The sequence below is a fragment of the Rhododendron vialii genome, chromosome 11a (genome assembly GCF_030253575.1).
Source record: "Rhododendron vialii isolate Sample 1 chromosome 11a, ASM3025357v1".
Taxonomy (NCBI): Eukaryota; Viridiplantae; Streptophyta; class Magnoliopsida; order Ericales; family Ericaceae; genus Rhododendron; species Rhododendron vialii.
Genome location: NC_080567.1, coordinates 14,305,653 through 14,571,940, shown reverse-complemented (window position 1 = coordinate 14,571,940; position 266,288 = coordinate 14,305,653). Strand labels below are relative to the sequence as shown.

The 266,288-nt window shown below is 39.4% G+C and overlaps 12 protein-coding genes, 2 long non-coding RNA genes and 2 pseudogenes across 21 annotated transcripts; 7 read left to right on the top strand and 9 right to left on the bottom strand.

Annotated features, from left to right (window-relative positions):
* Positions 1–8,851: 8,851 nt before the first annotated feature.
* Positions 8,852–10,349, top strand: LOC131308461 (uncharacterized). 2 transcript variants are annotated; one of them, XM_058335398.1, is made up of 3 exons: positions 8,852–9,304; positions 9,545–9,589; positions 9,920–10,349. In XM_058335398.1, the coding sequence occupies exons 1-3, from the start codon at positions 9,025–9,027 to the stop codon at positions 10,060–10,062; spliced, it is 468 nt and encodes a 155-aa protein (XP_058191381.1). In that variant the 5' UTR covers positions 8,852–9,024; the 3' UTR covers positions 10,063–10,349. The 2 variants fall into 2 exon arrangements, with proteins under 2 accessions (XP_058191381.1, XP_058191382.1); XM_058335399.1 differs by lacking the exon at positions 9,545–9,589 and having other exon boundaries at positions 8,908–9,304.
* A 23,846-nt stretch (positions 10,350–34,195) lies between these two features.
* Positions 34,196–44,487, bottom strand: LOC131307729 (binding partner of ACD11 1-like). Of its 3 annotated transcripts, none has more exons than XM_058334385.1 (5): positions 44,358–44,487; positions 39,115–39,224; positions 38,954–39,029; positions 35,045–35,128; positions 34,196–34,954 (listed from the first exon to the last, which is right to left on the bottom strand). In XM_058334385.1, the coding sequence occupies exons 1-5, from the start codon at positions 44,361–44,363 to the stop codon at positions 34,376–34,378; spliced, it is 855 nt and encodes a 284-aa protein (XP_058190368.1). In that variant the 5' UTR covers positions 44,364–44,487; the 3' UTR covers positions 34,196–34,375. The 3 variants fall into 3 exon arrangements, with proteins under 3 accessions (XP_058190368.1, XP_058190369.1, XP_058190367.1); XM_058334386.1 differs by having other exon boundaries at positions 39,115–39,218; XM_058334384.1 differs by lacking the exon at positions 44,358–44,487 and adding an exon at positions 44,185–44,238 and having other exon boundaries at positions 39,115–39,218.
* Positions 44,488–51,712: 7,225 nt separating this feature from the next.
* Positions 51,713–58,524, top strand: LOC131307726 (syntaxin-22-like). 3 transcript variants are annotated; one of them, XM_058334380.1, is made up of 8 exons: positions 51,713–52,123; positions 52,166–52,367; positions 55,313–55,406; positions 55,637–55,776; positions 55,999–56,073; positions 56,811–56,968; positions 57,054–57,154; positions 58,133–58,524. In XM_058334380.1, the coding sequence occupies exons 2-8, from the start codon at positions 52,192–52,194 to the stop codon at positions 58,196–58,198; spliced, it is 810 nt and encodes a 269-aa protein (XP_058190363.1). In that variant the 5' UTR covers positions 51,713–52,123; positions 52,166–52,191; the 3' UTR covers positions 58,199–58,524. The 3 variants fall into 3 exon arrangements, with proteins under 3 accessions (XP_058190363.1, XP_058190362.1, XP_058190361.1); XM_058334379.1 differs by having other exon boundaries at positions 52,162–52,367; XM_058334378.1 differs by having other exon boundaries at positions 51,713–52,367.
* A 535-nt stretch (positions 58,525–59,059) lies between these two features.
* Positions 59,060–121,314, bottom strand: LOC131307727 (uncharacterized). The gene is made up of 6 exons (XM_058334381.1): positions 121,258–121,314; positions 120,910–120,946; positions 82,835–83,027; positions 79,054–79,444; positions 78,796–78,962; positions 59,060–59,407 (listed from the first exon to the last, which is right to left on the bottom strand). Exons 3-6 carry the CDS (start codon positions 82,937–82,939, stop codon positions 59,363–59,365), a joined length of 708 nt encoding a protein of 235 aa, XP_058190364.1. The 5' UTR covers positions 82,940–83,027; positions 120,910–120,946; positions 121,258–121,314; the 3' UTR covers positions 59,060–59,362.
* LOC131307723 (STOREKEEPER protein-like) lies at positions 88,781–91,708 on the top strand. Its single transcript, XM_058334374.1, has 2 exons — positions 88,781–89,910; positions 91,495–91,708. Exon 1 carries the CDS (start codon positions 88,900–88,902, stop codon positions 89,896–89,898), a length of 999 nt encoding a protein of 332 aa, XP_058190357.1. The 5' UTR covers positions 88,781–88,899; the 3' UTR covers positions 89,899–89,910; positions 91,495–91,708.
* On the bottom strand, positions 96,343–97,648 carry LOC131307722 (mitogen-activated protein kinase kinase 10-like; annotated as a pseudogene).
* Positions 101,290–105,167, top strand: LOC131306901 (syntaxin-22-like). The gene is made up of 7 exons (XM_058333330.1): positions 101,290–101,314; positions 102,072–102,181; positions 102,393–102,532; positions 102,755–102,829; positions 103,645–103,802; positions 103,888–103,988; positions 104,884–105,167. Exons 1-7 carry the CDS (start codon positions 101,290–101,292, stop codon positions 104,968–104,970), a joined length of 696 nt encoding a protein of 231 aa, XP_058189313.1. The 3' UTR covers positions 104,971–105,167.
* Positions 107,728–182,656, bottom strand: LOC131307725 (uncharacterized). 2 transcript variants are annotated; one of them, XM_058334376.1, is made up of 5 exons: positions 182,561–182,656; positions 182,409–182,481; positions 111,766–112,152; positions 111,508–111,674; positions 107,728–108,053 (listed from the first exon to the last, which is right to left on the bottom strand). In XM_058334376.1, exons 1-5 carry the CDS (start codon positions 182,564–182,566, stop codon positions 107,781–107,783), a joined length of 906 nt encoding a protein of 301 aa, XP_058190359.1. In that variant the 5' UTR covers positions 182,567–182,656; the 3' UTR covers positions 107,728–107,780. The 2 variants fall into 2 exon arrangements, with proteins under 2 accessions (XP_058190359.1, XP_058190360.1); XM_058334377.1 differs by lacking the exon at positions 182,561–182,656 and having other exon boundaries at positions 111,766–111,990; positions 112,089–112,152; positions 182,409–182,543.
* Positions 123,630–125,026, top strand: LOC131307724 (STOREKEEPER protein-like). Its single transcript, XM_058334375.1, has one exon. The coding sequence runs from the start codon at positions 123,720–123,722 to the stop codon at positions 124,716–124,718; it is 999 nt and encodes a 332-aa protein (XP_058190358.1). The 5' UTR covers positions 123,630–123,719; the 3' UTR covers positions 124,719–125,026.
* On the bottom strand, positions 131,827–133,083 carry LOC131307721 (mitogen-activated protein kinase kinase 10-like; annotated as a pseudogene).
* LOC131307728 (uncharacterized) lies at positions 163,047–167,105 on the bottom strand. Its single transcript, XM_058334383.1, has 3 exons — positions 166,944–167,105; positions 164,275–164,451; positions 163,047–163,477 (listed from the first exon to the last, which is right to left on the bottom strand). The coding sequence occupies exons 2-3, from the start codon at positions 164,383–164,385 to the stop codon at positions 163,205–163,207; spliced, it is 384 nt and encodes a 127-aa protein (XP_058190366.1). The 5' UTR covers positions 164,386–164,451; positions 166,944–167,105; the 3' UTR covers positions 163,047–163,204.
* A 5,112-nt stretch (positions 182,657–187,768) lies between the features above and the next one.
* LOC131306900 (probable transcription factor At1g61730) lies at positions 187,769–190,363 on the top strand. The gene is made up of 3 exons (XM_058333329.1): positions 187,769–188,122; positions 188,168–188,377; positions 190,205–190,363. The coding sequence occupies exons 1-3, from the start codon at positions 187,769–187,771 to the stop codon at positions 190,361–190,363; spliced, it is 723 nt and encodes a 240-aa protein (XP_058189312.1).
* A 5,102-nt stretch (positions 190,364–195,465) lies between these two features.
* Positions 195,466–206,441, bottom strand: LOC131307719 (heat shock factor protein HSF8-like). The gene is made up of 2 exons (XM_058334371.1): positions 205,946–206,441; positions 195,466–197,073 (listed from the first exon to the last, which is right to left on the bottom strand). Exons 1-2 carry the CDS (start codon positions 206,201–206,203, stop codon positions 195,820–195,822), a joined length of 1,512 nt encoding a protein of 503 aa, XP_058190354.1. The 5' UTR covers positions 206,204–206,441; the 3' UTR covers positions 195,466–195,819.
* Positions 198,708–205,446, top strand: LOC131307720 (uncharacterized). The gene is made up of 4 exons (XM_058334372.1): positions 198,708–203,293; positions 203,416–204,223; positions 204,321–204,439; positions 204,528–205,446. Exons 1-4 carry the CDS (start codon positions 203,168–203,170, stop codon positions 204,954–204,956), a joined length of 1,482 nt encoding a protein of 493 aa, XP_058190355.1. The 5' UTR covers positions 198,708–203,167; the 3' UTR covers positions 204,957–205,446.
* Positions 206,442–224,989: 18,548 nt separating the features above from the next.
* Positions 224,990–228,051, bottom strand: LOC131307718 (uncharacterized). 2 transcript variants are annotated; one of them, XR_009194205.1, is made up of 3 exons: positions 226,668–226,845; positions 226,275–226,393; positions 224,990–225,325 (listed from the first exon to the last, which is right to left on the bottom strand). It is a non-coding gene; the product is annotated as an uncharacterized LOC131307718 (long non-coding RNA). The 2 variants fall into 2 exon arrangements; XR_009194206.1 differs by lacking the exons at positions 224,990–225,325; positions 226,668–226,845 and adding exons at positions 226,852–226,942; positions 227,751–228,051 and having other exon boundaries at positions 225,334–226,393.
* A 32,809-nt stretch (positions 228,052–260,860) lies between these two features.
* On the bottom strand, positions 260,861–262,359 carry LOC131307717 (uncharacterized). Its single transcript, XR_009194204.1, has 3 exons — positions 262,258–262,359; positions 261,480–261,556; positions 260,861–261,055 (listed from the first exon to the last, which is right to left on the bottom strand). It is a non-coding gene; the product is annotated as an uncharacterized LOC131307717 (long non-coding RNA).
* Between the last annotated feature and the right edge of the window lie 3,929 nt (positions 262,360–266,288).

Here is a 266,288-nt window from a genome sequence, read left to right as displayed (position 1 = left end):
TGACATTTTTTCCCATCATCCACCCCGTCTTATCCCCCCATTCTATAAACCATCCAAACGAAGTTAAATTTTATCTCCATTTTTAATACCCCATCCAAACCACGTATTATTTTATCCCCCCTTCATATACATCAAATCAATGTGGGCCAACCCATCAAAATTAATACCCCATATTATCTTATTCCCCCTTCATATTTTTTACCTCCAATTTTTTTCCCGCATCCAAACGGGCCCTCAAGATTATATAGGTCTATGTAGTAGTATTTCATTCAATTTTCAAATTACTATTACAAATTTTTGTCAAGACGTATGGTATTGGAATTGAGAAAATCTATTTTCGGAGGCTACGTGATTTAGGTGTTTACAGAGCGGATCAATCTTAGCCGTTCAAATGTGTGTTGGACGGTCCAGATTTTAAAAAAATTATTCTCGTGAATAGTTTAAACAGTTAACCTATTCGCGAAAATAGTTTCTTTAAAATCTGGATCATCCATTGACGAGATGAACTGTGAGATGGGACGGCGCGGAAGCTCTGTTTACTAAGCCTCAGTGAAAAAGGCTCTTGTATCTTTTTTTTTTCTTTTTGCTCAGTTCACTTACACCCCCAAAATGTCAGGACCGGTACTAACTCAATGCTATCATCAAATTAATTTTTACCATATGCGATGCAAAATTAACTATTAGTCAACAAAATTAACGTCTACAAAATAAGTACTACAGTAATATTAACGTCTACAAAATATCAAGTAAACTTAACTGCGCTTTTTCTTATGGAAAAATATCAAGATAAGTAAACCAAACCAAATCAAACCGAGCCTTATGTCTCAATCACTTGGGGTCAGCTATATAAATCATTTTCTTTCATTGAGCTCTATCAAAAGCCGTTATCATATTTGGATTCATGTTATAAAAATCTGATGGGCTTTTTACGTAGTGGTTGTCAGTTGCACAACTCTCCTTTATTTGGACATGAGACCGGCTAGGAAATAAAGAAAAAGTTCTAGGCACGAATCAGGCGAAGTTAAAAATAATAATAATAATAATCAAGATAAGTACTACAGTAATATTTGTTTCTTGCAGTGCGAATTTCTAAGTTCACCACCCATCTAAGCCATAAATTTTTTGGTGCAAGTGTTTACTAGTAATATTTTTCTTTTTTTATAATCGCTATTTAAAATTTGAACATATTATTATTATTAGTGGTTTTGGAAACGGGTTGGAAAATAATATTTTCTGAGTTAGTTGTAGGGGAAAATGACGGTCCAGGACGTGTTTTGATAATTAATACCCATCAAGGACATACTAAGAACAATTTTTAATACTGAAAATGTCTTTAGTGAATATTAATTATCAAAACACGTCATTGACCGTCATTTTCCCTGGTTGTAGTCATATATAGAGTAGTGCGTTTGTAACCCAATGAAGTACTGTAGCAGCCCAGAAGGCCCAACCATTTGGGCCGACATTCGGCTGCGGTGGGCTTTGGTTACCCTCTTCAAAAGCACGTACGGTACCTATTTATGTTTGGATCAAAAGGTTAGCGGTTTTGCAAATTTCCCAACTTACAGGGAATGGAAAAAAAGCGTTTATTTTTTTTCAATCACTCCTTCTACCAGCCTCCAACTTTGGTCACATTGAAGCAACCATCTTTGTCGGCCGGCCGGTGACGACCTCCAACGACTATTGATCCTCTCTTCTTGTCAACCCAGTACTCCAACCATCCCCACCTTCCGCCAACCGACTCTCTTCCAGTGGTGACCCTTTCGGCAATAGGGGAAGAAAAAACTACATGCCCTTGCCGGTACGAGAATCAAGCAACATGGATATGATCTTATGTCAAACCGCAGGTCCGATTGAAAGCGGTCCAAAAACAGACTAGTTGTCTAATTTGGTCCAAGTTTAGAAAATGAGAGATGGTGGTAATTATGGTTTGGTTTTCGAGTTTATGTTCACGATTCCGGTAGTAAATGCATGGATCCAAACGGGATTACATAACTATGCAGCATTTTATATTTGAAGTTTTGAACAGGAGAAATACAGTATGAAATTTTTTATTATATAACTTCAACCAACAACTTTGTATCTTGAGTAATGTAACATCTAAAATGAATTAATAAAAAATAACACATACATAAAAACTCAATAAACCTAATGACATTCTTTTATTTCTTTAAAGTGTGTGGGTAGAAGTAGTTCATTAGTAAAAAATATTATAATGATGCTGCATTCCTATCAGCTGTCAGCGGCGGAGCAAAAATTGTATGAATGAGGACAAATGTTAATACAATTGCAATAAAATATTTATGGTAACACACAAAAATAAGATAAATAAAAATGTTTTGAACTAAAAAAAAGAAAGAACGAATATATAATATTCATTAATAAAATTTTCTAACGCTAGATTTTTAATTTGGTCTTTGTTTTATGTATAAAATAATAAAACCGAACCACAGGTGGTCCATGCTCTCCCCTCTTTGACAACTCCATCAAATTGTTTTCAATGTACTATATATTGGTCTTGATTCCATACGTGTGCATGCATCAAACGGTAAAACATAAAAATTGACAAGCATGCCTATGCATATCATCATCTAAAGGATTATTTATGCCAGATTTATATGGCTTGATGTTTTATTGGATCAGTTTATTAGTACTATTTTTTTCCCCTTGCTCTTTGGGTTCCAGTAGAAAACAAAATTTACATAACAACTCATTAAAGTTTTCTCCAATTTTTTTAATGCTACTCAAAACTCATAACTAGGGCTGCAAATGAGCCGAGTCAAAAACTTAAGCTTGAGCTTGACTCGAGCCTTATCGAGCTGAGCTTAATTAGTCATTTACTAAACAAGCCTCTTTAATCGAGCCGAGCCTCCCTTAACGCATATATTTGGATAAGATTTTGGAACAATTTTATATTTCAAAAAATGATTAAAATGGGTTTTGATCCAGTGTTTCAATTTTATATTTTGCTACATAAAGGTGTTCCAAAATCATATCAATGATGTCTGATCAACGGATCCGGGGGCTCTGCTGCCCCTGTGGGGGCAGTATCCCCTACCCAGACCCTTAAACGGCGTCGTTTACTTTAAAAAAAAAAATTTTAACCTCCAATTTGCAATCCTATTGAGCAGAAACGTGATTATGAGAGCCCTAGAGACAAAATTTGATTATGTCTCTTTAGAATAATATGATCAGAATAATAAGATCTTCACATCCGTTCAAACGGATTAAAAATTGAAGCACTTAATTTTTTAACTATATTTTTTAATATATAAATGATCTAAAAAAAATTAAGTGCTTCAATTTTTAATCCGTTTGAATGGGTGTGAAGATCTTATTATTCTGATCATATTATTCTAAAGAGACATAATCAAATTTTGTCTCTAGGGCTCTTATAATCACGTTTCTGCTCAATAGGATTGCAAATTGGTGGTTAGAATTTTTTTTTTAAAGTAAACGACGCCGTTTAAGGGTCTGGGTAGGGGATACTGCCCCCACAGGGCAGCAGAGCCCCCGGATCCCTGATCAACTTGATGTTTAGTGTTAACAACGAGAAAAACAAAATGAACACCCTTGATCATTGAGATGGGCTCACAAATAAAAAATTCTGGCTAAAATATTTTCTATCCTGTCACGCCCCGCCCCGCGCACGGCGCCCTATGCGGGCCCAAGCCGGTGCGGCCACGTGCCCACGACAATCCCATCCATCTTTATACAATATTGTCCGCTTTAGGCGCCCAAAGACCGTAGACTTCCCAGTAGGGTCACCCATCCCTGGACTACCCCAGGATGAGCACGTTTAACTGTGAAGTCCCTACGTTCTTTGGCCCGCCCTCACGGCTTTAAAAGGCCTTGTACAAGTAGGATGGATCATTCCTTATAAATTGCCCCCCCGCCCCCCCTGCCCCCCCGCCCCCCCGACGAGTAGGCTGTCACATATCCAATCTAAGGATTGGAGAGGAGCTGGAGCCTCTGAATGATTTTATTAGTATAAAAATAAATAGGTAGTATATATATATATATATATAAGCAAAGACGTTCTAAAGGGATGCAATTTTATTATGAAAATAAGTATTTAATTTCATGGATTTGAAATTCCAAAAGATTTTGGTGATATGATCAATGGAATGAGATAGTTGACATGGGTTATTATATTTAAGATTTTAATATAACTAAGAAAATAAAAAGAAACGTTTGACTAAATGGAATTCTAAAATAACAAGTATGAAGATTTGTTGTGTATATCAATGATAAACAAGATTTGCTCGTTTAGTCGATCTCAAACGAACTTTTATCGAGCTAAAGAGGAGCTGATTTCTGTAGCTTTACTTTTTATACATCATAATTAAGCTCAATGAGCCAAGAAGTAATTGTTGGAGCTTTGGTTAATTTTAACAAGCTTCCGAGAAATGTTCAAACTTGGCTTATTTTTTGCAAGAATTATTCAGTTAATTAAACATGGAGGTTTTTGAATATGTGTACATATCAAATTGTTCTTTGGTGGTTAGACTAACACACAAAACTAGCACTAAAATAAAAAATTTGGAGTAACAGGCCCGTTCTACTTTCTCAAATAAGTACTTAAAAAATAAAGACCTATTTTCAAGTTTAAAAATAATAGGTTTACGAAAATAATTTTTCAATTTTTTTTTTTTGAAGGATTTGATAGATCTCATTGAAATCTACATTGAAATCTATTAATCAAGATCCATATTGTATATCTTTTGATTTCAGTAAGTCTATAATTTTTAAACTTGATAATTACAAATAAGTACTTATTTTTTGAGGAGCAAAATTGGAACACCACTTAATCTAAAGAGATAGTGTAAGGATTGGGTGCTTGGAAAAAAGGTGGTGCGGAAGGCCGGAGCTTGGTTGGATTAAGGTAAGCAACGAAGGAAAGAGGAAGGGGGTATGAGAGGATGGGAAAGGTGAGTGGAAGAGAAAAGAGTAGAAAGTGCATATGAAAAATAATGTAAATATTTAAGGAAGTGGACCATGGTTTTCAATAATTGTTTGCTGTTTATATTGAGTTGGTGGCGCAAATCTTTCAATTTTGTTAAGCCTTGGTACATCGTGGTGCTTCAGGATCTGAATCGTTACAAGTAGCCATAAACAGAGCTCAATGAAAAAATAGAATTCAAGTAGTCAACCCCAACTGATTGGGACACAAAATTTGATTTGATTTGGTATAGCATTTTGTTTTACTCCAATGCATCAATTGATATATGTCAGAACTTAGTTTGTATTTCATGGAGAAAAGGTTAAAACAACTGGATATTATAACTTATGTAGCACCGACAATCCTAGGGACCGACGTGTCCCTGTGTTTGTGTCCAATAAATTTAATTAATTTTTTTAAGGGAAGATGGTAAGTACACACGAGGAACACGTATGGGGAGATGACAAGAATTTATTATGCAATTTTTTGTTGCTTCATATATTTTGTAATAGATATTATGTTTTACGATGTATATATGATACTTGTTTATAAATATTTAAGCTCCAAGCTGATACACACAACTATATTTTCACTGGTATATAATAAAATTTATTTATTTATTTTTGTCGTGTCCCCTGCTGCGTACGTACACTCAATTTTTAAGACATTTGTGTCTTGTGTCCGTATCCGTATCCGTGTTCAAATCCGTATCTGTGTCCGTGGTACATAAATTATAACTGACAGACAAGCTTTGTAACCACGGGATTTAGAGCATCCGTGGTGGAGTAACCAAAAGTGGATAATCAAAAGTTGTCACACCATCTTTTGGTTATTCATTAAGGTGTTGCTAAGGTTAGCAACGTAGAGGTTTACAATAGCATAATCAAAATTGAATAATCAAAACTTGCATGCCACATCACATTTTCAAACTATAAAAATCTAAAAATTGTGAACATAAAAAAAAATTTAAATAGTTTTCAAACTAGTAGAAACAGGTTATTAGGAATACAAAATAGTTTTTTGAAAAAGTTTTAAAATCAAAACAAGTTTTGAAAAAACAGTTTTAATAAAAAATAGTTTTCGCATAAAGAAAGTTTTTGCAAATATCTTTCTTAGAAACATTATTGAAAAAGAAAGGGAGAGAGAAAATGAAAAAAAGAGAATGTTTTTGTGTAATAATTGGTATACTTGATTGAGAAAATATGAGTACCACTAAATTTGCTTATTGGCAAAAAGTTTGCTAGTTTTTGTTATCCAAATGACAAAATTTGATAAGTTGTTGAGGTTGGTAAGTTTAGTTATTTCAATGTGAGGACTTCTTTGAGCAAACATTGCTAACTTTAGCATCCATTTGGTTTTGATTATTCCACGACGTATGCCCTTAGCCCGTAGCCCGGTCGCTAGTATTATATCTAGGGTGTGAGATAACTCGTATATCTAAACGAATTTAAGTGTGCATAATTAATCTGTGCATAACAGTCTATTTATGAGCCGTGCAATCTCAGTCGTTCGTTTCGACAATCAATGGTCTGGATTTTAAAAAAACTATTCAAGCGAATAGTTTTTTTAATTAATCCGTGCATAACAGTCTATTTACGGAGCCGTGCAATCTTAGTTGTCCGTTTCGGCAATTAATGGTCCGAATTTTAAAAAAACTATTCGCGCGAATAATTTTTTTATAATCTGAACCGTCCAAAACACTTTTGGAAGGCCAAGATTGAGTTCTGTAAACATTTGTTTACAACTGCTCTGTAAACAAGATTTTCTCAAGTATGTGACCTCCACACACAAGTGATTCAGTACGCTCACACATTTATGTAAATATTTGTGAATTTGCTTTATGCAAAAGGGCTTGTGGTTGTAGAATGGTTCATGCAAATACTGTAACGACTCGCTCTTGCCCCATACAATATTATTCGTTTGAACACTAAACCCCATTAGACTTCTTAGTGAGGTCACCAATTCCAAAATTATCTAGGGCGAGCACGTTTAACTATGAAGTTCTAATGGGCTTTGATGCCTTTACGGCTTCAAAATGCCTTATACTAAATAGGATGACGATCTAGTATTATTTTATAGCACATAACTTATATTTCACTAAGCGATGTGAGACCATCCCCGACTGACCTCTCTGGTCACTGATCAGATAACTGCACAGGTTCCCACCACCCTCGGGTCGGTCGACCACTACCTAGAACTCCTAGGGGCAGGGCATCACAAATACCCTTAGGGCCTGCTTGGAAGGGGTATTGTGAAGGGGGATACCACAATCCATCCTTTTAGTACCTGGGCCCCAGTTATGGACCCGTTTGGCAACTCCATTTGGAGGGGGTTTTATCTTTGGCCCCTCTTCCATAATACTTGTTAAGACCGGCTGAGGGGGTCTTAGCGATAGACAGGATCTGACCTGTTATTGTGTAATACCCCCTAATTCCCCTCCATTTCGGACGATTGTACCATCGTAATCCCCCTTTTCAACCCCAAGTACCCATTTCATGAGCAAAAACAAAAAAAATTAAGCGTTCCAAATTTCAATTCGTTTGAATCGGTGAAAAGATTTTAGTTTTTTGATCATTTTATCCTAAATGGTCATAATTAAATTTTGACTCTAGGACTCTTATTGATTAACACTAAGAAAGTCGTACAACCAAATATCTTAGGGCTAACCAACGAGAGCCCTAGAGTCAAAATTTAATTATGACTCTTTAGAATTAAATGATCAGAAAAAGAAAATCTTCTCACCCATTCAAACAGATTGAAATTTGGAACACTTAAATTTTTCAACATGCAGTTTATATATTAAAAAATATGGTTAAAAAATTAAGTGCTCCAAATTTCAATCCGTTTGAACCGATAGAAAGATTTTAGTTTTCTGATCATTTTATCCTAAATAGTTATAATTAAATTTTGACTCTAGGACTCTCTTTGATTAGCCCTAAGAAAGTCGTACAACTAAATATCTTAGGACTGACCAACAAGAGTCATAAAGTCAAAATTTAATTATGACCCTTTAAGATTAAATGATCAGAAAAATAAAATCTTTTCACCCATTCAAACGGATTGAAATTCGGAACACTTAATTTTTTTCTGAACTTTCCCCAAAATCAAGCCTTGCACTTTTTTCTTTTTTCTGTCCCTTGAAGCTCAAAAAAGCACGTATTTATTCTAATTATAACGAAACTAACAAATTTTGTCATAAACACTGTATAAGGGCAAAAAAGTCATTTAACAATTTTTTACATCAATCCCCCTTTCTTATACCCCAAATTAATCCTCCATCCAAGCCAAGTACTATTTAATATCCCTTTCATAAACATCACATCAATGTGGGCCATCACATATTAACCAATACCCTCTACTATCTAATCTCTCATTCTTACATAATATCTCCAAATCTAATTCCGCATCCAAACGAGCCCTTAGGACCCGTTTGGATGGCTCCTTGTGAAGGGGGATAAGTTAACACCTCCTCTAAGGCTGTGAGGCCAGGCCTAATACTTGGTTTGGAATGCTAAAATGGGTAAGGTTTTAGTTTATCCCCCTTTTATGTAAGACCTGTAAAGACCCCTGCGGTAGTATTATTTATGAGTAGATTTTGGGGTGTTATTAGTTAATATCTTTAAATAAGGCCGAAATAATACCACATCCTCCTCTATTTCAACTACAAAACAACCATATCTCTTTTTATCTCACCATTTTTAATGCATCATTCAAACCAACTATTATTTAATCTTCTTTATAAATATCACATCAATGTGAATCACGCCTTATTAACCAATACCTCATATTATTTTATTTCCTTCATAAATAATACTTTCAATCTTTATCCCGTATCCAAACGAGCCCTTAATGTAATGTATTTTAGAATCTAATCCCTTCTTTTTTTTTCTTTGAAATCAGAATCCAATCCCATAAGCAACTTTAAAAAAAATGACAGGGTGACTGTACCCAACCAAACCACGCTTTTAACCATTAGCTTCTCTCTCACTCACTCACGGATCATAGTCATACCAACCGTTTCTCTCTCTACAAATCGACTCTGTATCTGTATCTATCCTCTTTCTCTCTCCCCCACATTGAACATGCAAAGACAGTCTCTGGGCTCACCAAACTCAAAGCTCCACAGTACTAATGGAGGAACATTAATGGGGGCCAAGGAAATCAATCTCGTGACCGGAGACGACCAGAGGCGGAAGGACCAACCGTCTTCGCCCGCCGCCGCCGATGGAGACAACGACAAGTCACAGAAGCCTCACAAATCGCCGCCTCCGAAACCCGAGAAATTCGTCCACGTCATTCCGATCCTCACCGTTGTTTGCTTCCTCATTCTCTACCTCTCCTCCCACGATCCGTCCCAAAAAGGTACTACAAATCATTTAGCAAAAATCAACGGCCTCGATTGAGTGTTTTAGAAAATTTAGATTAGCACATTGGAATAGGAATTGAATTCATGAGTTCCTTTGGTTTTTTTTTTTTTTTGCTCCTACCACCTAAGGGTGCACCCCGGTAATGCCGTTGAGCCAAATGCCTCTGGGCCCGGATTGAGTGTCGGTTGTTCGTAGATTTTTATTTTCTGACTGCTCTCTATGATATTTGTTTCAGATTTGGCTCAGTTCAGTGGATTCAAACGATTGTCGAAGTCTATAGGTAAAATGACTAATGCCTATTGCAATCAAAATGTGCGTGTGTGTGTGTGTGTGTGTTTATTTTTTTGAATGGTGAAAAAATTTCATTAATTGTGAAGATCAAATGATGAAATTGGTGCAATAGGAAAATAAATACATTGGGAGAGGTTCAAAGAGTGCGTGCAGAGACTCTTGTACTACTACAACTCGCAAATACTAAACTTCAGGCCACAATTGTTTTTGCTCTTGCGAATGTTTTTGGTGTTCTTGTATTGTTTCGATAAAATAAAATAAAAAATTGGAGAAATTTGATTGTAATTGAGTTTAATTGCTCTGATTTTGTGCTGTGTAGATTCAACCGAGGCCGAGGATTCTGGAGGATTTTTAGACGTTGAAAAGAGCGATGTTTTGGCGATTCGGAGTCTCAGAAATTTGCAGGAGGTCGGAAAGCACGGTCCGAAATCCCGGCTTCACCGGAAAATCGGCGATTTCTAGCTTTGCATTTTACGGTCATGTTTTATGTCCCTCTGCCTCTCTCTCTCTCTCTCTCTCTCTCTCTCCATCTTCTGCTGAGTTCATCACAAGCATGACTCCGTCGGTGTTGGTCGCACGTGGGAACTCAGTAATACTACTCTTTACCATTCTTTTCGCGCGTGCAAATGCAATTATGCATGTAAATTTTTTGTTTGGTGAACGCAACTCAATCTATAGTAATTTCATTTCACTGAATGATGTATTTTATTTTTTACAGTATTTACTGGAGTATGAATAATGTTACTCAATTGTGTTCGGAACCGCTTGACGCATGTAAACTCGTGCACATCGAACTATTCTAAACACAGTTGCACCTAAAGTTCTGTTTTAGGTATAATCATTGTGTTTTTCCTGAAAAAATTGGATTATCCAAAATTGGACAAATTAAATCGGGAACGAAATAGTACGTAAATTTGTTGCGGAGAGGGCTAACGTGCGCTGCTGCTGAGGAGGCCTACGGTAGCGTGTGGGTATAAAAGTGCGCGGATATCACTCCAGTAGGTTGGAGTACAGCTGGAAATTTCGGACCGTTACTGCACCTCGTGGTGGAGTTCGGGTTTGCCAGCTGTAGAGGTAGACTGGTACAACCATTAGTTTACTTGGGAGGAGTGAAGTTTATCTCTGTTGATAAGGATCGAGCAATGCTAAACGTCTATTTTCGGGATATTTTTCGATTCATTTTTCGAGCTACCTAGCATATGTTACACCGAGATGCTACTGAGCACCCTCATGTTGAGCGAAGTGTCGAGCAGCATTCAACCGTTTATTTCAGCACGGATGGCTCGGATTAAATTTGAACGTCTATAAATCTGAGCCGTTGATTGCTCAATAAAGATTTGAGTTATCGATTGTCAAAATAAATGGCTGGATTGGGTGCTCGGCAGCATCTCCCACGTTACTTGACATGCTCCTAATTACTGTACTAGTATTTTCAGTTCTCGAAGGCAAAAAAAACTGTTGACTATTCCATGGTAAAATTAAGTTAATTGAAATTAATGAATCTCACTAACCATACTTTTTTTTTCACTAATCATTATCCAGTTGCTAATGACGCACGATTAGATAATTTTTTTTTGGATGATTTAAAAAAATATTTGTATAAAATTCAAAAAATTTTACTTTTCCGATTTTTCTAAATAATTCACAAAATAAGGCTCAAAATTAACAAACGCGAATAATAATTTGAATACGAATAAACCAAACCAAACCGAGCATTACGTCTCAATCACTTGGGGTCGGTTACATGAATCCGTTTCCTCCATTGAGCTCTGTCAAGGGCCACTTGTTCACATAGACCCATTATACTCATATATTTGCGCACTACAGCATCTAATGTCAATTTAGGTCTACTCCTTCCCGTAACATTGCTACCTAGAGCTATCTTATCCGCTCTTTTAACTTCTACATCTTCTGGTCTACGTTAGATATGCCCAAACTACATTAGCCTATTTTCCCTCAATTTCTCCTCTATAGGTGCTCTACCTATCATCTCACGAACAGTTTCATTTCTAATCTTGTCTCGTCTAGTCTTACCACATATCCACCTCAACATTCTCATTTCCGCTACACTCATCTTGCTCAAATATTGTTTCTTAATAGGCCAACATTCTGTCCCATAAAGCATCGCTGGTCTTATGATAGTTCCATAAAATTTTTTCTTCAATTTTGTGGGTACTCTCTTGTCACATAGTACACCAGTAGCGTTTTTCCACTTGAGTCACCCCACTTGGATCCTATAGGTCACATCATCAGCAATCTCTCTATCTCTACTAATAATTGAGCCTAAATACCTAAAATAATCACTCTTTGGTATCTCCTGGTCTTGGATCATCACTCTTTCTTCATGCGCACTACTGGTACCACTAAACTTGCACACCATATACTCAGTTTTACTCCCACTTATCCGAAAATCCTTCGACTCTAATGCTTCCCTCCAAATTTCTAGTTTCGTATTAACACCTCTAGTGGTTTCATCTACGAGGACAATGTCATCTACAAACATCATACACCGTGGAATATCCTCTGGAAATTGTCTAGGCAATTCATCCATAACTAAGGCAAAGAGGTACGGGCTTAGGGCTGACTCTTGATGCAATCCTACGGTGATTGAAAATTCACTTGTTTCCCCTAATGGTGATCTAATGGTAGTGACAGCACATTCATACATGTCTCTAATCACCTCGATATATCTTTTGGTCACTCATTTTCTCTCCAAAACCCGCCATATGATGTCCCTAGGCACCTTATCATAAGCCTTTTCTAAGTCTATGAAAACCATATGGAGATCCTTCTTCTTTGCTCTGTGTTTTTCTGCCAATCTCCTTAATAGGTATCTAGCTTCAATGGTTGATCTTCCTGGCATGAACCCAAACTGTTTCTCTGACGCCGTAGTCACCATCCTCAAGCGATGCTCAATAACTCTTTCCTACAACTTCATCATATGACTCATCAATTTAATACCTCTATAGTTGTTGCAGCTTTGAATATCCTCTTTATTCTTATAGATATGTACCAAAGTGCTTCTTCTCCATTCGTCGGACATCTTCCTAGTCATAATAATCTTGTTGAACAAGATAAGAAATAAGAAAAAGCCTTAAAAATTTTAACAAAACTTAGTTTTACTCCATTGATAAATTAACTTTAGTGTTACTCCATTGATAATTTTAACAGTGACGATGAGATCTATGTGGAACCTATTAGTATTATTCAAAGTACGTTGTACAGGCACAAGGTGGAACCGCTTGTTGGAAAAGTGAGAGCATCACGAGTGTATTTGGTGTTATGAAAAATAAATAAATTGTTGGAATTTGGGGCCGGTCCGGGACCAAATCGGGTCCCCCATGCGGGTATGACCCAGTGACCCATATATTAGAGAATCCTATCTCATCTTGTAGATAAGATAGGAGAAGTTGAAGTAATTCTAATCTCTTAGGATTAGAAGACTTCTAAAGCATCTATGATGCTTTCTCTATTTATTTCCTGCAGGATTGTAGAGACCCGAAATTTTTTTAATTTTTGAAATGTGTATTAAATGCCCAATTGGAATAATATAGTTTATTAGGTGATTATTTGAATTGAGGACTAGAGTGAAAGAATAAAAACTAGAGGGAGTATGAGTGTGATATAAAAGATATAGTAGTATAAATAGGGGGTGTGTGGTGTAGAAGATGATTTCATCTCCTTGTATCTCTCTCTCCCTCACATTTTCTCTCTCTATCTACCGACCTCTCTCTCTCTCTTGCTTCCTCACACAAGACTCCACTCCATCTCTCAAATACTCCAAGAATCAACCACCCTTCGGCCTTCCGATCGTGTCCTTGAGCTCGGAAATCCTCGGGTTAAGCTTGGATCGAAGCTTTGAAGTTTGTGGAGGCTAGGGCTTGTCCAAATCGCTTTGATCTTGGTTATCGTCGCAAGGTAGGGACTTCTTTACCTCTTTTAAGTGTTTATATGTTGATTTGATGCAAGAATCGATCATTGATTGTCTCCCTTGGTTCATTCGAAAGCTGTTCGAAATCTGCAGAAATCGCTTGAAAATCGCCCAGGGATCGATCTCCAAGCATGAGGGATCGATCCCTCACTTCAAAACTGGATTTTGCCCTATGTGGATCGATCCCCATGAAAGGAGGGATCGATCCCTCCCCTCTCTGGAAATTCTGCTCACTTTCTTGGTTTCAGCCCAACTTCAAACGACCATAACTTCTTCGTTCGATGTTCGTTTCATGCAAATTTTATATCGATTCGAAGGTATTGAAGTCAGCTTTCATTTGCCGCTAGAATCATCTTAAATCTCTTAGTACACAGAAAGTTATGACCTTCTGAGTAGAGGTGTGTCAGTCTACTAATGTTTGTGGTTATTCCTAACTTCCTAAGGTTATTCTTGTTCCATGTTATGATTCCCTATATGATTAGAACATGTTTAAGTCACTCTTGAGCATGATTTCTTATGTTCTAATGACTCGTTATTTGATCTTGTCCCTTAGCACTCATTAGAGCATAATATCAATGACGTTGGTTAGGAAAATGTACCGTAAGGTCGATAGGAGTACTATGGGCTATAAGGGATAAAGTGGTGAGTGTTATGGGAAGACATGAATTTGTCTAGTGATCCGATGGGTAGTGTTGTCACTCGTGCCTCGTCTTGTTGGGCTTCCTAAGTTCCTTTGGCACTCTTTCGGTAAGATTCTCGTTTAGAACCTAGCGGATGGTGTGTCATGGAGTCATTTGTGGGTACGGTACGTGATGAAGGACATCGTGATATACTTAGAAGAATAACGTGATCTTAAGGTATTTATTAATGTACGATGTGACAACTTGACTATTGGTGTTATGTAGAACGAGGGGTGAGTCGAGATAAAGAGTTTGGAAACAAAACGAAAATACGAGTTAATATGTGAACAACCTACTTAACATCAATATCTCTCTCCTATACTTGAAATTAGACTCATGGAAATGCGTAGGATGAATGTGAAATGGATATACGGGGTCACGAGCACCCGGAACGTATTGTGGGTATATGGGGCCCTACGACCCGAAATGTGAAATGGATATACGGGGTCACGAGCACCCGGAACGTATTGTGGGTACCCCCTAAGACCCGGAAAGTTTCTTAAGTTTACTATTTGATGAGTCAATGAACAATGAGCTACTTGGACATGTGTTGGAGATCTCTGGGAGACGTACGGGGTACTCAAGACCCGGAATGTAAGTCCTTTAACACGGTAATCCTCGTAGTGTTATACGGTAACGCAAGGGATGGAGATACCGATGGTGGAGATTGGCGATCGTGAGTCATGTCGAGATTGTTAGAGTTGTCAATATCTTGTGAACTGGTTGGCATATTGTGATAATAGCAAGTCCTAAAATGATTATCCTAAATGTTTGGCTCATCCTTGAGTCGATTGTATTTCGTTGTTGAGTTATATCCCCTTATTTTCCTTCTCTTGCCCTTATCATCATATTTATACTTAGAATTGGTAAAGATTTTCCTTTTGGGCTAGTGTAGCTCAACCTAATCTTTCTTTTCAGGTTCAAATGCGAGGCAATAGATTACATGCATCGTGTGCTTGACAGTGAAAGACTTTTGGAAGCGGACATTATTAGTTATTACATCATCTTTGTAAAAATCTCATTCTGTTAAAGATGGTCTTATAATTAATTACTCTTGACTCATCTTTTGACTAAAGTTTGTAGTATTCTAAATGTGTTTGTACTTGTGTCCAAACTAATTTGGGCCGTGGTGCCAAAGTTGTAATTATCTAAACATGGGGGCTTGATTTGTAATTTAAGACAGGTGGGAACTCTTTTGGGTAATATGTAGGATATGCGAGGCTCTTCTATTAAAAATGTATTATTTAATTATGTTGAAAATCGAGGGCGTGACAAGGATGTTCATAGAGATACACACAATAATATACACAAGAGGTATACAAAAGTATAGAGTTCCGGGAAACTCTCTCTCTCTCTCTCTACCATTAAAGAGCAATCCGAGCTTTTCCACCGTGGAATAGAGGGTGATACTCGATCCTCGTAGTGCTTGCTCGACCAAAGTGTGTCCTAGTAAAGAGCGCCCCAAGCGTAGGGCTAGGTCGGTTGCAGCATAATAAACTCGAAAGTCCAAGGTCGAATCCACAGGGAGCCAATGGAGCTAGGCCGGAGGTTTGATTTACGAAGGGTTTTTAGCGTTAGGACCGCCAACCTTTAGGTTCGGCTTTGAGACGGCCAATTTTTGAGTGATTGAAATTCTCTCTACCTCCTAACTTGATTGAAAATGAAGTTTGACTAGAAATTAAAAGCGGCAAGGTCTAGGGGTTTATTCCGCCCATAACTTAGGTCGTTCAATGCTTCTCTTTGATAACTCAAGTGAGAGTCATTGTCATTTGATCTCACTCGGAAGATTTAACCATGAAAATCAAGTTTAACTCATACAACAAGGTTTGGAGATGGAAAGGAACTCATTTAGGCATTTTATCAAACACCTAGAGTGACAGAGTTTCAAGCATGCCGTGTGCCAAGGAGACTTGTTGACACGACATCAAAGAAGTTAACAATCTTAAGTTTAGACCAAAGATTAGAGTTCAACAAGTTCTTTGAGGCATTTTGGCAAACACTTAGAGTGACATAGCTCCAAGCATTATATGTGGCAAGAGATCAAGTCCTTGCTTACACATAATCAAAGAGGTTAACAACCCTAGGATTTGTTACATAAAAATGAACTTAATTCATTCACAAACCACATTAAGTACAAGAAATGAAAGAAACCATTAAACTACCCAAGTCACGAGATAGAAATCACCCCATGACTAAGCCTTTATCACTACTCAACCATAGAACAAGAATGAAGAACAAGCATAAAAAGATAAATACGATTCATGGATAAAAACGAAAATAAACTTAAGATTACGAAAGATCTCAACCGTACCTACAACATTAATGAAGACGAAATACCTCAAAACCCAACTCTTCAATCTCCTTTGAAGAGAGATGAAGAGTTTGAGAGGAGAGGGAGGTAGAGAGAGAAGTTCCTAGGGCTGAAAATGAAAGATATCCTCTCAAAATGAGATTAAAAACTATTTATAGTCCCAAACATTCGGGATACAAAAGTCTAAACTACCCCTGAAATGCCCAAAAGTCGGGCATAAAATCTGCAAAAACTTCCACGTGCTACGGGTAGGACCATTTTTGGGCTACCGGTAGTAGTCTTGTTTTGCAATTTTGACACAGCTTCTGATCACTGGCTACGGGTAGTACCATTTTGGGACTACGGGTAGCAGCTGGACAGATTTCTTTCTCATTTGTTTCTTTAGCCTTTCCATGTCCTTTAGGCTTCCGTTGTCCCGCACACCCTCCGAAGTTACTTTTCATCATTCTTGGGATTCGATGATGGAGTGCCACATGGCCTCGGGTGTACGGATACCCTTAGAGTTGATCCATGGCGTCAAAACACGCCTTATTCACGCGATTCACCTGAAAACGCCAAAAACACACCTTTCGTGCAATATCGTTTAAATCAAGCAAGTTATGCACTTGTGTGTGACAAAAATGAGAGAGATAAGCCCTATTATTTACATTATAGAGGGCTTATCATGTAGTATCACTCCATCGCAGGAATTTGTTGCTGATTTGGTACATGATCGAGAGTTCGTAATCCATCCACACCAAGGTTCGGTTTGGTTAAAGTTCGCAAGATAACCCGAACCACTCGCTTCCGCACTATGGTTATATTTTTCTAACATTGGTATCAGAGCCTTAGTTGGATGTTTTCGTGCTCTTTAGTACTTGAATAGCCATATGTATCATGTTTTAGGCATACAGATTGATTGATTTTCGTGTATGCTGGATATGGGTCCGAAAAACATGATTTTTCAAAAGTTCTCGGAAAATTGCTTCAAAATTTTACAAAACGTAGTCCATAACATGTAGATCAAATCTAGAAAGTTTTGTGTTGATTGGATAAACCGTTTGTGAGAAAAATCAAACCCTAGTTGGTTTTTCCGAAACTGTGATTGGGCAGAGCTTTTTTTGTTTTTTGATTCAGCATGCAGGACTGTGTAGCTCTTGTTTCTAGCTTTGCAACGGTATATTATAAGCATAATTTGGAGTTACGGATCAAAAATTATGGCAAACCCTAGTTTGGGCATGTTTTGGAGAAGATGAAGTGCAGATTCTGCACACTCTCACTCTCTCCCGAGAGAGAGTGAGATTCACCCCTCATTGTACTGGTGTCATATGAAAAAACCGAGAGTAACGTTGAACTCGAAATTGAATTTCCTACGTTTCTGTGTATTTATTTTATTTTTCTAAAATGAAATTAGTTTTCAAAATTTTAAATATAAGAAAAATAAAATTTTTGACTCGGTTTATGAGAGAGTGGGGGATACGTGCCTTCTCCATTGGGAACCAAATTTTTGGTGGCAGATTGTAATATTGTTTCCCATTGTTTGGTGTATGAGGTGTAATATTCCAGTAAGCATGGTTTTTTATTCTGTATTTTCTGTTTGTTGTTTATTCAGAAAAATTAGAATAAAATTCTGGAAAATTATAAATTTGCATATTTAACCTCTTGGTATCAGAACCAATTCATAGGAGAGGTTGGTGTAATTTTTCAGTGTACAGTGGTTTTTTATTCTATTTTTCCTATCCGTTGATAATTTGGAAAAATTAGAATAAAAATCTGAAAAATTATTAGTTTTTGGATTCAACCTCCTGGATTCAGTACCTATTCATTGGTGTAGGTTGTGTATTTCTCCAATACATTTTGATATTATTTGGCATTTTCTTCTTGTTATTTATTCTTGGAGAATTAGAATAAATCCTTAAAATTGACAATAATTGTAACGCCCAAAATTTGGGTACGTTAATGAGGCATTTATTACATAATAAAGAGAGTCTGGCTCATTATTACATCATAAATACATCATAAGTAAAATGTACATTTACTCAACAAGGGAGATAGCTAGGGTTCCTAACTACTGCTCCGCTTGCTCCTCCATTTTGGCAAGCTCCTCTGCTCCAAAAGCTTCCAAGGTATACATCTTACCATGTTCATCTATGAAGTCTGACACATTATACCGGCGTCGCCACCCATATAATATGTCAGGGTCACCAAAAGATAACACCGTGAGCTACAACGCTCAATAGGAAATCTTACCCACCAACCTTAAACTTACAATCAAAAGGTTAAAAAAAACATCGATTTCCACATGATACGTGTATACACAGCTACAAAAGACAATATCAATAACACATCCGCAATCGCTATATAACTATCGTTGGTGTCCAAGATTCTCCGAGTTTCTCCTACGCAACTCATCGTGGACCATGTCTCCATTTTCATATACAAATCAACATTTCCCAAAATCATTTGTTTAACACACCCAACCTCGGTTCCGCCGCGCCGGGTTCCCGAGTATCCTCACAATGGTTTCGCCGCGCCGGGTTCCCATTGGCACACAATTGCATTGGCTCCGTACCGCGGATAACCAAGCCACACACCCAACCTCGGTTCTGCCGCGCCGGTCTCCCGAGTATCCTCACAATGGTTCCGCCGCGCCGGGTTCCCATTGGCACACACACACACAACTCACATTATGCACCAAAATCGGTCATAATGTAGTTTTAAAAATATTTCCTTCCTCGGAATACATTTCCTTTCATTAACCACACCCTAGGTGCCATGTTTCTACTTTCTCGGTTCTCGTGTCTCGATTCCATGCAAAGACTCCGCGGTAGGACAAAAGTAAGCATGAATCATTCATTGTAATCTAACAAGATCATCCAACTCCATAATATACCACAAGTAATACAATCAATTCATGTATACCATTTCAAACTCCTCGAAATATCAAAATACGAATACTTCGATGCAAATAGTAAAGTTTTAACTTTCGAAAAACCGTTCTTTCTTGGAGATCAAAACAACATACGTTATACTTGAGATGGAAAGTAAATAAAGATAACCTACTTCCTACTTGAGATGGAAGATAAGGAGATCCTACCTTACTTCTTGGAGGTAGTAACGGCTTATGGACGGCAATCGGTGGTCGGACAGAGTAACTTCCTACGGTGGTCTTCCGGTAGCTTCGAAAGAAAAGGTTTCTCTCGAAACTTGATCTTGACTAAACTACTTAAACTTTTTGGATCAAAGGGTGGTCGAGTGGCGGTTTAGTGGCGGCTTTGGATGAGTTTCTTGAAGAACACAAGAAAAACTCAAGAACAAGGAAGAACTAAGCAAGAACAAGAAAGAACAAGATTTTTCTAGAGAGAGAAGTTGCTAGGTGAAGGTGTGAGTTGAATGCTTGGAATGGCTTGCTATTTATAGGCAAAACCTTGGCTCCCTCTCCTCTCACAAGGCCGGCCCTCTCTCTCTCTCTCTATCTCCCATGGATTTGCTCCATCAACTCACATCAAAGCATGCCATGCTTTGTCAAATCCAAATCTTTAGGTATAATGCTATAAAATCCAAATAAGATCTTAGGCTTGCATGGCTAGATTGTACCAAGGATTGGATTATGGAAGATTTGATGGAGGGAAAGATATATTGTACAAGATTTGGTGTTTAAACAAACATAAAAGGACAATGGAGGTTAGATTCTTGGCTAGGAAGAAAGATACACCCATGGATTTGAAAGATGTAAGAAGATCATGGTGTGGTACAACCAAATCTCCTTCCCTCTTTCCTCCTCTCTCCCTATCTCGGCTCACACTCTCTCTCTCCTCTCGGCAATCTCTCTCTCTCTCTCCCTCTCTCTCAAGTACACTTATATATATATGCATATATAAAAGTACAAAAGTACAAGATTCTTCCAAATCCAATAACCATTAAACAATCCTAATTAGACACATGTTCCCATTAAACTAATAAATAGTGTACTCTAGGAAATCTATACCCATATATAATATTGTATAAATGTACACATGCCTATATACACCTAGGTACCAAGAATATATAGCCTAAGATTTTCCCCATTAGATTATAATAAAAGTACTAGTACTAATCTATTGACTAGGGTACTAAAAATCTAGGGTTTAGATTTACCCACATATTCTAATGCTCAAAAGTACATGGGAAATCAACCCTTGAATATTAAATAGGATCTTTGTACTTAGTAGGAAGATTTGGGCTATTACCCAATGGATAATAATTTCCCTAGTGGTTAATAACCAATGGACAAAGATTACCCTAACTTCTATTGACCAATGGGTAAAGGCAAAGGTTCAAAAGGTTCAATTAGTAACTAGGTTTGTTTGGTTCCAACAACTAGTTGGTTAGAAACTAACTAAATTGGTCAAGTAGGGTTTCTAGTCGAGAGTTAACAAATGACCAAAATCTAACTATGACGAAAATAAACAAGAAATCATATAGCCACTCAAGAGAAAATAAGTAATTTGAAATAACAACGAGATTTTTATTCGATGAAAAATCGGAGTTGTTACAATAATTTCATGTGAGCAACTGGAAATGTACGAAATATTGAAAACAGTATGTTGAACATTTTGGATGATTTTACATGTTGTATGTGGCATGTTTGGATAATTTTTGGCATTGTTCAATGTTTAAATTATTCATTTTGATAGCATGAAAAATACTTTTTAATGCATAAATTGTGTTATGCACTATACCAAATTTGTTTCATGCTTGTGATGTGCCATATCTAGTGGGAGGTTATTCGGTAGAGAAAATATTTTCATATATTTTTCCCGAAAACTAAAATTTTGCGCATGAATTAAATTAAATTGTAATAATAAAATACTTAGAGGCGCAGGAGATGATTATAAGCTTTGCGAGTTTTCGATCTTGCGACTTGTATGATATTATTATTTTCTAATTTAGATTCTTGCTGCAAAATAATTCTGTGTTGTGTTATTAATAATCTCATGCGCATTTCTTTGATAGAGTTGAAATGGAAGCTAAGAAAGTTGTAGCTAATTTGACCCAGGTTGAGAAATTGAAAAGCGACAATTATAATGTTTGGCGCTATGAGATCCAATTTCTCCTCAATGAGCTATAGGTCTTGGAGACCCTCGACCATGAGATGGTTGAGCCAAAGCATAGTGACTCACCACAATATCTTTGTGATCTTGAGACCTTTGAAAAATGGTACAAGAAAGATCAGTGTGCGCGACTTACTATGGTACGCAGCATGCATAATGATTTGATATGTGAGTTTGAGTACTATGAGACTGCTCATAAGTTTTGGGAAGCTATCAAACATAAATATGATATCGACTTCTTGACTAAGATGGTCTCAAACTTAAAATGTGATGATGAACATAAATTAGAGGACATGAAGGCTAAGCGCCAAGAGGCAGCTGAGTCAAATGGTTCATGCATCATACTTGAGACTTTCCCTCGTAGGTCTGGGTACCAGCGAAGGAAGGCTAAACGTGCCCTTAAGAGAGGAGCTGCTATAGGCCTTAACCCTATTGTCGTTGGTTCTTTTAAGCGCAATAGAGGTAAGAAGAAGAGTGGTAACAAAAATAAGGCCAGAAAGGCGTGCTTTTAATGTGACAAGTTGGGACACTTTGCTCGTGAGTGCACTGAGCCTAAGAAGGTACACCATATTTTTTGTTTCTCGTGTTGACTGTTTTGGAACATGTCAAGGTTTAGTTGCTTAATCTCCTCATTCGTGGGTTGTAGACTCAGTAGCAACCAACCAATTAGCGAGGAAACAAGATAGATTTGTGGAGTATCACTGAGTTCCAGTTGGAGGCTAAAGAATTTTCATGGGAAACAAGTCTAGTGTGTTAGTGCTGGGTGTTGGCAAGCTGGACATGCGACATGAGCGCACTTTGTTTTTTCATGAAGTACTTTATGCTTCAAGAATTTGATGAAACTTGTTATTAGTCACTAGCATGATGGGTCTAGTTTTTTATTTTTGTTTGAGAGTAGCTAAGTGAGGATTGATTTGGGTACAATTTATTATGGCTTTGGATGGTTTGATAAATACTAGATGTTATTAATTTTTATTTTAATAATATTGCTAGTGATTCTATTTGCTTTGTTACATCTTCTGTTGATGTTGATTCTTTTAAATGACATTGGAGATTAGGTCACATTGGGCAAGAGGGGGATTTGTTAGTCAACCTGCCCATTTATGACCATTGCCCAACAAGAAAAGCAATTAGAAAATCATTCAGAAAACCATAAGGGCATTTGTTCCATTACAGCCTATCCGTTAGACATTTGTGGCTGAAATTGAGTCACTAGATGTGGATTTCTCGAGGAGAATTTTCCTAGCAGATGAGAAGTTAATAGAGATGTAGAACTCTATGAGATGGAGAATCCAATGAGAGGCGCACCAAATTGTCCAGTTGAGAATGAGGAAGAAATTCTCCTACCTCCTGGGGATAGTAGGAGCCACTTGCTTAATCATGGATCAAATCTAATGGACATGGATTCTCAAGATCCTCTAGGCATAGAAGCAAACATTGAATAATCCCTCGTCGTCTATTTGAGATTGAGGAGGAGTTTTTCATGATTGCTCCTGAAGATGAAGGAGAGCTCAAAACAGTGGGAGAAACTCCTTTATCGCCTGCTAGTAAGGAATGGATAGCTGCAATAAGATGAAATGGAGTTTATGAAGATAAACCTTGTCTGGGATTTGGTTGATCTTTCGCTTGGGTGCAAGATCATTGGGAACAAATGAGTTCTTAAGATCAAACGCGAAGCAGATGGTCCCATACTGAGCAATAAGACTCGTCTCGTGGCGAAGTTATTCTAGCTTTAGAACTATTTTAGATGGACATTAAGGCAATAGGCTAGGAGCGCAGAGTTTGCTAGCTCCAACGGTCTATCTATGGCCTAAAACAATTATCCAGGCTGTGGTACCTGAGATTTCATCGAGCCATTTGGATTTACGATGATCAATGAAGGTCGTTGCGTGCATATGAGACGGTCCAAAAATAGTTTCTTGATATTGTCATTCTATGTTGATGACATTTTAGTTGGCTGGAATGACTTGGAGATGATAGTCGCCACACAGTTGTGGTTATCCTTCACTTATGAGATGAAGGAATGGGCAAAGCAAGCTATGTGCTCAGAGTTGAGATCTTAAGGGATCCTTCTAAGAAGATTCTTTCTTTAAGAATGTTTTTAGAACGATTTCGGAGATAAACCTGCAAACTCATAGACACTTCTATTGTTAAAGGCGAGACTTAGAGGCTTAAAGTGGAACCTAAAACTCCTTAAGAATTGGAACTGATGGCCCACGTGCCCTATTCAAATACCATTGGCAGCTTATAAGTAGTTATTGGTCCAATCTTAGTCATGATCGTTGACAAGCAGTCAAGAGGATATTAACTTATCTCTAAGAGATTGGTGATTATATGTTTGGCTTCCAGAGTGTGTATCTATGCCTAGTTGGGTCAAAGATATTGTTGCGCAAAAAGAAATGATTATAAAACACATAACTACGAGTCGCATAGTTGTATGCCCTTTGTCTAAGTCCATTGCTAAGAGGACTTTTGAGACTAATGATAAGGCTTTAGGATTGCGTAGATGATGATAGATGTGTTTTATTTATTAATTTCATTAATCACTTCTTTCAGATTTATGGGATATTTATGCCATTTGTACACTTAATATTAGTTTATTATTATTGCAATTTGGACAATTGTTTATTGAACAACACATACAGAATTTAAAGATTGATGTTAGCAGGTTAGATTGGCTCACTCACACGAGCAATCGCCTTCGGCGCTTGAGATAGCGAGCGAAGATGAGACGGATGGGTAGTAAGATATACAGGTTGGACCTGTGATATAGTCTGATAAGAACAATCAGATATATCCACCATATGTTGCCTTGGTTGGAACCAAGATGAGGTCTATTAGCAAGAGACCAATTTCGGATAGTTCCCCCTATCTTGAGATTAGCCTGTTTTTGTTAGCCAGATGTGAGGACTTGTATAGCGCCATGATGGCAAGCTATCTGAGAACTCGGGTTGGGCGCTAGGTAGCGACTAGACTAAGGTCTGTACGGTGTTTGGGAGTATGACGTCGCTTTTTGAAAAAGTAACTCCACCGTAGCATGTATTCATACTACTTGTGCTTGGCGATCATTTATTTTAGAGACGAGTGAATGGATCCTTGTTTCCTCACTGTGTGAGTCTAAGCAGTCATTTAGATAAGCTGACTGCATATATATTAAATGTGCTCTTTGATTTTTGACTATGTCATGTAGTAGAGGCTTTGTGTTGCTACTCTAGCTTGACTACCTAAGACCACGAAATGTCAGGGTCCCATGGAGCATGTCTGGCAAAGCAGCAAGGTTAAAATAAAGTGACATGAGGGCGAAAAGAGGATCATTTTGTAGTACACCCTTGCAATATATTCACTGTCGACAACTCAGGTCGCTCTATTAGGATGCGGATCGGGTGTGAATATAGAATGCATGATGTTTGGGGGTCAAGCATGCTTTTTGGAAGCATTAAAGATGCTTGGTCTGGTGTAACTAAATGGATTCAGGGTACATGAGACACTCTTATGGATTGATGTCTCTATACTGGCTCTTAAAGAGTTTCTAGTGTAGAGCTCCCACTTGCAGGTGCTCCAGTGATCACATGTTTCATTTGCGCGTATGAGTTTGCTTCTTAGTTGGGTAGATGGAAGAGAGATTGATACAACTTGTCATGCCCATGCATGGACGAGTGGGAGATGTTGGAATTTGGGGCCGGTCAGGGACCAAATCGGGTCGCCCATGTGGGTATGACCCGGTGACCCATATATTAGAGAATCCTATCTCATCTTGTAGAGAAGATAGGAGAAGTTGAAGTAATTCTAATCTCTTAGGATTAGAAGACTTCTAAAGCATCTATGATGCTTTCTCTATTTATTTCCTGTAGGATATTCATAGAGATACACACAATAATATACACAAGAGGTATACAAAAGTATAGAGTTCTGGGAAACTCTCTCTTTCTTCGATAGTTCTCTCTCTCTTTACCATTAAAGAGCAATCCGAGCTTTTCCACCGTGGAATAGAGGGTGATACTCGATCTTCGTAGTATCATTCCATCGCAGGAATTTGTTGCTGATTTGGTACGTGATCGAGAGTTCGTAATCCATCCACACCAAGGTTCGGTTCGGTTAAAGTTCGCAAGGTAACCCGAACCACTCGCTTCCGCACTATGGTTATATTTTTCTAACATAAATAAATAGCCTACGGTTAAATTACAAGCCGTTTGAATACGGCTGGGAAAAGGGAACGTCACCTCGCATTTAATACGATAGGGGCGCGAGCCGCCATGTGGCAACAAGGGGTATCTTTCTGATTCCGTGCGTGCCGATGGGTAGAGAAGGTTAGTGAGGAGCCCATAAGAAGGAAGTACGAATACACGCCCGACCAGAGTAACGACCACGATGGAGCTCTACCCATTGCTCGCCGCCGAGCAACAACAATGAGCAAAGCTGGAGAGCAATTGTAGTGGGATTTTCCCTGAGCTAAGGGAAAAGCGCTAGAGCACGTGCGAAGCAGGGTGCCACGTAGGAGTTCACCCCAGAGGGTTGGAAGCCGACCACAAGGTAGGCGCGGGAATGCCTTGTAAGAAACTGTCGAGGTTGGATACGTGGGTCCCCGAGCTAAGGGAAAAGCTCTAGAACACGTGTGAAGCAGGGTGCCACGTAAGAGTTCACCCCAGAGGGTTGGAAGCCGACCACAAGGTAGGGGCAGGAATGCCTTGTAAGAAACTGCCGAGGTTGGATACATAGGTCCATAGCACTACAAACAGCACCACGTAGAGAAGCATAAGGCCGAGCACGACAGTAGCACGGTGGTACCACGAAAGGATACGTAAGGCCGAGCAAAGCTATTGCGCGGAGGTGACATGAAACATAAAAGACATGAATGCCGAGCAAAGGAGCAACCATGGGGATGTTGCCCAAGAATAGCCAATCAACAAGAAGGGCGGCTGGAAGCAATCCGAAACGTTCTGGATGAGTCTTTCACATGGTAGGAGGCGCGATCCGTGAATAAAAGGGCAGTATATTCTGTTTCGATAAACAAGGAAAGAGCCCTAGCATGGAACGAACTCCATATGGAAGAGAATCCCAGCGAGAATGGGATCTCGGCTTATTGGGAAAGAAGATCCCGGGAAAGCCAAGTTTCTTATACGGGATAGAAAACTTAGAGCATCGAAGGTGCTTAAAGGGCAAGTCACAACGAGTCTATAAATATAAGGTAAACCTAATGAGAAAATGTACGCTGCGATTAGCTCAAGAGTATACTTACGTGTGTTAAAAGTTTTCAGTTAGTACGTATTTCTAACTTTGGCATCGGAAGGCCTTTGCAGATGAGAGGCAAAGGCGCGCTCACCCGTGTTTGTGGATGCAGGTTCTAGGGTTCTAGCAAGGCTGTCACATGCGTTGTGGTCTCTGAGAGAGTTATCTTTCCTTAGCGTTTTTTACTTGTTACACTTGTATCTTCCCTCCATAAGGATGGATATGCCCATTCTGGTGGTGGTAGGGGTTGAGGTAGGGACTAGCGGTTCCGATGGTGGGGGGCTTCGGTGGGCGGGGGTGTGTGTTTTGAGAGTTTTGGTGGTGGCGGCGGGTTGGTTCCGGTGGGTTGTTCTTGTACTAGCTTTTGGGTCGTCGACGGTAGCACTGCTGGGTGCTTCTAATTTTGGGCTTGACGGCATTGATGATCTGGGCGTGACTCCCGCCAGTTTACACTGTTGGGTGTTTTTGTTTTCCGCTTAACAGCATTGTGGAGTCGTGCGCCGATTGGTGGGTCTCTAGGTCTATCCATCTCATCCTTTCGATGTCTCAAGTGGTCTTTGCTACTGTTGTTGGATATGTGATTTGACCAAAACCTTTCGAAGGATTCTCTTGCAGGTTTTGCTGGTGCGAAGATCGTTGCGTGACGGTGGGTTGTGTGGAGGCTGAGGTTTTTTACATGGGCTTTTTTGGTTATCATCTCCATGTACAATAGTTTGTTGTAGGGTGTTTTTCGTTTTTGTGGTTAGCTCTAAGGTAGTTAGCAGTATGTGATTAGCGGATGGGTTGAGTGTCTATTGGGATGCATTTTATTCGTTATGATATTTTATATACTTTTCATCCTATTAACCTCTGGTTAATAAAATTTTCCTTTGTTGTTAAAAAAAATGTATATACTTTTTGAACATCTCTTGAAAGAGTGTATGATGGGACGGACGCGATGCTCCACAAATATTTTTTCAACACTATATTGACAAGCTTCACTAAGAGCATGTACACCAATGGTAGTCAAAATACCTAATAAAAAAAAGTACAAAATGTATTTTATCTATCCACCATACACCAATCTCTCTCATATTCTCTCTATTCATTAAATATGATAAAATATTAACAAATGAGAGAGAACAAGAGGTATGAAAGAGAGAGTAATGCGGGACACCTGGCCCAAAAAGTAATAAACTATGTATTATTGTAAATAGTGAATCGCTAGAAATACATAGGTGTGGGAGCCGGAGCAATTCTAGCGAAGTGTTTACCGACTTTGGTGCATGCTAAACTTTCTTGTTTTCCGTAGGTAAGACAGCTTAAAGTGCATGTATATATATACCTGGCGTGGTGTATACATGCTCTAAAGTGTCACAGAGTACCGTTGGAGGGTTGCCATAATGTGCTTGCTCTTTTATGTGGGCCCAAGTATCGGTTGGTCGGGCCCATGGCACTGATTGCAGTCACGAATCTGACGACAAAGAAGCCATAAAAATTAGTACTATGAAGCGGCAACGGATCCAACCACTGTGTTACAAAATGGCTAATTGATAGATGTGGCCCACGGCGAAGATGGTCCTGTTTCTCGAATGCGATTGGCTTGTAAACTTTTTTTTTTTTTAAATAGTTATCAATTAGCTTGTAAGAACATGTACATTATACACCGGTTGTTATGTAAAACTGTTACTCTCCCTGTTCCTTTTTTAGAGTCCTGTATTTTATTTGAGGTTGTCTCTTAATAAGTGTCCATTTTGTAAAGTTAATGGGTAAAAATTGGTGCATTTTCTATTTTACCCCTAAAAGTGGATTCCATTTTGAAAAGTTGGTGAGTAAAAGTGTAATGATCATGTCTCCATAGAGGGTAAATAGAGAAAGCGGAGGTAAAAATTGATGTAAAATGTGTAATGATGATGTCTTTTTAATAAGTTAGAATTACGAAGCAAGACATTTAAAAAGGGATGGAGAGAGTAATAAACAACACACAATTTTTTTTTTTAAACTTCTCTGTCTAAGAAGAAATTCTGGCCGTTTTCTCTTTTCCTTTCCCTCCCTCCCTCCCCGTAGAGTTATCTCCACTCTAATGCGACGGCAGCGGTGTGGGCTTTATTCTTGATAGGTGTATTTTCTTTTCCATAAGTGATAGTGTCTTTTCTTGCTTTCAATAATCTCTTATGTCTACTGAGAGTTTTTTTCTCTCTCGATCTTAGATTTGAGAATTTTTTTGTGTTGTTCCTTCCTTCTCATTTATCTCAACTTCTCCTTCATCATCGAGGTGTTGCTTTGGGTTTTGACAATTGAGATAGTGATGGTCTTTCGGAGGAGATAATGGTCCGATGACAAATCAGATCTTGGATCAGCATCCCCATTTATTCATATTTTGGGTTGCAAAAGATTTTGTCGTATGGAAGTAGAAGTTGTCATCAAAGATATTGGCTGAAGATCAGTGAAGAGTTCATCGGTTAGGATTTGTGATTTTATTTTCATTCGTAGATCGGCAAAGGTAGTTTGTTCACACTTTGGCAACTTCGTGTTTGCGACGTTCTTGTATTCGTATTTGGAAAGTTAGACCCCCTGATTGATTATTGGAATATCTGTGAAACGATAATCATCCTTTTTTTAGTGTACTTTAATATTTTTTTATTAATGAAAGAATCCTACCATGTTGAAGAAAAATAACAGTCCGTAGTAAGGGGATTTACTCCACAATGTAATTAAGCCGAGTAAATACAGTACTATATTGAAAACAACCGAACACACTGTGACATCGATAACTGCTGTTTATGGCTATAATCAGGCTCCCAAATGAATTTGCTATCTCCCTCGTAGATGCTCTTACTTCGCATTAAAACGAGGACCTCCCCATTTCTTTCCTTTTCCGATCGAATTTTGATGATCCGAGCCATTTAATGTGATCAAAACATGATATTAAGGGTATCCATAAGAAATAAATAAATAAAAAAAAGACCAGGAAGGACTTGATCCGAACAGTTTTTTATTGGACGGTTCAATAAAAAATTGCTCAAATCAAGCCTTTTCCGGTTTTTTTTTTTGCCGATTTCTAGCGGGTACCCTTAAAATCACGTTCTGGACACATTGAGCGGCTCGGATCATCAAAATTCAATCGGGAAAGGGGCATCCGAATTTTAAGAGGTCCTCATTTGAAACTTTCCCATTCTTGTATAACTATTGACCAGTTATATCTTTATTTTATTCAAAAACAATAACAGTATAAAGTTTTGAAAAACAATGTTCCATAACTTTTCACTTTTTATATTTTTATTTTATTGTAGAAAATGTCGATTTAAAGTTTTTAACTAATACGACTCCTCCATTAGACAAACAAGTGTTTCCAATGTTTTACCATCAGTTTGGAGGAAATTATGGGGGCAACCGGTTCATCCTAAAGTGAAACTGTTTATGTGGAAGTGTTTCAACAATGCCGTTGCTACGAATTCAGCACTTGTGGCACGGAAAATCAGAACTGATCCGGTCTTTTTAAGATGTGGCAAAGCAGAGGAATCAATTACTCACCTGTTGTTTCGATGTGAGCCGGCCATCAAGGTGCGGACGCTCTCCCCTTTTCGGGTACGGCCTGAAGAGCTGCAAGAGTGCAGGCACATGACGGACTAGTGGGAGTGCTTGCAAGAGTGTATAGCTCAGAACCATCTACCTTCTTCTTCTATGGGTTTGGGGTTCCTTTATTGTTGGTGAATTTGGCATGCTAAGATTGATTTTACTTTCAATGGTAAAACTTGGGCAATAGAGGCTATTTGTGGAAAAATGCAAGGTGATTTTTATGAGTTCATGGATGTAAATACCAAGATCTCTTCTCCGCCAACGAGACGAGATCAACGTGAAACCTTGGCTTGGCAACGCCCTTCAGGTAATCAAATCAAGATCAATGTGGATGCAACTGTATCAAGGAACACAAAAACAATTAGAACTGGTGCTCTTGCTCATGGAGAAGACGGTAAGGTTATGGGTATATCTCTGAATATTCATCTCGGAATCACCTCGGGACATGTTGCAGAAGCTCTAGCAATTCGGGATGGGTTGAAACTAGGTATGGCTCTTAATCTTTCACGGGTGTATTGAATCGGATTCGGAAGCAATTGTAAAAAGCTGTTTGGTCTCCAACGACCCACCTAATGATATTGCGGTGCTTACTCATGATTGTTCTACGTTGAAGAAATTGTTTATTTCCTGTGATTTCACTTTCGTTAAGCGTGAGTGTAATCGGGCTGCATATAAGTGTGCCCAGAAAGCCTTTTCTAATAGTTTGTCCGGTCTGTGAACGTTCATTTTGCCCCTATGGGATTCCTGTATGTCGATGTTTAGGCTTTTGCCTACCAGATTAATAAAATTCTCTTTGTTGACACAAAAAAAAAAAGGTTATACCATTAAATTGTGTAGAATTCCTTCAAGAGAAAATCAAAGTTCATATAAAATTACCTATTTTTGTACATGGCTTTGCAAAAATGACAATTATTATTGAGGTGGAATTATAAATGCACATGTATTTAAGTTGGATTGACTGTTGATCATCAGAAATAAAATAAAATAAAAAAGAAGTCTTTAAGTTGGAATAGTGACCATTTGGTTTGATACTAGCTAAATATCCATTGATCCACATTTACATTTAGCATTCTTGAGTTTCTACACGTAAGTCATACTCCCTACATCCCAATTTGTTTCTCAACTTTTACACTTTTATATGTTCCAATTTGTTTGATCCGCTCGACAAAACTCCTTACCATTCCTCTTTCTTTGCCTGCTTTGCTAGCTCAATTTGTGCAAGATTCTAAACTTTGTGAACTTTTCACATCCCAACCTAGATTTAGCTCAGTTGGCCAGAACTCTTGCTCCCTGGGTATGGGTGTTCTTCTGTTAGAATTATTTCTTCCCCTAATGGGGGCGTGTAGTTGGGTTGAATTTAGTGGTTGAATTGTTGTTTTCTTTTATGCAGGTCAGGCAATTTCATTGCAAATACCCAAAGGCAAACAATTACATCACAATAGACAGGAACAAACCAAAACTACTAAATCTAAGACATGAGCTACTGCAAAAAGCATACCAAGCTAACAGGCTCAAGACACCCTGCCGAAGCAAACTGACACTAGGTGTCCATATGAGAGTCTCGTCCGCGACTAAGTAGTAGAAGATCCAAAGGGAACCCCAGCTCAAACCATGGACGTGATAGCACAGACGTAATCAACAATCGAAAGTATCGAAGCAAACTAACACTAGGTGTCGGTATGAGAGTCTCATCCGTGACTAAGTAGTAGAAGATCCAAAGAGAACCCCAGCTCAAACCATGGACGTGATAGCACAGACGTAATCAACAATCGAAAGTAGTGGTTGAATTGTTGAGCTTAGTTATCTCGTAAACTCTCACACAATTGATGTAGTCTCATGTGATTTGTACTTTGTAATTCATACATGATGTAATGATCTCTCCTACCAATTGAAAAAAAAAAAATACCCCTCAACCCAATCGCATTATGGTTGCGCTGCTAGACGGGGACCTTTCTTTGTTTAGTGCTGTCTACAAATATTCATCCACTTGTCTAATCCAACTCGTCTAATAATTTCCAATAATCACCACACCACCTAGTATATCTTAATGCATCCAGTCCCAGTCCCAGACCCTAAACATTTATTTCTAGCGGAAGGGGGGCCATTATGGGGGCAGTTTCTCATCATTTTAACACCTCAGTACTTTCAACAATCCAGGCTGTCTACCTAATACACTAATACTACAACATTTAACTTCAAGGGAAGGCAACCCCACAAGCTCGACAGAATTTTAAGTGCATCATTCCATCACTTCATCACAATAATGTGATACAACAAACCAATAAGAGCCACCAGTTCGAGTTCAAACTTAGTGCATTGGTCACCCTGGAACTTCTTTCCTTGTACAAGCATGTGCTTTCCCTCTCGAAAGCCTGGCCAGAACCAGATCTCCATGGATGGGGAGATCAAATTGGCAGAACACTCTCAGCCGCAACATCATTCAAATCCTATAGAGCAAAATCATCTTCTCGCAATTACGTTTTACACCAGAAACCATGTTATTGAGATACCTGATCAAGTCTCTACCACATCTTCGGCCCCAAACACCAGCAAAAGCAATATCGCATAATCTCCAACCTTGTTCCTGAAAATGATCATCCTGAAGGTTTGGGTTGGTATGGCAGCAAGGGGAGAGGGAGAGAGGGTGGGTTGTCGGTAGTTGAAGCGAGACTAAAGTGGCAGGGAGGGGGCATGTTCTGGTAAAAATTTCCAACCACTGACTCTGATTGTTTGTAGTTCACCTACGCCCAACCCCCCAAACAAAAAAACTAACTTAAAACTCCAAGACAATTCAGAACGTGCAAATTGGAAAATTCTAATACAGGTTTTAAGTGTTGATTGTGCATTGTAAAACCCTTAACCAACGCCTTTAGCATGACTGGAAAACAATAACCATTGTAGGTAAATTTGTATTGCAATGATTAATGTCACACGGATAGCTAATCGAACCGCATAATTGTGTTAGAGCAACAGCAAAAGAGTAGTTAAAATAAGCTTTTGGGTATTTTGTTGAGCCAAAAACCCGAAACAGACCTTGCAGGAGATTAGGTAAAGCCAAGTTAAGCTGGCCCGGTGAACGGTCTGTTTCAGGTTTTTGGCCCAACAAAGTACCCAAAAGCTTATTTTAACTACTCTGCTGCTGTTGCTCTTAGAGGGACCTCTTAAATTATTTGACCACGTAGCTCATTTATATTGCTTTTTTTCAAACAGCAGCTCATTTATGGTGCTTTGACCAATCTAATTGGTGTAGTACTCCCCTTAGCTTCATGATTCTTAGGTGCTGCCATTGTTGACTCATCCTATCAAGCATTGAAGCAAGGAGGGCTCAACGCTAAGCTTTTGGATGGTAATTTTCCACATTCCGGACACAAATGTAAGCATACTTGCAAACAAACCAAAGAGTGGGAAAAAAAAAAAAAACTAAGCGGTTCTGCCCATACTGGTCTACATACTCGGACAACAGATTATTCACTCTAACACAATATAGATTACAAACACGTGATCAAAAATACTGAAATCCAGACACCAATACCCGAATGTCCACCTTTTTTTTAGAGAAAATTGAGGTGTTATATATTGTCAATAAACAACAGAAAACTCGCGTTCAAGTCCCAAAATCCCCAAAGAGCTATCTTAACCTTAATACAATCAATACACAAGGGGAGAGAAATGAATTAAGACAATAAGGAAACAAAAAAAAAAGAGAAAAAAATACAAAATGGGAGAAAAACTAGAACCAGATATAATGCAGATAAAAAAACCAAAATGATAGGAGCAAGCTTTTAAAAAGGGCGGGGAAAAAAGCTAGCTTACACACTTGCAAAAGACTTGAATATCTTTAAATTTTATGGAAATACCGTCAAACGCTTTCAAGTGCCATAAAATCCAAATATAAAGGCACATAGTTCTACGTTCACCACTTCACAAAATGAAGGAGCAAGATATAAAGATCTCATAGACCACAAGTTTTGACAAAGATATCATAGAAGATAATAATTCAGAGGATCAAACCTTGTGCGGGCGCGGGCTTGGAAGATTGCTGCTCATTTGGCGGTGCAGAAGCTTTAGGTGACTCCGATAAATGAATCTGAGCATAATCATCCACAATTTTCCTCCTCTGTTCCTCTTCATTCATTCCCACTTTCTCTTTTGTCTTCTGGCCAACCTCTCCAGCAGCCTTGGCAACTTTACTGAAAGCACCTGTCACCCACGTAGCCCCTGTGAGTACATACCTGTTCTTCATTACAGCGGATCCAGCACTACTGACCGTTTGCTCAGCAGCCGAAAATGCCGATTTGGCTTTTTCTGAAACCTGAAATTTCTGGTCCACTTCGCGAACTTTCTCATTAACAACAGAGGTCCCAGCGCTTATTTTCTCACTAAGTCCAATTTTTTTGTCGAAGGAAGCAACCTTGGCTGTGGCAGTGGAAGTCAACTGGTGCTTGTCGTCGAAGGACTTGGCTTTGTCTACTGCGTCTTTGCCCAAGACAAAGCCCTTTGCTAGCATTCCACTGACTACATCCTCTGCCTTCCTAAATGCAGATTCAGATCCACCTGCAGTTTTATTTTCTGTTTTCTGCAGATTTTATATGAAAATTAGGGGGCAGACTCATTTTTCAGTTTCACATGGCAATGAAGATTAAGAGATAAGTCATTTATGCCTTACAAGAGGTGGGGCTAAAGCGGCAGGTGGAAGCTCGTAATCTGGATCTGGAGTTACAGTGACAGCTAGATCAACTATTGTTGCACCCTGAGATCAGATTAGATGTCTTAGGCAACAAAATTCTCTTCTACTCTAAGTAGTAAAATATAACTGGGGCATTGTATTTCCATTAAATGATAAGATAGAGAAAAGGTCATTTTAAATGTTCCTAATGACAACTGACAAGAATTGATCAGCTGTAAGAAATATAATGGTCAAGATTTTAAGTTGCTCTGCATCACTTGTCATTGTAGCAGGTACACATAAGGTCAAGTTGAAATGCTGTGAGCAGCTGAAATTTAAAGGTATAAAGTCACACAAACTCCAGACATGCGCTCTGTAAGGGACTATGGTTTCTATCCTGTTATGCCTTACACTGCATATCCGTTCATGATTCTTGTATCTGTGATGCTTTCCATTGGCTTTCATCACTCAAAGCTAACATATGGTTACAAAGTGCAGCTTGTAACCATCTCCCGGATTTGGTTGCAGAAGTTAAAACTCCAATAAAAAGGTAAGCACTTGAGATATGAAAACAACTCTCCATAGGATTCCCTGCTGTGTAGTGCAGTTCTACAAGATTCCTGTAAGAAACTTGGCATGTCAATGCAAATAAAAGAATCGGCCAATGATTCTTGGACAGCCCTGTGCCTCTTAATAATCCAATTAAAACCTTTAACCTTTTCTTTAGTTAAAAACAGAAGTGGAACAAGAGATCCTCCAACTCCTATAATTGCCCTACCACTTGCTAAGAAAACCTTGGCTATCTAATTAATAGAATATATGCATGCTACACTTGGAAGCCAAACCTGACTAGTTGATCTGTTAATACTGATAAAGTAAGATTTCACTGACAGAAGAAACTCATATAGACCGTGATATGGAGACTTGGCTTGAAAGGTTAAGGATACGTGTGAGCTAAACAATATTAATTAGAAAATTTGGTACCGGGAAAAACTGTCGCAAGGTTATGACCCTACTTTTTTTGCCTATCGAACAGATCATCCATTCAGGATTATAATCCAAAAGATCGGTTCTCCTATTGAGAGAACCAATAGATACAGAATCTATTGGAGGAGTTTTTATCACGTTGAATTGCTTACAAGCACACCATAAACACATCCATCAATTAGCATGGCTAGCCATCAATCAATTTCTTGACACAAAATGACAACTATATCGAATGAAATTATTGAATATGAATCCATTTCTCAGAGTGCAAAAATTTAATCAAAATTGTCTGCAATGGTCTGTCCCACCATTTAGCTAGTACCACGTGAGCCTCATCTAGGAAGCTCTCTTGCTATCCCCAGCAAGCATACACTAACAACACATCAGAGCTTCCGGTGACCGTTCATGATACTTCTCGATGTACCTTTTATAATTGTGCAACCAAACCTAGGTTGTGTCTTTTCAGGAAAACTAGACCGGGTCCTGGTGCAAGAACTTACAGTTTGGTCAATTAGCTTATATCATTCGTCACTAGGTGGAAATTTTCCGTGGTAGGTTCCTAACCATAGGAAGAACCGGCAAGGTATAAGGAGGTACAAAATCCCCCGTGCAAGAGAAATTATCTTTAGCTCTCTTTGCATGTGTAGATAACTGAGGAAAAAGTACTTAGACCCAGCCAACTCTTTCTTATCCATAGAAAACAACTCCTATGTCTTGCAAATGATACGCCAGCATCTACAAGCAGAAATAGTATGAGATACATGTGCTACAATATCCTACCCTAAATTCTGGTAATGCCCCTGTTCCTAACTGCCACAAACGGATAACAAAAGAATTGGCACAAATATCATGTATGGAAGGGACCAGGTTAGAAATGAGGGAATCCTACAAACTTATTTTGTTGATTCCTAAGCTGACAAAATGAAGATGCCGGGATAATTTACTAGAATAGACAAGAAAGGGAAAAAACAGAAGCAAGACTGACATGGTAGTAGTTAATTAAGTAAGTCGTGCTCTTTCCTATTTTTTTTCCTTTTTATATTATGACACATGCAGCTTGGTATTTTTGTAATTTTTTGTTTATGGTGCTGTAGGTAACTCACTTGGAAACCAAGCTTGTTGAGACAAAAGAGGTGTATCTTAACATATGAAACGTCATGGCTATTTTGGGCGTGATGCATCTTTCTTTTAGGTGTGTGATGCATCTTCTTCTCCTGTACTACTAAGCCTTTAAAAGCCATAACAAATCTCTGACCTCCAATCAGTATGCCTCCAAAACTTAAATTAATATGCGTAACCACCCTCCATCTAACCCTTCATTCAAATTCAAAACCTGGAAATAAAACCTGAACCAGCCAGGGTACTGATATTAGCATTCCCAGCCCCCAAAACAGACCCAAACGTCACCTTTCTTCTTTTGATTAGATCTTGAGGTCCTTACCCTTTAACTTACCTTTGCAAACCCTTGGGACCCTTTTAATTGAGTCCAGTAGGAGTTACAAAATGACTGTTAGCCCTAGTACACTGCTTTTACGAAGGTCTGCATCACCATGCTAGGTCATAAACTCGTCATTCTCCTATGCCACATAAATGTTTGATTCAGATCCTGCGTCCAGATTTTCTCGGTCAAGATCTTGTGGAGCTTTTCACCCCAGCTCGCCACCACATTGATGAATTAATCCAACAGCTCAAAACAAGCCACATCTCCAGCTTTCAAACTATATACACAGACGGCGTCATTTGAGGGACAGCCCAACAATCCAAAACTTATCAGCTGATGCCGCCGTTTAACCCCCAAATTACAGGCCCTTCCATTACCCTCCAAAGCCACAGAACTCTGAGCTCAGGGCACCGTAGCTATACGGCGATAACTGGCCACCAGATATTGTTCTTTCTTTATTATTTTTATTTATTTACTTATTATTCAAGCATTACTATGAAGCTAGGGCTTGTGTTTTCGATGCGTAACAAAGATCTGGTAGAAGGATTCAGTACATATACACATATATAATATATAGAAATATGTACATATTGAACAAAAGGATTCTCATATTGACTTCAACTTCTCCTCCTCCTCCTCGCTTAGACGGAAAAAAAACTTCTCCTCCTCCTCCTTGTTAAGAATGATGCCCCTCCTTGTTAAAATTGCAGTTATTTTGGTTTCTAATTATTCACCTTACCACCATTGAGGATTAGAGTGAAACACAGAGACCAAATTGAAGGGGAAGAAGAAGGTGGGTTTCATTCTGGGATGACATGAACGTGTTGGGCGAGAGAGATGGTTTTCAAGGGTTTTGGTTCAGAATGAAAACGGAGAAATCAAATGGACCATCAGGCGTTAGTCTACCCACTGTGCAAACAACATCGTACAACTAAGGGGGTCTTGGATTTAAACCAATGGATGTATCTATGCGTGATGTGGTGAGCTGTGGTGAAAAGCTCCACAAGATCTTGACAGAGAAAATCTGGACAGAGGATCAGAATCCATAAACATCAAGTCCTAGAGGTCAAAGCATACCAACCATTCTACACTGTTGGAATCCGAGTATGATCTCAAGGATTTTACTGGGAACTTTGAGATTGTAGCACACGACACCCAACCAACATGAAGAAGATGTTTCATATATCATGAATGATGAAGTTAAAACCAGAGCTGTATTTATTTGCTTCAATAAATTAATGAAAATAAGCCAAAGTTAAAAGTTTTATTGTCGAACATCACGTTAGCTCAATATATACTACGGTCAGCAGAGGACAATTTATCCACCTAGCCACTAATGAAACAACGAAGAATTTTTCCATCATCTTTCCAATCCGATAATGAGGCATGCAAACAAAGGTATATGGCATATGGTATCAAGTACAAGTCATAGAGAGAAAACATCATAGATTGATTATTGAACTGATGAGAAGTAAACGCACTGAAAGTAGGACTGCAGTCTCTGCTCCTTGTGAATCTTTGAAGGTGACAAATGCAATTTGGGATCGCTCTGTATCACTGCACAAACAACTAATGAAATGAAAGAGCAAATGACAAGCAGAGGAAAAGGTAACAATACTGAGTAACTACTTCAAGCACTAACCTCTGCATTTCGACATATAAAATATCTCCAGAAAAGGAAAAGAATTCCTTGACATCTTGCAAAGTTGCCCCTAGGGAAACATTGCTGACTTTGACAGTTCTTACCTGCAGCTAAAGGTACTATTATGAATTAAAATACAGGCAGACACATACTACATATCTACACAGGAAAAACTCAAAAAAAGGAACAAGTTACATGTCATTTCTCAACCGTCGGCCTTAATCAAGACAAATATTTTTTACCTGTAGAACCAAAGATAAATAACGATTAGAGTGCAGCATATGGGACTCTTAGATAGCTTGCTATACATTGTTGGGACCATTTCCTAAGAGCTTAAGTTTTTGGGAGTATGATAGGTGCGTAAATGTTCACATAAGCGCCCCCTAATTTATCATTGCTAAGTCTATTTATTTTATTACTTTGTGTTTTAATGTTTGATTTTTGTATTGTAGGTGTTTTAAAGCTGAATAGGTTAAAGCCGATTAAATCATGGATTGGGCCATATTATTTTTGCTCCTACTATTGCATGTCTCGGTGGGCCTCAAAAGGCTACCTTTTATTACCACTTGTTTTGACTGAAGTCTTGGACAAAACAAAAAGGAGGCCTTAGCCAATTCTCGGCCCACAAGGGTTTCTATTTACTCCGCTACAGGAAGACATAAAAAGAGAAAAAGAAAAGCTACGCACAAGGGGGATCACGGATTATTTCAGAAAGGATGGGGAGCTGCACACATCATCAGTACCAGTTCCGAAATTAATTTTGCAGCTTAGACTTTTCGTTGTTTTCTTCGGAGCTTTTTTTCCTCGAAGTTTTTGAAGTTTTGTTCAAGAGCATACACTTCGGTAACTCGTATTAAGTTTTGTTCTTTATTTAAGTTGTTCGTGGGTTCTTGTTTCATTCATATCTTCTGTTTATTTTCTGTCTTGATCATAGAAGCATGTTTCAACTTAGGTTTTCTTTCGTTTCTTGCTTGATAATGAATGAGTAGTCGTATAGGTAGGGTCGCGGGGTGATTAGCACACCGTGGCCAGGTCAGATACGTTCTGCTCCTATTTCAAAATAATAAAGAAAAGGCAATTTTAGGTTAGTAAAGCACTTCCGGTTGACGAACCTAGGCATTGTCGGAGCCTATGTAAACGGGGGAATGGGGGACCAAAACTCATTCTCCGCCACGCATGGGTAAACGGCGACCATAAGGTTCGCATCTTTTGAGGTATCTTTTTCTCTCTAAAATCAAACATTTTTCAGAACACGAATGGAGCAGCTAAGCCCGAAACTGGTTGCAAGTCCTATGAACCCTACGACCGTACCTCCTTTTTATTATTTGAAAAAAAAAAACCAAACAATTTCCTAGGTTTTAGTTAATCTCAGCATCAAACGACAAAGGGTGGCTACCTAAGAGCCAATTCGAATTTTAACAACTCGAGTTTTTAAGTCAGCACACATCACCGTCTCTGTGGATTTGACTCCGGTCTTACCGGATATTGTGCTATGTCAGTCACAGCCCTACGCTTGGGGCAACCCGTTATTTTAGGTCTAGGAATCCGTCAAGTAGAGTACCAAGAGCTCAAGTTGCAAGAGGTCTTGGGTTTAAAGACTCTTCTGTTTGCATTTGTTCCTCGTTGGCATTTTACTTGTCCCCTTCGTAGCTTCGCTATATCTATGAAAATTTGCATCTCCAGGTGCAAGACGGTGTTGCATGTGAGGGAGGGTGTTAGATAGCTTGATATACATTGTTGAGCCCATTTCATAACAGCTTAAGCTTTTGGAAACACTGGTAACTTAACAGGGACACTATATATAGTTAGTCGGTCCTCACATACATGGTCAAAATATGGGGTACTTTTTACTTAACTCAAGAAGAAATCCCTGAACAGCCATGCTCCATAACAAAGCCCCTTCTCACTGGTTGACACTATCAACTTAGTCATTAAACCATAAAGAATGATTTTCAGCCAAAGTAATTGATCCTTTCAGATATTACTACAGGATTTGACCACTAATTAATTTGGAGTCCTTACATTGCAAACAATAAACATACTAAAGTGGTTCCTGTCTTCCTTGTATTTAGAACCTAAACGGGCACAAACCTTGTCTGCTCAAAAACACAAATCTTATCAAAGATTGTAGCCAACTTTTATTGTATTGATACAGGCTGATATTTTAATTATGCTAGAAATATAAAAAATTTAGTTTATTATTTTTGAAATTTTATTAGGAATCTTTCTGTTTTATAGCATAAATTGCCTAGAATATTAGGTTTCATAATTAGGTTGATTCTATTTTCCTTGTTATTGTTTTCTTGTTCTCCAAGACGTAGATTTAGTTTTCCGTTATTTTAGTTTCCTTTTTAGCATTTCTAGGTTATTATAAATTGAGTTGTAAACCTTAGGGCAAGTTAGTTGTTATTTGAATTAAAGAAAAAAATTGAGAATTTTTCTCATTATTGTGTGTTTAGAGAGGGAGAACCTCTAGTTCATATGCGTGTTTGTGATTGTCCTTGTTGCGCGTTTTTCTTTCTCAACACGCTTTCCTGCATCATGTACAATGGATACAACTCCATTTAGTTCGTACATTGCACGATCTTCTTTGGTGAGTAAATGAGAATTTCATGAGCACTGCGGATGCACCTTCTGCCATCCACAATGATTAGAGAGAGAAGTCCCTTATTTAAGAAGGTGATGCTAGACCACTATGGCCTTTATCTCAATTCTCAAGCGACGTAGAAGAAGACAGATAGGATAGTCTCAGGATGCCACTCAAAGCTATAGTCGAGGATGTCTCTCCAAACAACCATGCCACATGCTTGAGCGCAGGAAGATTTGCTCTCTCCAACACTCCTAAAATTTCTAAACAATTCCCAAAAAAACCTACTTGGACTAATACATGGATAACCTTTAATCTCTGTGAATGGCAAATGTGTTTCATACATGTAACTATAAGCATGAGTTCATAAGTAACTTATATTAATTACCCTAGATACTTGAACAAGAAACTAAAATGACCTTGACAGAAAACTAAAAACAAATTTCAAAAGTAAATCTGATTCCACTTCATTTCACATATGTTGTCTAGGTGGCTACCACATGAGCACTATTATGCTCCTGCATCGTTCTCCCTTTCTTCCAAACAAATCAACCTTGAGTTCAGCTTTTCCACAACTTCTTCTAAACTTTGGATTGACAAGCACACTCTTTCATTTTATTTTATTTTTTGTGTTTCTGTTATAAAACTTCGACTTTCACCTTAAAATCCCCAATGTGACCCATTGCCTCAGCAAGTGTGTACCATGGCATCTTTCAATTAATAGTGCTACCAACTAATCCTTTGCAAAATCACAAGCTCTAGCAACTCCTTTAACATCACTCTTACGCAATTTAAGAGTTCACTTAAATTCTACACAAGCTTCCTTACAGTAATGCAAAATTTAGATCACCTTCGAAAATGACCAACTCAACATAGTACAATGAAAGCAGCACCTTGGTATAAAGAACAATAGAAGTAGAATTTCAATTGTCGTGGATGACTACGAATACTCGTCACATTTTGGAGGTAAATTTTGATCTGCCATTGGCTATAAATCCTGAAGAAATATGAACTTCAAGAACCGAAATTTTGGTGAAGAGAGATTCTTAGGGGGGCAGCGCACAGATTGCGAAGATGATTTTAGCGTTTGTTTATATCAAGGGTTGGTGCTGCTGCCCGTTCCTACTGATCGGGAGAGGGATTAACATGATCTGTGGTTCACTTGTCTCCACCATTACAACATGGGCCGTTCCAATCCCCGCAGATTAAAATCTTCCAAAACTAAGGTCAGAATGAAAACTTAGCAGGATAAAATCACAGCTCCGATACCAATCTGATGGAGGCTGAGACCTGTAAGGGTAGTATATCCCCAGGAAGCCATTTGAGTGGAAATAAGGATGCCATTCTATCGAGGGTAGCTGATGCCACTCAATGTGACCAAGACAAAAGCATGATTGTAGAAGGGATCACTCTCCAAGCAAGACTCATTCGCAGAAATTAGTCCTATTTCATTGAATGACATATATATAGGCAATAGCCGTAGCACAGAAGTGATCCTTGGAGTGCTCTTAATAATTTCTAGACAATTCCCAACAAGATATCACAAATTTTCAAACAACTATGGAAACAAACATATGAATAGCCTTTCATCTACACTCCTGAAAATTATCTACTATAATTCTGGAAAGGCTACCCTATGACCTTGAATATGGAACTAAAATGATATTGACAGTAAACTGAAAAGACAGTTATAAAATCATGCCAAATACCCAAAGTCAGCAACACTATACATTCAAAATAGTATTTCGACATCTATAAAACCATGACACAGAAGAGATCTCCTCCTATCGTCCTATGTCATTCCATGAACTCTCCTACATTACAACACTGATCAAGATAAATTTCAAAAACAAAGTTCCTAGATAAAATGTGACCAAATATCTAGGTGTGATGAAAATTGCTCTCAGGGTCCATTTGTTTGAGCGGATATGACCACTATAAGGTCCATAAAGCATTCCAAGACACAAACGAAGACCAACGCAACTCAACTCTGGCCCATTTTGGCAAAAATAAGCCAAGTGGCTTTTTGCATTTGTTAGTTTTGCGTCAAATTTTTGTGGATTATCGATTCTTCTCAACGTCAGGAATCGAAAAAGAAAAACATTATGATCCAAACTCATTTTTTTTAGAAGACAAATATAAGAAAAAAAAATCTTTCTTTTTGGCTTATTTTTTGTCTTTCAGTAGAAAAATTGTAAGTTTCAATCATAATGTTTTACATTTCCGATTCCTCCGGAGGAGACAAGTCAACAATCTACAAAAATTTGACACAAAACTAACAAATGCGGAAAAAAATTGAGTAAAGACTTATTTTGGCCAAAATGAGCCAGAACGTCAATACGAATCTGGAATTACCGGTTGAACAAACCTAGACGAGCTTGTATACTAAAAAACTTGAACGTATCTATACCAGCTCAACACGAGCACAAAATTGAATACAAAATCAAAACCACAGAAAAGTTAGTAGTATCGATCGAATATACCTCTTTAAAACAAATGTTGACCAAGTAGCATGTGTGCATACAACCAAATATCGTATATACACACGCGCGCGCACACATTATATATATGCGTGTATATGTATATGTATATATACATAGAGAGAGTCAGAGAGAAAGAGAGAGAGAGAGAGATAGAGACGCATCGTAGCACTCACCGACATAGCTCCTGTTTGGTCCCTCGCAGCCAACAATCCCAATTGGAAATGGAAGATATATGTACGTAGATAGAAATTCGTAGAGGGGCGGATGTATGAGAGAGAATTTTGCAATGGAGAGAGAGAGAGAAAGAGAGAGAGAGAGAGAGAGATGTAGGTTTTGGGCTGGAAGGAGATTTTAGACGGCTGCGGTGCGGAGGGAGGGTGATGAGGAGGAATGGCGTTGACGTGCGTACATCTTCAAATATGCACTCCGTCGTCCAGACACGCGGTTCTGACTTCTAGGGTGGGACCCGCATCTTCCAATTGTCCCCAGGCTACTCAAAGGTAAGTACAGTGTATATTTTTGTTTTGCTCCCTGGGCTTCCAAGACTTTCATTATAGTACCACAATCATCTTACAGTAATGTAATTTAAGAAGTACCACTAGATGGACTAAGAGCCGCGTCTGATCCCTTTGGATATTAGGGAAATAAGTGAAATAGATAGATAAAGTAATTACAAATGAAATTGTATGATGTGTAAGAATAATTATTTTGTGCTTAGCAGTCTAAGGCCCATTTAGGCTAAATTAACTTCTTCTTCTTTCTTTCTTTGTTTTTCTATCTATTGGCCAAGAATGGGCTAAATTAAATTCGGTATTTTTGTCTTCCATAAACTGCAATAGTTAATGGCGTTTTTTCAAAATTTTAGTGGATTTGTGCAATTATTCATTTTATTGTAAAATGAAATAAACACCATTTAGCCAAGTAATTTAGCCCAAAAGATTTGTATTCAACATAAAGACAAAGCTAAATAAATAATCAAGAATACCATAGGGATTTTTTGGTGTACTGTTTTTCAGATTCTTTGACCAATCAAGACTAAGAACTTTACCAGTGATAGTTGAGGGTATACAAGTAAGTCTTCTTGCATAACAACTACGGATATTGTCGGATAAGAAAAAATTACGGATATTGTCGTAGTTTCTATTGTTAAAGCCAAACGAGAAGACATTTTCTTGATGCAGAAGAAGGAAACGGGAGCAGAAGTTACCCAACAAAATTACGGGTACTTTTGGTTCGAGCCAGAGGTGGAGGTTATAAATTTATTAAAGTAGATTCAATTATTATGGTAATACCCATAATGGATTTACCATATTATTACTATATTTATGATAAATTCTTTTAGAATAGTAAATTTATTTTACTTATTATTATAAGTTTATTTTATTACAACATATCAGTTACTATGATTATTTATCACAATTATTGTACAATCGAATTTCCCATAATTTAAGGTGTTTTATCATTAGTTTAGTATGGAAATTTTAATTTTGGTATGTTGTTGGTAGATTTATTATTTTGGAAATTTTATTTTCTTAAAAGTTTAGTTTGAGATTTTAGGGGAGAGAATATTGGAGAAATACTTAGGGAAGAGACAATTTTGAAAGTAGGAAATTAGAGGCCGATCCTCCTTTTTAGGTTTGGCTTCAATCCAACCCTAAATAAAGTTTCCAAATCTGAGTAGACTCGGTTATGTTGTTTGATGACGTTTTTACCCTTTCGTGGACTATGTGATTTGTTCCCACTCGCTTCTCTTTGCCTCAAACCAAACCCACATCTCTGAAACTCCTTCAAATTACATCTCTCTTTATGTTCACATCTCGCCTGCGTCACTGGTTAACAAGAGGAAGAAATCAACGGGGACAATTCCGAGCTCCTCCGTAGCCGCCACCGGAATTATTCGAATCTACAACAACTTCATGAAGGCCCACGGCATCTTATTGATAGCCTCAGAAGTACCTTCGTCGTTGCATTGCCAACTGTTCGAGAAGTTCTTATGGACAATTTCGACTGTGGTGAATTCTTCGAGGTCAAGGCCGTCGAGGAAGGTCGCTAATATAGAAGTGAAAAGAAAAGGAAATAAAATCAGGATATAACACACGTCTTCAACCAGCCTCCGACGAGATCTCCACCATGATCCGCGAGGTCGACGGCGACGGCCACTTCGACCTCGGCGAGTTCAGCTAGCTCAACAGCAAAGGACGTCGACTCCAACGAGTTCATCGATCTCATTCTCGTATGACCTCTCTCAATCCGACGCCGTGCTGATTGAACACCACATCTTCCGATCAAATTCTTCAACGATGGATGCCATGAGATGATGTGGGGGCTTCCATGGCGGTAAATGGAGAGATGGTGGTTCTTGGATATCAGATATGATGGGGTTGAGTTGAGTTAAAGAAGACGATAAACAATTGATTATATTTGTAGGAATTCACCAAAAATGTCTATGGTTGAAGAGCATTGCCCTAAAAGCTTGCAACCATGGGGTAATATATTTATTTTCTAGTACCATTTTCACGTTTGGGGGTGGGGTAATTCCGCAATAATTTTCGTTTGGCTTTTGAGATCAGTTAAATAATTCCATTTTGAAATTTGATTTTGGGACTATGGGAACTATCTGTGTTACGATATATGAACAGTGGGTAGTGTATTTTACTTTTTTTCTTTTTTTTTTAATTTTTATTTGTGTATGCATTTTCTGTGAGAACTGTGTGTTGTTTATGAGAACTGTCTATGAGAATTGTATATTTTTCTATGAGAACTGCGTATTTTTCTATGAGAACTGTGTATTGTCCATGAGAACTGTCTATTAGAACCGTGTATTTTCTATGAGAACTATATATTTTTTATGAGAACTGTGTATTTTAGTGTGATAAGAATATGTGAAGTGTGTATTTTTTAGTTCACATAGTCCAATTCTCATAACCAGTTCACAAAGCAAGTTCTCTATGAGAACAGTCACTTCTCATAGCCAATTCTCATAGAACTGACTATGAGAATTGACAATTCGTATAGCCAGTTCACATAGTCAAGGGCATTTTTGTCTGAAATAATATGATTCGGAAATTGATTCTAAAAATATAGCTCTCATAGCCTCAGTTCTCATAGCCATAGTTCAGGGGTATTTTTGTCTAAAATAATATGTTAACTCGGGCTATGTGAACCGGCGAGGATATTTTTGTCTGAAATATTATGTTAACTGGCAATGAGAATTGACAATTCTCATAGCCAGTTCACATAGTCAAGGGTATTTTTGTCCGAAATAATATAGGTCAGGAGTTGATTCTAAAAATAGAAATTTTACTAAAAATAGACATGTACACAAAAAGTTAAGAATGGATAACATAGTAAAAATGCATGAAAAGTAATAAAAAAAAAAAAAGACTGAAATAAAGAAAGAATATTTTTGTCAGGACTAAATTAAGTCTAAACCTACTTTTTGTGATTGGCCTCTAAATTCCCCAAGATTAAGAGCAAGAAAGGATATAGATGGATTTTCTTACAAGATTAATTTACCGATAACCTTATAAAACAACTAGAACTACTTCCTAACGAGGGTTAACATAACGAGGGTTTCTAGAGCCATGATCCCCTCCAGGACTTGTCCTAGATGCAACTATATATGAGAAGGAGAATATGGATCATCTCCTTCGAAGACGTCCTTCAACCAATGAAGACTTGGGACTGTGTATTTAACCGTAATTGGATTAGGAGTGATTTAAACAACCCCCCTTAACAATTTGGATGCATTAAAACTTGACTAAAAAAAAATCTAAATATCACCGTGGTTTTCTTTGGGGTATTTTATTTTTAATTACTGTGTGTGAATGTGTATAAAAGAATATAAAAAGTACACAAAATACGTGTTTTTTTTATTTTCTAGTGTGCTTATTGTCGGCTGACAATAGCAATACTATATATATTATTAGAGAAAGGAATGAGTCACTTGAAGATTGAAATTATAGATTTTCAACAAAATTATTAATTTTATTAAGGAATGGACCACCCCAAAATTCCCGCATAGGGTTGTTATCAAGAATGCGAAATTCTTGCTGTCCATGGGCGGCCCAACCTTTTTTTTTTTTTTTTTTGGAGGCCTGAGGCAAAATTTGAGCGTGAGATTTTTAGGAGTTGAAGTATTAGTGCTAAATGTTTTTGATCTTATATATTTTGTTCTTTATTTGAAAATTGTAAAGTTATTATTCGTGAAAATACTTAGTTTGTAGCATGTTCAATGTATGTACCAAAATAGTATTAAATATGAAAGAGATTAATCTTATGGAACGATCAATCTTGACAAAAAGATGAGGCATTTTACCTAAACGAAGCCTTTTTATCACTTGAAATAGGTTTTGAAAAATCAAAACTTGTAGCATACACATATACACATGTATGAAAGTGAGATCTCTCATAATTGGAGGCCTTAGGGCATCTCCAACCCATTTCATATTTTTTCAAAAAAAATAGAGAATGAATGTGACATATTGAGAAGAGATTTTGTAATATATCTCATATTTACTTCATTTTTTTTTTTACTTTTTGGGAGAATTTTGGAGGGATTCATCATCCTTTTTAGAGATTTGATTTTCAAATTTACTTTTGGGTCTCCAAATATCGAGACCACACTTTCATTTTGAAAACCAAATTCAATAAAAAGAAAAACAAGCCTTTTCAAGATTCTTCCAAAAAATACAAAAAGAAAAATTTTAAATGAGATAAATTATAATATCTCCTAATATGTCACATTCATTCTGAATTGGAGATGCTCTTAGGCAACTAGCCTTAATGAACTTAGAGCCTTAGCCGCCCCTGTCTAGAACCAATTGCACAGTCGAGCACAATATTTTATCGACAAGCCAGCCGAAGTGCAGATCACCTAACGAAAGTTGGTGCAAAACACGGGCTTGTTTGTAGGGAGGATAAGGGAGGGGATAAGGGAGGCAGGGAGAAAAGGAAGAAAGGTGTTTGTTGGTGGGAGAAGCTTATCCCCTCCAAAGGTGTTAGCTGACACCACCTTTCACACTAGGATTAAGGGTGCACACGGTCCGGATTGGTTCGGCTTTCTAGAAAATCAGTAATCGAACCATTTCAAACAGTTCTAGAAAATTGAGAACCAAAACCTAACTAATATATGCGTGGAACCTAACCAGAACCAAACCGTAAGATTGTTCCGGTTTTGGTTCTATTCCGGTTCTATTCAATTAGTATCCAAACATTTATTCATATGAACTCATAAAATTAAAAATTTAAAGCACCAAATAACTCATAGGTAAAATAAAAATAGAAATTTTATTAAAAACTTTCCTAACAAATAAGATTTCATCTCTAAATCAATTAACTTTGGCAATGAAAAGATTAACCTACTAAATTCAAATACATATTTAATTACACACACATATAGGTATTTTTATATATAAACGATCCAGTTCGGCTCTAACCACGGTTCTTTAATCAAGAACCAGTAACTGAACCAAAATTAATGATTCTTATTTTTTGGAACCATAACCTAACTAATTAACAGTAGAACCAGACCAAATAGGATAGTTTGGTCCAAATCAGACCGATTTTGCGGTTCGAGCGGTTTTCTTGAGCACCCCTAACTAGGATTAGCTTATTTGGGTGGGGAAAAAAAATCAAATTACCCCTCAAATCATTTTGTATTCTCGATGAAATGATTAAATAAGAGCAACCAAGTAATTTATCACATTATCCACCCATATCAACTACTGCCCAAACCAAATATTAGGTAATCCCCCTTCTTAAATAGTCCCCCTTATAACATATTCATCTATTATTCACTCTTCTTCTTTATCCACCCGAAATCTTATTTGTCCTATGGGCCGTTGTTATTTTGTAGACCCCTCCCATTGGTTAGACATTTTGTGCTCGAAGGCGACATGGGAGGGGTTGGTTACGTTGGTACAGTGACTACTAGCCCTGTCTGTTTATATTTGTGTAGCTTCTGTTTCTTTTTTATATGAGAACTTTGATTTTCCGAAATGAAACCAATCGGATATCGATAAGGGTCTTTTCAAAATTCGTTGTGCGAAACATCTCAATCGGATATTGACGAGGGCCATCTCGAAATTCGTAGGGCGAAACAAGAATTTATAAAAAAACATTTTAAAGCAAAATGAACGGTTCGAATTATTTTTGCGAAATCCGAAGTGGACCCCGTAAAAAGTATGTGTATGATCTATACTTAATTTATCTATGCATGCTCATTGCATAGTTCTTTCCGAAATACAAAAACAAATATCACTCATTGACTTAGGTTATAGTAGTAGCTCGGGGAACTGGAGATCTTGTTCGGCCGTCCATTTTTTAAAAATGGACGGCTCGAATTTTAATCCGAACAATAGACGGCTCGAATCAATAGAAGCTCGAATTAAATCCAAGCCGTCAGCGTCAAAATGGACGGCCGGATCGACCGCCCTACAGTCCCTGCAGTGCGGGCTGCACTGCAGATTTCTAAATTTGAAGCTCGGTATCCTTTATTAATGAGCAAACCAACAAATGCTCCCTAAGAAAATGCAAAACCTGTAAACAAAACAATAAGTCTAGAAACCGCAAATACTGTCATACACAAACACGCAAACTTCCCCACATTGAGTGGTAGTGGTAAACGAAATAACCATTTTCCATTGGCATGGGTGATGGGTAGCAAGTAACCATTCCACTTTTCTCATACGTCTCCATATTATCGTCTGAAATTTGAAATAACATCAAAGTTTAGTACTTCGTTCCATTTTGTTTGTCTATTTTCGATGATCGTGCTAGTTTTCAATTACTTACATCTTTTAATATAGATCTCCAAAAATATTTAAGAGGATACTGAACTTTTGTATTTGAAAAATATTTCACGAAGGATCTCGGATGTAGATAGGGGTTGATAAAGTAATCTTTGATTATAATTTCCAGCATCATACTGTGCCCAACACGAAATTTACGATTGATAATAAAACATCGATTATCTTGTTGAGACCAATTCTATCATCATAGATTTCTCGAGATATTTTTTTTACGAAGTTTGTCATAGCATCTATAACTGCATATGAATATTGTTCGATAGTTCTCAATTAGTTCTATTATATAAAGTCTTCAAAATTATAAAAAAAATATTATTAATTAAAAGATATAAACAATTAAAAATAATAGAAAAACAAATTAAAATGGAGAGAGTAATATTAGGTGTCAATACTTTAGTATAAAATTTCATATTGCTCCTAGCGAGTTCCACAAAATAATACTCCATCTCGACTTTGTTCGTTTTGGAGTCTCAAATATCCGGACACACGGTCTATAATAAATTTTCAATGTCCATCCAATCATTAATCTTAAAAACCTTTCCCAAAACTTAAAGTCTTAAACCAAAGAGGGTCACTTATCAAAAAAAAAAACCAAAGAGGGTCAACTCACGGATTATTTTATCTTGTCGATTAAATTTTTTTATTTTATCTTGGGAGTTGTAGGAGTACCGGTAGAAAGCTCATTCGCATTTATTAATGAGCAAACAAACAAACAAATTAAGGGGTCTAATAATTCCCGAGAAAAAGCAAAACAGAGCAGTCCAAGCGAAGACAGCCATGGCTGATACTCCTACGTACCATTCCAGTGTCCACGTGTCGCATCCTTAGCCCATCCACTACCCTTCTTCGACAGACCATTCCCACCTTCTCTCTCTCTAAATTGGCCCATCTCTCTCTCTCTAAAAACCTGTGTCCTCCATTAATAATCTTGTTTGGATCCTCCTCAATCCTCGCCTTCTTTTCAGCACGTTCTTTCTTTGCCCTAACCCTACCCGCCCTCCTTTCCATCCAATTGCTCGCTCTATTGTCCCCTCCCAAACCCAGCCTCCAGGGTTTTCTTTTTCTCTCTCAATTCTCTCTCCTCTGTCCATACCCATTAACAGAACGCAAGCAGTTGAGAGTTTGTTAGGGTGGAGAGAGAGAGAGAGAGAGAGAGAGAGAGAGAGAGAGAGAGAGAGAGAGAGAGAGAGAGAGAGAGATGAGCTTTCAAGATCTCGAAGCGGGCCGCCCGTTGAATTCGAGGCGAGACATGATCAATGGGACGCAAGCCGTGGCATCGGGGATATTTCAAATAAACACAGCCGTGTCGACGTTCCAGAGGCTCGTCAATACCCTCGGAACCCCCAAGGACACGCCGGAGCTACGCGAGAAGCTGTAAGTGCTACCAGTCCTTTTGTATTTTTTGGCATTGGGTTTTGGGATTGTGATCGAATTATGGTAAATTTGACATTTATCAGTGAATTGGGTCTTGGGTTTTGGCGGTTTTAATTGATAGGTTTAATTTCGGTTTGCTATGGATGGAAATTATTGACGTTGGGATGGCGATTGAATTGTAGTGAAATTGAGCTTGAGATGCAATTGAATTGTGGTGAAATTGAAATTATTGATTTTGGGATTGTGATTGAATTGTGGTGAAATTGACCTTTATTTGTGAATTTGATTTTGGGTTTTGGCGGGTTTAAGTGATAGGTTTGACTTGGGTTTGCTATGGATGGGATGGAAATTATTTGATTCTGGGATTCTGAGTGAATTGTGGTGAAATTGACCTTTATTTGTGAATTGGGTTTAGGGTTTTGGTGGGATTAACTGGTAGGTTTGATTTGGGGTTGCTATGGATGGAATTATTGATATTGGGATTTTGATTGATTGTGGTAAGATTGATTGAATCGATTGACGTGAATTGGATTTCGGTTTTCCAAAGGTTTAAGGGATGCGTTTGATTTGGATTTGTTACAGATGGGAATTATGAAGTCTGACTCCTTTTAATAGATTGGAGGATCCTCCTATCCTATCTAGACTGAGGAGATTATGATTTGAAGCGTTACTTAAGTCTAATTTTGACCTTTAAATAAATCGAACTTCTTGTTTTTTTTTTTGATCCGCAACGAACTTCTTGTTTGGCAGCAGCAAAAACACAAACGATGCTTACATGCAATGTTTAGATAAAAAAGAAAAGAAAAAGAAAAGTCATATCAACAAGAACTATTCCCAGGTCCTATGATGCACTGACACCGACACGGAGACACGAGAATTCTAAAAAAATGGGGACACGGATACAGCGGGGGACACGCCATGTGTATATTTATTTATATATATAAATAAATAAATAAATAATTATAGTTTAACACCAAGAAATTTTAAAAAAATTACAATTTGGCCCCAATTTTTTTAAAATTACAGTTTAACACCCAAAATTTTTTAAAATTATAATTTGGCCCCTCAAAATTACAGTTTAGCCCCTGTCGTGTCCCCCTCAAAAAATTATATTAAATTATAGGACACGCCACGTACGTGTCCCCGAGGTGTCCCTGCCGTGTCCCTGTGTTCAACACTGCGATACTTCGACCTCTTGAGGTGTCGGTACTTCATAGCTCAGGTCTATTTGTTTGTTGATGTAGAAAATGGAATTCAATATTAAAGCATGGCAAACAAAAAAAAAATTGCAGTTATTAGTGGGATCTCCAAACTGTTTATAAAATTATGTCAGAAAAAGTAAAACTCTTGACATTTTTAATTTTTGCCAAATGTGTAATTAGGTTTGTTTAGGGTGAAATCGGGAGTGTGTTTTCAAATCTTGACCATGAGTTTAATGATGCATAGTTGTCACACTTTTTTTTTTCTCGGTAAAAACAGTTGTCACTTTCAAATAGCATTGGAGAGCAGTCGCGGCGCCAAGAATTTCCATCAGAATGGTCAAAAATTGCCTTAACTCTACTAGCTTTAGTAACATATAACACCTATAAAAAATCTCTCATACTCATATAATAGTGAGATAAAAAGACATCTAAAATACATACTATTTTAGAACTGTCCCTAATGACTTCATATTTTAAGCCAAACAGAATTAATTTAGCATAGTAATCCAGTATGTCCTTTTGAGGAAAATTATGGTGAATAGATTGACATAAACTTGTTTGGAGATCTGCTCTCTTATTTTGTCCCTATCATTACGGTGGTATAACAATTTTTTTTTAATTTTGTTATAGTCTTTGATCCAAAGTAAGATTGTTGAAGTCAACAGGTTTTCAATTCAAAAGAATTTTGAGTGTTGCTATTGGCAAAAATTTCCCTAGAAGATGAATCTTGAATTTTTAAACAAAATTTTTCCTGTAGTTCTATTAACTAAACAGAAAAAAAAAGAAAAAAGGAAAAGAATAGTTAATGTTGTAAACATTAAATCAGTATATTTAGATTCTAAGCAATTAACATGGAGTCGACTGTCTTTGATAGAAAATACAGAGCACGATATTGATACTATTAGATTCTTTCTTTTATATCTTTTTGTTAAATTGTGTTTTTTTCATTATAAGTGAGGACTTTGTGATAATATTTGGGTGTTCAATTACGAGTTACCTGCATTGACGACTGTTCAAAATATTCGAGGTAAGTGTTCAAATAAAATCTAGAATAAAATTACTAGTAGTAAAATTTTGGAAAAGACTATATTAGAGTGTCGGTGTCCGACTCCGGGACATGACTTACAATGAGGTGTACGTGCTTCCTAGCTTCTAGGTTATTAACCCCACTACCATAAAATCTTCACCTAACTCTCGGTAGGTTTTTTTTTTTTGGGTAAGATTTTTTGAAGTCATCTAATACTTGGAATCTTGTATAGTATTTCCCGCTATTTGCAATTTTTTTAAAATTTAAACAAGAAATCATCCCAGTTTGTAAATTTTGATAGGTCAGACCAGCACTGTAGTTTGATTTGAGGAATTTTTCTGAACAATATATAGTTTTGGCAAGTTTGTTGATATTATGTGTGTAGTTCTCTTGTAAGTGCTTGCTGTTTTAGCTGAAATCAGAAATTACTGTGGGCTGTATTGTAGATTAAGCCTCCAACTTCAAGTACATCAATCTAGCTAGCCTTAATACGCCAAGGGTTTCCTTATATAGCTTTGTCTGACTGACTGACTTTTATCACTCACACCATCACACCCTGCCAAAAGGTCCGTAAATGTCAGTAGAAGGTGGTTGAGAACAATAAGCCATAATCCCTTTCAAACTCATTCTTGTCCTTGTTTTAAACTATCAAATGCTTCTCGCATTTGGACTTTATTACTTGGATGATATTCATTCTTTGTTTGCTTAACTGGCAGGCACAAGACGAGGTTACATATTGGGCAGTTGGTGAAGGACACCTCAGCTAAACTTAAGCAAGCTAGTGAAATAGATCATCATGTTGAAGTTGGTGTAAGTTTGTTTTGTAGCTCTCTCTCTCTCTCTCTCTCTCTCTCTCTCTCTCTCTCACATCTTGCTTTCCAATACTCACATTCTGTTCATAAAGGTCGTAGTGTGGTTTCTCTGAAGTGTAACTATAATTGGACTTTCTTGAGCCTTCAAAGTTCAAACTCAGGCTCAAGAAGATTACGTAAACTATAAAGGTCGTAGTGTGGTTTCTTAGTGCGATCCTTTAACTGTAGGCCAACAAGAAGATTACGGATGCTAAACTTGCTAAAGATTTCCAAGCAGTTCTGAAAGAATTCCAGAAGGCTCAGCGTCTTGCGGCTGAAAGGGAGACAGCATATAGTCCTTTTGTACCTAAAGCAGTTCTTCCTTCAAGGTAGTTTTTGTAAGAGCCTGGAGGTTTGCATTTACATGGTTAAGTTTGAAACTTCATTTATTGAATCTGTGCACAAACTAATATTTTGATGTTTATTTACATGACCATCAAAATGCGATTGTTTTATCTTCTATCCAGACAGAAAGCAATACTACTTTCACTTTGTAAGATAACTTCCATTTGGCCATGTTGCCTATGGTTTTGATTTGGTTATGTTAACAGCTATACAGCCAACGAGGTTGACATAAGTTCAGATAAGAGTCAAGAACAACGTGCTTTTCTTGTTGAATCCAGAAGGTGAGTTACATTAATTTTTCTCTCCAGTTATGGATCTGAGTATATCTCAAGATGCATATGCATGTGGATTTAGATAATTGTGTTTGCTTGCTGAACTAATGCTCCCCCCTCCCTATTTTTTGTCCCTTGTGGCACTTTTTATTGTCCCTCTTCAAAAGCAATAAGAAAAGACAGTGATGATGTTCCCAAAAGACTCCAAGATAGAAAAAGAAAATCAAATTGTGAAAAGTGCAGTGGTGATGTTCCTTTAATATGTTGGAATCCCCAAAAGGGACCAACAAATGGGGATGGAGGGGTTGTGTTTTAAATACCTTAGTGTTGATTCACTTGTCTTCTTCTGTTCATTCATCTCTGCGGTTGTACGAGTGTTTTCCTTTATTTTTTGGGGAGGGAGATTTTAAGGATGGGTGTGCAAAGTTGGTGTATATGTTTAAAAATAAACTTTAACTTCCTCTATTAGGAAAAACGGAATCCAAAAGATTAAATAAAAGAAGTAGGTTATATACTAAGACTTAGTAAGTCCTTTGAGTTTGATCGGTTATTGTTACCTGAGCTTACAATAATTTCAATCGTTTTCGTCACTTGAGGCTTCAGATTTAATCGAAAAATCCTCAACATAAGCAGTTTCCCGAAACTTTTAGGGAAACCTTTGTTTCTTATTATCATGAAGTACAAATTTTTTTTGATAAAATCCTCGTGAAATTTGGTCCCCTCAATCGAATTAATTTGTGATACAGACAAGAGGTGCTACTGTTGGATAATGAGATTACCTTCAATGAGGCTATCATTGAAGAAAGAGAGCAGGGAATCCAAGAAATCCAGCATCAAATTGGGGAGGTAAATGAGATTTTTAAAGACCTTGCTGTGCTGGTCCATGAGCAAGGAACTATGATTGGTAAGTCATGACCTTTCCACTGTTTGTTTGCATTTTAGCTCTTCTGGTTCATGTTGTTAATTATGATGAAAATCTGTCTTTTCAGATGATATTGGCTCCAACATTGAGGGTGCTCATGCTGCGACTGCTCAAGGAAAGTCTCACCTTGCAAAAGCAGCAAAGACGCAGAGATCAAATTCATCGCTGGTAATGTTAAGAAGATGTAAATTTGGTTTGCTTAAAATTTGGACTATGTGGGTGGCACAATCTTACAGGCTTTCCATTTGAAGGACCTTCTTGAGTAGTCTTGTCAATTGGCCCATATTATCATGTTAGGTTTAGGGTTGATTTCACTAACTCCCTCTCAAGTATGACGAGGATTACCGAGAACCCGCTCAACTGGAAACCTATCAGTAGACCCCATCCAAAATTTAAAGCGGTTCCACTGTCACCTCCTTTGTCTGGAATCTGTCAGACAATTCTTGTCTTGGACTTTGCCCACTAACTTGTAACTTCTAGCTTGTTCTGACCTACATCAAAGCTTGTTTAAACGATTGTGCCGCTATATTGGAGCACAAAACTTTCAACATCATGGTTGCACTTCTAGTTCTGTTCCGTCAGCCTTTGTTTTATCCGTTTCATCGAGGGGTCATTGCCCTTTGTGCTGTGTGAGGAGTTGTTGCCACAAATGTTCTTGTCCTTAGAAATTGTTCAATTGACCCAAAATATATTCAGAAAGGCTAAATGGGCATTTCCCGCCCTGTTGCTTCGTTTGGTATTGCTATTGTTGGGCTATTTTTTTCGAAAACCATGTCAATCTCTCGAATATTTGTATTCCGCCCTGTTGCTTTGTTTAGTATTGCTATGGTTGGGCTATTTTTTCTGAAAACCATGTCAATCTCTCGAATATTTGTATTTGGATGACCAGATGGGTCAGGGTTCTTTTTGCTACTCATTGAATTTACTATTGGGTCATTGTAGCCATTGAGGAGACTGTTGGGTGAATCACAAGTCTTCATAGCCCACTGACTTCAGTCAATGTTTAGTACAATTGTGTATTGATAGGGCTAAGTTACCAATTAGAAAATGCGTTTACACATGTTCTCTCAACTTCATCTCGAATATTTGTTTTCATGGAGTAATTATTTTCATGCATCATTTGTTAATGTTCTTTCTTCAACACAGGCCTGCTTGCTATTGGTGATATTCGGCATCGTACTTCTCATCGTAGTCATAGTCCTTGCTGCCTGATCAGAACCTTGTGTGAGTTAGATGATACTAGTGGTATAAGAGTCTTCCCAGCAATGAGACGGTACCTCCTAGCTGGTCTCTTATATGGCTTTGTCTCGTGACTCTCACCAGAACATCTTATGGATTGATGTTTTGATCTTCTTGAGTCTCAATATCAACCAAAGCATTATTGTATCTTGGCATCATAATGCAGTTTTTATTCAGTTTGGGTATGGGTGGGGGGGTTTTTTGTTTTCTCCTGTAAATTGGTCGATTTGAGGGTGTGCTACAGCTTGTTATATCTCGTCAATAAAAACTTATATTTCTTTGGTGGTGTTTCTTGCTTATTGGGTGTTTTTCCCCTTAATGTGTTTGATGCTAAATTAAACCTTTTTGAAATTTTGAAAATCATTTTTCCACCAACCCACGTAAAAGTTGGGATATGTAAACAATGTCTAGCCACCGCTCGGCACTTTTCGGAGGGCTTCCCAGAAAATATCAGCAAAACCGGAATAAATAGAGGTTGATACGTCAAGCTATATCCAATCGTTAATACTACATTTGTTTCTGCACCTTGAGGTTGAAGCAATGAAAATCCAACTTCTCTATATAACTGCCGTTAGATGCAAAACATGCGAAATGCAATTAACATGGAAGGGAAGAATTTTTAAGGATAAAAAAAAAGGACCTCTTACAGTAGAAGTATATTGTTAAATGTGTCAATGGCACAAATGTAAACTCATCCTACAGGATGTGTTAAAAAAAATGTTTAAGTCATCCTGCCAAATTGAACCCCATATCTCTCAGGCTGCCACGATATCTGAATAACTGAAATCAAGACAAAGTAAAGGGCTGATACATCAATTGGACAAGCAGTAGAGCTCCAGCACCAGTTCTGGCTCCGGCTCCGGCACGTGAGAATTTCCGTAAAAATGGGTAGTAGTATAGATTGTTTCAGATCACTGTGATTTCTGATTATGTGGATAATAAATGGATGTCAAGACAATTAGGAAAGCTGCTACAACAACTGAAACAAAGGTAACAATAGAGACAACTCCAGAGTGTTCCATAATTCCACAAGGAATTTCCCACACAACACTTTGGGATTCATCACTAATACCCGTCACCATAAATAAGCAATTGTCATCATGGGATTTCTTGTCAATGTTGCAGCGTAGGAATAGGTCAGCTCCTGAATTCAACTGTTGCAAATCCATGTTCTCCTAAAGGCTGCAAAAAGAAAAAAGAAAGAGGAATCCTAAAAGCAATTACAAACCCCAAATCCAAGACCAAAATAACGAGGCTAAATATATAGATTGCTGAATACACATATTATAATATTTCCCTTGGGTAAAAAAGCGTGCCTAAACAATCCGAACCAATGTTCTGAATACTGTTTTGGACCGGTATTCGGCTCCGAAATGGCTCAAGGACTGAGCGGGCGTGCCAAGACTTGTCGCGTCTAACGTAAAGGGCTGAGCGTCCATTTTCTGACTTCTTAACCGTGAGGGCGATAGTGCTGCAAACCTAAGGGCTGGATTGCAGTGTTTGTTCGTGGTTTTGCCTTTACGAGCGAGGACTTAATAATTTCCTAACCGTGTAGGAAAAGAAGTAGCAACGTAGAATGACTTTATTATATCGTAATAATAAGGTCGGGGATACAAGAGAGATATGAATAACTTTATTATGTCGTAATAATAAAGTTGGGGTACAAAAGAGATAGAAAACTCGAACTACTTGGAGAAGTAATTGAGTGACGATGAGAAAAGTGAGATAATTGCTTCGCTGGGAAGGCTTTGGTTTTTTAAGCGTTGAGCTTGATTAGTGTGTGTACCCTTTTTTCTTCTTGTCTTCTAGTATTTATAGGCCAAGAGTTTTCGAATTTTCTGCACGCAAGGAGCTTGTTGTCCTCTTCTCGTGATGACACGTGTCCCATGTGAGCTCTGGGTGCTGCCACGTGTCGGCAATAACCACCCACTAACATATTTAGTGGGATCATGGGTGATTATTGGAGGTAAATAACAATTACCCATGTGTTTATTCTTGATTATGGGAAGTTACTGGAAATATTGGGTATTCCACCTCCTGTTTCTATGGGCAGTTGATAAGTAATGGGCCACCTCATTCCCTTTTTCTGTGGGCATTAACGAATAATGGGCTAATTTGACTAAGTCAAATAGCCATGTGGCAGCCATTCCCATTTCTTTGTCCTTTTGCTCCTCATGGGTCATGGGCCTTCAAGAATGTAACATGCCTTGTTAAAGGCTTGCTGGGCCTTATTTGTTCTTCAAACAACGTAGCCCACAGCCCACGACTTTTTGATTCTACATCCGGTTTGGACTAAAATTGAACGGGCCCAATTGATATTGCCTTGGCCCATTAATCTTAGCCCAACGGCTCTTCATTTTATGGCCCAATTTAATTGAATAATAATTAAATGGTTGTCCAACGCTTGCCTAGGACTGGGTGCCAAAAACGGGTGTAAACAATGCCCCCCCATGCCTTGATCTTGTTCAAGATCTAGGCTTGTAAATTAGGACAGAGTTCAGTTTTTGGCATAACCAGACGAGTCCTTATCGCTAGATTTGAAAAAATAATCAGGCTTACTTAGCCTAAATATCCTTTTAATTTTTCAAACGCTTAAGCTTAAAAGATAGTCAGGCAATAAATACGCCTAACCACTTTTCAAATTTCAGAATATATCCTTTAACTGAGTATGGATCCCTCTGGTTTGAATTAAATCAAATCTCAACAGTTTCCAAGATAAACACCCCACCGAAGAGTCCTGTCAACAACAATAATTATCACCTCCCTAGGCCTAGGGGACACGTGTCATCACCCCAGGCCTTGCATTGGCTTGCATGCAGTCTTTTCTGCCGTCGGGACTTCTTTGGGTCAATCAAGAGTCCAATTCTTGATTTAATTCTTCGGTTTTGATTAAGGAGAGAGAGAGAAACAACGACGCCTCTTGAATTTTGTACCGTCCCTCATAAAAACCCCATTCTTGAATTTTCATTCTCTCTCTACATCCTTTCTTGCACAAACTCGACTCAGAAAAAACCCTAGACCTTCATCGCTTTCGCCTGTGTTTCTAATCCTTAACAGAAATGGCCACTCATAAAGCCCACATACTGCCTCCAAACCCTAACAGCCTCGCCGTACAGATTCGCAAGATCTTGGCCGACGAACACATAGCAATCACTAACGACACTTTGGTAATTGCTAACGCTGATCGAGTCGGTCTTGGCCCAGCCTTCCAGCTAGGGTTTCGTTCCCAACTTGCCCCGATGTATCCTCTGGCAGAGAAAACCCTTCCATTCAAATCTCCATGTCTCGATTGGACTCGCTTTTCTTCGGATATCCCCAATCGACTCTGGCACAGACCTGACGCCAAATACGTGGAGTGGCTTGATCGAATGCTGGAGGTGAAAGGCGATTTGTGGAGACAGATAGGGATCCGGGACGCCATCCTGCTCAGTAGATCCTTGATCGACATGGACAATAACCTATTTCTTGCTGCTTCTCAATTTTGGTCAGTTACCACCAACTCCTTTCACTTCAAGGTAGGCCTTATGAGTCCTACTCTTCAAGATATTGCTTTTCTAACAGGCCTCCGTCCTCACGGGATTGAGGCCAACTATTTTTTATCCCAAAAAACCCCCTACTTTGAGTATAAGGAGCCCTTGTCGTTCTCCCCTTTCATCAATCATTATGCCCAAAAGGGTCCTGTTGAGGATGGTGAACACGTCGCTTTCCTTCTTTACTGGTTGAACAAATTTGTGTTTTGTGTCTCTGCCAATAGGGTTACCAAAGACTTCATAGATCTGGCCTGTGCCCTAGCTTTGGGGCAGAAGCTGGCACTAGGCCCTCTAGTCTTGGCACATCTTTATCGTGGAATGAAAGAGTTGATAAGTAATAAGTTTATTTTTGCTCCCAGTCCACTGTGGATCATCACCCTGTGGTTGTGGTCCTATTTCTCCAAACTCGCCCGCCCATGAACAAGAACTTAGAAAATACCTGTTATGGACTTCACTATGTTGATACTCGTGGCCCTAAACATGCCTTCAGTGTCTACTTTAAGTTTTTCTATCACGAACTCGTGAGTATGGGAAAAAATTGGATGCCCTTTGTGAGAGATATCGTGCCTTGGTGGTTAAAAAGAGGTGCGTCAGACTTTGGAGATGACTATGATGATCACAAGGAGGTCTGGACCAGTTTCTTGATCTCCAGAGACCTTATGTATGGAATGGCTTTTACCCCAACAAATTATAAATGTGGAGTCGAGTATTACAATGCAGCCCAATTCGCCAGGCAGTTTGGACTGTGTCAACTCACCCCTGTGCCTCCATACCAGTCTTTAAATGAGGACTTCACTGATAGGCCCGTGATCCAGCCCAGGGACCTGGAAAAAGTTTGAAATGTCCTTCATGAGCTCAGAAAGACCTTTGCCCTTCATCCCTATGTTGAGCGTACGGATAAGGGAGCAAAATTTGATAGCTGGTGGGGAGGTTACACCAAGATGCATTTTTCCACTCCATATCTAGATGTTCTCATGAATATTCTGCTGCACCCCACTGGAGTTCCTGAACCTGGCATAACTGTCCCTTTGCAACAACTCCGTCCTTCTCTGGTCTCAAGCGTCAAGAGAAAAGGTAATATTAAAAGGTCTACTTACGCGTTAATTTCTCTAAGCCTCCCAAGATCTGGATTAATTTCTTCCCTTGCTGACAGGTTCAGAAGATGAACCAAAGGAGGCCTTTGTGAATCCTCCTGCTCAGAGGTCCAAAAGGGTGAAAACCACAGCTAAGAGACAATGGCCAAAGGTCCTTCGGAATAAGGCAATCATGCCTTTATCTCTTTTGTAGGCCTCTGAAACAGTAGTTGCTGGCAGAACAAGAAGCAGTGCTAAAACCAGTTCTCCCGAAACCGATCCTTCGGGCAAGGTCTGAGCTTTCCTTGGCTCTTCCCCTTATACTCTATTTGGATGTTCTACTAACCTTCTTTCTTACAGGCCACCTCCATTGGTGAAGAAGGGCAAGCAGAATCAACACCCTCCAAGAAGAAGAAGTTGAGAAAAAAAGTTTCGACACCTGCCGATTCTGAGAACACCGTGTCTGTCACTGAACATAACCCAATCATAAGGATGTACTGTGACATGAAATCCCCAATGTTTATGGCTCCGTATTATCATCAACTCCCCTTTGTTTTCGATCCCCAGGAACTTGATGACTACTTTGAAGAAGAAGTAGAGGCAGAAGAGAAGAAACTTGACCTGTCCGACCAAGAACTTGAGCATGAAGCATCCTCGAGGACTCCGGAAAAGCCTAGATCTCCAATCATCCAGTCTATTCCATCGATCAATCCTCCTGTTAAGCCTAAGCTTGTCAATGTAGTAGAGGAAGATGAAGATGAAAACCAGGATTCTCTGTTCAAATCTGCCCAAGATCTGTTGAAAGCAGCTACCTCGGGCATCTCGGGCAGTGGGCTTGGTTCGACCTCTCAATCTCAATTCTCTTCAGAAGAAGTTTCTGAGGCCAAAACAGCCCTCAGAATGGCCTTACTTCAAAACTTTAAAGCGATAGCTCATCCCGCCAGGGCTTCCAATGTTAAAAAGGCCATGGACGTGCTGGTAAAGTCCCAAGCCTTAGGGATAGAAGAGGCTTCACTCCAACACTTTCAAAAAGAATTCCCTGACATGGTCAAGTCCTACGATTTCCTCTACCCATGAGCTTAGCAAGATAAATTCCAAGCTATCAGAGCTGGAAGCTGTTGACGCAGAGCTTACCAGGTTCTGCACTAAATGGATCCAGCTGAAGGAGGACATCAAGACCAACGAAGCAAACATTACTACTACCTCTACAGAAATCCAAGACCTTAAGGGCAAATTGGCACAAGCTGAAGGTCATCTGGACTGTCTTCGGAAGGAATCCAAAACTGTAGCCCAACACCATGATGATCTGAAGGCTGGATCTAAGAGCCAGAAGATGAAACTGAACCTGTTGGTTGAAGAAATGCCAAGTCTCCGTGGACAGCGAGAAACACTTGATACTCAACTTGCTAGCCTTGACACTTCTTGGGAGAGTCTCAAAAACAGTCTTGAAGGCCTTCTGTAGGTCTTGACCTTTAAGAACTAATTTCTTTCTTTTGATTTGGGCCTGTAATAACTTTAAATTTGTTTTCTTTTATGTGCCTGGCTTGGAACTTTCCTTTAAATGGCCGAAGGCACTGGTTTGGTTTGATGATAAGCGGCTTGAACTTGAGGCCTTTATGAATTTTGCATAGTAGGTATTACGGCCTCCGTTCAGGCCTTGCCATGAACTTTCTCTATGGTTTGTTAGATTGAATTTCTCCAAAGTCTCTCATCTCCCACATAGTAGGATAGTGATGCTTTAGGTACTTTCCATTTGTTAAATGCTTAAACAGACCGTCATTTAAGTCCATAAGAAGATAGACATTACCTCTAAAGACTTGAGCAATCTGGTAAGGTCCTTCTCAGGTTGGAGACCACTTGCCATATCTTGGGTTCTTTTCCCCTAAGGGGAAGACTGCCTTCCAAACTAAGTCACCCTCAGTAAAGCTCTTTCTCCTTACACGTTTGTCATAAGACCTAGCAACTCTTCTCTTCTGGACCAACATGTGGTCAAGGGCTGTAAGCTGGACCTCATCCAAGTCTTCAAGCTCCATCAACATAGCCTAAGTATAATCTGCAAGGGTGAGGCCATGCTGATATGCTATTCTTGCTGACTTTACTGCTACCTCCATTGGCAGGACTGGATCATGCCCATATACCAACATATAAGGGGTTATATTGGTGGCTTCTTTCTTTGAGGTTCTGTAGGCCCATAAGGCCTCAGAGAGTAACTCGTGCCAAGCCCTTGGATTATTTTCCACCATTTTCTCTATAATATTGACCAAAGTCCTATTGGTAGACTCGGCTTGGCCATTTCCTTGTGCGTAATAAGGAGTGGAGTTGGACATGATGATGTTTTGCTGGGCAGCAAAGTTGACTACTTGTTCTCCCATAAATATTGTACCCCTATCTGCAACCAAGTGTTCAGGTAGTCCAAACCTATGGATGATTCTTTCCATGATCACCTTGATTACCTCTTGTTGATCCACAGATTTTAATGGCACAGCTTCTGCCCATTTGGTGAAGTAATCCGTGGCTACCAAGATGTAAGTATGATTTCCAGACGAAGGAGGATAAATTTTTCCAATCACGTCAAGGGCCTAACCCCTGAATGGCCAAGGTTTGACCACAACCTGATAATCAGCTGTAGGGACACGCTGAATTGGGCCATGGGCTTGACATGGCTGACATCCTTTAGAAAAATGAATGCAATCCTCTAAAATGGTTGGCCAATAGTATCCATACCTTTTGATTAGCCATCTCATCTTTATCCCTGATTGATGAGCTCCACAGATTCCTTCATGGACTTCACTCATGACCCTCATGGCCTCGGGGTGCCCTAAACACCTTAAAAGTAAATCATCCTCAAAGCTTTTTTTGTATAATTCATCGCCCACGAGGATATAGCTCATAGCCCTTCTCCTTACCTTCCTAGAGGTTCTATGATGGGGCCTCTTGAGGAAAGAAATAATAGGTGTACGCCAATCGTTCTCTGGTTCATCATCTGATTCCTGACCTGTGAAGTCAGAAGTAAATACCTCCAGTCCTAGATCTATTCTTCTAATAGAAGGTAACAACCTCTTTTGGACTGTGATGATCTCGTGGATTGTTTCTGGAGCTAGCTTCAAACCTGATGAGGCCTGAGCCAAGCTGTTGGCTTCAGTGTTCATACTCCTTGCAACGTGTTTGACAGTTACATTATCAAAATCTTGAATTAATTGCACTGCTGCCATATAATAAGGAGCCAAGTCCTCACTATAGCATTTGAACGTTCCCGCCAAGTGATTGATTACAAGGTTTGAATCCCCAATAATCTTTACTTCTCTGGCCTCTAGATCTCTTAGGATCTCAAGGCCTATAACAACTGCTTCGTATTCAGCTTGGTTATTTGTACATGGGAAATCAAATTGAAAGGACAATTCAGTCCTCAGGCCTTGAGGAGAAATAATAATTACTCCACTGCCTGAGGCCTGCTGAGTCCTTGATCCGTCAAAGAGCAGTGTCCAAGGAGTAAGTGATATCTCAAGGGCATTCAGACTTAACTCGGACTCATCGCCGATATCCACGCATGGATAATCAGCAAGAAAATCCGCTAAGGCCTGGCCCTTTACAGCCTTTTGAGGAACGTATTGAAAACTAAACTCCATTAGAGCTAAAGACCATTTGCCGATTCGGCCTCTCATGATTGGCCGAGAAAGCAAGTATTTAACTAGGTCTGTTTTACTCATAATGTAAACCAAAACAGGAAGCATGTAGTGCCTCAATTTTATTGCTGAAAAGTACAAGGCAAGACAAATCTTTTCAATAGGAGTGTATCTCCTTTCACAAGGAGTCAATAACCTACTCAAATAATAAACTGCTTGTTCCTTTCCTTGAGCGTTATCTTGAGCCAAGAGGCCTCCAATAGAGCCTTCAACTGCTAAGATGTAGAGCTTCAACGACCTGTTCTTGATGGGAGGCATAAGGACTGGAGCCATTGCTAAATAGCCTTTGATCTCATCAAAGGCCTTTTGATGGTTTGCCTCCCAAACAAAAGCGTTATGGTCCTTCAGCTTCAAGAGTGGAGAAAAAACTTGAACCCTTCCAGCTACGTTTGAGATAAACCTTCTTAAGAAGTTGAACGAACCCAAGAGCTTCTGCAACTTCTTCTTGGTGGTAGGAGGCTTCGCTTCCATGATTGCTTTGGCCTTGTTCTTGACAACTTCAATCCCTCTGTTGTGGACCAAGAATCCAAGGAACTTGCCTGCGGAGACTTCGAAGGCACATTTCAAGGGGTTTACTTTCAAATCAAACTGTTGCATTCTCAAGAAAGACTTCCTCAAGTGTTCCAAATGTTCCTCATAGGACTGAGACTTGACCACGATATCATCAATGTAGATCTCCATGAAATGGCCAATGAAATCATGAAATATGGTGTTCATTGCTCGTTGGAACAAAGCACCAGCATTCTTTAGGCCGAAGGGCATTACGACCCACTCAAAGGTTCCTAGGGCTCCAGGACACCTAAAAGCGGTCTTAGCCATATCGGCCTCGTCGATAAAGATCTGATTGTAGCCAAAATGCCCGTCCATGAAAGACAAGACCTTGTGACCAGAAGCTCCATCTACCAACTGATCTACGATTGGCATTGGATACTCGTCTTTTGGGGAAGCCAAGTTCAAGTTTCTAAAGTCCACACACACTCTGACCTTGCCGTTCTTCTTAAGGACTGGCACAATATTAGAGAGCCAAGTAACATACCTGGTTGTGCGTATGAACCCAATATTGAAAAGGCGTTCGATCTCATCTTTGACCTGTAAGTAAACCTCATTGGACATCCTCCTTGGAGGTTGTTTGAAAGGTCTGAATTCTGGTTGTATAGGCAACTTGTGCTCCACTAGGTCTCTGGACAGACCTGGCAGCTCTTCGTAAGTCCAAGAAAAACAGGACTTGAATTCCCCTAAGAGCTGGATGAACTTTTCCTTCACGTCCTCTGGCAGAAGTTGACTAATATATACAGGTTTGGGATTCTCTGAATCTCCCAAATTAACTTCCTCTAAAAGATCTTGCACGTCAGCCTTTAAATCATCCAACTTGGCTGGGGCTGCTTCAAGGTCTTCCAGGCGGATTTCATCAAGATCTTCAACCAGGTTTTCGTCTTCGTTGATTACTTCGGCTGCATAGGCCGAAAAATCTTCCTCAGACTCTTGACTTCCCATCAGCCTCTTTTCTAGTGAATAGGCTTCAAATTTTGACAATGTGGTCCGAAGGGCCACATGTTTCTCTGCTTCTGAAGGGCTTACTGACATTGAGAAGGGTGTTTGGATGAAGCTATAATCGGCCTGCTTGACTCCGTAATCATTGGACCGATTAATTTTTGAAAAAGTGCCTTCATATCTTCATCTGACTTGTTGTTATGAATGGGGGCTATTCTGTGGCGGCCATACTTGTCAAGGCCTGCCACCTTCATTGGACCAACCCCCTCATCATATAGGTGGGCCTCAGCATGGTTAGTAGAGGCCTTGAATGGTCTACGGTCAGCCCATATTACCTCCACATCGTCTTGATTCCAAAAAATAAGACATTGGTGAAGGGTTGAGGGGACCGCTAGACAGGAATGAATCCAATCTCTCCCCAGTAGAACATTGAAGGAAGAGTGTGAATTGACAACAAAGATAGGTGTTGTTAAGGTCTTGGACCCTATCGTTAAATTCATGATCAAAATACCTTGACATGCTGTCTCCTTCCCAGTGCAGTCAGTCAAGGTGGCGTTGCATGAAACTAGGTCTTGATCAGTCTTCCCGAGCCTCTACATCATGGCCTTAGGAATGAGATTGGCTGCTGAACCATTGTCTACCAAAATACGGTTCACTGGCATCCCATCAAGGCAACCAGCAATGTACAAGGGCTTGATGTGTTTGTTCATCGTGGAACTCGGCCTCTCAAAGATCACGCTAGCTGCACGATCTTCATTCTTCTCTTCGGTCTCGTCCTTCAACACGATCACTGAAGGCCCATTGAGTCCTACAAAGAAGGACTCATTTAAAATCTCCGTTGTCTGCCCCATCTCTACAACATCTCCCTCCATGGCTATTGGAGTGTTGTCCTTGGCTTCCAGATCTGCTGGTAAGAACACGACCATGTTGCATTGCATGTTTTGACCCTGTCCAGGCACAAATACCTTAGCCTGTGGATTCAACTTCGACTTGCCCCCCGAGTCTAGCCTCCTTGGTTCAAGGGCTGTCTTCTGGGTCATAGTGACTTGTCTCGATGAAGGCTGAATCTTAGCTTCTTCAAGAGTTCTTTCCAAGAGAAGTTGTTTCTTGGATACAGCGGCTTGCTTCGCAGGCAATTGGGTAACAGCCTCTTTGTATGTCTTTCCCGAAGGTGCTTGCTTCTTAGGTAAAGTCTTTAGAGGAGGCTCGATGATAGCCTCTTCCACAGTCCTTTCCAAGGGCTTGTATACTCTTTTGGCCTTAGGTTTTTCAACCACAGGCTCTTCTACCTTCGTTTCTTCTTTGGGGTCGTCTTCAATCATTGGGTCGTGCAGTAGATCTGTTTTTTCATCAGCCTTTCTAGCTGCCTGCCTGAATCGTTGGCGGCGCCTTTTCTGAGATCTAGATAAAGGTGGAGGTTCAGAAGGAAACTTGGGATGTTCAACCCTGTGCCACTCATCCGGAGGAGTGACTGGAGGTCTCACAGCCCTTGGTTTATCCCTAGAAGGAGCAGATATCCTCAAGTTGACGAACTCATCTTCAATTTCAACCAACCCAGGCTGAATTCGGTTGAACACAGATTCGCGTACAACCCTTCTCCCTTTAGACCTGCGTGGCTCCTTAGGACTTGGTTCAGCCCTTCCCACAATAATGCTTTTCAGGACTGGCTTGCTAGGACTGGTATGATGTCCACACTCTGTGCACACCATGGAACAAGTTGGTTTCTCTGGTTTCTTCACTCCCGAAGGTCTGGACCACCAAGAGTTCAGTTTTTCGAACCTTCTAACCCGCTCAGTCTTGACATCACCTTCATCATAATAAGGATCCCAATACCTGCTTGGGCTGGACTTATAGACTGCTCTGGAAGGGGCTTCCAAACTTATCTTCTGCCTAGGAACAGTCCTAGGCATGTCCCTCATGTTGACGGAGACCATATTTGTACTCAGCCCTGAAGGAAAGGGATTGCCATCCACCCCCATGGGCTGCTTGTCTTTCTCAAGGAATTTGAGCTCTCCCCGCTCAATTTTGTCCTGGATATCATTTCTAAATACTATGCAGCTATTAGTAGTATGACTCCAAGAATTGTGATACTTACAATACTCTTTGCCCTTCAGTTCTTTCGGAGTTGGAATCTTGTGACCAAAGGGTAGTTTGAGCAGCTTGTCGGCCAGGAGTTGATCAAAGATAGCTTCAGCCCTACCCACGTCGAATGTATAGGTCTTGGTTGACTTATTGAAAGTGCTCTGGGCTGGCTGCTTTGTGGGCTCCATCTTGACAAAGGCCTTGCAAACGTATGGCTTTTTGTTGATGATTTCAGCCACTGCCACGTCTGGGTCTGCCTCTACTTCCACTGCAGCAACCTCGTAATTAGGGTCGCGGTAATACGTCCCTTTGGATGCTGTCTTCCTGTCCTGCTCTTCCGCCAAGAACTTTTCATAATGAGAAGCCTTAGAAGATAATTCGAACAGGTCTCTGAACTCCATTCCATAAAACTTCTTCATTTCAAAGCCCAGGCCGTTTAATGCTATACGCACGTATTCGGCCTCAAGAAGGACTATGTTGCATTTGAATCGAGCATTTTTGAAACGTAAGAGGTAGGACTCCACAGACTCTAGATGGGTTTGACGATAGCATGACAGGTCCGCCAACGTCACTTCTGGTTCTACCCTGTAGAACTGCTAGTGGAACATCTCCTCCAACTGTGCCCAGGTCTGCACCGAGTTAGGTGGTAAGTTGATGTACCAAGTGAAGGCTGTCTCAGTAAGAGAATTGGGAAAAAGCCTCAACTTCAGTGCATCAATGGTTCCAGCCTCTCCACATTGAACTTGAAACCTGGCAATGTGCTCCACCGTTGACTGCATGCTCTCACCATTGAAGGTCTAAAATTCTGGGACTCTATAACCCTTTGGGAAAGGTGTATTGTCCACCTCCTCGGTATGAGGCTTCCTATACATTGGCCTTCCCATAGGTCTGAAACCAGGTCCTAACTACTCCTGGAGCAGGTTCAAGACTTGATCCCTTCCCATGACTAGGTTTGGCTCAGGAGGCGGCTGTGGGTGCGCCTCTTGTGCCTGCTGGTTCTGGGCTGGACTTGCCCCCTGAGTATCAGAGCTTTGAGGAGTACGTGTAACTCTTTTGTCCTTTCCAGAGCCCTGGCCTCCTTGCAAAGGCCTTCTGTCTGTCTTGTCAGACTTGTCAAGCTTGTTCTGGTCCTCGACCAAAATAAACCTTTGATCGTTATTCGGAGGCGTCGAAGCTCCTCCAATCACGACTCCCTTCTCTTTTTGCCCCCCGAGTGTAGGGCTATTAGACAAAGTGGCATGGTAAAATGTTTGAGGAGGGGGAGGAACCCCCAATAAGCCAGCTTGGTCTTGACCGTTGCCAAAGATACCAAACTGTGGAAAACCCTGCTGCTGAGGAGCGAGCGGTAGCCTCTCTGTAAGCGTAGCAACCATTTTGTTGACTGCTATGGTCAGAGGTTCCAAGGACTGAGTGAACGATTGTGAGATTGACTGCGTAACATTGTGGGAGATCTCACGTCCTGCCATGAACATATAATTTTTGACGCTGTCGGTAGCGTCGCTAAGATCTTGGGCACTGATCTGAGGACCAGCTTCCTCGAGTAATGGCACGTCGACTGCCACTCCCTCAGGACTCTGTGGTGGATCCGGGATGGGTGGATCCGGTTGTTGCTGCGGCTTCCTGACCATGATAAAACCCTTAAACGATTAGGGTCCCACCGGGCGTGCCAAAAAGATGTTCGGCTCCGAAATGGCTCAAGAAATGAACGGGCGTGCCAAGACTTGTCGCGTCTAACGTAAAGGGCCGAGCGTCCCTTTTCTGACTTCTTAACCGTGAGGGCGATAGTGCTGCAAACCTAAGGGCTGGATTGCAGTGTTGGTTCGTGGTTTTGCCTCTACGAGCGAGAACTTAATAATTTCCTAACCGTGTAGGAAAAGAAGTAGCAACGTAGAATGACTTTATTATATATCGTAATAATAAGGTCGGGGATACAAGAGAGATATGAATACTCGAACTACTTGGTGAAGTAATTGAGTGACGATGAGAAAAGTGAGATAATTGCTTCGCTGGGAAAGCTTTGGTTTTTTAAGCGTTGAGCTTGATTGGTGTGTGTACCATTTTTTCTTCTTGTCTTCTAGTATTTATAGGTCAAGAGTCTTCGAATTTTCTGCACGCAAGGAGCTTGTTGTCCTCTTCTCGTGATGACATGTGTCCCATGTGAGCTCTGGGTGCTGCCACGTGTCGGCAATAACCACCCACTAACATATTTAGTGGAATCATGGGTGATTATTGGAGGAAAATAACAATTACCCATGTATTTATTCTTGATCATGGGAAGTTACTGGAAATATTGGGTATTCCACCTCCTGTTTCTATGGGCAGTTGATAAGTAATGGGCCACCTCATTCCCTTTTTCTGTGGACATTAACGAATAATGGGCTAATTTGACTAAGTCAAATAGCCATGTGGCAGCCATTCCCATTTCTTTGTCTTTTTGCTTCTCATGGGTCATGGGCTTTCAAGAATGTTACAGGCCTTGTTAAAGGCTAGCTGGGCCTTATTTGTTCTTCAAACAACGTAGCCCACGGCCCACGACTTTTTGATTCTACATCCGGTTTGGACTAAAATTGAACGGGCCCAATTGATATTGCCTTGGCCCATTAATCTTAGCCCAACGACTCTTCATTTTATGGCCCAATTTAATTGAATAATAATTAAATGGTTGTCCAACGCTTGCCTAGGACTGGGTGCCAAAAACGGGTGTAAACAACCGGGTACCGATTTTTTTACTAGTATGGTACGTACCGGTACCTGTCAGGTACCGGGTACCATTTCGAATTTACCGCAACTACAATATATATAATAATTATATATAATAATAACTCAAAAAAATTCCCCATATCATGCTATTCATCATAAAATACATATATTAAGACAACAAAATCCACATAATTGACTTAAAATTCATTGTTTTCCTTACAAATGCAAGGAAAAAACAAAAGAAAAATATTCTATCAATAGATTATCCATCGGGCAAAACCCACCTCCCCACTTACCTGTTAAAATTAGGGAAATGATATTGGCATTCCAAAAATTGATACAGGCACTCCAAAATCAGTGTAACTCCAAAGTCACTTTCCTTTAATTTTTGGAGTGCCTGCATCAATTTTTGGAGTGCCAATATCATTTCCCTAAAATTAATGCCTTTTGTATTTTATTGTAATGTTCTAGTACTTATGTTATTTTTGTAATTGTTTAAAGTTTGGTGTCCATTTTAGTCTTTTACCTCCTCCCTATGTAAAGGGCTTGATCTGAGCAGTTTTTTTTGAACGGTTCAGAAAAAACTGCTCAGATCAAGCCCTTCCTGGTCATTTTTTTTGTTGATTTCTTGCGGGTACTCTTAAAATCAAGTTCTGAACACATTGAGCGGCTCAGATCATCAAAATTCAATCAGGAAATGGGAGGTGCGGACCGTAAGGGTATGGACTTGATCCGGACTGCTGGGCTATATATGCAAAATCCATATATATTATGATCTGGGTCTCTCTCTCTCTCTCTCTCTCTCTCTCTCTCTCTCTTTGCAACGGACCCCAAAATCCAGTTTAGCAAAATACCGGACGAAATTCCCGGTAACGACATCTCGGCCGAGATTCGTCGAATTTTTCGGTACCGATCGGTAAGCGCCGATATTGGTGCCGGAATGGTATCAGATGGTCAACTTATCGGTTTCTCACAAATCCGGTATGTACCGGCCAGTATGGAATGGGATTCATAACTTTGATCCGAACTGGATATATTCTTTAGCATGTGTAAATGAGTACTTCACATAATTAGAAGACATCTATGTAGCACGGATACAGATACAGACACAGACACGAGATTTCTTAAAAAATGGGGACACAGACATGACAGGAACACGAAAAGAAAATAAATATAGATATTTATTTCATACCAATGGAAATATAGTTAGATGTACTCCCTCCGTCCCGATTTGTTTGTCCATTTTTACTATTTGAGACCTCCTACAAAATTGTTTATATGTTTCAATTTATAATGTTTTTTGTATGCAATATGGATCTTATTTGATAGATCTCAATTAGGTCTAAAATATGATGTTCTCGAAATTCTATAAAACATTATACATTGTGAGAAATAGACAATTTTTTAAAAGACACGTATGTCGAAATTGGACAAAGAAATTGGGACGGAGGGAGTATAATAGTATAAGCATGAAGCTTCAATATACATAAACAAACATCATATACACATCATATTACACTTTTAACCTAAAATATTTGAAGTAATGTACTTACACAAATTTTAAAAGATTGCATATTTAACCCCTGTCATGTTGCCATATGTGTTCCACCCATGTCCCCACCGCGTCCCTCCTGTGTCCCTGTTGCCAATGGATTAATTATCACCTCATTGACAATTGGTTTGAGTTGGATGCTTTAACAAAGAGAAGATAAACAACTCTTATAAGAATATGTAAGGTTTAAAATGTATTGGAATTAGAATAGGTCTCTGTGATTCTCATAAGAGCTTAACTTTTTTACGGAGGATCCTAAAAAACCTGTTTTGCGGACACCAATGACACCTGCCACGTCATCAATTTATGGACCCAAGTAAAGTTCCACCCTCTACCCACCCACATCTGATCACTCCTCCATTCTCTCTCCCCCAAAACTCCTACGAACATCCAGTCGTCCTCCCCTTCCCCCCTTGACGAGCCCATCTCTGGCGACACCATCTGTCACACACCACCCCGGACTAGCACTCAATTGAGCCTATACCGACGTGAGGGTGCAACATCAACCACCAGCCCATTCCTATAACTCAAATTCTAGCAATTAAATTAACCAACAGCCATTTTATTGATAAAGCAAAACTTAACGTTCTTACAAACATAGCGGAAGTCTCAAGAAAACATTAAAACTATACAACAAACTAATATCAACACGAGCTGCAACTACATCCCTATCTACAAAATTTTGCCAAAACTCGTCCAGCCTTCTCGACATGCTACCTTAAGCGAGAGTACAACCACACGATAATCAGCAGTGGATATCTACAATGCCTGCAAAACTGGATTCCAAAATGGAATTCAGGAGTGTTTATGAGACATGGATGCAATTCCACATTCAAAGGTACAGCTAGAAGATATTCTCAACTTGAACAGTTTATCGAGAAATAAGAAGTAACACCAGACAAGCAGCCAATAATTTAAGGCATAAACCTTTTGGCATTAAGCCAATCACCGGGCACACAACCAATAGTTTAAGGCATAAAGCCATATGGCATAAAGCCAATCATCGGGCACACAACCAATAACTTAAGGCATAAAAGCCTTTTGGCATAAAGCCAATCACTGGGCACTAAGCCAACAATCAAGTTCAATTCAATATTGAACAACATCTATGAATCAAACACTCACCTTGTACTCCAAAAGAAAGTACAACTTATGGTTTCGGTGCTCCTTGATTCACCGACTCGTCACCTATCCACAAGCCAAACATTTTAGTTTAGAAATACTTTTAAGGCTTTAACAAATGCATTAACAATATCTTGCCTCAGTTAAACAATATAATACAACGTCTAATTTAGTCAAATTCGGTGTCCAACTCTTATTTTCTGCAATTATAAACACCTATCGTTGTTCTTTAAAACATGTTTACAGTAATACAACAACTCCAGCTACCAATACACAATTACAACACCTATACTTCATATTTTTCAACTTCCAAAACAGTTCCAGCATGTTCCAAAAACAGTTTCAGCATGTAGCACGTGTTTCCGGCACTTTCAGCAATTCTATGTTGGAAATACCAAAATTCAGCCAGACAATCTATTGTATTTTGGCCATACTTTTCTATAGGTTCAAAAGAGTACTACAAGACCACCACCACTAGCAAGAAGACTTTTAGTACATCAATCTAGATATAAAATTTGCTCAAATTGGACTCCGGAAGACTAAGATATGCTCAATTGAAATTACATAACAAGAAACACGAAATTACGATGTCAACAGGACAGTCTACGATCGAAAGCTCATTAAAAATCACATACTCAATCTTTTCCAATAATTCCAACACTAAAACATCACCAATTGATCAATGTTTAAGACTCATGAGAACCCATAGTCATTAAGCATATTCAACTATGATAGAATTGATGAACAGCACAGCTCCAAAAGCTGCCCAGAATTCCAGAATCTCCAAAACCTGAACTTTAATTCAAAAACTCCTATAATCTAGAAAGAGTCACGGCACAACCCATACATATTCAGAAAGATATACGAGTCTAGTTTCGGAATCAAGAAACGGTGCGTAAAATCGATACCCGAGCAAGAAGTTATGCCAGTTTTTCCAACACGTGTCTGTGCTGTCTGCACAGACGCGAATCAGATACCAGTTCAGTCCACGAAATTTGTAGGCCAAACCAATTCGAGTTATTTTCTGAAAATTTAACACGATGCAATAGACTCACAGATGAACCTTCAGGATTGTTTTCAAGAATTTAGAAGATTTCTAGGTACCTTGAATAAATTCGTCAAAACAGGACAGATTATCAACTTGTTCAAACACAGTTATGCATGTTCATCATATACACGAATTTTCTGAAATAAAAACTCAATTCCAACCTCAAAAACCCTCTCCCATGGCTTCAATTCAGAGCATATTAGATGCAGAACAAGAAACGTAGCATGAGAAATAGGAAATTCAATACTTAAAAGAGATGTAAATTACCTAATTAAGCTTGAATACTCCCTAACCCTAATTCCTCCTCCTTCTTCTTCCTCTTTCTCTTCTTCTTCTTCCTCCACGCTAGTCTCTCTCTCTCTCTAACGGAGAAGACCTCCCTGGATAGGTTTCTTTTTTTTTTTTTTTAAAAGAAACACACACACACAACACATCAGCACACACACGGCACTCATGCACAATTTTTTTAAAAAAATTGCACTTTAGTCCTTTAAGTTATTAAATATAATATTTAAGCACCTCGATTAAAAAGGATGTTACACCATCTCTCTTTCTTTGTGTGTGTGTGTGTGTGTGTGTGTGTGTGTTAATTTCGAACAGGTGGGAAGAGAGAGAGATGGGCTTGAATTGGGTTGTTTGAAAAGAAAAGAAAAGAAAACATTATGAATCCTACAATAGATCTCATCCAACAAACTAATCAATTTCGAACCCCAACTCCACTGTAATTTGACTTCTGACTTCGGGCCGTAATTTCTTAATCAAAGCAAAGAAAGACAAACAAATTCGAAGTAAAAACTTCAAAATCTAGCCCTAATTTCTCTCTCTCTCTCTCTCCCCGTTTATTTCCTCTCTCTAGATTAAACATATAGCTCAATCACCAAGTGATCGAACCAATTCAGTCACTCCTAATTCAAATTGGTTCATTCACATACTTTGAATCACGTTAGTATTGTTCTTACTTTACTTGCTTGTATCTGTTTCAACGTTTTTTTTTTTTTTGTGCTTTTCAAAATTGCTGATTAAAGAGATGGGCTTGCCGAAGATGCGTTTGCTGAAGAAGGGAGTCGCCGGAGTCGCATGTGAATTCGTCGGGGAAGGGAGTCGCAGGTGAGGAGAGAGTTCGTGAGGAGCGGGGGAGACAGAGATCGATGAGATTGGGTGAGAGAGAAGGTCGGGGGTTGAACTTTGCTTGAGTCCAAAATTGATGACGTGGCATCGTGTCATTGGTGTCCACAAAATAAGTTATTTAGGATCCTCCGTAAAAAAGTTAATCTCTTCTCATAATCATCCACCATACACGTATACTAACTTGTAGAAAGTTTCATGATTCAACTTTATCATCACTCTTCATGATTCTGAGTGCCAATTGCTATTACACTTGACAGACGACTGATAAAAAGGATAAGCAAAATTGGCTCACACATTGAGACCCCATATTCCATAGAAAGGAAAAATAAACTAGGCAGTTACAAGTTTTGTAGGTCTGCAAGATGCCTATCTTGCTATTGGGAGCAAACTGAAAAGCAGCACTAGTTTGACACCAGGCCAATCGAAGAACTATAGATGCATATAGAAGGGAAAGAAAGAAGAAAGAAGTAAAACGATGACTATGAAGATTTTGTTGTCTCACGCCTTTGGTAAAGCAAAATTGCAGAGCAGAGAAGGGGCAACTATGTTATGGCAATGTTTTGTGAATGTATCAAACGAACTTCAAAATTTAAAGGGTGTTGAATTGCTACAACCGATATTTCTCAAGATCAGCAGCTCTTGAAAGAGTTGCATGAGGATAAAGAAGGTGGGAAAAAGAAATTACCTTTCCTACCAATTTGTGTGATTCAATAACAGTTGGAATTTGAATCAACAAGCCCTGAATAGTGTTGCAAATTGTCCACTTCTATGTGATAATAGTTAATACTTAGGCTGGAATATCATACAAAGCATGTTTCATTTTCTGTTGTGTTATCCAACAGTTTCTTTTTCCTTTATTCTTCTTTTTACATGGTTATGTTTGGAGCTAGGGTGGAGGTGTAGTATTTTGTTTATTGAAGGACAACGGATACACTAAACACTACACATCATTGTGCAATCCATTTTTTTCCCTTTCAAGCTTTCAAAAGTGTAGATATCAACCATTATGCTGGTAAAGCAAGCATACTTGTCAATTTCAAACCACTGGCTAGAAAAAAAGGGAAGGAGACTTAGGATAACTTTAATTAAGCATAAGCTATGTCCAGCAATTATTATCACCTTTTTTGCTTCCAAAGAAAATCCAGAATTCGTTTCACATACCGGATAACGTGCATGTAATGGAACCTCAACATTGATTTCCAGTCCATTACTGTGTCCTGATATTATATTAAGATCAACATCGATGTGCACCTCAACAACGGATCGATTTGAAACTACCGAAGGCAACTCCAAGTTTGTATCTCCAAAAACTGTTGCATCTGTGAAGACTACATCAAAGAGTACACGTATCATACACCATGAAGATGACAGCTGTAATCATAACATCTTCAAGGCAAAGGAAAAAATAATGGAGTCTACCACCACGCTGGAGAAGATGTTGAAGCTCAAATGGATCTGCAAAAATCCCAGAGGGCAATTTTTCTATGATAATGGCCTTGCACGTGTGTCTGGGTAGCTCAGTTTTGGACTCTAGTTGGCCACTCAATTTGATGGATGAAGACAAGTGACTATGAGAACCTTCACCAGTTAGATAGCGTTGCAGAACAGATAGCCTTAGGATAAGATTGAGTTCTTTTTGCAACACTCCACAAAAGCCAATGGGAAGCTCATTTTCTATGAAATTTCTAAAACTGGAATTGACAAAGCTATCATGTATCTCAAAATAGGGTTCTGTAATATACTTCTCTGCGGAAGGCCAATCACTTCTAGCATGCGTTTTGACATCAGGATTCGAGTCACACTTGGCTGCCTGAATGTTGAGAAAGAGAGTCTAGTCTCAAATATGAGAATCCAAAGAAGGTAGGAAAATCAGCTAAAACATGTGATATCATTACATATGTCTGAGGACAATTATCCATCAACATGGTAGGCAGAGCATATAAAATAATAACACAGTACAAACACATGCCAGCGGGCTCAACTGCGACTCGTCTTCGGGTCCACCCACCATCGCCCCCAGTGGGCATGGATGGATTATGAGAAGTGGGATGACATTTATGAGAAGTTCAGACCTATGTTACATGGATCCTTCATTTAGGCTCAAGTACCCGTATCGATGTGTTCGACACCCGTATCCTTTTGGACACTCTGATCCTCTAATTGTTAAGATACTTACAAAAAGAAATATCAAATTAGCTTGAAAAGCGATATTTTGAGTATTTCACATTGACAAGAAATAGGAAAATAGTAAAAACATAATTTTCTTAACCTTTTCTTGTTTAAATGCATTTGTAAACATAGTTTACGGTACATAATCTGAGAAAATTATGCAATATATAATACAAACAAGAGTTCAAGATGTATCCCCATACCCGTACCTAAGTTGGGGACACATATCCACGTATCCTAAGATTTAAGTTTAGGAAGGTCCGACACTTAGGCTTGCACCCGCACCCGATACTCACACCCGAGTCCATGTAACATAGGTTCAGACTGGATCGGGACCCATCCAATCGGGACAGCTCAAGCTAATGTGGAAACAGAACTGCCACATGGCAAGGAAAAATGCGGAGAGCAAGGGAACTAAGGGTGAACCTTGGCACTGGAGTAATGATGTCACAAAAACCTTCCCAATTGAATTGTAGTCTCAATGTAGCAATCCTGGATTGGGGGGAAGGTCATGTGGGGTGTTTACGAGCGCATGAGCTAACAAGGCTTGGTGGCTAAGCAAAGAGAAGTGGTATAATAGGGGTACTTCATCTCCATCAAGGGCACTCTCAACTACTCAAACCCCTAGTTTTGTTCGTTTTTTCTCTCAGGGTTTGCTCACTTAGGCATCGGAAGGGGCTTATCCAGTTCGACAGGCTTACTGGATTGCTGGTTTTGTAGGCTTTACCGCTGCCGGAGATCACACAGCATACTTGGGCTCATTCATAGAATCATAGTAGATCCCGCACTTAGGTTCATTCATAGAAAAATCCTACTACCCCATTAAAAGTGGGAGTCCATTCAACAGATCACAAGGATGGACTCTAAATGGTAGCCATATGTTCTGTGTTTGTCATGAGAGCCTGGAAATTTAATGAAAAGTATGGTAACTAAAATAACCATATCTAGATGAATCCTGTATTAACCATTAATGTCTTGGCAATTTTGTTGGGAAGATAATGTATCAGCTGGGAAATTTGCTTCAGAAGGTATTGGGATCTCTTATGCATGTATATGGGTTCAACTCCCCTCGATGCCTTCACCTCTCCTTACTCTCTGTATCCTTACTTGTGGACCTAGTCCCGAGCTCAAAATAATGATCCAAATTGTTCATCCCATGGATACCGTAGATTTGAATCTTCATGAAACAAAATAAGCTTGATCGAATATTGACAAGTACATGAACAACTCTTATTTTCTTATTAAAATTGACATTAAGTAAAATTAAAACTTAGATCATCCATTTTATCATACGAAATACAGTTTGTTCAAGTATCTATCTATGTCCGATCAAGCTGATTTTTTCGCAGATTTAAAAAAACCTACAAGATGAATAGTTCACATTAACATTCACGACTTGGGGCAATGAGAGTATGTCGAGGCCAGGATATGGAGTGGAGCTCATCCCTTGTTTTACAGCTCAAATACATTTTTGTTCCTATTTTCTATATGTGAAAAACTGGAAATCCCCTTTTATACAAAATTTCGCTTCCACATATGTTCCAAGACTATTTCTTGATGACAATGCATCTTTTTTACTTTTTTCCAATCCTCACAGTACTCATGGTTAGACCAAATGGAGCAACTAAAGATGCAGTTTATAGAAGAATGTTATTATAGTTAGACCAAATGGAGTAACTAAAAGATGCTTTGAAGTACAAAATGAGAGCAATCAAGCCTGATGGGACGCCATTAGCTGATGGAGTTTGGTGGATCATGAATAACTGCATGAAATTAAAACAAATGCAGGATGGGATTGGTTCTTAGATCGTATGCAATTAATACTTTACCTTCAAGTTGCACCTCTTTGTTCATTCAAATCTTGGAGCTAAGAAGATTGCAGTAATTATGGTATGCAATTGAATCAAAAGTACGAGAGAGAGTTGATAGGAATCCCAATTGAAATATGAGCCGACGAAATAGAATACTAGAAATTGAATGAGGGGCCTACGTGAGACCTTATGTAATCAATTTTTTGGTGGAGTCAAGTAAGTTTCTAGAACCTCTACCCAAACCATTTTCTTGAATTCAACAGAGATTTAATGACGTGGCCGTAGTTCCAAATATCGATATTGGTCTCCATAACGGAATTGGTTGCCATGTTGCGGTTTCTGGGCATATCAGACGTAGCATAATGGTATTGGCGACCGGAGGCGGGATTTTTTTTTTTTTTAAATATTCGCACAACCTATCACCAATACCGCCATTACATATCGGTTGTATTTTTTACTATATCGGCTATAACGGACCAATACCGTTGATACTCATGCGATTTTCCTTTCACAACGCAACTTGGTACACCGATACCTATCACCAACATTCCAAACCATGGACGTGGCTGTATCGTGATTGATCATCAAATGTAGAAAACCTCTCCATGTATGAAATTGAGAGCATCGGAATCCCCCATTTGGAGAAACTCGATAATTTATGCACATGAAAAAACATCTTGAAAAAGAACTTTAAGCTCTGTTTTGAACCTATGGAAAGTGAAAGAAAAGAAAGAAAAATAAAAAAAATTCCTTAGGAGTTGTTTGGTTCTTATCTAAGGAAAAGAAAAAGAAAATAGGAAGGAAAAGAAAGCAAAGCTTGGAGTAGAGGCTGAGGAAAATGGAGAAACAAGGGCGTCAAAATTTGAACTTTTGAATAACCAAAATTTGAACCAAAATTTTTCTTTTCTTTCCATTTTCCTCTTGAAACCAAACAAGAGAAAATCATTTTCTTTATAATTTCTTTTCCTTTTCTTTGTACAACCAAACAAGAGAAAAGGCTTCCCATTTCCCCTCTCTTTTATTTTTCTTTCTTTCCTTTTCTTTCCACAAGTTCCCATTTCCTCTCTCTTTTATTTTTCTTTCTTCCCTTTTTTTTCCACAAGTTCCAAACAGAGCTTAATAGTAACGCAGAAATTTAACAACAAATTAAACCTCCATCATTGGAAAGAAAACATAGTCATTGTGTAAATTGTCGAGAAGAATCAGTGTAGTTCACTAACCTCGCTAGAAAATGCATGGGTGCAAGAGCCCCTTAATGAAAAAAATGCCAGCTGGATTCCAACCATAAAAATAATTTGTACCTGGACAAGTCTTTGTACTTCCATATAGCAAGGAAGCGGGGAGAGAGAGAGAGAGAGAGAGAGAGAGAGAGAGGAGCAATCGACTTCCGTGGGAAAGAAATCGAGATGGAGACTGAACCACACAATCTCAATCCCTTCGATTGAAGCGCTCTTTATCCTTGCAATTTTTTGAGGTTATCAAGTTACTTTTAATCGCAGACTCCTCTACTTCGTAAATTAGCGAATTTAGTTCAATTTGTCTTCTTTCTCATATAGGTTAAAGTGAATGTCGAAGTAATTGGAAAGGAAAACAACCATTAATTTGTTCCCAACCAAATGTATTTATTGATTGAGAGAGAGAGAGAGAGAGAGAGAGAGAGAGAGAGAGAGAGAGAGAGAGAGAGAGAGAGAGAGAGAGAGAGTTTACCAGCATTTGGTCTCGAATCTCTCGATTGAGATCGGAGGAACTAACAAACGGTTCAAATTTCAATGGGCTCGAGGGGAATGATGCGGGATTCGATGTGGTTAGGCATGGTCGTGTTTATTAGCACTTGTGGCCGATCTCGTCCACTACGACTTATGAATGAATGTGCTCCCAAATGAATCGACTTTTTTGTTTTGTTTTTTGAACAACGAATGAATCGACTCGTGCATGTTTGTTGATAAGTAGATAAAGATGTAATTGTAGGGCGGATAAAAAAGAAGAAGAAGATTATAGGAAGCCACATATCGCATAGCTAGATAGGCCACTCTAAAGGTTAGTTTGGTTGATTGGTGGGTTTGCTTTCCATACAATTTATTAGGATTTGATTCTTGGAGTCAAGCCACAAATTCTCTATTTCCGGCATGAATGGTCTGTCTTTCACTATCGGAGAGAAGATTAGTCGAGGTGTGCACAAACTGATTAATAAACTCATTGGAGGGTTTGTTTGGTTCCCCAGCTGATCAAGTTATACAGTGGCTGGTGGACGTTTCCTTATAAACCATTTCACAATTTTCTCAAGTGGACAATGTGAGGGGTAGTCCTCTGGTACACACCCCTTATTAGGGGGTGTACCGTACGCATCATGATTTTAAACCTTTGGATTTCAAAGTAAATAATCCGGACCACCCATTTGTTAAATCAATTTATAAAATAAAAAAAGGGCTCAGCAGGTAACAGGTTGTTCACTCCTCCTTGACTTTCTCTCCCTCTCCCTCATGTGTAAAAAATACTACAGATTATATAACATAACCACAATTGTTATGACAACACAAAAAATTGATACTTTTACCACAATGTGTCGTACCAAAAGAAATCGATCAAAAAATACTAGATACACGACCAAAATATATCGTAGCACAATCAATAATTATTATACCCAAGCAAGATACATGTCTAAAATATCACAAATTAAATATTGTATAACTTAACATCCTAACAGTCCTAATTGATCATTTTAAAAATACACTCACTAACGACATTTAGACTGTACAGTCAATTTATAGTATTTGGTATGAAACCTAGTCCTCTGTTATAGTTGAATGTAATGTAGCCATGCGACTGTGACACAATAATAACAATCAAATCCGTTGAAATTTTTTATGTTTGTTGATTAAGTCACCTACGTAAATTTTTGTCTCAATCAGGTTTAGAAAGCTCCATCATCGACACACAAATTGAATAATAGAATGATATTTTCCATCCAATTAAGTGTCTAGCTATAAGCCATCAACTTCACTCTTGGTACGAATGACCTAATTAATATTATGTAAAAGATAGACGATTTTGATAAAATAAAAAAAACACCCTACGTGGGGCTCAGATGGTGCATTATTATATTTTAATATTGTATTGAAATTGAACGACGAGATTTGTTGAAGTATGAAAATTTAAGGACTAACTATGTAATTTATCCTAAAAAATAACAACATTCTTTTAAAAAAAAATAGAAACGAAGGGTGTAAGACATGAACCCCAGATCTTTTAGATAAATGTCCAAACTTCAACACTTTATCACTATGGTACACAATTTAGAATTTGTAATTCTAAAAGCAATTAGTTATATAATATTTTCTTGTATGTATGTGCTTTATTTTCAGGCTAAAAATTTGAGAAGACAGAGACCTCAAATGCCTCCGTCCTAGTGCTGGGCCTACACTTGTAGATCATATTATAGCCTATGTCATTGGTGTAAATCAATATGTCGACTATAATAATTTTTTTTGAAAGAAAGTACAATGACAATAAACTTACAAAATTATTTAGATTTTACTTCCACGACCTAGTTCCAAGGACCACCATTAAATTTTGATTGGTATGCATAGGGTGAAGGTTTGACACCGATCCATGTGTCAAATATATAGTGCCAATTGTTAAGTGTATCGCCCTGAATATTAATAAGATTGGGTATGAATGTAATTAATTTCACCAATTACAAAAAGGGGAGTAATTTTTACAATCTATTTTTTGATATTCACACTTATTTTTTGGTATTCCATTTTAGTGTCAAAAGTGTATGCATTTGAGACAGTAGGATAATTATTTTTTAAGTGACCTCTCATTTTTCCACGAAGGAATTTTGATTTTTTGAATTAAATTTTGTGGAGAAATAATTTGATTTAGACAATATTTTGAGAGGAAATTGTAGTTGTATTAAAAAATTTGGGTATAGTACTTACTTTTTGGTGAATTTCTTGGATGAAAATTTTGTGCGAGAACTTCATTTTTAGTTTAAATTATTAAGGTATTGTGTAGGGACAAATAACAATTTGAAAAAATAGTATGGAGGGAATCGAAAATTAAGATAATATGGTGGAAATTTTAAAATTTTAAAAACTAATGTTGCGGGAATTGAAAATAATTAGTGGTATTGTATTTTGCCAATAATAATTATCGTTTACTGAACATTCCGATCGAAATTTTTTTATACGACAAGTTGTGGGTATGAAAACGCCAATTTATGGTGTTGTCATAATAAATTTGGTTATATTAATAAATTTGTGGTATGATATTTTGTTGATTATAACTATCGTTAATTGAACATTCTGATTGAATTTTTTTATACGACACGTTGTGGGTATGAAAACGTCAATTTATGGTGTTGTCATAACAAATTTGGTTATATTATTGAATTTGCGGTATGGTATTTTGTTAATAATAACTATCGTTAACTGAGCATTTCAATTGAATTTTTTTTATATGACACGTTGTGGGTATGAAAACGCCAATTTATGGTGTTGTCATAACAACTTTGGTTATATTACTGAATTTATGGTATGATATTTTGTTGATTATAACTCGTTAATTGAATATTCTGATTGAATTTTTTTATACGACACGTTGTGGGTATGAAATCGTCAATTTATGGTGTTGTCATAACAAATTTGATTATATTACTAAATTTGTGGTATTTTAGACATGTGTTATTACGGAATATTTTAATTAGTATCATTTGGTACGACACATTGTGGTAAGAAAACGTCAATTTATGGTATTGTCATAATAATTATGGTTTGTTATATAATTTGTGGTATTTAAATATATTTTCTTTTGATACGACACCTTGTGTTAAGAAAATGACAATTTTAGGTGTTGTCATAATAATTGTGGATATTTTATAAAAATTTTGGCATTTTACAAATATTTTTGGCTTGAGTATAACAATTGTTGATTCTGGTACGACATATTTTGATTTTGTTACGGAATATCATACGAGTCAAAAAAAATTTGGTACGATTCATTGTGGTAAGATAATGCCAATTTATGGTATTGTTATAACATTTGTGGGTAACATTATTTAATTTTTGATATTGTATGCATATATTTGGTTAGGGTATAAATATTATGAATTTCGGTACGAATAATTATGGTTACATAATAACAATATTTTTTAATTATGGGTAACCTGTTAATGACCTGTTCAACAAGTAAATTTTAATGTACAAGTCGTAACTAGAATCATAAATATGCATTCAAAAACCAAAAATCGGCATAATGAAAATCACAAATTGTCATAATTTAGACATACGGTATACCCTGTGTACTATAGCTTCCTCCCAATGTGAGACCTTACAATGGTTTAACTTATAAATAGAAAAGGACAAGGGGCTGGAAGAGTTATGCCCCGTTCTATGAACAACTTTTTCCAATTTCTTCACTTTTTAGTTTTGTTTTTATTTGAATTTTTATGCATTTGTTTGTTTTGTGCCATTTTTTTTTTGTCTTTTTGAGACGAATCGGAAAAGCAAAAAAAAAAAAACTTTTGCTCAAATATTTTGAACAATGACCACTTTTAAGTAATTTTTTTTACTTTTTCTACTTAAAAGTGGTCATTGTTCAAAATATTTGGGTAAAAGTAAATTTTTTTTTATTTTTCCGATTCGTCTCGAATCAAAAAGTCAAAAAAAATTGGCGCAAAATGAACAAACGCAAAAAAAATTCAGATAAGGACAAAACGACACCTTTTCTAAAAGTGTTAATGGAACACCATCTTAGCTTATGAAAATGAGACAACTTGATTTGCTACAATCTCTTCGATCCCTTCATTTATGTGCCATAAAACAGAAAGATTTAGTTGGAAAGTTTGGAGATTTTGGATATAATGAGTGAAGAGAGATATATAAAGAAATGAGAGTAATAATTAGGGAGAAAACTTATTGGGACCGAGCGCAAAGAGGGATTGAGTCTAGAGACTCCAAACTGAACACAATCTTCGATTCATTGAATGCTCTAGGGGTGTACACGGTCCGGATTGGTCCGGTTTTCTAAAAAAATCAGTAACTGGACCATTTCAAGCGGTTCTAGAAAATTGAAAATCAGAACTTTACCAATATATGCATGGAACCTAATGAGAACCAAACTGCAAGACCGGTCCGGTTTTGGTTCGGTTCCGGTTCTACTCTAATAAGCATCTAAACACTTATTCAGAAAATATGAACTCATAAAATTAAAGAAATAGGAAGATAATCTGCTGGAATAGGAAATGAAAGAAGAAAATAAAAGCTTTTCTAATAAATGAAATTTCATCTAAATAAATTAAGTTTAGTAAGGAAAAGATTAACCTCCCAAATTCAAATACATATTTAATTACACACATATGTATATCTATATTTAGGAAAATGATATTGGCATTCTAAAAATTGATAGAGGCACTCCAAAAAATAAAAGAAAATGGCTTTGGAGTTATACTGATTTTGGAGTGCCTGTATAAATTTCTGGAGTGCCAATATCATTTTCCCAATATTTATCTTAGTTTTAAACTGTCTGATTCGGTTCTAACCATGATTCATTAATTTAGAACCAGTAACTGAACCAAAATTAACGGTTCTTATTTTTTTGAAACCATAACATGACCGTAATTTTGTTTTATAAAAAATTAATTTTGATATAATAGTGGAAGAAAAGAAAAAATAGGGAAAAAAATGGGAGGGAAATGGGACGCGGCTCCCGGTGACGGTTTCTGTTCAATCCTGGCCAGTCTGCCTTTTTTCGACAAATGTCGAGTTTGTTCAACGATTGGATCCATCCATATTGTAGATTTTGTCGAGACACATAGTCGCGAAAAAAATCATGTTCATCCGATATTGTTCAATACACGGTTGGACCATATTTATTTTGGAGAAATGGATGAAAGGGGTTCCAATTCAGTGTGGGTATTTGTTTTCCAAAATATATTGATTACAATTGCATATTAAACAATATTGGATGGACATGATTTTTGACATGGTTATACGTCTCGACGAGATCTACAATATGGATGGATCCAATTAATAAACGAAGTCGAAATTTGCCGAAAAAAGGCCAACTGGACGGGACCGTCACTTGACGGGAGCCGAACTCGGGAAATGGTAGTGTGTGCAACACAGCTGTATAAATTTTTAATAGGACCTAGATATTTTTGAATTTTCCTTTTATCTTCTTCCTGTCCTTCCTTCTATAAAAAGTAGACGATCGGTCAGAAAGATTCTCACTCCCTCTTCAGACTGTACAAACCCTAGCCGTGCTTACATCTCCTTCAAGAAAAATGGCACCCTTTCGAAATGCAGGACCAAAACAAACCCTTTCGTCATCATCTGGAGAAGAAGAAGAAGAAGAAGAAGACACATCATCATCAGAAGGAGAAGAAGCAGAGCTAGAAAAAAGTAAGATTTCCACTTCTGCACCCAAAAAACCCTCCGCTCAAAACCAACCAAACACATCTAAAACCCGCCCCTCACATCCCCAACCCTCGTCCTCATCCAACTCCGAACCCGATTCCCCGTCTCGTCCCGACCCGAAATCAAAACCCATTTCTAGGGCGGCTCCTACGAGGAAGGCTAGCGGCGCTGTGGAGGAAATGGCAAAGAAAAAACAGTTGTTTGGTGAAGATGATGAAATTACTATTTTGAAGGGGATGATTGGGTTCAAGTCGGAGAGAGAGGTCGAACCCGGGTCTGACATGAACGGGTTCCTCGAATTCGTGAAGGAATCGCTGCGATTCTCGGGCGCTACAAAGACGCAGCTGTACGAGAAGATGCGGAGGTTGAGGCAGAAGTACGAGAATAATATGACGAGAGGGGAAAAAGTCGGCAAGGACCACCTAGTGTTTTCGAGAGCCCACGAGAAAATAGCCTTCGACTTGTCCAAACAGATATGGGGGAATATTGGAGGTAATGGTGTGGGAAGTGGAAAGGCAAAGGTTAATGCGAGTGTGAGGAAGAGTGGAAGTCGAACCGGTAGTGTGGGTTTGCTGAAGGGCGGAAAAAAGAGGAAGGTTGAGAGAATGGAAGTGGATGCGGAGGTTGAGGCGCGTGCGGGGGGGTTTTGGTCAGGTGGTTTTTGTGGAAGCGTTGGTGGGTTGAGTTTGGGAGAGAAGATTGTGAAGGTTGGGTTGGGGTTGATTAGTGATTCTAACAAGGTGGAGTTGGAGGGGAAGTGGAAGAAGTTGAGGGGGGAGGAGACGGAGCTTTACTCGAAGAAGTTGGGCTTGATGTGCGAGCAAATGGAAGCGGTGCTAGAGGTGATGAAGTCACAAGGGGATTGAGGGTTTAGTCAGGTACATTCTGGATTTTTTGTTGCTGATTACAAATGGTAAGACAAGGGTGTTAGGTTTGTTATTGTTTTTGTGTCTAGCATTTTGGCAATGAACTGGTTATGATGATTCTGTGGGAACTGGTCCTTTTTTGTGGTGTTCGTAAACAATGCGAAAGGCAAGGGTTTTAGGTTTGGTGGTTGTTTTTTGTTTCTGGAGCCGTTCTGGAATTAACTGGTTAATGATGAATTTGTAGTATCTTTGTTTCTTTGCTAACAATATGCTCATTTTTTCGGGGGGTATACCCTCTTTGCGTTACAAATACCTTCGTTCAGCGCATTTGAAGTTTACTTCAATGGTTTATCTTCTTGACCTTGAAGACTGGAATTGTCTTGTATGCTATCTAATTACCCTGTTGTTCTTTCTTTGCTCCTATCTTTGCAATATGCCCCTATTTACAGGGAGTATACCCTCTTTGTGTTACCAATACCTTCATTCAGCGCATTTGAAGTTTACTTCAATGGTTTATCTTCTTGACCTTGAAGACTGTAATTGTCATGTATGCTTTCCAATTACGAGGGAGTAGCTGTTCCATTTCATCTCAGTATTCAAGCCATTTTGGTTTGTTAATATTTCTTTCATATGATTCCCTAGAGAAATCACATGGTTACTCTGTTTTCTCCCCTTTATAATACTACTACCTGTTGTATTTGCTCATGTGGCAAAGGATAGGTTGTCATGATAAATTGATTGTTTGGTACCCTCAAATGGTTCTTTCACATTCAAATATAATTGAACCTTTTGTGTTCATGTGTGTTGTGTTCATCTAATTAAGCTCAACCAAATCATGATTTTCAAAACCATTTTGCGGGCTATTGTCAATAATGGTGCATCTAGGTATGTGATCTCTCTCTTTGAACTCTTAGTTCAATACTTTGTCCAGTTGAATGTCCACTATTGAGATATATTTGATGAATTGCGTTGCTTGATACTGTATACTTTATTCATTGGCTCTCTTTTTCTTTATTTTTCAATATCAGAGCAATTCATTCAGCAATTATAAAAACATGTAGAGCTATATAGCTGGGATAGTTCATTTTCAAGACATTTTTGTCACCTGGGACTGGGTACTTGGTTTGTTGTGAGGAGGCAAGATTTCAAACTCATCTTAATTTGGTTGAGTAACCGTACGTTTACCCTTGAGCAAATGTTTACAGTGATGGCCCATATTTTGTAGTTTTTTTTTATCAGAATTTTTTTTTCTTTGATCAGGCCCATATTTTGTAGTTGCCTGTGATCACTTACCCCGTTTAAAAGCTAGTACCTGTATCCGATTTAATAGATCAACCCGTTGATTGCTGGAGAAAGTGGGTTTGTTCTATGATTCAAATATTATTTATGTTTATTTTGATCTATGAAAGACCCAGGATCATATGTTTCCCAATGATTTTGCAGCTGTCTTCTGCAAACAACTTTTGGTTCATAAGTTGTGTTACCTGTATCTGTGTTCTGATTTTGTCTTCATAAATTTGAGATGAATTTGGAATAAATTTTACTGCAGTCAGGGTAGAGACTGATAAATGGTCATCGCCCCTTTGTTTTTGACAGAAACTTGGCTGTGGTTATACCACTGGTCTCAATGATTTTGGACAGCTAGGCATATCAGATGATAAAAGCTACATTACTGCTATCTGAACCTTATTGGCCTGTTCTCACTCTTTCATTTCCTTTTTCATTTTTGGAGTGATGGTTGTTCAGGGAAACATTGCTATTGAGATCTTTTGCAGTCTCTATTATGAAGTTTTCACTTATTTGTTTCCTTCATGTTTTCTTTGCTTCAATGCCTGCCTGGTCTTTCTCCGTCGATTACATTCTGGAATCAGAACTGTCGTTTGGGTTGTCGTCAACCCCAATGTGAGGGAAGCACTGTGGGTTCACATCCATAATTTTTCCTACACGCCAAAAATTAGAAATCCGAATATCTGAGTGATTCAACGGGCACAATGTTAAAAAAGCTAGCCCTTTATTGATGTTTGGAGCTTTAGTTTTTAGTGTTGGCTAGTCATAATAGCTAAGAAAGCCCTCTTATTTTGGTATTGTACGTGCTCTATGAGGGAACCGAGATTTGGATATAGGTTTTATCCACATCTAAATTGCACGGAAAGGGACACACGACACTGACAATCGGAATGCAAATTCCCAAAAAATGGAGGACACTACAAATTGAAATGTATACTTATGGAGTTTTATTTTGTACCAGATGATTAAACAAAAATGATGAAAATGCAAAAATTAGGTGGTAGTTATAGTAATATACATATATGCCTCCGTTGCATATTTCATTAGTTCATTCAAATTTGTCATTGCATCATTTGCAGAAGTTTTCTAGTAAACGTGTTTCATCATTCGCATGTTTCATTACAGTCTTTCAACCATCGTCTAACACAAAAATGAAAAGTTTTTTAAGCTTTAACTTGAGCCTTTTATCTCATTTGACACCCCTAAAGTGTTGCTTGAGTGTCTCGAGAGTGTCCGAGCATGTACCGAACGTGTTTTGATTCTTCCCAGATTGTCAATTTGCAAAAATTAAAAGAAAGTTAAGACTTGAGAAACTTCTAATTTGAGTGTCAACACGTGTTCAGAGAGTGTCGATGTCCGACATTGGTACGTGACCTCTGGCAACATGTCTTTGCTTCCTAGATCCTTGTATTTTCTCTTTAGTATATGGGAGAGGTGTGTCGCCGGTAACACTGATGAAGAATTTGGTGAAAGAGAGACCTAAATTTGTGCAATAGTTCGAGTTTTCTTGCTTCCAGCTCTCCTTATGAAATTGGTTGGTTATGGCACTTGATGAGGTACTTCAGTTCAGTGACTTTTGTACGATTTTCTTTCTGGTTTGGGTTGCAAGCATGGGGCAACTAAAGATTTTTGCTTGCTACTACTCGAGGAAAGGCGATAAAACATTTCCTGTGCTTTAAGAAATCTGTGGTGCAACCATCGCTTGTTTTTCATATGGATGGATTTCCATGTGATTATCGGTGCTTCTTGTACATTTCCTTGAAGCTTGTTAAAACACAGTTTATTCTGACTTGTTATGGTTATGAAGTGACACAAGAGTATCTGTTCTGTCTTGGTCGTACTTTTGATGGTCCTGGGGGTGGGATTTGGGGCTATTGTTTGAGTTGTTGCAGAGAGGCCCACCTTATTGTAAGTTGTTTGTATTTATGGTGCATTTAAGCCCGAAACACTCATTTCGGCCTGATTTGTTTTGAGTTTTCCTTGCTTGGATTTGTATGATAGAGGACGCAAAGGTTAGTGATAGTGAGCGTATTAGGTGTTAGATAATTGTTTCCTCTGGCTCTTCAAAATCTTGTGTTGAATTTGTATGTCTAGGTTGATAGTTTAACTAACTTTGCCTGGAACCTTGGCTTCAACTGTTATTCTATTTGAATTTTTCTCAAAGACTAATTCCGAAGGACAGAGTTCTCACATGCGTAGTAGAAGCGTTCTAATGGCAACAAAAACCAACTATGACAAATTATAGGTGCAGTGGCCATTCGTAAGTCTTTCTATGAAAAAAGCTTCCAGTGCAGTGAGATCACTAGGCTACATATTCATAGAGGGGGTATAATCAGGTATCAGTGTTCCTGTCTTGTGGTTTTTTCTTGTTGGGATTGAGTTTTCCATTGTTAGTCTGGAGTACAAACTTTTGTACTTCCATTGTCTTGTTATATCGTTATTAAAATTGTTCTCACCTGCTCTCTTCCTTGCCTTTTTTTTTTCTTACGTTAGGTTGCGAAACGGAAAAAAGTTGGATCTCTAGCTTAGTGAGAATACTGCAATACTGTTATGATGCCTCATTTAATATTGCTAGCTAGAGAGTATTGATGATTATTGGCTAGAACTATGCTTTTCTTTCTGCATGTATCAGAGATATTTCCAAGGTTTTAGATGCAAGCTAGTACAATTATTCAACTCTTGCATGTATGTTAGGTGTCTAATTTTCTTCTTCAAGAATGATAGCTTCAAGTGTATGGGTTGTATCTTCGTTTCAACTACTATGTTCAACTTGTAGACCCACTCTTGTGCCTCTTGAATAATGTTGACTGATTTGTGTGACTGAATATTCCTCCTTAGTGCTGCGCCACAAGTCTATTTGTAGCAATTTACTTGCTACCATTGATTTGCATTTTTTGTTGTTGCTTTGAGTTATGAACGGTTCAGATTACTATAATAAATGCCCGCCAGAAAGAATTTAATCTCTTAACTTTTATGCATAAACTCACCATAGTTAAAATTTTCACCGTTTTCCACTATTCCTTCCGTTCCTTTTTAAATGTCCTGCTTCGTAACTCCAACTTATTAAAAAGACATTATTATTATACCTTTCACATTAACTTTTTCCTCCACTTTTTCTACTTACCTATCATCATTATATTTTTATTCACTAACTTTTCAAAATGGAATCTACTTTTAGGGATAAAATAGACAATTCACCAATTTTTATCCACAAACTTTACAAAATGGACACTTATTAAGGGACAGCTCAAAATGAAATACTGGACTGTAATAAAGGGACGGAGGGAGTATTATTTATCCATTTGGGAAGCCTATCTACCGTTTTGGCTATCTGAGACGGATGACTTTCCTACTTTGTTTGCTTACCCTGTTATCAATGAAAGTATTATCCTTCTTGGCAATATATATATATATATATATATATATATATATATATATATATATATATATATATATATATATATTTGTGTCTTACTTATTCAACAAATTCGACCTTTGGGTTGGTGAGTTTTATCTATCTGGTTTTAATGGGTTTTGGTTATACTCATAATGATTTTGTTATGTCAAAAGTTATAGTGTCTCTAAAATGACCGGGAACACTGAAGTCATTCCTTTTGTAGTATTGGATACACTGTAATATGTGAGGATTCGTTTAGAGCTTATGCGTAAAAATGGCTTTTTGATCATTAGTCAAGCAATTTTCATTGTGAAAGCCCGGAGGCAAAAGATTATATCAAGATAGACAGGAATCAGGAATGAAACCAAAACTACTAAATCTAAAACTAAAGTACACCCACCGAAGAAGCAAAAAATACACCCACACACCATGTGTTGGTGTATTTTGGGTGCATCTATTTATTACATTGAGGGTAAGTATTCTAGGCGTATCAAATGTCTATTCCTAAAAAGTGATGCCCTCTTTAACATTACAGATTTTAGCACATGTATGGGCCGGTCTTGCGACATTTCTCAGAACCTTAGTGACCGCCACATACTCAAACGACTCAACAACTTCAAAGATTTCTACCAAAACAGGTTTAACAAAAACATCAACATGATCAGAACATTGTAACCCTTGCACAAGAGCCAGGCAATCTGTGAGAATTTCCACTCGAATGAAATGATCATCTCTAGCCCATCGCAATGCATCCAGCACTGCTAACGCTTCAACCATCAGAGCAGAGGATGCAAAAACCTTCCTAGCCTTTTTTTTTTTAGAATAAAAGAAGCACCTGAAAGCGGACACCACGTAGCTGCTCCCCTCCAAGTGTGTAAGCACTAAGCACCATCAACCAAAAACTTCGGAACACCCTCCAACCGGACTTCCCCCACGTTGCTGCAGAATCACACGGTTTAGACACCCCTGCCAGTGCCTCCCTTCCCTGGCTCTACCATCCCCTTTTTTGCCTTTCCCATGACAGCCACGAAGAAGCTTCAGCAAAGAATATGCCATACGAAGCCCCTCCTCAAAAACTCCCTCTATCCCGTTAAACACCCTCTTATTCCGTACTCGCCACATCGCCCATAACAGAGAGATAGCCCTCCCAAACTGCCCATTTTATTAGGCGCTCCCTTAAGCCACCCCAGCAACCAATCTTTGAACGGCGCCGGGGATCCTACTAAAAAGTCCATCCTAAGCAACCAATCTTTGGAACATGACAGAGATTAGGGATCTTATACTTCTTTATTTACACAATTCGGATCCATATTATCCACATTTTGAGAAAGATAGATTGCTAGACGATTTTGGAGTAACAAGTTTAAAACATTTATTTGTACCGATTTTGGTTGAACATTTCGCTGACGGCGTAATTGATATTCCAGATTAGTTGATCTAGTGGGCCAGCTACCAAGTTATTAAAAAATTAAAGCCATCAAGACCATCGATTCTTTCCGCTATTTCTTCCTCCTCCATTTCATAAAAGTTGAGGAGAAATAGTTGTGAATTCGAACTTTTTGATATTTTAGTGTCTTCGGATGACCTAATGGCGTTTTCATTTGCACCATTGATGTTTTTGGAAACTAACTTAGGTAAGTGGTTTAAAAACATATGCATAAAACGAATATATTTCAGTTAGCTCCTTCATGCCTATTCATTCATTTTTCGTTATTTATTTTCGAGTCCAATGGACTTCTACTACCGTAGAATCCACTAATCGCATTTGAGGATAGAATAACTTTGAAAGAGTTAAGGTAGAATATAGGGATGAGCAGTGGCATTTTGAAATTAGAAATTGAAATTCTTTTGTTTTCCCCTTTTGAAATACAGGGATGAGTAGGTAGAATTGGGAATTGAAATTCTTGTTTTCCTCTTTTTCAAATCCCAACTATCCACAAATTTCGAGCTAAGAAATAAATCTTCCAACAAACTAGTACAATAAATCAAATCAGAAAATTCTCAAACGAGGAGTCAAAAAGGAAAGAGGGTGAGAAACAAAATCAACCTTCCAAAGCGTAACCCATAAACTCTTTTGTACCACTAGAACTGGTGTTCCAACATTTTGTCTTAAAAGGGTGCCTAAGAAGCTCAGTCACTGTCCCTCTCTTCCTCCAATCCCTTTCCAAACACCTCCACACAATACACTGAAACTCAGGTGATGCCGTCTCCGGCATATCCATCCTCTCTCCAAAGCAGATCGCGCACATTAACGTCGCCCAGTCCGGCTTTTGCCCTGGACTAATCAGCGGAAAATGACCCACGTGGCATTCCAGCATCACCAATCCAAGCGACCAATTCTCCCACAAACTCATCGGAGAAATTGCCATCCCACCTCTCTGGATCAAATCTTTCTGGACTCATATACGCACATGTCCCCATACAATTGTCGTGATGAGACGCTGTTACATTGAGCTTCCTCGACACAACTCCACTCACCCCAAAATCCGCAATTTTTATCTCTCCTTTGTTGTTAATTAACAAGTTTGATGGTTTTATATCTCTGGGTGCACTATTTGCAGGGAATACAGATAGTGCAATCCTTCTAACACACGTCTTGCTATGCCGGAGATTGCTGGCTTAGCAGTCTCCGATGCATAAGCAAGACGTCGTGCGGTGATCCTGCTTCCATATACTCCATGACGAAGCAGAGACCAAATCCATCACAATCTGGATCACCTTCACTACTGAAAACACCATGGCACTTCACTATGAACGGAGAGTCTATTTGTTTGAGGATCTCAGCCTCCTGTGCGGCCTGATGCCGAATCACCACTGCCTTTTCATCAAATCGAAAGACTTTCAAGGCGTAAACGGAGGCAGTGCGGCGGTGGCGGACTTTGTAGACTACACCGCTGTTGTCGTGGCCGAGGACCGCCAGTTTCTCGAGCTCGAGTAGGCGCCAGGGGATTCAGTAGATGAAGGCGATGGTTGGGGACTCCGGCGGAACCTTTCCGCCGGCGGGGCTGGAGAGGGCAGTGATAGGCTTAGTGCTCGTTGATGTCTTCTCTCTCTAACCAGTGCCATTTTTCACTCTGATCACTCTCTCTCAAGTGAAATGTAATTTAATAGTCAGTCGATGGGCTATTTTATATACATACGTTGAATGTGGTAGTACGGCTATTAACATCCCGCAGTTTAAGGGCAGGCGAGGTATTCTGGTAGTGACTTCAGTGTCTATCTTTGGCTGTGAGTGGAATTCAGTTCTGCCCCAAGCCCCAGAACTGCCACTTGGGTTTTCGTTAGGTTTTCTATCAAATCTTTCAGGAAAATACCTATTTTCGTGGCTATTGTTAAGAATGTGGGTAATCATCAAACAGGAATAGTTTTGCTTCACATGCATGAACAAAATTCTAACTTCAGTTCATAAACCCAAATTTTAAAAAGTACTTAGTGCCTAATCAAGAGCAAAATATTTTTTTTTATTCAACGGCCAGGGATGTCCGGGCCAGCATATGCACACCTCAACTAATTCCCTTCCCGGTTTGGTCAAAGGCAGACCATTCACGCCGGGACTAGAAAATTCATAAGAAATTACTTTCTTGCAGCCCTGATCAATTGTATGATGAGCAAACCCATTAACCAAGCGGACTAACTCTTGGCCTCTTGGGGCTCAAGAGCAAAATACTGTTAGCACCTTTGTTTTGCGACTTGCGAGGACACCATGGGGAGATCCATTACTGGATGTCACACAACTTGCAGAGCAAGACCGCATGTCAAATCAACAGCAAGCATCAAAGTACGTAGGCTTGCTCCACAATTTGGCTGGGCAAAACAAAACTCAGATGGCAGCGTAAATAGTCATGGCTGTGCAACAGGAGCTGGTTGGATTCGGGATCATGAAGGAAGATCTCGTGTGGGGTATCAAAGGAAAATAGATGCCATCACAGCTTAAAATGCTGAGATGTGGGCTCTTGGAGATGGCCTTTATGCAGCCGAAAAATTGATGAATCACACATCTAGAAGTTGGAATGGATGCAAAAATTGTGGTTGATCTATTGAAGTATAGAGGCACAACTTGTCATCCTAGTCATAACTTGGATATATGCTATTCAAAATAAAAAATTCTAGTCATAACCTCATCTATGATTGTAGGTCTCCATTGGAGGATCTCAAGCCAACGAAGTTGCGATTATCGCAAAGGAAACAAGTGCGAGCACATGCTGCAAAATGGAACTACATTGGATGGAATTATTGATATTGGGATTTTGATTGATTGTGGTAAGATTGACGTGAATTGGGTTTCGGGTTTCCATGGGTTTAAGGGATGCGTTTGATTTGGATTTGTTACGGATGGGAATTGTGGAGTCTAGCTCCTCTTAAAAGATTGGAGGATCCTCCTATCCTATCTAGACTGAGGAGATTATGATTTGAAGCGTTACTTAACTCTAATTTTGACCTTTAAATAAATCGAATTTCTTTGTTTGGCAGCAGCATAAACGCAAACGATGCTAACATGCAATGTTTAGATAAAAAAAGAAGTCAAAGTCATATCAACAAGAACTATTCCCAGGTGTATTTGTTTGTTGATGTAGAAAATGGAATCCAATATTAATGCATGGCAAAAAAAAAAAATGCAGGTATTAGTGGGATCTCCAAACTGTTTACCATAAAATTATGTTGGAAAAAGTAAAACTCTTGACATTTTTAATTTTTGCCAAACGTGTAATTAGGTTTGTTTAGGGTGAAACCTAGAGTGAGTGTTTTCAAATCTTGACCATTAGCTTCTAGGTTATTAACCCACTACCATAAAATCTTCACCTAACTCTCGATAGGTTTTTTTTTTGGCAAGATTTTCTGAAGTCATCTAATACTTGGAATCTTGTATAGTATTTCTTGGTATTTGCAATTTTTTAAAAATTTAAACAAGAAATCATCCCAGGTTGAAAATTTTGATAGGTCAGATGGGCACTGTAGTTTGATTTGAGGAATTTTTCTGAACAATATATAGTTTTGGTAAGTTTGTTGATATTATATATGTAGTTCTCTTGTAAGTGCTTGCTGTTTTAGCTGAAATCAGAAATTACTATGGGCTAGGGATGGCAATGGGGACGGGTCGAGGACGGGGGTACTACCTCCACCCCCTACCCGATCCCCATCCCCGACCCGATCCCCAATGGGGATTTATTTTTTTCCTCCATCCCCGACCCAAACGGGGAACGGGGATCCAAAACGGGGATTCGGAATTTGGGCACCCGTGTTTCACAATTTCAGCACCTAACAGCATATACTAGCATGTGAAAGCCGAAAGGACTTGGATTGTTTTGTATTTTTTTTCGAGGGAAAAGGGCTGAGGAAACAGTACTAGTAACGGTTGTTGGTTGGCTAAGAAGTTAGAAGCCAACAAAGCTCCACAAACAGAATTAGAAAAACAAACAAAATAAAATAAAGTAAGGTATTAGGAAAGGCCATATTTATCACTTTTTATATATAAATATAGGGGAAATTACAGTAAGCCCTCTTTAACTATACCTCGGTAACGAGTTGCCCCTTTCATCGTTTAACTCGGACACTTAACCCCTTTCATCGTTTATCGCGTGACACTTAAGCACCGACCGTTAGTGAGCCGTTATGAATTTAACGAAAGAAGGTCATGTGAGCAGTACATGACCGTATTAATGACAGGTCATGCCCTTATAAATACATAAGTGTTCCATATTTCAATCCGTTTGAACCGGGGGAAAGATTTTAGTTTTCTGATCATTTTATCCTAAATGGTCATAATTAAATTTTGACTCTAGGACTCTGGTTGACTAGTCCTAAGAAAGTCGTAGAATCAAATATCTCTTATGGCTATTCAACGAGAGCCATAAAGTCAAAATTTAATTATGACCATTTAGGATAAAATGATCAAAAAACTAAAATCTTTCCACCGGTTCAAACGGATTGAAATTTGGAACACTTAATTTTTCAACCTCTTTAGACAGTTTATATATTAAAAAATATGGTTAAAAAATTAAGTGTTCCAAATTTCAATCCGTTTGAAAGATTTTAGTTTTATGATCATTTTATCCTAGATGGTCATAATTAAATTTTGACTCTATGGCTCTCGTTGATTAGCCCTAAGAGATATTTGATTCTACGACTTTTTTTGGGCTAATCAACGAGAGCCCTAGAGCCAAAATACAATTATGACCATGTAGATTAAAATGATCAGAAAACTAAAATCTTTCCACCGGTTCAAACTGATTGAAATTTGGAACACTTAATTTTTTAAGCATATTTTTTAATATATAAACAGTATAAAGAGGTTGAAAAATTAAGTGTTCCAAATTTCAATCCGTTTGAACCGGTGAAAAGATTTTAGTTTTTTGATCATTTTATCCTAAATGGTCATAATTAAATTTTGACTTTATAGCTTTCATTGATTAGCCCTAAGAGATATTTGATTCTACGACTTTCTTAGGACTAGTCAACAAGAGTCCTAGAGTCAAAATTTAATTATGACCATTTAGGATAAAATGATCAGAAAACTAAAATCTTTTCCCCTGTTTAAACGGATTGAAATTTGGAACACTTATGTATTTATAAGGGCATGACCTGTCATTAATAAGGTCATGTACTGCTCACATGACCTTCTTTCATTAAATTCATAACGACTCACTAACGGACGGTGCTTAAGTGTCACGCGATAAACGATGAAGGGGGTTAAGTGTCCGAGTTAAACGATGAAGGGGGCAACTCATTACCGAGGTATAGTTGGAGGGGGCTTACTGTAATTTCCCCATAAATATATATATATTTCGAGGATTCGGAGACGGGACGGGGCGGGTAATGAACGGGGAACGGGGACGGGTAGGGTTCGGGGCGGGGACAGACCCATCCCCATCTCCTACCCGATCCCTGAATTTAAAAAAAAAAATTCCCCATACCCTACCCAATCCCCAAACGAATCCCCAAAGTTCGGGGATTTTCGGGGCGGGGAACGGGGTGGGTTCGAACGGGTCGGCCGAGATTGCCATCCCTACTATGGGCTATATTGTAGATTAAGCCTCCAACTTCAAGTACGTCAATCTAGCTAGCCTTAATACGCCAAGGGTTTCCTTATAACTTCGTCCCCAATTGTTTATCCGGTCCGCAAAACAAGGACTCATAAACAATGCATTTCTTTCAAGAAAAAATTCAAATTTTTTCCGTAAATTTAAAAACTCATCAATATCTAGTGAATTGTTGAAAAAAATTTAAACTTTTCTTGCAAAAAAAGTATTATTTTTACGTTCTCGTTTTGCGGACCGGACAAACATTACGGGACAGAGGGAGTAGCTTTGTCTGATTGACTAACTTTTATCACTCACGCCATCACACCCTGCCAAAAGGTCCGTAAATGTCAGCAGAAGGTGGTTGAGAACGATAAGCCATAATCCCTTCCGAACTCATTCTTGTCCTTGTTTTAAACTATCAGATGCTTCTCGCATTTGGACTTTATTACTTGGGTGATATTCATTCTTTGTTTGCTTAACTGGCAGGCACAAGACGAGGTTACATATTGGGCAGTTGGTGAAGGACACCTCAGCTAAACTTAAGCAAGCTAGTGAAATAGATCATCATGTTGAAGTTGGTGTAAGTTTGTTTTGTAGCTCTCTCTCTCTCTCTCTCATATCTTGCTTTCCAATACTCACATTTTGTTCATAAAGGTCGTAGCGTGGTTTCTTTGAAGTGTAAACTATAATTTGACTTTCTTGAGCCTTCAAAGTTCAAACTCAGGCTCAAGAAGATTACGTAAACTATAAAGGTCGTAGTGTGGTTTCTGAGTGCGATCCTTTAATTGCAGGCCAACAAGAAGATTACGGATGCTAAACTTGCTAAAGATTTCCAAGCAGTTCTGAAAGAATTCCAGAAGGCTCAGTGTCTTACAGCTGAAAGAGAGACAACATATAGTCATTTTGTACCTAAAGCAGTTCTTCCTTCAAGGTAGTTATTGTAAGAACCTGGAGGTTTGCATTTACATGGTTAAGTTTAAAACTTCATTTATTGAATCTATGCACAAACTAATATTTTGATGTTTATTTACATGACCATCAAAATGCGATTATTTTATCTTCTATCCGGACAGAAAGCAATACTACTTGTATTTTGTAAGATAACTTCCTTTTGGCCATGTTGCCTATGGTTATGATTTGGTTATGTTAATAGCTATACAGCCAGTAAGGTTGACATAAGTTCAGTCAAGAATCAAGAACAACGTGCTCTTCTTATTGAATCCAGAAGGTGAGTTACATTAATTTTTCTCTCCATTTATGGATCCGAGTATATCTCAAGATGCATATGCTTGTGGATTTAGATACTTGTGTTTGCTTGCTGAACTAATGCTCCCCCCTCCCTATTTTTGGTCCCTTGTGGCACTTTTTATTGTCCCCAAAAGATTGTCCTTCTTCAAAAGTAAATGGGCAAAATTGACGAGTTTACTCATTTACCTTTTCCTTTTCAAATTAATTAAGAGCAACAAGAAAAGACAATGATGATGTTCCTAAAAGACTCTAGGATAAAAAAAGAAAATCAAACAGTGAAAAGTGCAGTGGTGATGTACCTTTAATATATTGGAATCCCCAAAAGGGACCAACAAATGGGGACAGAGGAGTTGTGTTTTAAATACCTTAGTGTTGATTCGCTTGTCTTCTCCTATTCATCTATCTCACTGTGCGATTGTACGAGTGTTTTCCTTTATTTTTTAGGGAGGGAGATTTTGAGGATGGGTGTGCAGTGTTAGTGTATATGTTTAAAAATAAACTCTAACTTCCTCTATTAGGAAAAACGGAATCCAAAAGACTAAATAAAAAGAAGTATGTTATATACTAATACTTAGTAAGTCCCTTGAGTTTGATCTGTTATTGTTACCTGAGCTTACAATAATTTCAATCGGTTTCGTCACTTGAGGCTTCAGATTTAATAGAAAAGTCCTCAACATAAGCAGTTTCCCGAAACTTTTAGGGAAACCTTTGTTTCTTATTGTCATGAAGTACAACATTTTTTGATAAAATCCTCGTGAAATTTGGTCCCCTCAATCGAATTAATTTGTGATACAGACAAGAGGTGGTACTGTTGGATAATGAGATTACCTTCAATGAGGCTATCATTGAAGAAAGAGAGCAGGGAATCCAAGAAATCCAACATCAAATTGGGGAGGTAAATGAGATTTTTAAAGACCTTGCTGTGCTGGTCCATGAGCAAGGAACTATGATTGGTAAGTCATGACCTGTCCACTGTTTGTTTGCATTTTAGCTCTTTTGGTTCATGTTGTTAATTATGATGAAAATCTGTCTTTTCAGATGATATTGGCTCCAACATTGAGGGTGCTCATGCTGCGACTGCTCAAGGAAAGTCTCACCTTGCAAAAGCAGCAAAGACGCAGAGATCAAATTCATCGCTGGTAATGTTAAGAAGATGTAAATTTGGTTTGCTTAAAATTTGGACTATGTGGGTGGCACAATCTTACAGGCTTTCCATTTGAAGGACCTTCTTGAGTAGTCTTGTCAATTGGCCCATATTATCATGTTAGGTTTAGGGTTGATTTCACTAACTCCCTCTCAAGTATGACGAGGATTACCGAGAACCCGCTCAACTGGAAACCTATCAGCAGACCCTATCCAAAATTTAAAGCGGTTTCACTGTCACCACCTCCTTCTGGAATTTGTCAGACAAGTCTTGTCTTGGACTTTGCCCACTAACTTGTAACTTCTAGCTTGTTCTTATCTACATCAAAGCTTGTTTAAAGGATTGTGCCGCTGTATTGGAGCACAAAACTTTCAACATCATGGTTGCACTTCCAGTTCCGTTCTGTCAGCCGGTGTTTTATCCGTTTCATCAAGGGGTCATAGCCCTTTGTACTATGCGAGGAGTTGTTGCCTCAAATGTTCTCCTTAGAAATTGCTCAATTGACCCAAAATATATTCAAAAAGGCTAAATGGACATTTCCCACCCTGTTGCTTCGTTTGGTATTGCTATGGCTGGGCTATATTTTCCGAAAACCATGTCAATCTCTCAAAGATTTTGTATTTTGATGACCAGATGGGTAAGCGTTCTTTTTGCTACTCATTGACTTTACTATTGGGTCATTGTAACCATTGAGGAGATTGTTGGGTGAATCACAAGTCTTCATAGCTCACTGACTTCAGTCAATATTTAGTACAATTGTGTATTGATAGAGCTAAGTTACCAATTAGAAAATGCGTTTACACATGTTCTCTCAACTTCATCTCGAATATTTGTTTTCATGGAGTAATTATTTTCATGCATCATTTGTTAATGTTCTTTCTTCAACACAGGCCTGCTTGCTATTGGTGATATTCGGCATCATACTTCTCATCGTAGTCATAGTCCTTGGTGCTCGATCAGAACCCTGTGTGAGTTAGATGATACTAGTGGTATCGGAGTCTTCCCAGCAATGAGACGGTACCGCCTAGCTAGTCTCTTCTATGGCTTTGTCTCGTGACTCTCACCAGAACATCTTTGTGGACTTATGTGTTGATCTTCTTGAGTCTCAGTATCAACCAAAGCATTACTGTATCTTGGCATCATAGTGCAGTTTTTATTCAGTTTGGGCATGGGGCGGGGGGGGGGGGGGGGGGGGGTTTGTTTTCTCCTATAAATTGGTTGATTTGAGGGTGTGCCACAGCTTGTTATATCTCGTCAATAAAAACTTCTAATTCTTTGGTGGTGTTTCTTGCTTATTGGGTGTTTTTCCCCTTAATAATGTGTTTGATGTTAATTAAACCTTTTTGAAATTTTGAAAATCATTTTTCCACCTGCCCACCTAAAAGTTGGGATATATAAACAATGTCTAGCCGCCGCTCGGCACTTTTCGGAGGGCTTCTCAGAAAATATCAGCAAAACCAGAATAAATAGAGGTTGATATGTCAAGCTGTATCCAATCGTTAACACTACATTTGTTTCTGCGCCTTGAGGTTGAAGCAATGAAAATTCAACTTCTCTAATTAACTGCAGTTAGAAGCAAAAACATGCGAAATGCAATTAACATGGAAGGGAAAAAATTTTAGGGAAATATAATAATAATAATAAAATGAAGAAGAAGACCTCTTACAGTAGAAGTATATCGTTAAATGTGTCAATGGTACAAATGTAAACTCATACTGCAGAATGTGTTAAAAAAACATTGTAGACACCCCAATCCGGACCTCGGAGGTTCTTTAAACATCCCGATGATGAAATAAAGGAAACAATTCCTTTGAGAGCTTGAATAAAGGACTTCCTTAGCCCAAAAGCCTAGACAAACCAAAAGCTCAAAGAATCTAAAAACCCAGATAAGCCCAAAAAGCTCTGGACTAAACCTAGAATACCGCACGGAACACTTTTACACTGCGTAGCGTAATAAAACTTATTATGCTGCACGCAGTGATGAGGTTAACTGCATGGCATTTTGTGGAAAAGTTCTGACTGACTCAGTAAGCTATTGGCCATGTCTGTTTGAGCCACAACTGCAGATTGGCTTGGCTGAAAAAACACTTCTAGCTTGCTCAGAAAACACCTCCCTCATTTGAATTCAAAATTCTTGGCTCCTGCCTATAAATACACCCCTCCACTCAAGAGAAAAGGGCCCCCCTGATCTCCTAACATTTCTCTCTCTTCTTGCTTTTACATCCATTTTCTATTTCCAAGTCCTTGAGAGGTGTTGTTCCCGAAAAAAAATACATTCTCTAGGCACTTTCTTTCTCAAGGTGTCCCATTTTTCTCCTCATCATCAAAGTTAGTTTTTTATTCACTTTGAGACCTTACCAACCAAAACACCCAACAACCATTCACACCCACACTCATTCTTTCTTACCCGCTCTTGCCACACTCATCCACCGTCATCCGTCCTCGTTCAAGCTCAAGATCAAAGGTAAAAACTAAGTTTCCTTGGGTTAGGCCCTGTCCTAGCCCCTGAGGGAACTTTCCTATAGTCAGGTTTAACCTATTTTGGTTAAGAACTGACTTAAAAATTATTTTCAAAAACAAAAATAGTCACTGTACTGGACATACCACGTCGTGCGACATTGTGATGCGTCGCACGACGTAGTATGTTTAGGCGCACGGTTTTTTTATTAGTTATTGTTTGTTTGTTTAAACAGTCTAGATCATGGCTATCTTTCATCAAGCCTGTTTGTATTGTTAAAATATTGTTATCAATACTTTTCCGAATAAAACCATATCTACAAGCCACGTTCTATGTCCAAAAGAGTTTTCTTGATCATCCAGTGTGATTAAATGCACTGAAAATTATTTTATGTTCATGGCTTGAAGAGATGGTACTATTCCAAGACGGATCAGTGGTTGTGCATCTTCTAATATCTTTAAGGAATAACGCATGGGATATATAACACACCGCGCGCTGTTCTGGGTATTGATGATAATCTAATGGCAAAGCAGGTAGACCACACGGCATACCATAAGACCGTGCGCGGCATTATGATAAACCGTGTGAGGATGGTTCTGATCTAGACAGTTTATCGGATAGTTATTTCATCTCATAACATCATACTCTTAACATTTCTATACCGGTAGCACCACGTGCACGCCAATGTGATATATTTTCCCATGACCCTTTCCTTTGTAGTTGTTTACTGAAAAAGTTCCGTTTCCAAAAAAGATGTGCGAAATTTTTTCTCTTTAAAAGTGTTTAGTAGAGACCGATTTTACCGGGCAAATGGGGTGTTTTTTCAACAAAACCTTCCCCGTTTGTAACGTGGCTCCGAAACCCAGAGTCTCAACATTTTCGCTAGATCAAAAGTTTTTTTCAAACGGAGTAATTCTACCTCCACACCCAAAACACACACCCACACACACACTAGAGTGTGCAGTGTGTGTGGGGCCCACACACTTGTGTGTGTGGGTGTGTATTTGGGTGTGTGTTTGGGTATGGTCCTAGAATAATTGTTTCAAACGAGTTCTCGGTTTCTCGAATATCCATCTCAAAAATCTTGGTGGTGACTCTTCGAGGGCGCGCCGAGCGGGGAACCCACAAACATGTTAAGCCATCCTGCCAAATTGAACCCCATATCTCTCAGGCCGCCATGACATCTGAATAACTGAAATCAAGACAAAGTAAATGGCTGATACATCAATTGGACAAGCAGCAGAGCTCCAGCACTAGTTCTGGCTCTGGCTCCGGCTCCGACATGTAAGAATTTCCGTAAAAATGGGTATTAGTATAGATTGTTTCAGATCACTGTGATTTCTGATTATGTAGATAATAAATGGATGTCAAGACAATTAGGAAAGCTACTACAACAGCTGAAACAAAGGTAACAATAGAGACAACTCTAGAGTGTTCTGTAATTCCACAAGGAATTTCCCACACAACACTTTGGGATTCATCACTACTACCCGTCACCATAAATAAGCAATTGTCATCATGGGATTTCTCGTCAATGTTGCAGCATAGGAATAGATCAGCTCTGCTGAATTCAACGGTTGCAAATCCATGTTCTCCTAAAGGCTGCAAAAAGAAAAAAGAAAGAGAGGAATCTTAAAAGCAATTACAAACCCCAAATCCAAGACCAAAATAACGAGGCTGAATATGCAGATTGCTGAATACACATATAATATTTCCCTTGGGTAAAAAAGCGTGCCTAAACAATCCGAACTGGATACATTCTTTAGCACCTGTAAATGAGTACTTCACATAATTAGAAGACATCTATGTAGCACAGATATGGACACAGACACGAGATTTCTTAAAAAATGGGGACACAGACATGACAGGGGACACGGAAAGAAAATAATTATAGATATTTATTTTATACCAATGGAAATATAGTTAGATGTATAAAAGTATAAGCATGAAGCTTCAATATACATAAACAAGCATCATATATACTCCCTCTATTCTGTAATGTTTGGATTTTTTTGGGGTTCTAACCATTTAAGAAATATCATTATTACAAATTAAAAGTACTTCAATTTCCTAAAATATCCCAGATTTGTCATCTCATACAAAGTCAAAAGAATGTTTTCAAAATTTTGGCGGCAAAAGATTCCAAGTATTTTACTCAGAATTCACAAGCAAAAGCTTTCTTATTGTTCTGGAACTTTCCAGCCGTACAACTCTACAATTTGATTGTGATTTGAGGGGAATGGCAAAATAGAAAATTAATCCAATGATACCCATTGAAAAGTCTAAATGGACAAATATTTTGGGATAACAAAAGATGGCATCATGGGACAAGAAAATGGGACGGAGGGAGTACATCATATTACACTTTTAACCTAAAATATTTGAAGTAATGTACTTACACAAATTTTAAAAGATTGAATATTTAACCCCTGCCGTGTCCCCATACGTGTTCCACCCATGTCCCCACCGCGTCCCTCGTGTGTCCCCGTTGCCAATGGATTAATTATCATTTAAAAAACTAGTATATGAGGCCCGAGCGGCCTCTCTCCTCATTGCCAATTAGTTTGAGTTGGATGCTTTAACAAAGAGAAGAAAAACAACTCTTATAAGAATAGGTAAGGTTTAAAATGTATTGGAATTATAATTGGTCTCCATGATTCTCATAATAGTTTAACTTTTTTACGGAGGATCCTAAAAAACCTATTTTGCGGACACCAATGACACGCTGCCACATCATCAATTTATGGACCCAAGTAAAGTTCCACCCTCTACCCGCCCGCATCTGATCACTCTTCCATTCTCTCTCCCCCAAAACTCCTACGAACATCCAGCTGTCCTCCCCTTCCCGCTTTGACGAGCCCATCTTCGGCAACACCATCTCTCTGTGCCTCTCTCTCTCTTTCTCTCTGTGTTTTCAAACAGGTGGGAGGAAAGAGAGATGGGCTTGAATTGGGTTGTTTGGAAAGAAAAGAAAAGAAAATGTTATGAATACAACAAGAGATCTCATCCAACAAACTAATCAATTTCGAACCCCAACTCCATTGTAATTTGACTTCTGACTTCGAGCCGTAATTTCTTAATCAAAGCAAAGAAAGACAAACAAATTCGAAGTAAAAATTTCAAAATCTAGCCCTAACTTCTCTCTCTCACCCCCGTTTATTTCCTCTCTCTAGATTAAGCATACAACTCAATCACCAAGTGATCGAACCAATTCAGTCACTCCTAATTCAAATTGGCTCATTCACATACTTTGAATCACGTTAGTTTTGTTCTTACGTTACTTGCTTGTATTTGTTTCAACATTTTTTTTGTGCTTTTCAAAATTGCTGATTAAAGAGATGGGCTTGCCGGAGATGCGTTCACCGGAGTTGCAGGTGAATTCGTCGGGGAAGGGAGTCGCAGTTGAGGAGTGGGGGAGACAGATCGATGAGATTGGGTAAGAGAGAAGGTCGGGGGTGGAACTTTGCTTGGGTCCATAATTGATGACGTGGCAGCGTGTCATTGGTGTCCGCAAAACAGGTTTTTTAGGATCCTCTGTAAAAAAGTTAATCTCTCCTCATAATCATCCACCATACACGTACACTAACTCGTAGGAAGTTTCATGATTCAACTTTATCATCACTCTTCACGATTCTGAGTGCCAATTGCTATTACACTTGACAGATTGCTGATAAAAAGGATAAGCAAAACTGGCTCTCACAGTGAGACTAGAGCTGGGTGATGGACATGAAATACGATAATTCGAAACAAACCGGACATGAAGTTAGCGGGTTAGGGTTGACCATTTCTGACACGAAACATGAAAATGACACGACTCAAGAATACGAATTCTAAATAGGTCGGGTTTTGGTTGAACAGGCGAGACAAAAACTGACACGACCAACTCGATTACTTATCTGTGTCACCCATTAACACGACACAACCTGAACACAAACATATATATAATAGATTATTATATATATATATATATATATATATGTAGAAATAAGGAAAAAAATAAAAATTAGTATAAAATATATAGTAGACCTGGGTAACGGACACGAAACACGATAACACGACACGAACCGAACACAAAGTTAACAGGTTAGGATTGACCATTTCTAAATGGGTCGAGTTCGGGTTGGGTGATTTGTGACACGAACCCGGCTGACCCGACCCGACCTGTTATCCAGGTCTAAGTGAGACCCCATATTCTATAGAAAGGAAAAATAAACTACGCAGTTACAAGTTTTGTAGGTCTGAAAGATGCCTATCTTGCTATTGGGAGCGAACTGAAAAGCAGCACTAGTTTGACACCAGGCCAATCGACGAACTACAGATGCATATAAAAGGGAAAGAAAGAAGAAAGAAGAAAGAAGTAAAAGGATGATTATGAAGATTTTGTTGTCTCACGCCTTTGGTAAAGCAAAATTGCAGAGCAGAGAAGGGATCACTATGTTATGGCAATGTTTTGTGAATGTATCAAACGGACTTTAAAATTTAAAGGGTGTTGGAATTGCTACAACCGATATTTCTCAAGATCAGCAGCTCTTGAAAGAGTTGCATGAGGATAAAGAAGGTGGGAAAAAGAAAAGAAACTACCTTTCCTACCAATTTGTGTGATTCAATAACAGTTGCAATTTGAATCAACAAGCCCTAAATAGTGTTGCAAATTGTCCACTTCTTTGTGATAATAGTTAATACTTAGGCTGGAATATCATACAAAGCATGTTTCATTTTCTGTTGTGTTATCCAACAATTTCTTTTTCCTTTATTCTTCTTTTTACATGGTTATGTTTGGAGCTAGGGTGGAAGTGTAGTATTTTGTTAGTGAAGAACAACGGATACACTAAACACTTCACATCATTGTGCAATCCATTTTTTCCCCTTTCAAGCTTTCAAAAGTGTAGATATCAACCATTATGCTGGTAAAGCAAGCATACTTGTCAATTTCAAACCACTGACTAGAAAAAAAGGGAAGGAGACTTAGGATAACTTCAATTAAGCATAAGCTACGTCCAACAATTATTATCACTTTCTTTGTTTCCAAAGAAAATCCAGAATTCTTTTCACATACCGGATAGCGTGCATGTAATGAAACCTCAACATCGATTTCCAGTCCATTGTTGTGTCCTGATACTATATTAAGATCAACATCGATGTGCACCTCAACAATAGACCGATTTGAAACTACCGAAGGCAACTCCAAGTTTGTATCTCCAAAAACTGCTACATCTGTAAAGACTACATCAAAGAGTACACGTATCATACACCATGAAGATGACAGCTATAATCATAGCATCTTCAAGGCAAAGGAAAAAATAATGGAGCCTACCACCACGTTGAAGGAGATGTTGAAGCTCAAATGGATCTGCAAAAATCCTAGAGGGCAGTTTTTCTATGATAATGGCCTTGCACGAGTGTCTGGGTAGCTCAGCTTTGGACTCTAGTTGGCCACTCAATTTGATGGATGAAGACAAGCGACGATGAGAACCTTCACCAGTTAGATAGCATTGCAGATCTGATAGCCTTAGGATAAGATTGAGTTCTTCTTGCAGCACTCCACGAAAGCCAAGGGGAAGCTCATTTTCTATGAAATTTATAAAACTAGAATCAACAAAGCTAACATGTATCTCAAAATAGGGTTCTGTAATATACTTCTCTGCGGAAGGCCAATCATTTCTAGCATGGGTTTTGACATCAGGATTTGAGTCACACTTGGCTGCTTGAATGTTGAGAAAGAGAGTCTAGTCTCAAATATGACAATCCAAAGAAGGCAGGAAAAACACCTCAAACATGTGATATCATTACATATGTCTGAGGACAATTATCCATCAGCATGGTAGGCAGAGCATATAAAATAATAACACAGTACAAACACAAGCCAGCAGGCTCAACTGCGACCCGTCTCCGGGTCCACCCACCATGACCCCAATGGCATGGAGGGATTATGAGAAGTGGGATGACATTTATGAGAAGTTCAGACTGGATCAGGACCCTTCCAATCGGGACAGCTCGAGCTAATATGGAAACAGAACTGCCACATGGCAAGGCAAAATGGGGAAAGCAAGGGAACTAAGAGAGAACCTTGGCACTGGAGTAATGATGTCACAAAAACCTTCCCAGTTGAGTTGTAGTCTCCATGTAGCAATCCTGGATTGGGGGGGAGGTCATGTGATATGTTTACGAGCGCATGAGCTAACAAAGCTTGGAGACTAAGCAAAGAGAAATAGATAACAGGGGTACTTCATCTCCATCAAATGCACTCTCAACTACTCAAACCCCTAGTTTTGTTTGTTTTTCTCTCAGGGTTTGCTGACTTAGTGATGCAGGGAGGTATATATTTTAATGATATTGGCCTGCATCACTTAGGCATCGGAGGGGGCTTATCCAGTTCGGCAAGCTTACTGGATTGCTGGTTTTGCAGGCTTTACCGCTGCCGGAGATCACACAGCACACTTGGGCTCATTCATAGAATCATAGCGGATCCCGCACTCAGGCTCATTCATAGAAAAATCATAGTGGATTCCACCCTACTACCCCATCGAAAGTTGGAGTCCATTCAACATATCACAAGGATGGGCTTTTAAGTGGTAGCCATATGTTCTGTGTATGTCATTGAGAGCCTGTAAATTTAATGAAAAGTATGGTAACTAAAATAACCATATCTAGATGAATCCTGTATTAATCATTAATGTCTTGGCAATTTTGTTGGGAAGAGAATGTATCAGCTGGGAAATTTGCTTAAGAAGGTATTGTGATCTCTTATGCATGTATATGGGTTCAACTCCCCTCGTTGCCTTACTTGTGGATCTAGTCCCGAGCTCAAAATAATGATCCAAATCGTTCATCCCATGGATACCGTAGATTTGAATCTTCATGAAATAAAATTAGCTTGATTGAATATTGACAAGTACATGAACAACTCTTATTTTCTTATTAAAATTGACATTAAGTAAAATTAAAACTTAGATCATCCATTTTATCATATGAAGTACAGTTTGTTCAAGTATTTATCTATGCACGATCAGGCAGATTTTTTTGCAGATTTAAAAAAACCTACACGATGAATAGTTCACATCGACATTCACGACTTGGGGCAGGGCCCACCAATGAGAGTATGTCGAGGCCAGGGTATGCAGTGGAGCTCATCCCTTGTTTTACAGCTCAAATACATTCTTGTTCCTATTTTCTATATGTGGAAAACTGGAAATCCCCTTTTATACAAAATTTCCCTTTCACATATGTTCCAAGACTATTTCTTGATGATAATGCGTCTTTTTTACTTCTTTTCAACCCTCACAGTACTCCTGGTTAGATCAAATGGAGTAAGTAAAGATGCAGCTTACAGAAGAATGTACTTATGGTTAAAGCAAATGGAGTAACTAAAATATGCTTTGAAGTACAAAATGAGAGCAATCAAGCCTGATGGGACACCATTAGCTGATGGAGTTTGGTAGATCATGAATAACTGCATGAAATTGAAACAAATGCAGGATGGGATTGGTTCTTAGATCTTATGCAATACTTTACCTTCAAGTTGCACATCTTTGTTCATTCAAATCTTGGAGCTAAGATGATTGCAGTAATTATGGTATGCAATTTAATCAAAAGTAAGAGAGAGGGTTGATAGGAATCCCAATTGAAATATGAGTCGACGATATAGAATACTAGAAATTGAATGAGGGGCCTACGTGAGACCTCATGTAATCAACTTTTTGGTGGAGTCAAGTTTCTAGAACCTCTACCCAAACCATTTTCTTGAATTCAACAGAGATTAATGACGTGGCCATAGTTCCAAATATCGATATTGGTCTCCATAACGGTATTGGTTGCAATGTCGCGGTTTCAAGGCATATCAGTTGTAGCATAATGGTATTGGCGACTAGAGGCGTGATTTTTTTTTTTTAAATATTCGCACAACATGTCACCAATACTGCCATTACGTATCGGCTGTATTTTTTTACTATATCAGCCGTAACGGACAAATACTGCCAATACTCATGCGATTTTCCTTTCACAACGCAACTTGGTACATCGATACGTATCACCAATATTCCAAACCATGGACGTGGCTGTATCGCGATTGATCCATCAAATGTAGAAAACCTCTCCATGTATGAAATTGAGAGCATCGGAATCCCCCATTTGGAGAAATTTGACAATTTATGCACATGAAAAAATATATTGAAAAAGAACTTTAGTAGTAACATAGAAATTTAACAACTGTAAGGGCAAAATATTTATGATTGTCGATGACATGCGTCAAAACACATTCGTCCGTGTAATTGCGATTATTTATTTATCGAGTTGTAATTTATTTATTTTTATTTTTAAAGTGTGTTTAGAAAGTGGAAGGAAATCAATTAATAATGTGTAATCGAAAGGCTGAGTTTTTGGGTTGAAGAAAATCAAGGAAGATTGGCAATCAAGGGAATATGGCAATATTCCGTGAGATCCCATTTTCGGTATATGACAATATTCGGTGATATATGATTAAGCAACCCATTTTAAATACATGGCCGTCAAGATTATTTTTCTCTAACACGATATATGCAATTCACATCAGACTTAGAGAAATGAGGGTTTTTACTTTGGATCTTGGAGTAAAATGGGATCGATAGATCATTGAGTATACAAGACATCTTCAAGAGGTTTCAGTATCTTCTTCAACTTATTTGAGAAAAGCCCTAAGGAGGATTTCTAGGCAAGTTAAAGTCCTTCGGTGGATTTCTGGGAGGCAAACGGAAGGCTTGTGGATTCAAGATAGCAGCGGTCAAGCATTCAGAGAGGTGTACGTGGATTCGGCAAGAGCGTCTAGGTTTAGGTTTGTGGAGTTTAAACGTTTCGTAAGAGTTCTTGTAACCTTGTGTTTAGTAGTGTTTGATTCATTCCCGTGATTTTTTTCCCGTTTTGGATTTTCCACGTATATCTTGGTGTTCGTTATTTGTTTGCTTTTCGTTTATGAGATTGATTTTGTTTATCGCATGGTGAATCGTTGATTGAGATTAAAACATAGCACATCTTTAAACCTAGAGGATCTAGGATTTTCAATTGGTATCCGAGCGGGTCGCTCGTAATATTAGGGTTTATTCCTAGAGTGGATCCTATTTTTTTTCTAATTTGCTATTATGGAAAATCCTAATTTTCATAACTCTGCTGTTGCAAAACCTCCTATTTTAGATGGGTCTAATTATGCATATTGGAAAGCTAGGATGAAGGCTTATTTGAAGTCTCAAAATAATCGAGTCTGGCTCTCAGTTGTTAATGGTTATACCGAGCCTACCTCCACTGTGGATGGTAAAAATGTTCGAAAGCCTTATGAGTCATGGCCCAACGGTGATCATCAGAATGAAACATATTCTTCATGTTCTCTTAATGCTATTTTTGGTTGTGTTTCTTTGCCTGAATTTCAACGTATTTCCACTTGTGAAATTGCTAAGTATGCATGGGATATTTTAGCCATTACTCATGAGAGGAATAGTCTAGTGAGACAACAAAAGCTTCAGAGTATTATCACTGATTTTGAGATGATACGGATGAGTGACAATGAGACGTTTGATGATTTTTATGTGAGGCTGAGTGAAATTGTGAACTCAAGCTTTAACTTAGGTGAGCCTATTTCTCAAGAGAAAATAGTTAAGAAAATTATACGTTCTTTACCTGAGAGGTTTATTACTAAAGTTGAAGTCCTTGAATGTTTGCCTAATTTTTATTCCATGAAGGTTGAGGAAGTTGTTGGCCACCTCTTAACTTTTGAAACTAAATTGTCACAATACATACCTCAAAAAGAGAAGAACAAAAAAGTGGAAAAATCCTTGGCTTTTTCTAGTTTTAAAGATAGTTTCAAGGTCTCGGATAGTGATGACGATGAATTGGACCAAGAGAAAATGGTTTTGTTTGTTAAAAAAATTGGAAAGTTTTTTAAAAAGAATAAAACCTTTGGTCCTAGTTCAAAAGATAAGAATGGTAGGTTTTCCAAGGGTAAAGATAGGAAAGAGAGCAAATCATTGGGTCCCCAATGTTACGAGTGCATGGGGTTTGGTCATATTGCCCAAGATTGTGCTAACAAACAGAAAAATAAATTCTATAATGTCAGAACTTGGGATGATAGTGACTCTGATGAAGAAGAAAATTGTGGGGGAAATAGTAAAGTCGTGGCTTTGGGAGCTTCTGTGCATCCTCATGTGCGTAAGTTTAAATTAGAAGATGATAGTGTAATGGTGAGGATTTGATTAATAGTGAGAGTGAGGAGGAAGAGAGTTTGGAGAAAGCTTTCAATGAACTTTACATAGAAAGTCTGAGGTTGACTAAGACTAACATTAAGCTATCTAGTGAAGTGAAGAATAGTGATGAGTCCTATGTAAAACTCAAGCAAGAGCTTTTGGAAGCTCAAGTTCGGGTGAGTCAAGTTGAGAATAATAGGGATTCTATGGTTAATGAACTTGTGGAGATTAAAAGCATGAATGTTAAACTTGGTATTGATTTGTATGCTTCTTTTGAATCTAACAAATTACTTGAGTTAAAGGTAGCTAATTTGCAACAAGGCCAATGCTACTTTTAAAAGAATGACTGCAGGTTCAAAGAAATTAGAAGACATTCTTGGTGCTCAAAGACAAACAAGTGACAAGTCAAGCCTTGGCTTTCATGGAGCTTCATCATCTGAACAACTTGCAAGTAAAATAAATGAAGCAAATTCTAAAGAGGTAAATCCTAAACCTAATAGCATTAATCCTGCTAAGAAGCCTCTTCCTATTAGAAAAGCTAATGGTGCGAGATTTGTACCTACATGTCACTACTGTAGTGTAAAAGGTCATACTAGACCTAATTGTTTCCAACAGCATGGTTACTTTTTTCGTGCTAGTATCACTACTAATCTTGTCAACACTAGGAGTATGACACCTGAACCTATGCCTAGCAAAACAAGTAGTGCAACACAAATTAAGACCAGACTTATTTGAGTGTGGAAGTCAGACTTGAAATATCGAGTGAATATATCTACTGACCATTTAGATGACACTGGATCATTTGGAGGAGTAGACCTTATCTTTTAAAGGCTTGTTCTTAATTAATTGCATCCAAAGTCTAGGTTGATTTTCTTGTCTATCTTATACCTAGAGTTATGATTTTTTTTTATTGTGCTTCGTTTCTTATCGCACTTAGTTTATATTGGTGTTTTTTTTAATTGTTTCCTAGACTGTCGTTATTTTTTTTAGGAAAGCTGAAAAGTTTTTATTTTGATATATGATTGAAAAAGACAAAAACATTCACAAATACCAAAAAAAAAAACAACAATTTTTTTTTTTAAAAAAAAGGCAAAAATTTTCTTCACCCTGAGCATGGTGCACTTCTTGATGTCTTTGCTATATCTCATACTAGCGCATCTTATGGTTCGAACTTGTCATGCATGCCTTCTCAAGAGCTACTTTCATGAGAATTTCATCAAAAAATCATGTGTCTAGTAGTCATTGCATGTGTTTGTACACACCCATTGATAGCCTTGAGAAGTTGATCCTTATCTCTTTGGGTAAGTATTTGTCCTTGTGGTGGACACCCTATGTCATTCACCTTGGGTATTGACCTTTGACTTGCATACCCCATGTGAGGTCGATTGGTTTGGTTTGATGGTTTTAAAAAAAAAGAAAGAGAAAATATAAAAAATTGAGAGACCTGAGGAAAGGGCTACTTCTATGTGCACGTGTGAGCTACCATTGACTTGCACCTCGTGTAATTTTTTTTTTTGCGTCATGGATTTAAGCTACAGCCTTAGATTTGTGAAAGCCGCCCATGACGGTGCAAAAATATTGTGTGATTATTTGGTATATGGTTGGCATCTCTTGAGGGGGAGAATATCATGTTATATACTCACTTAACCCCGTTTTTTATATGATCATACTTCAGGCGGGTTAGAGTTGGTCTACCGCCCTTGTGGAGAATGATGTAAGTTGGTCCCTTCTTGGTTGATATGACCTCATAGGGATGAGGGCCCGTTCCAGAACCGAAATAAGAACTTATTTTTTGTCTAATAAGAAGCCTTGTTCCGGAAAATAAGAAGGTTGATACTTATTTTGGAAGAATTTATATAGGTACCGATCGGCCGGGGAGGGAAATCGTACCGACGGCTGCGCCGGGCCGTCTTCAGCCACCGGATGGCCGATCCGAGCCGTCCAAAAATTCTTACAAAAAAAACCGAGGGGGCCTACGTGGGAATCAACGGCATCCGAGGTGTGTAGGGTGTTTGATCCGAGCACCCCTTTTTCATGTGAAATCATATACACAACAAGGAGTGCTCAGATCAAGCACCCTACACACCTCGGATGCCGTTAATTCCCGCGTTAGCCCCCTTGGTTTTTTTTTTATAGAATTTTTGGACGGCTTGGATCGGCCGTCCGGTGGCCGGAGACGGTCCGGCGCGGCCATCGGTACGATTTCCCTCCGCCGGCGCCCATTCTCATAGCAATAGTCTTATTTTTTGTATAAGGCAACTTCACACTCAAAAATCATGTGTTTACGCAAATAATTTTCTTATCACTATGGATCTTGTTTGATAGATCTCATTAAGATCTTTAATACGGTGCAAAAAAAATTGAATTTTTTTTTTCATTTACATTATTTTTGAGTTTGAAAATGTGAAAGGAACTTTTTATTTGGGTTTTGTGGAATGACCCTTCTTATTTTTGAATGAGAAATTTCAAAATAAGTACTTATCTTTTAAGAAGGTTTTCGGAACGGAGCCTGAGTTGATTATATTGTTAAGGCTATCATTGCACACAATCACTATGACACTTGCATGATTTCATACCCATGGTAGTTCTTTGAAATTTTCGTAGGGTAGCTCCGTTGAAAGCAATCTTAACTTGGGGTACCATGCGATGTTTCTTTTATGTGTGATATATCTTGGTGATTGAGTGCTTCATGGTATATTCTTTTGTTTGTTTGCGATCCCTCTCTATAGGAGCATATCTTTGTTTGGTGAGTGGGCGTATCTTGGTTTCATCAATATATCTATGTTTCTGCCTAGTCTATATGCGTTTAATTGATTTCTCTGCGTGCCCTAGCATATGTTGTTCATTTATCCTTGCTCTTTCTTCGTCAATCCATGACAAAAAGGGGGAGTAGGATATTGTGGGATCTAACTGTGCGCTTGTTGAGAACATTGCAGGATGATCATTGTTTTTGTTGGGATTAGGTGTTAGAGGTGTTAGATTTTTTTTGATGTGTTTTGTCATGCATTGCCAAAGGGGGAGATTGTAAGGGCAAAATATTTATGATTGTCAATGGCATGCGTCAAAACACATTCGTCCGTGTAATTGCGATTATTTATTTATCGAGTTGTAATTTATTTATTTTTATTTTTAAAGTGTCTGTTTAGAAAGTGGAAGGAAATCAATTAATAATGTGTAATCGAGAGGCTGAGTTTTTGGGTTGAAGAAAATCAAGGAAGATTGGCAATCAAGGGAATATGGCAATATTCCGTGAGATCCCATTTTCGGTATATGGCAATATTCAGTGAGATTTGACTAAGAAACCTATTTTAAATACAAGGCCGTCAAGATTATTTTTCTCTAACACGATATATGCAATTCACATCAGACTTAGAGAAAGGAGGGTTTTTACTTTGGATATTGGAGTAAAATGGGATTGATGGATCATTGAGCATACAAGACATCTTCAAGAGGTTTCAGTATCTTCTTCAACTTATTTGAGAAAAGCCCCAAGGAGGATTATTTCTAGGCAAGTTAAAGTCCTTTGGTGGATTTCTGGGAGGCAAACGGAAGGCTTGTGGATTCAAGACAGCAGCGGTCAAGCATTCAGAGCGGTGTACGTGGATTCGGCAATCGTCTAGGTTTAGTTTGTGGAGTTCAAACTTATCGTAAGAGTTCTTGTAACCTCGTGTTTAGTAATGTTTGATTCCTTCCTGTAGTTTTTTTCCCATTTTGGGTTTTTCACGTATATCATGGTGTTCGTTATTTGTTTGCTTTGAGTTTGTGAGATTGATTTTGTTTATCACATGGTGAATCGTTGATTGAGATTAAAACATAGCAAATCTTTAAACGTAGAGGATCTAGGATTTTCAACAACAAACCTCCATCATTGGAAAGAAAACATAGTTGATCATTGTGTAAATTATTGACAAGAATCAGTGTAGTTCACCAACCTCGCTGGAAAACACATGGTTGCAAGAGCCCCTTAATGAAAAAAGTGCTAGCTGGATTCCAACCAGAAAAATACTTTGCACTTGGACAAGTCTTTGTACTTCCATATAGCAAGGAGAGAGAGAGAGAGAGAGAGAGAGAGAGAGAGAGAGAGAGAGAGAGAGAGAGAGAGAGAGAGAGGAGCAATCGACTTTCGTGAGAGAGAGAGAGAGAGAGAGAGAGAGAGAGAGAGAGAGAGAGAGAGAGAGAGAGAGAGAGAGAGAGAGAGAGAGAGAGGGCAATCGACTTTTGTGTGGAAGAAATCGAGATGGAGACTAAACCACACAATCTCAATCCCTTTGAATGAAGCGCTCTTTATTCCTGCAGTTTTTCGAGGTTATCAAGTTACTTTTAATCGCAGACTCCTCTACTTCGTAAATTCGCAAATTTCATTCGATTTGTCTTCTTTCTCATATAGGTTAAAGTGAATGTCGAAGTAATTAGTTTGGAAAGGAAAACTGCCATTAATTTGTTCCTAACCAAACGTATTTATTGAGAGAGAGAGAGAGAGAGAGAGAGAGAGAGAGAGAGAGAGAGAGAGAGACAGAGAGAGAGAGAGAGAGAGAGAGAGAGACAGAGAGAGAGAGAGAGAGAGAGAGAGAGAGAGAGAGAGAGAGAGAGAGAGAGTTTACCAGCGTTTGGTCTCGAATCTCTCGCTTGAGATTGGTGGAACTAACAAATGGTTCAAGTTTCAATGGGCTCGAGGGGAATGACGCTGGATTCGATGTGGTTAGGCATGGTCGTGTTTTATGAGCACTTATGGCCGATCTTGTCCACTACGACTTATGAATGAACGGGCTTCCAAATGAATTGACTTTTTTGTTTTGTTTTTTGAACAGCGAAATGAATCGACTCGTGCATGTTTTGATTGATAAGTAGATAAAGATGTAATTATAGGGCGGATCAAAAAAAAAAAAAAGATTATAGGAAGCCACATATGGCAGAGCTAGATAGGCCAACCCTAAGGGTTAGTCTGGTTGATTGGTAAGTTTATTTTTCATACAATTGATCAGGATTTGATTCTTGGAGTCAAGCCACAAATTCTCTATTTTCGGCATGAATGGTCTGTCTTTCACTATCGAAGAGAAGATTAGTCGAGGTGTGCGTAAATTGGTTAATGAACTCATTGGAGGATTTGTTTGGTTTCCCAGCTGACCTGCTAACTCTTCATCTAACCATGTAGTTGAAAAGATTAATTTCAAATTCTACAGTAGCTGGTAGACGTTTTCTTATAAACCATTTCACATTTTTCTCAAGTGGACGATGTGAGACCTTACAATGGTTCAACTTATAATAAATAGAAAAAGGACAAAGGGGCTGGAAGAGTTATGCCCCGTTCTATGAACAACTTTTTTCAATTTTTTCACTTTTTGGTTTTGTTTTTATTTGAATTTTTTTCGCATTTGTTTATTTTGTGCCAATTATTTTTGACTTTTTGAGACAAATTGGAAAAGCAAAAATAAATTACTTTACTTAAATATTTTGAACAATGACCACTTTTAAGTAAATTTTTTTCACTTTTTTTATTACTTTTTCTACTTAAAAGTGGTTATTGTTCAAAATATTTGGGTAAAAGTAAATTTTTATTTATTTTTTTGTCTTGTTGAGATGAAACAAAAGGTCCAAAAAATTTGGCACAAAATGAACAAACGCGAAAAAAATTTAAATAAGGACAAAACGACATTTTTTTTCAAAAAGTGTTAATGGAACATCATCTTAGCTTATGAAAATTAGACAACTTGATCTGCTATAATCTCTTCAATCCCTTCATTTATGTGCCATAAAACAAAAAGATTTAGTAGGAAAGTTGGAGAGTTTAGGAGATTTTTGGTGTAATGAATGAAGAGAGATATATAAAGAAATGAGAGTAATAATCAGGGAGAAAATTTATTGGGACCGAGCGCAAAGAGGGATTGAGTATTAGACTTCAAACTGAACACATTCTTCGATTCATTGAATGCTCTAGGGGTGTACAAGGTTCGGATTGGTTCGGTTCTCTAGAAAATCAGTAACCAGACCTTTTCAAACGGTTCTAGAAAATTGGGAACCAGAACTTAACCAATATATGCATGGAACCTAATGAGAACCAAATCGCAGGACTGGTCTAGTTTTGGTTCGGTTCCGATTCTATTCCAATAAACATCCAAACACTTATTCACAAAATATGAACTTATAAAATTAAAGAAATATGAAGACAATCTGCTGAAATAGGAAGTGAAGGAATAAAATAAAGGCTTTCTTAATAATGAAATTTCATCTCTAAATAAATTAAGTTTAGTAAGAAAAAGATTAACCTATAAAATTCAAATACATATTTAATTACATACACATATGTATATCTATATTTATCTTAATTAAGAATCAGTAATAGAACCAAAATTAATGGTTTTTATTTTTTTAGAACCTTAACCTGACTGTAATTTTGTTTTATAAAATTTAATTTTGATATAATAATGGAAGAAAAGAAAAAATAGGGAAAAAAATGGGAGGGAAATGGGACGCGGCTCCTGTCCAGTGAGGGTTTCCGTCCAATCCTGGCCGGTCTGTCTTGTTTCGACAAATGTCAAGTTTGTTCAATGATCGGATCCATCTATATTGTAGATCTCGTCGAGACACATGGTCTTGAAAAAAATCATGTCCATCCGATATCGTTCAATACACGGTTGGACCACATTTATTTTGGAGAAATGGATGAAAGGGGTTTCAATTCAGTGTGGGTATTTTTTTTTCCAAAATATATTGATTACAATTGCATATTAAACAATATTGGACCGACATGATTTTTGGCATGGTTATAGGTCTTGACGAGATCTATAATATGGACGGATCCAATCAATGAACGAACTCAAAATTTGCCGAAAAAAGGCCAACTGGCCGGGACTGGACGGGACCGTCACTGGATGGGAGCCGAACTCGGGAAATGGTAGTGCGTGGGACACGGTATAATTTTTTAATAGGACCTAGATATTTTTGAATTTTCCTTCTATCTTCTTCCTGTCCTCCCTTCTATAAAGTAGATGATCGGTCAGAAAGTTTCTCAATCCCTCTTCAGACTGTACAAACCCTGGCCGTGCTTACATCTCCTTCAAGAAAAATGGCACCCTTTCGAAATGCAGGACCAAAACAAACCCTTTCGTCATCATCTGGAGAAGAAGAAGAAGAAGAAGAAGACACATCATCATCAGAAGGAGAAGAAGCAGAGCTAGAAAAAAGTAAGATTTCCACTTCTGCACCCAAAAAACCCTCCGCTCAAAACCAACCAAACACATCTAAAACCCGCCCCTCACATCCCCAACCCTCGTCCTCATCCAACTCCGAACCCGATTCCCCGTCTCGTCCCGACCCGAAATCAAAACCCATTTCTAAGGCGGCTCCTACGAGGAAGGCTAGCGGCGCTGTGGAGGAAATGGCAAAGAAAAAACAGTTGTTTGGTGAAGATGATGAAATTACTATTTTGAAGGGGATGATTGGGTTCAAGTCGGAGAAAGAGGTCGAACCCGGGTCTGACATGAACGGGTTCCTCGAATTCGTGAAGGAATCGCTGCGATTCTCCGGCGCTACAAAGACGCAGCTGTACGAGAAGATGCGGAGGTTGAGGCAGAAGTACGAGAATAATGTGACGAGAGGGGAAAAAGTCGGCAAGGACCACCTAGTGTTTTCGAGAGCCCACGAGAAAATAGCCTTCGACTTGTCCAAACAGATATGGGGGAATATTGGAGGTAATGGTGTGGGAAGTGGAAAGGCAAAGGTTAATGCGAGTGTGAGGAAGAGTGGAAGTCGAACCGGCAGTGTGGGTTTGCGGAAGGGCGGAAAAAAGAGGAAGGTTGAGAGAATGGAAGTGGATGCGGAGGTTGAGGCGCGTGCGCGGGGGTTTTGGTCAGGTGGTTTTTGTGGAAGCGTTGGTGGGTTGAGTTTGGGAGAGAAGATTGTGAAGGTTGGGTTGGGGTTGATTAGTGATTCTAATAAGGTGGAGTTCGAGGGGAAGTGCAAGAAGTTGAGGGTGGAGGAGACGGAGCTTTACTCGAAGAAGTTGGGCTTGATTTGCGAGCAAATGGAAGCGGTGATAGAGGTGATGAAGTCACAAGGGGATTGAGGGTTTAGTCAGGTACATTCTGGATTTTTTTGTTGCTGATTACTAATGGTAAGACAAGGGTGTTAGGTTTGTTATTGTTTTTGTGTCTCTAGCATTTTGGCAATGAACTGGTTATGATGATTCTGTGGTAACTGGTCCTTTTTTGTGGTGTTCGTAAACAATGCGAAAGGCAAGGGTTTTAGGTTTGGTGGTTGTTTTTTGTTTCTGGAGCCGTTCTGGGAATTAACTGGTTAATGATTAATTTGTAGTATCTTTGTTTCTTTGCTAACAATATGCTCATATTCTCGGGGGTATACCCTCTTTGCGTTACAAATACCTTCCTTCAGCGCATTTGAAGTTTACTTCAATGGTTTATCTTCTTGACCTTGAAGACTGGAATTGTCTTGTATGCTTTCTAATTACCCTGTTGTTCTTTCTTTGCTCCTATCTTTGCAATATGCCCCTATTTACAGGGAGTATACCCTCTTTGCGTTACCAATACCTTCATTCAGCGCATTTGAAGTTTACTTCAATGGTTTATCTTCTTGACCTTGAAGACTGGAATTGTCATGTATGCTTTCCAATTACAAGGGAGTAGCTGATCCATTTCATCTCAGTATTCAAGCCATTTTGGTTTGTTAATATTTCTTTCATATGATTCCCTAGAGAAATCACATGGGTACTCTGTTCTCTCCCCTTTATAATACTACTACCTGTTGTATTTGCTCATGTGGCAAAGGCTAGGTTGTCATGATAAATTGATTGTTTGGTACCCTCAAATGGTTCTTTCACATTCAAATATAATTGAACCTTTTGTGTTCATGTGTGTTGTGCTTATCTAATTATGCTCAACCAAATCATGATTTTCAAAACCATTTTGCGGGCTATTGTCAATAATGGTGCATCTAGGTATGTGATCTCTCTTTGAACTTTTAGTTCAATACTTGTCCAGTTGAATGTCCACTATTGAGATATATTTGATGAATTGCGTTGCTTGATACTGTATACTTTATTCATTTGGTCTCTTTTTCTTTATTTTTCAATATCAGAGCAATTCATTCAGCAATTATAAAAACATGTAGTGCTATATAGCTGGGATAGTTCATTTTCAAGACATTTTTGTCACCTGGGACTGGGTACTTGGTTTGTTGTGAGGAGGCAATATTTCAAACTCATCTTAATTTGGTTGAGTAACCGTACGTTTACCCTTGAGCAAATGTTTACAGTGATGGCCCATATTTTGTAGTTTTTTTTTTATCAGAATTTTTTTTTCTTTGATCAGGCCCATGTTTTGTAGTTGCCTGTGATCACTTACCCCATTTAAAAGCTAGTACCTGTATCCGATTTAATAGATCAACCCGTTGATTGCTGGAGAAAGTGGGTTTGTTCTATGATTCAAATATTATTTATGTTTATTTTGATCTTTGAAAGACCCAGGATCATATGTTTCCCAATGATTTTGCAGCTGTCTTCTGTGAACAACTTTTGGTTCATAAGTTGTGTTACCTGTATCTGTGTTTTGATTTTGTCTTCATAAATTTTAGATGAATTTGGAATAAATTTAGCTGCAGTCAGGGTAGAGACTGATAAATGGTCATCGCCCCTTTGTTTTTGACAGAAACTTGGCTGTGGTTATACCACTGGTCTCAATGATTTTGGACAGCTAGGCATATCAGATGATAAAAGCTACATTACTGCTATCTGAACCTTATTGGCCTGTTCTCACTCTTTCATTTCCTTTTCCATTTTTGGAGTGATGGTTGTTCAGGGAAACATTGCTATTGAGATCTTTTGCAGTCTCTATTATGAAGTTTTCACTTATTTGTTTCCTTCATATTTTCTTTGCTTCAATGCTTGCCTGGTCTTTCTCCGTCGATTACATTCTGGAATCAGAACTGTCATTTGGGTTGTCGTCAACCCCAATGTGAGGGAAGCACTGTGGGTTCTCATCCATAATTTTTCCTACACGCCAAAAATTAGAAATCCAAATATCTGAATGATTCAACGGGCACAATGTTAAAAAAGCTAGCCCTTTATTGATGTTTGGAGCTTTAGTTTTGAGTGTTGGCTAGTCATAATAGCTAAGAAAGCCCTCTTATTTTGGTATTGTACGTGCTCTATGAGGGAACTGAGATTTGGATATAGGTTTTATCCACATCTAAATTGCACTGAAAGGGACACACGACACCGACAATCGGAATGCAAATTCCCAAAAAATGGAGGACACTACAAATTGAAATGTATACTTATGGAGTTTTATTTAGTACCAGATGATTAAATAAAAATGATGAAAATGCAAAAATTAGGTGGTAGTTATAGGAATATACATATATGCCTTCGTTGCATATTTCATTAGTTCATTCAAATTTGTCATTGCATCATTTGCAGAAGTTTTCTAGTAAACGTGTTTCATCATTCGCATGTTTCATTACAGTCTTTCAACCATCGTCTAACACAAAAATGAAAAGTTTTTTAAGCTTTAACTTGAGCCTTTTATCTCATTTGACACCCCTAAAGTGTTGCTTGAGTGTCTATTGAGTGTCTCGAGAGTGTCCGAGCATGTACCGAACGTGTTTTGATTCTTCCCAGATTGTCAATTTGCAAAAATTAAAAGAAAGTTAAGACTTAAGAAACTTCTAATTTGAGTGTCAACACGTGTTCGGAGAGTGTTGATGTCCGACATTGGTACGTGACCTCTGGCAACATGTCTTTGCTTCCTAGATCCTTATATTTTCTCTTTAGTATATGGGAGAGGTGTGTCGCCGGTAACACTAATGAAGAATTTGGTGGAAGAGAGCCTAAATTTGTGCAATAGTACGAGTTTTCTTGCTTCCAGCTCTCCTTATGAAATTGGTTGGTTATGGCACTTGATGAGGTACTTCAGTTCAGTGACTTTTGTACGATTTTCTTTCTGGTTTGGGTTGCAAGCATGGGGCAACTAAAGAGTTTTTACTTGCTACTACTCGAGGAATGGTGATAAAACATTTCATGTGCTTTAAGAAATCTGTGGTGCAACCATCGCTAGTTTTTCATATGGATGGATTTCCATGTGATTATCGGTGCTTCATGTACATTTCCTTGAAGCTTGTTAAAACACAGTTTATTCTGACTTGTTATGGTTATGAAGTGACACAAGAGTATCTGTTCTGTCTTGGTCGTACTTTTGTTGGTCTTGGGGGGGGATTTGGGGCTATGCAGTGCGCTAAAAGGCGGGATTAATTGCCGATTAATCGGAAATTTGGGCTGACCGATGAGATTAATGGCTAAAAGGTTGAATTAGGCGGCTAGAAGATTAATCGGACTTTGGCGGAGATTAATCGCCGCTTAATTGGTCGGCGTGTAGGCGGCGATAGGCGATTAATCGATTCATGGGCGATTAATCGGCTAATGGGCGATTAGGCAAGGTAAATATGAATTTTTAGAAAACGAAGGGGGTAACTGTTATACTCATACCAGGTTATTTAGGGCTTCGAATTACTGTGTTAGGGCTCTCATTCGTTCAGCCTCTCATCGATCTGGGTCTGGGGAGAAACCCAGTCATCGCCTACTGCCGACGCCAGTACATCGACGATCGCCTCCCATCATCGACACCGGTCATCGTCGACGCTAGTCATCGCCGACGCCTTTCATCACCATTCATCGCCACTGCGCCTCATTGTTGACTGTTGTAACTCTCGATCCCTCTCTCTTGATCCTCCTCTCTCTTTGTAATCTCTCTCTCTCTCTCTCTCTCTCTCTCTCTCTTTGTGTGTAATTTCTCTCTCTGTAATTTCTTGATCCCCCCTCTCTGTAGTGTGTAGTATTTTTTTTTACAAAATTTAACACTTGAGTCTGAGTAGCAGAGTAGTGTAGTATTGTAAATTTATGGTTTGGACCGTTTGGTGTAGGCCGTAGCCGTGTAGACCGGTAGACGTGTAGTAACTAGTAAGTATTGATGGTAGAGAAGATATATCACATCAACTAGAAAAACTGTGATTATTGATGGTAGGGAGGTTGTAGAATATTTAAAAAAAAAAAAACCCGACTAATTGCTAAAAGGCGATTAATGGCCGATTAATAGGTCTCGAAGCTTGAAGGTGGTCGGCCGCCCGCCTAGCGCCGAGCGCTTTTTAGAACATTGGGGCTATTGTTTGAGTTGTTGCAGAGAGGCCCACCTTATTGTAAGTTGTTTGTATTTATGGTGCATTTAAGCCCGAAACACTCATTTCGGCCTGATTTGTTTCGAGTTTTTCTTGCTTGGATTTGTATGATAGAGGACGCAAAGGTTAGTGATAGTGAGCGTATTAGGTGTTAGATAATTGTTTCCTCTGGCCCTTCAAAATCTTGTGTTGAATTTGTATGTCTCGGTTGATAGTTTAATTAACTTTGCCTGGAACCTTAGCTTCAACTGTTATTCTATTTGATTTTTTTCAAAGCATAATTCCAAAGGACAGAGTTCTCACATGCGTAGTAGAAGCGTTCTAATGGCAACAAAAACCAACTACGACAAATTATAGGTGCAGTGGCCATTCGTAAGTCTTTCTATGAAAAAAGCTTCCAGTGCAGTGAGATCACTAGGCTACATATTCATAGAGGGGGTATAATCAGGTATCAGTGTTCCTGTCTTGTGGTTTTTTCTTGTTAGTCTTTCTATGAAAAAAGCTTCCATTGTACTTCCATTGTCTTGTTATATCGTTATTAAAATTGTTCTCACCTGCTCTCTTCCTTGCCTTTTTTTTTTCTTACATTAGTTTGCGAAACGGAAAAAAGTTGGATCTCTAGCTTAGTGAGAATACTGTAATACTGTTATGATGCCTCATTTAATATTGCTAGCTAGAGAGTATTGATTATTGGCTAGAACTATTCTTTTCTTTCTGTATGTATCAGAAGATATTTCCAAGGTTTTAGATGCAAGCTAGTACAATTATTCAACTCTTGCATGTAAGTTAGGTGTCTAATTTTCTTTTCTTCAAGAATGATAGCTTCAAGTGTATGGGTTGTATCTTCGTTTCAACTACTATGTTCAACTTGTAGACCCACTCTTGTGCCTCTTGAATAATGTTGAATGATTTGTGTGACTGAATATTCCTCCTTAGTGCTGCCCCACAAGTCTATTTGTAGCAATTACTTGCTACCATTGATTTGCATTTTTTGTTGTTGCTTTGAGTTATGAACGGTTCAGATTACCATAATAAATGCCCACTAGAAAGAATTTAATCTCTTAACTTTTATGCATAAACTCACCACAGTTAAAATTTTCTACATTTTCCACTATTATTTATCCATTTGGGAAGCCTATCTACCATTTTGGCTATCATGTTGAGAACTTAAACAAATTCGACCGTTGGGTTGGTGAGTTTTATCTACCTGGTTTACTTTTCTTTCTGGGACCTTTGGGTTTTGTAGTATTGGATACACTGTAATATGTGAGGATTCGTTTAGAGCTTATGCGTAAAAATGGCTTTTTGATCATCAGTCAAGTAATTTTCATTGTGAAAGTCCGGAGGCAAAAGATTACATCATGATAGACAGTAATGAAACCAAAACTACTAAATCTAAAACTAAAGTACACCCACCGAAGAAGCAAAAAATACACCCACACACCATGTGTTGGTGTATTTTGAGTGCATCTATTTATTACATTGAGGGTAACCCTCTTTAACATTACAGACTTTAACATTACATTGAGGCGTATCAAATGTCTATTCCTAAAAAGTGATGCCCTCTTTAACATTACAGACTTTAGCACATGTATGGACCGGTCTTGCGACATTTCTCAGAACCTTAGTGACCGCCACATACTCAAATGACTCAACAACTTCAAAGATTTCTACCAAAACTGGTTTAACAAAAACATCAACATGATCAGAACATTGTAACCCTTGCACAAGAGCTAGGCAATCTGTGAGAATTTCCACTCGAATGAAATGAGCATCTCTAGCCCATCGCAATGCATCCAGCACTGCTAATGCTTCAACCATCACAGCAGAGGATGCAAAAACCTTCCTAGCCTGTTTTTTTTGTAGAACAAAAGAAGCACCTGAAAGCGGACACCACGCAGCTGCTCCCCTCCAAGTGCGTAAGCACTAAGCACCATCAACCAAAAACTTCGGAACACCCTCCAACCGGACTTCCCCCACGTTGCTGCAGAATCACACGGTTTGGACACCCCTGCCAGTGCCTCCCTTCCCTGGCTCTACCATCCCCTTTTTTGCCTTTCCCATGAAAGCCACAAAGAAGCTTCAGCAGAGAATACGCCATACGAAGCCCCTCCTCAAAAACTCCCTCTATCCCATTAAACACCCTCTTATTCCGTACTCGCCACATCGCCCATAACAGAGAGATAGCCCTCCCAAACTGCCCATTTTATCAGGCGCTCCCTTAAGCCACCCCAGCAACCAATCTTTGAACGGCGCCGGGGATCCTACTAAAAAGTCCAACCTAAGCAACCAATCTTTGAAACATGACAGAGATTAGGGATTTTATACTTCTTTATTTACACAATTCGGATCCATATTATCCACATTTTGAGAAAGATAGATTGCTAGACGATTTTGGAGTAACAAGTTTAAAACATTTATTTGTACCGATTTTGGTTGAACATCTCGCTGACGGCGTAATTGATATTCCAGATTAGTTGATCTAGTAGGCCAGCTACCAAGTTATTAAAAAATTAAAGCCATCAAGACCATCGATTCTTTCCGCTATTTCTTCCTCCTCCATTTCAATAAAAGTTGGGGAGAAATAATTGTGAATTCAAACTTTTTGATATTTTAGTGTCTTCGGATGACCTAATGGCGTTTTCATTTGAACCATTGATGTTTTTGGAAACTAACTTAGGTAAGTGCTTTAAAAACATATGCATAAAACGAATATATTTCAGTTAGTTCCTTCATGCCTATTCATTGATTTTCGTTATTTATTTTCGAGTCCAATAGACTTCTACTACTGCAGAATCTACTAATCGCATTTAAGGATAGAATAACTTTGAAAGAGTTAAGGTAGAATATAGGGATGAGCAGTGGCATTTTGAAATTAGAAATTGAAATTCTTTTGTTTTCCGCTTTTTGAAATACAGGGATGAGTAGGTAGAATTGGGAATTGAACTTCTTGTTTTCCTCTTTTTCAAATCCCAACTATCCACTCGAGCTAAGAAATAAATCTTCCAACAAACTAGTACAATAAATCAAATCAGAAAATTCTCAAAAGAGGAGTCAAAAGGAAAGAGGGTGAGAAACAAAATCAACCTTCCAAAGCGTAACCCATAAACTCTTTTGTACCACTGGAACTGGTGTTCCAACATTTTGTCACAAAAGGGTGGCTAAGAAGCTCAGTCACTGTCCCTCTCTTCCTCCAATCCCTTTCCAAACACCTCCACACAAAACTCTGAAACTCAGGCGATGCCGTCTCCAGCATATCCATCCTCTCTCCAAAGCAGATCGCGCACATTACCGTCGCCCAGTCCGGCTTTTGCCCGGGACTAATCAGCAGAAAATGACCCATGTGGCATTGCAGCACCACCAATCCAAGCGACCAATATCTCCCACAAACTCATCGGAGAATTTGCCATCCCACCTCTCTGGATCAAATCTTTCTGGACTCATATACGCACATGTCCCCATACAATTGGCTTGATGAGACGCTGTTACATTGAGCTTCCTCGACACTCCACTCACCCCAAAATCCGCAATTTTTATCTCTCCTTTGTTGTTAATTAACAAGTTTGATGGTTTTATATCTCTGTGCACTATTTGCAGGGAATACAGATAGTGCAATCCTTCTAACACATGTCTTGCTATGCCGGAGATTGCCGGCTCAGGCAGTCTCCGATGCATAAGCAAGACGTCGTGCAGAGATCCTGCTTCCATATGCTCCATGATGAAGCAGAGACCACAACCATCACTATCAGGATCACCTTCACTAGTGAAAACACCATGGCACTTCACTATGAGCGGTGAGTCTATTTGTTTGAGGATCTCAGCCTCCTGTGCGGCCTGATGCCGAATCACCACTGCCGTTTTGTCAAATCGAAGGACTTTCAAGGCGTAAATGGAGGCAGTGCGGCGGTGGCGGACTTTGTAGACTACACCGCCGTTGCCGTGGCCGAGGACCGCCAGTTTCTCGAGCTCAAGTAAGCTATTGATGCCTGGGGATTCAGTAGATGACGGCGATGGTTGGGGACTCTGGCGGAACATTTCCGCCGGCGGGGCTGGAGAGGGCAGTGATAGGCTTAGTGCTCGTTGGTGTGTCCTCTCTCTAACCAGTGCCATTTTTCACTCTGATCACTCTCTCACAATTGAAATGTACTTAACAGTCAGTCGATGGGCTATTTTATACACATACGTTGAATGTGGTACATGCATATGTACGACTATTAACAATTTAACATCCCGCAGTTTAAGGGCAGGCGAGGTGCAGGGGTTCGATTTGACGAGACCTTGACCGCGGTATAGACTAGGGATCTCCCTCTGCTGCTGGACCTGCAACAAGTCACAATGGCTAGGGTAGCCCAGTGACCCTCCGACGATCAAGTTAAATCTCAGGGGAGAATGTAGATCTAGGGTTAGCGAAGAATGACATACCTCTCAAAGATGAGTATCCCTTTGTATTTATAGACCTAGGTTTACTTGGTCTCCAAGCTAACGGGTGGAGGGTACGCTCGGGTAATAGCCTCGAGTGACGTCATACGTGACGGAAAAGGCAAAGCGGTTACGGAGCACATGGCCATATCTGATTCCAATGATTACATTTACCACGTAACCTTCATGGACCCCATCCGGCACAACTATCTTCCTTAGGTGTCCTCGGGAACTCCGGTACGGATATGACATGACCTCGGTTATGTCATAACCAAGGTTATGTTACCGACCGGCAAACCAGGGTTATGTCACCGATCGGAAAACAGAATAGCACATTGGGGTCCACTTCCTTTAACTTGCTGGCTAGACCCTTTCGAGACCTCGGTTCCCGATGTTTAGGCATAGTTACCGAGCTCATAACCGAAGCCACCACAATAGCCCCTTAACTTACTAGAGCGTCAATTCTCTGCTTTGGGGAGTTAACCCTTTTCGTGAACCGTCATGCTTGATCATCTAATACATAGATTACCGAAGAGAGGAACAACATCGGTAATTACCGGAGTGCTAGCCCCAGCGCTAGGAGCCACGTGTCGATCATCGCCGAGGACATTGACGTCATGAGCTGCCTCGGCACGTGCCGTATCAGTTGATTGGTACGGGCCGTCCTTTCGGGGACATGTGTTGAGGATCCTGTGGCTCGGTGATTCGGCGCTCTGACCTCGGTGTAGAACCTTCGCTTTTGTCCGTCAGATGGAGCCACGTGTCAGCAATCCAACGGCTCGGTGCACGACGCTTCGTTTCCCGCGTGCCCCCCTTAAATCGTCCAAATATAAAAGAGGGAGAGAGAGGGAGGTCGGGCAACTTCTCTCCGCTTTGAAGACAAACCGCCGCGCCATTGCTTTTTGCTTTTCGATCGAGATTTCGAGCGTTTTGGCAGTGGATCTTCACACGAATCTTAGGTATGATGTTCCTCTTGCACCAATTTTCGTGTTTTGAACATTTTCTTCAAGTTTTTCGTCGATTTTGGCATGCATTTGGGCTGAACCACCGCTCGCCGTTGTCTGGTTCATGGCGGCGCTGGACTCCTTCGGCGCTGTTCGTACTTTTCCCGAGGCCTGTATTCTTCCCGAGGCCTATATTCTTCCCGAGGCCTTTATTCACCTGAGACCATAGGAATAATTACAAACCCTGGGACTTTTCCAGAGGAGGAGTTTTCCGACGAAGGCCGAGGTCTTAGAGACTTCGAGGAGCAACGACCATTCTGTCCCCAGCATTAGATCCTCTTGCTTTTTCCTTAGGCATATAGCTAACGGGTTTCTGCAAATTTTCTTTTTTGTTAGGTAGGGGCGAATGGTCATCGAGCTCTCCTCGGACAGTTCCAGTAGTTCAGGTTCTTCTCCCGTTGAAATTCCCGAGGATATCCACTAATCACTTCGGATCCGAGCGTTTTTCCGAACTCCGATTGACCATATTGAACCGTTTGATCCCTTTAGAGCTCCTCGTGAGGTAACGACATTTGATCCCCGAGGAATGGAAGCTCCTAGTACCTTAAACCAAGGACCAGGGCTGTTCGCGGATGCCCCCGAGGAGGTCCGGGGATGCAGAAGACCAATGAGGTCGTGTCCTTATAGAAATCAATATTTCGACGGCTCTTTGGCTCCTTACACCGAATTCAAGAGAGTTTACAGCATTCCCCCGGATGTTGAGGTCCGGCTACTACCGAATAACGACCCCAAGGATCTCCCTTATCGATAGGGGAGGTTGATCTTCCCCTTGATGGCAATCACCGAGGGGGGCATTAGATTCCCCCTTCACCAGTTTGTTCGACTGGTGCTCCGAACCCTTTCCCTCACCTCCTCTCAGCTCACGGTGAATTCTTATCGGATTATCACCAGCATTATAGAGCTGAGGAGGCAATACAACCTTACCTTTGGACTCGAAGAGCTCTTCGGCCTATACTTGTTAGGGGTCAACCGAGAGAGCGATCGTCACTACCTCTCCTGAGGACTGGATATAATACGTTCCTTATCGACCACCTCCCCGATTCTGAAGAATGGGCGAATATTTACGTCTCGGTCACCGGGAACTTTATGTTTGGGCTCGGGGAGAGCGTGGATACCACTACCACGGTTCAGTTCAAGGTCAGAGCTCTTGGTCGGTAGAATTTCTTCCTCAGTACGCATATCGTATATCTTTCCAGACTTGCATGTAATGACTCTTTTCTCTTGATGTTTTCTTGCAGCTAAGGGCGCTGTTACGGGGCTTCGGGAGATAGCTATCCGGGCACGGATAACAGCCGCCTACGTTATTCCTATCACGAACTGATACGCCCTTAAGCTACTCGGATATTCCCCTACTTATACTAGCTACTTGAAGAAGAGGCTGAGGTAGCAGGGGGTTCCTCGAGCAGGTCGGGGACGAGGCAGAGGGAGAGGTAGAGGGGAGGAAAGGAGCAGCGGAGGGGTCGGTACCCCGGAGACAGAGGGGAGTAACTCAGGTCCTCGGCGCATAATTCGAGAAGAGATCAATCGGGAGACACCTGAGAGAACCGGGCTCAATGAGGAGATGAGTGGTCGCGGAAGGGAGGTTCTTAACTTACGGCGCCAAAGGCCACGGGGCCGAGGCACCGGTGCTGTGATCGGCTCGCCAAGAGCCGGCACTTCCAGGGTAGTCCCTGTTTCTTCGCAAGAGCCTCCGAAGAAGAGGGCTCGGACCGAGGAAGTGGGCTACGACCGATGAAGGGATAGGGAGACGATCCTGATCGAGGAGGGAGAAGTCCGAGGAGACGGAGGAGATGAAGCAGCCGGGGGGGGGGGGGGGGAACCAATGTGGAAGCTAGGGTTCCAGCAAGAGAGGTCCCTTGGGCTCCCGAGGTCTGATATTATGCGGGGTGCCTGATTCATCAAGCCGACAGTGCTTCCACTAATATCGGGATGGCGTTCGGGCTGCTTCGGTCTTGCATTCTTCTAAAGGATGCTCGAGCTATCAAAGGCTGCACCGAGGACCTGACAGGGGAAATAGCACAGGCGCTTCTGAATGTAAGTTGCTTTTCTTCAACCCCTTTCCGATTGAATATTGGTTTTGATCGACATCTTCTATTTTGTGTTGGCAGTCCGGTGCTCAGGCATTGGTTGTAAATGACAGATGCGAGGCACATGAGCATGAGATAGAAGAGCTGAAATAGGCTTTTGGGCAGAAGGAGGATGACCTGAAGATTGCTCGGGAAACTTGCGATCTTTACGTCGCGGATTTCCAGAGGTGTGACAAGGAGAGGGTGCTTGCCGAGGGTGGAGCTGCAAAAGCCGAAGAGGATGCAACTACTCTGAGGGTCACCCGAGCTCGTGAGGTTGAAGGTGCGAGGAATAAGGGTTATGATGAAGGTTGGGACGCGACCGGAGTAGAATACAAAAAGCATGTTTGGGAGATTGAGGCTGAGCTTCACAGAGATCGTTTCCTGGACGGACTACGCTTTGGCCACGAGACCTTGTTAAGCAAACTTGATCTTCTTGAAGACTCAGAACTCCGAGCCGTGCCCCAACCTCCTCTTGAAGAGCTCGTGCTACTCGAGGAATAGGATGAAATGGTGCCGAACCCGAAGGAGTTGCAAGCACCCAAGAATCAGGTTGATCCCAATGCCCCCGCTCTTGTTGATGCATAGAGGAACTCCACTCCTTTTGTAAACACCTCAATCTGGGCCTCAAGGGTTCTTTGAATGTTCCGATGATGAAATAAAGGAAACGATACCTTCAAGAGCTTGGATAAAGGACTTCCTCTGCCCAAAAGCCCAACCAAAAGCCCAAAAAACCCCTGGACTAGACCTAGAATACTGAACGGAACACCTCTACATCGCACGACATAATAGAATTCATTACGCCGCACGAGGTCATGAGGATAACCGCACGGCGTTTTAAGTAAAGTTTCGGCTGGCTTAGAAAGCTGTCGGCCATGCTCACCTGAGCCACAGCTACAAAATGGCTTAGCTGAAAAAGGGCACTTCTATGCCGCCTAAAAAAACACCTCCCCCATTTGAATTCAAAATCCTTGGCTCTTGCCTATAAATACACCCCTCCACTCAAGTGAAAGGGGCCCCTAACTTTCTTTCTCTCTCATGATGCTTTTACACTCATTCCTTACTCCCAAGTCTTGAGAAGGTGCTCCAAAAACATTCTCAAGGCCTCTCTTTTCTCAAAATGCTCCATCTTCTCCTTCACCATCAAAGTTAGTCTTTTACTCACTTTGAGATCTCATCCACTAAAACAGCCAACAACCACACATACCCGCACCCATCCTATCTCATCCGATCTCATCCCTGTTCATCCATCAACATCCGCCTTTGTCCAAGTTCAAGATCAAAGGTAAAAAAAAAACAAGTTTCCTTGGGTTAGGCTCAGTCCTGACCCTGAGGGAACTTTTCTGTATTTAGGCTCACCCCCCTTTTGGTTAAATACTGACTCAAAATCTATTTTTGAAAACAAAAATAGTCACTGTGTAGAATATACCACGCTGTGCGGCATTTTGGTACGTCGCACGGTGTAGTATGTTAAAATGCACGGTCTTTTATTGGTCTCTGTTAGACTGTCTGGATCATGTCTATTCTTCATCAAGCTTGCTTGTATTGCTGAAACATTGTCATCAGTAGCTTCAGAATAAGACTATATCTACAAGCCATGTTTTATTTCTTGAATAAGGTCTATTTGCTTTCTCAAATGATCCAAATACATCAAAACTTGTTCCCAATTCATGGCTTGAAGAAAGAGGTACCGTTCTGAAACAAAGTAATGGCTGGGTACTTTCTGATATCTTTAAAGAGTCATGCATGAGATATCGATAGTATTGAGCGTTGTTATAAGCACTGATGAAAGTCTGATAGCAGCACAAGTAGACCGCATGGCATATCATAAGGCCGTGCGCGGTCTTATGATAGGCCGTGCGCGGTCTTATGATAGGCCGTGTCGTGTGGTTCTGATCCAGATGGCCTATTGGTCATCCATTCCATTCTGTATCATACCATTTGCTCACCATTTCTATACAGGCAGCACCACATACACGTCAATGTGATATATTTCTCATGTCCCTTCCCCTTTTGCTTGTTTGTTAAAGAGTTCTATTTTCCAAAAGATTATGAAAGATTCCCCTTTGAAAATGTTTACTAGAGACCGTTTTCATCGGACGAGTGGGGTGCTTTTCAACAAAACCTTCCCCATTCGTAATGTGGCTCCCGAACCCAAAGTCTCGACGTTTTTCGCTAGACCAAAAGCCTTTTTCAAACGAGTTCTCGATTTCTCGGATCATCCATCTCGAAAATTCGGGTGGCGACTCTTCAAGTGTGCGCTGGGCGGGGAACCCACACCTCTCTTCTCTGAAAAATACTTTGAAGTTTTGTGATTTGCCATTTGACTGGACGGCTCCGGACATTTGGAGTTTGCCGTTCCAGAGTTTGTAAATATTTCTTGTTGTGATAGGTGCCGAACATTTGGCCGAAGCCTGATCGTTTGTAATGGTTTTAAGTAGGATTTGAGCTTGTGATCCACTGTGATTTTTGTGAATGAATGCTTTCTTTTCCTGAATGTTACGTTTATCTTTGAAATGCTTGTATGAATTTATGGTTGCTGCTCGAGTGTTGTTCCCCCTGCTTTGGTGAGACTTGTGGAGTTGTGAAACAAGTTTAACTGAAGCATGAGCCGAAGCATTCGCCAAACATAAAAAGATGTTAATTCAGAGAAAGATGGTTTGTTGGTACCTCTTGCTTTGGTCGGACCTGCTGTGTATACAGGCAGGGAGGGAACCGAAGCATAGGGGTTGATTTTCGAAGCCCCAGCCTTTGGGAGGGTCGGAAGGGGCCGAGTGATCTAATCCGAAGCAAGTATTTAGTAATTTTTGAATTTTCATGCCCCTACTTCTAGTTAGGGTGATTCGGCTATTTGTTTAAGAAATTAGATGAGTGATGTGTAAACTCATGAGTCGGTGGGGCTGCTAGGGGATTTGGGCTGGGGTCCTGAAGGTGAGATGGCGTAGGCCAAGACTTCGGGACGCAGCGAAACCGAGCAGCGAATGACTATAGGTGGGTCGATATAAGGGGCTCGGGAAAAAACCGAGTATCCTTAAAGCGAACGACCGTAAGTCCAAATGACCACAAAGGTCGGGGAGACTTTGAGGGAGTTTTGCCCGATGGGATTACCCAGGAGAAGACATAACCCCTGAAGTCGAAATAAAACGGTCCGGTCGATAACGAACCGAATGGAAAAAGTAAATAACAGAAACAGAAAGAACAAGCATTGGCAAGAAAAGACAATTCTCATTGACACTTGTTTGGTACTGTCATTACATAAGTAGGTTGTCCCCAAAACAAAATTATTTAGATAAAAACCGATAGAAGGGAGAGTGATGGATCTTCGGAACCGAAGGGCTGCTAGCCATAAAACTTCTTCAGGTTGTTTGCATTCCAGGTTTTAGCAATAGGAGAACCGTCTAGCTTCTCCAACTTGTAATTTCCTTAGCCGAGGTGCTTAAGAACTCGGTAGGGGCCCTCCCAGTTGGGCATTAGGTTTCTTTTCTTGGATTTCTCCACCACCTTTTTCCAGACAAGGTCGTCTGGTTTCAACGACCTAAGACGGACACTTCGATTGTAGCCCTTTGCAACCTTCTGTTGGTACGACGCGAGCTTGATCTTTGCGTTTTCACGTTCCTCCTCGGCCAAGTTGAGATCCGAAGCGATGCTGTCGTTGTTCACTGACTCGTCGAAATTTTCAGTACGCATTATTGGAAGCCCAACTTGGAGGGGAATGACTGCCTCCATTCCAAATGCCAAGGAGAAGGGAGTGCGACCGGTGGATCGTCGAGGTGTAGTACGGTAGCCCCACGTACCCTAGGTAGCTCCTTGGCCCATTTGCCTCGGCATGACTCGAGTCAGCGCTTGAGTTCGGATGAAATTGTCTTGTTTGCATCCTCGGCTTGTCCGTTACCCTGGGGGTAAGTCGAAGTGGATGTGTCCCATTTGATGCCGTATCTAATAGGGATCGGTATTTCTGACCGATAAACTGTCATCCGTTGTCCGTGATGATGGCGAAGGGGACACCGAATCGTGAAATGATATTTAGCCAAACCAAACAAATGATGTCTGTTTCTTCAATAGTTACCAAGGGCTCGGCTTCGACTCATTTTGAGAAATAATCGATGGCGGTTAAAAGGAACTTGAATCCTCCCGGAGCAACGGGGAGTTTACAGATGATATCCATGCCCCATTGAGAGAAAGGCCAAGGGCTGGTGAGAGGGCTAAGGTCCCGAGCTGGCTGGTGGATGATAGGGGCGAACATTTGGCATTTCCTACAACGCTTGACAAATTCTTCAGAATCCTTCTTCATTATTGGCCACCAATAGCCCTAGGAGATGGCTCGGTGAACAAGGGACCGTCCACCAGAGTGACACCGCTATCGTCGGCGTAGAGCTCTTCGATGATGCCCGGTACTTGGTGGGGGTGTGCAACCAATAGATACGGACTGGTAAACGATCTTCAGTAAAGCTTGCCGTTTGGATTGAGGCAAAAAAGAGCTGTAGGGGATGAGAACAATTGATGCTTCGGATCAATTGGATTGCAACGGCTTATTCGTGCCTTTTCACCGGAACCCTAATTCGTCGTCGGAACCCTAATCTGCAAAATAGACAGGGGGTGAGTGCACCTTTGCCTCTCGTGGCAAAGGCCCTCCGATGGCAAAGTTAGTATCACGTACTAACGAAAAAACCCTAATTATCAGTAGGAAATATCGATTAATGCAAAGTATTGCGTACCTTTTGCCTTTAGAAGTGGACACTACTGTAGAGGGGATCTGCACGGTCATCATCTTCTCCTCGAGAAGTGGACACTACTGTAGAGGCTAGTGACGTTCATAGAGACAAACGTCCTAGGGTAGATGACCAAACTGATATTGCTTCTCAAGCAGATACTGAAACTCTTCACCTTACTTCACCAATTGCCCAAATCCTTCCACAGACGTGGACTCCTCCATTTACTAGGGGAGACCATCCCGTTCACGTTGGGGACAGTGCTGGTTCATCCGAAACATCAGTTGCCCTAGCTCAAGGGTTGCTGCTCCCAGTTGACATGCAAAAAGAATCCGGATCTGCACCTGACCGGCTTGTTTCCACTGGACTTGTCAGTGGTATCAAGGTAGTGTGACTTGATCTTTCCTTCTAGTTACATATAAGTTCTTATGTATATTTCGTATACTATATATCATGTATTGCTACACCCGTTACTTACTGTTCGGTGTTTTGCCAGTTCATTCAAAAGATGGTTACTTTGGGCCAGAAGTACCAAGAAGCTGAGACCGAAAGGATCAGACTGCTGAACGACAACACGCGGCTACTTCGGACAGTTTCACGTTTAAAAAGAGAGAGAGATAAAGCCAAATCTGATTTTGATGGAGCTAAGGGCAAACTCGAGATTGCCGAGGAGAGCCTAAATCAAGCTTTGTCGAAGATTGATAGCACCAAAAAAGCCGCTTATGAAGAAGGGTACCAGACGGGTTTTGATGCTACAACTGCTAGCTATGTCGAACAGATGCCTGCTATTCAAGACCAGATCTGGGCTGCTTGCTGGGAGACATGTTTAACAAAAGTTGGCGTTGCAGATGACTCCCCTCTCTGGATTGAGAATGAATTGCCAAGCAGCCGGGCTGCAGCTCCCCAGGAGCATGAGGTGCCCCTAGAAGATGATGTTGAGCAGCAAATTGAAGATTTTGCTGGTACAGAGGAAGATATTCCATCTGGATCTCAACCCGTCCAATCTCCTGTTCGTGAGTCAGTTAACGAACCTATCAACCTCGAAGAGAATCCATCTGGCAGTGTTGCTACCGCTGAAGTTCATGCAGAGATCCCAGATGAAACTGCTCCTGAGGTTCAGAATCTGGACTAACATGTAAGTATTTGGTATAAAAAAGTTTTGACTGGTCCTGCGTGACCTTAAGCATTGGCCCTGCATGGCACTAGTACTTTCAATACTTTTGTTTGATACAGGTATTCGGCCCTTTGTGGCATAACTTTATAATTTGCTCGGCGCCTCTTGTTTTTTGCTTTGGATGCAAACAGATGTTATCTAAGTATTTCGTGCTTTGATCATATGTTTTGCTTGTTCTGTACTCTAGCAAGTCCTGTGAACATCTTTTCTTGTACTTTTTCACGTACTTAGAACAAACCTTCTAATACTCGTATTTGTATGTACTGCAAGTGTTCAAGCATGTTATCGTACTTGAATGTTTCTAAGTTTCTCGTACTTGAATGCTTCGAATTTTCTCGTATTTGAATTGCAAACCATACAAGTGTTTCATACTTGTACTCGCTAAGTACTCAACTGTTTTAAGTTTCTCGTACTTGAATAGTTGTGGCTAACATGTACTCGTTATGTTTTAAGCCAAGCCAAGTGTCTCGTACTTTAAATTCCATACAAGTGTTTTCATACTTGTATTCGTTAAGTTTCACATACTTAGAAAATCATACAAGTGTTTCATACTTGCGTTTAAGTTTCTCGTACTTAAATAAGGCATACAAGTGTTCTCATACTTGTGAAAGTTTAAAAATCACACAATTGTTTCATACTTGTGTTTAAGTTTCACGTACTTAAATGTATAAGTGCCTGTCCCCTGCTCCCCAATACGAATGAGGGAAACTAATCTCATAGTTCGTATTTTTAAAACAAATACCAAGAACACAACATTTATACTGAAAAAAGTGACTTTATTCTTAATCTGTAAAACTCAAGAGGGCGTTATTCGTACCCTTTGCAACTAGAATAACAAAACTAGAACAAGGGAATTATATTCGTAATTCCCACACAAGTACGTAGTGCAATCTAAAACAGAACTCAATGCTTCTAAACGAAGAATTTTCGTAGATTATGGACATTCTAAGGCCTCGGAACTGGATTACCATCCAAATCTGCCAATTTATAGGCCCCTATGCCTACAATCTCGGTTACTCGATACGGGCTTTCCCAATTGGCCCCCAGCTTGCCTTCGTTGGCCACCTTGGTATTGCCGAGCACCTTCCGTAGCACTAGGTCCCCCACACCAAATTCTCGAGGATGAACATGCTTATTATAGCTCTTCATCAACTGTTCCTGGTAGGAAGCCAGATGGATTAAGGCCCTTTCTCTCTTCTCCTCGGCGAGATCAAGCTTAATTTCAAGGGCCCTATCATTGCCCCCACTTTCGACTAGTGCAGTCCTATTGGTCGGAAGACCAACTTCAAGAGGTATAACAGCTTCTATTCCATAGGCCAATGAATAGGGGGTCTCTCCCGTAGACCTCATAGGCGTTGTTCGGTGAGCCCACAACACTAATGGTAACTCGTCAAGCCACTTCCCTTTAGCTTTGTCCAGCCTTTTCTTGATCCCGTCAAGGATAGTTTTATTAGACGCCTCTGCCTACCCATTACTCTGAGGGTAGGCTGGGGTGGAATAATAATTTTGTATTCCATACTGGACACAAAAAGCCTTGAATTTCTTCTGAAATTGGGATCCATTGTTTGTTACCAATGAGTAAGGGACCCCAAAGCGAGTGATAATGCTTTTCCATACGAACCTTTCTATCATAGGTTCAGTGATTTTGGCCAATGGTTCTGCCTCAATCCACTTAGTGAAATAGTCTGTTGCAACTAGCAAGAATTTTCGATTCCCAGTTGCTTTGTGTAGTGGACCCACGATGTCCATTCCCCATTGAGCAAACGGCCAGGGACTCGTCAAAGGCACCAGATCCTCGGCGTGTTCGAATCATTGGTGAGAATTTTTGACATTTCTCACAAATCTTCACATACACCTTTGCATCTTCCTGCATGTGTGGCCACTAATAGCCTTGGGTGATTGCTCGGTGGGCAATGGATTTGCCTCCAGCATGGCTCCCACATGTTCCCTCATGGATTTCATGAAGAAACTTCTACACCATCTCAGGATGTACGCATAGTAAATACGGTCCTGTAAAGGATTTTCTGTATAACTTACCCTCTGGGGACAGCCAAAACCTAGCAGATTTAATCCTTATCTTATGAGCCTCCTTTTTGTCAGAAGGGAGTTTCTTGTCTCGTAAGAACTCCATGATTGGGTCCATCCAACTTGGTTTTTGGTTCACGTCCAAGACCAAGTCTATACTCCTCCCAATGCTCGGCTCATTCAAATATTCTACTGCCACCTTCCTTTTGAACTCAGTTGGTACTGCTGCAGCCAACCAAGCTAATGAATCTGCATGAGCATTCTGTCCAGAACTTATCTGTTCAATATACACCCTTTCGAAGGTATCAAGCAAGTCCTTGGCTGCCTGTACGTAGGCCACCATCTTTTCACTTCGAGTTTCATATTCCCCGGACAGTTGATTGACCACAAGCTGTGAATCACAGTACACCCTAACCTGCTCTGCTTTTAGGGTCTTTGCACTCCTTAATCCAGCCAAGAGTGCCTCGTACTCAGCCACATTATTTGATGCACTAAATCCGAGCCGAACAGACAGTTCAATCAGTACTCCATCAGGAGGAAAAAGGACAACCCCAATTCCTGATCCAGTATTACATGCTGATCCATCAACGAATAACTTGCATTCTATAGGAACCTGTTCGGCTGAGGACTGAATCTTTTCGGGTGATGTCTTAGTCACTTGTTCCTTTCTCGTATGAGGTAGGGGAGCTACTGTAGGAGAAAACTCTGCCACAAAATCTGCCAATACTTGGCCTTTGATTGCCGTGCGTGGCTGATAATCGAGTTCGTACTGACTTAACTCTACGGACCACGTCGAGATCCTTCCCGAGAAGTCTATTTTTCGTAGCAGTGATTTCAATGGAAACTCTGTGTAAACCACAACCTTATGGCTTTGGAAGTAGTGTGACAGTTTCCTTGTGGTTGTCCTAAGTGCCAGGACAAGTTTTTCTAAGGGCAGATATCTTGTCTCTGCATCCAGTAGCGTCTTGCTAACATAATAAATAGGGATTTGTTCGATCCCCAAATCCCTCAACAGGACTGCACTTACTGCATGCTCGAAAACAGCTAAGTACAAAATTAAAGACTCACCTGGCTGTGGGGTTGACAAAAGTGGGGGCTCGGCCAGATACTTCTTCAGGTCCTGGAAGGCTTGTTCACACTCTGCTCCCCATTCAAATCCTTCCCTCTTTTTCAACAATTGAAAAAAGGGTCTGCACTTGTCACTTGACCTGCTGATGAATCTATTAAGTGCTGCTGCCATTCCTGTCAATCTTTGGACTTCTTTAGTGGTTTTGGGACTCTGAAGCCTTTGTAGGGCTGCAATTTGATCGGGGTTAGCCTCGATCCCTCTCATGGTCACCAAATGGCCCAGGAACTTTCCTGAACCAACTCCAAACACACATTTCGAGGCGTTGAGTTTCAGTTTGTATTTCCTTAGGATCTCAAAAGCTTCTTTTAAATCTGCAATATGCCCCCGTTTATCTTGACTTTTCACCACGATATCGTCTATGTAAACTTCCATAGTCTTTCCAATGAGCTTCTTGAACATGATGGTTGCAAGTCTTTGGTATGTTGCCCCAGCATTCTTTAGCCCAAACGGCATAACACTATAGCAGTACAACCCTCGTGGTGTGATAAATGAGGTCTTCTCTTGATCAGGTCCAAACATAGCAATCTGATGATATCCTCGATATGCATCGAGAAAACTCATTCGCTCGTAACCAGCAGTTGCGTCAACCAACTGGTCAATCCTTAGAAGAGGAAAATTATCTTTTGGACACGCCTTGTTTAAATCTGTGAAGTCTACGCAGACACGCCACTTCCCATTCTTTTTCTTCACCACAACGGTGTTGGATAACCACTCTGGATAGTAGACTTCACGTATTGCTTTGGCCTCTAGTAGTCGATCGACCTCTTCAATTACTGCATCCACATGCTGCACGGCTGCCCTCTGTTTTTTCTGAATGATCGGCTTGTGCTGAGGATCAATGTTTAAATGATGACAAATCACATCTGCATCTACTCCGGGCATTTCCTCTGGTACCCATGCAAATACATCAATATATTCCATCAGAAATCTTATTGATTCAGCCTTTTCGTCCGATGGTAATGATTCTCCAATTAAGAAATATCTTTCAGGATCAGTCTCGTTGATCTGAATTTTCTCCAAGCCTTCAACCACCTTCTCAGCAGGATTTCTTCCAACATCCTCGATAGTTGGTTAATCTGGTATTTCTAATGTTTGAACGTGGTCGACCTTTGGGGCTCTTTTTATGATGGAGATCAAACATTGTTAGGCCACTTTCTGATTGCCTCTAAGTACTTCAACCCCATTCGATCCTGGGAATTTCACCATCTGGTGATAAGTCGAAGAGACTGCTCTCATCTTGTGCAACCATGTCCTCCCTATAATCGCATTATAGGAAGAAGGAACATCGACAACTAAAAAATCTGTCCTCAACACCACTGTTCCAGCCCGAACAGGTAGTGTTACCTTTCCAAGAGGCCAGACTGCTCCTGCACCGAACCCAATCAGAGGCGTTGAGGATTGCTCTAAGTCTGTTTGGGCCAGCCCCAACTTCTTGAACGCATCGTAGTAAATCACCTCTGTACAACTTCCTGAGTCCACTAGAATCCTCTCAATGTCATACTCCCCAACTCGTAGGGTTACGACCAAAGCATCGTTGTGGGGTATTTGGACTTCTCCTAGGTCATCATCTGTGAATGCTATGCTTTCATTGCACACATTATTCTCTCGTCCTCTCTTGTTTCCCAGTCGCATCACATGCTGATCGTGCTTGACTTGCCTTTGTAACAGCCTAACCTCATTTCTCGTATAAAGCGAGGTCAACCCATGTATCATATGGATTACTCCTTTAGGGTTTTGCTCGTAATCCAGTTCCATAGCTTTCCCTTTCTCCTTTGGATCCTCCTGGATAAATTCCTTGAGATAGCCCCGAGAGACCAGATCATCAAGGTGTCTTTTGTACATCTCGCAATCCTCAGTCATATGGCCCCAATCTTTATGGTAACTGCAGTGCTGATTCGTAGCACGTTTTGCATCCTTGTCTCCACCTAGACTCGGGGGCCATTTAAAATATGGCTGATTCTTTATTCGATAAAGAATCCTATAAATTGGTTCCTTCCAAACCGTAGTGATAGAAAAGAAAGATTTGGGGTCAGGAGCTTGCTTATCCTTGTACGGCTCTTTCTTAGCCTGCCCATTCTCCCTTCTCTCTCTATAAGTTTTGGGCTCTGGCTTATCCACTTTTTTGGCAGGTACCTTTGCCTGTTCGGCAACAGTCCTGCCATCCTCACAAAGTATGTCATCCTCCATTCTGGCATGTTGCTCTATCCGTTCCATCAATTTAGCCAGTGTGGCTACCGGATGTTTATTCAATGAGCGAAGCAGCTCTCCCCGAACAAGCAAACCAGTCTTGAAGGTGGCAATTGCATACTCCTCACTGCAGCTTTCAATCTCGTTGAAGGTTTCCCAGTACTTCTTTGCATAATCCCTGATCTGCTCGTTCTCCTCCTGTTTCATGGTGGAAAGACTCTCAAAGGTCTTTGGGGCTTTTCTGCTTGTCAGGAACCAAGCAGTGAATTCCTCAGCCAACTGCCTCCATCCTCGTATGGATCGCGGGCCCAGTTTATGAAACCAAGCTAAAGCCACCTTACCAAGGCTGGAGGGGAACATCTTGCATAAGATGGCATCATCTCCCTCGTGCATAAACATAGCCTGCTGATAATGCTGTATGTGAGCTACGGGATCCATATTTGTCTCGTAAAGTACGAACGTACCGTGCTTCACTCTGCTCGGCAACCTAGCCTTTTGTAGCCTCTTTGCAAAAGGGGAGGCTGCAATATTACTTAGGGCCTTGCGTGCTGCTTCTCGTGCAGTCACTGTCCCATCCTCGTGTTCCTTCGATTTGTGAGCCGTAGCCTCGACCCAATCAGCATCAGGCCTCTCGTACCTGTCTCGATGATGCTTCCTTTTTTCCTCCTCTTCTGGGGTGGAACTTCGATCTCTGCTCCTCATTTTTCGTGAAAAAGTCCTTCTATCAGGTGTTCGGCTTTTACTTCTGCTTCTTCTTTTTCGTGGAGAAGCTTCGTATCGCCCTTTGTTAGGACTCCTACTTCTTCTCCCATGTGAATGTGCCCGCTTATGGACTATCAGAGTCCATCTGTCCTTCTGGGAATTCCTTCGAGAAAGTCCAGAATCTTCTGGGTGCTCTCGTACCCGCTGCAACTCCTGTATCTCGTACTCTCATTTTCTAATTAAACGAGCATATTCCTCGATTTCCCTTCTCTTTTTATCAAGGACATCGTTATCATTGTGTATACTTCTTGAATGGGTAACTGACTCATCTCTTCGATGAGACTTACTCCTTCTCGTGGAGCCAGTAGCAGTTTTATCTCCTTTTTCTCTGGAGTTATCACCGTTATGTCTACCAGTGGGCTTTCTCGGAGCACCTCGTGGGGATTTATCTCTTCCCCCACCCAACTGGTCATTTGGACTAAACGGAGTAACTGGGTCTTCTTCCATAGTGATTACTTTTCAGAAAAGTTTGTTCGCTTCCCACAGACGGCGCCAATTGTAGGGGGATGAGAACAATTGATGCTTCGGATCAATTGGATTGCAATGGCTTATTCGTGCCTTTTCACCGGAACCCTAATTCGTCGTCGGAACCCTAATCTGCAAAATAGACAGGGGGTGAGTGCACCTTTGCCTCTCGTGGCAAAGGCCCTCCGATGGCAAAGTTAGTATCACGTACTAACGAAAAAACCCTAATTATCAGTAGGAAATATCGATTAATGCAAAGTATTGCGTACCTTTTGCCTTTAGGTTTACCTCATATTTATAGATTTGCGTATGCTTGTGTCCCAAGCATTCCTGTTGCCATAGGATTCCCAACTCGTATAGGAAACCCCGGATATCAAGGATTCTCGTTTCCTTTATCAGTTTATTAGAAAAGAGTCCTTTTAGGATTCTTTTCCATTACTGGCCGAACATCCCATTCTCATTGGGTATCTTTACCAGATCCTATATTCTCGGGATCTTATTCCTTTTCGGGACATGACTATTCTGGAATCTTCCAGAGTGTTCCCTCTGCTCCTACTCTTGATTGGAGCTCTTTCTTTGTTCGGCCATCTCATGGCCGAACAGACGGCTTGGACTAGTCACTTCACATGTAACTGGTCCTTTATCAATTATTTGGACTAACGACCTCACATGCCATTGGGTATCTTTATTAGCCGATCAGACTGCATGGATCAATGACTTCCCATATCATTGGTCCATATCGTCGTTCACCATACTGCCCGGCGATAAGTCCTACCATACTTACCACGTGCTCCCAAATATCATGTGTTCGGCAACTAAAAGTATCTGTTCGGGAATACCTCCCTACAAGAGTGGCTTTATTGTGGAGTCGGTGAGCGTCCTTCTTGTTGGTGGGGAGGGTGTCATCTCGTAGATAGCCAATGATCTCATCCATCCAGCTCGGACCGAGCTCTATGCTGAGTACCTTTTGATTCAATACGTCAAGTTCAAAACTGGGTTTGTTAATGGAGCTGAAAGAGATAGAGCGGTGTCCTGAGGAGGATCAAGTCGAGGCGAGACCTGCGAGAGCGTCGGCGTGGGAATTCTGTTCCCTGGAGATATGTTCGACTCGGATAGCTTTGAAATTCTTGATGAGTTGGACGGCAGAGCGAAGGTAGGTGCGCATTCGGTCATCCCGAGAGTCATATTCCTCGGAGAGCTGGTTGACTACTAATTGGGAATCAATGTAAACCACAAGCTCTTCGATACCCAAGGCTTCAGCTGTTTTGAGCCCTGAGATCAGTGCTTCGAATTCAGCCTTGTTGTTAGAGGCTGGGAAGTTGATAAAAAGGGAGCTTTCGTGTAGAATGCTGGAAGGGGAGAGGAGGACTCCTGCGCCTCGGCTGTTGGAGGCGCCATCGACGTACATCTTCCACACATCTCCGTGAAAAAGCTTCCATGCTGTTCTTGGGCTTGCCAGGAGTACGACTTCGGTGCTTGGAGCTGGACCCGAAGCTGGAGGATCAGTTGGAGTGAGTTCAGCGATAAAGTTGGTGAGTGCCTAAGCTTTGATTGCTGTCCGAGGCTGGAAATGTATTTTACAGTTCGCGAGCTTGACAGCCCACTGAGAGATTCAGGTCCGCCTTTCGGAGGAGAGATTTAAGAGGGTATTCGGTGAGGACGATGATGCAGTGCGACTGGAAGTAGAGAGCAAGCTTCCTGGAGGCTTAGACGAGGGCGAGGACAAGTTTTTTCAGTGGTAGATAACGCGTCTCGACAGGGGTCATTGTCTTACTGGAGTAGTAGATGGGTTGGTGCTCCCGTTCTTCTTGTCGGATGAGCACCGAACTTATGGCGTGCGGAGAGATGGCTAGGTACAAGAACAAGTCCTCCTGATCCCGAGGTGTGACGAGGAGTGGGGCTATGGAAAGGTAAGTCTTCAACTGCTGGAAGGCTCGATCACAGTCTTCTGTCCAATTGAAGCTCCGTCGGTTGCCCTTCAGGAGGGCGAAAAATGGCTGGCATTTGTCGGAGGAGCGACTGATGAATTGATTCAGGGCGGCGGCCATGCCTATTAAACGTTGAACGTCTCTCTTGTTGTGGGGAGCCGAGAGTTTTTCAATGGCAAGTAGTTGAGCGGGGTTGGCTTCGATACCGCGTTAGGAGACGAGGTGGCCAAGAAATTTACCGGAGCTTACACCGAAGGCGCATTTCTTGGCATTGAGTCAGAGCTTGTGCTTTTTGAGAATTTTGAAGGCTTCGGCGAGGTGGGTTAGGTGATCATTGGCAACCATGCTTTTGACTACCATGTCGTCAATGTAAGCCATCATGGTGTCACCAAGTAAGCGCTCAAACATCTTGGTTATCATTCGCTGAAAGGTGGCTCCGGCATTTTTCAGGCCGAAGGGCATAACGAGATATCCAAAGATTCCATGAGGGGTGACGAAGGTCGTATTTTCAATGTCTCATTCGCTCATGGCAATCTGATGGTAACCTCGGTAGGCGTCCATGAAATTGAGTCAGGCATGGCCGGCTGTGGCATCAGCGAGCTGGTCAATCCGTGGAAGGGGGAAGAAATCCTTCGGGCAGACGTCATTAAGATTGGAATAATCAACACAGACCCGCCATTTGCCGTTCTTCTTTTTGACCACTACGGTGTTGGCCAACCACCTAAGGTATTGCACTTCTCGGATGGCCTTCGCGTTTAGGAGCCGATTGACTTCATCTATGATAGCTTTTAAATGGGTCGGGGAGGATCGCCTTGTTTTTTGCACAACCGGACGCTTGGCTCGATTAATGTTGAGTTCGTGGCAGATAAATGAAGGATCGACCTTGGGCATTTCATATAGGGTCCATGCAAATACTTCTATGTTCTTTTTGAGGAAGTCAAACGTCTCGTTTCGGCCGGTATCATTAAGTGAGGAACCGATGAGGAAGAAACGGGAGCCATCTTCGGTGATTGGGATAGTGACAAGGTCTTCTACTGCTTTCTCGTCGGTCGGTCTGCCGACGTCTTCTAGAATGGGGCCTCGGGGACCTCAATAAGGTTGACTCGAGAAGTCTGCTTACTGCTTCGGACCGCGTTGACATAACATCTTTTGGCTGCGGTTTGATCTCCGTACACGTCCTTTTGGCACCCATTGGCACCGATGAAACGGACCACCTGGTGATAAGTGGAGGCGATGGCCTTCAGCTTATGGAGCTAGGTGTGCCCGACGATTATGTTGTAAGGGCTAGGAACGTCGACCACCACAAACTCCATGTGAAGGACCACTAAACCGGCACGGATGGGGAGAGTGATCATGCCGAGGGGCCATACCAGGGCTCCGCTGAACTCGATGAGGGGAACTTCGGAGGGACAGAGGTTAGTATCCGAGAGCTTCAAGTCTTTAAACAGAGAGTAGTACATGACCTCGGCTGAGCTGCCATGATCAACGAGGATGCGTCAAATGTTATAGGTTCCGATGCTCAGCGTGACTACGAGGGCGTCGTTGTACAGGAGTTGGACGCGGTCGAGGTCTTTCTCGGTAAAGGTGATGGTCCACTTGGAGTCGTCGTCGGTCCTAGGGCGCTTTGACTCAGGATCGAGCAACATGACGTGCTTGGAAGAAGTGGCGTCATTCAATTCGGCACGGATGATACGAGCGGCCACGGAGTTGAGAGGGCCGTGGATAACATGGATCGTTTGAACCTCCTCTTCGGTATGGTTCTCGGCATGCTGTGCTCGAGCCCTTGTCTTTTTGTGGTCAATGAAGTTACTGAGGTAGCCCTCCGCGACAAGTTGCTCCAAGTAAGCCTTGAAGGGCTTGCAAGTGGTGGTAAAGTGACCTTGTTCATTGTGGTAACTGCACCGGGCGATTGGGTTCTTGATCTTCCCATTCTCGGTGCCAAGCTTTTGGTTCGGGAAGGAGAAGAAATGTTTATCTTTCACCTGGTCGATGATCCGGTAGATTGGAGAGGTAAAGACTATTTTTCTCGGCGTTGAAGTCGCTAGGCTTTGGTCCTTTCCTTGGTGGTGGCTTGATGTTGTTGACCTGCTTCTTAGGGGTTGAAACAGGTGTGAGAGTCGGCGCGACCGCCGAAGCTAACGTTGTCTTTGCACTCGTGGGCTTCCCGATGCCCCTTTCAGCCTTTGATTCAATAAGCTGGCACTCGTGGCGGTCTCTTCGGCGATTATCCCGAGGGGAAGGCTCGAGTTGCTCGGTGACTGGGCTTCTGTTACGAGTTTCTTTAGGGTGTGAGACAATGGGGCTACTGGTTCAGACGTTTTTCAAACGCTCACGGTACCCTTTTGTCTGGAGCTCCAAGAGGCCATCGTCTTCCTTTGCGGCCCTTGTAATGCTTGGGGTGGATTCACGCTGCCACTTACCGATCCGAACCGAATGAGTGGAAGAGGCTGAGACGGTTCCAGTTTCGAGTCTCTTGAAGGCGGATGGTTTCAGATGAGGTTTCCTAGGGGAGCAAGAACGTTCCCTATGCCTCACTCCCCGTTCGGTTCAACCATCCTCTGTACTTGGTGGCTCCAAACGGTCTTTGACTGAGGGCCGGGACTGGTGCTCCACCAGGTGGCCTCCTTCGCGACTGCGGGAAGGGCTATGATGATTTCTTCTTCCACCACGGCTTCTAGAGGAATGAGATGGGGAGATCTGCAGGAGATGTTTGATCTCCGCCAGCTCGTCTCGAACGTGCTTGTCCCGTTCTACAACCGTTGTTAGGTCGTCGATTTTTCTTTCCAGGTGGCGGATGTAGGTATGGAGTTCAAAGGACGGGCCGCCGTTTGGCGTCGAGGTCCCGATTTTGACTCCGATGGACATATGAGCTTTTCCCAGGGCGTTGGCTCCGCCGGAGGCCAGGTTATGGTCCCCGAGGGGGTCGAGCCCTAGGGTGGTGTCGCTGCGGTGTGTTTCTTCGACCTCCACCATATCTGAAGTAGGAGCGATGAACAGAGTTTTCTAGAGAGAGGGGGATGAACATTGAAAGGGAGGCTAGGTCCTTAGCGGAGTCGCCAATTGTAAGGGTTCGATTTGAGGGGACCTTGACTGCGGTATAGGCTAGGGATCTCCCTTTACTGCTCCGTCCTCTCGCTGTTGGACCTGCAACAAGTCACTAGGGTTAGGGCAGCCCAGTGACCCTCCGACGATCAAGTTAGATCTCAGGGGAGAATGTAGATCTAAGGTTATGGAAGAATGACATACCTCTCAAAGATGATTATCCCTTTGTATTTATAGACCTAGGTTTACTTGGCCTTCAAGCTAACGCGTGGAGGGTACGCTCGGGTAACCGCCTCGGGTGACGTCATACGTGACGGGAAAGGCAAAGCGGTTAGGGAGCACATGGCCAGATCTGATTCCAATGATTACAGTTACCACGTAACCTTCATGGACCCCATCCGGCACAACTATCTTTCTTAGGCGTCCTCGGGACCTCCGGTACGGATATGACATGACCTCGGTTATGTCATAACCAAGGTTATGATACCGACCGGCAAACCGGGGTTATGTCACCGACCGGAAAACCGAACAGCACATCGGGGTCCACTTGCTTTAACTTGCTGGCTAGACCCTTTTGAGACCTCGGTTCACGATGTCTAGGCACGGTTACCGAGCTCATAACCGAAGCCACCACACGAGGTATTTTGGTAGTGACTTCAGTGTCTATCTCTGGCTGTGAGTGGAATTCGGTTCTGCCCCAAGTCCCAGAACTGGCACTTGGGTTTTTGTTAGCTTTTCTATCAAATCTTTCAGGTAACTAAAATACCTATTTCCGTGGCTCTTGTTAAACATGTGGGTAATCCTCAAACAGGAATTGGTTTGCTTCACATGCATGGACAAATTCTAACTTCAGTTCATAAACCCAAATTTTAAAAAGTACTTAGTGCCTAATCAAGAGCAAAATACTTTTTATTTATTTATTCGACGACTAGGGATGTCCGGGCTAGCATACATGCACCTCAACTAATTCCCTCCCCGGTTTGGTTAAAAGCAGACCATTCACGCTGAGACTAGAAAATTCATAAGAAATTACTTTCTTACAGCCCTAATCAATTGTATGATGAGCAAACCCACCAACAAACCGGACTAACCCTTGGAGCTCAAGAGCAAAATACTGTTAGCACCTTTGTTTTGCGACTTGCGAGGACACCATGGGAGATCCATTACTGGATGTCACACAACTTGCAGAGCAAGACCGCATGTCAAATCAACAGCAAGCATCAAAGTAGGTAGGCTTGCTCCACAATTTGGCTGGGCAAAACAAAACTCAGATGGCAGCGTAAATAATCATGGCTGTGCAACAGGAGCTGGTTGGATTCGGGATCATGAAGGAAGACCTCGTGTGGGGTATCAAAGGAAAATAGATGGCATCACAGCTTCAAATGCTGAGATGTGGGCTCTTGGAGATGGCCTTTATGCAGCCAAAAAATTGATGAATCACAGATCTAGAAGTTGGAATGGATGCAAAAATTGTGGTTGATCTATTGAAGTAAAGAGGCACAACTTGTCATCCTAGTCATAACTTGGATATATTCTATTCAAAATAAAAAAGTCATAACCTCATCTGTGATTGCAGGTCTCCATTGGAGGATCTCAAGCCAACGAAATTGCGTTTATCGCAAAGGAAACAAGTGCGAGCACATGCGGCAAAATGCAACTACTTTGGATGGAATTATTGATGTTGGGATTTTGATTGATTGTGGTAAGATTGACGTGAATTGGGTTTCGGTTTTCCATGGGTTTAAGTGATGCATTTGATTTGGATTTGTTACGGATGGGAATTATGGAGTCTAGCTCCTCTTAAAAGATTGGAGGATCCTCCTATCCTATCTAGACTAAGGAGATTATGATTTGAAGCGTTACTTAACTCTAATTTTGACCTTTAAATAAATCAAACTTCTTGTTTGGCAGCAGCAAAAATGCAAACGATGCTAACATGCAATGTTTAGATAATAAAAAAAAAGTCAAAGTCATATCAACAAGAACTATTCCCAGGTGTATTTGTTTGTTGATGTAGAAAATGGAATCCAATATTAAAGCATGGCAAAAAAAAAAAAAATGCAGGTATTAGTGGGATCTCCAAACTGTTTATAAAATTATGTTGGAAAAAGTAAAACTCTTGACATTTTTAATTTTTGCCAAACGTGTAATTAGGTTTGTTTAGGGTGAAACTTAGAGTGAGTGTTTTCAAATCTTGACCATGAGTTTAATGGTGCCCATTTGTCACATTTTTTTTTTCTCGGTAAAAACAGTTGTCACTTTCAAATAGCATTGGAGAGTAGTGGCGGCGCCAGGAATTTCCATCAGAGTGTTCAAAAATTACATTAACTCTACTAGCTTTAGTAACATATAACACCTATAAAAAATCTCACATACTCATATAATAGTGAGATAAAAGGACATCTAAAATACATACTATTTTAGAACTGTCCCCAATGACTTCATATTTTAAGCCAAACAGAATTAAATTAGCATAGTAATCCAGTATGTCCTTTTGAGGAAAATTATGGTGAATAGATTGACACAAACTTGTTTGGAGATCTGCTCTCTTATTTTGTCCCTATCATTATAGTGGTATAACAATATTTTTATTTTTATTTTGGTATAGTCTTTGATCCAAAGTAAGATTGTTGAAGTCAAACAGGTTTTCAATTCAAAAGAATTTTGAGTGCTGCTATTGACAAAAATTTCCCTAGAAGATGAATCTTGAATTTTCAAACAAAATTTTTCCTGTAGTTCTATTAACTAAACAAAAAAAGAAGAGAAAAGAATAGTTAATGTTGTAAACATTAATTCAGTACATTTAGATTCTAAGCAATTAATATGGAGTCGACTGTCTTTGATAGAAAATACAGAGCACGGTATTGATACTATTAGATTCTTCCTTTTCTATCTTTTTGTTAAATTGTGTTTTTTTCATTATAAGTGAGGACTTCGTGATAATATTTGGCTGTTCAATTATGAGTTACTTGCGTTGACGAGTGTTCAAAATATATGAGGTAAGTGTTCAAATAAAATCTAGAATAAAATTAGTAGTAGAATTTGGGAAAAGACTATATTAGATTGTCGGCGTCCGACTCCGGGACATAACTTACAATGAGGTGTACGTGCTTCCTAGCTTCTAGGTTGTTAACCCCACTACCATAAAATCTTCACCTAACTCTCGATAGGTTTTTTTTTTGGGTAAGATTTTCTGAAGTCATCTAATACTTGAAATCTTGTATAGTATTTCCTGCTATTTGCAATTTTTTAAAAATTTAAACAAGAAATCATCCCAGGTTGTAAATTTTGATAGGTCAGACCGGCACTGTAGTTTGATTTGAGGAATTTTTCTGAACAACATATAGTTTTGGCAAGTTTGTTAATATTATGTGCGTACTTCTCTTGTAAGTGCTTGCTGGTTTAGCTGAAATCAGAAATTACTGTGGGCTGTATTATAGATTAAGCCTCCAACTTCAAGTACATCAATCTAGCTAGCCTTAATACGCCAAAGGTTTCCTTATACCTTCGTCCCCAATTGTTTATCCGGTCCGCAAAACAAGGACTCATAAACAATGCATTTCTTTCAAGAAAAAATTCAAATTTTTTCCGTAAATTAAAAGAACTCATCAATATCTAGTGAATTGTTGAAAAAAATTTAAATTTTTCTTGCAAAAAAAGTATTATTTTTACGTTCTCGTTTTGCGGACCGGACAAACATTACGGGACGGAGAAGGGAGTATCTTTGTCTAATTGACTGACTTTTATCACTCACGCCATCACACCCTGCCAAAAGGTCCGTAAATGTCAGCAGAAGGTGGTTGAGAACAATAAGCCATAATCCCTTCCGAACTCGTTCTTGTCCTTGTTTTAAACTATCAGATGCTTCTCGCATTTGGACTTTATTACTTGGATGATATTCATTCTTTGTTTGCTTAACTGGTAGGCACACGACGAGGTTACATATTGGGCAGTTGGTGAAGGACACCTCAGCTAAACTAAAGCAAGCTAGTGAAATAGATCATCATGTTGAAGTTGGTGCAAGTTTGTTTTGTAGCTCTCTCTCTCTCTCTCTCTCTCTCTCTCTCTCTCATATCTTGCTTTCCAATACTCACATTTTGTTCATAAAGGTCATAGTTTGGTTTCTCTGAAGTGTAAACTATAATTAGACTTTCTTGATCCTTCAAAGTTCAAACTCAGGCTCAAGAAGATTACGTAAACTATAAAGGTCGTAGTGTGGTTTCTGAGTGCGATCCTTTAACTGCAGGCCAACAAGAAGACTACGGATGCTAAACTTGCTAAAGATTTCCAAGCAATTCTGAAAGAATTCCAAAAGGCTCAGCGTCTTGCAGCTGAAAGGGAGACAACATATAGTCCTTTTGTACGTAAAGCAGTTCTTCCTTCAAGGTAGTTATTGTAAGAACCTGGAGGTTTGCATTTACATGGTTAAGTTTGAAACTTCATTTATTGAATCTATGCACAAACTAATATTTTGATGTTTATTTACATGACCATCAAAATGCGATTATTTTATCTTCTATCCGGACAGAAAGCAATACTACTTGTATTTTGTAAGATAACTTCCTTTTGGCCATGTTGCCTATGGTTTTGATTTGGTTATGTTAACAGCTACATAGCCAGTGAGGTTGACATAAGTTCAGTCAAGAGTCAAGAACAACGTGCTCTTCTTGTTGAATCCAGAAGGTGAGTTACATTAATTTTTCTCTCCATTTATGGATCTGAGTATATCTCAAGATGCATATGCATGTGGATTCAGATACTTGTGTTTGCTTGCTGAACTAATGCTTCCCCCTACCTATTTTTGGTCCCTTGTGGCACTTTTTATTGTCCCCAAAAGATTGTCCCTCTTCAAAAGTAAATGGGCAAAATTGATGAGTTTACTCATTTACCTTTTCCTTTTCAAATTAATTAAGAGTAATAAGAAAAGACAATGATGATGTTCCCAAAAGACTCCATGATAAAAAAAGAAAATCAAACTGTGAAAAGTGCAATGGTGATGTTCTTTTTATATATTGGAATCCCCAAAAGGGACCAACAAATGGGGACAGAGGGGTTGTGTTTAAATACCTTAGTGTTGATTCTCTTGTCTTCTCCTATTCATCTATCTCGCTGTGCGATTGTTGAGTGTTTTCCTTTATTTTTTGGGGAGGGAGATTTTGAGGATGTGTGTGCAGAGTTGGTGTATATGTTTAATAAACTTTAACTTACTCTATTAAGGAAAACGGAATCCAAAAGACTAAATAAAAAGAAGTAGGCTATATACTAATATTTAGTAAGCCCCCTGAGTTTGATCGGTTATTGTTACCTGAGCTTACAATAATTTCAATCATTTTCGTCACTTGAGGCTTCAGATTTAATAGAAAAATCCTCAACATAAGCAGTTTCCCGAAACTTTTAGGGAAACCTTTGTTTCTTATTGTCATGAAGTACAACATTTTTTGATAAAATCTTTGTGAAATTTGGTCCCCTCAATTGAATTAATTTGTGATACAGACAATAGGTGCTACTGTTGGATAATGAGATTACCTTCAATGAGGCTATCATTGAAGAAAGAGAGCAGGGGATCCAAGAAATCCAGCATCAAATTGGGGAGGTAAATGAGATTTTTAAAGACCTTGCTGTGCTGGCCCATGAGCAAGGAACTATGATTGGTAAGTCATGACCTTTCCACTGTTTGTTTGCATTTTAGCTCTTTTGGTTCATGTTGTTAATTATGATGAAAATCTGTCTTTTCAGATGATATTGGCTCTAACATTAAGGGTGCTCATGCTGCGACTGCTCAAGGAAAGTCTCACCTTGCAAAAGCAGCAAAGACTCAGAGATCAAATTCATCACTCGTAATGTTAAGAAGATATAAATTTTGTTTGCTTAAAATTTGGACTATGTGTGTGGCACAATCTTACAGGCTTTCCATTTGAAGGACCTTCTTGAGCAGTCTTGTCAATTGGCCATATTATCATGTTAGGTTTAGGGTTGATTTCACTAACTCCCTCTCAGTATGACGAGGATTACCGAGAACCCCCTAAACTGGAAACCTATCAGTAGACCCCGTCCAAAATTTAAAGCGGTTCCACTGTTACCTCCTTCGTCTGGAATCTGTCAGACAAATCTTGTCTTGGGCTTTGCCCACTAACTTGTAACTTCTAGTTTGTTCTGACCTACATCAAAGCTTGTTTAAAGGATTGTGCCGCTATATTGGAGCACAAAACTTTCAACATCATAGTTGCACTTCCAGTTCCATTCCGTCAGCCTTTGTTTTATCCGTTTCATCGAGGGGTCATTGCCCTTTGTGCTGTGTGAGGAGTTGTTGCCACAAATGTTCTTCTCCTTAGAAATTGTTCAATTGACCCAAAATATATTCAGAAAGGCTAAGTGGGCATTTCCCACCCTGTTGCTTCTTTTGGTATTGCTATGGCTGGGCTATTTTTTTCGAAAACCATGTCAATCTCTCGAATATTTGTATTTGGATGTCCAGATGGGTCAGGGTTCTTTTTGCCTCTCATTGAATTTACTATTGGGTCATTGTAGCCATTGAGGAGACTGTTGGGTGAATCACAAGTCTTCATCGCTCACTGACTTCAGTCAATGTTTCGTACAATTGTGTATTGATAGGGCTAAGTTACCAATTAGAAAATGTGTTTACACATGTTCTCTCAACTTCATCTCGAATATTTGTTTTCATGGAGTAATTATTTTCATGCATCATTTGTTTATGTTCTTTCTTCAACACAAACCTGCTTGCTATAGGTGATATTCGGCATCATACTTCTCATCATAGTCATAGTCCTTGTTGCCTGATCAGAACCTTGTGTGAGTTAGATGATACTAGTGGTATCGGAGTTTTCCCAGCAATGAGACGGTACCACCTAGCTGGTCTCTTCTATGGCTTTGTCTCGTGACTCTCACCAAAACATCTTTGTGGATGTACTTGTGTGTTGATCTTCTTGAGTCTCAGTATCAACTAAAGCATTACTGTATCTTGGCATCATAGTGCAGTTTTTATTCAGTTTGGGCATGGGTGGGGGGGTTTTTGTTTTCTCCTGTAAATTGGTCGATTTGAGGGTGTGCCACAGCTTGTTATATCTCGTCAATAAAAACTTCTAATTCTTTGGTGGTGTTTCTTGCTTATTGGGTGTTTTCCCCCTTAATGTGTTTAATGCTAAATTAAACCTTTTTGAAATTTTGAAAATCATTTTTCCACCTGCCCACCTAAAAGTTGGGATATATAAACAATGTCTAGCCACCGCTCGGCACTTTTCGGAGGGCTTCTCAGAAAATATCAGCAAAACCAGAATAAATAGAGGTTGATACGTCAAGTTGTATCCAATCGTTAATACCACATTTGTTTCTGCGCCTTGAGGTTGAAGCAATGAAAATTCAACTTCTCTAATTAACTGCCGTTAGAAGCAAAAACATGTGAAATGCAATTAACATGGAAGGGAAGAATTTTTAGGGATATATATAATAATAATAAAAATCGAAGAAGAAGACCTCTTACAGTAGAAGTATATTGTTAAATGTGTCAATGGTACAAATGTAAACTCATACTGCAGGATGTGTTAAAAAAACATTGTAGACACCCCAATCCGGACCTCGGAGGTTCTTTAAACATCCCGATGATGAAATAAAGGAAACAATACCTTTGAGAGCTTGAATAAAGGACTTTCTTAGCCCAAAAACCCAGGCAAACCAAAAGCCCAAATAATCTAAAAACCTAGATAAGCCCTGGACTAAACCTAGAATACCGCACGAAACACTTCTACACCACGCGGCGTAATAAGCACACGGTCATGAGGTTAACCGCACGACATTTTATGGAAAAGTTCTGACTGACTCAGTAAGCTGTTGGCCATGTCTGTTTGAGCCACAGCTGCAAATTGGCTTGGCTAAAAAAGCACTTCTAGCTTGCCCAAAAAACACATCCCTCATTTAAATTCAAAATCCTTGGCTCTTGCTTATAAATACACCCCTCCACTCAAGAGAAAAGGGCCCTCTAATCTCCTAACATTTCTCTCTCTTCTTGCTTTTACATCCATTTTCTATTTCCAAGTCCTTGAGAAGTGTTGTTCCTGAAAAAAAAATATTCTCCAGGCACTTTCTTTCTCAAGGTGTCCCATTTTTCTCCTCATCATCAAAGTTAGTTTTTTTACTCACTTTGAGATCTTACCAACCAAAACACCCAACAACCACTCACACCCACACTCATTCTTTCTTACCCGCTCTTGCCCACACTCATCCATCATCATCCGTCCTCGTTCAAGCTCAAGATCAAAGGTAAAAACTAAGCTTCCTTGGGTTAGGCCCTATCCTGGCCCCCGAGGGAACTTTCATATAGTCAGGTTTAACCCATTTTGGTTAAGAACTGACTTAAAAATTATTTTCAAAAACAAAAACAGTCACTGTATTGGACATACCACGCCGTGCGACATTCTGATGCGTCGCACGGCGTAGTATGTTTAGGCGCACAGTTTTTTTTTATTAGTTACTGTTTGTTTGTTTAAACAGTCTAGATCATGGCTATCTTTCATCAAGCCTGTTTGTATTGTTAAAATATTGTTATCAATACTTTTCAGAATAAGACCATATCTACAAGCCATATTTTATGTCCAAAAGAGTTTTCTTGATCATCCAAAGTGATTAAATGCACTGAAAATTATTTTATGTTCATGGCTTGAAGAGATGGTACTATTCCAAGAGGGATCAGCGGTTGTGCATCTTCTAATATCTTTAAGGAACAATGCACGGGATAGATAACACACCGCGCCCTGTTCTGGGTATTGATGATAATCTAATGGCAAAGCAGGTAGACCGCATGGCATACCATAAGACCGTGCGCGGCATTATGATAAACCGTGTGAGGATGGTTCTGATCTAGATAGTTTATTGGATAGTTATTTCATCTCATAACATCATACTCTTATCATTTCTATACAGGTAGCACCACGTGCACGCCAATGTGATATATTTATCCATGACCCTTTCCCTTGTACTTGTTTACTGAAAAAGTTCCGTTTCCAAAAAAGATGTGCGAAATTTTTTCCTTTTAAAAGTGTTTAGTAGAGACCAGTTTTACCAGGCAAATAGGGTGCTTTTTCAACAAAACCTTCCCCGTTTGTAACGTGGCTCCCGAACCTAGAGTCTCGACGTTTTCGTTGGATCAAAAGCATTTTTCAAACGAGTTCTCGATTTCTCGAATCATCCATCTTAAAAATCCAGGTGGTGACTCTTCGATGGTGCGCCGGGCGGGGAGCCCACAAACATGTTTAGTCATCTTGCCAAATTGGACCCCATATCTCTCAGGCGGCCATGATATCTGAATAACTGAAATCAAGACAAAGTAAATGGCTGATACATCAATTGGACAAGCAGCAGAGCTCCAACACCAGTTCTGGCTCAGGCTCAGGCTCCGGCACGTGAGAATTTCCATAAAAATGGGTATTAGTATAGATTGTTTCAGATCACTGTGATTTCTGATTATGTGGATAATAAATCGATGTCAAGACAATTAGGAAAGCTGCTACAACAACTGAAACAAAGGCAACAATAGAGACAACTCCAGAGTGTTCCGTAATTCCACAAGGAATTTCCCACACAACACTTTGGGATTCATCACTACTACCCGTCACCATAAATAAACAACTGTCATCATGGGATTTCTCGTCAATGTTGCAGCGTAGGAATAGGTCAGCTCTGCTGAATTCAACTGTTGCAAATACATGTTCTCCTAAAAGCTGCAAAAAGAAAAAAGAAAGAGAGGAATCTTAAAAGCAATTACAAACCCCAAATCCAAGACCAAAATAACGAGGCTGAATATGCAGATTGCTGAATACACATATAATATTTCCCTTGGGTAAAAAAGCGTGCCCAAACAATCCGAACTGGATACATTCTTTAGCACCTATAAATGAGTACTTCACATAATTAAAAGACATCTATGTAGCACAGATATGGACACAGACACAAGATTTCTTAAAAAATGGGGACACAGACATGACAGGGGACACGAAAAGAAAATAAATATAGATATTTATTTTATACCAATGGAAATATAGTTAGATGTATAAAAGTATAAGCATGAAGCTTCAATATACATAAACAAGCATCATATATACTCCCTCCGTTCCGTAATGTTCGGATTTTTTGGGGGTTCTAACCATTTAAGAAATATCATTATTACAAATTAAAAGTACTTCAATTTCCTAAAATATCCCTGATTTGTCATCTCATACAAAGTCAAAAGAATGTTTTCAAAATTTTGGCAGCAAAAGATTCCAAGTATTTTACTCAGAATTCACAACCAAAAGTTTTCTTACTGTTCTGGAACTTTTTAGCCGTACAACTCTACAATTTGATTGTGATTTGAGGGGAAGGGCAAAATAGGAAATTAATCCAATGATACCCATTGAAAAGTCTAAATGGACAAATATTTTGGGACAACAAAAGATGGCATCATGGGACAAGAAAATGGGACGGAGGGAGTACATCATATTACACTTTTAACCTAAAATATTTGAAGTAATGTACTTACATAAATTTTAAAAGATTGCATATTTAACCCCTGCCGTGTCCCCATACGTGTTCCACCCATGTCCCCACCGCGTCCCTCGTGTGTCCCCGTTGCCAATGGATTAATTATCATCTCAAAAACTAGTATATGAGGCCTGAGCGGCCTCTCTCCTCATTGCCAATTGGTTTGAGTTGGATGCTTTAACAAAGAGAAGAAAAACAACTCTTATAAGAATAGGTAAGGTTTAAAATGTATTGGAATTATAATTGGTCTCCATGATTCTCATAAGAGATTAACTTTTTTACGGAGGATCCTAAAAAACCTATTTTGCAGACACCAATGACACGCTGTCATATCATCAATTTATGGACCCAAGTAAAGTTCCACCCTCTACCCGCCCACATCTGATCACTCCTCCATTCTCTCTCCCCCAAAACTCCTATGAACATCCAGCCATCCTCCCCTTCCCGCTCCAACGAGCCCATCTCCGGTGACACCATCTCTCTCTCTCTGTGATAATTTCAAACGGGTGGGAGGAGAGGGAGACGGGCTTGAATAGGGTTGTTTGGAAAGAAAAGAAAAGAAAATGTTATGAATACAACAAGAGATCTCATCCAACAAACTAATCAATTTCGAACCCCAACTCCACTATAATATTACTTCTAACTTCGGGCCGTAATTTCTTAATCAAAGCAAAGAAAGACAAACAAATTCGAAGTAAAAACTTCAAAATCTAGCCCTAATTTCTCTTTCTCTCTCTTTCTCCCCGTCTATTTCCTCTCTCTAGATTAAGCATGCAGCTCAATCGCCAAGTGATCGAACCAATTCAGTCACTCCTAATTCAAATTGGTTCATTCGCATACTTTGAATCACGTTAGTTTTTTCTTACTTTACTTGCTTGTATCTGTTTCAACATTTTTTTTGTGCTTTTCAAAATTGCTGATTAAAGAGATGGGCTTGTCGGAGATGAGTTCGTCGGACTTGCAGGTGAATTCGTCGAGGAAGGGAGTCGCAGGTGAGGAGAGAGTTCGTGAGGAGTGGGGGAGACAGATCAATGAGATTGGGTAAAAAAGAAGGTCGGGGGTGGAACTTTGCTTGGGTCCAGAATTGATAATGTGACAACGTGTCATTGGTGTCCGCAAAACAGGTTTTTTAGGATCCTCCGTAAAAAAGTTAATCTCTTCTCATAATCATCCACCATACACGTACACTAACTTGTAGGAAGTTTCATGATTCAACTTTATCATCACTCTTCACGATTCTGAGTGCCGATTGCTATTACACTTGACAGACTGCTGATAAAAAGGATAAACAAAACTGGCTCACACAGTGAGACTAGAGCTGGGCGATGGACACGAAACACGATAACGCAACACGAACCGGACATGAAGTTAGCGGGTTAGGGTTGACCATTTCTGACACTAAACATGCAAATGACACGACTCAAGAACGTGAATTCTAAATAGGTCGGGTTCGGGTTGAACACGCGAGACAAAAACTGACAAGACCAACTCGATTACTTATTTGTGTCACCCATTAACACAACATGACCTGAACACGAACATATATAATAAATTATTATATATATATATATATATATATGTAGAAATAAGGAAAAAAAATAAAAATTAGTATAAAATATATAGTAGACCTGGGCAACGGACACGAAACACGATAACATGACACGAACAGAACACGAAGTTAACGGGTTAGGGTTGACCATTTCTAAATGGGTTGGGTTCGGGTTGGATGATTTGTGACATGAACCCGGTTGACCCGACACGAACACGACCCGACACGACCTGTTACCCAGGTCTAAGTGAGACCCCATATTCTATAGAAAGGAAAAATAAACTAGGCAGTTACAAGTTTTGTAGGTCTGCAAGATGCCTATCTTGCTATTGGGAGCGAACTAAAAAGCAGCACTAGTTTGACACCAGGCCAATCGAAGAACTACATATGCATATAAAAGGGAAAGAAAGAAGAAAGAAGTAAAAGGATGACTATGAAGATTTTGTTGTCTCACACCTTTGGTAAAGAAAAATTGCAGAGCAGAGAAGCGACAACTATGTTATGGCAATGTTTTGTGAATGTATCAAATGGACTTTAAAATTTAAAAGGTGTTGGAATTGCTACAACCGATATTTCTCAAGATCAGCAGCTCTTGAAAGAGTTGCATGAGGATAAAGAAGGTGGGAAAAAGAAAAGAAAGTACCTTTCCTACCAATTTGTGTGATTCAATAACAGTTGCAATTTGAATCAACAAGCCTTAAATAGTGTTGCAAATTGTCCACTTCTATGTGATAATAGTTAATACTTAGGCTGGAATATCATACAAAGCATGTTTCATTTTCTATTGTGTTATCCAACAGTTTCTTTTTCCTTTATTCTTCTTTTTACATGGTTATGTTTGGAGCTAGGTGGAAGTGTAGTATTTTGTTTAGTGAAGAACAACGGATACACTAAACACTACACATCATTGTATAATCCATTTTTTCCCCTTTCAAGCTTTCAAAAGTGTAGATATCAACCATTATGCTGGTAAAGCAAGCATACTTGTCAATTTCAGTCCACTGACTAGAAAAAAAGGGAAGGAGACTTAGGATAACTTCAATTAAGCATAAGCTACGTCCAACAATTATTATCACCTTCTTTGTTTCCAAAGAAAATCCAGAATTCTTTTCACATACCGAATAACGTGCATGTAATGGAACGTCAACATCAATTTCCAGTCCATTGCTGTGTCCTGATACTATATTAAGATCAACATCGATGTGCACCTTAACAACAGACAGATTTGAAACTACCGAAGGCAACTCCAAGTTTGTAACTCCAAAAACTGTTGCATCTGTAAAGACCACATCAAAGAGTACACGTATCATGAAGATGACAGTTATTGTCACACCCCACTCCGGCCAGCACTCAAATGAGCCCAAACCGACGTGGGGGTGCAACATCAACCACCAACCCATTCCTATAACTCAAGTTCTAGCAACTAAGTTAATCAACAGTCATTTTATTGATAACACTAAAAAATCCTAGCTCGCCTAGGTATATAAATATTTGCTATGTTTGATCTCTTTAATAACTCTACCCACCAACCAATAAATAAATCAGTCGCATGAAAGGAAACAATAAATAGATAATGCCAGGATATATGTGGAAAACCCCAAATACGGGTAAAAACCACGGGAAGGAATCAAATCACTATAATCATTGTGCAGTTACAGATATACCTATCCAAACGAAGTAAATCCTCACAATGTTCTAAGTATCACCTGTCGAGTCACACGTACACCGCACCCAGTGATTGACTACCGCCACCTTGAATCCTCAAGCCTTCCAATACTCTTCCGAAAATCCACCGAAAGCAAATCAAACTAAGTTGATTTGATAAAGTGAAAACTTCTTGGAGTTATCGTTGTTGTGTATCAATGATCGAGAGATCCCATTTTGTACTCCAAGACACAAAAATCAATAGAATCTTCTTCAACGCATATACTTATAGCTCACGGCTTCCCCACCCAAGTATAAAGGAGGCCACCCTATTTCTTTCTTGTTCTGTTCTATGTTTTTTTAGGAATGAAAGCAGCACTCATTTTATTGCCTAAGGAGACACATGTCCTTGTATGGAAATAAACCTTTCAGGCCTCTGATTAATGTCGTGGCTTCAAAGACTTACTTGCCGATCAACCCGTAAATTAATCTAAAAAATTCTCTTTCCTTTTCTCACCCCAGCAAATGATTTGCCAATATATCAATTCCATGTGTAGCAAATCATTTCTATGTGCAGCAAATCCTTTCCATGAGCACCAAAGCAAATCCTTTCCATGAGCACAAAATACTTTTTCCCAATACTTTCACGAACCGGCCGAGTAATAACTTGACTAACATCTACCGCTCTCAAATACAAAATAATATTGATTTCCTTCCACTTCCTAAACAGACACTCTAGGAATAAATAAAAAATAAATTACAACTCGATATTATGGGATACACGCCAATATGTGTTTTGTCGTGAAATTGCCAAATAAGAAACACCACAAAATATGGACCTTACAAACACAAAACATATCGTTCTTACAAACACAACAGAAGTCTCAAGAAAGAATTAAACTATACAATGAACTAGATATAAACATAGGCTGCAACTACACCCCTATCTACAATATTTTGCCAAAACTAGTCCAGCCATCCCGACAAGCTACCCTAAGTGAGGGTACAACCACATGACGATTAGTAGTGGATATATACAACGCCTGCAAAACTGGATTCCAAAATGGAATCCGGGAGTGTTTATGAGACATGGATGCAATTCCATATTAAGGGTACAGCTAAAAGATTATCTCAACTTGTCAAACAGTAAACCAAGCAATTAAAAGCAACACCGGACACACAACCAACAATTTAAGGCATAAAAGCCTTTTGGCATAAAGCCAATCACCGGGCACACACCCAATAACTAAAAAAAAAGCATAAAAGCCTTTTGGCATAAAGCCAATCACCGGGCACTGAGCCAATATTCAAGTTCAATTTAATAAAGAACAACATCTATGAATCAAACACTCATCTCGTACTCCAAAAGGAAGAACAACTATGGTTTCTGTGCTTTTTGATTCACCAACTCGTCACCTATCCACAAGCCAAACATTTTAGTATAGAAATATTTGAAAGGCTTGACAAATGCATTAAGAATATGCTACATTAATTCGATTGCATAACAAATGCCAAACATAAGTAAATTCACCAATTCGCATCCCAAAGCCGAGAATCTCACAAACACACTATATAGCAGAACCACCAAACGAATTCTGACTATAGTATTCTATAGGTTCAGAGTTAGGCTTCGAGACTACAACCATTAGAAAGTACACTCTCAGAACATCAATCTCGATATAAAATTTGCCCAAAACGGAGTCCAAATGACCAAGATACGCTCAAATGAGGTTACACATCTAAAAGCAGAAATCATAGTTCCAGCAGAACAGTCTGCGATCGAAAGTTCATTAAAAATCACATACTCAATATTTTCCAATGATTCCAAAACCCATAGTCAGTAAGACACTCAACTTTGATAAAATCGATGAAGAACACAGCTCCAAAAGCTGTCCAGATTTCCAGATTTACCAAATCATCAACTTTGGAACAAAAACTGATTTTTCCTAGAAGGAACTAAGGCACAACCCTTACATATTCAGAAAGGTATGTAAGTCTAATTTCAGAATCAAGAAATGGTGCGTAAAACCGATACCCGAGCTAGGAGATATGTCCGTTTTCTCAAAACGTGTCTGTGCTGTCTGCCCATACGCGAATCTGACAACAGCTCGGTTCATGATTTTTATCTTTTTCCACACTTCTCAGAAAATTCTGAGATTTTTGCAACACAAGCTACGCACATAGAGGCATCTACAGTAAAAATACCAGAAAATAACATGGTCGGCAAGTCAATGAGAAAAATTCGTCAAAATAGGACAGATTATCATTATACATAGCAGATTTCAAAATTCCATAGCAAGTCGAGTTCTCGACGGTTTCCAACGATTCCAGCGGCTATAGAACGAGCTGAGAGTGTTCTCTAAATATCAAGAAGAAATCAAAATCCAATTCACAATCTAAGAACGAAAAATCAACCAAAAACAGAACCCTTAAAAATCTGACCCAAAATCTTCTGTGTATACTCGAAAATAAGCAAAAGAACTGAAAATTACCTACTGAATTGAGGTTTCAATCTTCTCCCGTCACTCTTCTTCCTCTTCTTTCCACCGTCTCTCTCTCTCTACTTTGGAACCAAACCTACCCTGATGGGTTTCTTTTTTTTTTATAAAACACACACACGGCACACATGTAAAACACTTTAAAAAAATGCACTTTGCCCCTTAAAGTTATCAAATATAACTTTAAAGCACCTCAAAAATAAAGGATGTTAAACCTTCCCCTCATAGGAAATTTCGTCCCCGAAATTACTTACCAAATTCAAACAAATGCGGATAGCTCTTTCGCATAGACTCCTCCGTCTCCCATGTAGCTTCCCGCTCCAAATGATTACGCCATTGAACTTTCACCAATGGTATTACTTTTGAACGAATGACACGCTCTCCTCGCTCCAAAATCCGAATCGGTTCCTCTACATAGGTCAAGTTCTCCTTTAGTTCCATCGGTTCCACATTATTCAGCACGTGTGTCGAATCTGGCACAGACTTCCGCAACATCGAAACATGGAATACATCATGCAACCGCGCCAATTCCGTTGGCAAAGCCAATCGATAAGCCGTTACGCCTACTCTTCCGGTAATCTCATACGGCTCAATGTACCTCGGTGCCAACTTCTTCTTTCCTTTAAAGCGAATAACCCCTTTCCAAGGCGATACACGAATGAACACCCGATCACCCACCTCAAATTCCAAATCTCTTCTTCATTTGTCAGCATAGCTCTTTTGACGATCTTGGGCAATTTTTAAATGCTCCCTTATAATTTGAACTCCCTCAACGGTTTGTTTAACCATTTCAGGACCTAGCCTTCGATCCTCGCCTAATTGCTCCATTTGTCGAGCCAACATCTGTCTCTCACCAATATCGTTTCAACAAATTGGTGTCCTGCACCTCCTGCCATATAAAGCCTCATACGGTGGCATGCCAATGCTGCTGTGATAACTATTATTGTAGGCAAACTCAATCAATGGCAAATATTCATCCCAGCTACCCTTAAAATCAATAACACGCGCCCTTAGCATATCCTCCAAAGTTTGAATAGTCCGTTTAGATTGCCCGTCGGTTTGACGATGAAAAGCTGTACTAAATTTCAGTGAAGTACCCATAGCTCGCTGCAAACTCACCCAAAATCTAGAAGTAAACTTCGGATCTCTGTCACTAACAATAGTCAAAGGCGCTCCGTGCGATCTAACAATACCACTGACATATATTTGAGCGTACTTATCTATAGGGTATGTGGTCTTGACAGGTAGGAAATGAGCCGTCTTTGTCGATCGATCCACAATAACCCAAATCGAATCATAACCTCCCTTAGAACGCGGTAGCCCAGTCATAAAATCCATTGTTACATGTTCCCATTTCCATTCCAGTATAGGAAGATTCTGCAACAGACCCACCAGTCTTTGATGCTCAACTTTCACCCGCTGACATGTCAAGCAACTAGCCACAAATTATGCAATCTCCCTTTTCATGCCAACCCACCAATAAAACTCTCTCAAGTCACGATACAACTTCGTACTTCTTGGATGCATAGCATAAGCTGAACTGTGTGCCTCCTCCAAGATTTATCTTTCTAGAGCTACATCATCTGGAACACACATACTATGTCCATACAAGAGCATACCATCATCTCGAATATTAAATTCAAAAGTCTTTGCTTTAACTACCTTCTTTCTGATTTCTTCCATATGTGGATCATCACGTTGTCCATCCCGAATACGGTCCACAAATAAGGGCCGAACACTGAATTGCGCCAACAAAACATCATTGCTATTGAAAAAGAACTCCATACCCATATGTTTCAGCTTAGTAAAATTTACAACCCTCGAACATTGGATACAAGCCATTCTCGCTTCTATTTTCCAACTCAAAGCATCAGCAACCACATTCACTTTCCCTGGATGGTAGTGAATAGAGCAATCATAATCTTTAATTAATTTTATCCACCTTCTTTGCCTCAAATTCAACTCCTTTTGCGTAAACAAATACTTAAGACTTTGATGATTAGAATAGATTTAACAAGTCACTCCATACAAGTAATGCCTCCACAACTTAAGTGCAAATACGACAGCCACTAGCTCCAAATCGTGCGTAGGGTAATTATGTTCATGATTTTTCAACTGCCTTGATGCAAAAGCAATAACCTTATCTCGTTGCATAAGAACACAACCCAACCTTGATGAGAAGCATCAGTGTAAATCACCATATCCTCGGTACCCATCGGAATAGTCAATACCAGCGCAAACACCAACCGATTCTTTAATTCCTGAAAACTGTCTTCACATTCATTAGACCACGCAAACTTTACATCTTTTCTAGTCAATTTAGTCATAGGCAAGGCAATAGAAGAAAACCCCTGAATAAATCTCTGATAATATCCTACTAGACCAAGGAAACTTTGGATTTCAGAAACATTAGTTGGCCTTTCCCAATTCACTACTGCCTCCACCTTCTTTGAATCCACACAAATGCCATCCCGAGAGATCATACGGCCCAAAAACGCAATACTTTCAAGCCAGAATTCGCATTTGCTCAATTTACTATACAATTGCTTATCTCGTAAATTCTGCAATATAATTCTCAGATGTTGCTCATGATCTTCCTTAGTTCGGGAATAGATCAGAATATCATCAATAAACACAATAACAAACAAATCCAGATACGGCTCAAACACCCTATTCATAAGATCCATAAATACCGCTGGAGCATTAGTCACTCCGAAAGGCATAACAAGAAACTCATAATGGCCATACCTTGTTCAAAAAGCTATTTTGGAGACATCACTATCCTTCACCTTAACCTGATGGTATCCTGATCTCAAATCAATTTTTGAAAAGATGGTGGCTCCCTGCAACTGATCAAACAAATCATCAATTCTAGGCAACGGATACTTATTCCGTATTGTCACCTTATTCAGTTGCCTGTAATCAATGCACATATGCATAGTACCATCTTTCTTCTTCACAAATAAAACTGGTGCACCCCATGGTGAGATACTTGATCGAATAAGCCCTTTATCAAGTAAATCTTTCAATTGAATTTTTAATTCTAGTAACTCAGCTGGTGCCATTCGATATGGTGGAATAGAAATAGGATTTGTTCCCGGTATCACTTCAATAGTAAATTCCACCTCCCTATCAAGCACAATTCCCGGTAATTCATCTGGAAAGACATCCGAAAACTCCCTCACAATCGGTATATCCGATAACTCTAACAGTTTCTTCTCCATGTCAACAACATAGGCCGAATACTCCTGACATCCCTTCCTCAACATACTCACAGCCTTAAGAGCAGCTAACATACTGGTTACAGGAGTCTATCTATCATCACAAAATTTAATTTCCAACTCACCCGGTATTTTAAAGACAATTTCTTTATTAAAGCAATCTAAAGATGCATGATGTGTGGATAAGAAATCCATTCCTAGAATAACATCAAAATCGGACATTACTAGAGGAATTAAATCAACTTCTACCGCACATATTCACCACACACTTGGGAAAAGATACCCCAACAATCACCACTTCTCCAACAGGAGTAGATATCGCCAAACCAGTGTCTAATAACACATAATGCTTATTCAAATGCACACTAAACAAGTTTGACACAAAAGAATGCGTAGAACCAGGATCAATTAAAATTTGTGCATTAACACCACAAACCATAAGAGTACCTGTCACCACATTTGGAGTTGCCTAAACATTTTGCCATGTCATGGCAAACACTCTCCTCAGTGCTGTAGTTCCACCCGCTTTACCACCCCGACCAACAAACCCACCAAAATTTGTTCCACGGCCAGCCGAAACACTGCCACTAGAAGATGCACCTGAAGCTTGTGGTTTCGTGCAATGAGTTGCAATATGCCCCATTTTTCCACATCTAAAACATTTAAACCCTTTCCCCGATTCTGGACAATCTCTCATGCGATGATCGGGTGATCCACACCGATAACACTGAAAAGGAGTCCCACGTCCGTTTGAACTACTCCCCCTGCCAGAACTTGGCTTACTTGCCTTATAGCTTTGACTACCTTATTATTTACCCTCACTTTGACCTTTCAAATGTTGAAATCCTCCTCCACCTCTATAAAACCCGCCTGAGTTTCCCCCCTGGCTAGCCTGCCTCGCCTCAAATTTACTTTTCTTTGATTGTTCTCGTTTACTAAACATTTCTTCAACATCCTTGCCAATCTTCTTCGTTGTTTCAATCAAATCCACATAGTCTTTTTCTTTGTAAGATGTCATTCTGGTTCGACCATTATCCTTCAGTCCACTTCTAAACCGTCTACCCTTCTTTTCTTCAGTATCCACCATATCTGTAGCATAGGCTGAAAGAGCGTTAAACTTGGCTTCATATTCGGCCACTGACATACTCCCCTATTTAAGATTAATAAAATCTGCTTCATGCTGGAAACGATACGTCTCAGGACAGTAATGATCATTAAAAGCCTTCACAAACCTCGCCCATGTAATTACTTGTGGCACTAGTGGCTAAACATCTGGTAATGGGGCTGAGAGCAACCTCTAACTTCCCTCCCACCATATCAAAGCTTGCCCTTTCAAAGTGAAGGTTGCTAAAGCCACCTTCTGTTCATCAGTAACTCCCATGGTTGTTAGAACACTCTTAACCGTTTTCAACCAATCCTTTGCCTATTGAGGTTTAAAAGTACCCTCAAACTCTGTTGGATACAGCTTCTTGAATTTCTCTAGTAATCCAACATTCTGATTAACTGGAGGATTAACCGGAGGTGCAGCTTGTCGTTCAGCATACTGTGCTAAAGCCACCAATAGTCTATCTATATCTCTAGCCTCTGCCTGAACTCCTGTCGGTGCAGCCCTAGCAGCCGGATCAGCTTGCTCAAGATGGGAAGAGGCTTCTTCTTCCATTTTCCTTACCTGTTACAATTCAATTTAACAACAACAACAACATATACTATTTTATCATGTTAGATAAACCAACACTAAACTACTCGACAAAATATGATCGACTCCTAAATCCACTGCTAGATCGCCACGCATTCAACGACCCTCAGAATCTAGATAGGCCTAGGCTCTGATACCAAGCTGTCACACTCCACTCCAGCCAACACTCAAATGAGCCCAAACCGACGTGGGGGTGCAACATCAACCACCAACCCATTCCTATCACTCAAGTTCTAGCAACTAAGTTAATCAACAGTCATTTTATTGATAACATAAAATATATCGTTCTTACAAACACAACGGAAGTCTCAAGAAAGCATTAAACTATACAATGAACTAGATATAAACATAGGCTGCAACTACATCCCTATCTACAATATTTCGCCAAAACTAGTCCAGCCTTCCCAACATGCTACCTTAAGCGAGGATACAAACACATGACGATCAGCAGTGGATATCTACAACGCCTGCAAAATTGGATTCCAAAATGGAATCCGGGAGTGTTTATGAGACATGGATGCAATTCCATATTAAGGGTACAGCTAAAAGATTATCTCAACTTGTCAAATAGTAAACCAAGCAATTAAAAGCAACACCGGGCACACAACCAACAATTTAAGGCATAAAAGCCTTTTGGCATAAAGCCAATCACCGGGCACTGAGCCAATATTCAAGTTCAATTCAATAAAGAACAACATCTATGAATCAAACACTCACCTCGTACTCCAAAAGAAAGTACAACTATGGTTTTGGTGCTCCTTGATTCACCGACTCGTCACCTATCCAAAAGCCAAACATTTTAGTATAGAAATATTTGAAAGGCTTGACAAATGCATTAATTCGACTACATAACAAATGCCAAACATAAGTAAATTCACCAATTCGCATCCCAAAGCCGAGAATCTCACAAACACACTATATAGCAGAACCACCAATCGTTTTCTGACTATAGTATTCTATAGGTTCAGAGTTAGACTTCGAGACTACAACCATTAGAAAGTAAACTCTCAGAACATCAATCTCGATATAAAATTTGCCCTAAACGGAGTCCAAATGACCAAGATACGCTCAAATGAAGTTACACGTCTAAAAGCAGAAATCACAGTTCCAGCAGAATAGTCTGCGATCGAAAGCTCATTAAAAATCACATACTCAATATTTTCCAATGATTCCAACACCAAAACATCACCAATTGATCAATGTTTAAGACTCATAGAAACCCATAGTTAGTAAGACATGCAACTATGATAAAATTGATGAAGAACACAGCTCCAAAAGCTGCCCAGATTTCCAGATTTACCAAATCATCAACTTCGGAACAAAAACTGATTTTTCCTAGAAGGAACTAAGGAACAACCCTTAAATATTCAGAAAGGTATGTAAGTCTAGTTTCAGAATCAAGAAACGGTGAGTAAAACCGATACCCGAGCTAGGAGATATGTCCGTTTTCTCAAAACGTGTCTGTGCTGTCTGCCCATACGCGAATCTGACAGCAGCTCGGTTCATGATTTTTATCTTTTTCCACACTTCTCAGAAAATTCTTAGATTTTTACAACACAAGATAAACACATATAGGAATCTACAGTAAAAATACCAGAAAATAACATGGTTGGCAAGTCGATGAGAAAAATTCATCAAAACAGGACAGATCAAAATTCCATAGTAAGTCGAGTTCTCGACGGTTTCCAACGATTCCAGCGGCTATAGAACGAGCTGAGAGTGTTCTCTAAATATTAAGAAGAAATCAAAATCCAATTCACAATCTGAGAATGAAAAATCAACCAAAAACAGAACCCTTAAAAATCTGACCCAAAATCTACTGTGTATACTCGAAAATAAGCAAAAGAACTAAAAATTACCAACGGAATTGAGGTTTCAATCTTCTCCCGTCACTCTTCTTCCTCTTCTTTCCACACTCTCTCTCTCTCTCTCTCTCTCTCTCTACGTTGGAACCAAACCTACCCTGATGGGTTTTTTTTTATTTTATTTTATAAAACACACACACACGGCACACATGCACAACACTTAAAAAAATGCACTTTGCCCCTTTAAGTTATCAAATATAACTTTAAAGCACCTCAAAAATAAAGGATGTTACAGCTATAATCATAACATCTTCAAGGCAAAGGAAAACAAAATGGAGTCTACCACCACGCTGGAGAAGATGTTGAAGCTCAAATGGATCTGCAAAAATCCCAGAGGGCAGTTTTTCTATGATAATGGCCTTGCATGAGTGTCTGGGTAACTCAGCTTTGGACTCTAGTTGGCCACTCAATTTGATGGATGAAGACAAGCGACGTTGAGAACCTTCACCAGTTAGATAGCATTGCAGAACTGATAGCCTTAGGATAAGGTTGAGTTCTTCTTGCAGCACTCCACAAAAGCCAAGGGGAAGCTCATTTTCTATGAAATTTCTAAAACTTGAATCAACAAAGCTAACATGTATCTCAAAATAGGGTTCTCTAATATACTTCTCTGCGGAAGGCACATCACTTCTAGCATGGTTTTGACATCAGGATTCGAGTCACACTTGGCTGCCTGAATGTTGAGAAAGAGAGTCTAGTCTCAAATATGAGAATCCAAAGAAGGCAGGAAAAACACCTCAAACATGTGATATCATTACATATGTTTAAGGACAATTATCCATCAGCATGGTAGGCAGAGTATATAAAATAATAACACAGTACAAACACAGGTCAGCGGGCTCAACTGGGACCCGTCTCCGGGTCCACCCACCATCGCCCCTAGTGGCATGGATGGATTATGAGAAGTGGGATGACATTTATGAGAAGTTCAATGAGAAGTTCAGACTGGATCGGGACCCATCCAATCAGGACAGCCTGAGCTAATATGGAAACAAAACTGCCACATGGCAAGGTAAAATGGGGAGAGCAAGTGAACTAAGAGAGAACCTTGGCATTGGAGTAATGATGTCAAAAAACCTTCCCAACTGAATTGTAGTCTCCATGTAGCAATCCTGGATTGGGGGGGAGGTCACATGGGATGTTTTCGAGCGCATGAGCTAACAAGGCTTGGAGGCTAAGCAAAAAGAAGTGGATAACAGGGGTACTTCATCTCCATCAGGGGCACTCTCAACTACTCAAACCCCTAGTTTTGTTCGTTTTTCTCTCAGGATTTGCTGACTTAGTGATGCAGAGAGGTATATATTTTAATGATATTGACCTGCATCACTTAGGCATCGGAGGGGGCTTATCCAGTTCGGCAAGCTTACTGGATTGCTGGTTTTGCAGGCTTTACCACTGCCGGAGATCACATAGCACACTTGGGCTCATTCATAGAATCATAGCGAATCCCGCACTCAGGCTCATTCATAGAAAAATTATAGTGGATTCCACCCTACTACCCCATCGAAAGTGAGAGTCCATTCAACATATCACAAGGATGGACTCTAAATGATAGCCATATGTTCTGTGTATGTCATTGAGAGCTTGGAAATTTAATGAAAAGTATGGTAACTAAAATAACCATATCTAGATGAATCCTGTATTAATCATTAATGTCTTGGCAATTTTGTTGGGAAGAGAATGTATCAGCTGGGAAATTTGCTTCAGAAGATATTGGGATCTCTTATGCATGTGTATGGGTTCAACTCCCCTCAATGCCTTACTTGTGGATCTAGTCCCGAGCTCAAAATAATGATCCAAATCGTTCATTCCATGGATACCGTAGATTTGAATCTTCATGAAATAAAATTAGCTTGATTGAATATTGACAAGTACATTAACAACTTTTATTTTCTTATTAAAACTGACATTAAGTAAAATTAAAGGCTTTTTTACCTTTTTGGTCCCCAAAGTATTCGCGAGCTGCCAATTTCGTCCCCAATGTACACATTTAACCAATTTCGTCCCCAATGTTTAAAATGTGTGTCTAAATGGTCCCTGGCCCTAACTCCGTTTCTTTTTTCCGTCAAAATGGGGGGTATTCTTGGTATTTCACCATCCTTAATTGAACCCAGGAACCAGAAGCACCCATAATTGAACTCCACCACCTCCCTTCGCCATGAGGCGATCTGAGCAGCTAGACCAGTACACCCATCCTCGATCAAGGAAATTGAAATTCCATAACAAACTGTTCTTGTTAACCCAGCCCATGGCTTACCCCAAGCTTCTGCGTAAAAGACATCGACGGCAAGGATTTTGGCTTTCGGAGACAGAAATAATTCAGATTTGCACACGAGAAAACGAAAGCATAGATGGGGAGGAAACCGAAAAGTTGGACATGATATCCACAAAACTCTGTTTGTATTCATTGAAGAACTGGTAATAGAAAAAATAACTCTTTTCCACTTCGTATATGTACTTTTTTCACTTCTCCGGTGGCCAAATCGACTTCTGCAATGTGAAAAGGAATAATGACTTGTCCGGTGGCCAAGTCGGCCAGCGATTGCGAGGTAAGAGAAGCGGGTTTTCTGACGGAGTTTGTTACGATTCACCATTTCTTCTTCCAAAATGCTCTGTAATCCCTCGTTTGATTAGTTGAAATGGAGCCCGGCGGAGTCATAAAGGATCCGATTACAACAACTTCGTTGAATTCAGGTCCTTCCCGTGCATACCAGAGATTGAAACAGAAGCAATTCGGAGCTTCAATCCATTTACCCCGAACCTCGATAGCTTGTTCTATCGTAAACCACCGGACATCCGCCGGGGAACATTTCCGCTAAATCCAAAACCACCTGCTGATCCAGAATCACTACAAACCTATATGCCATGGAAAAATCATGAATCATTGTCGCCTTAAAATTTATATTTTTTTTTGAAGAGATTCATTCTCCATTTGTCGTTATTTCCACAGGTGAACCGTCAGTCGTTAAAGGATAATAAGAAGAAAGAGTTTACATCGTTTCCTCATCTTCCAAACAGCAAAAACGTACTCCGAAATGACGTGTTCCTTTGTTTTTGTTTTGGTACCGGGCTTTTTAAATGTTGTGTTTCTTTGTTTTGGTACTGGCTTCCGAAATGGCTGGGGGTGTGGGAGTTGATCGGAGGAACTGACTTAGGGTTTGGGTTTGGGGTTTGAAGAAGATGAGGGTGTGTGAAATACCAAGATTGTCCCCTGTTCTAACGGAAACAAGAAAAGGCGTTACGGCCAGGGACCATTTAGGCACACATTTGAAACGTTGGGGACGAAACTGGTTAAATGTATATATTGGGGACGAAATTGGTAGTTCGCTAATACTTTGGGGACCAAAAAGGCAAAAAAGCCTAAAATTAAAACTTAGATCATCCATTTTATCATACGAAGTACAGTTTGTTCAAGTATCTATCTATGCTCGATGAGGCAGATTTTTTTGCAGATTTAAAAAAACCTACACGATGAATAGTTCTCAAATACATTCTTGTTCCTATTTTCTATATGTGGAAAACTGGAAATCCCCTTTTATACAAAATTTCCCTTTCACATATGTTCCAAGACTATTTCTTGATGACAATGCATCTTTTTTACTTCTTTTCAACCCTCACAGTACTCATGGTTAGACCAAATGGAGTAAGTAAAGATGCAGTTTACAGAAGAATGTACTTATGGTTAGAGCAAATGGAGTAACTAAATATGCTTTGAAGTACAACATGAGAGCAATCAAGCCTGATGGGACACCATTAGCTGATGGAGTTTGGTAGATCATGAATAACTGCATGAAATTGAAACAAATGCAAGATGGGATTGGCTGTTAGATCTTATGCAATACTTTACCTTCAAGTTGCATATCTTTGTTCATTCAAATCTTGGAGCTAAGAAGATTGCAGTAATTATGGTATGCAATTTAATCAAAAGTACGAGAGAGGGTTGATAGGAATCCCAATTGAAATATGAGCTGACGAAATAGAATACTAGAAATTGAATGAGGGGCCTACGTGAGACCTCTTGTAATCAACTTTTTGGTGGAGTCAGGTTTCTAGAACCTCTACCCAAACCATTTTCTTGAATTCAACAGAGATTTAATGACGTGGCCATAGTTCCAAATATCGATATTGGTCTCTATAATGGTATTGGTTTCGATGTCGCAGTTTCAGGGCATATCAGTTGTAGCATAATGGTATTGGCGACCGGAGGCGTGATTTTTTTTTTAAATATACGCACAACATATCACCAATACTGCCATTACGTATCGGCTGTATTTTTTAGTATATTGGCCGTAACGGACCAATACCGCCGATACTCATGCGATTTTCCTTTCACAACGCAACTTGGTACACTGATACGTATCACCAATATTCCAAACCATGGACGTGGCTGTATCGCGATTAATCATCTACCATGTATGAAATTGAGAGCATCGGAATCCCCCATTTGGAGAAATTCGACAATTTATGCACATGAAAAAACATATTGAAAAAGAACTTTAGTAGTAACGTAGAAATTTATCAACTGTAAGGGCAAAATATTTATGATTGTCAATGGCATGCCTCAAAACACATTCGTCCATGTAATTGCGATTATTTATTGATCGAGTTGTAATTTATTTATTTTATTTTTAAAGTGTCTGTTTAGAAAATGGAAGGAAATCAATTAATAATGTGTAATTGAGAGGTTGAGTTTTTGGGTTGAAGAAAATCAAGGAAGATTGGCAATCAAGGGAATATGGCAATATTCTGTGAGATCCTATTTTCGGTATATGGCAATATTCAGTAAGATTTGATTAAGCAACCTATTTTAACAAAAATGCTACTTGCACAACCGTTGTGTTGGTTGTGTGCGTAATTCTGACCGTCCAGATGTATTTGGACGGTCTAGATTTTAAAAAAACCCTTCCAAGAAAAAGTTGAACTTTTATGGGGAAGAGTTTGAACGAATCCTGACCATTTATTACAGCAATGGACGGCTAGCGATTAGTTGTGTGTTGTGTTTTACACAACCGTTGTGTGTGTAGCACTTTTGCTATTTTAAATACAAGGCCGTCAGGATTATTTTTCTCTAACACGATATATGCAATTCACATCAGACTTAGAGAAAGGAGGGTTTTTACTTTGGAGCTTGGAGTAAAAATGGGATCGATGGATCATTGAGCATATAAGACATCTTCAAGAGGTTTCAGTGTCTTCTTCAACTTATTTGAGAAAAGCCCTAAGGAGGATTTCTAGGCAAGTTAAAGTCCTTTGGTGGATTTCTGGGAGGCAAACGGAAGGCTTGTGGATTCAAGACAGCAGCGGTCAAGCATTCAGAGAGGTGTACGTGGATTCGGCAAGAGCGTCTAGGTTTAGGTTTGTGGAGTTTAAACTTATCGTAAGAGTTCTTGTAACCTTGTGTTTAGTAGTGTCTAATTCCTTCCCGTGGTTTTTTTTTTTTCCATTTTGGGTTTTCCACGTATATCTTGGTGTTCGTTATTTGTTTGCTTTCCGTTTGTGAGATTGATTTTGTTTATCGCATGGTGAATCGTTGATTGAGATTAAAACATAGCAAATCTTTAAACCTAGAGGATCTAGGATTTTTCAACAACCTCCATCATTGGAAAGAAAACATAGTCATTGTGTAAATTGTTGACAAGAATCAATATAGTTCACTAACCTTGCTGGAAAACGCATGGGTGCAAGAGCCCCTTAATGAAAAAAGTGCCAGCTGGATTCCAACCAGAAAAATACTTTGCACCTGGACAAGTCTTTGTACTTCCATATAGCAAGGAAGCAGAGAGAGAGAGAGAGAGAGAGAAGTCTTTGTACTTCCATATAGCAAGGAAGCAGAGAGAGAGAGAGAGAGAGAGAGAGAGAGAGAGAGAGAGACGAGCAATCGACTTCCGTGTGGAAGAAATCGAGATGGAGACTAAACCACACAATCTCAATCCCTTCGATTGAAGTGCTCTTTATTCCTGCAGTTTTTCGAGGTTATCAAGTTACTTTTAATCGCAGACTCCTCTACTTCGTAAATTAGCGAATTTCGTTCGATTTGTCTTCTTTCTCATATAGGTTAAAGTCAACGTCGAAGTAATTTTTTTTGAAAGGAAAACAGCCATTAATTTGTTCCCAACCAAACATATTTATTGAGAGAGAGAGAGAGAGAGAGAGAGAGAGAGAGAGAGAGAGAGTTTACCAGCATTTGGTCTCGAATTTCTCGATTGAGATCTGAGGAACTAACAAATGGTTCAAGTTTCAATGGGCTCGAGGGGAATGACGCGGGATTAGATGTGGTTAGGCATGGTCGTGTTTATGAGCACTTGTGGCCGACCTCGTCCACTGCGACTTATGAATGAATGGGCTCCCAAATGAATCGACTTTTTTGTTTTGTTTTTTGAACAGCGAAATGAATCGACTCGTGCATGTTTTGATTGATAAGTAGATAAAGATGTAATTATAGGGCGGATAAAAAAAATAAAATAAAAAGATTATAGGAAGCCACATATGGCATAGCTAGATAGGCCAACCCTAAGGGTTAGTCTGGTTGATTGGTGGGTTTATTTTTCATACAATTGATCAGGATTTGATTCTTGGGGTCAAGCCACAAATTCTCTATTTACGGCATGAATGGTCTGTCTTTCACTATCGGAGAGAAGATTAGTCGAAGTGTGCATAAACTGGTTAATGAATTCATTGGAGGGTTTGTTTGGTTTCCTAGTTGACCTGCTAACTCTTCGCCTAACCACATAGTTTAAAAGATTAATTTCAAGTTCTACAGTAGCTGGTAGACGTTTTCTTATAAACCATTTCACATTTTTCTCAAGTGGACGATATGAGACCTTACAATGGTTCAACTTATAAATAGAAAAAGGACAAAGGGGCTGGAAGAGTTATGCCCCATTCTACGAACTTTTTTCAATTTTTTCACTTTTTGGTTTTGTTTTTATTTGATTTTTTTTCGCATTTGTTTGTTTTGTGCCAATTTTTTTTGACTTTTTGAGACGAATCGGAAAAGCAAAAATAAATTACTTTTACTCAAATATTTTGAAAAATGACCACTTTTAAGTAAATTTTTTGCACTTTTTTTTTTTACTTTTTCTACTTAAAAGTGGTCATTGTTCAAAATATTTGGGTAAAAGTATTTTTTTTTTTATTTTTCGTCTCATTGAGATGAATCAAAAGGTCAAAAAAATTTGGCGCAAAATGAACAAACGCAAAAAAAATTCAAATGAGGATAAAACGACATTTTTTCTAAAAGTGTTAATGGAACACCATCTTAGCTTATGAAAATTAGACAACTTGATCTGCTATAATCTCTTCAATCCCTTCATTTATGTGCCATAAAACAGAAAGATTTAGTAGGAAAGTTGGAGATTTTTGGTATAATGAGTGAAGAGAGATATAAAAAGAAATGAGAGTAATAATCAGAGAGAAAATTTATTGGGACCAAGCGCAAAGAGGGATTGAGTCTAGAGACTCCAAACTGAACACAGTCTTCGATTTATTGAATGCTCTAGGGGTGTACACGGTCCGGATTGGTCCGGTTCTTTAAAAAATCAGTAACTGGACCTTTTCAAACGGTTCTAGAAAATTGAAAACTAGAACTTAACCAATATATGCTTGGAACCTAACGAGAACCAAACCGCAGGACCGGTCCGGTTTTGGTTCGATTCCGATTCTATTCCAATAAATATCCAAGCACTTATTCACAAAATATGAACTCATAAAATTAAAGAAATAGAAAGACAATCTGCTAGAATAGGAAATGAAGGAATAAAATAAAAGCTTTCCTATTAATGAAATTTCATCTCTAAATGAATTAAGTTTAGTAAGGATAAGATTAACCTACCAAATTCAAATGCATATTTAATTACACACACACATATATATATATATATATATCTATATTTATCTTAGTTTTAAGCTGTCTGGTTCGGTTCTAACTACGGTTCATTAATTGAGAACTAGTAATCGAACCAAAATTAACGGTTCTTATTTTTTTGGAACCAGAACCTGACCGTAATTTTTTTTTATAAAATTTAATTTTGATATAATAGTGGAAGAAAAGAAAAAATGAGGAAAAAAAATGGGAGGGAAATTGGACGTGGCTCCCGTCCAGTCATGGTTTCCGTCCAATCCTGGCCAATCTGCCTTTTTTCGACAAATGTCGAGTTTGTTCAATGATCGGATCCATCCATATTATAGATCTCGTTGAGACACATAGTCTAGGAAAAATTCATGTCTATCCGATATCGTTCAATACACGGTTGGACCACATTTATTTTGGAGAAATAGATGAAAGAGGTTCCAATTCAGTGTGGGTATTTTTTTTTTCCAAAATATATTGATTACAATTGCATATTAAACATTATTGGACCGACATGATTTTTGCCATGGTTATAGGTCTCGACGAGATCTACAATATGGACGGATCCGATCAATGAACGAACTCAAATTTGCAGAAAAAAGGCCAACTGGCCGGGACTGGACGGGACCGTCACTTGATGGGAGCCGAACTCGGGAAATGGTAGTGTGTGCAACACGGTATAATTTTTTAATAGGACCTAGATATTTTTGAATTTTGGGTAAATTTCACTGATCTCCCTTGAGGTTTCTAATAAATGCAGAAACCTCCCTTGAGGTTTCTGATAAATGCCACTAACCTCCCTTACTTTTGGGGCCAATGTTGAGATTCCCCCTTCTGTTATTTGTTTGTCAAACGGTGTTAAATTGAGCATTGAAGGGACAAAATTACCATCTAATAACCCTTCCATCTGTGTCCAATCTCTGTTGTATCTCTGTATGTAACTGTATCTAAACAACCAAATAAATTAACTTTAACCTGATGATAAAAAGAAGAAGAGAGTATAACTTCATCATCCCAAGATTCCCAACCAATACAGTACTCACCTTGCTCCCTCCCTGTCGACCCAATACCAGTACCACAAGAAATTTTTCAGTGTCGAGTGGGTATATCCCATGTGGTACTCGCTCGGCACATTCGGGCCTTCCAATACACTTTTGGATTGCTCGAATTGAAACATTCTCTCTCCTCCCATCCCAACACTCTCTCTCCCTTTTCTCTCGCCAAATTTGAGCCGTCCAAAAATGTAATGGATGACTCGAATGCACCTAGAGGGCACCAAGTTGTACCCACCCACCCGGCGCTGAAATTTTTCCCAATACCGCACCCTCACAACCATCTCACTTTTTCATGTGCTTTTCAATTTATCCTCCAATCCTCCCCAACCAAACCAAACGTGTTGTCTTAATAAGTTTTATCAGAATTTTTTTTTCATGCGCAGACAATTGTTGTCGATTAACACCCCAAAAAAAATTTAATGGTGAAATTGGTTGCTACTGAGTTTACTCAAAACTCAAACTCACATGATCAATCTAGTTTTTTTACTCTCAAGTAAGAAAAATTCTACGGCCACAAACACTTTATACACACTCACATTTATTTATGGATCCCACACATACTAGAAGTGTGTGTAGATCCCATTTGAATATGAACGAGTTTATGTGATTGTAGGAGAGGTTTTTTTTTTTAGTGTAGTGTGTGTAGATCCCATTTGAATATGAATGAGTTTGTGTGATTGTAGGAAAGGTTTTTTTTTTTTAGTGTAGTGTGTGTAGATCCCATTTGAATATGAACGAGTTTGTGAAAGTATTTGTGTGATTGTTTGTGATTGTAGGAGAGGTTTTTTTTTTGGTAAATTAGTTGTAGAAGAGTTCAAGAAATAATCAAGCTGGTAAAATTGTGAAATCTATCACAGAATGGTAAACTTTTGGGGTGAGTGGAATCGACTTCCTTTTTTCTAGTTTTGAAAAATCAGAGCACAATAAAAACACAAAACTTTTGATTCCCTCAAACAAAATGGTCTGTAATAATTTAAGCATCTTTCGACTTGCAAAAAAAAATATCAGTTAAGATTCTACCATTTTGCCAAACGAGCTGATGGTTCAGATTATTTGTCTTTGCCTTCCTCTTATTCTTTTCCCCAACATCCTAATCGGAACACACCCAGAAGTTGCCTTCATCATGTCAACATCCTAATCGGAACATCCTAATTAGAGGCTAATTCCCTTGGTCTAGGGTTTGATTTCCCACCGAGTGAGTACCTTGATATTTAAGTGGGGGGCAGTGACTGGTGTGGTGTAGCTAGTTCTTTTCGAGGCATGGGTTGTGCAATCAGGTCCATTTAGTGGCCTAGTGCTGTTCCTCGGTTACCAAAAAAAAAAATTCTTAATCCCACCCGAATGAAAATCCAGAATAATTCAATACTGAAAAATTTAATCTCTAAAATCAGAAGACCGAGGGAGGGGAGATCCATTGGTGTGTAAGGTTGTTTGGTTTTCCTTAATAGGTTATATTTTCCTTGGAATATAATCAAATGAATTAAAATGATTCTTGTATTGCTTGAGGGTGTTTTCGTCATTTCATTGCTAAACTTAACACTGTTAGGGGTTAATTTTAACAGAAGGGGGAATCTCAACATTGTCAGCAAAAATAAGGGAGGTTAGTGGCATTTCAAAAACCTCAAAGGAGGTCTCTGCATTTGTTAGAAACCTCAGGGGAGGTCAGTGAAATTTACCCTTGAATTTTCCTTTTAATTTCTTCCTTGTCCTTCCTTCTATAAAAAGTAGACGATCGGTCAGAAAGTTTCTCCCTCCCTCTTCAGACTGTACAAAACCCAAGCCGTGCTTACATCTCCTTCCAGAAAAATGGCACCCTTTCGAAATGCAGAACCAAAACAAACCCTTTCGTCATCATCTGGAGAAGAAGAAGACGCATCATCATCCGAAGGAGAAGAAGCAGAGCTAGAAAAAAATAAGATTTCCACTTCGGTACCCAAAAATTCCTCCGCTCAAAACCAACCAAACACCTCCAAAACCCGCACCTCACATCCCCAACGCTCGTCCTCATCCAACTCCGAACCCGATTCCCCGTCTCGTCCTGACCCGAAATCAAAACCCATTTCTAAGGCGGCTCCTTAGAGGAAGGCTAGCGAGGCTAGCGGCGTTGTGGAGGAAATGGCAAAGAAGAAACAGTTGTTTGGTGAAGATGATGAGATTACTATTTTGAAGGGGATGATTGGGTTCAAGTCGGCGAGAGGGGTCGAACCCGGGTCTGACATGAAGGGGTTCCTCAAATTCGTGAAGAAATCGCTGCGATTCTTGGGCGCTACAAAGACACAGCTGTACGAGAAGATGCGGAGGTTGAGGCAGAAGTACAAGAATACTGTGATGAGAGGGGAAAAAGACGGCAAGGGCCACCCAGTGTTTTCGAGTGCCCACGAGGCAAAAGCCTTCGACTTGTCCAAACAGATATGGGGGAATGTTGGAGGTAATGGTGTGGGAAGTGGAAGGGCAAAGGTTAATGCGAGTGTGAGGAAGAGTGGAAGTTGAACCGGTAGTGTGGGTTTGCGGAAGGGAGGAGAAAAGAGGAAGGTTGGTGGGTTTTGTGGAAGCGTTGGTGGGTTGAGTTTGGGAGAGAAGATTGTGAAGGATGGGTTGGGGTTGATTAGTGATTCTAATAAGGTGGAGTTGGAGGGGAAGTGGAAGAAGTTGAGGGTGGAGGAGACGGAGCTTTACTCGAAGAAGTTGGGCTTGATTTGCGAGCAAATGGAAGCGGTGCTAGAGGTGATGAAGTCACAAGGGGATTGAGGGTTTAGTCAGGTACATTCTGGATTTTTTGTTGCTGATTACTAATGGTAAGACAAGGGTGTTAGGTTTGTTATTGTTTTGGTGTCTCTAGCATTTTGGCAATGAACTGGTTATGATGATTCTGTGGTAACTGGTCCTTTTTTGTGGTGTTCGTAAACAATGTGAAAGGCAAGGGTTTTAGGTTTGGTGGTTGTTTTTTGTTTCTGGAGCCGTTCTGGGAATTAACTGGTTAATGATGAATTTGTAGTATCTCTGTTTCTTTGCTAACAATATGCCCATATTTTCGGGGGTATACCCACTTTGCGTTACAAATACCTTCATTCAGCGCATTTGAAGTTTACTTCCATGGTTTGTCTTCTTTACCTTGAAGACTGGAATTGTCATGTATGCTTTCCAATTACAAGGGAGTAGCTGTTCCATTTCATCTCAGTATTCAAGCCATTTTGGTTTGTTAATATTTCTTTCATATGATTCCCTAGAGAAATCACATGGGAACTCTGTTTTCTCCCTTTTATAATACTACTACCCGTTTTTGTATTTGCTCGTGTGGCAAAGACTAGGTTGTCTTGATAAATTGATTGTTTGGTACCCTCAAATGGTTCTTTCACAGTCAAATATAATTGAATCTTTTGTGTTCATGTGTGTTGTGTTTATCTAATTAAGCTCAACCAAATCATGATTTTCTAAACCATTTTGCGGGCTATTGTCAATAATGGTGCATCTAGGTATGTGATCTCTCTCTTTGAACTCTTAGTTCAATACTTGTCCAGTTGAATGTCCACTATTGAGATACTCCCTCCGTCCCATAATGTTTGTCCGGTCTGCAAAACGAGAACGTAAAAGTTATACAATTTTTTCAAAAAAAATTAAATTTTTTTCAACAATTCACTAAATATCGATGAGTTCTTTTAATTTATTAAAAAAGTTTAAATTTTTTCTTGAAAGAAATGCATTATTTTTTAGTCCTCGTTTTGCGGACCGGACAAACATTTTGGGATGGAGAGAGTATATTTGATGAATTGTATAGCTTGATACTGTATACTTTATTCATTGGCTCTCTTTTTCTTTATTTTTCAATATCAGAGCAATTCATTCAGCAATTATAAAAACATCTAGAGCTATATAGCTGGGATAGTTCATTTTCAAGACATTTTCGTCACCTGGAACTGGGTACTTGGTTTGTTGTGAGGAGGCAAGATTTCAAACTCATCTTAATTTGGTTGAGTAACCGTACGTTTACCCTTGAGCAAATGTTTACATTGATGGCCCATATTTTGTAGTTTTTTTTTTATCAGAATTTTTTTTTTTTTTATAAGGCCCATATTTTGTAGTTGCCTGTGATCACTCACCCCGTTTAAAAGCTAGTACCTGTATCCGATTTAATAGATCAACCCCGTAGATTGCTGGAGAAAGTGGGTTTGTTCTATGATTCAAATATTATTTATGTTTATTTTGATCTATGAAAGACCCAGGATCATAAGTTTCCCAATGATTTTGCAGCTGTCTTCTGTGAACAACTTTTGGTTCATAAGTTGTGTTACCTGAATCTGTGTTCTGATTTTGTCTTCATAAATTTGAGATGAATTTGGAATAAATCTAGCTGCAGTGAGGGTAGGGACTGATAAATGGTCATCCCCCCTTTGTTTTTGACAGAAACTTGGCTGTGTTTATACCACTGGTCTCAATGATTTTGGACAGCTAGGCATATCAGATGGTAAAAGCTACATTACTGCTATCTGAACCTTATTGGCCTGTTCTCACTCTTTCATTTCCTTTTTCATTTTTGGAGTGATGGTTGTTCAGGGAAACATTGCTATTGAGATCTTTTGCAGTCTCTATTTTGAAGTTTTCACTTATTTGTTTCTTCATATTTTCTCTGCTTCAATGCCTGCCTGGTCTTTCTCCGTCGATTACATTCTGGAATCAGAACTGTCGTTTGGGTTGTCGTCAACCCCAATGTGAGGGAAGCACTGTGGGTTCTCATCCATAATTTTTCCTACACTCCAAAAATTAGAAATCTGAATATCTGAGTGATTCAACGGGCACAATGTTAAAAAAGCTAGCCCTTTATTGATGTTTGGAGCTTTAGTTTTGAGTGTTGGCTAGTCATAATAGCTAAGAAAGCCCTCTTATTTTGGTATTGTACGCGCTCTATGAGGGAACCGAGATTTGGATATGGGTTTTATCCACATCTAAATTGCACTGAAAGGGACACACGACACCGACAATCGGAATGTAAATTCCCAAAAAATGGAGGACACTACAAATTGAAATGTATACTTATGGAGTTTTATTTCGTACCAGATGATTAAATAAAAATGATGAAAATGCAAAAATTAGGTGGTAGTTATAGTAATATACATATATGCCTTCGTTGCATATTTCATTAGTTCATTCAAATTTGTCATTGCATCATTTGCAGAAGTTTTCTAGTAAACGTGTTTCATCATTCGTATGTTTCATTACAGTCTATCAACCATCGTCTAACACAAAAATGAAAAGTTTTTTAAGCTTTAACTTGAGCCTTTTATCTCATTTGACACCCCTAAAGTGTTGCATGAGTGTCTCGAGTGTCCGAGCATGTACTGAACGTGTTTTGATTCTTCCCAGATTGTCAATTTGCAAAAATTAAAAGAGAGTTTAGACTTAAGAAACTTCTAATTTGAGTGTCAACACGTGTTCGGAGAGTGTCAATGTCCGACATTAGTACGTGAACTCTGGCAACATGTCTTTGCTTCCTAGATCCTTGTATTTTCTCTTCAGTATATGGGAGAGGTGTGTCACCGGTAACACTAATGAAGAATTTGGTGAAAGAGAGACCAAAATTTGTGCAATAGTACGAGTTTTCTTGCTTCCAGCTCTCCTTATGAAATTGATTGGTTAAGGCACTTGATGAGGTACTTCAGTTCAGTGACTTTTGTACGATTTTCTTTCTGGTTTGGGTTGCAAGCATGGGGCAACTAAAGAGTTTTTGCTTGCTACTACTCAAGGAAAGGCGATAAAACATTTCCTGTGCTTTAAGAAATTTGTGGTGCAACCATCGCTAGTTTTTCATATGGATGGATTTCCATGTGATTATCGGTGCTTCATGTACATTTCCTTGAAGCTTGTTAAAACACATTTTATTCTGACTTGTTATGGTTATGAAGTGACACAAGAGTATCTGTTCTGTCTTGGTCGTACGTTTGTTGGTCCTGGGGTGGGATTTGGGGGCTATTGTTTGAGTTGTTGCAGAGAGGCCCACCTTATTGTAAGTTGTTTGTATTTATGGTGCATTTAAGCCGGAAACATTCATTTCGGCCTGATTTGTTTGAGTTTTCCTTGCTTGTTACTACATATGTGGAAAAAATGGGCACTATGCAAAACAGTGTCCAAATAAAGCAGCAAGAGACAAAATGGTGAACTCTTTGGCTCTCATTGATGATGACCTTGAAAATGCTGATATCGAATCTCTGTTTTCCATCGACGATGAAGCAACAGATGAAGCAGTTCTTGCATTCACTTTTGATGACTCAGACGATTCAGCAGAATCAGATGACTCTTCTGATGATCTTGACTCATTCCCTCATGAAGTCCAAACAATTGGGTTCCCCAACATCATGCTGGCTCAACCTTTAGCCAAGGTCAAAATCTTGCTTGAAAAATATGAGAAACCTATACCAGTCATCGCTTTCTTTGATACTGGTGCAGCAGCCTCTATTCTCAATCCAGCAATCCTTCCCAGGTCTTACTGGCAGTCTTGTTTCAGGCCCTTTACAGCAGCTAATGGAGAAACTTTTATTATCACCCTGATCAGCAAGCCTATTATCATCCAACTTTTTCCAGGATACACCATAAAACATCAAGTCTATGGTTCTGATCTCCCAGGGAAAGATTTATTGTTAGGCTTTGATATTCTCCAAAATCTCAGCAAAGTTTCCTGGCTCAAAAAAGGTTTGAAATACAAAAACTACTTGTTACCCTGGACCACCCAACCAAATCTCTTTTCCATAGAAACTTTCTCCACCATTAAAGAAGCCATAATCCAAACTTCCTGTGCTGAATCTCATTCCCAGTTTCTTACCAAATGCTCCAATCCACTTTGAAAAAATTCAGATTTCTTCATTTCTCTTCCCTTTAAGAAAAATGAAGACATCAACCCCACCAAAGCTACCCATCATGGAATGAACCCAGAACACTACCAGCTTGCTCTTCAAGAACTCCAGCAACTTCAATCAGAAGGTTTGATTGAGCCCACAACCTCTCAGTGGGCATGTGAAGCATTTTATGTCAACAAAAGAACAGAGCAGATAAGAGGAAAGCTTCGCCTGGTTATCAACTACCAGCCTCTTAATCATTTTTTGTAGGATAACAAATTCCCTCTTCCTCGAAGAAGTGTTCTTTTTGCAAACTTGCCTAAAGCTCAAATTTTCTCAAAGTTTGACCTAAAAGCAGGTTTTTGGCAGCTGGGCATCCATCCAGATGATCGCCCTAAAACTGGTTTCTGCATTCCAGATCACCACTTCCAGTGGTCAGTCATGCCTTTTGGATTGAAAACAGCTCCATCCCTATTTCAAAAGGCCATGGTTCGGGTATTCGCTCCTATACTATCCTCAGCCCTTGTCTATATAGATGATATCCTACTTTTTTCCTCAGATATTGAGTCTCATGTTGTCTTACTACAAATAGACAACAAAATAAGGCAACAGATGAAAAAAGGGGATAGTGAGCGTATTAGGTGATAGATAATTTTTTCCTCTGGCCCTTCAAAATCTTGTGTTGAATTTGTATGTCTCAGTGGTTGATAGTTTAATTAACTTTGCCTGGAACCTTGGCTTCAACTGTTATTCTATTTGAATTTTTCTCAAAGCATAATTCCAAAGGACAGAGTTCTCACATAAGTAGTAGAAGCGTTCTAATGGAAACAAAAACCAACTACGACAAATTATAGGTGCAGTGGCCATTCGTAAGCCTTTCTATGAAAAAAGCTTCCAGTGCAGTGAGATCACTAGGCTACATATCTATAGAGGGGGTATAATCAGGTATCAGTGTTTGTGTCTTGCGGTTTTCTTATTGGGATTGAGTTTTCTAAGGATCTGTGTCATACCATTGTTAGTCTGGAGTACAACCTTTTGTACTTCCATTGTCTTGTTATATCGTTATTAAAATTGTTCTCACCTGTTCTCAATGGTGCGCTGAGAGTTTTCCCATAGATCGTCAGCCATCGGCTCTGATACCATTTGTTGGGAGTTCGTCCGATGTATCGATCCGCCACTGCGTGCTCAAGGCCCTATTTGTATGAGAGTAACGGCAAAGAGTCCACCGCATTACTTGGCCCAATATACTTTGAATGACACATATCTACTTAAAAAAGCCTTGTAAGTGGTGAGTCATCCAATTGTATATTAAGGTCCAACTATTTTTCTATTTATCCGATGTGGGACATAACGTTCACAAATGTTCTAACATAATTTCCTTCCCGATTTGGTCAAAAGCAGACCATTCACGCCGGGACTAGAGAATTCATAAGAAATTACTTTCTTACAGCCCTGATCAATTGTATGATGAGCAAATCTACCAACCAACAGGACTAACCCTTGGAGCTCAAGAGCAAAATACTGTTAGCACCTTTGTTTTGCCACTGGCGAGGACACCATGGGGAGATCCATTACTGGATGTCGCACAACTTGCAGAGCAAGACCGCACGCCAAATCAACCGCACGCATCAAAGTAGGTAGGCTTGCTCCACAATTTGGCTGGGCAAAACAAAGCTCAGATGGCAGCGTAAATAGTCATGGCTGTGCAACAGGAGCTGGTTGGATTCGGGATCATGAAGGAAGACCTCGTGTGGGGTATCAAAGGAAAATAGATGCCATCACAGCTTCAAATGCCGAGATGTGGGCTCTTGGAGACAGCCTTTATGCAGCCAAAAAATTGATGAATCACACATCTTGAAGTTGGAATGGATGCAAAAATTGTGGTTGATCTATTGAAGTATAGAGGCACAACTTGTCATCCTAGTCATAACTTGGATATATTCTATTCAAAATAAAAAATTCTAGTCATAACCTCATCTGTGATTGCAGGTCTCCATTGGAGGATCTCAAGCCAACAAAGTTGCGTTTATCGCAAAGGAAACAAGTGTGAGCACATGCTGCAAATGCAACTACTTTGGATAGAGTTTCATCTGTTTTCTTCAATCCCAGATTGTATCACCCAGCAATTATATGCTGATCTTGCAGGAAACTATACCCCAGAACAATTTCTATATACATTTTATGTAATCTACATTTCACAAAACATGAGCCAGTGAAAAGGGAAAGAGCCTCTCAACCACATGGGTTTGATGGGTTCCTGCATGTGGTTAAGTTTGATTGCGAGGTGATAGTGCCAAGACAAAATAACAGATGTCTAGAATGATAAATGAGCGGGCAAACCAAAAGGTTTGGCAAAAAGATACAAGAGATGGGAGGCTGTGAAGGAGCACAGTTCACCTTCACGGATTTTGGTCGAGTGGCACCAAAGGACACAAGTGGTCAAACACCAAAAAAACAACTCGCCGACTTTTGAAGAGGACAACATTTTGGGCTTATGGCAATCATTTTTTCGTCCAACCAAACAATGGAAAATAGATTAATTGTTTTGTGAGAAAACATAAAATAGATAAATTGTATTGTGAGAACATATTACGTGACTTTCGTGGAAACAAAGCATAAAGCAGATATAAAAGGTTAGTTATGATGTGCTTAAACGGGGGTAAGAGGGAAACAGAGAACATCCGTACACACTTCACGTTACTTTGGAAGATCTGTTTCGAAGAAACGATAAAGTAAGTCATGTTTCATTTCTATGCTTTGAAGTTGCTCACACTTTTGTGAGAGAAAACCCCCTTTAATTTTCCAGGGTGGAAATCTAAGGGCATAAAATCATAGCTTCAACAAGATTGCCTTATATGGGACTCTACCAAAACCAAGAAAACAACATTTGGAATTATTGTAAATATTTAGGTAGACAATTTATATGCATTTACAGATTAGAAAGACAAAAAAAAAAAAAAAAAAAAGAGCCAAAAAGAAAAACTACACGTATGGTAAAAAAATATCTAAGCATCCATAACATATAAGGTTCTTTGGTACAGTGCCTGCATTCAACCATGGCAACACAACAAAAGACGGATCAGAAACCATCCGTTTTGAGTTCATTTCCCTTGGCTTAAACATGGAGGAAAAATGGCAGAGAGTGACAGATAGAGGGAACTAAACCTAAAATGAGGTCTCTCCATGTGTTGCCAAAACAGGGCAGGACAAAGGGGTACACCAGGTATTAGGTATTCTTCCCAAGGTCAAGATCAGAATAACATCCTAATAACACAATATAATTAGCATCTTTCAGATTTACCTCGGGTGGTGCAAGCCAAATGTACATTTAGTGAGACAAGGTCAAACTTGTTTGATATCTGAAGATAGAAGCCCCATCTGTTCAGTGAGATGTTCCATATGTTGAGCTTTGGTCCACCCATTCTCCACTGGCTTGGGTTCACTTCCCTCAGCTGGAGGAGGAACTTCCACTGAAGTTGAGTCCATCTCCTCGGTCTCCCCAGGTTGAGGGCTCGTAAGAAACTGTTCCCAAAAGGGATCACCAATGCTAGGAAGATTATCATCTCCCAGCAACGAACTGTCCCACTCGAATTCCGGATCTGTAAAATTCTCAAGTTCCAGGGGTATTTTCCCATTTTCCCCTAAGGAGGTCGAATTTACAAATGGACTACTTTCTCCACTTCCTGGCATCATTTCTTGTAGCGGACACAGCTCAGGCAAAACAAAATCCACCGGCTGAAGAGCGACAGGTGGCATCTCTTGATCTCCAACAAGGGGGCTCACAACTGGAAATGGAACTGTTGTACCCAGCTCGGAGTTTGCAGCGAGAGGGGAAGAATGAATTTCAGATATCCCAGAAATTGCTGGTAAAAAAGACTGCCCTGAAGATGGTGAGACCTCCTGAAGAGTTACACCAGAAGTATGATTTGAAGAACTCCCACAGTCTTGAGCATCAGGCGATGGAACATCACTAATCGAGAAATTATCAGAATTGTTGTTGAAATTTTCAAGCATCATTGAAGAATCCAGTTTAATGATCTGCCGGAGCATTGCTTTCGCCGCTTCATTCATCATAGGTTGATACTTCACAATCTGCCCACCAGATGGGGAACGATCATCCGCTACACCTTCTTGCTTAAGCCTCCTTTTTTTGTTTCCTTCAGTTAAGCGCTTGTTGCTCTCATTTTGCTGTTGCACAAACTGTGCCAAAAAGCCTGGGCTATGCACTGCTTTGGCTAGGAAGGACATCATCTGTTGTTGCCGCTGCTCCATCCCTTGAAGCCTCTGCACCATTGACTGCAATTGATTATCAGTGGACTGTTGCTGCTGCCGTAGCCTCACAAGCTCCTGCATAAGAACGTTTTTGTCCCTTTTTAGCCTCTCAACCTCTTCTTCAAGCCCAAATTTGCCCACCTCAACACACGCCCCAACAGATGAAGTCTGAACGTGTGGTGGCGGTGGCGGTGGCGGTGGTTGTTGGTTGTTATGTCCATGTGCAGGTTTCCGCCGACTAATACTTTTAAGAAGGTGCTTTTGACCTCGGAGAAATCCCTCATTTGCAAACTCCCAGCGGTCTGGATCAACTTTCCTGAAACCCTGATTGTTCACAGTGGCCCAAAAATTTAAAAACAAAAACAAAAAGGAATTTAGGGGGCAGAAAAAGATTATAACCAACAGATTTACAGTCGGTTATTTGTATTCTTAGACAACCGAGCGAACATCAATTATTGTGCTATGGAGTAAAGAATGAATGCTGAAACCGTAATCTTAGAAAGGAAAGAGAAAAAACAGGAAATGGAGATTGTTTTCAACAATAAACGACACGTGAAATTTGTTCACTTCTAACAAGAATTAGGTGCCACAGCTTTCACTATACAGACAACGATAAATTGCACTAATCTTCAGACCAAGAAATAAGTACATTCCAATATCAGCTATTTTAATTGCTGGTAGCCAACCATGAAAAGCATTTACTAACAGAGCACACTTAAAGGAAAAAAGCAACGCCAAGATTTGGAACTTGACATTTTCAGTCTTTTATGTAGATCAAACCCTTATGAAGAAGTCATCACAAAGCATACTACTAAGCATTTGTGTCTGCGAAAGAGCACTTGGATACGCCAAAGATGCACATCCATTAGTATAATGTGTTGTTGCACATATCTATTTGTGATCCCCTATCAAATCTACATCCATCATCGGAGAATCTTAGCCAGCTTCCTCCCCGCAGTAGGCTTACAAACCATGTGGCATTTAGGATATCATAGATTCCCTACCAACCTATGTTGTTGCTAATACCGATGCCGCCATCAGTGGTCTTGGCCCATCAATATATATCCACCATCTTCAGTCCAAACTGAGTAAAATCACTTTCTCACAGCCCTGCATAAAGTCCCATTTTTTAAGGTCAAGGAAAAAACAACTGGATTTTTCAACGATGTTTCCAGTGCCAAAGTGATGGATAGGAGGACTTTCTTTCAGCTCCTAATCTACCTATTTTCTAATTGTTTATTTACCATTTGAATAACAATTTTGATGTTATATAGAACTCGATGTGATTCTTCTCATTCGCTATTCCATTTTGCGCATCAGAAAATGGTTGTCCTTTTAAAGTCTAATGTTAATCTAATATTTGATTTCAGACAACTATGCTTTTAGATTAATTTGAACGCATTAAGTGGAGTTCAGAGTGATAATTTTCGCCAAGTAAGACTGGACGGATAGGGTGTGTGATCACATTCCATGCTTCTCCCCTCGAAAGTTGCGTAGTGGACAAACAAGGGGATTACTTATTCTAATACCACCCATCTTAATCATCATAAGATTAACTTATATCACGCAAACATATGCCACCATCATTTCAAGTTTGTCAATCGACATTTCAGCTCTCATGACCTAAGAAGCATGGATAAAGATACAGGACATGGTGTCTCAACTTGGACACGGATGGAAACATGACCAGAATCAATTCATGATATTGGAAGCTTATTCCGGGGGTATGATATTCCAAAAATACAAGGAAAAAGGTACGAATAATAGATTTTGACTAAATAAGACCCTCGTTCACCTTGTAGAACTTAAAAAGACAACAATTAGAGTTGCAAAGATACAATTAGTTTGGTTGTTTCCATATAGAATGTTCATATGAATAACAACCTAATATCTATTGTAACATATACATATTTTTTGCCGTGTCCCTCGATGTATCCGTGTCCCTATTTATTCAAAATTTCCATGTCCCATAGGCTACAAATAAATCGAGTTGTTCATGAGCAGCTCGAGCAAATGACCCGAGCTCGAATAGAATTTCAGCCGAGCTTGAGCTAGCCGTGGCTCAGCTCGTGCAGATAAGCTCGGTTCGTACATATGGCCTGGACTCGTTTATAGAGGCTTGTTTAGTAGTAGAACCGAGCTTGAGTTCTCCAATATGCTATTGGGGAACTCTGTAAGGGTCGAATCTTGGTTCTACCAGACATTGATTCTTATTCCCGAACACTTCGCTGAGGAACAAAGCTTCACATTTTTTTTCTTCAAAGCAACAATCCACTCACTCTGTCCTGCTGCCTCTCTCGGGGAAAAGCAATCCCAGCTATTAGAATGGGAAAGGCTTGTTGCTTTTGAGTTGTTTGCACAGGGGGGTGCTGGGAATAAGGGTAATGAAATTCGAAATGACTAGTGGATACTGTCATTGCACAAGCAGCAGAAGATTGGGGAACGAATCTGTGGGGCTGTCACCTTCTTTGGCTGGGTGTGTTGACTTTTACGGCAGCAAGAGCAAAATCATTACAATAGGGAGATTTCCTTAGAAAAAATACATAGAATAGTTTGATTTGACTATTTGGGCTCAAGTTCAATCAATTCTAAAGGAGCAGAGCTCGAATGCACTAAAAGCTTGTTTGGCTTGGCTAGTGTGCACCCTTATGCATGTGTACGTATCGAGTTTGGGTGCATATGTAAAGATTGGGAAGGTCAAACCTAGATATAGACGATAAATAGATACCGGACCGAAGATATACTAAGTAGTTTTCTACTATATTACCATATATAAACATACGTTACAAAGTTGGCCAAAAACTTTTTTTGCTATGAAATTTGTCAGACCAAAACCATCAAAAACCAAGTTAAGGCTCCAAAGTCCGTACCCTTTAATAAGTTTCCACACACACAACCCTTATCGGACTTCTTACTTGACGCTAGCCCCAAAAAGTAGTAAATCGCAACATTTAATGCACATCATAACTATAAGATGCAGTAGATATAATGTAGATCGAAAGACGAACCTCCGCGAATAAATAATAGAATAGGACAGGATTTTCTCCAAATTTCGATGAATCATATAATTTAGCATGCCGTAGTTGACTTGGATGTATTTGCATATCTTGCACAGAACATAAAGCCAACAGAGTCTACTTTAGTCGCAAAAAGTGACGGAAAGTATTGCTAAAGCCCAAAAAATCACCATTTTGCAGTAGTAAAATAATATTGTTTGGGATTCAGAATTCAAATATCTTTGTTAGTCAAAAGTACTTGGGAAGAAACTTTAGATCCAACCCAAACGCTCGAGCTATTCATTGGAGAAGTTCCAACATTACATTAAGTGATAGCCAATCTATATCCAACCAATATAGAACTTATAAGATTATATCACCTAGCGCACTCCATGTGCAACCGCTTTTGAGGTCTCTCTTTTTGGGTCTATCATCGTGCAGCCTTTTTGTTGGGTTTGTCATCGGGGGTAGATTGTTCATATTTAAATGTGGGATGGCATGGGTTATGCTCTAGTTCCATGATGAAACTGTAGATCCAACCCAAAAGCTTAAGCTATTTGGTGAAGAGATTCCAACATTAAATTGAGTGATCACCCATTCCATAACTCAACTAATGTGGGACTTTTATCATCAAATAAGACATTTTCCCACATCGTAAATGGCTTTTACTTCATGAATTATGTAAATTTTTTTTATGTTTCAACATTTGTTTTTGCCAGTTTCTAAAACACGTAACCCCTAAGCCACCTTTGTCGTATCCATTTCACTTGCCCTCGGCACACCAAAATGATAGTAGATTAGTAGTATGGCAATACAAGTAGAATCCTACATTTGCACCCATGAAAGCAAGCAATGATATCATATTTAGTGTCATTCACCCAAGTCAACAAAAACAAATTCATCTTTCATCAACTAACACCCAATAATGTCTTCCATAGAAAAGAACAGTGTTCTAAAAGAAGGATTTAATCGCCGATTAATCGGAAATTTGGCCTAACCGATTAGATTAATGCCTCGAAGGTTGAATTAGTAGGTCAGGAGGTTAATCGGAGTTAGTCGGCGATTAACCGGCGATTAGTCAGTCGGCGTCTAGCGGCGATAAGTCGATTAATCAGTTAATGGGCGATTAGTTGGCTATCGGCGATTAATAAGGGTAAAATCTATAATTTTGAAAAATCAAGGGGTGTAACTATTATATACTCATACCATTTTAAGGGTTTTGAATCACAGTATTTAGGGCTTGTTCAACACCCAGTCATCGATTGATCGATCTCGGAGTCACCTGTCATATCTCTGTGTAAAACACGAGATTTCCGAGCCGCCTATCGCCTCTCTCTCTCTCAAATTCGAGATCTCCTCTCACTCCACGTCTCCACCGACCTCGAACATTAGTGTTTTTTTTTTAAAAGCCCATACCCATATTGACACGTTAGTGATTCTGGAAACAAAGTGTAGTAATATTTTTTATTAAATCTTAACACGAAGTGTAGTATTGTTTGGTGTATATAAATAAAGTTATTATAATTGGTAAGTGACTAATAAATGAACGGCCTATACCTAGTACCAGTTGGTGTTATAATCATGTTAACAGTTTTCTGTAAAGGAGAGATTTCTATGTCATATTTGAAAAACAATTGATGTTGTTGGATTGATAGATGAATGTTCAATTTTTTATGAGAGTTGTCATTGGGGAGTATTTATAAATAAATAAATAAAAACCCGACTAATTGCTACAAGGCGATTAATCGGCGATTAATAGGTCTCGAAGCTCGAAGGTGGTCGACCGAGCGACGAACGCCGAGCGACTTTTAGAACATTGGAAAAGAAGCCTTTCGCTAAATATGCAAATATATTCCGTCCACTCCAGTGATTAAAAAATCGTGCCTAGGCGAGGCGAGCGATGAGGCGAGGCTGAGTCGCCTCACAGTGGTGAGGCAAGGTGAGAATGGAAGAGGCGGTCGCCTAGTTGGTGAATTCTCGCCTAGCCGCGAGGCGTGAGGCGATGAAAAAAGGTCGCCTAGGCGAGGCTGGGTCACAAACAAAATAGAAGGGCAAAATACGACTTTTACCTAGCCACACCTCATCAGATCGAAGCCGCCTCTCACTCCTGGGCGATCCGAAGCCCTCTCTCGGTCTCTCCTCTGCGATCGACATCAACATCGAAACCCTCTTTCTCGACTCTTCACTCCGGTAAGCTCTCTGCTCTCAGTCTCTCACTCTCTCTGATGCTGATCGATTCTTTGCTCTCTGTCTCTCTCTCTCTCTGATCGATCGAGTGACCCACACTCTGCTCTCTCTCTCTCTCTCTCTCTCTCTCTGCTGTTCGAGTCTTACCCAGAGGTCCCAGACACAAATTTTTTTTTTTTTAATCCTGTCGGTCAGACTTCAGAAGTTCAGAGTCTCACACAGAGTCACGACTCGCACTCACACAGAGTCACGACTCGCACTCACACAGTCACACGTACACACTACAGTGACTAATAACCCACAAGTTTGTGAATTATGTTTCTGCATTTTGTGACTACACAGTAATAAGTAATAACTCTACAGTTTCTACATTTTGTGAATTATGTTTTATCTCCTTTGTTTGTATAGATATTGTAGATGTCGAATAGAACCGATCCTGCTTGGAAGTATTCAAAGAGACATGATGATAATAAGTTCAAATTCACATGTAATTTTTGTAACAAAGTGGTTACTGGGAGTGTTTACCGAGTGAAGCTACATCTTGCTGGAGGATATACCCTGATGTGACTTCATGTCCTAATTGCCCAGAACCAGTTAAAGAGGAGATTAGGGCATTTATTCTAGTAAGAAAAAGGAGACGGCGTCTAGCATAACTCCTCTTCCAGATTTTGATGAAATGGGCAATGAGGAGGACATTGATGAGGATGAGTTTTATGTACAATCGAAGCCCCCTCCTAAGAGGCCTGCTGCCACTGCTACCTCCGGCTCCAAGTTCCAACTTAAGAAGCCCAAATCCAAAGGGCCTATGGATGCTTACTTCACCCCTGACCCAGAGATCGAGGTAGAGAATAGGAGAAGTGGTAAACAACCTAAAGTTGACTATAATACGCCGCAAAAGAAGTTATTGAAAGAGCGGGCTCATCAAGCTATTGCAAGGTGGATTTACGATGCTGGAATACCTCTCAATGTTGTCAATGTGGAGTCCTTTGAATCGATGATTGAGGCTATTGGGCAATATGGCCCTGGTTTAACACCGCCGACTTATTATCAAGTGCGTGTCCCTCTTCTTAAAAAAGAGGTGGAAAATGTGAACAAACAAATGGAGGACCACAAGAAGGAGAGAGAGGAAAATGGATGCACTCTTATGTCTGATGGATGGACGGATCGAAAGAATAGGTCATTGATAAATTTTTTGGTTAACTGTCCTAAAGGTAGCATGTTTATTGAATCGGTTGATGCATCGAGTCGTTCCACAACTGGGGACAGCATGTATAGGTTGCTTGACGAGTATGTGGAGCGAATCGGAGAAGCTAATGTGGTCCAAGTTGTCACGGATAGTGCCGCATACAATAAGATGGCAGGTAACAATGAATTGCCATATGTTAGTTACTAGTTACTACTCAAAGTCTCAAATATATTATTTCTTACTTTATTACTTACTCTTAGAATCTTATTGTACTTGTTCTAACTTATGATACGGAAGTTGTTAATGGCAAAAAGACCACATTTGTATTGGACTCCATGTGCTGCCCATTGTTTGGATTTAATGTTAGAAGACATTTTCAAGTTGCCATATTTGAAGACGACATGGGAAAGGGCGATCAAGGTACACGGTTATATCTATAACCGTCCGACATTGTTGAACATGATGAGACACTTTACCCAAAGAAAAGAGTTGATTAAGCCAGCAAAGACTCGTTTTGCAACAACTTGTTTGACTTTACAAAGGGTTCATCAACAAAAGAATAACCTAAGAAAGATGTTCACATCAGGGGCTTGGAGTAAAAGCAAGTGGGCAAAGGAGGCGGATTGTAAAAAGGTAGCAGAAATAATGTTGTCGCCATCATTTTGGAACAATGTCTTGCTGGCCCTAAGATTTGCATGTCCTCTTGTTAAAGTACTTCGTTTGGTTGATGGTGAAGAAAAACCCGCAATGGGATACATCTACGAGGCCATGGATAGGGCCAAAGAAACTATTATAAACACGTTTGGCGGAGACGAAGACAAGTATAAAACTGTGTTTGAAATCATTGATGCGAGGTGGGAAGTGCAATTGCATCAACCTTTGCATGCAGCAGGCTACTATTTGAACCCTGCATTTTTTTACAAGGATGGTGCAAGGATGAAAGCTGATAAAGAGGTAAGGAAGGGTTTGGTGGATTGTATTGAAAGGCTGGTACCAACTGAGAGGATGCAAGATGAAATTCTTTATCAGATAGCATTATATGAGGAGGAGGAGGGAATCTTCAAAAAGGACATGGCAATTAGGCAAAGAGTTACAAGGTCACCAGGTGATCACAATTTTTTACTCTTTGTGCTTAAAAGCCTTAAATACTACATCTTTATTCTTTATCCTTTGCGACAATATAACTAATGGATAATGTGCAGTTGAGTGGTGGAAGTTATTTGATCGTGAAACTCCTGAATTGCAAAAATTTGCCGTCAAGATCCTTAGCCTTACTTGCAGTTCATCCGGATGCGAGAGAAATTGGAGTGTGTTCGAACATGTGAGTATTACATTAAGGGATTTCTAATCGTTTTGAAGGTGTGAATCGTGTGATATGAACTTAAATCCCTTTTAACTTTATTTTGCAGCTTCACACCAAAAAAAGAAATAAGCTAGATCAAAAGCGCCTCAACGACTTGGTGTTTGTTAAGTACAATAGAGCATTGAGGCGTCGATATATGAACCGCGGTAAATTTGACCCGATTTCCTTGAAGAACATTGATGAGAGCAATGAATGGTTGATTGAAAAATTGGAGGATGAGCTTGTATTTGAAGGTGAAGATTTGGATTGGAATGTTGTTGCGGAGGCTAGTGGGGTAGAACAACCTAGCAAAGTAACTAGGTCAACTCATAAACCAACAAGTTCAAAGAAGCGTTCAAAAGCATCAAGTTTTTGTGCAGATGATTGGGAAGAAGAAGAATTTGATGACACTGTTTCAGATGAAGGAGAAGAGGAAGATGTGGATGGATATCGGTCAAATGATGATGAAGAAGATGAAGATATTGGTGATGAGTGATGAAAGGATGACTGATGATGTCTTGTTTGGAATATCTGGATTGTTAGTTTGTTACATTTTATGAACGTATTTTACTAGTAATTCGTAAGTTGGAATGTTGGATTGTTGGTTATTATGCAATATGGTGATGTTTGTTCTTGTTTTGATGGTAGGAGTGAATATTGGTCGTTTATATAGTTTCTATTACTTTTTTTTTAAAACGCTCGCCTCGCTTCAATGAGGCGCTCGCCTCGCCTCGCTCCGATGAGGGCTTTGTCGCCTCGCGTACTTAAATCACCGGTCCACTCTAATTGGACATTTCATCTTCTGAACCCCAACCACTAAAGAAAATCCATCGAATGCATCGACATTCCACAATCTATTTAATGGAAAGGAAGAGCATTACGATCATTGGACATCCCAAAAAGGCAAAAAAGTTATAGGGTTATGTTTGTCTCTAACTCAATGCAAATGTACAAGCCTCCATAAACTTAACTTCTCCAAACTCCTAAAAGCCTTAAATTTCTTCTTCACTCCATAATCTTTTTGTTTGCTGGTGTTAAGCGGACGATACCCTGTGCACCACATGCTTAAATGTGTGATCGACAATTTCCATCCTCAACAAGTTGAATTCTTTAAACGCCAAATATCTTCAATACAATCGGAATCTTTAACCCCAACTAAATTCTGCCACAAATCATCACAAATAAAAATATATATAATTTCTTATGGTGTCCTAAAAACTTAACCAACTTCAAGAAAAACACTACTATAAAACAACTTTTACAATTATGAATTAAGTCTGCCACTATAAAAGTTACCAAAGTTCAAAATTCCTTAGGACACTTATTGTTCAACATCCAAGGAGTGTATTAATTAGCAACTAGGAAAGCATTTGCACAGGCATTTTCATCGCACGAGCGAATAACAATCAAGAATACCTAGAACCGTCTCCGATCAAGCAATAAACCAACTTAAATGAACCAACCAACAAAGAAAAGAATGCGTACGTAAGTGTTCAATTGCCGAACGAAGCTCGAGAAGTTGTTGTGCTTGAAGTGCTTGGGCAAGAGCTCCCTAGCGAACTCCGGCGGGTCCCACACGACGAAGCTGTTGTTTGTCGGGCTCCACGACACGACGTTGTCGGTGGACGGGTCCTCCACCATGTCGTACGTCTTGACGAGGAACGGCGGCGGGGCGTTCGCGCTCGGAATCGGCGGCGGGGCCGGGGCGGCGTTGGCGGCGGTGTTTGCGCTGGTCGCGTCCATATGGCCTGTGGGGAAAAATCAATGATTTGATTTTTTGATTTTTTTTTGGGAGTGGGCGAAGATCGAGCGTGGATTATTGTTGAGGTTTGGAAAAGGGCGATGGATCTGCCATTGACGCGACGAAGAAAAACCCTATGGTTTTAGAGATAGGAAAGGGGGGGGAGATAGTTTTTGTACGGTCACGGGAGAGGACGAGGGGTTTTAGAGAGAGAGAGAGAGAGAGAGAGACGGCGGAGTAAAAGGGGCACGAACCGCTTTGCTTCGATGGGGCCCGGTTGATGAGAGGAGATATTTTAATGACGGGACTGCCCCTATTTCTTTGTCATAATGTCGGAATCACCTTAACGAATATGCCGTTTCACGTTTGGCTTGAGAAAGGGGGGACGGGTGTTCCGGTCGGGGAAAATGCGAAAACTAAAGAAACCGACCGGGAGACCGACCGGCGTACCAACGGCACACGTGACTCACTCAGGGCTCCAAACAGATGATTTGAGCCGTTTAATAATTTAAAAAAAAAAAACTTAAGTTGGATTGTTAAAAATCAGCTCCATCCAATAGGTGTAATTATTAGATCCAATCTTCTTATTTTTGGAAAATTGTAAAAAATGGAAAGATTGGATGAAAAATGAGAAGATTGGATCAAGCACCTAAACACATCGGGTAGAGCTAATTTTTCTCAAGCCTGCTTGATTTTTTATTTTAAAATTATTGAACCGCTCGGATCATCCGTACAAGACTCAGAGAGGGCCTAGCGTGTAGTCGGTATGCACGGTTGGTGCGTACATCGATTTTTTCATAGCAGCTTCCGGTGCCCCATTTCACTAAGGCCCCTTAAAAAATAAGTGCTTTCGACTAAAGGTTCTTAATAAATAAGTACTTATTTAGTGAGCCATTTTTTATTACTTAAATCTTTTAATATGGATCTCAAAAATTATGCAATATGAATTTTGTTTGATAAATTTCAATTTGTTCTATTATATAAAGTTCGCAAAATCATGATATTTATTATAAATTGAAAGATATAAACGATCAAAAAAGGCATAGATTTTGAAATGTAGAATAAGAAGGTAAAATATTAATGGAACATGCGTTCTTATTTGGTAAAAAAATAAGTACTTATTTTGTTAGAGGAACGTGGCGTATCATGCGGATTGCAGTTTGTAAAATCTTTTGATTTTAATATCCTTGGTCTCATATTATTTTGAGAAATTCTGAATTTCTTAAAGAAGTAGGGCTGGCCTTGACCCGATGTGCCATAGCTTTAAGCCCCAAAACTAGAGGTGTCATGCCGTGCGTGTCATGCCGTGCCGTGCCATTCAACTTCCGTGCCAACCGAGCTTCGTGTCGTGTCGTGTCGTGCCCGTTTACTTAAATCGTGTCGTGCCGTGCCGTGCTATTTTCAATCGTGTCGTGTCGTGCCGTGCCCATTTACTTAAATCGTGTCGTGTCGTACCGTGCTGCTTTTCAATCGTGTCGTGCCGGGCCGGGCCCATTTACTTAAATCGTGTCGTGCTGTGCCGACCCGTTTTTTAATCGTGTCTTGTCGTGCCGTTTTTCAATCATGTCGTGCCAGGCTGGACCCATTTACTTAAAATCGTGTCATGCCGTGCTGGCCCGTTTTTTAATCTTGTAGTGTCATTTTCAATTGTGCCGGCTGGGCCCATTTACTTAAATCGTGTCGTGCCATGTTGGCCCATTTTTTAATCGTGTTGTGCTTCGTGACGTGCCCGTTTTACTTGATTGCCGTTTTTAATCGTGTTGTGCCCATTTAGAGGTGTCAAACGGGCCGTGCTTCAAACCCAAGTTCCATAGGACTTGGGTTTGAATCACATGGAGGTTTTTTTTTCTTTAAAATTAGTTTTTTCCTTATTTATTTTTAGTTGTTCCAATTTAAAAGCTTATTTTTTATAAATTATGAAACTAAAATGCCTTGTTTTGTAATTAAAATTAGGGAGAATTTTTCCCAGGTCCACTATACCACTTTCCAAACCCACTAAGTCCATTTCTAAATTCTATAACCCCCTAAGTCCACTAACCTATTAGTAAAGATATAATAACCCTGGTTAGTCTAATATACCCCTGCTTTCAAAAAATCTTTTATCCCATTTTTTTCTCCATTCCCGTTTTTTTTTCCCTTTTTTCCTCCATTCCCGTTTTTTCCTCCCTTTTTTCCTTCATTCCTGTTTTTCTCTCTCTTTTTTCCTCCATTTACGTTTTTTTATCAGATTCATCCATTATAAAACCCATCCTCCCTCCCCCTCCCCCCCTACCTACCCCCACCCCCCCCCCCTCCCTTTCCAGAAACTCCTTTTTTCCAGAAGAAGAAAACTCGGCTGAAACCCAGACGAACGAACTTCTTTGTTGTCACTTCTTGGTAGTCGGCAATCTTCGTCCTCGTCGGGCTTCTTCGGCGCCAGCCCTTCTTCGTCGTCGGCCTTCTCCCACGTACGTCTCCGTTCACCCACGTTCGTCTCCGTTGCCTTTGATTCGCCCTCGCTTCAGTCGGAAGCCGTCGCCGTTTCCGTTCTTCGCCTTCGTTTCTCCATTGCCTTCGTCAGATCCTACATCGCAATCGAAGGGAAAGAAGTTACGAGATCTCCTCTTTTTTTTCTTTTTTCTTTTTGAGTTAGAAAGGACAGAATCTCAAGTATAAAGTTATAAGGTTATATGTTTATTTTTTGTCACACGTATTACGTTTTTTTTTTGTGTATTTATTTATGTGGCAAAGTAATCGAAACACATATAAGGTTCTTTGTTTGTTTTTTCATTGTAAATATATATAAGATTATTTATATGTTCTTGCATTGTAATAAAAAAGATTTCAGAAGCTCATACATATACGGTTATCAGAAGCAAGTCAATGAGGCCGCTGCGCGGACCAATTCAATAAAGTATATAACATTATACATGTACAATGACATTATATTGACATTATATAAGGTTAAACCTAAACAACCAAAATCATTTTAGGTTTGCATCCTTAATATCGTTATATGTGGTCTTCCGTCATGAGTGAATGAGTATATAACGTTAAATGCGAGCTGATAAATGAGTATATAACGTAAAATGTAAGTATTTCACATTAAATGTGAACCGATGAACGAGTATATAACGTTATATACAGTGTATCAGAAAAGGAGAATCTTCTGTCGCTCTATTGAGGCCGCTACGCGGACTAATTCAATAAATTATATAACCTTATATAACGTTATATATGTACAACGACGTTATATTGACATTATATAAGGTTATATCAAACTCTAGTCATTATATGTTCTACTTTATTGAATTGGACCGCGCAGCGGCCTTACTGACTTATTATTTGTGCAGTAAAAAGATTTCAAAAACTCATATAACGTTAAATGCGAGCCGATGAATGAGTATATAACGTAAAATGTAAGTATCGCACGTTAAATGAGAACTGATGAACGAGTATATAACGTTATATATGTACAATTACGTTATATACAGTGTATCAGAAAAGGAGAATATATAACGTTATATACAGTGTATCAGAAAAGGAGAATCTTCTGTCGCTTTATTCCAACGTAACTGCTGGGATTTCAAACGTAGAACGGATAATGAGCTAAAAATATGGAATTTGAATGGAAAGGGTAATCTTCTCTCTCTCTCTCTCTCTCTCTCTCTCTCTCTCTCTCTCTCTCTCGTTTGGACTCTGTTTCCCTTCTGGATATGGAAACAACGTGAATATGAGAGATTTTATAGGAGTGGGATATGAGAGATTTTATAGGAGTGAGATATAGCAGATTAACAGTTTTTAAAGGTAAGGGTATTTTAGTCTTAAACTAATTCCTTTTTTAATTGAATTGGACTTAAGGCCTCACCAAAACCTAATTAGTGGACTAGATGGGTTATGAAATTTAGAAGTGGATTTAGTGGGTTACAAATATGCTATAGTGGACTTCCCAACAATTTTTTATTAAAATTATTGTCATTTAATCACATTATATTCATGAGTCACAAGTCAAATTAATAACTTTTTTCCTGTGCCTTGTGTTGTGCCCGGCAAGAACCGTGTCGTGTCGTGCCCAGCCAAAACCATGTCGTGCCGTGCCCATTCAACTACCGTGTCGGGCCCGGGCCCGACTAGAACCGTGTCGTGCCGTGCTGTGCCCATTCAACTACTGTGTCGTGCCGTGCCGTGCCAGGCCAACTTCCATGCCGTGCCTGCCCACTTCCGTGCCCCGTGCCAGTCCGCGTGCCCACTAAAATCGTGCCATGTCGTGCCGTGCCAGGGCACGACCGTGCCCGTGCCCGTGCCGTGCCACATTTAACCGTGTCGTGCCCGTGTCGCGCCGTGTCGGCCCGACCCGTTTGACACCCCTACCCAAAACTAGTTGATTTTTAAGGACTCCCAATATACAGTGGTCATGTATAATATATGGAAGAAGAAAAAAATTAAGGCCAATATACATCCGATCAAACACAAGGGCCCAAAATGGGAAAACTAAACTCAACCACGTTTTTCAAATGGCATCCAAATAGATTATAGAGGGGTTTTTTTCCCCAAAATTTAAAGAATGGTAAAATATGTACTTACCCGTTAACTATCTAATTTTTGTTTACTTAGTTCTTTAACTATCAATTAAACATGAATGCCCGTTTAACTACCTAAACGTTACTTCATCCACTTACAACATTCCATCCATTTGTTGGACGGGAAAGTTAGATGCAACACCCTGACCCAAAATTTATATGCAACTTGACTTAAAATAAAAACAATGTTGGGACCGGTGCTTAAAAATATTTAGTTTTGTTTTCGGAACTGAAATTGGGAGCATTCTCACACTGTATAAGCGTAAAAATAATTAGACACCTTAAAAGGTGACAGATGTCATTTGCTAAATAAATAACGTAGTGATAAAATAAAATAAAATAAAAGAGAAGAAAAGGAAATTCTATCAAATTCCGGAAGGATAAAAGGAAGGCTACCACATTCTTCTAGTTCAACGCATCATAGGGATAATTTTTTCACGTCATGCTTTATAGTTTTACCACCTCAAGCTTTCGTGACACCTGGACAGGTTAAGTGTCAGAATTAGGCTAACTATAAATAGGGGTTAATACTCTAAGTGCATGTCACATAAAAAGAAAGTATACAAACTACATTAATTTGGTTCGGCAAAAGAATATGCTACTGGTGGTATTAGATTAGTAGTCTATAGTTAGTGCTATCGAAAGGAAAGAGAAGAAGTAGTCGAGCCGTGTAATCAAGGATGGGATAGGGGGGTCTAGTGGCGGCGACCGCCACGACAAGAATTTTAAAAATGCAATTATTATATGTAAAAAAAACATTTATGTCCAACTTTTATAGTCTCGCCAATACTAGATTTTTTTAGTATACATTTCGCCACTGCTAGGGTAAAATCCTGGTTCCGTCCTTGCATGTACTACTTTAGTTTAGCTAAGGGTACAAGTTAAGTCTTCACTATACTCTCAAGTTTCAAGGTGAGATACTTATACTTTAGTTACATGATTTTTCTTTACAAAAGTAGCATGATTTTATGTTGAGAAAAGATTACAATTTTATTTAAGATATGCCATGGAAAAAGATATGATAAACTTTTCATGTTAAAGATTAGAAGCACGTCAAACAAAAGCGATGACGCTGTAAAGTTTAAGTTTAGAAAATGAAAGCAGTCAGATAAAGGAGATGACCTATTGATGTATCCAGACAATTATCCTGAGTTTGGGGGACGTTTAAAAAGATACCATAACACAGAAGGGACTTATACGAACGAAAAGAATAGGGCCCTAGTGGCCAGTGACTTGATCATTTCACACAGCAAAAGAGGTCGCTCCACTACAGAAAGATTAAGCTGTTGGATGAACATCATAAGATTATTATTTCAGATTATGCCAGCAATTATGTTATAAATTGTTTTCATGGTAAAAACATACAACTTTAGCATTTGTATCTCACACGAGCATTCAGCTTATGAAAATTAATATTTTTCCACAGACAATGAAGAATAGAGTTAGAGTTGCTGCTGCCCTGGGACATGCCTGTTGTACTTTTGTGTAGATATTGTAAAAATGTTCTCTTTTCAGAAGACTTAGGTTTTGTAATAAATCTTGGTTATGTTTTTTTAATAAGTGTTTTTAAAATAAATCAGTACGTTATGTCTTTCTCAAACTATTGACTCCAAATTTATTTATGAAAAAGAGGCCTGGATGAGTGTTAGGACTCATCGGCCGGTCATGATGACTCAACAAAGTTCCTAGGTTCGGAGTCGTGACATTATACCTGAGGGTACTTAGGTGTTGTTCCATTTTTTTTTTAAGTATTTTTTTTTCCCAATAAGAAGGCCTGTTCCAGATTTTTTAAGATGGTCAGACCAAAACGTTGTCGTTTTGGTATCTTTCCCCCACATCCTCCTGTGTGAAATGGCAATATTGCCCTTCCCCTATTTTATCGGCGACCTAACCTAGGGTTTCCACACTATGCCAAAACGTCGCCTAACCTAGGGTTTCCACACTATGCCAAAACACACATTGTCAGCGACCTAACCTCGGGCTTCCACACTACGCCAAAACACACATTCTCTCATCCTCATCCGTACAGCCCCCCCCCCCCCCCCCCCCCCCCCCCCCCAGCTCTCTCTCGTTTGGGGAGCGAAAACCAGAAGTCAGAACGGGTCGGGAAGAACACGAAGAAGAAGAGCTCGGATTCCATATCTGGAAAAAGGACTCCCACATTTTGAGTAAGCAATCTCTAAATCTTTATCTCTACGGTTTGATTTGTGATATATTGTTTCAATGTTGATTCTTCTGCCAAGTTATGCTACAATCACAATTTTTTTGTTCTCGTACTGCATCTTCTCGTAGTTGTAGGATCCGCTTATATATCAAAAAATGTTGACATGAGTTTTTTTTGCCCTTTAATTTTGATCCAAGATTTGAACACCTCGTATAAATTGGGTACTGCACTTTTCCCTCCGTCTCTACTTTTTGGTATTTTCCCGACATTTATTTGATTTGGTTATTGCGCGAGTTCTTCTTTGTGAATTGTTTTGGGTTCATTTTTTGAGTCTAATTTTCAACGTGTCATGAAGGACACTTGTCGTGCATTTGTCTAGTATGAGGATAGAGAAGTTAAAATACCAAACGTTTTCCCCAGAAATTTAATTGTCCAACAACTATTTTCCTTATTAGAGTCATAATAATTTTCCCAATCACTCCACATGGCTTCCACTGCGTCCAATGCCACCTCTACATGGCCCACAACGCTATGCACTTGCGGATCTAGTCCGTGCATGCCCAGAAGATCTGCTCCCCGCGCAAAGAACCCCGGCAAGTGGTACTATCAGTGCCCTATTGAGCCTGTAGGCCTCTCATTTCTTGTGCCCTCTACTTGGGAAAATACTTCAAACAATCTTCATTGTGACCTTTTATTGTTTGTTTTGTGAGTAGCCCTGCTTGGAGTGGAATGGTTGGTGCAATGAAAGCATTTCGAATGTGGCCCATTCTCAAGTTGATAGGTCATGCCATTTCACCAAGTCTCCCAAGCTTAGAACTTCGACGGTCACAACTTAAGTCAACGCATGTTAACCATAGAAAATGCTATTCGGACCTTAATGGTTATTGGGATTGTAATGTGTTCTCCTACTTATCATCCTAGTGCATATGCCATTGTAAAAGTTTGGATTAAAAAGTTAGGGCATGTTTGATAGCCAGTTATGGACTTGGGATTGGACTAATAAAGTGGTTTGGACTTGAAATTGCTTGTTTGGCTTGATTTTGGTGGGTGGGATTAGGAGTCCCATGGGATTGTGAATCCCACACATTGGCCGGATTACCCAACCCAAGAGGGGGGTGTTATTACCAATCCCATTCCCCTGGGATTGGTGTTGCAAGACTTTTATGCCCTCTTTTTTTCATAAATTGACACAATTACCCTCATCTATCTATATAAATGAAGAAAACCAAAATCCCCCTGTATACTTCGGATACCAGTTATTGATTGCTAGTGCCTGGTTTTGTTCCGTTTCTGTGATTGCAAAATAGAAGAGTTAAATTTTGTAATATTTTTATTTTTGTAATAGTTATATAACAGCCACACATGGAAAAATAGAAGAGTTAAATTTTGCTTCATTTTTTTTACTATTTTGCATAAGGGTAAAAATGGAAATAGGCATTTTAATCCAATCCTATCCCATGTAAAACAAACATGGTAGATAATACTCCTATCGTTTAATCCGGTGCAAAACAAACATACTCCTTACCAATCCCATCTCCTTATCAATCCTATCTCTTTACCAATCCCTATCCTAATCCCACCTCATTACCAATCCCCTCCAAATAAAATCTGCTATCAAACACGCCCTTAAAGTTAACTTAACCAAAGTCCTTATTCAAATTTTATTCGAATTTGATAAATTTTGCGTTAAACTTCTTGTGACTTATTAATTTGTCTTGTCGAGAGGAATCCAAAAAGTGTAAAAATTTGATGGAATTAATGAGTCACAAAAAGTTTCATGCAAATGTGTTCAAATTTGAATTAAAATTTAGAATTAAGACAAGAAATAAGTTAACTTCACTTTTTTTATCCAAACCCAATTGTACTGTAATTTGGTACCTACTTGTTTATGTAATATTCGTTGCACCGCACAAGACCTTGTAATGTTTTGGACATGGATGTCACGTTTGGGACTTGTACTGTGTTTTGGAGATGAAACATGTTTCTTTTGTTATGGAAATGTTTTTCGTGCCCATTATTGTAACAATAAGTCTATGCGTATGTTTTTTTTTTGTTTGTTCAAAAATGAGAAGATTGTATTGATAAACCCCCAGCGGCACTTACAAAACAGAGATCATTACAAAGAACTTGGACAAAGCCAAGCTAATCATCTAACGAATAGAAAACAAGTAAATCACAAGGCAATCGATGTCTTTCATCCTAACACAGACATGGCCTAACGCAATAGCGACACTTTTAAATTGCTTAATATCTAATTAGGAGTCTCAAATGAGAAAAAGTGCAAAGTTAAGGACAAAAGACACCAAATACCCAGACGATCAGATGCATTCCACCCAAGTATGAACGCACTAACTAATGAACTCTCAAGAACTACAGATCTGCAAAGCTGCTACGGGTTGTTTCGTCAAAGACATCGTGTAGGGATAGAGCTGAAGCACAGATATCGTTGTGAAACAACCTCGATTGAGAAAATTCGATCTGTAGACAAAATTCGTCCAAAGACGAAACTAATAACTCTCGTGGAACGAGAGACAAAACTCTCGTAGAACAAGAGACAAAACTTTCACAGATCAGACGACAAGCTGTAGATCTGGAGAGACAGAAGGGAAAAAAACAAAAAATAATGAAAGGGAGTCGGTAGTACCATGACCTCCCCCTTCCGCCGCCGCACACGGGTATGGAACCCATGGGGGGCGGGGAAGGGAGAAGATCGTGGAGTTATAGTGGCTAGGGTTGAGAGAAAAGAAGAGAGAGATAGGATTGAGAGAGAGGAAGAGAAATAATCTTTGTAATTATTATCAAAGATTAATCGTCTATGCGTATTTTAAAGTGGAACGGATATTGCACAAACAACCCAGTTGGCAGTCCACGTGGGAAAAAAATTGGGTCCAGTTTGTTTCATTTCAAAATTGCCCTGAGATATGAAATTCAAATTAAAGAAAAAAATGAGACCCACCTTCTTCTCTTCTTTCCCAACACGCTATTGCCCCCCCCACCCCTCTCTCTCTATCTCTCTCTCGCTTTCTCCTCTATGTGTCAAGGTTTCTTCAGGGCAGAAAAGCTATGAGTACCGACCATGGAGAAGGGAAATCGTACCGACGGCCGTCGGCGGGCCGTCTCCGACCACCGGACGGTCGATCCGAGCCGTCCAAAAATTCTAAAAAAAAAAACCGATGGGGCTGGCGCGGGAATCAACGGCATCCGAGGTGTGTAGGATGCTTGATCTAAGCACCCTTTTTTCATGTATATATGTATATACGTGTATATACACGAAAAAGGGGTGCTCGGATCAAGCACCCTACACACCTCGGATGCCGTTGATTCCCGCGCTAGCCCCATCGGTTTTTTTTTTTAGAATTTTTGGACGGCTCGGATCGGCCGTCCGGTGGCCGGAGATGGCCCGCCGGCGGCCGTCGGTACGATTTCTCTCCTCCTTGGTCGGTACATATAGCAACTCTCTCTTCAGGGCATCTCCAATCCACATTTATTCTTCCAAAATAGAGGATGAAAGTGACACATTGATGAGAGATTTTATAATTTATTCCATTTTTTCTTCACTTTTTGTACTTTTAAGAGAATCTTTGAGAGACCCGTCGTTCTTTTTAGAGTTTGGAGGGATTTTATACTCCAAATTTACTTTTGGTCCTCTATTTTTTAAAAGACTAAATTTACTTTTAGATGACCAAAATCTAAAAAGAACGATGGGTCCTTCAAATATTCTCTCAAAAAGTACGAAAAGTGAAGAAAAAAAGGAATAAATTACTAAATCTCCACTCAATGTGTCACATCCATCATCTATTTTGGAGGAATAGAGATGGATTGAAGATGCCCTCAAGGCTCTTACACGAAAGCAAAAAAGAAGAAGAAGGTACCGAGCATCCCCACGGCAGATATGACGCAGAACCCTCGATGGCAATAGCCACCACCATGATTCAGTCACGCTGTAGACACCTCCTGAAGCGGGGCAATGTGGTGTCAAACGTAACCACATCACCAAAATCCTTGCATGCTTCTCTAGCATCAGACCAAAATACAATCTTTAGCCGATTTTCTTCATCTAGATCCATGGCATAAAAAAAGGCTTTATATATTGTCTGCTTTCATCCTCATAAAATACTTGTGCATGCATTGCTTTTGCATCCCCTTCCTTCAGTTCATAGCGTCTCTCTTTGTCATTGTAATTTCTTACACCTTTGGGTATGTACGTTAGTTTATCATGACCCCCTGCCTCAATCACACATGACCTAATTGTCTTATTCATTGTTATTCCGGCCGAGCGATTCAACTCAATTGTCCTTTTCACATGTGGTGGGAGAACCTGATTGGCCTTAAGATACCGAGCTTTGTTCGAACACATTTCATGATAATGCTTTAGTTGCACTAAATTCAAAAGCCACTTTCTATCACTTTACAAGGACAAGTTTATTGATGCTTTGCAATCTGTTTTTGATGTTGGATGAGCTTTGAGTGGATTGAGTGCATTTGTCCTTGGCTTTCCTTCCCTATGACAAACGTATATTATATTCGTCTTTTGCCCATTCTTATATTTGTGAAAAGATCTTGTGAACACAAGAAAACCTTTCACTTTTGCATATCTACATTATAGTCACGGGCTTCATCTTCTAAGTCAAAAGACATACCAATCATATGTTCCGGTATCTCCTCCATATTTTGATCTTCCTCCTCCGATGCCAAGTCCTCGCAACCGATTGGTGCAATAGTTTCGATGTCTCCATCTTCTTATGATAGTTCTTGAATTCCCATGCTTCTACAACCAAGCAAATAATGAAGTAGATTAGACATAATAATATTTTAACAACCATACATAAGTTGTATCCTTTTATAAACCATTCATTTTGAACAAAAAAATTAATAAAAAATCATAACCAAACATTAGTTAGAACTTATTTGAATCCCTTTGGAAGACATTTGAATCCCTTTTTAATCTATTGAAGGTGGCTAGAATATTACTATGACTAGATGTAAAAGGAATTTATATTATTTTAACTTCTTTTCAATGCATGCGTTAGAACAAATGTCCTTCAATTAACTAATACAACTAAATGGAGTTGACTCCTAAATACTAAAAATCTGAGCTAAAATTCCTTAAAACTTGAGCATATTTTAATCGAGCTAGCTGACAATGACATATCATGTTCAAAGAATAAAGCCCAAAGAGTCCATTCAATTGTCGTTCCAAAAAAATAAAATAAAATAGACATCACCAACACTGAGACATGGTTGAATGTTAAACTACATTTGACATTTCAATTAAAGCTTTTCTATTAAACGTTGACGACCAATTTTTTAGCTTTACAAAGTTTACTGTCATTCATTTTCACATGATAGTAAAGAAGAAGGAATCAACAATAAGTTTAGGACCACACACAAACACACAAACACTCGCACACACACTAGCAATAGGGGTGAGCCCCACACACACTGCACACCTTATGGGCTCCACTCCATTTGTGAGTGTGTAAATGTTTGTGTGTGATTATAGTATTGTTGGGAAATTAAAGCTTGTCATTACTATGCAATGTAAATCTATATTTGTATTGAAACTATTATGCGAAAAATTGATATAACAAGGATCTTGAATTAAACACATCTCAAGATAATAAACAAACATACCTCTGTTGGCCATCGAGTTAAGAGTGAACAAACCCCTAAGGTGAAACTTTAATTCTTGGTTCATCTTCTTCTGTCTGTCTTTATTTTTCTAGAATACCTCAATACTTTAATTGATGGAAAAACTGTAAAGATAACGGGTGGGTATTCCACCTTTTATAGAGGAGAGAAGATGGCCTTAGAGATAATTATTAAAAGACACCAGTCTATAAGAACCCAATTTTATTACTTTTAATATGATTAGATATACATTCGATGCAAAATTTGAGTTTTGGTGGCCGAACTAGGAATTCTTGAACCTTGGGGAGTTGATTAGTGTTACCATAGAGATAGAGGGACCTATGGTGTAATTTTTTCCCAAAAATCAGATTTTTATTTCCAGGGGAATATTGGCTCCTCCATTTTTCCATTTCCAGGGATTCTTTTTTTTTTTTTTTTACTTCTTCTTCATCTCTTGACTCTTCATTCTCTCTCACTACACACACAATCAACCTCTCAAATTTTCTAAATTTTGGAGAATCTAGGGAAAGGAAAGCTTAATTTCATACATAGAACTCAAAGATTTTGGAGCTAGAAGTGGGTTTGGAGAGGATTCAAAGCTAGGGCTTGGTATTTGCATCATTGAGATAGGATACATGACTAATCCTCTTGATATGTTTATTTATAGTATAAATATTGTGGATTTGTTTGTAGAGCATGAGTATTGTTTTTAGATTATGTGAAAATTTGTGTTAGAGTTTTAAGATCCCACATGGAAAACATGGGTTTTTGTTGATACTTGTTAAATTCTTGAGATTTATGTGTTAATGAGATGTAGAGATGCTAAATGTTTAAAAGTTACATGTTTTCGTGAAATAGTTTATGCATATTTGAAGTTTAGTGAATACTTGGAGCTTGGATACTTGATGGGAATTATGTGAATGATATTTGGGTATGAATTATCCCTTTCGGTGAGATAGGTTAAGATGATTGTGCTCGAATTATGTTGGTCTAGATTTAAGTGGTGCACCTAGGAAAAATAAGCTGGGCTTGGTAAGCTCCTCAGTGAAAGATCGAAAATTGTTGGGGTGGTACACCGTACCCGATTAGCTCGCTGCAAGGGTGGTGCTTGTACCCGGTTACCCCAATTCATGGGGTGGTACTTGTAGCCGACTACCCTTGGTTTGTAAGGGTGGTGCTTGTACCCCATTTACCCCGGTTCATGGGGTACTTGTACCCGGTTACCCTCGATTAGATATTAGAGTTGGTGTATGATTTATGACTTTGGGTTAAATCTAGGAATGTTGGGCAATGGTGACTAGGTGGAAAACCGTATGAGGTTATTATTAAGGGATACTTATCGACACTTGATAATTATGTGTAGACTTTCAACTTGAGCGTGTTTCACGATATTTATGTTAAACTTGAACATATTATTTGGTTTAGTCTTGTTTCCTACGGGTTCCGGCTCATGTTGTTTAAACCATTTCAGGTGGCAATGAGGCGCCGTGAACTTGGTAAAGTTGTGGACACATGGAGTTCCTTTATGTGATATCATCTCGTTTAGCTTATGTCTTGAATCATGTAAGGCCATAAGGCCGTCTCGGGTTTGATATCTTTTGTAGCATGATCGTAGAATTGAAAATTTGTGTTATTATTTTTGAACTGTAAAACTAGGAGTTGTGTAATTATCTTTTGGGTATTTCGTCTTATGACTTGCAGAACTTATGTTAGCAGTAAAGATTTTATACTAAAAATATTGTTTTGAGACTTATGAAAACGTAGCTATCTAGTTTGACTATATGGAGTTATAATTGGTGAAATCTATTTCAGGTATAGGAACTTGTTAGCTATTGTGAAAAATATTTTCATCATGTTAATTTTTAATTTTTTGATAAATTGTATCAGGATTTAAAAAGAAAGGAAAGTTCTTTTTTTTTTTGGTCAATGCACTCAATGTTTGATGAGAACTTGACTTTTCAACGCGATATTTATGCCTTTATAACACGTGTTAAGGTTGAATTTTTGGGGTGTTACAGAATGGTATTAGAGCTCTAGGTTCGAACGCCTAGTGACTGTGGGACATGGCCTTGCCTTCATTATTGCATGGATGCGATAAGTAACTGATGTAGCTTGATAGCAACATTTCTATATCTCATATATTTGTATGATTTTACATGATGTACAAAGTGTGTTATCATAAATTGTGTTGCGGGATAATATCCAACTTTTGGACACCGAGTGAGTACGTTTGAGATCCAATTCAAAGAATGCCTGATCAACGTTTCTTTTTATTGGAATTCTTTGGTAACATTTGGATTGTTCACTTGCTGGTATTTGTTAATCCCATATGTGAAAATCTTCTTGTGTGAGGTGTTGTAATGGTTATGTATAATATATACGTTATGTACTAGATATTTTTGCTGCTAAGAGAATTTTGCATAGTGTAAATTAGTTAATTTTATTGTTAATTGCTCATCGTTATTCGTTTATATAGATTGATGGCTCGAGGGAGTAAGGGCTGAGTCTGAGTCCAAGGCCGAGGTCGGGGTCAAGACCAAGGCAAGGGCCTTGGTCAAGGTTGAGTTACCGGTAGAGGGGATGATGTTGAGTCCCAAAATGAGGTTGGAAATAATTCATTGGGAGTCCAAGCGGGGGGGGGGGGGGGGGGGCGGGCCGAGGGTGGGTGAATACCAATAGGTAAATGGAGGGGCTACTAATGCATCCCAAGTGGGAGTTGCTAATGCGCATCCCGAGTTTGTACTTGGACCTGACTTCATGAAAGAGATGTTGAGTGTGATGCAAAGAATAGCTCAAAACCAAGTGTTGACATACGATACTAAGGCTTCAATGGCAATGAGGGAGTTTCAACGGCTTGGCCCACCAACTTACAGTGGTGAACCAAATCCGATTGCTACGAATGAATGGTTAGAGTAGGTTACTCGATTCCTTGATACTCTTCATGTCAAGGATGATGACTTGAGGGTGGACCTTGCGGCTTTTCAACTTCGAGAAAATGCTCACTAGTGGTGGAAGTACGCGAAGACTACGGTTGAGACAAAATGGGATGACTTTAAGAAAGCGTTTTTAGCAAAATATGTTCCAGAGACGGCAAAGGATGCTTTGAGGAGGGAGTTTCAAAACTTAATTCAGGGCAATATGTCAATGTCACAATACGAGGCTAAGTTCACAACTTTGTCCGGCTATGCACCAGAGTTAGTGAGCACTGAGGAACTTAAGGCTAAAAGGTTTGAGAATGGGCTTCAATTAGGCATTAAGGAAAGGGTTGTGGGAATGAAACTATGACAGTATTCAACATTGGTAGAGGTAGCCACGGCAGTTGAGGATACATTGCTAGAGTCAAACAGGATTAGGGAATATCGGTCTCAGCATGGTGGTTCAAGCACACAGTTTAAGGGGCATCAAGCAAAGAAATAGAAAATATCTGTGGTAGTTCTTTCCAAGGACCACCTCAACAATCTTGCTTAGTTCTAGCACAGTCTATGGTTACTTCAAATTGGTCTTCTGGAGGAGGCATTATATGTTATCAGTGTGGACAATGTGGGCATCACAAGTTAAAGTGTCCTCAAAAAGGGAGATCTCAAAGATGCGCCAAGTTCAAGATAAGCATTTGCCACCAATGTGGACAGGCTAGACACATTCTACAATTTTGCCTTATGAGGGGTGGTGGTCAAAGTGGAGTGAGGTCACAACAAACTCAATCGGTTCAGTCAGCTCCGGGACAGTTACCATATAGGCCACCTCAGTAGACCCAATTAGTGCATGCTTCAAGGATTGTGTAGGGGGCTACATCTTCTCAGTCAGTGAGGCAACATGGAGTTCAAAGAGGGGGCTATCAGGATCGTGCCTATGCAGTTGTGACTTCGAGTACTTCGAATGCATTAGCAAACTATCTTACACCTCTCGATATGTCTGTTGTGAGAGGTACTTTCTTGGTGTTTAATTCTTGGGCTAGTGTTCTTATTGATACTGGTGCATCACATTCATTTATCTCATTTTCGTTCACATCTATGTTGGGCCTAAACATAGATGTATTAGATACATTGTTGCTTATAGAAACTTCGATAGGGGGTAGAACTGTCTTAAAGAGAGTTTGTAAATCTTGTGAGATAGAGATTGCTGATCATCATTTGGTGTTTGATTTTATTGTTTTGGATATGACGGGATTTGATGTCATCCTTGGGATGGATTGGTTAACTACTTACCGAGCCAATATTGATTGTAATAAATGAAGGGTAACAGTGTGCATGCCTGAGGGCAATTGTTTCTACTTTCTGGGCGATAAGGGTGATTACCTCATACCACCCTTGTATGACTTGCAAACTCATGGAGGATTGAGCCATCTCTTTGCGATCACTCTAGCAGATGAAGGTAGAGTGGTTCACGGAGAATTGCCACTGGTAGTTTGTGAATTTCCAAATATGTTTCCAAAAGACTTGTTTGAGTTGCCACCACGTCATGAAATTGACTTCTCCATCGATCTCGTATCAGGAATAGCTCCAATCTCTATGACACCATACCGATTTGCACCTATTGAGTTGCAAGAGTTGAAAGTACAACTTCAAGAATTGCTTGACAAGGGGTTTATACATCGTAGTACGTCACGATGGGGTGCACCGGCATTATTTGCTAAAAAGAAAGACAGTTCCTTGTGTTTATGTATAGACTATCGGAAACTGAATCGAGTGACTGTGAAGAATAAGTACCCTTTGCCAATGATAGATGACTTGTTTGATTAGCTTAAGGGTTCGACTTGCTTTTCCAAGATAGATCTTAGATCTGGCTACCATCAATTAAGGATCAAAGAGGAGGATATAGCAAAAATAGCTTTTCGAACACGTTATGGACATTAAGAGTTTCTAGTAATGCCATTTGGCCTGACAAATGCACCCGCAACTTTTATGGATTTAATGAATCAAATTTTTTCATCGATACTTGGATCAATTTGTAGTGGTGTTTGTGGATGACATTCTTATTTATTCTCCATCAGAGGAAGTGCATGGAGAACACTTGAGGATAGTATTGCAGCTCTTAAGGGATCACAAATTGTATGCTAAGTATGAGAAGTGTGAATTTTGGCTATCGGAGGTAAAGTTTCTCGGACATGTTGTCTCTAGGGATAGGGTGTTGGTTGACTCGGGAAAGGTTGAAGCCGTTATGAATTGGATGCAACCAAAGAATGTGTTCGAGATTCGAAGTTTTTTTGGGCCTAGCACGTTATTACTGTCGATTTGTAAAGGATTTCTCATGACTCGCGGCACCTATGATGCATCTCATGAGAAAAGGGGTTAAGTTCGTTTGGAATGATGCCTGTGAGTTTGCTTTTCAAAAGTTGAAGCAGAGGTTAACAACTACACCAGTTTTGGTGAAACCCGAGAGAGGCCTGGGATACTCAGTGTATTGTGATGCTTCACGAGATGGTTTGGGATGTATGTTAATGCAACTAGAAAAGGTAGTGGCTTATGGATCTCGTCAATTGAAGAATCATGAACGTAATTACTCAACTCATGACTTGGAGCTTGCAGCGGTTATTTTTGCCTTGAAAAGCTGGAGGCATTATTTATACGGTGAACAATTTGAAGTGTTTTCAGGCCATAAGAGCTTGAGGTACTTGTTCACACAAAGGGATCTCAACCTACGTCGGAGAAGATGGATGGAATACATGGAAGATTATGACTTTGATTTGCAATACCATCCTGGGAAGGCTAATGTGGTGGCCGATGCTTTAAGTAGAAAATCCCTTGGGAATATAGCGAGCTTAGCCATTCACGAGTGAGAAATGCTTGGCGCCAATGGGGAGTTCGATTTGCACTTGAGTGAGATAGTTGATCATGCAACCTTATTTACCATGATTGCGCAACCGACACTTCTTAACAGGGTGATCGAAGCACAACATGATGATGAAAAAGCGCTTGAAATTCGAGGTCACATACTTAATGGTAAGAGCGTAAAAGGGTAGATTCTTCACCCCGATCAAGGCTCACTACGCCAAATTATGCTTTTTCCGGCATTTCATAAACGCCGGTAAAGATGAAATTAATGCCGGTAATAGTATTCCCGGCATTTGTTGACAAAAATAAAAAATGCCGCTCAGACAAGTGTCGGTAATACAAAAACGGCATTTGTACAAATGCCGGAAATAAAGCCGGCATTTGTTGTTGGTTGTCCCGGCATTTCTAAAGTGCCGGCAAAAAAATAGCTGAATATACTATTATTACCGACGGTTGATGCAAATGCCGGAAAAGGTAGTATTACCGGCATTTTATAAGTGTCGTGTTTCTTATTAACTTTTACCAGCATTTTTCAAATGTCGTTTTTATGTCTAAACCATCGCTAAACCTTCTTCTTCTTTTTTAATTTTTCATTTTTTAAAACATGTTTTCTTCATTAACAAATTATCCAAACCTAGTACCATTTTTGACAACAAACTATATTTCCTCCTTGCAAAAGTTCAACTAGCAAATCCAAAATGCAAGTTACATATATAAGTAAATTGGACATTGTAAAAGACAATTCTCAAAGCAACAAAATAACAATGCGGGGCATAGAATGCCAATGTGAAAATCAAACCCAAAGCGTCAAAATACAAGTTCCAATTGGCATGTGTATCTCCAAATACAAAAGACCCTACTAACCAAAGCAACACAAAAACCCAAAACATGCTTTTGGTTGCGAATCTCCAAAACAAAAAGACCAAAAACAGTTGTCATAATCAAGAAGATTTTCCATCATTCCTATTGCATGTCCATGTCTGTCTACGTCTTATCAACCTGCAAATGAAAGAAACAATTACAAGTTTATAAACAAGTATGCATGTGCGTGTGTATATAGTCCACAACATCCTATATAATCAGTAAGTTTTAAGATACATGACACATGCATCAAACATATCACACTACTAGGAATAGGCCGTGCCTAAAAACACAATGCAACATAATAGCGAGTTTTCAACTATCCAAAATTACTATTCAACAATGTCAAAGCCACCACATGCATAATAACCATAAACTTCCATTATGAAAACAACCTTCAGTAATCAAACACCATTCCTAAGATGGATCTATAATAACATTAACCTAGTATAATAGCATTTCATGGTTTGAACATTAATTCCAATACTTATACACCAACTTCAGCATCCTAGCTATTACTTTCGGTCATTTTTTTAAGGCTACTTTTAAATAAAAGCATCAACTTTAAAAATTAGTCCCAGCTATTATTCCACGGCTTTCACTTATCTCTAGAAAAACTTGCAGAGTGTAACGGTGCATGAAAAGCAGAAAGACCAATGAATGTAATCAAAATGTTTAGCCAACAAGGCAGTGAGCTTAACGGTGCATGAAGAGTAGAAAGCCATTCTAGTTGCCTGAACACATTCACTCAGTCTATCTAGCCTAGCCAATTCTATGAAAGCCCAATCCAATCATCTTGAATCACTGATATCAAGCAAAGCATTAAAAAAAAAGTGTTCACGTTCAAGTTCCAGAACATCCAAATGCATGAACTGGTACAAGTAATACATGTTTCAGTTTCTAATGGTCCAAATGAAATCATGACCAAGAGGAAACGCAATTAGTTTGAGCAAATCATGGCCAAAGGGTTCTTCATCCCATCAGTTTGAGCAAATTAAAATTTCAGATACATTTATTAGGCTTCCACAAGGAAGGTCGCATTTTGCGACTAGCTTCTGCTTTTGCAGTATGATTGGTTCTAGTTTACCTTTTACAGAGCCAGGTGTGCTGCTTCTCTCTTCCTTTTGGCTTCAGCTTTGGCTTCCACTTCTGCTTTCCTTTGAGCTTCTTCCGCAGCATTGGCTTCCGCTAGTAATCAAGCTTTATCTAAACACCATATACCAAAAGCATTACGTGAATTCGGCCCAAAAAAAGAGAGGATGACAATAAATAAATTTGCATAACTAGATGCATAACTAGATACATATAACTAATTGAAACAGATCATAAATTCCATAAAAGCAAATCATATAATTTGAGATGGGTAAGTACCATTTACTCATTCCCATCATATTAACCAGAAAGACTTGAATATCAACTAGTTAAAAAGAACTACAAGGTCACGGAAAGCACAATCAAATTAAAAGAAATCAATATTTACCTTGATTTGGACCCTAAGCAGCTCTAAAGCAGGGTTGGACCACAAACTAATTATGTTGTCCAACACATCAAGATGGTCTGTATGCTCTAACAGCTCATCTTGGTCTTGGAAATAGGTTTCGTATTGAACCGGCCAGCTCATAATCAAATACCCAACAAAACAAGGAGAAAATTGGGAAATTAACCTGAAAAAGTTCAGCGCAGCCATGATATGCCAAGGTATCTCTCACAACGCCAGGATTGAAAGCAAGGTAAGGTTGGCCTAAAGCTCGTAACCTGTAATGGAAAAGTTAATTTCAAATCAATCATCCAACTGAAAGAAAAATGTTACAACAAAAAGAAATAGCAGTTCAAGAAAGAACAAAAAATTCATTTCACAAGAGAAAGCTAAATCAAGCTAACAGATAAAGAATCATATCCCAATTGATGCAATACATCATGAATAGGACTACCTATTCTAAGTGCGCAATTAATGGTGTCCCCGAGTGGCCCGGAATTTAGGTTCAAACTTGAATTCCTCGATGCAAGTCATAATCTAAATCAACTAAACACGACTTCCATCTGAGAGTCCCATAACCAAATTATGGAACGATTAAACCGCTTGCACTCCAGCGTAAAAAAAGAGGACAGTGGCCTCTTACTACGATTAAAACTTTCGAGCTCAATAATGCATGAAATATCAGTCATACACACAGGCCAAAGCAGATTCCATAATCAAATTTTTAACCAGTGTCAAGCATTCTTAACTGGATTTTTTTCATCTCACACTAGCAAGACCAAAGGTAGGACAACTGAAGTGGGACAGTCAGCATGTTCATGTCGCTATTCTAACCATAGAACATTTGTTGATCTTCCACACAAGTCCTTCAACCACTTGGTTCATATTTTTCAACTTACGATGCAAATCTATCCTCCCACATAGATATTAGACAGATTTGTACAAAAGATGCTGAAAAAACCTAGGGCCCGAGTATTTAGAGGGAAAAGCTGAAATGACTGAATGATGTTAGTTTCCCATGCAAAGAAAGAATACTTCATGTTTCTCTATTGCCAACAAAAAAGCCAAGCAATAAAATTTTCTTACCTTTCCACCATTAGGTGTCCTAGTGCCAAAATTCTTGAGCGGGAACGAAGTGCATGAAATGCTACCCGACATCTGAGCCTCTGATACTCAGCTAAGCGAGAGGGAAGGATGGGCTAGAAAGAAAACACAGACAAGTCAAAGGGATCATTATGTTAGTTGATGAACATATCATAATAATAGCCATCGCAAAGGATAAGAATGAAAAGTACAACATTCAGGTAAAAGTTAAGATAATATTAAAGACTTCTCAAAAAGTCCAAATCAGCTAAAAGACAGAATATATGACGAGATTAAAGATGAAAATGAAATCTATCAGGACAACGAGTATCATGAAAACTATGAAAACAATAATAAAGAACAGGAATAAGTGTGTCTCCCCTCGATGTTCACATTTAAATCCTCAGTAAACCCTGTTATTGCACTGCAGCATACTAGATCAGCGCTTGAATACTTGGCTAGAAGCAAATGAACTAGCGAAGAGACGGAAGACAAAACCAGTCCTCCTAGTGCAACCTATTTTTTTTTGGATATGACCAACATCTTGATTTACACCAAGGCATTCTAGAAAGCTAAACGCACAGTTTCCCCGGCATTAGAGCCCCGGCATGCAATATAAAGCTGAAAACACGATATAAATGAGATGGTATTCCAGTCAATATCACCTAATATGAATGTGGTCTCTATTAAAGCAACACTCACACGCTGATAGAATTCGACATATGTATAACAAAAGTTCATCTTAGAAAGCAAATGATGAGAAAGAGACCAGTCTTGTCTTTGAAGACAATACCAAATATACTGATTGCACGTGGAATGGGCATATAACAAACTAAGCCAGTAAAACAAACAAACTTATCAGAAAAACATTAACTGTACAGATTGATACTTAACAAAAAAATTGTACAGATTGACTACCAAATATCAGCTACATTCTACAAGGCTAAAAGCCAAGTAATATATGATTACAAAGTAGATACAATCAAGTAGGGTGAATTGGAATGACCATTTCATATGAGCAATTTTGAAATCCCTCATGGTGAGGATTGTAGTCATAAAACGATCTTTAATGTATCTATCTCTTCCAACTCTAATATATGTGCTTCTCTATTTTTCACAAGCCACCTATAGCTAAACCAATAATACTATAAATAAAACCAACCAAACCGAGGTCAAGTCCCAATTAACGATAACAAAAAAATGTTAACGGTACCAATTGACTAGAAATTATCAGGTACATTCTACAACATTCTACAAGGCTAAAATCAAGTATACGATAAAAAAAAGGTAGATACATTCAAGCAGGCTGGATTTGAAAAGGCCATTTGAAAGGAAAGAACAAAGAAAAACTTACATAGAATGTTATGTCAGTTTTAGCTTGCAAAAGATTGAGATGGGGTGGATGGAGCATAGAATTATCACATAGAATGTTATTAGTTTTGTCACGCCCTCGATGTTCAACTAAAATAATAATACATTTTCTACAAATAAAAGTCTCTCTCTCAACTATATTTACCCTTAAATGTCATGCCAATCAAAACAAAGAATCAAAGCTCTTCTCTCTAATTTTTTTTTGTTACATAAAGTCTCCCAAACGTCTTCCATTAAAAGGGCTTCACAGTAATCAAGGAGAGGAGTTTATACATAGCTTTACATAAGTTCAAACAAAAGGTACAACATTCAATTGCGAGTAAAGTACACAGCGTGAATTAGACTAGATGAAAAACAACTCCTTAATGATCCCAATGAAGCTCTCAAGAGATGTCTCAATGTGCACTCCATGCAATCCAAGCTAAGTGTCATGGCGAGTACCTGAAAGGATAGGGTGAGCTACGCTAGCTCGTAGAGATATCCATACCTAAATTATATGCAGAAGTGAAGACAGACATCAAGGAAAAACATTTTCCAAAAGCATATTTGTTTTGTCAAAAAGTGGAACACAAAAAAAACCATACTCATGTAGAAAAGAATATTTAACTCCAATTCTCAAATACTGACACTCTCAACTACACATGCACCCACTTCTATCTTAAATAAACTCAGGTTCATTCCCAAACTCAAAACATACTCCTACGTTTTCATTCCAGTGACTGAGAGACAACTCCGGATTCTTTAACCAACCAATTTGTCTTTCTTACCCAACTTCACTGGTCACCCTTGCATCTAAGTTGACACACTACACACAAAGAAGTGAAATACAATGTGCACCAAGACATTAACCTCAATGTGTCATCAAAGAACTCACACATCCACCTAATTTAATCTTTTCAAACTTAAGTTTTATAGTGTCCTCCCTCGTGTCACTTTTTATTCTGTCTTTTCGTTTTCCTCTCGTCATCAACAAGTGTAAATAATCCACCTATACGCACATGCATACCATTCAGTCAAATCTCGAGTTTACCATTATAAGTTTAAACTACAATACCAATGTAACTCTTTCACAATAGATACTATCACATCTACAGCAGCAAACTTAACACGTTTCCATACCAAATAAATTACCACACCAATCCCAATTTATCAAGCCAATAAAATTTAGGAAGTCTACAAGAAGGAAGAAAGCAATCATCGACACTTCAAACCATCTAGGACACCAACTCAGGTTAAAAGTTCATAGTTTCTCACATGAGTACTTCGTTCCGCCAAAATTTCACATTCTAAGTCAACATACCAATACTCACAACCTTCTGTATTTTAACCCCTTGCGTTACAGTAAACATCACCCAATGGTTAAGTTTCGGCATTTCCACCCCTTGCGTTGCCGTCTGCATTACCACCCCTTGCGTTGCAGTAAATACAACCCAATAGTTGGGTTTCTGCGTTACCACCCATTGCGTTGCAGTACTTCCCCAGTACAACCCTTGGACTACAATCAATTTATCTCATCAAGCGCTTTTTCCTAGTCTCGATGTACTACAAAACACATCGATCAAACCAACTCAAAGAATAACTATGCATAACTAATACCATCTTCACAATTATAACAATAAGAACACCCCAAGTCCAACTCTTTCATGTGGTAAATCCACCACATATCTTCATCAATTAAATAACGTTAACACCAAGGCATTCTCTTGCATATCCACACATCAATACACATGACACTTTAATCACGCCGGACATCAAGAAGCTCACACACACATACTCTCACACACCTTTTACTTAGATTCTGGGCTTACCATTACCAATATCATTTTCTGCTATCACGTTTCTATTTTTAAAGACTTGGATATACCTTAGGTTCTCGAACAACCACTTTCTCTTTACCGATTCATTTACTAAAACATGCCCTTTTAACAAAATTAACTTTTCAAATCTCTTAAATTGAACCCACATACCAAAACACGCACACTAAACCAAACCCATGGATATAGCACATAAAGAAGAAAAACTGTTTATTTTTCTCTAAGTATCAAACAACATCAATGTCAATACACCAACAATGCATATCTCTTATACACCACAAGTTCTCTTTAATCCAACACCTAATCATCTAAATCAATCCATTGTATCCCCACATGTCAAATTGGCAAAGTTAATCCTTTACATTAGACTATATCCAATTAAACAACGCAAATTCAAGGACGACACTTGAACCATTGAAAAGTATACTTTTTTTTCTTCGATCCATAGGTCATACATCAAAAACAGAGTTCGTATAACCTTACTAGGGCCTTGCGATTATAGCTCAGCGTAGCATTGAAACTGGTGCAAAGCAGAATTTGGGTCAGTTTTGGATGCAAATCTGTTATCGCTCGGACATACCCATGATGCATGGGATGTATCGTTGGAAAGCTTTATATGTCTAGTTTCTAACAAAACAAACGGTGCATCATTTCGAGTCCCGAGCTAGAAGTTATGGCCATTTTACCAAAGTCCGCCAGTGCTGTCAGATTCTACGCGGAAATAAGTAAAATTGATTGAAAAATCATAACTCTCTCATCTTAAACCCATAAATAATGAAACCAAAGCCAAAAGTTGCACCACGACAAGCCCTACACTCAATAAAAATCCCAGGTTCAGAAACGAGAGGAGATTAACCCAACAATCAAAAGAAAAACAGTTTCGCAACCATTTTCGCACCTATCAACCAACCCAGCTTTAGAAATTCACCAAAAAATTGTTTACTTAACCAAATTAATTGATTCCAACGCCAATCTCTTCTTAACTTAAATATGCACCTCCTGTAAAAGACCCAAAGCCACCCAAAATGTTCGTCATGCCCAGAAAGTTAAAAGAAGACAGCCACGCACATCCAGCAAACAGCCAGTATTCAAAAATTGATAACTAATTGTGTGATTATCGGTTTTGCATGATCTTGGTACCAAAATCTTTGTATTGAAACGTACTTTAACAGTTATGAAGACACTAAAAATTGATTCCTAACAGAAGGGCCCTCAAAAGGCAGATTACCAGAACCCACGAAATTTTCAGCATACAATAGGTTTATTCAAGACTCAAATAGATTATCAAACTTGATTCTTGTACATCTAACCAACACTTAAACATGTAAAGAAGGTAGGAGATCCCTGCCTCGAAGGTTAGAAGCAAGCCCGAACATGGAGGAAACTTCGAAGTGCTCCGATCATGAATTTTCTTGGATGGATAGGAAGCTCTCGTCGCGTAGAACAACTTTAATACTTGGGATTTTTTCAAAATCTCTATGGAGAGAAGTTTGGAGGCGAGGTGAGAGAGAGTCGGCCGGGAGAGTAGAGAGAGAGAAAAAAAGAAAAAAAAAAGAGGATTTTTCTTCTCTACACACACCCCCACCTATTTATACTAGCACCAACACCAATCACACTCACACCCCTCCACTAACAACCTTACCACATTAACCCCAAATCTCATATTCACATCGTATTTCACATTTCATAGTATAATTTCGCATTAAAATTATTAAAATAAATACGGGTCTCTACAAGTTTCTACATACTCCACATTAATGATTAACCACAAAGCATCATGGAAGAGAGTACTATTATATCCACAACACCTAAATTTTCAAATTTATCCACCATGTTTCCCAACCACAAGTTCCAGAAAACCACACATCCTATATATATATATATATATATATATATATATATATATATATATATATATATATATCTTACAGGACCTTACCTCTCGAGAATAGCATAACTTCAGAATGTAATAGAGAGTCAGTTTTAAGTTGGTGAGCAAGAATATCATCATTTAACCAAATCAATTTCTCAACAAAATATAAAGAAATATGGCCTAAAAGTATAACCAATTAAACTTTTTTCTAGTAAGATACAACTGAGTTGAGAATTTACCGGTTTGAATTTCAGAGTAGGTACGCAAAAATCAGTAGATCTGCTGTTAGCCAAATGGAATCAGTTGATCAACATTAACCTAAGGAATCAGTCTATCAGCGTTAAGGAAACTCAATCCTTAACAAATCAATTGATCTAGATACAAAACCTTACCAGAACAAAAGCCCTAACAAAATCAGTTGACCAAGCTACAAAACCTTTTTTCTTTGGCTGAGAGTGAGACCAAATCAAGTCGATTGAAGCAATCCATTTCACAGCTAAGCACACATACACAAGTGTACATACACACACATACATACGCATATGGAAAGAGAGACTCTTTAACTAAGAATTTTTTTTAAAAAAGAAACTTATTGAACAGAAAGGAGAAATTTTTGCAAGTTATGAGGTTCGATTCTTCGTGTGGGAGCTAAGGTTCATCATGCAAGAAGAATGGTTCAATGAGATTGAGTGCTATTGATTAAACTATTGGAATCGGAAAAATGTAGATTCGTTTACTAACCACTGAGGTAGAACATTTGCGAAGTCGATTGTTGCCGTCTTCGAGATCCACAAGAAAAAGGAGCTCTGTGAAACACACAGAGGCTCACACTGATTTCGTTTGGACCCCTAAAGGCATACCAGATCAACCCTAGAAGTGATTGGGAGATTTCTAGCAGGAGATCGCAAGTGCTTGGGGAATTCCCAGCAGGATATGTGATTTAAGTGTGTTTTGGACCCAAAAAGACTGGGTTTTCCCGAAACTATGTCGTTTGCTTTGTTGTATTTGCAACTATAACCGGCTTTTGTAATAATGCCATTTTTAGTACTTTTTACCGGCATTTTAGACAATAATGCCGTTTTTAAGTACTTTTTACCGGTATTTTATAACTAATGCCATTTAAAGATAATATTTTCCGGCATGATTATTAATGCCGGGAATAACTAGCATTAGTGGCACTTTATTACATGCCGATAATAAAAATGCAGCTAAAGCCACATTTTCTTGTAGTGGCTTGAGATATCTAGGCAAGGTGTTTATGCCAGAACCTTGTCGAGAAGATATTCTCTGAGAGTTTTGCCACTATCGCCTTGTTGTGCACCGTGGAGGCACCAAAATATATCATGATTTGCGTCGTCAATTTTGGTGGCAGGGAATGAAGAGGGATGTGACTCAATTTGTCTCCCGGTTTTTCACATGCCAACAAGTTAAAGTTGAACACCAAAAACTGTCGTTGCTATTACAACCCTTACTTGTGGTAAAATGGAAATGGGAACATGTGACTATGGATTTTGTTATAGGACTTTCGAGATCACCAAAGGGTCACGATGCTGTTTGGGTCATAGTTGATTGTTTGACAAAATCTACACACTTTATTCCTATCTCTACAACAACTACAATTGACTATCTTGGAAGATTATATGTTAAGGAAGTTGTTAGACTCCACGGCGTTCCAGTATCCATTGTATCAGATCGTGATCCTCGATTCACAACACGATTTTGGCAGAGTTTACAGTCGGCCTTGGGCACAGATTTGCTATTTAGTACAGCTTTTCATCCAAAAACAAATGGGCAATCAGAGCTCACCATTCAAATTTTGAAGGATATGTTGCTGGCTTGCGTGTTAGACTTCCAAGGTTCATGGGAAGACCATTTAGATATAGCGGAGTTTGCTTACAACAATAGTTACCAAGCGAGTATTGGGATGGCTCCATTTGAGGCCTTGTATGGAAGACCATGTAGATCACCTACATATTGGATGGAGGTGGGAGAAACGAAAATTTTAGGTCCAGAATTAGTGCAGGAGACTATGAAGAATGTTGCAATAATTTGGAAGCGTTTGCTGGCAGCTCAAAGCTGCCAAAAGAGTTATGCGGATAAAAGACAAAAACCACTTTCCTTCAAGGTTGGTGACCATGTATTCTTGAAGGTTTCTCCAAAGAAGGTTTCTCCAAAGAAGGGTTTGATGCGATTTGGATGCAGCGGAAATTTAGCACCAAGGTTTATTGGACCATTTGAGATCCTTGAGAGAATCAGGGAAGTAGTGCCTTACGTTGCCGCCGTCGTTGTCGGGAGTTCATAATGTTTTCCATGTTCCAATGTTGAGAAAATATGAAGAGAAAATATGAACCAGATCCATCTCACGTTATTAATTGGATAGACCTTCCTGTTGAGGATAATGTTACATATGAGGAGCGACCTATCCGAGTCATAGATTCTCGGGAGAAAGTTCTTTGGGGAAAAACCATTCCCTTGGTAAATATACTTTGGCAGCATCATGGCATTGAGGAGGGAACATGGGAGCTAGTGTCAGAAATTTGTTCTAAGTATCCAGAGTTATTTATGCTTAGAGGTACGTATCGAATTTCGGGGACAAAATTTCCTAACGTGGGGAGGTTGTAAGAACCCAATTTTTTATTTATTTATTTCAATTGATTGTAGGTTTCCATGTGGGCATGTTGTCTGAGTGACGTGGGACCCATGTGCGTATCCTGAGACTTTTAATATGATTAGATATAAATTTAATGCAAAATTTGAGTTTTGGAGGCCAAACTAGAAATTCTCGAACCTTGGGGAGTTGATTAGTGTTACCATAGAGCTAGAGGGACCTATGGTGTAATTTTTTCCAAAAATTAGATTTTTGTTTCCAGGGAATATTGGCTCCTCTATTTTTTCATTTCTAGGGGTTCTTTTTTTTTTTTTTTAACTTCTTCTTCATCTCTTAACTCCTCATTCTCTCTCACTACACACACAATTAACCTCTCAAATCTTCTAAATTTTGGAGAATCTAAGGAAAGGAAAGCTTAATTTCATACATAGAACTCAAAGATTTTGGAGCTATAAGTGGGTTTGTTGAGGATTCAAAGCTAGGGCTTGGTATGTGCATCTTTGAGGTAGGATACATGACTAATCCCCTTGATATGTTTATTTTTAGTGTAAATATTGTGGATTTGTTTGTAGAGCATGAGTATTTTTTTTTAGATTATGTGAAAATTTGTGTTAGGGTTTTAGGATCTCACATGGAAAACATGGGTTTTTGTTGATACTTGTTATATTCTTAAGATTTATGTGTTATTGAGATGTAGAGACGCAAAATGTTTAAAAATTACATGTTTTAGTGAAATAGTTTATGCGGATTTGAAGTTTAGTGAATACTTGGAGCTTGGATACTTGATGGGAATTATGTGAATGATATTTGAGTATGAATTATCCCATTCGGTGAGATAGGTTGAGATGATTGTGCTTGGATTATTGTGGGCTCCCCGACCGGCGCGCACTCGAGAGTCGCCACCCGAATTTTTGAGATGGATGATCCGAGAAATCGGGAACTCGTTTGAAAAAGGCTTTTGGTCTAGCGAAAAACGTTGAGACTTTGGGTTCGGGAGCCACGTTACGAATGGAAAAAGTTTTGTTGAAAAGCACCCCATTCGCCCGGTAAAACCGGTCTCTACTAGACATTTTCAAGGGGGGGGGGGGGGGGGGAAGTTTCATACATCTTTTGGAAAATGAAACTTTTTAATAAACAAATAAGAGGGGAAGAGACATGGGAAATATATCACATTAACGTGTACGTGGTGCTGTCTGTACAGAAATGGTGAGCAAATGATATGGTACAAAATGAAATGAATGATCAGTAGGCTATTTGGATCAGAACCACACGACACGACCTATCATAAGATTGCGCACGGTCTTATGATAAGTCGTGCGGTCTATTTGTACTGCTACCAGACTTTCATCAGTGCTTATAACAGCGCAAGGTACTACCGATACCCCGTGCTTGACTATTTAAAGATATCAGAAAATCCCCAGCCACTCCTTTATTTCAGAACAATACCTCTTTCTTCAAGCCATGAACAGAAAACAAGTTTTGCTGTATTTGGATCATTTGAGAAAGTAAATAGACCTTATTCAAGAAATAAAACATGGCTTGTAGATATGGTCTTATTCTGAAGCTACTGATGACAATATGTCAGCAATATAAGTAAACCTGATGAAAAATGGCCTTGATCTAGACAGTTTAATAGAGATTAATGAAAGACCGTGCATTTTAATATACTACGCCGTGCGACACACCAAAACGCCGCACGGTGTAGTATATCCTGCACAATGACTACTTCAAAAATGATTTTTAAATTAGTATTTAACCAAAAGGGGTGAGCCTGACTACAGAAAAGTTTCCTCAAGGTCAGGACTGAGCCTAACCCAAGGAAACTTGGTTTTTACCTTTGATCTTGAGCCCAGACAAAGGCGAATGTTGATGGATGGGCGTTGCTACGGTCGGTTGAGAAAAGAGAGGTGTGGATGTGTGTGGTAGATGGGTATATTGGGTAGTTGGGATCTTAAAGTGAGTAAAAGGACTCACTTTAATGGTGAGGAGAAAAATAGAGGACTTTTAGAAAGAAGAAGACCATAGAATATTTTTAGAGCGAACTTTCTCAAGACTTATAAGTGAGGGGTGTGTGTGAAAGCATGATGAGAGAGAAAGATGGTTCAAGGCCCCTTTCCCTTGAGTGGAGGGGTGTATTTATAGGTAAGAGCCAAGGATTTTGAATTCAAATGGGGAAGGTATTTCCTGGGCGGGCCAAAAGTGCTTTTTCAGCTAAGCCAGCTCATAGCTGTGCCTCAAGTGGGCGTGGCTGACAGCTAGCTAAGCCAGTCAGAACTTTATCCAAAATGCCGTGCGGTTTGCCTTATGACCTCGTACAGCGTAATGAAATTCATTACATCACACGGTACTAAGAATCCAGTCCAGGGCTTTTGGGCTTATTTTAGGCTCTTAGGCTCTCAGGTTTAGAGAGTCTTTTATTCAAGCTCACAAAGGTATCGTTTCCTTTATTTCATCATCGGGACATTCAAAGATCCTTCGAGGTCCAGATTGGGGTGTCTACAGTAGTCCCTCTTTAACGTAACTAAGACACCATTGATTGGTGCGAGTGCCGCTGAAAGAATAGGCATCCCAATCCGTTGCTCCAAGCTCTTTAAATGGAGACAAGGACACATGAAAACCGAAATGCAAGCATTTGACAATTGTGGTCGTGCTCAATGAGCTGCCTACGTTCCCCGTTGTAGGGATCAGACCGACATAGTTCAATCGGAACAATGCAAGCAAAAATGAGTCCAGGAGGACAAATAACAAAATCATGTAATAAACTTGAGAAGATCGAGTGTCTGTAGTGCTGATTGTTATGAATTAAATGTAAATAACTGTGTTTGCGAGACAAGACCCTTTGGGGGGCAAAATTTGACACGAGAATTCGAGAGGAGTCCTCAGGGGGTTAATTTGAGACAAGAATTCAAGATGAGCCCTCGGGGGGGGGGGGGGGGGGGGGGGCAAAATTCGAGGCGAGCCCCGGACGGGCGAAAATTCCAGACGAGCCCTCAGGGGGCAAAATTCGAGGCGAGAATTTCTAGACGAGCCCACGGGGGGCAAAATTCGAGGCGAGCCCCAAACGGGCAAAAATTCCTAACGAGCCCTCAAGGGCCAAAATTCGAGACGAGCCCTCGGGGGGCAAAATTTGAGGCGAGCCCCGGACGAGCGAAAATTCTAGATGAGCCCTCATGAGGCAAAATTCAAGGCGAGAATTCGAGATGAACCCTCGGGGGGAAAATTCGAGGCGAGAATTCGGGACGAGCCCTCGGTGGGCAAAATTCGAGGCAAGCCCCGGATGGGCGAAAATTCCAAACGAGCCCTCAAGGGGCAAAATTCGAGGCGAGAATTCAAGACGAGCCCTCAGGTGGCAAAATTCAAGGCGAGCCTCAGACGGGCGAAAATTCCAGATGAGCCCTCAGGGGGCAAAATTCGAGACGAGAATTCGAAATGAGCCCTCGGGAGGCAAAATTCGAGGGGAGCCCTGGACGGGCGAAAATTCCAAACGAGCCCTCAGGAGGCAAAATTCGAGATGAGCCCTCGGGGGGCAAAATTCGAGGCTAGCCCCGGACGGACGAGTCCCCAGGGGGCAAAATTCGAGATGAGCCCTCGGGGGCCAAAATTCGAGGTGAGCCCCGGACGAGCGAAAATTCCAGATGAGCCCACAGAGGGCAAAATTCGAGGCAAGAATTCAAGACGAGCCCTCGGGGGGCAAAATTCGAGCCGAGCCCCGGACAGGCGAAAATTCCAGACGAGCCCTTAGGGGGCAAAATTCGAGGCATGCCCCGGACGAGCGAAAATTCCAGACGAGCCCTCAGCGGGCAAAATTTGAGACGAGCCCTCGGGGCGCAAAATTCGAGGCGAGCCCTGGACGGGAAAAATTCCAAACGAGCCCTCAGGGGGCAAAATTTGAGGTGAGACAAGAATACGGCGAGTCCCCAGGGATGCGAATATTTCGGCAAACCCCGAAGGTTGGAAAATTATTAGAAGTCCTAGAGGACAAAGCATAGAGAAAGAAGTGTGAATGCGATGAGTCCTCGGGGGACAACAATCAAAGCACAACTTTCTACAAGATTTTTTCTGCAAAACGGCTGGGATATTTGAGTCCCAAAAAGATTTTGGTGGCTGGGTTAAACAGTTTCCGAGAAAAGGGATTTAATCCTACAAAGCCAAAATGTCGTGCGGCTTAGCATTCCAATGCGCGGTATTTCAATTTTCCATGCAACTTTTCGATTTTCGAGAACAGTCAGCTAGTTTAGGGATTCCCATTAATGTTGGCGTGCCCGTTCATCCTCTTTAACGTCTTTATAAGGGTGGTGGTGCCTCATTCCATGCACCACCACCAAAAATTGTCAAGCCTCTTCGAATCCTTCATATTCTTCCTGAAAACGAAGCGTTCTCAAAGCTCTCGACATGGCAGACAATGACTTGGCAGCACAGGTCATTTCCCTGGAGGCCGAAATGGCCTTCTATCATGGGGAGATTGAAGAACTTAATCGTCAGATCGCGCGGCTTATCGTTACCATTCGCAACCTTCGTCGTGTGGTGTCGAATCTCCAGGACTTCGCTTTCGACCAGCTGGACGACAAGCATGACCCGGAGTACGCACTGGGACGTGAGTCAGATGAGATTGCAGAAAATTCGGAAGGAAATCCAAATGGTTCCGACAGCCGTTCGGATGGAGCGAATGACGCGTCCAGCGAGGGGAGCGACTGAGGTGAAGGTCGAGAAGAAGAAAAGGAGCGGCAGTAGGATTGTTTCTTTTGTTTTTGCTTTTTCTCTTCTTTTTTTTTTGAATAAATGTACTGAAAAGTTCCCGGAGTTCACCCCGACTTTTATGGAATGAAAAGTCCCCTTCTTCCCATCTTCCTACCTGTTTTCTTTCCTCGAAGCCTAAAATACACGAAGCATCACGGTCTCAATCGCCATGAGACTGTTCTCGAAATTTGAACTGTCGAAATGAACCAAGACATCGTGCGTAGCTACGGAACACCATGCGATGTAACAACCACGGTTCGGATTTTGAAAATTGAACCATCAAATAGGCACAGGCCCAAAAGTAAATTTGAGAAACCCTAAAAAACCCCGAACAGGGTTCAGGACCCAAGAATTTTGCATGCTGGTTTGATATACCGTGCGTGTTATGGGGGAATGCCATGCAGTGCTATGGGTTTTAAACTTGGTCCAAGTTCAGTCCCAAGGCGAGCCGGTTCAAAGGAGTATATACGGGTGAGGCGTACAGGGCACGCCCTACCATTTAAACTCTCTCTCGCGCCTTCACTCTCTCTATTGGCTCTCTCTCTCTTGACTCTCTCTCGATCATCTTTCTCTCAGTCATCTCTCTCTCGGTGCTCTCCCTCTCTCGGCTCTCTCTTTCTCCTATAGCGATTATGGATCAGAGTGACGATATACCTGTTGTTGATCAACCACCAAGGGTCGAGATTACATCACCTCCGGTCCCTCTGGAGAGCAAGGCAATGATTGGGGATGTTCCGAAAACTGTGGGGGTTCTGGCTCAGGCAGCCATGGCCGAGGAGGCCACGGCCTCGGCTGCCGTGGTGGGTGACGATGGCAGTGGTAGTGGAGAGGTGGCTAATGACGGTCAGGCTGCAGAGGGCTCGGGTGCAATGGAGCCAAGGAGTGGGGACGAGGTCGTGGGCCAACTGGAGGTTGCGGGTGGTTTAGAGGAGAAGGCCGTGGAGGCCCACAGTGGCGGTAGTTCGAAGGGAGCAGCAGAGGAGACGGAGGCCTATCCCGTGAGGGAGCCTCAAGCCGACTTGGGGAAGGACCCCATTGTTGCGGAGGAGCAGGAGATACCAGCCATGTTCGTAGGTAGTGGAGCAGGCACGAGGTCGTCGCGGCACATTGGTGTGGGCGATTACTTGGAGACGGCGTCCTTAGAGGACTCGGTGGAGACACTACGAGGGGTACCCGGGCTGGCAGAGGCTTTGCTTGAGTCCCGCGAGAAGGAGTTGTGGGCCGAGCCTGAGACTGGAGCGGCCAAGGGGCCACGGGTTAAGGAGGATGAGGTTTTGGTTCCACGAAGGACTGTGGTGGACAAGGCGACTGTGATCCTTGGGAGGGATCGGCCTTTTACCGAGGAGTCTTACGTGCCACTTCAACACGTGGTGGTGCCTACACTGCTGGATGCCTACAAGCTCGAGAGGACCGCCTATGACGAGGCCCTGGTTCTGAGGGACCCCCAACAGCACCTATCCTTGCGACGAGACGAGGTATGCTTTAATACTCGTATTTAAATACAATTCACTATGCCTCTCAATTCCATGCTCTTAGAATATTATGCCTATTCTGAGTATTATGTCTGTTTACTGAATATTATCCATTTGTCGTAATAGGCGATCACGATCTCGTGTTACAGGGGTGCGACCGACGTGCCAAAGTTTGGGGAGAGGCTCCCTGAGGCAGCGAGGGAGATGGTGAGGGAGGCAGGCTTCGGAGAGTTTGTTAGGGTGTTGAAATGGGCGAGCAACGATCTCCAAGTAGTGAGGGCAGTCGCCAAAAGGTGGTGGGACCCGACAAACTCGTTCCACTTCTCTTTCGGTGAGATGACGGTGACGCCATTGGACTTTGCGGCGATCACTGGTCTGAGGATCGGAGGTGACCCTATCCCTTACGACTTTCTGCGGGGAGAGACCCAAAGCTTCAAAGGCGTCTCCTGGGGTACAAGCTGAGGGCAGAGAAGGGGGATGCGCCATACGCCCAACTTTTAGACTTTTGGATGGAGCCTTCGGTGGGTAGGGTCCAGAAGGAGCAAATGGCGAGGTGCTTCCTGTTGTACATACTTGGTGCGTCCCTGTTTCCCAACATGTGCAACCGAGTACACCTTTCTTTCCTGCCTGAGCTGAGGAATATCGGGGAGATTGCCCGTTTCGACTGGGGCGGTGTGGCTTTGGGGGTGTGCTATGTCTTCATGGGGTCTCTTTCCCGAGGAGCAGGGAAGAGCCTCGGCGGCTATTAGTGAGTCTGGGAGGTATATCTCGAAACTTTGCTCTCTTTTTTTTGTTAGCTTTCCATCCATCCATCACTTGCTTAGTGCTAACTCTTAATGCTTTGATTTACAGCTTTGGACGTACGAGGTACTAGACATGTACCCTCCCATGACGTCGTGCCTCGACGATGTGATACTCCCTCGGGCCCTCCGTTGGTCGAAAGAGTACCGGGGAGTAAAGAATGGGAAAGGTGACTTGAACGCCTACCGACTGTACTTGGACGAGCTGCACCCTGATTAGGTATCTATACTTCCTTTAAATGCTTGATTCACAAATTTCAACAACATATTAATATCTCACACTCTTGACTGCAGGTGTACTGGCGCATCTGGGATCGATTCGACATCCCATACGTGGCTTAAAGTAGAGCTATGGCGAGGGGGAGAGTGCTGCTTGAGTCCCCTTACGGTTGGGAGTGGTACCTGGGTGATCGGGTATTATGTCAGTCGTTAAGGCTGGACATTTTTCGAGTCCCTGGGCCACTTCCTCCCTTTGTGGAAAGGACGAGCCAGAATACGCTGGAGGAGGTTGAGCAGTTCATGCAGCCGGACCCTCAGCTCGAGCCGTTGTTTTAGGCTGGTGTTGACTATGCGGAGTACCAGGCTCAATACCTGATGCAGGGCTTTGGGATTCGTGCTGCCTGGGAGGCGCAACGACAGGCTCGAGGTGGTAGGAGAGGTAGGGGAGGAAGAAGAGGAGATGGAGGTAGAGGAGGTGAGGGTTCTCGTGACGGCGGTGCAGGTTCGAGTGGAGCCAGGTTGCCTGCACTCTCCTGGACCGTAGATGTGGTGACTGCTCAGGGAGTTTCTGGCCTTGTGGAGATTCCACGTCCCACGGTCGAGCCTCCAGAGTTCCTTGCTCAGGTATGACATGTTTCCATTTGTGAACGTATTATTATTGCTGCCCATTCTAATCATGTCTTTTATTGCGCAGGTGACTCCGGAGTATGCTAGGGAGATGTGCTTAGAGCAACTTGTGCAGCAATAAGCCATGGGCCACCCCCCACCGGTACTGACTCGTACTAGAGGGATGATGGTAAACCCTTAAATCTTAGTTGTTCTCCATTACCCTTACACATGATTACAATGTGAATGCTATATGAATGTTGTGCTATTGCAGGCTAGAGGAGGAGCTGCTCGAGGGCTATGCAAGAAGTCTGTTCGTATGCCTATGCAACAGGCTTCTTCTACTGGCTCTCGGGAGGAGCGTCCGTCAAAGAGACAGCGACACTCTGACGGCACCGAGGAGGAGCCTATTGCCATTTCAGACGAGACCGAGGAGCCTACAGATATTGATTTGGAGGACACCTCTGGCAGTACCGTGCCCAGGGTGACTTGTACCCAGGAGGTTGCTAGCTCCGAGGCGGAGGAGGAAGTTTCTGAGGAGGACGAAGATGAGGGTGAGGACAGAGATGAAGACTGAGTTTCCTCTTTTGCTTTTTGTCTTTTGATGGAGCCTGCGTGCTTTTTTTTTTTTTTTTGCTTGGTGCTTGTTTACACTTGGTAAATAGGATTTTTGAGTATCAAGCTTGCAAGCCTCATTTTACTATGTACTTCGACTCATGGATGCTCAGGAATTTATGCATAGAAATTGTTCTTTCAATGTCTTTGTCGTACAACTAGCCATAGATCATTAAACTGAGTCCAATACATGGCATACTATGAGGAATATACTGACAAAGGAATAGAAATCAAAGGAATAATCGAATGGACTTTGAAATCTTGACGCTACACATCACAAATGCCCTTGCTGCATGCTCATCATGACTACATATGAGAATGGCAACTCTGGAAACTCAATATATGTCTTGGAAGTTTGACCTTATGCTTAGGACACACTCGAAAACTAAGAAAACGTTGACGTTAAAGGGTGACGACTTCAAATTTTGACCCGGGACTCGAGCTAGAACTTGGACTAAGTCACTTTCGACCAATATGACCTGTGTGACTCAAGAAAGTGACTTGAAACGGCTTAAAACGCAATTTGATGCTTCGACACAACTCAAGAATGAGATTATATCAACTTTTTGTACCACAACCTTGAATCTCGGGAGTTGACTCGAAACGAAACATCCTTGAAGTCCCAAATTCTTGCTAAAGTGTGTTCTGGTGGTTGGTGGTGCCCTGAGATGCCTCAAATCCATTCTATGCTCTTGCTGTCAAAAACTGTAGAAATGCAAACGTAGTATGCCGTGCGTTCTTTCAAAACGCCGTGCTTTACTCCTGAAGGTTTCATGGGGTACCAAAGCTATACTGTGCTGATTTTCCCGGATCTAATACGCCGTGTGTGGCTTTACTACGCCGCGCGGGGTTATCTTCCTGACGCTCTACATTTTGTTGTTTCCCAAGGCATTTTTGCACGAAGGTTGAAGTTTGCCCTGTGCATAGGCATTTCAAAGCCAATGCATGTCTGCAATGTACTTCCATGCTATGACCAAGCCTTTTCCTATGCAAGACTCATGGAAAATTTACACTTTTGAAACCCAAGGCTTCTTGAAAGTTGAAGTTGTTCCCTCCATCCTTCCTATAAATTCAGGCCTTCTACTTCAAATTCTTTCTATCCCACTCAACTCTCATTCTTCTAAAGTTCACTCTTCCTCCCAATGGCCCTTTCGGTCACCGGTTCACTCCGCCCATGTTTGGTTTCGATGGAGGGCGTCGATTGGCTCAACTTTCGGGCTCATGGCCTCTACTCCATGAGGTACCTTCGCAACATCCGTCTTCGCCCCGAGCTTTTGAGGGCAGCTGCGAGTCTTTGGGATCCCGAGGTCCATGTGTTCCGTTTTGGTGAGCAAGAACTTTGTCCCACCGTGGAGGAGTTCCATGCGTACCTTGGCAGTTTCGGCTTGGGAGAAGTCATTATCCCTCCTATTCGTGAGAGTATTCACAAGGTCTTATCTGCAGCCCTTGGATTAAGTAGCGATGCTGCCCGCTACTTGGTTAACGATGGTCGCCTCAACGTGATGGGACTTATTGAGATGTTTTCTCCCCTCAGTGATCTTGCGGACATAACTTATCAAACTCGGTGCATGACTGCCCTCTGCATGTGCCTGCTTGCGGCCTACCTTTTGGTACCCTCCACTAGTCATGCTAGCTTAGCTCTGGTCAGGATTGCCATTCAAATTGAGGCTCGAAAGAACGTGATTCCAATGGTTTTGGCTGAAACATTGATAGGTTTGGATAAGGTTAGTTCTGGAGAAACAGAGGCTTTCGGGGGTAGTCCTCTCCTCCTACAAGTTGGCTTCTCACTCAGCTCTTCTTTTTTGAGTTTTTCTCACCTTCTCATATTACCTCACCGCTCGGTTCGGCTTCCTATGGTTTCTTACTTGTTTTTCTCTCTTTTGTAGATCTGGCTTTGTGATAAGGTGAATGTGCTGACCATTCCTCCTGGCAATTGGGCATATGAGGCTAGGTTGTTATCCCTCCGATACTTTGAGTTTGTGGACAGGCGAGTTCATGAGTGGGTCAACTTCCTTAGGTGCCTGCGAGCTGAGACCGTTTCGTGGAGGTGTTCGTGGCTAGATCTCCCACCTATGACTGTGCACTTCATGGGCCCCTAGTGGGTCGTCCTTGCTAGTTTAGAGGCCTTTACTTTCTATATCACATACCGAATTCAGCGTCAGCTCGGCCTTAGTCAGGAGGCCCCTATAGAGGCTATGGTTGATGTTGTTCTGCCCTTGTTTCGCCACTCCGTTCTTTGCAACTTATGGTCAAATGAAAAGAACCAAGAATGGGTAAAAGATTCATTTTCATGAAGGATGACCTTAAACCATGAATCAATATAATCGTAATAATTATACTGAATCGGATGATTAGGAAGATCTCTGAGCAGTGATGGGTGTCCCCATTCATCTAGGCTGACAATGTTGTGAATATAAAGAGCATGGTAAATGACTTTATTTGGATTGACTCGATCTGTAATGGGTTCTATTACAATGGACTTGTGATGTAGAAGAATATCCTTGTAAAAGGAAAGTGTCTTGTCTGGATGAGCAGGAATGAAATGCCATCCAGGAGGGAAAAAAAGGCTTTTACTAGTTCAATTGGGTTGTGAATATTTTTGTGAACTGGTTCAATAGAAAATAAGTTGGTGCTGACTGGTTTAAGAACATATTTTGTGGTTCTTCTAGGGTAAGAGGACTTTGGTTGACTGGTTTGAATAGCCTGGGTTGGACAAAAAGGATCAACTGAAATATTTTGGCTGGGTGGTACAACACTTTGACTAGATGATGGAATATATGCTAATGCAGAATTGTACCTAGTTTTGGGGATTTGCCCAAGAACTTGATACCTGTTTGCTAAATCAGCTGGAGGGAGAGCAAGCTGGTTTTTGGCGGTTTGAGCTGGTTTCTTACTTTTTTCTGCCATGGTTGAACTGCAGATAAAATAATAATAATTATTTCCTAAATAAAAATTCTCTAGTAAGGAAATCAGGAATAGAATTTTGATCTCCTTTAATATATTCAATATCGAAATAAAAAATACTCAAAATTGATTGCTATCTGGCAAAGATTTGTTTACTGGCTATATTCTTAACATCTTTTTCTAAAACATATTTTGCACTTTTGCAATCAACTCTGACTAAAAACTTTTGATTTAATATATCATCTTGAAATTTAGAAATACATAACACCATTGCTAAAATTTCTTTTTTAATAGTACTATAATTGTTTTGTGCTTTATTCCAAAGACCAGAATGAAAACGAATAATTTGTTCATGAGAAGTAGGATAGACTTTTTGAAGAAGAATGCCACCATATCCAATATAAGAGGCATCAGTTTGAATAATCTTAAAGGAATTGACTGTAGGAATACCTAGACATGGTAATGTCTTGACATATTTTTTGACTTTCTGGACTACAGAAGTATGTATGGATGACCAAGGAGGAGGATTATCTCTTAATCTCTCAAATAAGGGATGACATATTTTCCTAAGGTCTTTATAAAATTCTGCTATATAATTTAAGGATCCTAAAAATCTTTGTAATTGACTTTTATCAGTAATTTCATCGGAAAATTTATCAGCAAATTGAATCGCTCTACTGATTGGTATTATCGTTGATTGGTGAATATCATACCCTAAAAATCTTATTTTGGTTTGAAATAATTTAATCTTGGGAGTAGAGATGACTAATCCATTATGGTTAATAATATCCACGAATGAATTTAAATGTTTCCAATGTTCTTCAATTGAATTTGAAAAGATGAGAACATCATCTATATAAACTATAATGAAATGACTAAATGGGTTAAATATTTCATTCATTATATTTTGGAATTCGCTTGGGGCATTTTTTAATCCAAAAGGCATTACGTTCCATTTGTAATGTCCAAAGGGAGTAGTGAAAACTGTTTTATACCTATCATTGAGGTGTAGTTGGATTTGCCAAAATCCACTTTTCAAATTAAATTTTAAAAAGATTACTGCTTTGCTTAATCTATTGATTAAATCTTTTTTTATTAGGAATTGGGTATCTGATCCATTCTAATACCGTGATCAATGGTTTATAATTTATGACTAATCGTGGTACACCTCTTTCTTTTTTTGCATTTTTGTTGACATAAAAAGCTGGACATGACCATAGTGATTTACTTTTTCGAATAATGTTATTATCAAGTAAATTATTAATTTCTTTTTTACAAGTTTTCATTACTTCAGGGTTCATTTGAATAGGTCTAAATTTTATGAGAATTTGTTGTTCATTAAATTCTTTTATATATGGTAAAGTTACTATATGTTTTTTCCGGTGCCAAAAGGCACTGGGAAGGTTAGAACATACTTCTTTTTCTAGTTTATTTTTAAAATTTTCAATTTGTTGACTAAGAAATTTATTGGTAAGTTGCTCTTCAATTCTTTTATATCTAATTTCTTCTTGTAAGAATTTTAACTGGATTCTTTTTTGACTTAATATGTTAATAGATGAAAATATAGATTGGTTTTTTAATTGTTTTAGTTCTTTTTGTTCTGGTTTTGTTAAAAACTTAAATATTACTTGTTGACCAAAAGGCTTAGTAATAATTCCTTCTTCATTAGTTGTAAAAGGATAAAGTAAACAGATAAAAGGTGTTCCTAAAATTACTCTATTAGTGAGATCTTGAACTAAGACAAAAGAAGTCTTGAAACAAACTTTATCTTGACAGATATATACTTTGGGTAACTTATATTTAATTCGCATCTTGCTGCCATTTGCAGAGCTTAATTGTTCAGTCGTTTTGTGATAATATTTAGTAGGTACTAAACCTTCTTGGATACAATTTAAGTCTGCACCAGTGTCAATAAGAGCACTGACTTCTATTTCATAATTATTTATTATTAATTTGACTTTAGCATACCATTTTTGATAATTTTGATAGTCAATATTTTCATCTTGATGTTCAGACAACTGATTAATTTTATGAATTTTTTCAGGACTTTTATCTAATTCTAATTTTTTATCAGATTCTTTTAATTTGGTAATATCTTTTTTAATTTGATTCATTTCTTGTTTTAGGTCTTGTAAAGTAACTCCTTTATTTATTCGATCTATAGTATCATTAATTTTTACTTCTGGTTTAATGTGTTGTGATTTTTGCAATAAGAGTTGCTTAAGTTTTACAATATATTTTTATTTTAATTTAGAGTCGTCCATTTTACTAATTAAGTCAATTAACAATTCTTCTTCTGGTGAGTCTTTAGTAATTACATTTATTCTTTTAAATTCTTCAATTTCTAGTTTGCCAAGATTCTCATTGGCGGGGGATGTGATACTATCTTGAGAAATAGGACAAGAATTCTTTTTCCGTTTTACTTTTGTACTAGTGCTGGCATTTTTATAATATTTTTCTAAGTAATCGAAAAAATATACTTCATTTCTAGTCTCTTCCATAAATCTTTCCCAATGAGCTATTATTTTTTCTTGTTGACAATGTGTATATTTATTAGCATATTCTTTTCTTTTTTGCTTATTTTCTTTTGACTTAAATTCTAAGAATAATTTGTCAACATCAATATTAAATTCTTTATTCATGACAAATAAAGATGGATCAACAGAGTTTGAGGTTACTTCTTCAAAATCAGTTTGAGTTGGAGACCCTTGAGAGGTGTCTTCTTCAAATTTTGACTGTGTAGAATAACACGGTTACTGATTTGTGAACTTGATTCAACATCTTTTAGCTTAACTCTAGGATCAAATAAATTTCTATTTTGCCTAGACATAGCTATTGAACTATTTGACATGCTTAATTCTTTAATTCTAAGAGGAGGGTTTACTCTTTGTTGATCAAACTTATTCTAACTGTACCATCTAGGTATTGTTGAATATAGTCTAGATCAATAGTATCATTTTGCATTTTTTGTGGGTAACTTTCATTTTCACTAAGCCAACTGGCTGGTAGCTGGATATCACTCCAGGAGATGATTTTGGGTACTTGTATATTAACATTAGTGCTACTTTGTATGAGTACAGTTTTATCCTTTGGACTTTTGACTAAGGCATGAATATTCAAATTAGTTTTCATACATTTATAATAAATACGGTAAATTAAGGCAATTGATTGACTTCCTTCGAGCATTTGAGTAATTGCTCCAGCAATTTGAATATTTAAAGTTAAGGCTTTCAAAATATTCTTATCTTTTAGACTAAGCGGTAAATCAGGGTAACAGTTAAAATAAACTGGACCATTATGTAAGCTTGACTCCATTAATTCTAACAGACTATCACTGTAGACTATGAATCTACTATCTCTTAGGGATAATAAGACTGAAGAGTTTAGTCCTTTTCTTGTAAGGGGTTTAATAGCTATTTGTACTAATCCTACATGAATATAGCTATATCCTCTTTCGAGGTGTCGTTTGACTGATTCTTTACTAAGAAGTGTGCATCTTTCTTCTTGTTTAGTAATAGCATAAACTTGTTCTACAGTTTTTGCTACTTGATCAGTTCTAAAAGTATCTTCTAAAAAACTTGATTTGTAAATTTCTTTTACTTGGATTTTGGGTATATTCCAATTTTCTAATTCTGTATCTAAATCTTGGTACTCATGTGTTTTCTTGATTGACTAGTCTGGAAATTCAGATATATATATATATATATATATATATATATATATATATATATATATATATATATAATACACACACACACACACACACAGAGATATACACACTCATACACATATGCCTAACACTCATACCCCAAACTTCCAAATTCTATCACATTCAGCCCAAATCACATTCTCCACATTAATGTTATTATTCACATAATTTGCAACTCAAGCCTTTATCAAGCATCAAAATTATTAAAATTTAATACGGGTCTCTACAACAACCGTTAGACACTTCTTGTTCTTTTGTAGCCATCGAGTCATTTTTTTTAAAGGTACAGAGAATATTCTTTTAATAAATATATATCTCTCTACCCTTACTTTTTAGGCACTATATCTCTATGTAATTATTATCTTTTATGATTATATGGACACACACACACACACCAAGCTTCTTGTAGGGGATCCCCTCCTTAGCTTAAGTGCGGACTTCACATTTCTCAATTAAATTTCAATGATCTGAACCATTGAATGTGTTCAGAACGTGATTTTTAAGTGTTACCATGAGAAATTAGCAGAAAATATATGACCGAGAAGTGCTTGATCCAAATAAATATTCATAAAGTCTGCATATAACTATTTTATGAGAAACCATTTGAATCAAGCACTTTCCGATCATATTTTTAGTTGATTTCTCACCAAGACCCTTAAAATCACATTCTGAACACATTGAACAATTCGGATCACCAAAATTTGATCAGAAAATGTGAAGTCCGCACTTAAGCTAAGTAGGAGACCCATAAGAAAGGGACTCTCTGTGCGTGTGTGTTAAAATAGTGACTGACACTTTGTAGTGATTACAACTCTCACATAGAGCAGTTGGGTTGAACGGATAATCTATTTAAGTTAGGATTATGTTACATTCCAACGTCAGATTAAATGTTCAATAGATTATAGTTGTTCGATCAAGAGAATACTTCATAATATAAACCTCCATCCTTATGACCGGTAACTACAAATATTTTTACCTCACATTTATTTGTTTTTCGTTTCAATTTATTGTCTTTAAGTTGTTTCCTTTTAAATTGATTTTCCTACATCCAAAATGTGTTGATTATCTTTTTTAATTCAAATCAACTCAATATTTATCTTTCTAGCCGTTCAATCGTATTTTATTTTAAGGTTAGACCAGTCGATCATTTCTACTTTTAACAATAAATCTACAATAGTAATGTAAGAGCATCCACAATAGCCTAAACAAAATTAGATAACCAAAAGTTGTCACGTCACCTTAAGCGATTGCTAAAATTAGTAACATAAAGGTCCACAGTGGTATAATCAAAATTGGATAACCAAAACTTGTCACGTCTCCTTTCAAATTACAAAAACCTAAAAACAATGAACATAATAAAACTATTTATTAGAAATAGATAATAGTTTTTCAAAAGCAATTTTTCCAAAAAAAAAAAAGTATTCATATTTGAAGAAAAACTATTTTTTAAATAGAAAATAGTTTTTGAAAAAAAATAGTTTTTCTAAAAATAACAGTTTTAAAAAAACAATTTTTGTACAAAATAATTTTTTGTGCAAAATCAGTTTTCGAAAAAACAATTTTAAAATTTTTTTAATTTAAATACAGTTTAATTTTTTTTTAAATAATTAATAATTTTTAAATATAATTTTTTCAAAACATTATTTGAAAAAGAAAGAAAGAAAGAGAGAAAATGTTTTTGTGTAATAATGGGTGTACTTAATTAAGAAGATGCGAGGTCCACTAAAATTGGTTAACAGTAAAAGATTGCTAGTTTTGATTATCCAATGGCTAAAACTTGGCTAGTTGATAAGTTTGATTATTCCAACGTGAGCACATTTTTTAAGCAAATATTGTTAACCTTAACATTTTTTTGGTTTTGATTATGCCATTATGGATTGTCTAAGAGTGAAGTTCATTTCTATTTAATTTACTTTTTCCAAGCTTTGGAGTTAAGATTCCAACAGTACTATTTCATTTTCTATAATTCTTTTTCAGTTGATTGCTTTTTAATTTTCATTCAAGGATGTGATTTCCAACTATTACTTTTTTGATTTCTCATTCATTATCTGTAACGCCCCGATATTTTAAACGAATATCGGCAGCATAAATTATTATTTCAAAAAACAAATCTTTAGTCAACCAAATATATACAGATCTACCAACATAGGGATTTCTTTATTCCAACTCAAATTGAAAATACTGAGCTTCTATTCAAAGGTAACATTGGTCTTACTAGCATTGGGCCGACTTCTCTAGGAAGATACTGACTCGAAAAAAAAAGAAAAAGAAAAACTTACTTAACCAAAACAAAATCTGGCATTTTATTGAAATAACTTCAGAGCGACTCTAGTCTTGATACAGATCCAAACCATACTCGGTTTCCGCCCCTAGTATTCCTCCTGTGTCAAATTGCTTCACCATTGAATCCTGCATATGCTGGCAAATTGATCACCGAAGCAACCGATTTACCAGGACACAAACGTATCCGTGAGTGATAATTCACTCAGTAGAATAATCTTAACCTTACCAACCCCTTACTTTACAGCTAAGCAGCTTTATCACAATTCATATTAAAATAATAGAACGACAAGCATTAAATAAGTAAATCCATTAGCAAGCCTTTAAATTACCTTCTTTTGAATCTCACATTTCATAATCATACCTGCACCATAGTATCCATCGCTTTTCAAACTCAAAATTCCGTTTTACATATTTCAAACGTTATGCTACCTTCAATATCACGGGGTATTAGTAGACTATCCACACAATTCTTGGTCCATCAAGCTGCCCTCAAGGTCCTGTTAGGCTACCCTCAATACCTGAGGTCCTGCCAGGCTACCTCTAAGGTCCTGCTTGGCATCCTCACAATTTTTAGGTCTATCAGGCTGCCCTCAAGGTCCTGCTAGGCTACCCTCAATAACTGAGGTCCTGCCAGGCTACCCCTGAGATCCTGCTTGGCCATCCTCACAATTCTAGGTTCATCAGGCTGCCCTCAAGATCCTGCTAGGCTACCCTCAATACCTGAGGTCCTGCCAGGCCACCCCTGAGGTCCAGCTTGGCAACCCTAGCTACACCGGGTCTTTTAGGCTGCCTTTAAGGTCCTACCAGGCTACCCCCGATTACTACGGGGTCCTGTCAGGCTACCCCTGAGGTCCTGCTAAGCCCAAAACTTTCATCTGTTTTTCCTTTTCCATTAACCATAATAACATCTGCATAATTTCCCATTTGAAATCACCAAGCGAACCTAAGTTCGATCCAACGAATACAACAGTCATGAATCCATAATAATGTAATCAATAAACGTGATACGTTTCTATGTGAAAACCAACGTAGCAATTGATATTGTGCGAATAAGTAAAACATATAGCATTTTATGATTGGGCCGATGCCCTTAATTTATTAAATAAATAAGAAATTTTATCAAACAAGTAATTTAATTAGTAATCTTTCATCATTCTATTTATTTATTATAAGTATCATATTCAATTAACACTAAACCAAGGAACCGTAATTATGAACTCAATTATTTTCATTATCATTCATATATACTAACAGGTACGTTAAATCCACCAAAGACAAAACACATCTCTTAGAGCCAAAATTATAATTTCACGAAGTCCAGGGGGATCACTGTAATATCAGCATCTTCTTTTTCAAAAACTACACGTCAACAGTAACTGTTCGAAACAAAAAACAGGGGAATTTCCATGCGAACGTTGGGGTTGATTTCTCCTACTCCGAAACGTTAAACACCAATACATGTACACTTAATAGAGTTAGGAGAAGGTAGGAGATGGATTATAATACCTTGAATTCGGCCGAAAAGCGAAAAGGTTCTGAGTTGGTTTTGATAAAAACGGAGGAGACGGCGGCGACGGAAGACAGCTCGGGAACGGCTTGGTCGATTGCGAATTGGTTCTAGGATGCTTGAGAACTGGGTTACGGTTGGGTAATCTGGGTTTGGTACCTGGGCTAGCGTGGAACCGAAACCCACCGGCTCTATCTCTAGACTTCCGTGGGGGAGCTTGAATTTTGTCTCTTTCTTTCTTGTTTTTGGGCACAGCAGAGGGGGTGTGAAATTTCTGTCTTTTTTTTGGATGGAGAGAGAGCTATTTATAAAGGTGGGGTGGAGTGGGGTGCAAGGAGTGAGAGAAGAGGGAGAGGGCCGGTTGGAGAGGAGGAGGTAGGGTACTGGGCAAGAAAATGAGGTAGGGGAGGTGGTTGCCGAAAAATGGGAAGGGGGGATGGTTCGCTTGGGAAGGAAGGAGGAAAGAGAGAGAGGGCAGAGAATTGAGAGAGTCGGTTGAGAGAGGAGATAAGGCTGGGAGTTGTGGAAAAATTATTCAGTACATATGTTACAAGGTATAAATACATATATACACATTTACATAATTAAAGGATTAATTTAATACAAAACCAATACTAATCACCATTAATACAAAACCAATACTAATCACCATTACCAATAAAATATATTTTGGAATCATATGAATAGTTAGTAAAATAATCAGTTAATAAAATTTGAAATCATAAACTATAATGTTTTTTATTCGAAAAAAAAATCGGTCCAAAAAAAAATTCGGGTCGTTACAATCTATCCCCCTTAAAATAATTCCATCCTCGAAATTTGGACGTTAACTCTGTTATAATTGGTTGGCACAACCGTTGCTTTCCGGTTGCTTCTACTTCCCTAGATTTTGGAATGAGGCTTGGTAACTATCCTAGCAGCTTGTATTGCCATGTTGGTCACCCAATCGCCGAGGATGGTGGATCCATCTATCCCCCTTAAATTTGGGACGCGTTATGTCTGAAGAGTAAGCCGTCACTGTCTTCCGATAGCGTCTTATGATAGCAAGGTGAGTGGGTAGTCAATTTCTTCTCAAATTGACATTTGCAGTTGACCCTTTCTCTATCTCGAAGGTCGCAGGTCAATGTAGATTGGAGACTTCTATTACACACACTTGTCATATAAGACTCATAGTGATTCTGCCCTCCTAATGGTGAAGCTCAATTCATAGTTTCTAGGGGTTCCGTTTCTAGTCCCAATGAGTTAACACAATGTGCGATGCTCTGGAATCGAATAAGGATTGAATTTATGCGCTGAACAGTTATGAGGTTACCTTGGATTGCCTGGGATCATATTGTTCCTAATCTCTTTGATGTGCGAAGGTTCTGCCTCCAGATGACTGATTACGCTTCGCTAGGTCATTTCTTGTACCAAAATTTTGGTTCTGGTTAGGAGGTTGTTGTCGCTGATTCCATCCACTTCGTGGCTGTTTTTGACCTCCTTCTTGATTTCCAAAATCGATAGATGTCGCAAGTGCTTGTTGTCCCCCATTTCTGGTACTTCCAGATCCATTCAGTTGAGGACAGGCAAACTTGAAAATGGCCTTCTTGATTGCAGTGGTAGCATCTGCCTCCCTGGTTATGATTCTTGCCTTGCTCTTGATTTGAGCTCTTTCAATGTTGGTTGGATTGTTGTGGGAGTTGGTTGTTCTGAGTGTAGGGTTTGGCCATCACTACTACAAAATGGTATAAAGATCACGGTCCAAAAACTAAAAAGATCTCACTTTTTGTAAAAGCGTAATAAAATGTTATGAACTATAGTTTTAATCTCAGTTTTAAGAAAAAACTGAGATGGAAAGATTTTTTAATCTCAGTAATCTAAAAAGTGAGATTGTAACTTGAAGAATACATCTCATTCTCAAAAAACTGAGATTATATTTGAAAGAATATATCTCGTTTCAAAAAAAACTGAGATGAAAAGATTTTTTAATCTCAATAATCTAAAAGTGAGATTGTAACTTAAAGAATAGATCTCGTTTTTTAAAAACTGAGATTGTATACGAAAGAATATATCTCATTTCAGAAAAACTGAGATAAAAAGAACCTTTAATCTCAATCATCTAGAAACTGAGATCGTAAGTTAGAGAATACATCATATTTTTTTTAGACTTGAGATGAAAGCTCTTATATAGGAAAATTTGAAAGTCGCTTACCCCTTAATCAACTCCGCGCGCAATACCCCTAAATAAATGTCACTCTCAACCATTCCACAAAAAAAAATATCGTCAAAAAATGGGATACTTTCGACGATGAAAATATATTTTGTCACCAAATGGGTATCTTTGGTGACAAAATTTATGTAGGTTGCATTTCGTCGCCAAATGTATTTCGAGTATAACTCTATGCTCAAAACTCCATTAATTGAGATAATTTAAATTGAGTTTGAACAATAACACAAAGGGCTACAACTTTCATGTTTATCAAAATTTCTAATTTTAATATTTAAAGGTTCAAAATGATGTTCGAAATATATTTTAATGTTAAACGCATATGTTATAGATTAAATATTTTAATTATATATTGAAAAGTGTGTGTGGTGCAGTTGGTTGAAGCTTTTATGCAAAACTCAAGAGACTTAGGTTCAAAACCCAACAGGATAAATAAAATGGGATTTTTTCCCTTAGGAAATCGCCACTTTTAATCTCGATTTTTTCAAAAACTGAGATTATTACTCTCTAAACAACCACGGTTTTATAATGAAACTGAGATGTTAAGCTATTAAAGGTCACGATTTTGTCATTTTTAATCACAGTTTTTATGTTTTTAGTCGCAGTTTTAATGAGTTTTAATCACAGTTTTTATCTTATGGTTAAAAGATAGAGACTTTTAGTTACACCTTGATAGACCACGGTTTTGAATGCGAGATTAAAAGTGAAAGATCACACTAAATGACCGAGGTCTTTATCTATTTTTGTAGCAGTGCGTGACGAGCCCTTTATCGTTGTTGCGGATCGGTCCTCTAGCTGCTGGTATTACTTTTCTTCTGCTCACGCCTTGTCTTAAAATCCAAATTTTCTCTCTCCATCTTAAGCGCGCATTGCACCACTTGTGAGTAGGTGGGGAGTGTATGCGCCACTACTGCTCGGCGTGTCTTATTGAGTCCCCATTCAAACTTCCTCGCCTTATCATCATCTGTTGGTATGATAGTTGTGGCATGACGAGACAGCCCCTCGAATCGCGCAGCATACTGGGAGACTGTCATTTCACCCTGTTCAAGGTTCATGAACTCTTGAACCATTGCCTGTTTGATTGGGGCAGGAAAGTACTTGTCGAGGAAGATTTCTTCAAACCTCTCCCAAGTCATTGTCTCTATAGCATGTGTACTCTTCATTAGTTTCCACCAATGTTGCGCTTCTCCTTGCATTTGGTAGGTGGCTAGCGCGATGCGATTGCCATCTCCGTAGATGTCTAGAACTTCATGGATCTTCTTGATTTCTTCCAACCAGGATTCTGCAACAGCGAGGTTTGGTTCGCCTCGAAAGTACGATGGGCGGCGTTTACAAAATTCACTCAACACTTGACTCTTAGCCAGAGGGCCTCGTGGTACATGTGTGGCTAGCTATTGATGTTGAGGATTGGTGGCGGCAGCGGCGGCAATAAATGTTTGCATGAGTTGAAACAGGTCTTGCACTCCAATTTGTCTGTTCACCTGTGGACCTCCGTTTTGTTCATTGTTTTGACCATTATTCTGGTTGTTGTTTTCGTCCGAACCGTTTCTCGTTTCTTGCATCTAAAATTTATAAACTTAAGTTAGGGGTGTCGATAAGCCGTGTTGGCGATCACTAGTAGTAGCTGAATGGTTTTGTTGATTTCAGGTGCACGAGCATTAGCGTTGGCATGACCTTGGGACTCGCGCAAGCATTTTTGTCAATGTAGGCAACATTGTTGTCGGCATTAGGGCTATGCGTATTGTCCTTGCTGCTGGGGTCAACAAAATGACCGTAGAGAATGACGTCGTTCACCTTTGTACCAATCTTGTAACGACTACCACACGAAGTTAGGTTTAGGATTTTCAAGGTTTTCTAACTATCATATTTACAAATCAGTTTCATGATAAGGATTTTGAAGTTACAAGAATAAGTAATATTACTATTATGTATATATATACACACATTTTTAACCATTCATGAAATGTGACCCCTTTTTTTTTTTTTAGAATATTAAATAAATAATAGCAATAGCAATAGCAATAGTTAAGTAAAACTAGTCACATCAATACAGGAAACGTCATATAGACCACAGACACGTACAATTTACAATTGGCCTAGCTGCTAGTCAAACAAGTAAAGCCTATATTTTCTCACGGTACTCTCCCGAAATCTAGGTCAGGTGATGACTTGAATTGTACTTATAGTTTAGACTTACAATAGGTAACAACTACAATTATTAACTCAGGTTTACGCTCTCAGAAGTGATCTACTCCTTCTACCCAAGGCCGAGAGTTGAACCTATGCTCTGATACCATTTGTAACGCCCCGATATTTTAAACGAATATCGGCAACATAAATTATTATTTCAAAAAACAAATTCTTTAGTCAACCAAATATATACAAATGTACCAACATAGGGATTTCTTTATTTCAACTCAAATTGAAAATACTGAGCTTCTATTCAAAGGTAACATTGGTCTTACTAGCATTGGGCCGACTTCTCTTGGAAGATACTGACTCAAAAAAAAAAAGAAAAAGAAAAACTTACTTAACCAAAACAAAATCTGGCATTTTATTGAAATAACTTCAGAGTGACTCTAGTCTTGATACAGATCTCAACCATACTCGGTTTCCGCCCCTAGTATTCCTCCTGTGTCAAATTGCTTCACCATTGAATCTTGCACATGCTGGCAAATTGATCGCCGAAGCAACCGATTTACCAGGATACAAACGTATCCGTGAGTGATAATTCACTCAGTAGAATAATCTTAACCTTACCAACCCCTTACTTTACAGCTAAGCAGTTTTATCACAATTCATATTAAAATAATAGAACGACAAGCATTAAATAAGTAAATCCATTAGCAAGCCTTTAAATTACCTTCTTTTGAATCTCACATTTCATAATCATACCTGCACCATTGTAAGGACCCGTGTTTCAGAAATTACTAAAAAAGGTTTATTCGATATTATAATTATGGAAAATTTGGGTTTTATTAAGTTTAAATGAATTGGGCTGAATGTGATGGGATTGTTTGTAGGAGGGTGCATGTGCAATTTGAAGTGTGGGTAGTATATATATATGTGTGGGTGTGTATGTAGAGGAGTATTATACCCCTCACCCTCTCTCTCTAACTCCTGATCTCTCTCTCCCTCTCGGCACACCCTCTCTCTCCTCCTCCAACACCCAAAACTTCTCTCCTCATTCAAAACCCATGACAAATAACCTTCAACCCTTCATCCATTCTTGTTATTGAACCCGTATTTCGTTGGAGCAAGCTTGGAGAGGAATAATCTCGGAGGATTTCAAATTTCAAAGCTAGGGCTCGATCAATCTCATTGAGTTTCGTTCTCCAAGTCGAGGTAGGGAATTCTTACTCTCTTTATATGTTTATGAGTAGATTCAATGTCCAAAACTTGCCTTGGATCGTTATTTGGAGGCCTTGTGTTTGCCCTTGAAAGCTGTCAAAATCGTGCTGAAAAACCCAGGTGCTACATGTACCAGTGTTTACCCCGGTACATGTAGCAAACCCAGATTTCTTTGATTTTTTCGTTCATTGGCTACATGTAGCACCCTTAACCGCTACATGTACCAAACTCAAATTATGCCTTCTGTTCGCTGGCTACATGTAGCACCCTTAACCGCTACATGTACCAAACTCAAATTATACCTTCTGTTCGTTGGGTACATGTAGCACCCTTAATCTTGCTACATGTACCAAATTGGAAAATTTTGAAAAGTTTCTCCTTCCATGGTTTGGACCTCCGATCACTTCTAATATCTTTTAAACACCTTCAAATCATCTCTAAGATTGATCGCTTGTATTCCAATGATTCGTAGATCATACTCACTCATTTGGCTCTCGTTGTAGTTAAAGAAAGTGTAGAATTAAATGAATATCATACTTATGCGTTTGTCTATGCATTCGGGTTATTGCGCGAGTAGTGTGACTTGTTTTATGAATAATACGGACTTGACATACGTCATGCTTTACCATATTGAGGCCTGTAAAATGAAAAGTCACGACTTAGAATGATAGAACGAAATGAAGAAAGCCACGGATCCATTATGAGGTGGGATGCCGGAAATGGGACGCACGGGGTCCTAAATGCCCGGAAGTGCACAAGAAAGCCACAGATCCACCAAATGGTGCGATGCCGGAATAAATTAGGGACGCACGGGGTCCCAAATGCCCGGAAAGGGAATCAAAAACACTTGTTACTATGAAAACAGAGAATTTAGAGATCATTAAGTGACGTGAATATGAATGGGGTTGATTATCAAGTATTATTGTCACACCCCATCCCGAAAAACACCACACTAAATTATTTTCCAAATGGGATGGACCCACACCTTGGCGCTACTCATACAGTAAATAAAACACCAGCCAAGCGTTCAACTCATAAAAAAAAAAAAACGTAACTTGCATATATACGGAAATAACTGTCATACAAGACGTGCCCACATATATTTACAACATATACAAGCTCCAAAAATAGGCACATAATCAAAAGAGTCAAAAAGCTAGACTTCTATATACACAACTCCTGTCTAGACTCTGCAGTGGACCCGCGTGCCGTCACGCACCTGAAAAGAAAACACTGTGGGGGTGTGAGCTATCAACGTGCTCAGTGAATGCTCTTATCCATAATAAAAGAAGCAATATTGACAAGCGCTATAAAAAAAATATTTCGAACCACAATATTCAGCCTGTTTATAACCACTTCATTAATACACCGGTAAATTTATAGGCTCGAGGCCATGGCTATAACAACACCAACATAGTACTAGTAACGCCACTAAGGCAATATTCATAATCACGCCACTAAGGCAAAATATTCACGCCACTAAGGCAATATCATTCACGCCACTAAGTCTATAATACTCACAACGCCACTAAGGCCATATTCTTAACGCCACTAAGGCTATATATCAAATAACTTCAAGCCGAACAATATCTTATCAACACGAAACATAACTTTACACTATGTCTCATCTTCCGTTATTAAAAATAAAAACACCCACCTCGAGGCCCAGCCAAAAAGTACCAACACGAGCTCACTACCTACGTGGAGTCACGGTACTCGTCGCCGCCTCCGAACCTGAAGTGTTACACATAAATCAACACATGTGAGTATTATGATTGATATACTCACAAAAATGAAAGGATTGCAACCATTCCTCTAGTATCATGTTCCTTCCAACTAACCTTAAGATAACATTCAGCACATTAAAGAACAGAAAAAGAAACAAGTCAATCGCATATCCAAAAAGCCATCAGATTAGCCAAACTCTAACTAAAGTATAGCAATATATACTCTTGTACACTTGCCACACAAGATAAAATTCTCTTTTGGCAATCACAAGAGAACCCATGTTCTCTGCTCCACGTACCAAGCCCAGTTTCCTTTCTTGAACAACTACATAGTCCAAATTCCACAAATTGCCACAGGAATTCCAAAAGCACAACATCTGGTACAGTCAAATTTGGCATCTCCCTTATTTTCGGCAATTCCAAACCCAGTTCAACACTTGGGCAATTATTTTAGACATTCCGACTCACATCCTAACAGATTACAATAAAATTCAACACTTACAAATTCATTTACAGCAGCTATGAAGATAATTTCCAGTATTTAGCACACAAATCCTGCACCTAACCACCTATGTTTGAGTTCTTAAAAGGATAAATGTTTCCCTTTATTCCAGTCCTACTCAAACCCTAGAGTTAATTAGAGAGAGGGGAAAAAAACGTAACAGATCACAAAATCCCCATGACAAGAAGACAATTAAGAGTACTTACCACAAACCTAATTCCTTTATCTTTCTTTCTTTCTTTTTTTTTTTCCCCTTCTTCTCTTTTCCCTCCCTTCCGTCCGCTACTTCTTCTTCTCTGTTTCTGATCTTTTTTTTTTTTTGATAGATATATACCACACATGCACACAAGCACACCCTTTATGCTCCACGTGCACACCAGCACACAGATTTTATTTTATTTTTACAACTTAAACCCAATAGTTCTAGGAAATCACATTGGAAACCCACATAAATAAAATAAAACTCACTTTTAATAAGCCTACTTCATTTCTTTTCTTTCCTTTTCTTTTTAAAAAAAAATAAAATAAGAGTCGGGTCTCACAATTATTCTCTTGCTCTTGTCCACGTGGAAAACTTTCTTGTATCAATGTTCATCTCAGTGCATTGTCCATTTCATATGCATATAGTTTGAGCAAGGATTTCTCTACTGGACTAGTATAGCTCAACCTATTATTATTTTCAAGTACACCACAAGGGCATTGATTCGGAGTGCTTGACGTGCATATGACTCCATTCTTTTGAAAGCTAACACCGAGGAATTACCATGGCATCTTTTGTAAAATCCTTTTAAAGATGTAATCGTAATTCCTATCATTTTTTTTGACTTACTCTTTTGGGATTATTGTCTAAGCATTTGGGGCCGGAGTGCCATAAATTGTAAACTTTAGCTTAATGGTTCTTTTGGACGGATGATGGGAGATAATTTGGGGTATTATGAAGTACTACCGTGATGGACTATTATCGGAAATACAATCATTAATATGTTAAAAATCCAGGGCATGACAACCATAGTATCCATCGCTTTTCAAACTCAAAATTCCGTTTTACATATTTCAAACGTTCTGCTACCTTCAATATCACGACGTATTAGTAGACTATCCACACAATTCTTGGTCCATCAGACTGCCCTCAAGGTCCTACTAGGCTGCCTTCAATACTTGAGGTCCTGCCAGGCTACCCCTGAGGTCCTGCTTGGCCATCCTCACAATTTTTAGGTCCATCAGGCTGCCCTCAAGGTCCTGCCAGGCTACCCCTGAGATCCTGCTTGGCCATCCTCACAATTCTGGGTCCATCAGGCTGCCCTCAAGGTCCTGCTAGGCTACCCTCAATACCTGAGGTCCTGCCAGGCCACCCCTGAGGTCCTGCTTGGCAACCCTAGCTACACCGGGTCTTTCAGGCTGCCTTCAAGGTCTTACCAGGCTACCCCCGATTACTACGGGGTCCTGTCAGGCTACCCCTGAGGTCCTGTTAAGCCCAAAACTTTCATCTGTTTTTTCTTTTCCATTAACCATAACAACGTCTGCATAATTTCTCATTTGAAATCACCAAGCGAACCTAAGTTCGATCCAACGAATACAATAGTCATGAATCCATAATAATGTAATCAATAAACGTGATACGTTTCTATGTGAAAGCCAACGTAGCAATTGATATTGTGCGAGTAAGTAAAACATATAGCATTTTATGATTGGGCCGATGCCCTTAATTTATTAAATAAATGGGAAATTTTATCAAACAAGTAATTTAATTAGTAATCTTTCATCATTCTATTTATTTATTATAAGTATCATATTCAATTAACACTAAACCAAGGCAACGTAATTACGAACTCAATTATTTTCATTATCATTCATATATACTAACAGGTAAGTTAAATCCACCAAGGACAAAACACATCTTTTGGAGCCCAAATTATAATTTCACGAAGTCCAGGGGGATAACTGTAATATCAGCATCTTCTTTTTCAAAAAACTACACGTCAACAGTAACTGTTCGAAACGAAAAACAAGGGAATTTCCGTGCGATGCCGTGCAACGTTGGGGTTGATTTCTCCTACTCCGAAATGTTAAACACCAATACATATACACTTAATATAGTTAGGAGAAGGTAGGAGATGGATTATAATACATTGAATTCGGCCGAAAAGCGAAACGGTTCCGAGTTGGTTTTGGTAAAAACGGAGGAGACGGCGGCGACGGAAGACAGCTCGGGAACGGTTTGGTCGATTGCGAATTGGTTCTAGGATGCTTGAGAACTGGGCTACGGTTGGGTAATCTGGGTTTGGTACCTGGGCTAGCGTGGAACTGAAGGAGCTTGAATTTTGTCTCTTTCTTTCTTGTTTTTGGGCACAGCAGAGGGGGTGTTAAATTTTTGTCTTTTTTTTGGATGGAGAGAGAGCTATTTATAAAGGTGGGTGGAGTGGGGTGCAAGGAGTGAGAGAAGAGGGAGAGGGCCGGTTGGAGAGGAGGAGGTAGGGTACTGGGCAAGAAAATGAGGTAGGGGAGGTGGTTGTCGAAAAATGGGAAAGGGGGTGGTTGGCTTGGGTAGGAAGGAGGAAAGAGAGAGAGGGCAAAGAATTGAGAGAGTCGGTTGAGAGAGGAGATAAGGCTGGGAGTGGTGGAAAAATTATCCAGTACATATGTTACAAGGTATCAATAAAATATATTTTGGAATCATATGAATAGTTAGTAAAATATTCATTTAATAAAATTTGAAATCATAAACTATAAAATTTTTTTTATTTGAAAAAAAAAATAGGTCCAAAAAAAAATTCAAATCGTTACATTATCATTCAAGACCAAAGGTGAGGATCAAAATCAATTGGCTGTTCTATGCTAATCCCTAAGATGCTTTTTGGCCTATCAACCATTCATTAGCAACATAAAAAGAAATGCTATTCCTCTTACTCATCTTTGTTGGAGTGCACAGCTTTAGGGGCAACCTTTCTATCAACTTAGCAACCGGAAAAAACAAAGAGTATTCCCATTATTTATCTTTGCCAGAGTGCACGATTTTGGCACGGGTTTTGTAGAATTCGGCTTTGGCAGTAGCTTTGTTAGTGTGGTTAGTGTTCGAATTCTCTCTTTCCCTCTCATTTTTTTTTCTGTTTTTTACTTGCCAAGCAATCAATTAATTAGAACACTCAAATTTTGTGGCACGGGTAATAACCGTCCGATCACACTTTATGTTTTCTTGCATGTACTACTATCCCAATACTCTCTCTCATTCTTTCTTGCAGCTGAATTCTCTCTCATTTTAGACATTTTTAGGGTGTAATGGATTGATTTGTGCCGTAATGTGTTAATGTAGTTGATTAGATGAACTCTGTTGAAATCTTACTTAAAAACACTACCTCTAGAAGAAGTTAGCTTTGCTGGTCGGGTGGTCAACAATAGATAATGATACTAATTCATTTGAATTGTGTTCAGAATGAATTGTTTCGTGCCTTAAAGCACAGACAAGCCCTAGTTACATATAAAGGGGATCATTTCGTTTTTCTTCCATTTCGGTTTTCTCAAATTTATAATATAATATAATAAATAAAAAAAGGGCTTACGTATTGGTTTCCTTCTATTTGGAGCTCTCAAGATCCATTCCATTCTTAATCATTCACCAAAGCAATTGTAAACCCTAGGTCGAGCAATTAGCAATTGGTCTCTCTCTGATCGAGTATGTTTCAGCAATCAGGGTTTGCGGCTTGAGTAATTCTACCTCCACATCCAAAACACACATCCATATATACACCTACACACACATCCATATATACACCTACACACACAAGTGTGTGGGCTCCACACACACTAGAGTGTGCAGTGTATGTGGGTGTATATTTGGGTGTGGTCTTAGAATAATTGTTGCAGCTTTGCCCCAAATCATTTCCTCAAATTCTACTATTTTTTAGGCTTTTGGGATAAATGTCCAAACTACCCTTCTTTTGGCGCCAAAAAAAAAATCAAGTTAGAATTACGTTTAGGTAAAGGGCATGCGTGTTGAATTGATAATTAAAGGTTAGTACAAAATACTACTCCCTCCGTTCCATAATGTTTGACACTTTCACTATTCCAGCTTTATGAAAAAATTAACTATATTTTTTAATCCATAATTTTTTTTATAAGCAATATAGATCTTGTTTGATAGAGTTTAATTTGTTCTATTAAACAAAGTTCAAAAAATCGCTTAAAACATTATGGATTGAAAGATATATACAATTTAAAAATGATACGCATTCCTAAAAAT

Coding starts and splice junctions, on each gene's coding strand:
- LOC131308461 (XM_058335398.1), top strand. CDS start 9,025: ATGCAAAGACAGTCTCTGGGCTCACCAAACTCAAAGCTCCACAGTACT. Junction 9,305..9,544: donor CCACGATCCGTCCCAAAAAG/GTACTACAAATC, acceptor TATTTGTTTCAG/ATTTGGCTCAGTTCAGTGGA. Junction 9,590..9,919: donor ACGATTGTCGAAGTCTATAG/GTAAAATGACTA, acceptor TGTGCTGTGTAG/ATTCAACCGAGGCCGAGGAT.
- LOC131307729 (XM_058334384.1), bottom strand. CDS start 44,223: ATGCACACATGCTACTTGGTCAACATTTGTTTTAAAGAG. Junction 39,030..39,114: donor TTATATGTCGAAATGCAGAG/GTTAGTGCTTGA, acceptor TTGTTTGTGCAG/TGATACAGAGCGATCCCAAA. Junction 34,955..35,044: donor CCGCTTTAGCCCCACCTCTT/GTAAGGCATAAA, acceptor TAAAATCTGCAG/AAAACAGAAAATAAAACTGC.
- LOC131307726 (XM_058334380.1), top strand. CDS start 52,192: ATGAGCTTTCAAGATCTCGAAGCGGGCCGCCCGTTGAATTCGAGGCGA. Junction 52,368..55,312: donor CCGGAGCTACGCGAGAAGCT/GTAAGTGCTACC, acceptor CTTAACTGGCAG/GCACAAGACGAGGTTACATA. Junction 55,777..55,998: donor AAAGCAGTTCTTCCTTCAAG/GTAGTTTTTGTA, acceptor TTATGTTAACAG/CTATACAGCCAACGAGGTTG.
- LOC131307727 (XM_058334381.1), bottom strand. CDS start 82,939: ATGGAAGTACAAAGACTTGTCCAGGTACAAATTATTTTTATGGTTGGA. Junction 78,963..79,053: donor ACATCTTCTCCAGCGTGGTG/GTAGACTCCATT, acceptor TCTTTGATGTAG/TCTTCACAGATGCAACAGTT. Junction 59,408..78,795: donor CATTACATGCACGTTATCCG/GTATGTGAAACG, acceptor TTCTTTTTGCAG/CCTTTAGGAGAACATGGATT.
- LOC131307723 (XM_058334374.1), top strand. CDS start 88,900: ATGGCACCCTTTCGAAATGCAGGACCAAAACAAACCCTTTCGTCATCA.
- LOC131306901 (XM_058333330.1), top strand. CDS start 101,290: ATGAAGGGGGCAACTCATTACCGAG. Junction 102,830..103,644: donor CTTCTTATTGAATCCAGAAG/GTGAGTTACATT, acceptor TTTGTGATACAG/ACAAGAGGTGGTACTGTTGG. Junction 103,803..103,887: donor TGAGCAAGGAACTATGATTG/GTAAGTCATGAC, acceptor CTGTCTTTTCAG/ATGATATTGGCTCCAACATT.
- LOC131307724 (XM_058334375.1), top strand. CDS start 123,720: ATGGCACCCTTTCGAAATGCAGGACCAAAACAAACCCTTTCGTCATCA.
- LOC131307728 (XM_058334383.1), bottom strand. CDS start 164,385: ATGATAATTAATCCATTGGCAACGGGGACACACGAGGGACGCGGTGGG. Junction 163,478..164,274: donor TGCAATCTTTTAAAATTTAT/GTAAGTACATTA, acceptor TTCTTTTTGCAG/CTTTTAGGAGAACATGTATT.
- LOC131307725 (XM_058334376.1), bottom strand. Junction 112,153..182,408: donor CCCATGCGTTTTCCAGCAAG/GTTAGTGAACTA, acceptor ACATTCAAGCAG/CCAAGTGTGACTCAAATCCT. Junction 108,054..111,507: donor CATTACATGCACGCTATCCG/GTATGTGAAAAG, acceptor TTCTTTTTGCAG/CCTTTAGGAGAACATGGATT.
- LOC131306900 (XM_058333329.1), top strand. CDS start 187,769: ATGGCAAAGAAGAAACAGTTGTTTGGTGAAGATGATGAGATTACTATT. Junction 188,123..188,167: donor GGGCAAAGGTTAATGCGAGT/GTGAGGAAGAGT, acceptor GGTTTGCGGAAG/GGAGGAGAAAAGAGGAAGGT. Junction 188,378..190,204: donor AAATGGAAGCGGTGCTAGAG/GTGATGAAGTCA, acceptor ATGGTTGTTCAG/GGAAACATTGCTATTGAGAT.
- LOC131307720 (XM_058334372.1), top strand. CDS start 203,168: ATGCATCGAGTCGTTCCACAACTGGGGACAGCATGTATAGGTTGCTTG. Junction 203,294..203,415: donor CGCATACAATAAGATGGCAG/GTAACAATGAAT, acceptor ATGATACGGAAG/TTGTTAATGGCAAAAAGACC. Junction 204,224..204,320: donor AAGAGTTACAAGGTCACCAG/GTGATCACAATT, acceptor GATAATGTGCAG/TTGAGTGGTGGAAGTTATTT.
- LOC131307719 (XM_058334371.1), bottom strand. CDS start 206,203: ATGGACGCGACCAGCGCAAACACCGCCGCCAACGCCGCCCCGGCCCCG. Junction 197,074..205,945: donor TTCGGCAATTGAACACTTAC/GTACGCATTCTT, acceptor GTGAACAATCAG/GGTTTCAGGAAAGTTGATCC.